Source organism: Festucalex cinctus, chromosome 1 (genome assembly GCF_051991245.1).
Source record: "Festucalex cinctus isolate MCC-2025b chromosome 1, RoL_Fcin_1.0, whole genome shotgun sequence".
NCBI lineage: Eukaryota > Metazoa > Chordata > Actinopteri > Syngnathiformes > Syngnathidae > Festucalex > Festucalex cinctus.
Genome location: NC_135411.1, coordinates 47302784 through 47589975, shown reverse-complemented (window position 1 = coordinate 47589975; position 287192 = coordinate 47302784). Strand labels below are relative to the sequence as shown.

The 287192-nt window shown below is 40.3% G+C and overlaps 15 protein-coding genes and 1 long non-coding RNA gene across 42 annotated transcripts in view; 9 read left to right on the top strand and 7 right to left on the bottom strand.

Moving 5' to 3' along the window:
* Positions 1-42097: 42097 nt before the first annotated feature.
* Positions 42098-45420, top strand: ppp1r27a (protein phosphatase 1, regulatory subunit 27a). The gene is made up of 3 exons (XM_077540080.1): positions 42098-42934; positions 43024-43174; positions 44427-45420. The coding sequence occupies exons 1-3, from the start codon at positions 42529-42531 to the stop codon at positions 44554-44556; spliced, it is 687 nt and encodes a 228-aa protein (XP_077396206.1). The 5' UTR covers positions 42098-42528; the 3' UTR covers positions 44557-45420.
* Positions 45421-46078: 658 nt separating this feature from the next.
* Positions 46079-48973, top strand: mcrip1 (MAPK regulated corepressor interacting protein 1). Of its 2 annotated transcripts, none has more exons than XM_077539899.1 (5): positions 46079-46205; positions 46795-46876; positions 46999-47117; positions 48049-48153; positions 48248-48973. In XM_077539899.1, the coding sequence occupies exons 2-5, from the start codon at positions 46869-46871 to the stop codon at positions 48310-48312; spliced, it is 297 nt and encodes a 98-aa protein (XP_077396025.1). In that variant the 5' UTR covers positions 46079-46205; positions 46795-46868; the 3' UTR covers positions 48313-48973. The 2 variants fall into 2 exon arrangements, with proteins under 2 accessions (XP_077396025.1, XP_077396097.1); XM_077539971.1 differs by lacking the exon at positions 46079-46205 and adding an exon at positions 46224-46546.
* Positions 48974-49921: 948 nt separating this feature from the next.
* alyref (Aly/REF export factor) lies at positions 49922-52714 on the top strand. 2 transcript variants are annotated; one of them, XM_077538987.1, is made up of 6 exons: positions 49922-50306; positions 51576-51728; positions 51801-51948; positions 52037-52100; positions 52173-52356; positions 52443-52714. In XM_077538987.1, the coding sequence occupies exons 1-6, from the start codon at positions 50067-50069 to the stop codon at positions 52455-52457; spliced, it is 804 nt and encodes a 267-aa protein (XP_077395113.1). In that variant the 5' UTR covers positions 49922-50066; the 3' UTR covers positions 52458-52714. The 2 variants fall into 2 exon arrangements, with proteins under 2 accessions (XP_077395113.1, XP_077395122.1); XM_077538996.1 differs by lacking the exon at positions 49922-50306 and adding an exon at positions 50313-51239.
* Positions 52715-54698: 1984 nt separating this feature from the next.
* arhgdia (Rho GDP dissociation inhibitor (GDI) alpha) lies at positions 54699-73636 on the top strand. Of its 2 annotated transcripts, XM_077538963.1 has the most exons (7): positions 67552-67568; positions 67649-67771; positions 67893-68093; positions 71199-71282; positions 72382-72458; positions 72534-72597; positions 72663-73636. In XM_077538963.1, the coding sequence occupies exons 2-7, from the start codon at positions 67696-67698 to the stop codon at positions 72860-72862; spliced, it is 702 nt and encodes a 233-aa protein (XP_077395089.1). In that variant the 5' UTR covers positions 67552-67568; positions 67649-67695; the 3' UTR covers positions 72863-73636. The 2 variants fall into 2 exon arrangements, with proteins under 2 accessions (XP_077395079.1, XP_077395089.1); XM_077538953.1 differs by lacking the exons at positions 67552-67568; positions 67649-67771 and adding an exon at positions 54699-54827.
* Positions 73637-74723: 1087 nt separating this feature from the next.
* On the bottom strand, positions 74724-83651 carry cdr2l (cerebellar degeneration-related protein 2-like). The gene is made up of 5 exons (XM_077538943.1): positions 83251-83651; positions 81852-81964; positions 79386-79534; positions 78924-79088; positions 74724-75873 (listed from the first exon to the last, which is right to left on the bottom strand). Exons 1-5 carry the CDS (start codon positions 83327-83329, stop codon positions 75009-75011), a joined length of 1371 nt encoding a protein of 456 aa, XP_077395069.1. The 5' UTR covers positions 83330-83651; the 3' UTR covers positions 74724-75008.
* A 719-nt stretch (positions 83652-84370) lies between these two features.
* On the top strand, positions 84371-97748 carry LOC144031643 (uncharacterized). Of its 2 annotated transcripts, XR_013287575.1 has the most exons (6): positions 84371-84512; positions 93885-94034; positions 94101-94215; positions 95792-95946; positions 96863-96981; positions 97056-97748. It is a non-coding gene; the product is annotated as an uncharacterized LOC144031643 (long non-coding RNA). The 2 variants fall into 2 exon arrangements; XR_013287574.1 differs by lacking the exon at positions 84371-84512 and having other exon boundaries at positions 93234-94034.
* recql5 (RecQ helicase-like 5) lies at positions 84552-103533 on the bottom strand. 5 transcript variants are annotated; one of them, XM_077538918.1, is made up of 20 exons: positions 103387-103533; positions 99692-99813; positions 99090-99611; positions 98465-98561; positions 98290-98401; positions 98043-98205; positions 97849-97931; positions 93014-93226; positions 92848-92941; positions 91725-91761; positions 91374-91432; positions 91022-91092; positions 90854-90944; positions 90620-90772; positions 87565-87805; positions 87291-87483; positions 87169-87211; positions 86899-87102; positions 86737-86806; positions 84552-85094 (listed from the first exon to the last, which is right to left on the bottom strand). In XM_077538918.1, exons 1-20 carry the CDS (start codon positions 103496-103498, stop codon positions 84964-84966), a joined length of 2811 nt encoding a protein of 936 aa, XP_077395044.1. In that variant the 5' UTR covers positions 103499-103533; the 3' UTR covers positions 84552-84963. The 5 variants fall into 5 exon arrangements, with proteins under 5 accessions (XP_077395044.1, XP_077395027.1, XP_077395051.1 ...); XM_077538901.1 differs by having other exon boundaries at positions 87291-87805; XM_077538925.1 differs by having other exon boundaries at positions 86916-87102; positions 87291-87805.
* Positions 103534-104142: 609 nt separating this feature from the next.
* Positions 104143-108853, bottom strand: LOC144031590 (uncharacterized). Its single transcript, XM_077538888.1, has 10 exons — positions 108704-108853; positions 108300-108413; positions 107318-107416; positions 106843-106944; positions 106594-106728; positions 106382-106519; positions 106268-106316; positions 106164-106190; positions 105124-105150; positions 104143-105032 (listed from the first exon to the last, which is right to left on the bottom strand). Exons 2-10 carry the CDS (start codon positions 108357-108359, stop codon positions 104473-104475), a joined length of 1197 nt encoding a protein of 398 aa, XP_077395014.1. The 5' UTR covers positions 108360-108413; positions 108704-108853; the 3' UTR covers positions 104143-104472.
* A 717-nt stretch (positions 108854-109570) lies between these two features.
* On the bottom strand, positions 109571-119083 carry LOC144032038 (uncharacterized). Of its 2 annotated transcripts, XM_077539788.1 has the most exons (6): positions 118954-119072; positions 118834-118870; positions 118081-118190; positions 116159-116251; positions 113935-114105; positions 109571-110262 (listed from the first exon to the last, which is right to left on the bottom strand). In XM_077539788.1, exons 2-6 carry the CDS (start codon positions 118868-118870, stop codon positions 110092-110094), a joined length of 582 nt encoding a protein of 193 aa, XP_077395914.1. In that variant the 5' UTR covers positions 118954-119072; the 3' UTR covers positions 109571-110091. The 2 variants fall into 2 exon arrangements, with proteins under 2 accessions (XP_077395914.1, XP_077395844.1); XM_077539718.1 differs by having other exon boundaries at positions 118834-119083.
* A 2422-nt stretch (positions 119084-121505) lies between these two features.
* Positions 121506-151066, top strand: xylt2 (xylosyltransferase II). Of its 2 annotated transcripts, XR_013287560.1 has the most exons (12): positions 121506-121741; positions 130177-130720; positions 138358-138533; positions 143255-143457; positions 143848-143928; positions 144677-144893; positions 145909-146085; positions 146152-146408; positions 146520-146715; positions 146858-147191; positions 149249-149757; positions 149873-151066. XR_013287560.1 is itself a non-coding variant. In XM_077538872.1 (11 exons), the coding sequence occupies exons 1-11, from the start codon at positions 121610-121612 to the stop codon at positions 149569-149571; spliced, it is 2640 nt and encodes an 879-aa protein (XP_077394998.1). In that variant the 5' UTR covers positions 121506-121609; the 3' UTR covers positions 149572-151066. The 2 variants fall into 2 exon arrangements, 1 of the variants encoding a protein (XP_077394998.1); XM_077538872.1 differs by having other exon boundaries at positions 149249-151066.
* A 1127-nt stretch (positions 151067-152193) lies between these two features.
* LOC144031550 (ras-related protein Rab-37) lies at positions 152194-198916 on the top strand. Of its 4 annotated transcripts, XM_077538849.1 has the most exons (10): positions 152194-152350; positions 154383-154436; positions 158515-158625; positions 190539-190580; positions 192063-192129; positions 192269-192321; positions 192593-192658; positions 193261-193317; positions 194930-195006; positions 197735-198916. In XM_077538849.1, the coding sequence occupies exons 3-10, from the start codon at positions 158518-158520 to the stop codon at positions 197838-197840; spliced, it is 576 nt and encodes a 191-aa protein (XP_077394975.1). In that variant the 5' UTR covers positions 152194-152350; positions 154383-154436; positions 158515-158517; the 3' UTR covers positions 197841-198916. The 4 variants fall into 4 exon arrangements, with proteins under 4 accessions (XP_077394975.1, XP_077394966.1, XP_077394949.1 ...); XM_077538823.1 differs by lacking the exons at positions 152194-152350; positions 154383-154436 and adding an exon at positions 157221-157764; XM_077538831.1 differs by lacking the exons at positions 152194-152350; positions 154383-154436 and adding an exon at positions 157994-158080.
* On the bottom strand, positions 185244-187135 carry LOC144031572 (uncharacterized). The gene is made up of 5 exons (XM_077538860.1): positions 186002-187135; positions 185816-185862; positions 185682-185723; positions 185564-185597; positions 185244-185474 (listed from the first exon to the last, which is right to left on the bottom strand). Exons 1-5 carry the CDS (start codon positions 186126-186128, stop codon positions 185308-185310), a joined length of 417 nt encoding a protein of 138 aa, XP_077394986.1. The 5' UTR covers positions 186129-187135; the 3' UTR covers positions 185244-185307.
* Positions 198917-199096: 180 nt separating the features above from the next.
* Positions 199097-233319, top strand: nherf1b (NHERF family PDZ scaffold protein 1b). Its single transcript, XM_077538810.1, has 7 exons — positions 199097-199243; positions 199557-200451; positions 222702-222872; positions 225210-225363; positions 231031-231074; positions 232065-232175; positions 232289-233319. The coding sequence occupies exons 2-7, from the start codon at positions 199909-199911 to the stop codon at positions 232424-232426; spliced, it is 1161 nt and encodes a 386-aa protein (XP_077394936.1). The 5' UTR covers positions 199097-199243; positions 199557-199908; the 3' UTR covers positions 232427-233319.
* A 14425-nt stretch (positions 233320-247744) lies between these two features.
* Positions 247745-270454, top strand: atp2a1 (ATPase sarcoplasmic/endoplasmic reticulum Ca2+ transporting 1). 8 transcript variants are annotated; one of them, XM_077538632.1, is made up of 26 exons: positions 249396-249516; positions 249618-249754; positions 252043-252060; positions 253195-253277; positions 255207-255311; positions 262773-262911; positions 263101-263181; positions 263253-263338; positions 263572-263727; positions 263838-263979; positions 264332-264498; positions 264593-264681; positions 264766-264868; positions 264945-265076; positions 265150-265275; positions 265419-265637; positions 266003-266114; positions 266217-266440; positions 266555-266775; positions 267039-267241; positions 267628-267713; positions 267828-267961; positions 268189-268306; positions 268573-268690; positions 269018-269060; positions 270195-270454. In XM_077538632.1, exons 2-25 carry the CDS (start codon positions 249637-249639, stop codon positions 269020-269022), a joined length of 2985 nt encoding a protein of 994 aa, XP_077394758.1. In that variant the 5' UTR covers positions 249396-249516; positions 249618-249636; the 3' UTR covers positions 269023-269060; positions 270195-270454. The 8 variants fall into 8 exon arrangements, with proteins under 8 accessions (XP_077394749.1, XP_077394758.1, XP_077394740.1 ...); XM_077538623.1 differs by lacking the exons at positions 249396-249516; positions 269018-269060 and adding an exon at positions 247745-247880; XM_077538614.1 differs by lacking the exon at positions 269018-269060.
* A 92-nt stretch (positions 270455-270546) lies between these two features.
* Positions 270547-284639, bottom strand: rabep2 (rabaptin, RAB GTPase binding effector protein 2). 7 transcript variants are annotated; one of them, XM_077538712.1, is made up of 12 exons: positions 284379-284639; positions 282970-283125; positions 279466-279536; positions 279041-279379; positions 277117-277212; positions 276917-277015; positions 276683-276796; positions 275319-275400; positions 275177-275188; positions 274854-275008; positions 274655-274771; positions 270547-271695 (listed from the first exon to the last, which is right to left on the bottom strand). In XM_077538712.1, exons 1-12 carry the CDS (start codon positions 284422-284424, stop codon positions 271591-271593), a joined length of 1392 nt encoding a protein of 463 aa, XP_077394838.1. In that variant the 5' UTR covers positions 284425-284639; the 3' UTR covers positions 270547-271590. The 7 variants fall into 7 exon arrangements, with proteins under 7 accessions (XP_077394838.1, XP_077394846.1, XP_077394864.1 ...); XM_077538720.1 differs by having other exon boundaries at positions 275319-275397; XM_077538738.1 differs by having other exon boundaries at positions 276722-276796; positions 284379-284638.
* Positions 284640-286759: 2120 nt separating this feature from the next.
* Positions 286760-287192, bottom strand: part of LOC144032315 (polyamine-transporting ATPase 13A3-like) — a 58385-nt gene continuing 57952 nt past the window's right edge. Inside the window, exon 23 of the mRNA XM_077540194.1 lies at positions 286760-287192. This exon is cut by the window's right edge and continues 753 nt beyond it. The gene's annotated coding sequence lies outside the window, so the exon portion shown is untranslated.

The window sequence follows — 287192 nt, the reverse complement described above, 5'->3', positions numbered from 1 at the left end:
GACTGGTGTACTACTCAAGACGTTCTGGCGCTGAGCTGTGGTCCGGGGCTGGCTTAAGTAGGCTGGCAATGTGATTCTCCACACCTGGCTGCTGCTCCAGCTGCTTCCCATCCGCCTAATTAACTGCCTTGTCTCTCTCACACACACACAGGAAGGAGGGGAACGCACGCCGATGGTTAAAGTCCGCGATGAGGGACTTGTCTAGGATCCAACTACCCGGAACCCAGCTCCTTTCCTCCGGGCCATAACCAGCCCAATCCACCAGGTATTGGTAGCCACGCCCCCGGCGACGGACGTCCAGCAGGCGGCGGACCTTGTAGGCAGGGCCGCCATCCACAACCTGCGGGGGCGGGGGGTGGGACACTGCAGGGCTAATGGACTAGAGACAAACGGTTTAACTTGTGATACGTGGAATGTCGGATGAATACGGAGAGAGGTAGGCAACTTGAGTCGCACAGCACAAGGGTTGATTATTTTCTCGATTTCATATGGACCTATGAATCGAGGCACCAATTTTTGAGAACTAACCTTCAAAGGGAGGTCTTTGGCATTCAGCCAAACCTTCTGGCCCACGGTGTAGGAGGGCGCCGGCAAGCGGCGACGGTTAGCTTGTGTCTCCGAACGAACTGTGGACTGGAGGAGAGAGGCACGGGCTCGTTTCCAGACCCTGGCACAGCGGCTCTAGTGGGCTTGAACGGAGGGGACTGCCAGGTCCTTCTCCTGGGCAGGAAACAGGGGAGGTTGATAGCCTAAGGAGCAGCGGAAAGGCGACATACCTAGGGAGGCGTTAGGCAGGGCATTGTGGGCGTATTCAACCCAGGGGAGAAAGGTGCTCCAGGCGGATGGGTTGTGGTGAGACATGCATCTGAGGGAGGTCTCCAGTTGCTGGTTTGCCCGTTCCGACTGGCCATTGGTTTGGGGGTGGTACCCAGATGAGAGGCTCACTGAAATGCCCAGGGCTGAACAGAAGGATTTCCAGACAAGTGATGTAAACTGAGGACCCCTGTCAGAGACTATGTTATGTGGTATGCCGTGGAGACGAAAAACATGTTGAACTAACAGGTCTGCAGTTTCTGTGGCTGAGGGGAGCTTGACCAGAGGGACAAAGTGTGCGGCCTTGGAGAATCTGTCAATGATAGTAAGAATTACAGTATACCCATGAGATGGGGGGAGACCGGAGACGAAATCAAGGGCAATATGGGACCAAGGACGGCTGGGGACCGGCAATGGACGGAGGTACCCAGAACTGGGTCTGGTGGAGTTCTTGTTGCGGGCACATACGGGACAGGCTGCGATGTACTCCCGTGTGTCAGCCCCCATGGTGCGCCACCAGAATCTCTGATGAAGAACTGACAGGGTTCTCCTCACTCCCGGGTGGCATGTGAGGCGAGAGGCATGAGCCCATTTGAGAACCTGCGGGCGGACATTATCAGGGACAAACAGAGTTCTCGGGGACCCACCTCGAGGATCTGGTTGCTCTTTCTGCGCGTTCTTGACTAGGGTCTCTATAGTCAGTTCGACTGATCCCACGAAACAGGTGGGCGGGAGGATAGATTCTTGATCCTCCTTGGGCTCTGTGGTAGTAAACTGGCGGGATAAGGCATCTGGTTTGGTGTTCCTGGAACATAGGATAAGGTGAAATTAAATCGGGAAAAGAAGAGGGACCATCTGGCCTGTCTGGGGTTCAGTCGTTTGGCAGCCTTAAAGGTACTCTAAATTCTTGTGGTCCGTCCATACCACAAAAGGTACTTCTGCTCCTTCTAGGAGATGCCGCCACTCCTCCAAGGCGAGTTTGACGGCCAGGAGCTCTCGGTCCCCAATACTGTAGTTGCGCTCTGTCGGGGATAACTTGCGGGAAAAGAAGACACACGGATGTATCTTACCATCCTGTGCATGGCGCTGGGACAGTACGGCTCCAACACCTGTCTTGGACGCGTCAACCTCTACGATGAACTGGTGTGAGGGATCAGGATGGATTAGGACAGGAGCTGCCGTAAACCGGTGTTTGAGGTTGGCAAAGGCGGAGTCTGCCTCTTAAGACCAGCGGAAAGGAATTGAAGTGGAGGTAAGAGCTGTGAGGGGGGCCGCAACATGACTATAATTCCTAATGAATCTTCTGTAGAAATTAGCAAAGCCTAGGAAACGTTGAAGCTGCTTGCGATTAGTTGGTTGTGGCCATTCTGAGACTGCCGTTAACTTGGCTGGGTCCATACACAGTTCTCCCTTAGAGATTACGTACCCCAGAAAGGTGGTCTTGGAGACATGGAACTCACATTTTTCTGCTTTGACGTAAAGTCTGTTCTCTAGGAGCCTCTGGAGAACTCGCCGAACATGCTCCTCATGCTCTGACTGGGATCCTGAGAAGATTAAGATGTCATCCAAGTAAACAAACACAAACTTATTGATCATATCTCTGAGAACATCGTTCAGCAGAGCTTGGAAAACTGCAGGGGCGTTTGTTAGTCCAAAGGGCATGACCAGATATTCATAGTGTCCAAGGGGGGTGTTGAAGGCAGTTTTCCATTCATCCCCCTCTCTTATCCGGACCAAGTGGTAGGCATTGCGCAGATCGAGCTTGGTGAAAACACACGCGCCGTGGAGGGGAGTGAATGCGGATTCAATGAGTGGAATAGGGTATTTGTTCCTGACCGTGATCTCGTTAAGTCCCCGGTAATCTATGCATGGTCGTAGAGTCTTATCTTTCTTTCCAACGAAAAAACCCCCAGCACCAACAGGAGAGGACGAGGGGCGGATGATGCCTGCAACCAGAGACTCTGTGATGTATTTCTCCATCGCCTCCCTCTCTGGTCGTGAGATGTTGTAGAGACGGCTGCTGGGAAGGGTGGCACCTGGCAGCAGATCAATGGCACAATCGTAAGGCCTGTGAGGTGGTAGTGACGCAGCTCGGTCCTTGGAAAAAACCCGACTGAGGTCGTGATAGCAGCGAGGGACTGTACTGAGATCGGGGGGTTCAGGTGCCTTAGTGCTCTGGATGGGAACTTGGGCTGAACGCAAACAACCCTCATGGCAGGTCTCACTCCATGCAGTCAGTTTTGGGATGGCCCAATCAGTCTCAGGATTATGTTTCTTGAGCCATGGTAACCCCAATACCACGGGAGACCGGGGGCAATCAAAAACAAAGAGGCTGAGCTCCTCAAAATGGTTACCAGAGAGGCAGAGGGAAACAGGCGTAGTTTGTTGCGTGACATGGCACAATAACTGTCCGTTAAGCGCAGTGGTTCTAAACGGGGTCGACAAGGGGCGCGTCTCTAACCCAAGTTCTTTTACCAAACTGTAGTCAATGAGGTTCTCGTCTGCTCCGCAATCGACTAATGCAGAAACTGTCCTGGACTGGTGCTGGTGTGACAAGGTGGCTGAGAGCACTAAGCGATAAGCGATGGGATGAGGAGCTGTTTGTCTGGCTCACCAGTCTCTCCCCAGTTACTGGTGAGCCCCCCCTTTTACTGGTCTTATCTGGCAAGACTGAATGAAGTGACCTCCTTGACCGCAGTACAAGCATAACCGGTTACTAAGTCTCCGTGCCCTCTCCTCCTGAGTCAATCTGCCGCCCCCTAGCTGCATTGGCTCTGGAGTGTCGGCGGGACGCAAGGCTAGTGTGGGGGCTACATTGGGCTGAATGGCTGGAACTGCTGGCGGTGAGACGGGGCGCGGAGCTGGTGCCGAACGGCGCTGTCTCTGACGTTCTCTGAGCCGACAGTCAATACGGATAGCTAGCTCAATGAGACGGTCTAGGTCCGCGGGTTCGTCGCGGGAGGCTAATTCGTCCTTAAGAGAGTCGTTAAGGGCGCGAAGGAATACCTCCTGGAGTGCTTCATTATTAAAGTTGCTCTCGGCTGCGAGCGTACGGAACTCTACTGAAAACTCAGCTACACTTCGGGAGCCCTGGCGGAGAGACATCAAACGTTTAGCTGCTTCCTTACCGCGCACCGGGTGGTCAAAAATCTTCCTCATCTCCTCCGTGAATGCAGGATAGGAGGCGCACACAGGTGATTGACGCTCCCATTCGGCGGAAGCCCAGGCGAGCGCAGCCCCTCGAAGGCAACCTATCAGGTAGGCGATTTTTGCACGATCAGAGGCATAAGAATGGGGCTGTTGCTCAAAAACTATAGCGCACTGTACCAAGAAGGCTCGACATGAACCCAAGTCGCCGTAATAAGGCGCCGGGGCGGGGACAAAGGGTTCCCGAGCTACCTGTGCTTGTACGGGTGGAGTGTGAGCGGGCGGCTGTGGCGGCGGCGAGGAGAATTGTCCGTCGGTCTGCAACATTGCCAACTGGTCTTGGACGGAAGATAATACTTGGGAAAATTCCTTTACCTTTGCAAGGAGAACATGAAGGGCTTGGTCGTGTTGTTCGAGGAGTAGTCCTTGAGCGGCTTGGTTGCATTGGGCGGGGTCAGTACCTGCGGGGTCCATGTTGGGGCCAGAACGTAATGTTAGGATGGGGGGTGCAGGGAGGACCCAAATGCAGGTACGACGAGACAAGAATGGCAGGTGCAAGTATCTTTAATGAGCAGAGGTGAGTGGAACAGGCAAGCGGGCCAACTTGATCTGGAGAGTGTCCGCAGGGTGGAGGATGACCAGGAGCAGAGAAACAGGTGGTGAGCGGGTGAACCGGCCGGTGGGCAAGCAGGCAGGCAGGCAAGCAGGCAGGCAGGATGGCAGGCAGGATGGCAGACAGGATGGCAGACAGGATGGCAGGTGAGCAAGCAAGGCGGGAGCCGGTGGAGATGACCTGGACAGGAGGAACACCAATAGTTAATGAGCGAGCCAAGCAAGTGAGTAAGTAAACTGGACACAACTGACTGGTGTACTACTCAAGACGTTCTGGCGCTGAGTTGTGGTCCGGGGCTGGCTTAAGTAGGCTGGCAATGTGATTCTCCACACCTGGCTGCTGCTCCAGCTGCTTCCCATCCGCCTAATTAACTGCCTTGTCTCTCTCACACACCCACACACACACACAGGAAGGAGGGGAACGGGGCTCATGAAGCCGTAACCCTGACAGACAGAGCAATTAACTCTTTCAAGTGTCATCGTTTGTGGAACCTTTTCGACAGCAAAATCCAATCAAGTCCACTTAATTGTTATGGATTGAAAGAGTATCGTTTGACATTTTCAAATAGAAAACAAACATCCATGCAAAGAAGTGGATGATGCTAAACTGGAATATATGAACAGTTCTGTGAAACTGCCTTCTCATTCCTTTCCTCTCGTTGCTACACAATGTAAGAAGGAGTATTGGCGTGCTTGCACCTATATCAGCCAGTCAGATACTTTTATACCCTGCCACATTTTCTGTCACTTGGATCCCACCTGCAGTTTTTGAAGCAATCCCCCTTATTTTAGAATTCAGATCAGTTCCTCAGATGCTACTGTTCCATATCTGTGCTGTGCCTCGCACTAGATCCTTCTGACTCCTCTCCACGGAACACAACTGAAATATGATAAGCCTCACTGCTTTTAAGACGCTGGAAATTTTACACTGTTTTAGAAAGCACAACTTTATAACTAATTTGCAACTAATTTGTGTTACTGGATACGTCAATAAAATATGCTGCATCCAGTCTCTTTAAGTGATGCAACTAAAATACATTCTTACTTCTGTTCTGTAGATATTGGGAGGTTTTCTTTTATTTATTTATGTATTTTTGTCTCCAAGCAAAGCATTCTGCCATCAACCCCTTGTGGTCTTCCAGGCCTTGTCTTGTTATTGAGCTCAACAGTGTGTTCTTCCAGCCTAATGATTTCCTCCCTCGCTTGTATTGCGGTCTTGACACATCACATTGGTAGCTCATATCACACAGCTGCCAAATCACAACTCAATGACAAACTGATAACGACTCCAGATGATTTTAGTTGGGAAATGCTCAGCACCTGGCCAATATAGATAGAAGGAAATCAAGATGGCGGGTGGAGCAGCAGCTTATGTGGCAGCCGCTCCTACTCTCTGTCATGCTCGGCAAAAACCTGAAATATACAGGACTGTGGACAACAAACTAATAGTGGAGGATGAACTTTTAAACTTCCTTGCTGTAAAATTGAGAACACTGAGCCAGGATGAAATTGTTATGCTGGCAGTTAACACGTTTGACTCGGAGTCCATTGAGGCTTCCAAGAAGGTGCTGTTTGAGGTGTGTCAAACAACGCAGCGCAATATAGCACATAAAGGAGCACAAAAAGACATTAACAACGTGAAGAGTTGTCTGAAAGTACTGAACGAATGTGGGGAAGAGGTACCGCATTTTGTATCGCACTATTTGGAGGCTTTGCCCCCTGTGACATTCACTAGCATGGATGTATGCAGTCTGCTCAAGAAAATGGAACAATTACAAGTTGACATTGGTGCCTTGAGGAGTGTGCTGCAACTTCAGGGGGAAGTATGCGCGGATCTTCGCGTGATCACCAAGGATGTCAATCGCCGGGTTTGCAACCTGGAAGACGCCGCGAGTGAAGTCAACAGTGGCCGCCTGGTCTGCCGGGATGACAGCCAGCAGGAGTGTGCCGGCGGCACGTCACGGAGTGGTGATGTCTCGGAAGTGATCGGGCCTGCGCGTGAGAGTGCTGTCAGCTGTTTGAACCTGGAGGCTGTGACTGACTCAACTAGCGATGCTACCTGTGGAAACAGGGCTAAGACTACGATCAGTGGCGGCATGGCGGAAGCGATTACTGCACGGCGAACAACGCATTTGCCTGGATCGCCAAAGTGGTCAACTGTTGTCAAACAGGGGAAGCCACGAGCTGGTCATAAGGGAACCCGCGTCAACATTGCGCCTGGTCTGAAGAAGAAGCCAGGTAAAGGCATGGCAATTGTGGGCACAGGAGCGGTTGGTGACCATATTAAAACAGTGACGACAAAACTGGTGAGTGTCTTCGCTACTAAATTCTCGCCTGATCTGGACACAGAGACATTGTCTGACTACCTTCGGAAGCAGCTTGGACGCGAAGTGGCTTGCCAGAAAATAGTCACTGCTAATAATAGATTCTCCTCATTTAAAGTTACTGCTGAGTGTCAAGAGGTAGCTGAAATGTATAACCCTGAGATATGGCCGAACGGAGCCTATGTGAGACGCTTTTATGAGCAGCGCAGCAGGGCTGGTGTTACTGGCTCGAATGATGCTAGCTTGGGAGCGCAGATGAGTGGGGCTTAGGTGGGCTGCAGCATTCGCTAGATTCAACATGGGTTTGAAAGTCCTGTCGTACAACTGTCGCGGTCTGCGTTTGGGGCAGACTGTGGAGGATCGAGCTCGGCGAATGGTTGTTGATCGCCTGTTGGAACAGTGTGATTTGCTGTGTTTGCAAGAGACGTTTCTGACAAAACAGGATCTAGAGGGATTGAACTCAATGAATGATAACTTTCATGGAGCAGGAGAGTCCAGCGTCGACATTAGTGATGGAATAATACGTGGACGTATTCCTGGAGGAGTAGCAATTCTCTGGAATAAAAGACTTGATTCCTGTGTAAATATAATTAGGCTCGGAGTGGACTGGTGCATAGCAATTCAGTTGACATGTAACGGAAAGGAATGTGTAATACTGAATGTTTACACCCCATATGAGTGTACTTTTAATGAAACTGAGTATTTATATAGATTAGCTTTTATGAATTCTTTTATACAGGAAAATAAGTGTTCTAATGTATTTATTATTGGGGACATGAATGCAGACATTACTGATAGTAAGTCACTTTTTGCAAATCATTTGACACAGTTCTGTGATGACAGTGGCTTGATTTTGTCATCCAGAGACCTACTGCCTGTAAATAGTTTTACATATATTAGTGAGGCGTGGCATACGACCTCTTGGTTGGATCACTGTGTCGCAACAGCGGACGCACACGCTTCTCTGACAGATATGAGCATCCTTTATGATGTATCAACAGCTGACCATTTACCATTTGGGATGGAGATAAATGATCAATTGTTGCCTCTAACGGAAAACTGTTGTAATGAAAGTAGACTGTATTTGGATTGGAGTTCTCTCGCACAAGAAGACATTGTATTATATTGTGCAAGTACGGATATCTTATTAGAAAATATACATCTGCCTCGAGAAGCAGTAGTGTGTAGAGATAATAACTGTAAGAACTCTGATCATATATTAGCTATTTCTTCTATGTATGAGGATATAATGGATTCATTGATTAGGTCAAGTAAATGTTTTCAAAAGCCTAAATTTAAAAAGAAAGTAAAACCGGGATGGAATGCTCATGTGGCAGAATTCTATGCAAAGGCACGTGATGCTTCTAGAGAGTGGATGCTGGCTGGAAGGCCAAGATGTGGTCCAATTTATGAGTATAAGAGGGTCACTAATGCACAATATAAATATGCACTACGCTTCATTGTAAAAAATGAGCAGGCAATGAGAGCTGATTCTATGGCCAGGAAACTGCAGTGTAACAACACATATGAATTTTGGAAGCAGGTTAGGGCCATGAAAACAAAAAATTCTCTACCATGTGCTGTTGATGGTAAAACTGGAACAGATAATATCTTGGAGTTATGGCGGCAACATTATAGTAGGTTATTTAATTGTGTACAGAGTAACACTTACTGTGTGAATGAAGTTGACAGCTCAGATACAATCCTTGGTCATGAAGTACTGAAAGCTATCTCCAATTTGTCAAATAATAAAGCTATTGGTTTGGATGGCATCTCAGCTGAGCACTTAAAGTTTGCAAGTGCGAGGTTACTTCCCCTGATCTCCATTTGTTTCACAGCTTTTTTTGTTCATGGGTTTTTGCCTGACTCCATGCTAACTGTGCTATTAGTTCCTGTTATTAAAGATAAAGCTGGGAAGATTGGTAGTTCAGATAACTATAGACCAATTGCTTTGGCCAGTACTGTGTCGAAAGTTCTTGAAGCAATATTGCTGGATAAAATCTTAAAAATTGTTACATCCTCAGACAGCCAGTTCGGTTATAAAGCAAATTTAGGTACAGATATGTGTATCTATGCTCTTAAAGAAATTATTAGTAAATATAAAGCTCAGAATTCATCCATTTTTATGTGCTTTTTGGATGCATCCAAGGCCTTCGACAGGGTAAATCACAGGAAGCTGTTTATGAAGTTGATACAGAGGGGTGTGCCAAATTATATTGTTCGAATTTTAACCTATTGGTATGCTCAGCAGACGATGAGAATTAAATGGGGGAACAGTGTCTCCTTACCATTTCGCGCTACAAATGGGGTTAGACAAGGGGGGGTATTATCCCCAGTTCTTTTTAACCTATATTTGGATGAGCTGTCAGTAAGGCTGAAGGCATGCAATACTGGCTGTTATAGTGGTGATTTGCTGCTAAATCATCTGATGTATGCAGATGATTTGGTGGTTTTCAGCCCGAGTACTGCTGGTTTACAACAATTGCTCAACACCTGTGCTAGTTATGGTTTGGAACATGACATCAAGTATAATGCAGATAAAAGTATGATTATGATATGTAGAACGAGGGAAGACAAAGGTCTGACATTTCCTGCTTTTTATCTGTCCAATATTGTGCTTCATGTGAGGAATAAAATAAAGTATCTGGGACATATATTCACAGAAGATCTGTCTGATGATGATGACATGTATAGGCAATGTAGGACATTATACGCACAAGCAAACACTCTGGCTCGCAGGTTTGGTTTCTGTACGGACAAGGTGAAGATCGAATTGTTTAAATCATACTGTACACCGCTGTACACAGCTCACCTGTGGTCAAACTACAAGAAAGGAAGTTTGCAAAGGCTGCAGGTGGCCTACAATGACGCTTTGCGGGTGCTCCTTAGGAGACCAAGATGGACTAGAGCAAGTGAGCTGTTTGTTACAGCTAGAATAAACGGATTACAAGCTACTTTGCGAAAGCTTGTATACAGTTTTATTTGTCGCTTGAATAGGACTATGAATGAAGTTGTGCTGTCTTTGACTGATATTAAGTGTAGTGCTGTACGGTATCAGTCTAGGATGTGGAAACATTGGTATGACTGCCTGATGACTGTATAACAGTCCCCCTGTTTTTTATTGTTTTTTATTGGTTTTTAATGTTTTTTATTGTTTTTTATTGTTCTTTTATTGTTTTTTGATGGTGTATATTTTGTTATTCGTTTGTATTGGACTTAGAGTCTGGAATAAAGTTGAAGTTGAAGTTGAAGTTGAATATCTTTTTGAATCAATTGTCTGAGATTTTGTTCAGCCCTTAATAATATTTTTTTCCAAAATGCAGAAAAATGACATTTACTTTAACAGACTTGCAAAATATATACTGTAAATAAGAGTTTTTTTTTGTAGTTTTTTTTTAAATCATGTTAATACAGTTTATTGGTTCAGTCATGGCACAGCAAGATTTAAACTGGATTTTAACTAGTCCAAAACACCTCAAGTTGTTGGAATACTAGAACAACTCAACTCAAACATACGTTACTGACTGTTATGTTAATGTTATTGGCCTGCATTGTGTGCAAATGTCTTTGAAATTGCTGTTGTTTTAATATTTGTACAAATTTATCCGAAGAGTGTTTACAGAATTATCTCCGCTGCTGCTCTTCAAAAAAAAATCAGATTAACATTTGACACCTCCCACCAAATAAAACAAACAAACAAACAAAACATCTGTCAGGTATAAAGAGGGCATTACAAACAAACAAAAAAAATCAGCAGACTTCTAAAGGGTGAGTGTAAAATTTAAACTTTGCAAGGGAAGGATAATCAGAGTTACTCTGTACTGACTGACAGCACCGTATTAATTCTCATGGGTTAAAAATAAACCAAAAGGAACTCGATCATTCTGAACTCACCGGATTTGTGACCACATGCAGTAAAAGACCCACTTGTGTTTTTATAATAAAGATGTTTAAAACAAATATCGTAGGTTTTATATATCGATTCTTACACAACAGTATATATTTGTATTCTCATTTTTATTTATACATTCATATCCTGCAATGTGATCCTTAGGCTTTAGAAAAGCTGTGATGATGATTTTGCAAGAACCTGGCAACCCAGAGGACTTCCTGAAGGGTCTGATGATCGCTGTTCTTTTTCAGAAGAGCACTTACTATGAATAATTCAGCACAGAAGCTACCTTCATGTTTGTTTAGTTTTAACCTCAGCCCATTCTGCGTGTTTTAAAAATGGAATCAGTGTATAGTACATACATGGCTCCAAAATGAAACATTATTTAAAAAAAAAAAAAAAAAAAAAAACAGCGCAAAATCACACGTGCATGTCCTGGCTTCTCGAAATTTGAGTAGCTCGACAACTATGCCAGTTATTTTCAAAAATGGTTGACTCTGAGGCCTGTTTTCAAATGATTGGAGCATAAAATATATTCTAAATATATTCTGAAATGTATTAAATACTTTCGGTTACCCAACCGGTTGGCGTGGGTTCGCTTCCCCGCCTGGGAGACCATGTAAGTTTGTGTGCGTGTTTGTGTGAGTGAGTGGGGAAAAAAAAAAAACAAAAAAAAAACTTAGGTTACCTGCAGTTTATGCAGTGTGTTTTGTGTTCACAGAAATAAAGCTCACATCACAGAGTGTTCAAAAGTGCAACATAATGTGACGGGCCAAATAAATCTGTAATCCCACAAGTACTGTAAAAATAATCTGGAGAAACACACTTTATTGTCACCAAAGTATCCAGCAAAAGCAAGCTTTTGCATCAATTTGCATATGCTACAAGATTTTCCCTTGAGTCATTTTATATACAAGTGCACTGTGCTTGGTACCACACAGCTGATATGAATAATGTGTGCTTAGCTGTTGCCATAATTAAATCCTAAAATTGAAACCTGTGGGATTGTGGTTTTGTTCTCCACTCTAATCACCATTTGTTGCTATACATCACCTGCATGACAAAGATTATCATCGAGCGTGTTTCATTCTGCTGAGTGTGATTGCACTCATTTCACAGAGACGACATCCCTGTGGGTTGGTGCCAATGTCTTCATTTGTCCCTGTCTGCTGTCTCCTGAGTGGAAGGTGAGGACATCCACCTGTCATGCAAGCAATTGTCAGACACATGAATTATTGTGATAGAATGGTAAATACCTGTATCAACTTCATGTTTGAACCTTTTTGAGAACCGCATCAGTGCAAACAATATTACAACTGCTGCACATTTCAGGTACATCTGAAATATGAGCTTGCATCAGCTTTTATCCAGTGTATTCATACGTCATTGTGGATGCTTGTGCTATTTTCTTCCATTTTCAAAAAGCTTCTCCACCACCCATCATCAAAGTCTTTGTCAATACTGCCTTTGTGTAGTGCAGGTGTGCTTTCTACATGCAGGTGTCAGGTCAGGTGGCGGCCATGAAAACAACAGTAAATTGGTGCTGTGCTCAAGCAGACAGTAAAATAACAAAACAAAAAGCCTGAATAATGGAATACATTTATTAAAAATAATTTTGTAATAACATTGAATTTTTAATTTAATAAACATAATGAATTGTGTGAGGAGTAAGTGGTTAAGAAAATGGATGGATGGATGGATGGATGGAAGGAAGGAAGTAAGGAAGGAAGGAAGGAAGGAAGGAAGGAATAAGAATGTTTTGAAAAATCTGGATGGATGGATGGATGGATGGAAGGAAGCAAGGAAGGAAGGAAGGAATAAGAATATTTTGAAAAATCTGGATGGATGGATGGATGGATGGATGGATGGATGCAAGGAAGGAAGGAAGGAAGGAATAAGAATGTTTTGAAAAATCTGTCCGCGACCCTTGTGAGGAATAAGCGCTTAAAAAAAAATGGATGGATTGATGAAAAATCTGTTACAAAATGAAACTTTGCACTCCCTTCATCAGACGGACACTGCGCACACTCGTACGAGCACAACTTTATTACTGAAGACTGAGCAGAGAGGCTGGAATCATCATCAACAAGTGGCTATGTTGACAGAGGTAAGAAACTTTTTATGGAAGTGTTGTTTGAGAACCTGTTTAGGTCTACAATTTGACAGGAGAAAATTCATTGTAGCGGCTTGTTGTAGCTAAAATAGGCTATCGTCACTGACATTTAGCCTGAATGGAACGTCACAGAATGGAACGACTTTTCTTCATAACATCATAATTTTACATTTCATCCATTCTTGGCATTCCCTTCATGCTAAATGTCGCCGTCCCCCTCACCTTCACCCTCGGTTACGATTGAAAAGTGGGCGAGCTCGAGTTAACTGCTAATTGAAAACACAACACATTTCTTTCTAAATGCCAATGTCATCACTTCTTACCATTGAAGTAGAAAGAAAGTTAGATCTCATTTCTCTCCGCTCAAATGCGAAACCACTTCTTCCACGGCGTTGGTCACTATGAGGTTGCAATCTTTTTGTGGCACTTGTCATGGTTTTACTAAACTAGAAGACTGATCTATTTTTTATTTTATTTTTTTTACTTTAATAAGAGGAATGTTTAGCAAAAAATAGATAACCATATGCCATCTGTTGTGAAATATGGTGGTGACAATGACAAATCCACCCACCTTGATGACAACTGTAATTGGTGACTTTTGAAGTGCTCTCAGTTTTTTTGTTCACAAGTAAACATAACATAAACAATACTTTAGTTTTTACATCAACATTTAGATGAAAAATCATAACAATAATGTTGCCCATGTATAAACACAGATCGGTGCATTTTGTCAAAGCCTTTAGCTGGAACTTTGCCTTTTAGTCCTAAAAGTTTGGAGTTGAAAAGGTGAACTCTCTTTCTGTCTTTTAGAGTGTTTTTATATTTCTATTTTGGTTGGGCTTGTGTAGCTAGTGAATCCAAAGGAATTTTACTTGCCTTCTGTTGGTTGATTTACGGCAGGCTTGTTGCTATAGTTGCGGTTTTGTTATATTCCGGTCAAAAGTCTCTCTAATGAAAAGTCACAGTTGTTTACAAAATAGTTGTACTGTGCTTTGGAAACGACATGAAACAGCAGCAACATCACCTTTGCGTCCCAATGTGTAAGTGTGAGTGCGTGCGCGTGTGTGTGGAGGGTGGCGAGGTTGTTGTTGTTGTTTTCTTTATCTCACCGCTAAGATGTCTTAAAAGGAATTTAACTGTTACCGAAGACTCCAAATCAGTGGTGCCCAAATCCGGTCCTCGAGAGCTGAATCTAGCTGAATCTAATGATCAGCTCATCATCAAGCTTCGTAGAAGCCTGCTAACGATCCTGATCACAATCAGGTGTGTTGGTGGAGAGAAACATGGAAAACAGGCTGGATAGGGGCTCGAGGACTGAACTTGGGCTGCGCACCACTGCTCTAAATTGTCCGTAGGCGTGAATGTGAGCGTGAATGGCTGTTTGTCCACGTAAGCAACAAATCAAGCCAAGTTGAGTTTTTCTTTGGTTACTGTAGGCCTACAGGGGAAACAAAGGTGAGAGTAAGAAAAAAAAAATGTCGCTCGTTCTGCTTTCCTGTGTCTCCTCCAGAATCTTGAGCCTTATTTCAATGTTGGCACATCCACTTACTATTGTAATCCGTCTGCTCGGGGTGACAGTCAAGTCCTGCAGTTCATGTATTCTCTTTCACTTCGAAACTGTGTTTTTCGTATTATTTCCTTCCTCTAACTCCTATTTATAATGACCTTGGACTCAAAGTTTCTTTTAACAAGATATATGTTTTCACTGTCTCTCCAACATGTTTTGTGACCTATAGCCTACGTCTTATATATAATCTATCTTCTTTCTTGAACTTTGTGTCTTTCTTTGACAAGACAGCCGTTACACTGCAGTGTAATTCAGAATCGCAGCACAATCAAATGTCAAGTTGAACAGAATCCATCCTGGGATGAAGGTTGAATTACAATTTAGAGGATAGAAATATCCACAAGCATGAAATAATTTGTTGCAGTCTTGTAATTGTCACCATGATGTCACCTTTACAGACATTTTATAGTAACATTTTAACATTCATAATTGTCATATAGCAAGGTAATAAATACACCACACGCCCATTGCAGCTCCTGACCAAGACCCACCCCTTAAAGGCACATGTCAACAAATACAGTGTTCTCTTTGTAATCTCTTTGTTTTTATACAATACAGTGAGTAGTGCCTTGAGATAGACGGATAGATGGACCCTCGCATACTCGCACCCACGGGTTATATTATTTTCAGGTTTTTCTCCCCCCCAGTTTGTTTTCAATATTTTTCAATGTTTTTATTTGAATTACTTTTGTTGTTGTTTTTTGTGGGGTTCCCCTTTCACCCCCGTTTTTAAAAATAAACATAAATTGAATGTTTAATGCCATTAATCTGTACCAGCCTCCCAAAAAAGCAACTAAATCATTTTATTATGTTTTTAAATTTAAAAAATAAAAATAAATAGTATTATATTTCCCAGTCTCTAGAATTGTGAAAATAAAAACAGAAGAACAAAATAAGATGGAAAGAAAGCAAAAGGTTAAGGGAGATAATTATTCATAGTTTTTTTGTGCAAAGATGCAAATGAAGCAAGGTGGGGATGCAGCAGGAATAAAAATGCAAATGTAACTGTTATGTCATGTACAAGGTCTTTGTATATGATCTAAAGTCTAACAGCATCAGGAAGAAGTGGTTCCTCTGGCTGGTGGTCCTTTCTGGATGCGCCGTAGCCTCCTGCCTGAGTGGAGAGGATGGAAGAGGGTGTATACAGAGTGAGTTGGGGCCTGGATGATGCATCTTTCATTCTCTTTATTTATGTTTAGTTAACACTGTAACCTTCAGCTGAGAGTGTCAATAAACCACTTGAAGCCTCTTTTTTTGATGACTATTTAGTGATCCAACTTGCCAAACCGCTGCTTGTTGTGAAGTGAGTTGAGTCACTTATTACACTTTTTCTCCACTTGTAAACTTTAAGCATTTAAAATGTAAAATCCAGTTATTGAGTCAGTACTTTAGAAGCTCAAATGCATGACATCGCAAACTATGGTTTCACAAATGTTAACGATAAGTTTTGCAATCATGAACAAGCATGTGGATTTTCTATTGAACACCTGTCCTTGAAGATGTTACTCTGACACCCTATGACAATGAGGCACATGTTCAAACATGTCCCGGTACACAGGACGCCTTGATTTTTTTTAATTTTTTTTATTGTATATGGCATAGGCAGAGGTTTTCATGAATATCCCCCTGTAAGTTGCATATCTGTCCACAAGTGTAGGTTTGTGTATTGAAACGCGTGAATGATCAATCTCATGTTCTGCATTATGGAACAATGAGCATGTCCCCTTGGCTTTGAGGTCTTATTTTAAACCAACTGCAGCACCAGCATGAGGAGCTTTGTCATGGCTCCCCACAGTAACCCACAGAGAGTGCCTGCAGAGATTGGCAAAGGCTCTTGACGTATCCATTATTGATTCACCAGACATGAGTGTGTGGAGTGTCAAAGAATTTCATAAGACAAATGTGTGATAAGAAAAGAGTAAAAGAGTGTGCTTGAAGCTTTCAAAGAAAGTGTGCTGTCCATAAAAGTAGAAAAACAAAATACCTGGACAGATTAGATTACGTGATGTGAGCTGAAGAATGCCTCAATAATTATCTTATTAAACTTGCTCCTTGCCTGTAGCTCTAGTAGCAGGGATATTTTATACATTCTTGGGTCATCCTATAAAAGGACATTGAGGGCTACTGTAACTTTTGGGGTATGACATGTCTGTGAGGACAATCAGGAAGTAGAGGCTACAAAAGTAACTTTACTGTTGGTGGAAACTGGTTGAAGAAACACTTTTTTTTTTCTTCTTTTTGCTTGTGTGATTAAACCATTTGTGGGTGGTAAATGCCACAATACTCATTAATAATTGGCAGTCTGATTAAAATTGTGTCTTTCAATATTTTCCAATAGACCCTTATAGCTGACGTCACTGTTTAGCTCCCGCTCCGCCTCCCGGAGGACAAGCCCCTCCATATCAAATGAATGTAGAGAGCTTGATTTTCGGCGAGCGTTTTCATTAAAAGGTGGGATATTATGTCAAGTGTCACAAAAAACGTCCTGAGTAGGACACTACATTACTGCGACTTATTGAAACCAGTCATTTGGAGCCGCTAGCTACTAAAAAAGGAGTTTGTTGGAGGGCAAAGTGGAAGTGGAAGCTTAAGGTATGTTGTTTTTGGTTGAAACTGTATGTCGATCACTACTTTCATGGTGTAAATGATCATTTATTAAATCGTGTATGTCCGGTAGGGCTGGGTGATTAACCGAAAATGTACCGTTACTGAAATTTACGACAAAAACCGACGTCATTTTTCCCATGTCGGTAAATTCTGTGTTGTAATAAAAAAAAAAGAAAATGATAAGTCTTTTCGGCTGTTTTGACTATGTATTTTTGGTAGGCTATGTTCATTCCCCTTTAAGACAGTTCAGCATGTGTAGTCACGTGACTCCACCCATCCAGTCTGAACAAGAAGGGAAACACGATGAGGAAATAAATGGTGGCTAGCTGAAACAGTGGAAGTAACGTTAGTCGAAGTTGATCCTGTTATGCTTGTCCTTAAAAGAAATTTCGACATCTGTCGTTTGGAAATATCTTGTGTTCCACACAGACGAAGTTGAGCAAAAGGACACGAAATGTAAAGTGTGTCTGAAAACCATCGTAACCACCCAGAGCAAGATGGCCAAGCCTTTTCCAACACCGACAGTTCAAGATGTGCGAAGGAAGGTTCGAACAGTGCTATCCCCAGACAGCATCCCATAACGGAGGCATACGAGGGAACGTCAGGTCAGGTGGGTGGAAATAACCAACGCGATAGCCTACCACATAGCTAAAGATAGAGCTCCCATATCTTAGTGGTCCGAATTTTTATTTTTATTATTTTTTTATTTTATTTTATTTTTTTATTATTATTAATTTTTTTTGGGGGGGGGGGGTGTATTTATCGTGCATTTGTCGTTACCGAGGTAAAACTGCCCAATTTATCGTGATATTGATTTTAGGCCATATCGCCCAGCCCTAAATTGTCCGAATATACTCGTCTTGCTGTATATCAAAGTCTTCAAACTATCTCAGCTTGCTAGCTGCAAACAAACAGACCACACGTTTACAACACTTTTCTCAGCAGAGATCAAGCCTGAGTTAAAGTGTTGTGATAATCGTGTTAAATCGTTAACTTTTAGCTCAAAATTACTTGAATACTTGTGCAAAAAAAAAAAAAGTATGAATGACTGTTTCACTAATGATAATATGGCACATGCGTTTGCCTGGAATTTACAATCAGAGATTAATGTTATGACCTACTGTATATGAAAAAGAGAAAAACCACCTGATATAAAAATGATCTGAGCATATCCTCGTACTTTTTGTGGGTGCAAAGCAATTGCGTCGTAGTTTGGCGCGAGCCACCGTGCTCGTCTTTCACTCCTCATTGTCTTCCTCTTGGTTTTGAATCACTGGCAGCAGCCGAAAGAATGATCTCCTCTCTTTGAGCCATTAGAGCATCCGTTGGCCGCGCACAAGTTCACCATAGCATTGGTCGCTGATTTATCAACTGTTTGACCTATTTTCGAGCTCATACTGATTGTTTTCCAATTCACTTGCATTGACGCCCTGACCTCTACCGCAAAGGGTGCACTTAAATGTGATGTCACACTAGAAGGGTCTATATTTTCTGTTGGCCTAAAGCATTGTCTTTTCCCCCTCAGACTTCAAAAAGACCAATTGGTCTTTAGGGGAAAATGATAATAGCCATACATCCAGATTTCCCTGGACACATCCATTTTTTGGAGAAGTACAAAAGACTCCAGACGGAATTTTAATGAGAGATTTAATTATCTCAGTTGGCATTTGTAATCGATTGAATTTACCAGAAAAGGCAAGCAAGAGTATTGATAAGCTGGGATATGCGCCAGCTCAACCACAAGCCCGGATAAAAGCTTTACAACAGTGTTGTGCAGACCTTTCACATCAAGTACCATCTGAAAAAAAATACTTAGCTCCCAAAGTAACACCATCATGACCAACTATAAATTGCAGTAGAGTAGTAGGCACAGAGAGGTATTATTCCTAAAAAGTATGTTTGCTAAACTAAAGGCTAAGTGGATAAGTAGTGGAGATACAAGCCTCCTGTGCCTTCAGTTACTACCCCAAGCAAAAGGTATGGAATCACCAGTCTTGGACGAGCACTCACTCAAGACGTTTTATTCTGTAGATCAAACTCAGATAAAAAGTATGAAACAATCGTAAGGTCATTCCAAAGTGCAACATCTTGGCTTTCAGAAACACTAAAAGACTAAAAAACTCCCTCCCACTGCTTGTTGAATCAGTGGGTGCTGGTGTCTGTGGATCTCGCTTTACTTTATCTATCCTTCCTTCCTTCCTTCCTCTCTTTACTTTTTCCTCTGGTCACTTGAGATCTCCTCAATTTGTTGGAATTTAGAGGTTTCTGGGTTTGGCGTAAGACTCTGGTTTTGTAACCACGCAGGAGGTGTTTGGTTGGTGCTGGATTTCACTTTGATGGACTGGATGTACTGGTTTCTGTGGATCTAATCGATCCTTCCCTCCTTCCTCTCTTTAGTTTTTCCTCTGGTCTCTTGAGATCTCTTTAATTTGTTGGAATTTAGAGGCTTCTGGGGTTGGCGTAAGACTTTGATTTTGTAACTATGGGGGGGGCTTCAGGAAGTGTTTGGTCGGTGCTGGATTAAGTTATATATATATATATATATATATATATATATATATATATATATATATATATATATATATATATATATATATATATATATATATGTATAAGCGGTAGAAGATGGATGGAAAAATGCAATAACAAGAATAATAGCAGGGTTATTTACGTATTTTATTTTAGAAAACCTGAGGGGGAAAAATATTGTTTATTTATTTATTTATTTATTTATTTATTTATTTATTTATTTTGCCCTGCAATTTGGCACCCCCTCCACGAGATGGCGCCCTCGGTGACCGCATAGTCGGCCTATGCCCCAGGGGGGGAGCGCTCTCCAGCACACCCTCTCAGGACTCCAAAAAGGGTGGGTACTCTGAGCTGCTGTTTGGTGCATATGCACAAACAACAGTCAGGACCCGTCGCCCCACCCGAAGGCGGAGGGAGGCTACCCTCTCCTCTACCGGGGTAAATCCCAACAGGCGCCGAGCCGGGGGCCAATAAGTATGCCCACACCTGCTCTGCGCCTCTCACCGTTGGCAACTCCAGAGTGGAAGAGAGTCCAACCCTTCTCAAGAGGACTGGTACCAGAGCCCAAGCTGTGTGTGGAGGACAGTCCGACTATGTCTAGTCGGAACTTCTCGGCCTCACACACCAGCTCGGGCTCCAACCCTGCCAGAGAGGTGACATTCCATGTCCCAAGAGCCAGCTTCTGTAGCCGGGGATCGGTCCGCCAAGGTCTCCTCCCTTGGCTGCCACCCAGCCTACACTGCACCCGACCCCTTTGGCTCCTTCCACTGGTGGTGAGCCCGTGGGAAGGGGTACCCATGTTGCCTCTTCAGGCTGTGCCCGGTCGGTCCCCATGGGTGCAGACCCGGCCACCAGGCGCTCGCCTACGAGCCCCACCTCCAGGCTGTTGTTGTTTTTTTTTAAATATTTAATTCATCCATCCATCCATTTTCTTGACCGCTTATTCCTCACAAGGGTCGCGGGGGGTGCTGGCGCCTATCTCAGCTGGCTCTGGGCAGTCGGCGGGGGACACCCTGGACTGGTCGCCAGCCAATCGCAGGGCACACAGACAAACAACCATCCACACGAACAAGCACACCTAGGGACAATTCGGAGTGCCCAATTAACCTGCCATGCATGTCTTTGGAATGTGGGAGGAGACCGGAGTACCCGGAGAAGATCCACGCAGGCACAGGGAGAACATGCAAACTCCACCCAGGAAGGCCGGAGCCTGGACTCGAACCGGAGTCCTCAGAACTGGGAGGCAGACGTGCTAACCACTCACCCACCGTGCCGTCCCATATTTAATTCACTAATTGACAAATAATTTAACATTAAAAAGCATCATTTAGTAAAATCACACCAGAGGGACCCAAAACTTCAATTTTAAGTTTAACGTATGTAATGATTTTGTGACAGTAAGCCATTTGGTCACATTTGTCTGATTTTTAAATCATCCAACATACAACCCACACACAATGCATATCTGTGCACAGCTGACTGTGATCCTGTTCGACGAGACAGGAGTGCTGACAGCATAGAGCGCTGAACAAGAAACATCAATCACACAGCCCCATTGGACCATCCAAATTTGACAGTGTCAATGTTACTGCCACGGTCACCATCAATCACTCCGGTCCATGTTACACAGAGCTTACAAAAAATAAGAAATACATTTTGAACTAAAGTAGTTGAAAAGTCGACCTGATGGAGGTGTTCAGCCTGTGTGAATCGTGCTGGACAGCGCAGTAAGCAGGAGGATGGCACTGCTGTCAACAAAAGTGTCTCTGCATGGCCTATCAAACGGAGGGAACAAAAAAAAAGAGGAAGAAGAAGTATCCAACCACATACTGTAGGCCTGTAGTTGCGGACGTAAGTATGTGTAATTTTTTTAAATTATTCTTATTTTAATTAAAGTAATAGGGTTATAACATTTCAGTCACATAATCTCATCCACATATCCATTAATGTCAAACCATTAAATTGGCTTTACTATTATTTTTATTTTGCATGCAGCTGTGCTTTGTAGCCTTTGTATATGCAACAATGCCAATTAAGTCCATTTTTTTCCTTATATCTATTCTATTAAATGTCTTCTCTATTCTGTTATCTTGAAGCGTTCTGCTGGTCATGGGGTTTTTCTGTTAATCTTGAGCACCCCTCAGTGGAAATCAATGCATCTTGCAAGATCATGATGAAATCTGGACAATTTCTCATTAAATTCAATGAAAAATCACCTTATATTCATTTTCTAATACACACATTAGTTACAATTTCATGTCCCATATAGCAATTTCAAATTATTACTTGATAAATTGATGTGATTAAATGTCTCTGGTGCTGATGTAAAGGCACTGTCTCACACACGCACACGCACACACCCCTCTACGTCAACTGTTAGATATGCTAAATTTGAATTCTGTTAAAAAAAATGGGTTATTACTAAAACAACAAAAGGATATACAGGACTGTCTCAGAAAATTAGAATATTGTGATAAAGTCCTTTATTTTCTGTAATGCAATTAAAAAAAAACAAAATGTCATAGCTTCTGGATTCAGTTGGAAACACTTGCAGGTGTTTCGAGTTAATTAGACAAGTCAAGTGATTAGTTGAATAGCCTACTTGTATACTTTTTCATGATATTCTAATATTTTGAGATAGGATATTTGAGTTTTGTTTAAGCTGTAAAACATAATCAGCAATATTAAAATAATAAAAGGCTTGCAATATTTCAGTTGATTTGTAATGAATCCAGAATGTATGACATTTTTGTTTTTTTAATTGCATTACAGAAAATAAATGACTTTATCACAATATTCTAATTTTCTGAGACACTACATGAGAATAGGCTGGAAGGATGGAGATTCGGGGAGTGATCATGAACACATTAAATTTGGATGTAGACCTGGATTTGCCACCTCCGGTCACCACAGAGAGTTACTCACATTTGTTTGACACAGTTGTCAATGTAAATACATAAATAAAAATACAAACTCTCAAGCCACTATTTACAGCTAGTGTACAAGTACTAAAAGTGGTCGCTGTCACAATTTTATTAAATACTGCACTTGTAATTGTAATTGTGGAAGTCGTAAATTACCTTCCGCTATTGATTCCTCTTTTAACAGCAATTAATTGCAACACACTAGCCAAGTGTTGAGATACAGCAAGCAGATGTATGTCACCTGCTGCATGTTGTCATTCACATGTGGTTGGTGTAAATGATGCATGTCGCTCCCAATCAGTAGCCTATGTATGTTGCATTACACGAGAAATGATTACAGGATCACAGTTTCTTCATTGCTAAACTATTTAAACATATTTCCTTGCACAGCATTCATATAATGTAGACTCCATATTCTAACAAAGCTGAAAGAAGTGTGTAGCATAAGACAAAGCACCCTTCAAATCGAGCGAGACCTCTGACCTAAAAGTATCACAAAAATCGATTCCAGACTGGCTAACATGCTAGTGATTATTGGCATCTTTTTCCACTGTGAAATCCTGCTCAAAGATGAAGAATAAGCTCATCTTCACCTCCTCCTCCACTTTCTCTTGTTTCTCTTCTTTTCTATATGAAAAGGTTGTCAGCAAGTACAATTGATCTTGTCTCTTGTTCATTGATTAGTCTGAAAGCTTGCAGTCGCCGGTGACACGAAGCGAGGAGGGAGGACTCAGACGCAGAGTGACAGTTGGCCAACAAGGCTGCAGTTTTAATAGATCGAAACTCAAAACACCTCTCAAAGAGGGAAAAAAGGCTGAACAAAAAGAGCTCCAAACTGGAGATACAAAAAGGGCACTCAAAAACAGGGACAACTAAAGGCTAGTGATGTGCTTCTCGGGTCGAATCCCTGAAGCGTGTGCCGAGTAATGCAGATGAGTGGTTCATGAACGGCGTGTCAATGCGTGTGTTGATGACGTACGTGGTGACGTTTGAAGCCCCACGAAGCAGGTGTACCACGTGACTGATTCAGGAAATGATTCGCTAGGTTTGAGTGTAGTTCGAAATAAAAGCGGCAAAGAAACGCTATGGATTCCCCTTCACTTTTTGTGTTTTCGGGTCCCTTATTGCGCTACTTTTTTTGCTTTTTGGCATTCGATTTGACGAGCTTCTTTTTGCGATGGAACCAGCAAGAAAGAGATTTTCCCTTGTTTAGGAGCACTTTGAGCAGATCTCACCTCAGAAGGTAATGCACTGCAATTACGGTACTATTTTAACAGATTCCAATAATAAAATAAAATAAAATGTGACAACACATAAAATTCACATTTTTCTGTTCACAGTTGAAAGTCCCCTTCAGTACTGGGAATCACAGAAATATACGCGTCCAATTCTATACAAACTTGCTATCTCATATCGATGCACCCCTGCTTCATCAGTACCATGTGAAAGAGTTTTTTTCCAAAGCAGGTGAAATTCTCTGCAAAAAAAAAGAAACCGCCTGAGTCCAAAAACTTCGGAAAAAATAGTTTTTAAATAAAAATGAATAAGCACTTTATTTTACCTCCTTATTTCACATTTTCACTTGTTGCATAAGCACAAACATAGACAAAGTAACACAGAACAATTCATGTTAAAACACTTCAAATATATATTCTTTTGTATTTAGAGCATGATTTACACCCCACCATTTTATTGCATGCACCAAGCATGTTATACATTTTTCTGTCCACATGATGGCGTAGTCGAGGAAATGAATCATCTTGAAGCCCCTACGTGTGTGTGAAGCATTTCACTGCAGGGCTTCACTGCTTTACGGGGCTTCATTTTGCCATCACTACTAAAGGCGCTCCACAAGGGAGGAAAACAAGGGGCAAACAAAGGGCGCAAGACAAAGCAAGGCAAGACATCAAACTAGGACTGTGGATCAAGGACTGTGAGGACGCTTCCATGCACTGAGATGTGACACTTCGGCAACGAGGAGAGAATTCAGGTGGCTTTTATGTCCGGGTTGATTAGGAACAGGTGGTAGTGATCATGGGCGTGGACCGGTAATCAGTGAGGCTGCAGGAAGGGTAAGTGACCTGGGGTGAGATGAGAGTTAGTACTTTCAAAATAAACCGGGAACCTGACTGTGAAAATAAAAGCATGACCCACCACTCTGGTGGCGGCGTGACAGCGGGAACATTAGAACAATTTGAAGTTTTCAAGTCAATCTTTTGTACAAGGAAACAAGTGTGCTTGGTTTCTTCTCGGTCAGGAGTCATGTATTAAAGTATGCACTTTAGAAAACGTAAGGGTTGAATTAAATCTGGCCTTTTCAATTTAAATGTATATTATACTTGTATATCACAGCTGACTGTGATTGGCTGGCAACCAGTCCAGTGTGTACCCTGCCTGCTGCCCAAAGCCAGCTGAGATAGGCTCCAGCACCCCCTGTGACCCTTGTGAGGAATAAGCTGTCAAGGATGGATGGATGGATGGATGGATATCACAGCTGATTTTAAACTAGGGCTGTCAAAGTTAAAGCGTTAATAGATTAATTAATCACAGAAAAATGTCTCATTAATCACGTATTAACGCATATTAATCGCACTATTTTTTTTTTTACCGCACTTGAGCCTTGAACGTAACCGCGGATGGTTACATTGAAGGCTGCGCAGGTCAGTGATGAGGTCAACGCACGGCATTTCCTATGCCTGTTGTTCCAAAATGAGCGGAGTAACTCCAGTTGGTGTGCTCGGTGGTAAATTTCGCTTTTTAAAAAAAACACCTCGATGGGACTTTACATAAAACAAAAGTAATTTGCCTTTACTTAATTAATAATTGCTGAATTTCACCCAATTGTTGTGATGCTGTTACGTTTTGAGCAATACACGCATGCATGCAATTTTGTACATGCATTTAATCAATGTTTGCAAATGACATTCAGATCCTAAAATGTGTTAATGTCAAAATATTACGATATTTTGTATTTATTTTATATTACACGAACATGCAAGTAATTTAGCTGATTAATCGTGATTAATTAATCAAAATTAAAAAGTGTGATTAATCAGATTAAAAAATGTTATCGTTTGACAGCACTATTTTAAACTGAAGACTTCAGCATCTGTTTTAGTTGAATTCACACAGAAAATAATTATACCAGTCAAAGGATGAAAACAAAAAAATCTAACTTTAGATTTTAAAGAGGCAAAACAATAAACTATAACTTTTTACAATTAATTAAAAAAAAAACATGTTTAAATGAGTTAAAAGTCCATTAACAAGAAGTAATGGACTAGGCAATTCCATCAATGTGTAATCAATGTATGAATTTATTTCAAATGTGCTTTCGTGAGCAGTCACTTTCTTGTGTTCAAGGGCGCTCCCTCATGGCAGTAAGGGGTGTTTTGTTTGGATTTAACAGATGTGATTAGTCATGATGGAATGAGATGACTATTTGTATAGTATCACTTTTCACTTCCAGTCCATTTTGAACTTTATATTACCAATGGAGCTTGTATCATCGCACTTTTACCTGCTTCTGTCCTACAGGATTTCTCTCTTGAGAATTGTCTTCTATAGTATTACACAAAGTCTAATCAAGAACCTTTTCACATGATCAATTGTGATACTTTGGAAGTCTGAATGTTTTCCCTCATTTTTGCTACCAGGCCTGTTTTTGATATATCTGTTTGTATATGTACACCTGCAAATTCTATGTCACGCCACCACCAGGCGTGGCGGTTCATGCTTTTATTTTTGTGTCTCTGTTTCCCGTTTTACTTTGAAATCCTAACTCTCCTCTCACCCCAGGTCACTTGCCCTTCCTGCCGCGCCATAATTACCGGTCCCCGCCCTTGATTATCACCACCTGCCACCAATCACCTACTGCTAGTGATGGCAAAATGAAGCCCCGTAAAGCAGTGAAGCCCTGCAGTGAAATGCTTCACACACACGTAGGGGCTTCAAGATGATTCATTTCCTCGACTACGCCATCATGTGGACAGAAAAATGTATAACATGCTTGGTGCATGCAATAAAATGGTGGGGTGTAAATCATGCTCTAAATACAAAAGAATATATATTTGAAGAGTGTTTTAACATGAATTGTTCTGTGCTACTTTGTCTATGTTTGTGCTTATGCAAAAAGTGAAAATGTGAAATAAGGAGGTAAAATAAAGTGCTTATTCATTTTTATTTAAAAACTATTTTTTCCGAAGTTTTTGGACTCAGGCGGTTTCTTTTTTTTGCAGAGAATTTCACCTGCTTTGGAAAAAAACTCTTTCACATGGTACTGATGAAGCAGGGGTGCATCGATATGAGATAGCAAGTTTGTATAGAATTGGACGCGTATATTTCTGTGATTCCCAGTACTGAAGGGGACTTTCAACTGTGAACAGAAAAATGTGAATTTTATGTGTTGTCACATTTTATTTTATTTTATTATTGGAATCTGTTAAAATAGTACCGTAATTACAGTGCATTACCTTCTGGGGTGAGATCTGCTCAAAGTGCTCCTAAACAAGGGAAAATCTCTTTCTTGCTGGTTCCATCGCAAAAAGAAGCTCGTCAAATCGAATGCCAAAAGCAAAAAAAGTAGCGCAATAAGGGACCCGAAAACACAAAAAGTGAAGGGGAATCCATAGCGTTTCTTTGCCGCTTTTATTTCGAACTACACTCAAACCTAGCGAATCATTTCCTGAATCAGTCACGTGGTACACCTGCTTCGTGGGGCTTCAAACGTCACCACGTACGTCATCAACACACGCATTGACACGCCGTTCATGAACCACTCATCTGCATTACTCGGCACAACCTTCAGGGATTCGACCCGAGAAGCACATCACTAATTTTTGCCTTGTTTTTGTGCTTTTTCCTCCCCAGTGGAGCGCCTTTTGTTACCCCTTTTGCCTTGTGCCCTTTTTCCTCCCTAGCGGAGCGCTTTTCGTTGTCCCCAGTACCTTTTGCCTGTTTTTTCCTCCCTAGTGGAGCGCTTTTTGTTCTCCACTTTTTTGCTTCCCTGTTCTCCTCTCAGCTTGAGAGGAGACCCCTGTTGGCCGGTAATAAACCTGCTGCCTTGGTGGCTTACCTTACGCCTGCGTCTGAGTCCTACCTTACCTCGCCTTGTCAGTACACTTCGGCCAGCATGGACCCAGCAGGCCAGGTCGAGGCCGCACTGCAGAGCCAGGAGGCCCGGCTCGACAACCAGGACCGGATCCAGCAGACCATGCTGTCCCAGATTGGGGAATTGACCAGCCAGGTCCACGAGCTGGTAAGCCTCTCACGGCGTCGAGCGCCAGCTCCTACTGGACAAATTCCTCATCCTGAGTTCTCCGTACCGACCACGCCATTCACCGGGGTAGGATTAAGACTGGCCTCCCCAGAACGATACTCCGGTGAACCCGGACGCTGTCAGACTTTCCTCACGGAATGCGACATTCATTTTGAACAGTTACCACAGGCATTTCCCACAGCCCGATCCCGAGTGGCCTTCATGGTGTCTCACCTGACGGGACGGGCCAAAACCTGGGCGACCGCGGAATGGGCCAGGGGTTCCTCGGTCTGCCAAAGCGTACAGGACTTTCAAATCGCTTTGCGCCAAGTCTTTGATCCAGAAAACAATGACCGAGAGAAGGCACGAGCACTGAGCCGACTTCAGCAAGGCAAAGAATCTGTCAGCGATTACGCTGTCCGTTTTCGAACACTGGCAACGAACAGTGGCTGGAACGCCATAGCTCTTCATGACCATTTATTGAAAGGACTCTCACCTGCCATTCAAGAGCTTCTGATTCCCGTAGATCTCCCCACGGACTTGGACGCTTTAATTTCCCTCGCCATCCGCACCGATCATCGTCGCCAGGAGCTGGCCAAGATCGGCGGACCTCGAAGGAGGGAGGAACCCACCCCCTGGACACGGACACCGGAGGCCAGAAGGCTGCGACCCATCTTTCCTTCCCGACCGGAACCAGGAGAGGTGGACCTCGCCAGCGACGAACCCATGCAACTGGGAAGGGCTCGGCTTTCGCCGGAGGAGAGACAGCGCCGACGCCGAGAGGGCCGTTGCTACTATTGTGGTGGTCTTGGACACTTGGTGGAATCCTGCACCACGAAGGGCAACCCTCCGGTGAGTTCTCCGTCACCCCGACCCGCCAAGAACCACAGACTCACGCAAATTCAGATAACCCACCACAGATCTGTCAGCCCTTATCGACTCCGGATCCGACGAAAGTCTCATGGACTGGGAGCTCGTAAAGCAAATACGATGCTCCACCGAACCCCTTTCCTCGACCATCCTGGCTAGAGCGCTGAATGGTAAAGAGCTCTTCAAAATTACCCACATCACTGAACCTCTGGAAGTACAAATCGGGCAGCACCTCGAGACTCTTCGTTTCCATGTTTTCCACGCTGCTTCCCCCACTTTGGTTCTGGGACACCCTTGGCTGCGTCTACATAGCCCCAGAATCGACTGGAACACTGGAGTTGTTCTGGAGTGGGGAAAGGACTGCAGCTCTCACGGGTCGGAACAACCCGCACTCCGAAACTCCACAGCCCAGGTTCACCAGGTGACTCTCGTCCCACCGGCTCAAGAAGAGTACCCGAACCTGCACACTGTTCCCTCCTGCTACCACCACCTGCGGGAGGTCTTCAGCAAAACCAAAGCCATGACTCTCCCTCCACACCGCCCATATGACTGCCCGATCGATCTGATTCCCGGTTCAACCATTCCCAAGGGGAGACTGTACTCAGTCTCAGGACCCGAACGCCAGGCCATGAACAACTACATTGATGACTCCTTGAAATCCGGCCTCATCCGACCGTCTTCCTCACCTGCTGGCGCAGGGTTTTTCTTTGTGAGTAAAAAGGATGGATCCCTACGCCCCTGCATTGATTACAGTCCTTTGAACGACATCACTGTTAAGAACCGGTACCCATTGCCCTTGATGTCCTCGGTGTTCGATCAGCTGCAACAAGCCAAGATCTTCACGAAGCTCGATCTGCGGAACGCCTATCACCTCATTCGGATCCGTGAGGGAGACGAATGGAAGACAGGCTTCAACACTCCTCGGGGACATTATGAGTACCTGGTCATGCCATTTGGCCTCACGAATGCTCCAGCCGTCTTCCAGGCCATGATAAATGAGGTACTCAAGGACTTCATAGATCACTTCGTGTACGTTTACTTGGATGACATTCTGATCTACTCACCTGACCTAATGAGCCATCGAGACCACGTAAACCGAGTACTGCAACGTCTTTTGGATCACCATCTGTACGTGAAAGCTGAGAAGAGCCTATTTCATGTTAACACCATCTCCTTCCTGGGATTCATCGTGTCACCAGGGAAGGTGGAAATGGACGCGGACAAGGTCAGCGCCGTACGAGAGTGGCCCACGCCAGACTCTCGGAAGAAAGTTCAACAGTTCCTCGGATTCGCCAACTTCTACCGCAGATTCATAAGAAGCTTCAGCACCATTGCCGCTCCCCTACACGCCTTGACCTCCCCACAAGTCCGTTTTTCATGGAACCCGGAAGCCGAAAAGGCATTCAAGGACTTAAAAGCACGCTTCACCAATGCCCCAATTCTCAGAGTCCCAGACCCCAAACGCCAGTTCGTGGTGGAAGTAGACGCCTCCAGTGTTGGAATTGGGGCGGTACTGTCCCAGCGTTGTCAAGAGGACGGCAAGACACATCCCTGCGCATTTCTTTCACGTAAATTATCCAAGGCTGAATGCAATTACTCAGTCGGAGATCGGGAGCTTCTCGCTGTCAAAGTGGCCCTAGAAGAATGGAGACACTGGCTGGAAGGCGCTGAAATGCCTTTTGTGATCTGGACCGATCACCGAAATTTGGAGTACCTACGCCAGGCCAAAAGACTCAATCCCCGACAGGCCAGATGGTCCTTGTTTTTTAACCGCTTTGTATTCTCTAACTTACAGACCAGGCAGTAAAAACGTCAAGGCGGACGCATTGTCAAGAATCCACGAATCCGAGCTATTGGAAGCCGAGCCTGAGACCATCCTGCCCCGGGATTGCATAATTGGAGCCATGAGATGGCAAATTGAGGACGATGTTAAGGAGGCATTGCGCAACGTCACTCCCCCCACGTCTTGTCCACCACGTCGACTCTTCGTGCCTGAGGAACCAAGATCTCAGGTGATACACTGGGCTCACACATCACAGTTGTTTTGTCATCCTGGAGTCCGCAGGACCATGTATGCTGTTGCCAGGAGATTCTGGTGGCCGGCTATGGAAACCACCATAAAAGAGTATGTCGCTGCCTGTCCAACTTGTGCCCGCAACAAGACCTCAAATCAGTCCCGGATGGGCCTTCTTCAACCACTGCCAATCCCATCCAGACCATGGGCAGAAATCTCATTGGACTTCGTAACCGGTCTACCCTCATCCCATGGTAAAACCACAATTCTCACAGTTGTCGACAGATTCTCCAAGATGGTTCACTTCATTCCACTGTCCAAGCTCCCATCCGCCAAAGCAACCGCCGACATTATGATCCACCACATATTCAGATTTTATGGTTTTCCCTTACACATCGTTTCCGACCGTGGACCACAGTTCGTCTCCCGATTCTGGACACAGTTCTGCAAAGCCCTAGGAGCCAAAGCCAATCTTACTTCTGGATACCACCCTGAGGCCAATGGACAGGCAGAACGACTGAACCAACAGCTTGAAACCGGTCTCCGATGCCTTGTCTCCCAGAACCCGACCACCTGGAGCAAGTATCTGGTATGGGTCGAACTTGCGCACAACTCATTGCCCACATCTGCCACAGGTCTCACCCCGTTTAAATGCGTCCACGGCTACGATCCACCATTCTTCGCTGAACTGGAGGAGGAGGCAACGGTTCCCTCGGTCCAGGCCATGATCCGTCGGTGCCACAAAGTCTGGTCGGCGGCCCGGACGGCGCTTCAACGCCAGGGAGACCGGGTGAAGAGGGCCGCCGACCGGAAAAGGAGACCGGCACCCGAATACCGCCCAGGCCAGCGGGTGTGGCTATCGGCCAAACACCTCCGACTCAAGGTACCATGTCCAAAGCTGGCCCCGCGATTTGTGGGGCCTTTCCCAGTAACCAAGTCCATAGGGCCTGCCGCCGTTCGACTCCGTCTGCCCCGATCCCTCAGAGTTCATCCTACATTTCACGTCAGCCAAGTCAAGCCTGTTCACGAAAGCCCGCTGGTGCCCTCCGAACCCGACCCACCCCCCCCGGAGATGATAGAAGGCGGCTCCGTTTACAAGGTCAGAAAACTCTTAGATGTTCGTAATCGGGGCCGCGGGAGGCAATACCTTGTCGACTGGGAGGGGTACGGCCCGGAGGAAAGACAATGGGTCCCCTCCCGGTTCATCGTTGATCCCTCCCTCATTGATGATTTTTATGCTGAGCACCCTGACATTCCTGGGCCGTCAAGAGCCGGCCGTTGAGGGGGGGGTACTGTCACGCCGCCACCAGGCGTGGCGGTTCATGCTTTTATTTTTGTGTCTCTGTTTCCCGTTTTACTTTGAAATCCTAACTCTCCTCTCACCCCAGGTCACTTGCCCTTCCTGCCGCGCCATAATTACCGGTCCCCGCCCTTGATTATCACCACCTGCCACCAATCACCTACTGCAATAAAAGCCACCTGCATTCTCCCCTCAGGGTCGAAGTGTCAAGCCTAATTTATGCCTCCACGTTTGCTCTCGCGTCGATGAGCGCCGTCGATCACATGATCGACGCGAGCCATGAATTTTAAGTGCTGCGTCGCTCGTGGCCGGCCGACGTGCACACGTCGCCAAACCTTGGACGCACGTCGATGGCGGGGCGTCGCTCGCTTCTGATTGGTCCATTCGATGGCGTTTTTTCTTTTTTTCTCTCTCTCTCTCCCCGCCCCCCGCCCAGATAGTTTCCGTGAAGGCAACTGGCGGCGCAAATCGACTTCCCTGCTCGGAGACCACGGCTGTGCATGTGGATATGTGCCTGGGACGAGAGGCGGAAAACAACAATAACAAAAAATAAAAAAATAAAAAACTGTTCGCTAAGCGCACGGCTGTTGTGTTTTGGCGAGTTTACGGCCGACACCGGTGCAAATTGGCAATAATTAATTGCCACGGTGATGAACTTACTCTCCCCCCGGCTTTGTTTCGTGTTTCTGAATTAAATTGAACTTCCTGAATCCGTCATAAAATGCAGAGGAATCGCCACTCTGTGGCGGCCCAGCCATAGCGACAGCGGGACTTGGTGTGAAACTCCAGCAGACACCGATGTGTATTATGATGTGTATTGCGCACAAGTCGGAAGGCAAACGCACGAGCGGAGCTCCAACGTGACGCCTCGACGCGAGCCTCTCGCAGAAGCATACTGAGGCCTTCACAGTCAGTGCAGGGAAGCGTCCCACAGTCCTTATGTCCTCGTTCATGTTGCCACGTATTTTTGCCTTGTTTTTGTGCTTTTTCCTCCCCAGTGGAGCGCCTTTTGTTACCCCTTTTGCCTTGTGCCCTTTTTCCTCCCTAGCGGAGCGCTTTTCGTTGTCCCCAGTACCTTTTGCCTGTTTTTTCCTCCCAAGTGGAGGGCTTTTTGTTCTCCACTTTTTTGCCTCCCTGTTCTCCTCTCAGCTTGAGAGGAGACCCCTGTTGGCCGGTAATAAACCTGCTGCCTTGGTGGCTTACCTTACGCCTGCGTCTGAGTCCTACCTTACCTCGCCTTGTCAGTCTATTCAGCTACATGAGGTTTGTAAAACAAAGCAAATTATTTCACATTAATTTGAACATTAAATTAGAGTATTAATCATTTGTAGGTGTTTGTTATTTCATTTTTTTTCCACCACTGGCCAAAATGTGCCCTGCCAGAGATAAGTTAACCACCTCCAGTGACACGCCGCTTGCAAAATGCCTTTGCTGTCTAGGTGACAAGGTTTCCTTCAAGCGGCCGCGATGTTGTTGTTGTTGTTTTTTGTTTTTTTGTTTTGTTTTGTTTTTTACTTATGATTGTCTTTAATACTGTTGGAGCATTTCTAGTTACCGTACTCTTGTCTGAAGGATGTCACTGTGTTATTGTTCAAGTTTTGATGTCAGTGCTGTTACTTTGAGTGTTTTTTGCTAACATTACTGTCTAAACTAGACTATAACTGCAAATGTTGACAATCTTACAGAAATTCAGAGGATAAACGGTTCAGATAATGCATGGATGGACACTGATGTTTCATAAGATAAACAACAAAAACCTCTGCTGAAATACCTGATCATATATGAAGGTATGGAAACAATAAAATTAATCATCGCTGAGATTTCTGAACCACTAACCTCCATCTTCAACTTGTCATTTCTAACTGGACAATTTCCCAATGTAGTAAACATGATTCTATGACATCTGAAGAGGACCGCATGCCAGTAGGCATCTTCCTGCAGTGCTTAACATCAACAAATGAACTCTCACTCAGTTTGAGCTCACACTCGATGGCATTGACAAATAGAATTAATAATTAAATATTGTAATAATTCTTTTTTTGTTGTATTTTATTTAGTTTTTGTTTTTTATACGTCATGGCCTGCGCCAGAGTTCATGACCTGTTATGTGTCTGTGAGAGTTCATGACCTGCGTCTGTTCATGTTATGCGTCTGTTTAGGTACGATACGTGATGTTCGTGATGTCAACCGCTACACCAGGCGGTCTGTGTTGGTTGCCTGCGGCCACGGCTTTTGGTGCTGTTCCAGCGCAGACTGCTCCTTGAGATGGTGTTTTCATCACCTGTATGGCGGGTGCTCAGCCTCAAGTTTCTTAGGTCATTTCGACTTTATTTTTAACTTGTGTGTTTGTGTGTTGATCTTTATCCTTGTTGTTTTGAGTTTGTGTTGGAAAGCACTTTGAGTTGTATTTAATTATATAAAAAGTGCTATAAAATAAAGTTCATTGATTGAATAATGTTTGTTCTTAAATTTTCTTAATGTCCTGGATGATGACGTGAGAGTTCATGTGCCTGAAGACTATTAACACATTCACTGCCAGCCCAGCAAAAATGCATCATTTGACGTCTTTTTCCGTCAATGGCAGTGAATGAGTTAAGACTTCTTACAAGAAGGCGCTGACCGTAGCCCCAGAATGGTGTTGTCACATGATCAATTCCTCTGACACTAAATAAGGAAAAGGACTTGAGTACCGGTATATGCACAGACGACGGTATGATAGATCAGTATTCTGCCCCCTCTTTATTACTGCACATATGCTGTTCATGTCTTCGCCATGAAACCCTACCCAGACGCCACCTTTTATCTGGTGCAACACTCGTGACTTGTCATTGGCTGCTGGGTTAATATTAGCATATTGACCTTTGTGAAATGCACTCAGGGAATATCTTGTTTTGACTTGGCCTTATGGGGTCAAATCTGTGGTCTTCAGATACAGCACAGCATTGGGGCCAGCATTTGGACTTGGCTATTAACACACGGAAAATGTTCAACAATATATAACCCATAGATGCACAATTGACTACTGACTTGTCACAGTAACCTTGAAAGTCTTGCTTTTTGCACCACTACCATCAAACTTGGGGAACATAACTAGCTTGGAGTCGAGTCTGTAGCCTTATAGCATGCATCAGTACATATTTATTAATCCGATGATGACTGAAGCAACAATCAGTTGCAGCCACTAACCAAGGGCATATGTAACTATTCCATAGAAAAATCAATTTTAAATAATGTATGTGCAAAGCACTTGGGATAATCGGCATCCTTGAGTAAATGCTGTACTGACGTGATGTCTGCGCCAATAATGAGTCTTTTGTCCATTCCTGTCTGTGCTTCAAGAAATCTATCATCTATTGCAGGTCCATGGCACGCTGCTGTTTGCCAGTGACTATTCTTTCTATCTATTATATCTACTGTAAGCCTATCGAGCTGTTAGTTTGCCTGTCTGTCTGTCTGTCTGTCTGTCTGTCTGTGGAGTGGATCACAAGATGTGTTCAAGTATGAAATTTAGATGTTCCATTTTTTTCTTCCTGGCACAAAAAAAATGTTCCTGTGACCCCTTGTTGTTTTGCATTCACACAACAGTCGATGTCCCACTGGACATTTTTGTAATCAGGCTCTTAACACGGTGGTAAATAATGATATGAATTTAAGTTTTACAATTAATGACACAAATTTTTCTCAGGCATTGATACAATGTTATACAGCATTCAAATTTGTAAGACTATAGTTATACTATTAGGAAGCTGCATAATGACTTTGTTCCATCTGTACTTTGTGCGTTTGTATTCATGTCTTAAATAATAGCCTGTCCAGGATATAGTCCTTTTGTGTTTTTATTAAGTTTCTTGGCCAATAAAGAGAATTCTGATTGGGACTCTGACCAAGATAAGCAAGAGGCAAATATATTAGATGGCCATCTGCACTCACGACTGAATTTGAGGGATAATTTATAAGATTCACAAATCAGTGCATGTGCTTTTCGACCACGTTTGAGATCATTTTCTGGAATTTCATTAAGAGTACATTCCTTTTGAGTACAATGTGCAGATATTACATATGATTGATTTTGGCTGTTAACTAAACAGGTTAATTGTCAAGATTTCTATCTTAATGTGTAAAAGTTTGATATTCCATCATTTTAGTACTTGATTAACATCACACATGTTTCATTGCATAAGCACTCAGGAATGAATTCAACAACCTTGAACGCACACACTCTATGTCCGTTTAAGGTGACTGCTGTGTGAACCGCATTGTAATTGACATTTGCACCGTGAAACACACACCCTATTGTGCAACCAAACATCAAGACACATTAGCCATATGCACAACTTCTAACCCCTGGCATCATTTTCCGCGGATGCCGTTTTCGCCCTTAGCAACCTTATCCTCGCTTGTATACAAGCAGTCAGCCAGAGCCTCCATGCAAGCAGCAACGTGCTAATTCTCAGCCGTCCTGCTCAGGACAGCTGCTGTATCTGTTCTTGCCTTTACGTATTTGCATCAAAGCTTTATTCAAGTTGGATAACAGACATGATATTTTCCCTCCATCAAGGGCCACCTTCCAATGACTCCAAAAGTTGTCGAAGAGCTTTGACGCTTATGGGACAATTATAGTCATTGTTCTATTGGGCTTCTTGTTTATGAGCAGGTAGGCAGAGTGAGTTCAATGCTTCCATTCTGTTTGCCAACCTGGCATGAACAGCGCTCTCTCTCTCTCTCTCTCTCTCTCTCTCTCTCTCTCTCGTTCTCTCTCTCGTTCTCACTTTCCCTCTCATTGTGACATATAGAGCTATGATATTTAATACGTTTTACCTGGTCAGACCCAGTCCAGAATAGAAATACTGTACGGTAATCAAGGTTGTTGTTGTTTTCTGCAGGTATCTTGAACCAAGGTTATTTTAGTTAACGAAAAACCTAAAACTAAAATTAAAAAAACAATTTTGTTAACGAAATGAAATAAAAACGAAAATCCTTAAAAAAAAGGGAAAAAAAGGAAACTAACTGAAACTACATTTTATGTATACAAAAATAACTATGATTATAGTGAAAATGTCCTTTGTTAAAGTCTTTCGTAATTAATATAATACATGACCTTTTGGGGGTGATTTTAAGTATTTTTATTTCGATATTAACCTGAATAAAGACGTTTGAAAGTGTGTCACACAGAAGTGATGTCATCTATCAGCAGCCAATAGAAAAGCCCCTTCAGGTGACATCGTTCCTAGGCGACAAATTTGCCTGCTTGACTTTTGGCTCCAATGGCTCGCCTCCGCTATATATGTCTAAATACGCTTTTCTACACGTTTCTAGAATAATACTGGTGGGTACACCATTGGGACACCACGCCATGCACATTAGACACAATGGCAAAGCACACATGACGCTATTTCAGTTCCACAAACTACCAAGAGTTGGTTTGTAATGTTAGTGGGAAAACAATGTAGCATTACAATAAACTTTATTAAACATTTCAGGTTAAACAACCACTAAGAATATGAGGCATCAATGATGAGGTGGATATGACGCCGAGATTGACAGTGATTCAACCTGGCTTCATTGCCTAATACGAGAAAGCTCTTGCTAGTGCTTTGGGTCCAAATCTCATGGAAACTATGTGAGCATGACTGGACAGCGTCAGCAACTTAAGTGTCCTGAGGCACAGCAAACACGATGGCTCTGAGGGCTGTGGTATGACAGGGTCATATGACAGACGGACTAAATTTCAATACCAAAGTGCCCGCTTTTATTTGACATTTCTGGTGGTTTAAAATAAATAAATAAATAAATTAAATTAAAAAAATACTTTTCTTTGGTGTTTTGAAAGATTCCGTGTGCAGATGATGATGATGATGATGATGATGATGATGATGATGATGATTAGGATGGCGATGAGGAGTGCTTGTCATCCCAGATATTGTCCGAAAACAGGTGAACCGTGATTGGTCGTTACCTGAGCAACTGTGATGTCATATTCAGTTGACAGCAAGCAAAATGGCCGCCCTCTCAGATGGATAAAAACGGGTGGATTTTGCTGCTTTACATCCATCCATCCATTTTCTTGACTGCTTATTCCTCATAAGGGTCGCAGGAGGTGCCGGAGCCGATCCCAGCTGGCTATGGGCAGTAGACGGGGTACACCCTGAACTGGTTGCCAGCCAATCACAGGGCACACAGAGACAAACAACCATCCACACACACACAAGCACACCTAGGGACAATTCAGAGCGCCCAATTAATCTCAGAGCGCCCAATTAATCTGCCATGCATGTCTTTGCAATGTGGGAGGAGACCGGAGTACTCGGAGAAGACCCACGCGGGCATGGGGAGAACATGCAAACTCCACCCAGGAAGGCCGGAGCCTGGACTCGAACCGGAGTCCTCAGAACTGGGAGGCGGACGTGCTAACAAGTCATCCACCGTGCCACCTGCTGCTTTACACATATTCCTTAAATGCAATAAAAATCAGAATGTTGTGTATGGGCACCCACATCATATTGTAAAGAACATTTTGGGGTTGACTACCCATTTAGGTTTAGAAGTGGCTAGGAAAATGTGAACGCTGCCACACTATTGCTATATGATCATTGATCACAGAAGTGATGCTGAGAAATGTAGTTCAATTAACAGGGTTAAATGCACTTAAGCAAGTAGCTGGGTACTTGTTACACCACTACGGTGCCTCAGACTGTGTAGGAATAACTGGCAATAATTTAATTAGGATTAGCTGATCAAAAATACTAATGTGTCACATTGCAATGGGACTAAAAATAATGTAACTGGTAACTGAATCATAATCTCATGAAGAAGAGTATCCCTGGCATGGAATACTGAGAAGTGGCCAGTGCTACTTAAATCCATGGCCTTGATATTGATGTATTTGTTTTAATGTGTCAAGCCACAGTAGAAGGCGTCATTTAAAGCTCATGTTACCAAACTGATTGGCAGACATAAGCACCTGATGTTAAAATCATCCCATTTTTACCCAGCCAGCAGACGGCTGGCAGTGTATTTGATGGTGTTATCTACATCCGAATGTCAACTGTGACTTCTTGGTAATTTGCACCTCCAAACAGCAGGTGGAAGGGAGGGCACCCTGAGCCTATGTATAGAAAGCCAGTGGAACGCGTGAGACCTCTGTTTGGCATACATCCAGGAGGAGGCCTATGACCGGGCTGTAGCAAACAAACATTTTCCACCAGGGAAGGTTTCTTCTTTCTGCGGTCAATGTGCTGTTTTGGGGACTCAGCGGGAAGGGGGATCAGCATAGCTCAGGGACACCCTTGGACTCCTACAATAGCATGTAAGAGGGGCTGAAACCTGAGAGGGGCTCCTTCTCAAGCTGTGAAAATTGAAACTTCTAATTGTTGAGCTTCTGTTCAGTGTGAAGGCTATCACTTCAATATGTCAACCCAAGACATTTATTGTGTCCGAAACTGTCTTTAGTATTACATTATAAGTATTACATTTTAAAATGAACATATTTTATTATGTTCTATTTCATTGCACAAATTTTAGAGGTGGCAAATCCAGGTCCAGAAAATTAAAACCCTGCCACAATTTGGTTTTAGCCCCAGGTGCTAGTTAGCTAGCTCCCTAGCTAGCTCCCATGGTGCTTGTTTACCTGCTTGCTAGCATCAGGGGCTAAAGCCAAACTATGGCAGGATTTTTACTTTCTGGACCTGGTTATAATACTACACAAACAACATACACCCCATATATATATATATATATATATATATATATATATATATATATATATATATATATATATATATATATATATATATATATATATATATATATATATATATTAATACTTACTATACTTTCCCTAACATTAACTTTATACAGGACAAGGAGTTATCTTAAATGTCAGCACAAACAGCAAACGGAGAAACTATTCCTCTGAAGACTTGTGGAACACCATATTTTTTAGTCTGTTTATCTGTCTATTAGCTAGGGAAGTAACAATAACGGCAATATTGTGATAAAAAACACAATATCATCGTCATCATGTCACGATATTAAAAGCAGCACATCTGTTGAAAAAAAAAAAAGTCAGTTTGATTTCTATTTGTGCAATTCTAGCACCCTCTGGGCTAGTCATTTAGTGCAGTTTAAGTTTTACAAAGCATGTTTTGGCCCTTCTATGTTTAAAATCCATGCTAATGGTCAGATGAAGGGGAACGCAATATACTTGTGAACCAAGTCAATATGTGGAGGAACTCAATGAGTGCCTGCATTAGCAAGTAAGTGCTATATTATGTGTTATCCGAGATTGTAGGTCGTTTATATGCATTGTGGTTATGTACAAAAGCACAATATTGTGTTTTTGTTTTTTGTTTTTTTTATAATACGAGGTCATTTTTTTTACAATATTGTGACCTTTTTTTTTTCTTTTTTTTTATCGCCACCCTCCCCACAATATTATGATAATAATCATCATATTGTGAGCTTCATATCGTGATAATATTGTATCGTGATGTTTGGATATAGTTAGTTCCCTACTATTAGCAGACTAATTTCTGGTCTTATGGAAATGTTTAGCTTTCATAATAGATGGTAATCCTGCTGACTAACGAAGCATCATAACATTACCTCTTGTGCCTGGTGAATGCAAGTGATCATTTCCTGCTGTGAAGGACAGGATTTGGAGGCATATAATGTACTGTTGTTGTCAACGCTACGCCTGAAGTAGAATAAAGGTCCAAATTGTTCTTCCTTTAAGCCAGTTATGAACAGCATGGCCCAGCTGAGCGGTGTGAGGACAGCTGGTGCCACCAGCACAATGTTACAGAATTACTCACACGTACGCATTTGTATTTGTTGATCAAACATTATTAGCACAATCATTTTAGTCATGTCAAGTCGTGCAACCGTGCATACAAAGAATACAGCAATATGACACAAGTTTGTCTCAAAGTGCATGCTCTATTTGCCATGCACATCTTGCAGAACATGGCAAAAGTTCAAAGTTGGAAAAGCAAAATTTCTGGAAACCGTGTTATTTTTGAATGACATTTATGAGGAATTTTTAACATGCAGTGTTCATAAGCCATCAGGCGTGTATTCAGAATACCTCTACTATCTTCTTGTGAATTTGAAATAGCTTAAAGTTAAATTACATGGATATTTATTACCCATGTACAATACTACTTACAATGCAGCTACTTTTTCTTGCAGTATTTTACATTATTATTTATTAACTCATTCATTCGCAGCCAGTTTTACTGAAGCAACCCGCTTCGCTCCTGGCTGTTTTACTAGATTTTGACTGATTTTGCGAAGCCCACAGAATATTGTGTTCTATTGCTATAAAACATGGAACCCACCAAAAGAAAATTAGAGTCTCTTCTTTCATTAGGAAAAAAAAGTACATTTCTATCTGTTTCCATTTTGCAGCAATTAACATTAGAATATAGCTAAGTTTCATCATTATTCGCAAATCTGTTTAAAACAGTTGAGGAAAGAGCTTGTTCCAACATGGCCCTGGTTGATCTCTTATACTCTGTTGGCACCTGATGCTTTTTGTAATAACTACCATTGTTTCAAGCATTCTCTTCAGTTCAGAGGCTGCATCAAAACCTTCAAGTATGCTCTACCATGAAAAAAAAATTATAATAATAAACATTTAAAAAATGTATAAATACGTCTTTGGGAGCATGGTAATATTTTAAATAGAACGTATTTATATGTGTTTGAGTTAATAATGTACAGTCATCGTACATACTACTACTGCTGCTGCTCATTCTTATTGCATGGTGTTGTAGCCTATACGTTGTTGAATTTCATATTTTTGTGAGGTTCTACTGTCCACTTTGCTGCTATAAAATAGGAATCCCCTGTTGTTGAACCAATAAAGGCGTAGCCTACACACAGTGCATTTAAAATGTAAAAAACAATGAAAGTGGTCAAAAATAAGTAATTAATACTGAATCTGCCACGTGTTTGTTTTTTACCACATATTATAACTTTTTTGGGGGGAGGGGGGGGTGATGTTTTTGAAGCAGTAATATGTGACGTTTGCAAGACTCAAAAAGAACATCGTGGCTGTAAACATTCTCTTATGCGTGTGCTGTTGCACTGGTCAAGTGACTTCACATTCACAGTGGGTGGGGTTGGACAAGGGCTTCTCATTTTCACACTGAAGTCACTGGATATTAGGCCCAAAAATAGCCCGACAGAAGCTATATAGCGGTCCTTGCATGGCTTGCGCCGTCAGCTGACGGTTCTTTCTGCCTGAAAGCATCCAGTGCGACAAGGACATAATTGCAGTGTTGACAAAAAATCAAGAGAAAGAAGAGCACGCAAGCTAGACAAGAATTAGGACTTGTAAAGACAATGATGGTAAAATAACTTTTATCAATCTGAGCACGGAACAGATGGACCCATGTTATGTGGAAGCTAAAAAGATAGAAGACAAACAAGAAGGACAAAAGGAACAAAAAGGATATACTGTTTTGTTTTTTAGGCTACTATTTGCTATCTGAGCTCACATGTCTTCCCTGCCGGGCTGACAGCATCAAGGGAGAAGATCTGTAACCAGCGCAGGAATGAAGTACAGCTACCATATTCCAGCGTCAACATACACACGGCATTCTCAGTACACACCGACTTACCACACACCTACAAATTATGCATCTAGTCACTATACACCATCATACACCTCTCCATCAAAGTACACCCCAACCCAGTATAGTGGCACACATCACACCCCGTCTTACTACACACCCTCCTACACCTCTTCGTCATCGTACATCCCTTCCCGGTACAGTTCAACTCGGCTCACCCAAGCACGAGAAGATCCAGCTCCTGTGAGACCCATCACACCTGTCAAGAGAACTGTGCACTTTCCGAATGACATCATTTTCCAGGATGTCGTTAGACGTGGAGAACTGGGGCAAATTGGTCGGTTCATCAGAACAAGGAAGGTTCGCGTGGATACGCTCTTTCCCTCAGGTGAGCGGTGCACCGCTGCTTCTTAAATCACTCGTTGGCCGGAGGTGCGTGTGATGCAATGCTGCAGCGGCCTCGTGCGGTGCTTGCAGGTATGGCAGCGCTACATGAAGCGGTGCTGACAGGAAATCTGGATGTGGTGAAGCTGCTGGTCAAGTATGGTGCTGATATCAATCAGAGAGACGAGGACGGCTGGACGCCTCTTCACATGGCCTGCAGTGACGGCTTCCCCGAGATTGCAAGGTAACCAACTCGGATTTTTTTTTCACACAGTTATTTAAAAACAATGACTGATGATCAAGAATAAGTGTAATGCAGAAAAAAAATGTTATATGGTTAGCTGTTGGCTAGCTAGCAGACCTGCCTCACAAGAGGTTTTGGGGTTGAATCTCAGCTCAGGATAGGTTTCTCACCCGTAGTCACCTAGAATAGGCTCCAGGTCATGAGGTCAATCTTGACACATATTATGATAAGTAGTGTAGGAAATTAAAGCATAGATTTTTAAAATATTTTTAGGACTCAGCTTAAGAAAACAGATGAGCTGTGATTGGTTGTTCGCTGAGCCCTTAGCAACTGCCAGTGGTGTCTCTGGCATGAAAAGTTGAGTGGGGACACAAAAGGTGACACTTTACATCCACAAGCAGCAAAGATTAATTCAATTCAAGATCACAATCCGGTGGAAAAGCGCTAAATGAAGTAGCCTACCATTTATTCATAGCCTTACAAATTAAGGCTATGAATAAAACCTTTGAATGGTTCAAAATAGGACTGTGCAATTAATCAAAATCCAATTTCAATTATTACACTCCACAATTACAAAATTGGCATCATCGTAAACAAAAATAAAAGATTATTAATACTCATTTTGAGTTGTTTAAAATGATTCTTTACTGCATAACCGATTTCAGTTTCATGTACAGGACTTTGTATACAGCAATGCTTGTTATAAAGTGCTTTATAAATAAAGTTGAGTTGAGTTGAGTTGAGTTGAGTAAAGAAGACCAATTATGAGCCTGCATAGTGCTCAACAGCGCCATCTAGTGGGGCATGGCTCCAAATACAATATCATTTTCAGTGGCAAAATGGCAGCCCCCTGAGATGGATGAAAATGGGTGGATTTTGCTGCTTAACTGGTATTCCACAAACGCAATATTAATCAGAATGCTGTATTTAGACTAGGAGGGCTAAATAGAACATTATTATAAGGAAAGATTTTGGGGTTGACTTAGTCTTTAAGAAATATTGAATTTTGTCTCAAAATTTATGGAAAAAAATCCACTCACTTGACAAAACGTATAATTATTATCTGGACAGTAGATAAATGATTTTGATAATAATATAAAAACACACAATACATTCAAAGACCAAAATACAAAATAGTACATATATAATATATATAATCAAAAGTTAATGAATAAACCCAAAGCAGATGTGGAAAAATTGAATGCAATCCTTCCTACACTGTCTGAAATTGGAAACTTCACGCTCCACACAGCTATCTCCTTTCACTGGGAGCCAACAAAGAGGCAGAAAACGAGAGTGGAGAGAAGCCGGCTGACCTGATTGACCCTGACTGCACAGAGTTGTCCAAACTGTTCGAGGCTGGCTGCATTGCATCTAATTAGGAACTTCCGACACCACAGTAAAACTGAAGAGATAAAAGCTGACAAATTGCTTGGAAAATAGTTTTGTTTTGTTTTTTTCCAAAGGTTTTTTTTGTTTTGTTTTGTTTTTTACATAGAACTTGCTACTGATGATGATGGCAATTTTTCGTGTTTTTAATATATCAATGGTGTTGCAGCTGTTCTCCAATGAGTCACTTTTTCAAGTTTATTTCTATTTTTGTGTTTCTTTTCTACTATTAGTGTGTGACTGACAGTAACTAATTTTTTCCTTTATTGTCTCTTAGTGTAACACAATGTCTAAAATGTGTCACTAAATCAAATGTTGCGGGTTATGTGCAGATCTAAGTAATTTTGTGAATTACTTCCAGCGTTAACACTCTTTGAAATTAATTTAAAACACATGATTTGAGATACTTGGAGACATTCAGTAGATGGTTATTCCTGTCAATCCTTACTGCTGGGCAGAAAGAGGAGCATAAAAATTTATAAATTATTACTTAAGTCAGGAAAATCTTGATTCTCTATATCTAATGCTGTACTATTTCCCTATCAGATATTAGTCTTGTGTTTTTGTCATAGAAGTTGTGCTTAAGATAAAACAATGTCAGCAAGGAAAGTCTTATTATTTTCTCTTCAATAATTATTTTTGTACATTTTCATAAATAAAGACTATTTTTATAAATTTCAGTTTCTTCTTTGTGTAAAATATTTTGCATGGAATAAACGATTCTTTTGATCTTCATTATCATCAAAATGTGGCCAACTTGCCATAATGAATTTACATACATGTAATATTGTTAGTATTAGAACTTAGTCATATTGCCTCACGAGCAATGTATGTGCATATGCTGCTGCCTTTCACAGATGGTGTGGATTTGATTCCTGGCCAGCGCCCTATGACCACCATTGCTGGTTGCAAGCACTGATTTAAAAAAAAACAAACAAAAAAAAGAAGAAGAAGCTTGCAAAATATCGTGCAAGTAGTCACTTGCTGTAGCAACCCAATCCGAAAGTTATATTGACATTGTATGGTAAACCTAAGTATTCATCAACCACTAGAAAAAGGTTTTATTTCTAAAAACACATTTAACATTATTGGAAGCCACCGTAGCATTGTATACATTAACATTATATACATTTTCAACATGAACAATTTAACACTGACCTTTGTGCTGTATTAAAAAAAAAGGATTAAATAAGGGTCCAAATTAACATGCATTGCACATAAAAGTTAAATAAAAATTGTATGTAAATAAATGTTTTTAAAAAACAATTTTTAAAAATTAAATGCAAATACAGAAAAGTGTATTAATAACTCGTGTTGTTCTGAAACCGTTTTTTTTTTTTTTTGTTGGAACACGCACATACTGAAATAATGATTATCTTGTCTCAGTTTACTCAGAATTGCAGGCCACAAAAGTTCACTGAGATATTATTTCATTATTCTCATTATTTCTACTGTCTTGCAATATTGTGTTCCCACACCAAGAGGCAGTATGTAGCGTATTGGCGTGATAAAATGAAAAAATACGCCGAAGAAGAACACTTCCGCGTTTTTTACCGGAAATGATTGGTTGGCATTGGCAACGATTTTGCTAAATCTAGCGTCGTATACATCATAAAGAAATCTAAAGAAATATTTTTAAGAGGTTTGTATATTGATTTACTTCGGGTCATACATAGATGCAATTTCTTTGCCTTGCATAATAATTTTATCTAGCGCTCTTGTTGATAAACAATTTTGCGTTCGAAGCTAACGTTACGTCAAGACAATTAACAGCTAGCTATGCGGGCTAATGTTCGTTGAATTTATTGTGTCAGCAAATCTGCAGCGATTGCTGTCCCTCGGGTTTACTAAAGGGCGGCACACCCCACTAATTCTTACGGATTTTTCAACAAACAGGTCATACAGTAAACTACAATGTACTGTAGTTTTGGTTGCGTTGCCTGATGGTAAAACCGAGTCAAAGGAGCGAGGAAAAGTCGAAACGTAAACAATGCTCCTTTGTCAGTGACCGTGATTGTTTTCTCAATTCTGCTGACGTATGGCGAGCCTTTGCTATAGAGTTAATACCAACAACTCAGAATCAACAACTATTATACTAATTTGAATCGTTCCTGTTAAGTGACACCCATGTATCCCGAAAAGATAGTGTCTTTTCTTTGTGTTTACCATTGTGTTTTGACGTTTTTACATCATGGGATTTGACTAAAATTCTTGCTCATTTTCATTGCTAGTTGAGGACTTTGAAACGACTTCTTTAAAGGTACTCACCATAGAGCAGTGAGGAGAGAGCACGACTGTAAACAGAATGACAAGGTAAGTTATGCATTATTACAACAAGTATTAATACATCAGATGAATAGATCAGTTAATATTCTTCCAATGTACCTGCTTCAGGCATTTCATTCTGCTGATGTGGTTGTTTCACATTTCTCAAGCTCATCTGCTCCCAGAATGGTGAATAGTTATAAGCGGACTACAAGCCCAAGATCACCTACCAACTGTGGGGAGCTCTTCACTCCAGCACATGAGGAAAATGTGCGTTTTATCCATGATAGTAAGTATCATTTCAGACAGAGTGTCATTATTACTATTTATTTACACACCCAAAGTCATGAATAGTAATTCAAATAGAAAAGTGTCCAATAATTTGTTTACTCAATTTGACAAATAGTTGCACAGTTGTTGCTTCATAACACGTTGTTGATATATGACAACAATCTTTAAAAGTTTAGGACATTTTCTTCACACTCAGGTCACATTGTATTTTTTGCAAGTGACCTGTATTCTGTAAACCCATCAACACGTGTGACAATCAGTGTTCCAATCGGACAGAATAAACGTTGAGGGCGACATGCAGAGCACAAACCCGGAAATGGAGGAAAACATGGAATTCCTACCTGCTGCATTGCTGCTTTGCATATTTGTATTGTTTTTAGAGCTGCAAAATAATTGTGAATGTCAAGAGCAGCTTATTCAATGCAGGTTCCTATTTTGGAACAGCATCAGCGATTGCATGCAGTAACCCGAAGGAGCCGATGTGCTCTGCGTGCCCTGACCCACAAAATGCTGGCAACAACGTGGCTAAATAGAAGATGGAGGATCACATATAAATTACAACATTCACTACGGGCTATTTTTTCCCCACGTTTCCTAGCTACGGTGGCTTGTAAGCACCACAAAGCGCATTGTCAATTAGCTGGTGCAGTTTGCCTGTAGTTTGTATTCACACTTGAAGCTAACCGCACCGAGACCATCTCAAAAAGTGGGTGTTTGGTCAGGTTGTTAGATCCGCACCAGGATTCGTTTGTGTGTATTCACACTCTGGTCCGTTTAAAATGGACTAAACAACGCAGGTCTGAAGATACTTTAAGATTAACAGCATTATTACATTGAGTGTTTCTGTACTGTCCTGTCTTTACTTCAATAAAATAAAACCACAAATCGATATCCTAAACTAACCAAGCTATTTGTTTTTTGATTCACAGCCTGGCAGTTTGTGCTCAGAGAAATCAGATCAGCACAAAACACCGAGCGAAATGACCGCGGGCCACAGCAATATGTTGAGAAGAATCCAAATCCTACCCTTCACTGTAAGCATAAATGAAATGAAATGTACCTCCCACTCATCAGTAAAGGATTAATACAAAGTGACATACTCACATTTTTCCTCTTGGTGATCATCAGCTTTCACGCCAGTGGACCTGACTGACCTCAAGAAGCGTAACACACAAGACTCAAAGAAATCCTAGTCCTCAAGCTGGTCCATGCACTTTTTTTTCCCACCCCATCATCATTGAGAACGTGTCCTCTGACATCTAAAGTCAGCCCCATTTGCCAGTCTGAGGCAGAATGCCAAACAATTTTCTGTGAACTTTGGCCCACAGCAAGCCCTTGTCTTTCTTTACACCCTACAAGTGATGAAGAAGAGTTCTACATATTAAAAATCTGTCGTGAACCATGTCGAAGGCCACACAATCGTCCTAATGTATGAGAAGGACTGGTAAACCTCCCTCAGATGTTGTCGGCGTCAGATGCTGAGGTACAAACTGTTCCACTGGACACAAAAGACTGCAGTCTTTGCTACTGCTACGTACATGATCCTGGGGGAAAAAAATTATAAAGGGCTTTTCTGTTTTATCGTTATGTTTTGTATAAAAAAATAAAATTAAATTTAAAAAAAAATGTAGTTGGCTAGATAAGGTGTAGCATAACGGCGTGACACATCTGATGCACACTTTGATGATCATATTTTAAAAAACCAAATGCAAAGCCAACGTTCTTAATCCCGAAATTGTGTTTTACTTCAAACAGGCTTTACTAAGAAAGCTCCCAAAATATTCAGCTCAACTGATTAACACCTCTTCCTAAAGCCTTGCAACAAATTGTTGAATAAAATACTTTTACACTAAACCTCTTTGTATTCATCTACCACAGATACTGACCAATTGTCTACAAGTACTCTGTATTGTATATCCCAGGTCAGAATGCTACTGTATGAAATTGACAGCTTGCGAATGCTGAAAGATGCTGTCACTTAAATGAAAAAGAAATGAATTCAGGATGCTGTTTTATTAACATCTCAGCATGCCATAGCAAAGCCAAAATACCATGCAAATATCCCCCCCATGTGGCAAAGAATAGAAACAGGAAACCACACTTTTCTGTATATTTTGGAAATGCTTTCAGGCTATGCCATGGCACCAATGCTGTTTTATTGTTTTATGTCCCCAAGGCTGCCAATGATCTTGCACATAAAAGTCCAATAATAAAGTCCAGTATTTATCATGTTGAAAATTATTGTCACCCATTCTGATATATATATATATATATATATATATATATATATATATATATATATATATATATATATATATATATATATACATACATACACACACCACACACACACACAGACACCTTGTGGCCATTTGCAGCGTTTAATTTTTACAATGTGTTGTGTTTTTGCTTCCTTTACTGCATTAATTCAATAGTACAAAATAATTTTTAACTTTTTTTTTTTTGCACAATGCACAGATTGGAAAACAATCACAATATTTAATGTAGTATTTAAAACAGTAGCAGTTTCCCTCTTACTAGTAGCAGTATATGAAATTGATTCCTAGTCCAAAACTTGATGCGTGATGTGATCTGGTAGAAAAAATAAAAACACTCAAATTTTGAGTGTGAGTCTAGAATGAAACCATTTTGCCTAAATCTAAAAATATATTTAGGCAAAATGGTTTCTTACGCCTGTGACTCAAGTTGTTGTTTTTTTTGTTTTTGTTTTTTTTTCTCACAATCTAACGTCCTGTGACGTATGTGCGTAGTTACGTATGATGCGTGATGACGTGGGGTTAGCTGAGGGTGGGGGTTTTGTAAGGCAAGCCCTTTGTGTATTGGTGGTTCGGGCGCGTGAAGGCAGACGAGCAAGTGTAGCAAGATTAGGTTATACCTACTTTTACTATTATTTCGTCAACAGTTTTAGCTTTTTGAAGACAGCATTATGACCGACAAAATGGATATGTCTTTAGACGACATTATCAAACAGAACAGGCAGCAGAGAGGTGGTGGCAGGGGTGGAAGAGGCCGAGGCCGCGGAGGAGTTGGCGGCGGCCGAGGAGGAGGCGCTGGGCGCCTTGGAATGAGCGGCGCAGGATTTGGAGGCCGAGGCGGAGGATCCGGCCCCATGAGGAACCGCCAAAACACGAACCGCGCTCGAGGCAGACCGACGCCATACAACAGGGTATGAGAATGGGCAGGAAAGGGGAAAACCTCGGGCAAACTTCGGAATGCCCGGGTAACATCCTTCTATACTCCAGCCAGCTTGCTAATCGACGAATAAAAGTGATTGCTAGCCGCCAAATTTCTCTCGACGGAGAGATCATAACACGAGCGGTTGAGCATTAAAAGGAATTTGTATGCTTAATGTGTCTGTCCTTTCCCGAACCAACCTTATGTTACATTATCCCCCTCAAGAAGAAGCCCATTTTTGAAACAGCAAATGTGCTAGCCATCTTGCCCATTAGCTACAAGTTGGATCGTGGAAGGGCTTGGCGTCGCCATTTTGAATCTACTACCGCAGAATACATTTTTTTCGTCCACCGCCAATATCTTTGCTGTTCATCGAGTGGCTTTATGGCGGCAAGAGGAGAACGGCGAGAGAGCATCCAGTATTTATTTTTTTCTTTTCTTTTGTTTTTGTTTTTTTCATCTCGGAAGGAGCAACAATTTGTGAGCGCCCAGGATGTCCTTTGTCCCGTAGTGGCTGACCGGCTCTATTTGAATGGGCATTCTTTTCAAGCGGAGTGGTGGATGCATCCGAGGACTTCACCCCCGTATAGTCTCCAGATAGTCAACTAATCACCAGCCCGTGTGTGAGTGCGTCTCTGAACGTACCAGACAAAGCCCGAGTCAAAATGGCGTGTTCTCAAAATGGACGCTCGGCTAAAACTACGCTCCTATAAACGCCGTACCAATGCTAGTTTTCTGATCCATCCACATTCGTCATGGACAATAAAAGCCAGTTTCTTTGGCTTGAATGAACTTTTGGTCGGCCAGGAATCATTTTTCATCGCGGGAGGCAAGGCTGTTTCAGCAGGGGACAAAGAAGTTGAGGATCATTTCTGGAACGCCTGTTTGTGGAGGGAGCAGCGAGCCGCATTTGCTGTTAGCCTGGGTGGGCCAGTTGACCATGTAAAAAAAAAAAAAAAAAAAAGTGATGCGTGGTGTTTTGTGTATAAAAAAAAAAAAAAAAAGCACAGAGCATCAGACTAGGCTAAATGCATGCATTAAAAGCAATACAGCCCCCATAAGACTATAGCCTTTGTTTACGTCCTACTGTGAGGAATGCCATGCTTGTGGTGATTGGGTGGGCATCTGGGGGAGCTGAGCACCCTGGCCATGTTGGAAGTGGAGCCTCTGCTTGCCCTAACACCCAGCCATGTGGACTCTGATTGACAGAGACAAGCGGATTCCTCAAGTCAGCAGGTGCGTTCTCTTTCGTCTGTTGCAGCCCAAACAGCTTCCAGATAAATGGCAACACGACATGTTCGACAACGGCTACAGTGGATTCAACGGCGCAGCTGGCGGCGGCGCTGGCATGGAAACCGGAGGGAAGCTTCTTGTCTCCAATCTCGACTTTGGTGTTTCTGATGCTGATATTCAGGTGCAATTTCACGTTTTGTCAAAGATGAGGTGCTAAGAGGTTGTTGCTCAAGTTTCCTTTGTTGTTGTTTAGGAACTTTTTGCCGAGTTCGGGACACTGAAAAAGGCTGCAGTTCATTACGATCGTTCAGGACGAAGCCTAGGAACGGCGGATGTCCACTTTGAAAGAAGGGCAGATGCGCTCAAGGCCATGAAACAGTATAATGGCATCCCGCTGGATGGTAAGTGAATTTGGTTTGCCTTCACGGTCACTTCTATCCATGCATGCCCATTTTCCAAATCTCTGATTTTCTTTTTTTGTCCTTCCAGGGAGGCCCATGAACATACAGCTAGTCACGTCACAGATTGACACACAGAGGCGGCCAATGCAGGGGTAGGTCATTTAATTAACAAACTTGGTCCTCAAGCATGACACAATTGTAATGGTGCTGTTGTCTTTTCCAAGTATGACCAGAGGCGGTGGAATGAACAGGAACCGCGGGGGAAACTTCGGTGGTATGCAGAGAGGAGGCCGAGGTCGTGGCGCAGGTGGCTTCAGAGGACGGGGTCGAGGTGGCCGAGGGGGTGCTAGCAAGCAGCAGCTTTCAGCAGAAGAACTTGATGCTCAGTTAGACGCCTACAATGCAAGAGTGAGTTTGGTTTTTCCTTCAGTACACTGATAAAGAATGAACATTTTTAAAGGCGTCTAATGGTTAATTTGGTTCTGTATTCTCAGATGGACACCAGCTAAGAAGTGTTGCTGCTCTTGTTCATGTCCTGCACAGAAGGATGCTTGTTACTATAGTACAAATTGTTTTACACATGGTTGTCCTGATGTGATTGGTCGATGCTCCAGCCGCTTAACTGCTCAGAAGTGTTTTTTACTGTTTGTTTTTTTTTCTGACAAAGATTTTTGTCTGTAGGTTGAAAGTTGGAATTTCCAAGTCCATTCCTCCAAACTTGTAGTAAATGAAAATTATAATAAAACCTGCAGTGTATATTAACCAACTAATGTGTCCTTTTTGTATTGATTCCTACATTTGCAACGAATACAATGTTAAGTGTGTGTGACCGTTAAAAAAAAAAAAAAACGTTACTTTGACATACCTCTTACAGTATAATTTGGAAAGACATACTGTGATAGTGCTTTCTTTGATAGCACTGGGATGTGCTCCCAGTGCTAAAAATTGGGCATTTTGCTGAGTTAGGTCTGAGAGCTGTTTTTTAAATTTGTGTGTGTGGAATCCAAAACTTTTCAGTTTTTCTTAATGGCAAGTTTTTTGAGCTATAGGATCCCTCTATTTTTTAAAATCAATTTCTATGTAAAAACAAGATTTAACAGTTACAAGCTTTGAAACATTTAAAAAAAAACAAGAAAATTTAACAATGGTGTGCCCTTAGGCACAAGGTGAAGAGAAATGCCAGCCCTAACTCTTAATTCTTACTATGCAAGATTTCGGTTTGGAGATATTGATAGGACCGATTTATTGGGAGCCGCGCACACTTCTTACCGTCTAAATTGCGACTGCACGCAAAAAAAAACATGTCATTTAGCTGCAGCTCCTTGCTGTACAGGCTCACTACAACTAATCTGGAATTTTGCTATCTGGAGTGTATACTGGAGGAAAAAAACGGAGAAAAACTGACTGCAATTTTGGAAACGGCATGCCAATTCTAGTATTAATCAGCATAAAACTCTAACTCAATGGGGTTTTTGTTATATTTTTAAATTGTTGCCAATTGTAGACAATCACCAGTACCGTACCAATCATACCAATGACCTCTCAAAATAGAAGTCTACAGCAAATTGTGCATTCTGAGTGGAAGCGAACGCTGTACTACAGTTCTGCCACTAGATGTCATTACGCAGCCAATCGCATACGGAACTGCTACATGTGAGATTTTCTTGCACTTTTTTTTCGGTATCAGGGAATGTCTAACCTGGCAATAGGTAGATGGATATGTATGAAACTCACAAATACCGCGAGAATTCATCTTGCGAAAGCAAGGTTAGGCAATGTCGTTCAGCACAAAATGCTGTCATGCATCTATAAATATGCAATACTAAAAATTAGTGTTGTTCCAATACCGATACTGATATCGGCAGAGGTGCCGATACTGCATTAAAACAGTGGTATCGGTATCAGTGACCACTCACAAGTAACATGCCGATACCATTAAATCCAACGCTAATATAGGACTTTGGATGCAGCATCTTGTGTCTTTCTCGTGCACGACATTCACTGGTATGTGACATGTTCACTGCATGCCGATATAAGATATCCTATTGGCCCTTGAATGCTCTTAACCAATAGCAGGACAGCTTTTGCAAGTTGAGGGAAAAAAAAAAGCCTTAAGTATCGGTATAGTATCGGTGTCGGCCGATAGCCTACTGCAAAGCTGGGTTTCGGTATCGGGGGCCAAAAAACGGTATCGGAACAACACTATAAATATGCGATTAAGTGTCAATCTCGCCCCCCCCCCCACCCCCCCACCCCCCCACCCACCTCTCTCTCTCTCGCTCTCTCTCTCTCTCTCTCTCTCTCTCTTTTACATTGGACAGTGTGGTCATGAGGGCTGCTGCAGTTGTGGAAAGTGTTGCCTTGTGCCAGCATCAAAACAATCGGCTTCTTGCATTAAAATTTTTTTTTTCGTGTAATCCAAAAAAAAAAAAAAAATCAAAATTTATTCTTTTAGTTGTTACCATTAGCCAATTATCAAAGCGTGTACATTATTGTCATATGACAGGAAGCAAATTTCAGGCCTACTTTATGCGTTTTCTTTACTTAAACGATTCCGTTAAATGAGTACTTATACTTTTACCAGAGTATGTGTATAGTGTGAGTACTTTTGTCACTTTTGCCAAATCTTATGGACTACAATTCACTGTTTGGCCCCAAAATTTGGACACAACAAAAATGTGCAATGAACCGTATGAGATTTTGGCATTGCAACGTCACTTTTCACGCTTTTATTTTGATAGTAGTTTGCCGGATGTCGTTCCGTCCGTTAGCGGGAATTCTCACATTTTTTTCCCCTCTGTCACTTGTCTTGTTCACTTCACTTGAGCCCCTTTCGCCTGCTTGCGCAAAAGCCTGTCCAGTACTCCAGTGTTTAAACGGTAAGACTCAATGAAAAATTCGACAAACTTTTGACTTCGTCGTCTTGTATGAATACTAAGAAGTTGTTGGTAGCCTCTGAAAGAAGAAGTATGTGCCAACTCAACTAGAAACCCCGAACTAAGGAGGCAAATTTTGTTGGGCAAAGAACAACTTCCTCCTGCATGGGCGTTTTATAGAACATTTGATCTATCATTGTCATTATAATTGTGCTTTTTGTGATAATTTTCTGCTCCGTTGTTTGCTGTCTTCTTGACTTCGTTTTTCTGCGGCGTGGCTTGGAGAGAGAGGAAAAAAACAGTTTTGCATTACATTTCCGGGTGTAAAATCTGTTCTGACCAAAGTGGTAGTGTAATATCGCTCGTTTGCTTTGGAGTGTTCATATTAACATATTGGCATGTTTAATACAACAAGGGCTTGGTGTATTTGGACCATGAACGCTTAAAACGCTGCATGGCCACTTTTTCTGAAGTCCGATGTGATCTTACTGGAAGATTCCATGCAACTTCCTGGATCTCATCCCCACCACCACCTCTCGTCTGAATGGATGAATTTCCATGCATGGCTCACGCCTAACGTCAACATTTAAATCGTTTTTGACTCCGTGAAGTCTCTCGTCGGCATGTGTGTGAAACATCACACCTGCTTTAGATCAAATGTGCTCCAAGTGATTGTGGCTGATAGGTGATTATTCCAAATCCTCCCTTCTGTTTCTACCCAGCTTCAGCGATTAAGTGTTGCTATCACGTCACACCATTTATTTTATTTCAAACAGTCTGTCGAATGCTTTCGCTCTGTTGTGCAATATGTCTATGCCATATTTCTCTTATTTAACTATGGAACATCTAAATTACTACAACTCTACAAAAATATCAGCTTTGTTTCTTAGATGACTGTCGGCAAAGTTTGAATTTGAAAGCAAATGCTCCCCTAGGAAATGATGGAAATGTAATAATTCTGTCCCAGAGTAAATCCGCCAGCATCTTTGAACATCTATTATAGTTTTGTTGTTGTTGCAAAAATAAAACAAAACAAAACACTGTAAATTTCACAAGATACAATGTATACAGCAGATAACAACAGCTATTTTTAGCAATATGCTGAAGTCACCACTTGACGACAGTTTGACCTCCACATTTTTTTTCCCGACTTTTAACACAAGGTTTGGGTCAAATTCCTAATTGAATGACATTTGAAGCGTCTGGTGTTTACCATGTCGTTTTGAAATGAGATTTATCATCTGACAATATTTAAATTATTCAGCAAACTTCCGTAACCTACACCGTTGTCGCTACTTTGCGCGGAGGCTGGTCAACCCTTTAGGCTTGATTTACACAAGAAGTCCAAATGTTCAATTGCAATTTGAACATCCACTTGTTTGAAATGTGCAGAGTTCAAGTGACAAATACCTGACCTGGCTGTGTGACAGAACAGGAAAACAACCCACTTAAATGGCTAAATTGCTTCAAAGTTTAAAAAAAAAAAAAAAAAAAAAAAAAAGTTTAATGCGCCTTTACTAGTCTAATTTTGATTAATATTTTGCATGTGGAATATGAATTAAGCAGCAAAATCCATTTGTTTTCATACATCTCGGGGGCGGCCGCTTTGGCACTTCCTGTCAACTGAAAATGACATCACAGTTCCTCAGAGATCAGGTAACGACCAATCAAGGCTCGGCATTAAAACCAGAAAACGGGTACGTGTTTTGACTAGTGGGGGCATGTAAAGAATTTTTTTTTTAGATTGACTTCAACTTTAACATTGCTGTTTTTTCAATAGGCTATGGAGTATGGACTAATGTTACTGCAGACTCTCAATTAAATCAGTATTATGATCTTAAATGTCAATCCATGAGGAAAGAGTGTGTAAAACACAGATAATGTCCAAAGTTTGGGATTACTTCACACTTAAAGACTAACAAAGCGCAATGTAGTGATGCACGATATGAAAAATTTCAACCGATACCGATAATTTCCTGCTTTGTATGGTCGATACCGATAACGATACATTTGTTTTGTTTTTTTTAATATTTAATATAGCCTTCATATAATCTGCATTTGTTCATCCAGGAATGGAAAAACTGTTTTAGTAGCTCTGATTATGATTTTTAAAAATGTGTATTTTCTATATGAAATGGCTAACCGATAATTACACAAAATAAAAAGTTCGTTTTTAAATTAATACAGAACTACAACTGGTTTATCTGGAAAAACAAAACATTCATGTATTTATGCAGTAGGAATGCATTTATTCAACCTTAAGTGCAATAGTGCATGAGGATGAGGTAGGTGAACGTTTGGTAAAATTATATGCATTGACATTTGTCTACCTTAATTTAAAAAAAAAATTGAAATCAAGTAAATAGACAAAATTGGTATTGCAGCAACCCTTGTGGGTGTGTGGGTGGTTATGTTGTTTCCTGTGGTCCCGTGAGGGAAACACAGACTGGAAAATAATAAATAAGCTTCGGTTAAGCCGTTCTTGTTTTGTTTTTTTTGTCTACAAGAGCGAGAGGCATGATAGAGGATGTAATCAGCGCAACATGGTCTATACAAGACGTAAGCAGCGCGACTTGGTGTATTGTAGGGTCCTCACGTTGCAAACAGTGTACAGACTTTAATAGATGTATCGGCTAAAATATACATATCGGGCCGATGAAAAATGACGTTATATTTTCCCATATCGGCCGATATTGTATCGGCCCGATAAATATTGTGCATCCCTAGTGCAATGTGTCCACTACAAAGCCGAACTAACGGACCACAACCGTGTGCCTAATTGTCTACCATCACCAACACAAAGTTAAGTCTCAAATTTAGCTAATAGTCTGTCATTGCTCGTTAGAATGTATTGTTGTGCAGTCGTCGTGCACATTCTAACGTATATTGAACAAAAGGTAGCAAACTAAATACATACAGTAATAAGCATATTTTTAAACTAGGTACTACAGGGACAGCTAACGCTAAGGCCTTCATCATGCAGGCTGGCTAACTGTTAAGCCTGATTTATACTTATGCGTTTGCTCTTGCGTTAATGATCTACGCACGCCATGAATTGCTTTTTTTTTTTTTCTTCTTCTTCTTCTTCTTCTTTTTAAAGTTTTAATTTACCGAAGAAGAAACAGATCATGGAGCAACCGGTGCGTTTCCTGTTTGCAAGGAAGCGATGGGCACGCTCTAGCCATCACCAAAGTCATAAAAAACACAGTGTATATACATTAAACATAAGTGTTTCACAACAACTCTGAACTTTTTTTTTTTTTTTTGATTGCAGTTAAAAAACTGGCAAAAATTAATGGCAACTTTGCATTCATACAATTTCTAATTTCTAGTCCCTGATCGTAAAATGTAGGGATGTTCGATACTACTTTTTTTTTCAGACCGATACCGATACTCAGACCCTCAGTACTCACCGATACCGATACCAACTGCCGATACCAGTAGTACATTTTGACAAATAAAAAAAAAAATCACTAAAACATATTTTAAACAAATATATTTCCTTTAATTTTGACCCAAAAAAAAACAGCATAGTCACTCTTCAATAGTCTTAACGCTCAAAATAAAACACAAAAATGCTCTTTTTGTTTAAGATTCACAATTTTGAAGTATTTCCAAACCGGTGAAGTTTTGGTGAAAATCTGCTGCAAGCTAGCGTCAGTTACAGGCAAGGAAAACTCACTTAACGTCTTCCCCCTCTGCCATCGGTCGCTTTACTCGTCTGCGTCACAAGTACTCGAGTACTTGAAAAAAGGCTGGTATCGGCCCGATACCGATACCTGGTATCGGTACTTGCCCATCCCTAGTAAAATGGCTGCAGGAGGGCGGCCCATAATGGTAACAGTCACCAACACGAGTACCGATACCTTAAAATAAGACTGGTATTGGCACTGATACCTGGTTTCGGTAGTCACAGATCATAGTCAGGGTGATACCACCTCTGCCTCAACTAGAGGTGTGCAAAATTTCCGATTCTTAGATTATTCACGATTCGGCCGTGGAACAATCGAGAACGATTCACAAACGTCCAAATTCCGATTATATAAATATGCCAAGGGAAGCGAAACTAAAGTGAACCGGAGCGAAAAGTACGCGGAACTGAAACGTAGTAGCGCGCGCGGTCTTCGGGACGCTTTTGGGACGGACCCGCCTCGAGATTCAAAACAACAACAAGCATGGCTGAGCTGACCAACCCACCTCTTCGTGAGATCAGACCTGCTCCGAAAAGGCAAACAACTTCAGGCGGAAGTATCAGCTAGCTGGCTGCAGTGCGTCGGTTAGCGTTCTACAGGGCGCCGCGCAGTGATACGAACGAACGAACAGAAAAGTAGTGGCTGGCGGTAATGGCGTCTGACTTTATTCAGAAAAGAGTATTGTGGTGGAAATGTATCACGCTTTTGAAAACAAAAAGTTTTTAGAAGAAAAACGCTTTATTTCCGAGACCCCAGCCAGCTTGGTGGACTATTTTCCTCTCGTCCAACGCCGAAGTCAGTGCAGATCGCACACACGGGAGGTGAGGATCAAATTGAGATTCATGTTAAAAAACCCGAACGATCCCATTAATGTTTACACGTTCATGTTTACACAAGTTAAAAAGCAGAAAAGCACTTGAGTTTTTTTTTTTTGTACCTCTGAGAAACTTTAATGTTTACATGTTCATCTTTACACAACTTAAAAAGCAGGAAAGCACTTTTTTTTTTTTTTTTTTAGGCATTTGTATTGAAGTAGTAGTTCACATTGTCTTTCATTTATACCTCAGTGCACTTTTGAGTGGATAAAAATAATATATTTTTGCTCAATGCTATGTTTTATTCTGTTGAAGACTGAATATACCTAAAAGCTGTTGTTACAGAATGAGGACTTGAGTATTTTATTTACTGTTTTGACCTGTTAACTTGATACTGAAATAGTAGTTTATTTAGGCCTGAGAGGACTTTTGTACTATTTTTGTAACTAATGTACGAAACATTAAAAGCACCAAAATACATTGTTTTTTTTCTGCTGCCTGGGGGGGAATCAATAATCGTTTTATAATCGAATCGTAGCCTCTGAATCGTAATCGCAATCGAATCGTGAGGTGCCCCAAGATTCCCACCTCTAGCCTCAACCCATCGCTGGCATTGATTTGATGGATACATTGGTTACCATGTTATTGTAGTTGTATTAATTTTTAAATACCTGTCAAGTGAAATGGATCATTTAATATAAGGGGCTAATTGATTAACCAATTAATTGATTGTACAGCATTTTGTTGATTGTTAAATTGATTGTTGCTCTTGGTTTGAAGGAATCTATTGCAGTACTTGGCGGCAACCAGCAGAGGCGCTGGTGATTACATCTCGAGTCGATTGCGAACTTAAAAAAAAACAAAAAAAAAACGACCATGATGTTAGCTTTGGGAAATTGAATAACACATACTAGAGCGAGCCAAGTCTGGACAGGCTTCTCCAGCGAGTGGGGACGGGGTGGGGGTTTCGGTGTGGGTGGTGGGTCAGTGTGTGGGAGAATTAGTCTGTGACCTTTCAGCTGGCCACCTTGCTATCCCATTCTGTCTCAACTTCCTGCCGCTGTCTGCAGGGATTTGTCAGCGGCTATTTTTAAAGCTTCTATTTGTTCTGGTCCTTCCTGTGATAGTCATTCGTTGTTTCTTAATGTCTGTGAGTTACATATGTGTTTGCGTTGATGGGCCTGAGACTTCTGTGCCAAGGACTGTTTTCACGAGGACCATCTCAGTTGAAAAAGAAATACTGAAAAGGAGCTATTTTACCTCTTAGTTGTAACTTTACATTATCATCTAAAACAAGCTCATACATCCACCTAAACAATTTCCTTCTTCTCTTTTGCCTGCATAACTTTTTTTTTTTTTTTTTTTTTTCTTTTTTTTGTCGTTGACGGGACTTCTGCTGCATTGCATCAGCTCTACAGGAGCTCTTGCTGCAACACTTCCTCATTACTTGTCTTGTGTGCCAGTGTTTAACTCTGTTAAATTGCTTTTGTACTGATATAACTTGTTGTTGCTTTCTTTGTCTGCATTATCTGTAAAGAATCCATACAGTAATTCAAGTTGGCTCATGTGCACAGGTGGCAAGTTAAAGATGATAAATTGTGCTTTGACGACGGAGTTTAGCGGTAAAGAGGAAATTAATCGTCAAGCTCTCACCAGTTAAAGGAAGTTTGTGTAACTTGAAAGGAGAAAGAAAGTCCGATAGTGTACTTGTGACATGGTGTTACAGTACTGTTATCTGCCAAAAATCTTAATTTTTTAACTCTGCTTATTAGAGCTGCGCCATCAATCAAACTTAGTGGTGTAGAATGTACTTTTCAAATTGTAGAGGCTTTGATTTGGTCGGTTGCTCGGCTTTATATTTTTTCTGGGTATTTAAAAAAAAATGTAGTGACTAGAGAAGTTCAGTGCTTAAGAAATTCACTTTTTTTCATGAAAAGTTGAAGCAATAAAGCCAGATTTGTTTGCATTATTATTGTTATCTGACTTATGGCTTCCGGATTTGCCTTGACACCACACTTAGTTGGTAGAATTTTGTTGAAGTGTTTAGTGAAGACTTAAAAGACTGCAAGTCCAGATGTTTAGTAAGTTAACAACTATCCATCCAAACATCCATCCATTTTCTTGACCGCTTAGACCTCACGAGGGTGCTGGAGCCTATCTTAGCTAAGTTAACAACTAATTGAAGTAAATCAACTCTTTCATATTAATTCATCATTCATTTGTATTTTAGAATAAACCTAACCTATAAATAAAAACTAAACATCTATGTGTAATATGTATTATAAAACTGGTCTTTATTTCAATACAGATTAATTAATTGATTGTGTTCGCTATCTCGCCATCTCTCTCCATGTCTCCCAATCGCTCTATAGATAGATAGGTAGGTAGTAGGAAGAAGACTTTGAAAGCATAATCACACATTAAATCACAATACCCAGGGGCTTATTTGGGCTTATTCATAATTTTGCCCTCCTGTGTCTCTCACATTATCACATTTCTGCATTGTAATTTAATTAGGAGAGCAACAGCACCACTATTAAAATTTGAGAACTCATAAGTAGAATAATTAATCCAAAAATATTGAAAGCCATTGGTAGTGTAAATGTAAATAAAAATCATCAGTAGCACCATTTGGTCACAAAGGATCAAAATGGCTACAGATGTCTGAAAGGGCAGCTTCAGGGGTGGCGTGATGCTGCAGGCAGCTAGCTAAATGTCACCTCAAAACCCCTCCAACTATCACAGCTGAGCAGAAATGGTCGGTCTACTGTGTGCTTGAAGGGTCGATACTGCTATTTGACGAGGCAGATCATTTGTGAATGCCCATAATTACACACATTTGTGTGAATTTAGAGTACAGCATACATTTGTTATTAGAGATATTCTCAAAGCAACACGTTGTCCAACTTGTCAAATCAAAAACACAAAACAGTCAAAGTACTTTAACAGAAGCATTTGAGCATTTCAGTAAGAGCTGTCGAATATGAAATATATTGCACAGTAGCGCTAAAATTCATACACACACAAGTGCCAGTTTTTTTTATATTAAAAAATAATGAGACAGATAACCCCTAAAATATAAATAATTGAAATAATTTGAACAGTGGAAGTTTAAAAAAAAAAAAAAGGCAAATATGTTGTTGTAAAAGTGTGCACAGCCTCTTATTCCTCTTGATGCGGCTGTGTTCAAAATGAAACAATCACATTCAAACTCATCAAATGAGACTGCACACAGCTGCTACTAGTTGAATTCTCTGATTTCCCCAAAAATAATGTTCAGCTGTTGTAATAGGTTTTTCCTGGCAGTGTATATCTCTTGAACCCTACGTCCGACCGGGGACATGCGTGCATCTGCGTATTCGTCTCATCGAGACCTTTCCAACGGTGTCTGTCCTGTCGCTCCACAACATTGCATTCCGAAGATAGAGAAAATATACTGTGCTGTATAATAGGTACATTAAAAAATGTATACTTAAAATACTGTCAATGGGGAAAAAAAACAAATGACGAATGAAAAAACATCCATAATTAACTAAATATACCAAAATGTATATAATAAATGAAAAATATATCAACTGTGCTGTATAAGTAAATAAAAAAAACAACATAATTTTAATGGAAAAAAATGAAAGAAAATGAAAAGAACATATGATGAATGAAAAAGCATTAAATCATACCAAAATGAAAAAAACATAAATGAAAAATATATATAATTAACATATTTTATTTATTTATTTTAATTAATGCAAATGTCCATTATCGCAGGTAGTTTTTGGAACGTAACACCCACGATAAATGAGGGAACACTGTATAGTGAAGCTGAAGCATGTAAGTATATTTTCTTCAGCTGGACGTTGGAACTTACTGTAGGTAAGTGGGAGGGAATTATGAACAGTTCCAAATGCCCAAAACTATTTGCATAAAACCTTCAGGCTTCTTCTAGAAAGAGAAAACAAAATATCAGGAAATCATGCTAGAACAGCAGAACTTTATTCATGCTTATTAGAGGCACTTAAAATGGTGGTGGTGTGCGACTGCCATGTGATTGGTTAATTCTGAACACAGCTGCATTCCCAGTCTTAAGAAGGTCTGCACAGTTGATGAGATAATGTGGTTGCACATTATCTCATTTATTTTGACTGCCCCTAGCTAAGAGAAAAAAATAAGCCTATAAATATCGAAATCAGCACCCAGCATACAAATTGAAGGAGAGATCACTCATCTGTGACACAAATCATTCCCATCAAGAGAATCCTCTTTGCAATCATGTCGCAGTCACTCAATGCTTTGTTGGGCATAATCCCATTTGCTGTAATCTCACTCTCTACACTGGCGTTACAAATGTAACCTCGCTTTTACCACTCAAGACATCATCAGGTTATCATCTCTGTGGACGGAGGCTGTCCGGTGAGGGTCAACAACATGATGCAGCGTTTGCTTGGCGGGATCTCATGACCTCACAATCGTGTCAGAGGATGGGAACAATGTGTACGGCCTGCAGCCAGTTAAACATAGTTGTTGTCTGCGCGGAGTCAGTCTGGAAGAATGTGTGTCGTAATGACTGCCGTGATGATATTAGAGTTAATCTATTTTATTATGCTGATTCGTATTTAGGTGAAACATATACAGGTGTTTTTCTCGTCATTGTTTGATTAACAATGATTTGGAGTTTGGAATACTCGAATGAAAAAAAAAAATGTCAATATTAACCACTTCAGACAATACTTTTTTGTTTTTTTAATAATATATAATAATGCTGCCCACTACTGTATGTAATGGTCTCAGTGTTAAATCTTTTCTCCCTACTGCCTAGATAAGAAGTGGACTTGGCTCCTTCAGTATGAGTAAGCAGCCACAAGCATACTTTTGTCTATTTTACTGAAAGGGGCGAAAGGGCTTCAAGAAATCTGTTTAAATATTATTACAGGCCCTGCTTAAACCATTTCTCGAGAAGCTATTTGAAATCAAAGTCATCTGATAAATAATGTAGTCTGAAACTTCACTTGGAGGAATACGTAGGATTCATAATTTATTTTTGTTTTATTTTTTTAATTTTAAGTTACAAACCACTTAAATGTTTGGTCAACGTGGGACAAAAAATTGGAAGCTGAAAAAATGAAACTAATCAATCTTCTGGGCTTGTCCTAAAACAGAACAGAATAGTTGCTGATATATTACTATTAATGGAACCAGACACAGTTGGCGTCACTTTTCAAGAGAGACAAAAACCAACATAAATGTGTTGGAGGTAGCACTAGTCAGGTATGTAGCACATTGCTGTACAGTAATTGTCACTGTGGGCTCACATTCAAGCAGAATAGAGGAAGAGGAAGTGAGTGAAACCACGTGACGGCTCCTCCTCACCAAATAATACAGCGGCACGGCACCACGTCTTCCGGCTTTATTTTCCTGTCTCGTTGTCTCGCTATATTTCAACAACAGTCAAGCAGGCATTGCATGCTAGTGGCAAAGAAGGAATGAGTGTTTTTTTGTTTTTAATGGAAGCACAGTGGGCCCCGTAAGGAAATGCAAGGTCCCGCTTGGCTTTTATCCAAATGTGTATGCTTGATGTTGTGCAACGGTTCCACAACCTTTCCGTGTGTTGCGGTGTGATTTTTACGACTCACACCTCAATGTCAAATCTCTCAGGTGTTGTTTTGACTGAGATTACGCTGTTGGTTTTGTTTGACTTTGGATTTGGAGAGGATTTGTCAAGGTGTATGTATAATGATTTTTCAACAACTTTCATTTCTATTGTGTGATTCGCAACTAGATAAACACACATAATGAGATTGTTTGGGGCGTGATCTTATGTTGGGGGTTTCTGGTGACCTATTTACGACTATTTAAGAATACTACCTCTTCCCGTTTAAGCCTTTGACTTGACTGAGATGCAGAATTATTTCCTCACAACGAGAGCTGTCATTATCAATTATTTTTGATTATGTGATAACATTTTGCATTGAAGTGTATGTATTTGTAGGGTTGCTTGTTTATGAAAAAAATAATAATCATGATTATTTTGGCAATAACTGAAATCACAATTGTTCAACCAATTATTTATTTTGACCCAAAATCAAGGAAATGCTTAAGCATTTAAAAATATTAAGATGAATTGAAAAATAGAAACGCTAATTATGTAAATTCCTTTTGGACCAAACAGAATTTATAATGTATTATTATGTATGTATGTATATGTGTGTATATATATGTGTATATATGTATATATGTATGTATATATATGTGTATATATGTATATGTATGTATATGTGTATATATGTATATGTATGTATATGTGTATATATGTATATATATATATATGTGTATATGTGTGTATATATGTGTGTGTATATATATATGTGTGTGTATGTATGTGTGTGTATATATATATATATATATATATATATATATATATATATATATATATATATATATATATATATATATATATATATATATATATATATATTCGGGGTGTGAATTGCCTAGTACCTGACGATTCGATTCGTATCACGATTCACAGGTCACGATTCGATTCGATACCGATTAATCCCGATACGAATTTATAAGTCGATTTTTGCGTTTTTTTTTCATTCAAATTTAGAAAATACTAATCAGTAATTATATGAAAATGTATTATTTATTTATCTGAAATTTCAGTCTTATAGCGGTTGTAATCTGTTTCATATTTGAACAGCATTAAAATAAAATATTGAGGCTTAATGTTCCGTTCATATAACATTCTTCCATGCTCAAGGTGTGAATCCTAAAAAAAAAAAAAATCGCGCGATGTAGTATCACGATATATCGCCGAATTGATTTTTTTTTAACACCCCTAATATATATATATATATATATATATGTATATGTGTATATATATATATATATATATATATATATATATATATATATATATGTATATGTGTATATATATATGTGTGTGTATATATATATATGTGTGTGTGTATATATATATATGTGTGTGTGTATATATATATATGTGTGTGTGTATATATATATATATGTGTGTGTGTATATATATGTATATATATATGTGTGTATGTATATATATATGTGTGTATGTGTATATATATATATATATGTATGTGTGTATATTAGGGGTGTTAAAAAAATCGATTCGGCGATATATCGCGATACTACATCGCGCGATTCTCGAATCGATTCAATAATCGGCAGAATCGATTTTGGTTTTTTTTTTTGTTTTTTTTGTTTTTTTAGGATTCACACCTTGAGCATGGAAGAATGTTATATAAACGGCACATTAAGCCTTAATATTTTTATTTTAATGCTGTTCAAACATGAAACAGATTACAACCTCTATAAGACTGAAATTTAAGATAAATAAATAATACATTTTCATATAAATCTTACACTCTACAATCTTACTGATAGTATTTTCTAAATTTGAATGGAAAAAAATCGCAACAATCGACTTATAAATTCGTATCGGGATTAATCGGTATCGAATCGTGACCATTCGTATCGGGATTAATCGGTATCGAATCGAATCGTGACCTGTGAATCGTGATACGAATCGAATCGTCAGGTACTAGGCAATTCACACCCCTAGTGTGTATATATATATATATATATATATATATATATATATATATATATGCTACAGTTCAGTTTGAGCTAGAACACGTTTATGGATGGATGTTACTTATCCTCTCTTGTTGTTGGAATCATAGCAGACAGGTGGATAAACTGTGCTACTGTGGTGATGGCAAGACAAGAACCAGACTGACGGAGTTTGAGAAGGCTGGAGTTGGTTGCTGGAAAGTGTTGATACGGTTTCCCTGCACAGCAGCATATGTACGCCTCATGTTGTCACCAGATGCCTGTGTTTTTTCCCACGCCGAGTTTATGAGCAGGCTTCTCAGAGTTATTCTGTTTTGCTTGTGTTTATTTTCACCATGAAAAAAAAAAGGAACCGAAATAGACCAAGCTTGCCAACCCATCAACTGACTGGAACAGAGCAAACGGGGCTACAGTATCCTGACTTTGCTTTCTTTTCAGCGTTGGATTTCCGGCCATTTGAAATAGATTTCAATTTGGCATCATTTTCAACCAGTCATGAATCAAGGCAATTTTGCTGTGTGGCAATCCCCGTCCTAGCAGCCCTTTGTTCTGCTCTGGTGAGCTGTGCTCACAGTCTGTGTGCGTGCTTCTAATGAGCAGTGACTGGTGCAGCTGGCCAATGATAGCCCCCGAGTGTGAGTTAAGAAGCCTCTGAAGCATGTCGGCCTTCAATACTGTTGAATGCAAATCATATTGAGGAACGTCTGTGTTGCAGGGAAAGACGTGTCTCTTTAAATCGGGGTTATAAGCAAACGCACCAAAATGATACAACAAAGCTTCTCTAACAAATTATTTCAAGATTCTGCTTGTGGACCCCCAAAGGCTCCAGGGACCTCAGGTTGAGACCCACCGTTCAAAAAAAAAAGTCAACAGCAAAAACAAAGATTTTGTGCCATGCAGCCTTCTGTTCTCAGTTTTTATTTATCTCTTCATTCTTTTATTTGTTCCTTGCCACTTAGATCAGGACACCATGGCAGAGTCGGAACCCACAACCGAACAGTTGGCCGCGCTCGCCGCAGCCAACGAGGAGACGGACTGCGCGGTCAACTACAAAGCCCCGGCACCCAAGAGCTTAAAGGAGATCCAGGATCTGGACCAGGAAGACGAGAGCCTGCGCAAGTACAAGGAGGCCTTACTGGGCAAAACCTCTTTCAGTGCAGGTGAGAGAACACAATTGACACGTCAACAACGGCACGTAACTCATTCACTCGCAGCCATTTTCACCAAAGCAATCCCCTTCGCTCACGGCTGTTTTACTGGATTTTGACTGATTTTGCATGACTCGCAGAATATTGTCTTCTATTGCTATAAAAAGATGGAACCTACCAAAAGAAAGATTAGAGTCTCTTCTTTAATCAGGAAAAAAAAGTATATTTCTATCTGTTTCCATTTGTAGCGATTAGTATTAGAAGTCTCATCATTATTCAAAAATCTGTTTAAAACACTGAGGAAAAGAGCTTGTTGCAACATAGCCCTGGTCGATCTCTTATAATCTGCTGCCACCTGCTGGCCCATTTTTGTAATACTACCATTGCTTTAACGACCTCTTCAGGTCAAAGGCTGCATCTAAGGGAAAGAAAAAAACAAACGAATAAGTACTTTTTTGGGAGCATGGCATTATTTAAAATAGAACGTATTTATACGTTTTTGGGAACAAATGAGTTAAGGGGGATGGCAAGTCAAAAAAGTTCTCATCAATATATTCTGGAGCCCACATTAGTCTAAACATTTCCACAAGCTGGCGACTGAAGATGACATCACCTGGTCACAACCAATCACGGCACACTTGTTTTCTGGGTTTGGTCAGCAAAGTGAGTCATGATTGGCCATCACCTACATCCTCAACACAGGTGATCTGACCTTCAGTCGAAAGCAAGTGGCAAAACTAGTTGTAAAGCTATTAACTCTTTCAATCCCACGCATTTTCTGACAAGGTAACTCCAGAATCCCACCAGATTTCGCGTATTTTCACCCATTTTCAATGCTTATTAGAATATTATGTGCTATGACTAAATAGACATGGTGGGTGTCGTTTGAAAGATTGGGGTCTCCTCTTTCATTAGAAAAAAAAAAGTATGATTCTACCTTATTCTGTTCTTTAGTAATCATCATTTGAAAATGGCTTGATTTGACATAATTCAAGAATCTCGGGCAAAATAAGGAGAAATGAAGCTTTTTGTGAAATGATGCATTTTCTGCAAAACAGTGACTTTTACAGTAATAAATTTTGGTTTAGTGACATCTCAAATATCTCAACAGTCCTTGCCTTCCATAAAACATGAACAAAAAAATGAAAATGTGTTTTTAATAGCAAAATAAGGATTTATTTCCATATCTGATAGCGTGTGTAAACAGCAATATTTTCACATTTCACAAACTATTTACAAAATGTTGATTATTTACAGGAATGTTTGTGCATGTGTGTGGGCGTGTGCGTGCGTGCTCGTGCGTGTGCGCTATTTACGTACTAGACAGGGAAATAACAGCTCCATTTTCACATTTGATAAACTATTTACAAATTTTGGGTTATTTACAAAATATGCATGCATGAATGGGTGCACGGGTTTTGTTTTGAAACCCAATAGTGTCTTTTGTGTGATCGCGTGTGAAGCTTTCTTCTGCGTTCAGGGGGACACTGCAAGATGTTCACACGCTTGTGCCTCTGCCAGTGTAGTAGCTGCTTCTGTAAATTACGAAAATACTGTGATCAAGATGTAATTTTTGTTATTGTTGCAAGGTATTGTGATTATTTTTTTTTACCTCTCGGTCGCACTGCGTGTGACTGCGAAGGGGCCATTTGTGTACGCTGCCCCAACTGTAATCGAATGTTGTGCAACATGCGTTAGTTAGTACGAGGTTACAGACATTGCACATACAGTATACAGAAGCATGTCTGTGAATATTCTCATCCATCCAAGTCATTTCATCCCCGTCACATTCAATATACTGAACTCGTACAATTGTGATCACTCGATTTACAGAATGCTAAACGTTAGCTTACCTCCAGGGGTTCCAGGAGCTTTCGGGGATAAATCTCTGCTGCTGCTACCTTTGCCACACTTGAATTGATCTGTTCAAATGGTGAAGGCGGCTCGAGTTCGCCAAATTCGTCACGGATTCCTTGTCAGATGACGTGGACTGGTCAGAGATACGACGATGCAAACTTTCACTCCGTGTCTCAGAGAACGCCGGAGGCGGTGGCTTTTGAAGTGGGCGCCCGTGATGTTTTTGTCGCTTTTCACACTCTCTTATGCAGAATCCGGCTCCTTGATCTTTCTATTCGTCATCTCTTGACCGATCGTGACAAACGCTCTGCTCAAAAGCGTGAGCTTTTGTTTTTAGCGGCCTCCGGTTAGCCGCCGTTAGCACTCGTCTTTTCTACCCCAGCCACCGGCCCCCACCACTCCACAACACTCCGCCTCTACTAGGAAATCACATCCTTCTCGTGTAAAGAGACCATCACTGCCATCAAGAGGGCACAGTTCGTCACTACAGTGCTTCACGGGCTTAATACTCATAGGGGAAACTGCCCAAGAGTCTCATCCACCCATTCATTAAAAAAAAACAGATTTGACGAACTTTCTCGTCTGCGGGTGACGCCCACCGGGTGTCACATGACGAACTAGTTCGTCCGCAGGTTGCAAAGAGTTAATTGTACCTGAAAAGTAATTAAGTTATCAGATTCATTCTGGATAAAATATATTTTAAAAAATGTACTCCTGAAAATGGCTCAATGAGTCAAGTATCCCTTTAAAAAATAAAAAAAAATAAAAAAATAAAAAATAGGTGTCCTTTTCTGCTTAATTCATATTTCACATGCACAATATTAATCAGAATACAGTGTTTAGACTAGTGGGGCCCCATAGAACATATTATTGTAAATAACAATTTTTGACTTGAAGTTCAACTTGTAAATAAATAAAATAAATTAAATTTTGGTTTGTGGCGTGCACAATTGGATTGAACGGTTCCCTACTAATTTTCTGTCTGTGAAGGTTGAATTTGTCATAAAGTGCTGAAAAAAAATCACAGCAGTAAATTAGAGTATCATGGAAAACGGGAATTAGTTTGATTCTGAAATGTTTAGCTTACAGCGAACAAAAAAAATCCCAAATTTACCAACTTAGAATGAGGTATTATACGAAAATGAATCGAAATGTATGTTGAAATGAACCTTCATGTGTTTAATGTCAATAAAAGTTTCTAAAGCAATCAAATGTAGGTGTGGTACTGTATGATTGCTTTCTTGTGCCTCTCCGTCATAGATCCCAACACCCCAAACATCCAGGTGACGCGGATGACTCTGGTATGTGACGCGGCGCCAAACCCTTTGGTACTTGATCTGCAAGGTGAGTGTGTCTTTCAGATCAGATCATTTTATGAAGATAATATTTTTGTCTACACCAAAGTGCTCAAATGGATTATTTACATGCATTCGGAGCCACCAGCTCATCTTTTGTGCACAAATGTGGATTGAGGCCCTTCAGTGTTAATCGGGACAAATCTGATGATGGTTTATGCCAAACAGTGGAATGCAGAAGGCCATCTGGTGGTCAGCATCTTTACTACAACTTTCTCAGTGGGGACTAATCTACCGCTTGATGGCGCTGACTGTAAATGACCCTGCTATTATTTTTGTCATTGCATTCATGTATTGCAGGATTGCTTTGTTTCATTGTAGTTATAATATAGCTAATGCTTTTATTTTGAAGGAAACGAGAAAAGGTATCATAAAGCGGTAGGAAGTGACGTATGTAACCGACGTATAGTGCGCAGTCTTCCAAGGTCAGAGAAGAGTGCACGCGCTAGAGAAAAGCGGCTAAAACTCAAGTTAATGAATCACCGAACGATTCTTTAGTACCTGGTTGAGAAAGGGAGTGAGGTTCGTATTAGTCATGTTTATTGTTTAACTAATGATGCTATATTTCACGTTGTTCGCGTGATTTACTGCATAGTAAAACATTACCGTTTTCATCCACTAGAGTGTGCTAACGCGCCTTGATAAATATTTAACAATGCTATGGCTCAATATCCTGTTTTATTTACCAAGAATTTGTGTTTTCTCTATGGTTTATTTTTGTTTTAAGGTATTTACAGGAGCAAAGAGTATGGTTGAATGCTTCTATACAACGTCAATTGTATTTTAAAAAATTAAGGCTGTAAAACATAATAATTTAAGGCACTTATGGTTTAAATAAGGTAAAAAGGATACACAAAACACACCGTTTGAGTTCTTAATGGAATTGTGTTTATTTGTATTGTCACTCTTATGGTGTGTTCACACAAAAAGAAGGTTAATAAAAGTTGTGAACCATCAGTTGAAGAGACCAGCAACTCATGTCGCAATTTCAGAAATAAATGACAAAAAGGCCAAATAAGAAAAAAATATGAAACCGTACATCACCCGGAGCAGTACCACATCTGTATGGGATCATCTGTGTCTGCCAGGAGATCTGGAGAACTTCAAGAAGAACCCGTTTGTGTTGAAGGAGGGCGTGGATTACAAAATCCAGATCAACTTCAAGGTGAGAGCGTGGAGCCATACGACGCCCGCCCGTCCATCCGTCCGTTCTGTGCGCTGAGCTATGACATCTCTGCAGGTTAACAGGGAGATCGTGTCGGGTTTGAAGTACATTCAGCAGTCATTCCGGAAAGGAATAAAGGGTAAGACCACCTCGTTTAAGATGTGGAGCTGCCAATCTGTTGTAATCTCCATTCTTGGGTTCCAGTTGACAAGACGGAGTACATGGTGGGCAGCTATGGGCCCAGAGCGGAGGAGCACGAGTTCTTCACCACGGTGGAGGAGGCGCCCAAAGGCATGATGACCCGCGGAACGTACAACATCAAGTCCAAGTTCACCGACGACGACAAGCACGAGCATCTGTTCTGGGAGTGGAGCCTCATCATCGTGAAGGACTGGAAAAACTGACCGCCCGTCCTCCATCCGCGTTCTTTCCTCTCTTGCTGTCATTCCATTCTTTCTCGTTCGTCTCATCTCCGTCCGTTGGCGTCTTCGCACTTACGTTCCTGTTGAATTCGGAGATGAAAACGATGTTTAGGAATCAGTAGTCCCTTTTTTTTTTTTGCATGATTTTTTCTTATTATGCTCTTCATCCTGCTGTCTTTTTTTTTTTTATTTTTTTTTTATGATCACCATGTCTGCCTTGGGAAACTACAGGAGCATTGCTGTATGCATGTATTGAGTGTGTTGGTGCATCTTTAGCATCTTTGCTGGACACAGCCCTACTTAAAGCCTTTGAGCAGATTTGTTGTTGTGGTGAATTATTTGGAATTTAGGTCACCTGTTTTCTGATCATTAGTTTGTCTTGTCCTTACATTTGTTTTCTTGCAACTTGTTAGTTGCCATGTGGCCTTTTAACATGAACCCTCAGGACAAGTAACTAAAATTTAACAGCACTATTAGCCTTCAGGTATGAAGTCAACCAGGAAAAACGTCTTGTTTTGTCATTCAAGCATGTCTACAGGAGGCAAACATGCTTCTATCACCAACAGTCCAATTTCTAAATGTATACAAAAACTAAAGTGGTGTCTATTTTTACAATAGGGTTGTATTTTTCTTACTGTGACAGAAGCTGCAGCTTCATTCGGTTCTTTCTGGTGTTTGGGTCGGGGTTAAATCAGTGTTTGCTACATGCTGCCCAGTATGAGCTCCTGTGATGACATTAAAATGTTGAAATTCAAATGTGGCCCCTCATTACACAGAACAAATGATCGAAAATGGTTGTTTTTAACTAACACAAAATTGACATAAGAGCAAAAAAAAAAAAAAAGAAAAGTTTACCGTATAATTTGGTAGTTATGGGGGGAAATGGTTATTGTTCAACAAACACATTTCGGGAAGAAGGCAGCTTAAAAGCTGACTTAAATCCATCAATTCAAGAAAATTCTACATGTTGAATGACTGCAGTGTTTCCCAACCCTGTGACAGGCAGAACAATTCAATGCTCCTCCACTAGATGGCAAAGGTATTGTATCTGTTAGCAATAATCCTGGATCTTAAACAACTCACTTCAGCAATAAAAGTTAATATTTTGTCCAGAATTAATTTAATAACGTCATGACGTTGCATGTACAATTAATTCCTTGAAAACACATTTTTCCACTTGAGGTTGACTGGAGACTGTGCTGAAGAAATAGGTAATGGCCAAAATTACGACTCACCTGTTTTCTGGGTTTGGTCAAACTGTGCCATGGTTTGTTGTTTACCCGTGTACTGAGCATGCATGATGTCATCTTCAGTCGACAGTGAGTGGCAAAATGAGGTTTTAAAAGGTATTAATTGATCATGAAGAATATTATAGACAAAAATATCAAATTACAATGACTAAATGTGTCAATTATCCCTTTTAATCGCTCGTTACCATTCCAAATAATTTCACTAGATACAATTAACAGCTAATCAATTGACCAACTACCAGTAGTCTCTTATTTTGGTAATCATGTTCGAGGCAAAATTGTCCAAATCCTTGGAATTTCAGCCTCAACAGTAAATATTCTGATGCTAAAGATCAAACCAGTAACTTAACATTTATGAATTTTGCAGTTTGAAATAGTGTCCTGTTTTTGAATAAAAATATACATATTAAAGCTTGCTTACTAAATGAATCTCCAAAACAATCAGTCGTAGTGCTAAATTTCACACCAAGTTGTGTGTCTTTACTATACGTGACTTTTTTTTTTGTTTTTTAACGTTTGGTTTTATGTCACAATATTTAAATGCCATAGACAGTAGTAGCTTGAGACATGAAGTCATGAGTGCATTCATAAATCTCATCCAGGACAGAAAAAAAATATACAAAACTTTTTTTGATTTTGTTTTGCACAAGTCAGGCATTTAATCATATTTACTGCATCCACAGAAGCTGCTTTGTTTCATTTGCTTGCTGTTACACAAATAGTTAGATGAGAAACCTTCATTTGCTCTGATAAACAACCAGGAACGATAATGCGTCTTGAGGCGATCACTTATTAGAAGCGAGAACAAAAAAAAAAACAAGCAATTTACAAATAATAATCCATCTTCTCTCCAGCTGTAGCTGCACAAAGGGCGGCGCTCATTTGCCGCTTTTTCTGCCCTTGCGGGAGCTGCTCACGTCACTTTTGGTCTTCTGCAAGCGGGAGAAGATCTCCTTGAAGAGCGCTTTGTACTCGGGCGTGTTCTGACTCAGACGTTTGTCCACTTGCTCCACCTGCCTGCTGATGCCCTCCAAGGCCTCCGGTGTGGACGGGGTGTGGGGGGGAGTGGGCGGGGAGCCGGCCGAGGCCCCCGTGCCGTACTCCTTCAAGGAGGGGTCCCTGGAGACGGGGCGCGAGGTCTGCACCTCGGCGTGGCGCAGGCTCTCCTCGTCGCGCCGGCACTTCCCCAGCAGCTCCTCGTACTTCTCCAGCAGGGCGTGGTACTGCTCGTCCACCTCGCTCAGGATGGACATGCCTCGTTTGCGGCCCGAGCGGCGCCGCCCGGGGGGATCGCGCACCGTGACGACGTTGAGGGCCGTGTCGCTGCAGCTCTTCCGCACCGGGCCTCCCGGGTCGCCCGCTTCGCCGGCCGCGGCGTCCGCGCCAGCGGTTTCGTCCGGCGCGTCCGTCTCGGGGCCGTCGCCGAGCAGCGTCTCGATGCCTTCGTCCGTCAGACGTGCCCGGGACTTCCTCAGCAGCTGCATCTCCTGGAGCTCCGCCTCCAGCTCGCGCACTCGCAGCTGGCAGCCCTCGGCGCCGAGCAGACGCTGCTCCAGGCGGTCGAACTCCTGCAGCACGGCGGCGCACTCCCGCTCGGCGCCCTCCCGTTTGGAGCGCTCGCCCGCCAAGGCCGAGCGCAGCGACGTCACGATTTCCCGCAGGCGCTCGTTCTCCTCCTCCGCCGGCTGCCGCTCGGCGAGGTCCACGCTGCCGGGGTTGGCCAACAGGAAACCATCCTCGTACCTTCAAAAAAGATGAATTGACACATTGAGCAAAACGGACCCTTGGCGTTTTCACTGGTGGGCTGTGAAGAACATTTGCAGATTGAAATTTGAATAATGTAAACTACCTTCTTCAGGTTGCCGGTATGGCAATTTTTCAGATTTGTATTGTACAGTTACATTCCTATTTTGTTCTGCCGGTATATTTACATAGGGTGTAGTTCCACTGTTGGCCGCTAGATGGTGGCACATCATTATGTTTGACACTGTCAAAAGGAAGAATAGTGAAAACAGGAAGTAGCCTAGCCTAGTTTTTGCTCAAGACCGAATGCGATATTCTCTTTAATCCTGCTTTATATGCCAACAGAAATTGATGGCTGCAGGTTCATTTTTGAAATGCACATCTTTGGGCATGATTATTGATGTATAATGTCGATAACTATGACCACATATTAGGGCCATGTATAATTATTTTTTTTTTTTAACCCCTTCCGACCTGCTTTTTTTTGTTTTCTGTTGGGGATATTTATTTTATTTTATTTTATTTATTTATTTTACCTGATGTTGACTCTTTTCACACATAAGAACAATTTTTTATTTTTTTTTATTTTATTTTATTATTTTATTTTTTGTGGGGGGTTATCTCACATTTTTATTTCTTATAGTGGACGTCAGGATAATATGGCTGTAAAGCGTTGTAAACTTACCAAGCTTATATGTATTTTTAACATTAACATCGCGCAAATCAACTTGTGATTGTGATTGGCTAGCTACGATCCAATCATGAACCACAAGTGTTGACATTATCCAAATTATGTGTTTTTGTTGGTTGAGACTAGTGGTGTCAAAGTCGGTCCTCGAGGGCTCGCCGAGTCCTGCATGTTTTAGAAGTTTTCCACATTCAACACAGCTGATTCAGATTTAAGCTCATCAGCAAGCTCTGCAGGAGCCTGATAATGATCCTGATCATTGAATCAGTTGTGTTGGAGTGTAGAGAAACCTCAAAAACATGCAGGACTCAGGCCCACGAGGACCGGATTCTGACACATGCTGTTTAGACAAACAAATATGTCATGTCCACTGCAATCATCTATGGATCCGAAGCAGCTAAGAGGGGAGGGGTGTTAATATTCCGAGAAAAAAAAACTCACAAATGTGCGAGAAATATACTTGCGACATTATAAAGTGGCATTTTTGCAAGGAAAAAAAAACTCACAGCTTTGCGAGAAATGAAACTCAGAATCTTGCAAGAAATACACGCAGTGTACTCGGATGTTTGTGCCAATACTTTTCGGTCGGGTTTTCAAATAAAGAGATCGTAGCAGAGATTAACCATATCATATTCAGCATTTGCACTTTGTCGTGTTGGATGCTGTTAGCGACAAAGACGCATTTGCTTTGCAAAGGTCCACACCCCGAGGATCAAGCATTTATGTTCATTTGTTAAAATGTATATTTACTTGTACATTTATGTTGCCACAATTATTACTTACATATTCATACATTTTGGGTTATTTTTTTTGTACAAGTAGCTAAGACTTCTGCTCTCCGTCATTCACTTGCATTTATCTAAAGTATGCTAGCTTCTGATTGGTTAGTGTTAGCGTTGTGCTGTCGCTCTATCTGCCGTGTATGACGAGTAAAGTTAAAGAAATCCATCTCCATCTTGCCTTTTCATTTTATAAAGAGTGTTCCATTAATCACCAACAAATCCTCACGTTAGCTCCTGGTGGACAAAAGCCAGCACCTCGTCCAGAATATTGCTACGCTACGTGTATTTCTCACGTTTCTTGCAAATCTGAGAGATTATGTCTCGTAAATTTACGACTTTTTCTTGCAAATTTGCCACTTTGTAATGGCACAAATTCGCAAGTTTTTCTCGTAAATTTTACTTTTTTTTTTTCCCTCATTAATTGGACACATAATGTCACAAACCTGTGAGTTTATTTCTCGTAATTTTTTGAGTTTTTTCCTCTGAATATTACACGCTCCCTAAAAGAAAAATATTTATACGCGGCCCTAATACGCCATCGTGTATATCCCCATTTTGTTCTGCCGGTCGTTTATGTAGGGTGTAGTTCCACTGTTGACCACTAGATGGTGGCACATTATTGTGTTTGACACTGTCAAAAAGAAGAATTGTGAAAACAGGAAGTATTTCAAGCCTGGCCTAGTTTTTGCTGAAGATAGAATGTGATATTCTCTTTAATCCTGCTTTATCCGCCAAAAGAAAGTGACGGCTGTAGGTTCATTTTTGAGACGTACATCTTTGGGCATGATTATTGATGTAATGTCTGATAAGCAAAGTGTGTAAGTTTGGTCAAAATGCGATTTGTTTACTGTAAACGGAACGTGTTAAAGGGGCTGTCTGCCGGTTTCACTCAGGAAAATTCACTTTTTAAATACACGATTTAAACAAACTACTTCTCAATTTATAGATATGGGCTTTTCATAGCATGTGGGGTGATTTTGTCCTAAACCCCCACACCCCCAGCCTGTATTTTGCCATTTTGTGTTTGTTTTGTAAACAGCGGGACGTGTCTGTGGAAAAACAGTGTTTACACCCCTCCAGCCAATCGCAGAGCAGGGGGTGGCGTGTCGCAAACGGGGCCGGGCGAACGTGTCAGCTGTGTGACGTCACTCCCGCGGCAATTTGAAAGCACGCATGGATTTTTTTTTTTTTTCCCACTTCACTCACTCACTCATAGAAGCTTACGTGTGAATGAGTGAGTGGAAAAAAAAATCTGTGTGCGCTTTCAAATTGCTGCGGGAGTGACGTCAAGCAGCCGACATGTTTGCCCGGCCCCGTTTGCGACACGCCACCCCCCGCTCTGCGATTGGCTGGAGGGGTGTAAACACTGTCTTTCCACAGAAACGTCCCACTGTTTACAAAACAAACACAAAATGGCAAAATACAGGCTGGGGGGTGTGGGGGTTGAGGACAAAATCACCCCCACACGTTATTGAAAAGTCCATATCTATAAATTGAGAAGTAGTTTGTTTGTTTAAATCCTGTATTTAAAAAGTGCATTTTCCTGAGTGAAACCGGAAGACAGCCCCTTTAAGTGTAACCTTGGCGCAGTGCAGAGTTCTTTGAGGCAAGGAAACGAGTGGACCGTCTTGCGGCGCTCCTTTTTCTCGCGGAGGACCCTCAGCTCCTCCAAAGTTTGCAGCTCCTCCACCCGACCCGTCAAACTGTCCACCTGGCCCTGCAAGGTCTCCATGGTGCCCGTCAACCTGCGTGCACACGTAAACAAATCGCACACGTGCACGCCGAGCGCTTGTTATGTCATCAATGTGGGAGCTCGGACTTGTTAGCATACCACGCTTGCGGCTTTACAAGGATTTATTGTTACCCGCTCGCCTCGCGGATTTAGAAAGGACAAAGGCTCCCTCTGAACTATTTCCAAGCTTGATTCATAGCCTTCAACACAAGATTTCTCAGGGAGGTTCAGGTAGCTTATCAGTATGACATGGCAATAAAAATAAATCAACGGATATTTGCAGAAGGTGACGTCGGCAGCAGGCGCTCACCTGTCTATTTTCTGCTGCGAGGCCTTGCTCTCCAGCACCAGCTTCTCGTTGGTGATCTCCAACTCTCTGGCGGTCACGTCCAGCTGCTCGTAAACCTTCGCATGCTGTTCGTTCATCTCCCGAAGCATCTCCAACTGCTTGGAGAGGTACTGCCAAAGTGCACGCATGGGCAAAATTGGTAATGAAAGAAAATCCCACAGTGGGTCACTTGAATCTGCCAAAAGTAATACTAAATAAATATGTTGTGAATATCAGACGTTGCTTTTGAATTGTACTTCACCTTTTTAAAAATTATTAAACAACCCTGAACAAAAATGATCGGACCCTAAACTCATTTGACTCATTTGAGAAAAACGTATAAACACGTTCTATTTGCCATGATCCCAAAAACGTATTTATAGAGCATACAGAAGGCTTTGATGCAGCTTCTGACCTGAAGAGGTCATTTAAAGCAATGATCGTAATTACAAAAACGGCCAGCAGGTGGCAGCAGAGTATAAGAGATCAGTCAGGGCCATGTTGCAACAAGCTCTTTTTCCCAGTGTTTTCAACAGGTTTGTGAATAATCATGAAACTTTGCTATATTCTAATGGTAATTGCTGCAAGAAAGAAAGAAGAGACTCTAAACTTTCTTTTGGTAGGTTCCATGTTTTAAGAGCAATAGAACACAATATTCTGTGGCCCTTGCAAATCAGTCAAAATCCAGTAAAACAGCTGGTAGCAAAGGGGGTTGCTTCAGTAAAAATGGCTGCAAGTGAAGGAGTTAACAATCATTGCAATTGAACTTTAAATGTGATTTCTGCACCTCTCAGCAGTTATTCGGACATTTTTGTCATTAGCTTTCCTCCTGCCACATAAATGGAACTTGGCTACAGTCTCGTGGATCTTAAATTTCTGAATATGTGCAACTTTAGACACAGGAAAATCAAGCAGCTTGGAGATGATTTTATATATAACCTTTATCTTTAACATGCATGTGTCCTCTGGTCCATGTTTGGTGCGATACATACTGACGACTTGTCACCCCTTAAATAGGCCAATTTACTGATTACAAGTTTGAAAACACCTGTGAGGCCATTTAGAGGACACAAATTGGTTGAACATGTGCCTTATAATATTTTCTAGGGTAGCACCATTTTGTACAGGTCTGTTTTATGAATTAAAAAAAAAAAAAAACAGCTGAACCACAATTCAAAAAGCAAGTTAATTTTCATTAAAGAGGAAGTCAACCTTAAACATTTCTTGACAAAAAATGTTTAAATGTGACCTCACTAGTCTTAGCATAACATTCTGATTAATATTACATTTGTTGAATATGAGTTAAGCAGCAAAATCCAGCTGTTTTTATCAATATCAGAAGTAGGGATGTAACAATACCGGCAATATCGTGATATCGCGACATTAAAACTTCCACAATATATATATCGTCGTCATGTCACGATATTAAAAGAAGCATATCTGTTAATAAAAAAAAAAAGTCAGGTTGATTTCCATTTGTGCCATTCTAGCACCCTCTAGTGGCTAGGTTTTTTTTGTTTGTTTTTAGTGCAGTTTAATTTTCACAAGGCATGTTTTTGTATCGTGATGTTTGGATATTATTAAATCCCTAATCAGAAGGCGGCCATTTTGCCACTTGCTGCCGAGTGAAAATGACATCATGGTTGCTTGGGGCTCCGGCAACAACCAATCACAGCTCACCTGTTTTCTGAAGCTGAGCTGTGATTGATTGTTACCTGAGACCTGAGCAACTGTGATGTCATCTTCAGTCGACAGCAAGTGGCAAAATGGCCGCCCCCTATAAATTGTATGAGAATCAGGATTTATAGGCACTGATCTTGATATTACTGGATAGCTGATAGGCGATACACGCCCGTACAAGCCGTTGAAGCCACAGGGCGGCCATCTTACCCCTCCCATCTCACGAGCAGACTACTATATAAACCATACGTATAGATTAGCTCAAAGGCTCTTAGTATAGGGCCGGGGGACGGGGGTGGTCACTATTTTTTAACAAGTGGGCATGTGCTGCTTTGAACACCCCCTTTTTCTTTTATTGCTCAGTTCCTGAGACCCAAACATTAGATTTGATACCTCTGTATCTTTTGTTGACTTACAGGTATAATTCTTAAATAAAAATATTAGACCAGAACACACTGGAGAGATTATGTCTCTCGGCTGGCCTGGGAACGCCTTGGGATCCCGCCGACGGAACTGGTTGAAGTGGCTGGGGAGAGGTTTGGGTTTCCCTCCTAAAGCTGCTGCCTCTGCGACCCGACCTCGGATAAGCGGTAGAGGATGGATGGATGGATGGATGGATCGATCTAACGAGATACTGGTGATACTGGTAAAGGTGGATTTAGTCAATTAAGCCCCCATTGGAGGCCCAGTATGCCAAAAGCAATCACTATTTTTGGTGGAAATTAGCTACCCACTAAGTGCTTGGTAGCTAACTAGCAACTTGTGTACCTCGATTTCATGTCCTTGCTCTTCATTGTTGATGTACATCTGCTGAAGGGAATCCTCCAACTCCTTGTTCTGCTCCAGCAGGGTCTTGCCGAGCTCCGCTGCCAAGTGTAAGTCTGATGGGAGGCGAGTAAGCGGGACAAAGATAAACAGCGGGGAAATGACAGATACGGGAGAATGCAGTTACAAAATATATAAATACACAAAGCAGTGGAATGCAAATGAGGCTTTCCACTGTTTATACAGATTATTCAATGGAGCGGGCTGGAGCCACAACATTGGACGTGGGTGGCCTTATTATGAAAAGTGTGAACTGTGAAGAGGACTTCAGCATGGAGAGATGTAGGCGAGAAAGCGTGAGAGTAGTTGCTAACTTGTAACATTCGCGAACATGAGCGCAAATCATATGAGGCTATAAAATATGATGAGCATATTAAGTGTAAACAGCTGAGGGCCCGAGCGGCTGAAGCGCTAATGAGCTTGTGAGATATGGAGCTTCCACTCATCAGCTCCATTTCTCCCGGCTGCTGCTGTTACGTCATTTCACGCTGCTGAAAATACAAGCCGAGTAAGATGACTCGCCAACACTGTGATGCACTTATTATGTACAACGCTAGATTGCACACAGCTCGACTACTACATTTTCTTGTTTTTGCTGTGAAATACAAACACATCCTGACAAACAATAAAAATTACATGAGGGGGGAGTGAGGATAAAGCAATTAATCACATGCTATATAAATACAATGGACTTGACATTTCCTTGTTCAGCATGCTCAAGTTTGATCAAAATGACCTCATAGGCCAGCAGATAGCAGAAAACGTTACATAAGAGTCGCGGTCGTGGGACAAATTGACGCACGACTACAGAATGAAGGTTGTACAAGCTACAGCAAAGCTACGAAAGTCTGGTCTGGACTGGTCTGGGGCTGCCTAATCAGATCAAGCAAAGGAGGGGGCTTAATGATCTCAGACTTTGGTGCAGAAAAATACTGAAGTGGGTTGGATGCTCCTGGTGTGCAATGATGAGCCATGAAGCTGCTTTGGCTCTCTGGGTCAGCAGGTAATCGGGAGCTGGGGTGATGCTGAGGCCAGCAGCACTCAGTAAATCCAATACAAAACATACATGGATTAATTAAACATTTTGCTTGTAATAATACAGTTTTAATGTGCCATTTTTTAATGTACATCAAAATACAGCAGTCTGTTTGTTGGGCACATAAACACCACATACACCGACAAGAATGATAATGGAGAAACAGGTTGGCTATTTTGGGGAAGGAATTGCACTGACAAGAGGAAAAATAATTGGCAGCAGGGGCAGAGAAGACAGCTGGCATCCAATGTGATCAATTTCCACCCCCCCTGTCGTGAATCTATAACCATCGAGCTAAAGCCTCACCTTGCTCCAAGTCCCGTTGGTCGTACCATGGCTCCTCTTCCTCGGTGACAAACTCCTCCATCCTGCCCGCACGGAGCATCGAGGACGCCCAACTTGCTCGCCGGTGATCGGCTGAAGCTAATTCGCCCCGCGGCTCCCCCGGAAGTGACAAGAACGAGACCCAAAAACGTGGCGACGTTAACCCTCCCCGAGGGCGCAAAAAGCCTTTGAAGCAAACAGGAGTGGAGCTAAAATGGAGGAAGGCTGGTCAATGAGTTGACATCAGCGGGCCGCGGTGAGGTTCGATAGAACAGAGGTGCTTCTTGTGTTGGTACCATCGGGCTTTGGATGAGCATCACCATGCACGTCCGCTCTGCTGTGCAGCTGAGGCGTTCAATGGAACTCGGGAAATGCGAGAAGCGAAGGCCTACGTGTGGGAAACTTCCATTAAATTTACAAATGCAAGGTAGAAAATTCCCGTTATTGTTTGGTGATTGTTTTCTTGCTTCATTTGACCCCCTGCGGTAAGCCAATTGAGCATATATTTGCTATTCTTGTTATACAGTTGTGATCCATATTAGTACACTCATTGTTCCCTCTAGTAAGAATTAGTCCTCGCCCTGGCACAGCTGTCTCACAAGTGATTTTTCCCCCCGACTACTATGACATTTCTGTGCGCTAGTAGAATAACTAGGGCACTAGCCATGCACCCAAAACTACGTTAGAGACTAAACTGAATTATTGACAACTGCACGCTACTAGTACTACTAGTGTAATAATTAACTTGTAGAATATGACAGTAGTATTAAGTGCCACACGTATCATCTGGTGCGCAATTTTTGGTTCCCAATAGCACATTTTTAGTTCTACTACTGCTATTATACGGCTGCCAACTAAGTTTAAATGCTTTTAAATCCAGTTTTACTTTTAACTATGTTAATGTTACATAATACGATGATTATTATATCTATCAAGACGCCGACGATAGCTTATAAATTTCATCCCATTCAATTACGAGGAGCATTAAACGCAGCACAATTGGAGGTGACGTCATCCTTTAAATGACAGCGCAAACAGCAGCGCCCTCTACTCTGATTCACCCCCAAGCAACGATACAGTTTCAATATATATACACTTGTATGTACGGCCCAGCCGAACACATTCAACTTTATTAATTATTACAGATCATGTGACGTGCTTTGCCATCTCTGAGCATCAAGATCCCACTCACCCCGGACTTTCACACGTGTGTGTATAATGTTGGCATCCATGTGGGCGGCAAAGTAAGAATTGCATGTTGTTCTTAATAACCACTTCGAATGTTTAATAGTCATTGTTTATTATTTGACAATGAGGATCTCTGGGGAGGGGATGCTATTTGTCTTATCTCCACAAGCCTCTTATGGTTCAGTTACAAAATATTAAAGTATCATCAAAGATCTGTGTAATTTAAAACAAAAAAATAGTACAGTATTATAATAAAAAGAAGCAACAGAATATTTTTTATTTTTTTGATAACAAATCTCCAACAGTCTAATACAGAAGCATTTCTGACACGTTGCGGCAAAACTAAATCATGCGTTATTCACATCTTGAAAACGTTTGCTCATTGGAGGTAGTGTCAGGTTTATTGCGCTAAAAAAAAACCTAAGCAACAACTGTGCAAAGAGGCCCGAACTAGTGCAAACAAGACAAGGCACTAACATAGAGAAAGCTGCCCACTCATTCATCTCTTCATGGTAATTTCTGATTGGGTGTGCTTTTCCAGTAGTCCGGTCTTTTAAGGTATTTCCAGTCCGCCTCACTCTCGCAGCGTTTGACCTTGCAGAAGAACTGCCTGATGAGCGCCTTGACCTCCGTTTTCACTGTGGGCCAACACAGACAAGTGAGAGGAAGCAAACGTGTACACAAGTATTCAAAAAAAGATAGAGCTTTTGTCTGTAACAATTTGGCCCAAAGCATTTTAACAATAGTCTCTTTATTTGACCATTTCTGACTGAAACATCTTCTAATTAGTAGATTGACACCTTGCTGTTCACAATGAGTACTCCTGCAAGCCTCTGCCCAGTATTTTATTTATTTATTTATTTCAGACTGGATTTGGGCATTGTACGTGAAGTGCAGTTTCATTTTACGTCAACAGGTGGCAGCAGCGATTCGAAATTGAATTTTCTGTTCAGTAGCTTGGGGGGGGGAAAAAAAAAAAAAAAGTACAGGAGGTCCTTGATGACAGACTTCCATTCCAGGGGCCGAAATGCATATTTTTTTGTACAGAAAGTGATGTAATCTATTACTAACCTATGATGACAGTATTAAAGTCATAATTATAGTGCAGTGCTGTCACTATCGGATATTATTAGAAGTGATTAAATTATTGATTATTCAATCGATTAATCGCGGATTCAATTTAATTTTGCATTAAAGTGTATTACAAAAGCGCTTTCCCCCCTGATTACTGTTAACCAGTGATTGGTGTTTATTTTGTACTTTGTATTCGTATAGTGATTAAAAAAAAAAAAAAAAAAAAAAAAAAAAGGGGGGGGGGGTTGTATATGTTACCAGTTTGGCCATTGTTTTCCAAAATACAGATGTTTTCAACTGTCTTAATTTGATAAAACACAGACGATAACCAGTCTTCTTTCATGAAGAACAACGGTCTTAAATCAAAGGATTTGGAAAATGTTTTACATTAAAAATGGCTCCAAATGATTACTCAGTAAAATAGCTGCCAATTAATTACTTGTCAATTGATTAATTTTGACAGCTCTATTAGTGTTTAGGTAGTATTTTTGTGGAGTAACATGTAGACAAATAACACAGGCATATATTCTTCATCCTCTATGAAGAGCAACTGTTTTTAAACATTTACATGTAAATCTGTATTAACCGTATGTTTGTATTATACTGAGGGCAGCATGGTGGTTGAGTGGTTAGCACGTCCGCCTCCCAGTACTGAGGATGCAAGATCGAGTCCAGGCTCCGGCCTTCCTGGGTGGAGTTTGCATGTTCTCCCCGTGCGTGCATGGGTCTTCTCCGGGTACTCCGGTCTCTTCCCACATTCCAAAGACATTTATTTGGGCACTCCGAATTGTCCCTAGGTGTGCTTGTGAGTGTGGATGGTTGTTTGTCTCTGTGTGCCCTGCGATTGGCTGGCAACCAGTTCAGAGTGTACCCCACCTACTGCCCGAAGCCATCTTAGATAGGCTCCAGCATCCCCCGCGACCCTTTGTGAGGAGCAAGCGGTTAAGACAATGGGTGGATGGGTGGATGGATGTGTGCACAAGGGACAGCACGTCCATTGGATTAATGCAAAAAAAAAAAAAATGGCAAAAACAGTTTTTAGGCAGCAGGGTGGATACAGGAATTAGCACATCCAGCTCAAAGCTCAAAGGTCATATTTGTGAAGAAGAAAAAAATCTAGGTCAAATATAAACAACAAAAAACTGTACAGTGGCAACTTCAAAAGGTCCTATGTTGCAAAAGAAAGACCTCCAGTAATCGTCTTACCTTGTCCCTTTCTAATCATCCCCTCTGTGAGAAGGTGGGACAAATAGCGAGCGAAGGACTTGAACAGATCCTACAAACAATGGAAAAAAATAATAAAAAAAAAATTTAGCCAAGCATCCCTTGGAGAACTGGAGACTCGCTCTAGACTTGCTCGTCTCACACCTTGTTGGCAAACTTGCCCTGAGTGTAAAACGGGTCCAAGTAGCGGATCACCACGCCAGCCGCCTCTTTCAGCGTCACAGCAGACGATGGCTCCTCCTCCGTGTGCGTGATTCTCCCTGAACTTCCTGTGCAGTCGCTCTTGTCCAGCAGCCGGCCTCGCTTTGCCGGAGGGGGCTCCTCTTCTTTGGCTTCCCGACCGCACGCCTGCTTGGAAAAAAAAGTGTGCTTAGTTGAGTGGGACACGTATCTTAAAAGCTGATGGTGACCTACCTCTTGTGTTGCTTCTGCATTGTGGTCTTCTGTTGGGTTGTGTCTGAGTGGGACATGATTAATGATACAATTATTATTTTCACATAGCCGTGAACAAAATGGAATGTGCGAGTGCGTCTTACTCCCGAGTAGACTGTTTATCACTGTCTTTATATATGACTATGACCCCCACTCTGGTCTCTGTCGGCGTCCAATGCGGAATAGTTGGCTGCATCGCACTGCCTTCACAATCCAGACTGATAGGCAAGTGCGGCTCCCGCTCGCTCTCTTCATCCGAAATCAAAATGCTGGCATCCACCGCTTGGCTTTCCGTCACTGTTTGCGACTTGCCAAAATAGTGAGAAATCGAGTGACAGCTTTTCGCAGCTTCCTCGAGTTTCCTGTTCAACGCACTACCTTTCTTTGATGGGCTGCTCAAGGAGGACGAAGCGGCGGCGTTCGCTCTGGCTCGGATGGATGATGTCACAGCCAAAGGCTTGTCTGACAATTTGCTCAGCGGCGCCCGCATAATCCTGCCGCTGCTTGGCGGTCCCTTGACAGACGCGCTGTCCTGCTCGGAGCCCCTCTGGAGATCTTTTGCAGCCAGAAGCGGAGCGGACGAGATCCCATGGCCTGCTCCTACTCTCTTGCGCTTCATCTGCGGGAATGATTAGGAATGTAACGATAAGGGCAATATTGTGATATCGTGATATTAAAACCGCCAGAATATCGTCGTCGTCATGTGCACAATATTTAAAAGGAACACATTTGTTAAAAAGGTCATGTTGATTTCCATTTGTGCAGTTGTAGCACCCTATAGTGGCTAGTTTATTTGTGCAGTTTAGTTTTCATTAGGGATGTTTTGGCCTTCTATGTTTAAAATCTATGCTAATTGTCAGATGAAGGGGAACCTAATTTGCTTGTGAAGCGATCAATGCGTGCTTGTATTACCAAGTAAGTGCCTCAATATTGTTATTAGAGATTGTAGGTGGTTTATATGCATTGCTGTTATGTACAAAAGCACAATATTATTGTGTTTTTTTAACACATTATTTACATATTATATTTATTTACATGGCAAGACAATTCATACACAAGGCGAAGCAATGTGCTTTACACAAGCAAAGTCACAACACCTACAAGCATCAACAAACAGTTCTGAAGCAAAGCAAACAAAAGTAGATTACAAAAGTTATTAAAAGAACATACACGTTAAACACAACAGAAAACTTTAAAAACATTTAAGAGTAAAGAAATAAGAGGAGTTTTCTACAATTAAAAGAAACATAAATTAAACATGTTTACAGTCGGAAAAACCTGCTTATATGTTAAGATTTTTTTTAAGAATTTTGAAAAACTGACCCAAGACATACTCATGCCAATTAAGATGTTATTTTTAGATTCATGGATTCAATACTTGCAGGCAGCCACATCCAACCCTGCAAAGACACTCTAATATAAAACACTGCTTTGGCGCCATCTTGTGGAATCCATGGTGTTTAAAAAAAAAAAAAAGTGTCGAAAGCGAAGGCAAGTCATATCCAAGCAAGCAACCAGCTTCTCCTTTCTCCTCTTTTATGTCTAATAGAAAACAAGCTTTTGTTGCCATCTATAGGCATTTATAAACATTGTTGGGGGAGAAATTGCTCTTGTATTCTTATTCATGGCAGCGCTTGTTCCTATAAAGGCAAAACTGTTCAAGGAGAAGCCAACCCAAACATTTTCTTTACAGTAATATTGTGTGCATCGCAGCAAGTCTAAATAATAGTAATATTGCATTTGTGGAATTTGCGTTAAGCACCAAAATCCACCTGTTATTATCCATCTCAGCAGGGCGGCCATTGTGTCACTTGCTGTTGACTGAAAAAAAAAAAAAAAAAAAAAAAGACATTACAGCTGAGCACTGAGCAACTACGACGTCATTTTTAGTCAACAGCAAGTGACAAAATGGCCGCTCCCTGAGATGGTTAAAAGTTGGTGGATTTTTGCTGCTCAACTCATATTCCACAAATGCAATGTTAATCAGAATTCTGTTTTTAGACTAGTGGGGCTGTATAGTACGGAAGTGTATGGCATTCACTTGAAAGAGGGGAAAAAAAAATCCTGTTTTTCTGACTAATATTTTGGGGGAGCTTTGTTTTTTTTGAGGATTTTTTTTCTGTGTTTTTTGAATATTATTTTCTGTTTTACTGGATATTTTTTCTGTCATATAAAAAAAAACAAAAAGAAAATAAATAAAAAAAACAGGGAGAATTTATTCCGCCCCAAAAAACAGTAAAAAAAAATATTCCAAAAAACAGAAAAAAAATAATTAAAAAAACAAAACAAAAAAAACAACATAGCAACAACGTATCCTTTTCTGAATCTTTTTTTTTTTTAACCTTTGAATTCCAAGTGACTTGCTGCAGACCACTGACCTGTATATATGACTGGATAGCCAATAGCCCATACACACTAGTGCAAGCCGTTGAAGTCACAGGGCGGCCATCTTGTTATTCCCACCTCACAAGCAGACTACTGTATAAACTATACGGTATAGGTGAGACATACAGCTCGTAGGCAGTTAGTATAAGGCCGGAGGCGGAGTGGGGGGTTTGTGCCATTTATTTATTTATTTTTTTCCTTGTTAAAAAATAGTGACCAGCCCTGCACAACCTCCCCCCACACCCCGCTTCCGGCCCTATACTAACTGCCTACGAGCTGTATATGTCTCATCTGTACATATATACCGGCCAGTGGTCTGTAACAAGTCACTTGGAGTTCAGAAGGTAAAAAAAAAATTACTCCGAAAAACAGAAGTTAGTGCTCTGTTTTTCGGAATATATTTTCTGTTTTTTGGAATATTTTTTTTGTTTTTTGTTTTTTTTTAAATAATGTCCCCCCCCTGTTTTTCTGAGTAATTTTGCCTCCTGTTTTTTTCGGATTTTTTTTTTTTTATGACAAAAAAAAATTCAGAAAAATGTATTAAAAAAAAAATAATAAATAAAAATAAAAATAAAAAAACAAAGCTCCCCAAAAAATCAGTCAGAAAAAGATTTTTTTTTTCAAGCGAATGCAATACGCTTCCGTAGTATACAACATATTATTAAGAAAATGTTGGGGGTTGACTTCCCCTTTAACAAATACCCCCCCCCCCAAGCAAACGGCACTGTGAATGGAAGCCTTCTGCACTCTGGCTTTTGAAACTAACAAGAGAACATCTCCTTCCTTCCCTTGGAAAGAAATAGGCAGACTATAAACATGTCTATCTATGTCCTGCAAAATATTGAGATATCCATGCTTTGTGCTCCTTTGTGGTGTTTGGTGGGGAGGGAGGCTGCCCCATGTCAAGTCAACCGCTACTTGTCTTTGTCAAATTCATCGGCATGTGACTAGTTGTGAGATTCTCATTCCTAACAGTACCGTGTGGAGCCAAATAAAACGGTAGTGCTTGGTGGAAACTTTATTTGGTATGTGAGGTGCGCCAACTCACTGAGTAGACCTCCGATGCAGATTTGAAGCCATGCAGATCGTCAGAAAAGGAAGTAGAGGGGGAGGCTTTCACTTCCTGTTTTAGCATGGCCTCACTTCCACTGAGGCTCTTCTCCTCTTCTTTGACAACAGGCGCTTTCGTCAACTCGGACACCTTGATGACAAAATGGTAGTCATCAATCTGGTGCAAACTTTGTTTTACGAAGCAACATAGCAACGTAGAGTCGGGTGGCACCTTCTTTAATATTGCCGCTTTGTACAAGTTGGAAGACTTGCTTCTCTTGAACACTTCATATTCAATATCCACAGATACGGACACAAGATCTCTGCAATGACACGACAGAATAATTGGAAAACCATACTTCATAAAACTGTTTAGGACGTTTGCCGACTGTATATTTACCGGAATGGGTCATCTGCCCCCTGGTGGGCATATAATGCCTCTTGCAAGAGTGTCAGGCAGTGCTCTCTGGACTGAAATACAGTTGACATCCTTCTTGAACAGAATGCTCAACAATAATAACCAAAACTCACTCTTGACTGGTTATCACACCATTCACACTCACTTTCCTACCAATTTAGAGTACACAATAGTGACATGCACCAAAACAATTTCAAGACAAACAATTGTATTTCCATTTTTCTGCATTTGTAAAAGCGGTTACAATCAACATCTCCGGGGTTAACTTAAGTCACTAAATTCCACAACTGTGCTTATTAATGTCTTAGCTGTGAGTAATGTGATTGTGCTGTACCTTTACTGGGAGCTTCGGGATGCGCTGACTGCTCGCCTCTTTCAGTGGGCAGTCAGTGTCTACAGCAGAATTAGCAGAACTTAATAATAATCATAATCATCATAAAGCAGCGGTGTCCAAACTCGGTCCTCGAGAGCCGGAAGCCCAGCAGGTTTTGGATGTTTCTCTTCTCCAACACACCAGAAGCTCATCAGCAAACTCGGCATAAGCCTGATAACGATGCTGTTCATTGGAACAGGTGCGTTGCAGCAGGGAAACGTCCAAAACGTGCGGGACTCTGGCCCTCGAGGACCGAGTTCGGACAGCACTGTAATAAAGTGTCAATATTATGAAGAGATACTCAAGTTTTACCTGGAGGAACAAAGTCGTCACTCTCACGGTCAAGTCCCTACAAAGAAAACAAAATGAGATTACTGGTAATGCACATAATTAAATGTATTAGGGTTGCACGATATTGGAAAATCATGCGATATGCGATGTAGTTGTTGAATATAGCAATATCAATATTATTGCGACATTTAAAATGTACCTAAAGAAATGAAATTTTTATTATCTAATGAAAAAAAATTACATTTTTTTTTTCAAAATATGCAAACTCAATATATTCTTAGTTAATTGTAATTACCTCTCAATAATGTTCAACTATTGGATGGTGGTGCACATTTTAGTTAGCGGCTGACTTGTCAAATTCAGATAAAAGCATAACATTCCATATGAAACTTATTGCATGTCTTTGCGATATGCATATTGCATGGGCCAATATTGCGATATTGATATTTTTTCCGATATATTGTGCAGTCTTAAAATGTATGCAAAGATGACTCGGACCAACATATCCACTGCAAAATGAATGCATTTCAAGTGATAGTCTAAAAGAAACATTAGGATACGGTGGTCAGTATGGAAAAACTGTGCAGATTGCGCTGACAGAAGACATTATTTCTGCAGCTAGAATAATGTTTTTCTCTATTGTACTTGTGCAAAAGAAAGATAACTAAAGACAGGTAAAAGAAGGACTGCTAAGGAGAAGCCATTGAGGAATCTCATCTGAAACTTTAGAAGAGCCAAACTGTTTTTAGTCAAACTAGATTATCGTGAGACTAATCAACCTGATCACTCGTTTATCCACCTAATTGAATTACATCACTTAAAGGCATTTTACCCGTGACTTTGTAACAACTGGATGTTGCTACCCCGAACCACTGGGAACTCAGTTAAATTGTTCTGTGATACAGGATTGAAGCATTGAAGCTGGATTTTTAGTCGGAAAGACAGTTCAAATAAGAGGATTTGACACTTTCCATCATTTATGTTTCAGTCTTTGAAAGTCTTTTTCCTCCGTATGCCACGGCTGGCCTCACTTAAGGAAGCCCAAGATGCCAACAGCTGCTGAACATGTGTTGAGAGGCAAAACACAGACAAATTCTGGAATGTCTCCTGCAAACAAAAATGTGTGTGAATGATTCTAAATTACCTTTCTTAAACTCATCTGTTTCTTGAACAAATCAGAGAATTCCCTTTTCCTCTTGGCCTCATCGTCAGAATTGCTTTCCATGACTTCTTCATACCTATATGATGCACAATGTCACCAAATCATACCATGCATAAGTGTCAACTCAATGTCACAAGCGTGAACCTGCCTCTCAAAGCCATACCCCTTCTTTCCTCCTCCATAAAGCTCCTGATCGAAACCAAACGGCTTCTTTGGTTCTTTGCTCTGAGCTGCAATACTGGTGTTGAAAGCCGCCTCCAGCTGGGCTCGCAAACCTCTCGGGTTCGAACAATAGTCGCAAGCACCAGCGCAGTTTGGTGGCTGGTCCCCAAAATACTTGGAAATGGTGGCATGGCGGCAACTAAAGGGAAGACAGGCAACACATTGGCAAGTTAATATAGTCGCAGTCCTGATTTGAGAGCTTCTCTACCTGGCATTATTTGTGAAGCATTGACCTGCTTTTAAATGATCACGGTTTCTGTTTTGTACACATACAGTACATGATAGAAAAGTTCAACACAATACGGTATAGTATTTTACAGCATGTCTACAACACAAAGAGTAAGTTATTCTGTCTGTTGCTGTGAACCACTTTATTTTTTTTATTTTTTATTTTTTATTTTTTATTTTTTAGCCGCCTTTGTTTTCTTCTCATTCCACACAACATTCCATTGTAACGTGGGATTGACATTTCTGTCCACCAAACAATTGACAACAGGGAGTTGAGCTCCACCTCCATACTGCTTGAATGTGTTATTGCGCTACCTAGTGGCGAATTTCATGAGAGCTTAAACCAGTAAACAATACATACACATCTTGGACCCGTAGCTGAGATTAACAGAAGTTCTCACTGTCTTTCTTCATGTTTTGCACCTAATATCCCTATACTTGAAGGAGAAACAGGCAACATGCCTCAGCGTTACGCAACAGTCTGTCTTCACGCGAGCGCGCGCGCACACGCACACATAAACAGAGGCGGTGCTGGGAGCCACTTTAACAACATGCGGACTACCTTGCAGGAAAGGGGGACGCTGCTAACATAGCCATGAGAAGACAGAGAAAGTCTTTCCACAAAAGAGGTGGGGAAAGAGAGAAGCACACAAAAAGACTCTTTGCTGCTCCCAGCTTGGACTGAAAAACAGCTTTGGAAGAAAACAAACTGCAGTCCAGTAAGTAACACTCACAACTAAAAATAAAGGCCAAAAAGACTCAAGACTGTCTATTTTCCCTTGCAGATTATCATCTGTTCCTGAACAATTCTCTCTCCTAATCTCAGTATGAGGGGCTATCGTCTGAGGAACTCTGGATGATGAACTGCTCGTTCCAGCAACAAAAACAATAGACATCCAGGTATGCCCGTCAGGGTGAAATAACATGTCATCAACTTGTCTGCTCACTAAGACTAGTTGTGAATGCTGAGAGTCATTCTACATTTGGCTGAGTGTGTGTGTAAACAAAGACGAAAAACAGTAGTTTCTGGCATTAGTGCAAACTGCAAATAATGAAAAGTGGGCTTTACACACGTGGACAACACTGTTGGTACTCCTCTGATGAGATGAAAATATTAAGGTTTGTATTGCACTGTAAATAAGGTGTTATTTGAAGAAACATTTACAGTCACAGCATAGTTCAAGCTCACAAAGATCCAACAGGTTGTGAGAAGCAGAGCTGCAACTAATGCAGGAGGTCTGTGATTTTTTTTTTTTTTTGTTATACTGTATTGATAAGTAATGTACATCATGAATGTTAAGTTTCAACATTGCAGTATGTGATGTCAGGCCAAAAAAAATGACTATTATATATGTACTTATGATAGGTGAAGTCTAGAGAGCCTATTAAAAAAAATAGACCATTATGTTTAGTGACATACAAGACGACTAGTTTTTTTTGTTTTTTCAATATAAAAACGATTATTTATGGTTAAGTCAAAATTTTCAGCAATAAGAAGTTCATATTTTGATTAGAATTAATTTGATAACTTCATTAAAAAACACATTTTGTCACTTGCTGTCAACTAAAAATGACATCACAGGTGCTCAGAGCTCAGGTAACGACCAATCACGGCTCACCGGTTTTCTAGGTTTGGTCATGTGCTGACGTTAGCAAACTGAGCCATGATTGGTCGTTACTTGAGCAGAGAGCATACGTGATGTCATTTTCAGTTGACAGCAAGTGGCAAAATTTGTTTTTAAAGGTATTAATTGTACATGAAAAATAATGAAATTATCAAATTAATTATAAACAAAATAACTCTTTATTGCTGAAAATGGCTGAATGAGTCAAGTATCTTTTTAAATGTTATGTTACTTTTAAAAATGTACTTCCAATAAAGCAGTTGTCATAGTAACGAATAAAGTAACATGTAATCTAACTGAGTTACTTTTTAAATCAAGTATTCTGTAAAGCAGGGGTGGCAAACTGCGGTCCTCGAGGGCCGGTGTCCTGCAGGTTTTGCAGATTTCCCTACTCGAAGTGCAGCTGATTCCAATTAATAGGCTCGTTATCAGGTTTCTGCAGAGCTTGCTGATGAGCTGATCATGAATCAGCTGTGTTGAAGAAGGGAAATATCCAAAACCAGCAGGACTGCGGCCCTCGAGGACCGGATCTCGCCACCCCTGCTGTAAAGTAACTAAGTTACCTTTTCAAGCTAACTGGCAACACTGGTTACATCACACTCAGACGTCATCTTATTTTTATTGTGCAACTACAGTGGCTATGGACAGGTGAGGAAAAAAAATGTTTTGGCAAGACCATCCATCAAATATCTATCCATTTACCATACGCTTATCCTGTTCAGTAGGGCTGGGAATCTTTGACTGTCTCACGATTCGATTCGATTACGATTTTTGGGTCTACGATTCGATTCAGAATCGATTTGCGATTCAAAATTATTTGATTGACAAATGATTTCTGCTTCAATTTACAGATATGCCCAACATTGTCATGATCTACTCCAGTCTGGTTTGCAGGCTACACCCTAGACTGGTCACCAGTCACTCAGGGCACATATAGAGACAGACGACCATTCATACAGTCACTGAGTGAGAAGTGAATCCACGCTGGCTGCACCTATACAGTCAGGTGAGTGTATCACTACATCATCAGTGACCTCCTTGAATTAACTGTATCTGGAAGGAGTATTGTACCTTAATCAGCTGTTGATAAACAGCTAAAAACAATACGTTAGTAGTGTACCGCGAGAAATTCAATTAGCAATTTTCTTGAGAAAAACAACTTCCTTTATCCATTCCATTCATATCCTATTTTGTTCTCTGACAACAACAAACCTCACACTTTCCTTTTCTTAACTCTTTGACTGCCAAACGTTATCCAAAAAACAACCCCGACAGTGTGAGCTGATTTCGAGCATTCTCACTCATTTTTCAAGGCAAACATAATATTGTGCACTACAACTACATAAACATAAAAAAAAAAAAGTGTGTTTCTACCTTATTCCGTTCTTTAGTAATCACCATCTGAAAATGGGTAATTTGAGTGGCATATGCGAAAATAGAAAAACAAAATGGAGAAAAAGAGCTTTTTGTCAAGATTTTTTGCACAACAGTGACTTTGACACTAATACTGTATTTTTTGTTTAGTGACACTCTGTGAATTAGATTTAAAGTGACAAAGACTTTGATCATTCGCGTCATCGTTGAAAATGTTCTATTTCATCAGATTTGTCACATTTCATTATAATTTTATACACCTTGAGCCAATTGAAAATATATACAATGCTGCCATCTGCTGGCCATAGTTAGTGGGTGTTTTTGATTCCACAACACATTGACCAGGCAGCGCTCCACTTAGACGTTGCACTACCCATTGATTAAAAAAAAAACTTAGTAAACGTCAATTGACGTTTATGGCGGAACTCATTAGGATTTTAGCATACGTCATTAAACGTTTTTGGCGGTTAAACAGTTAAAAAAAAATATGACAACAGAGAAGGAAAGTAAACAAACTGGCTATTATGCACTTATTGTTGCCTCATTAGGATGGACATCAAAGACCAGGCATTGAATCTTCTAAACCAGATTTGGACCAAGCTGCAGAGTTTGCCCGATGCCGAGCCCATCGAGCTCGGGGGTTTCTTGGTCCTCTTAACATTCATCTGTGAGTCTCCGCTCTCTGGTGTGAATAAGAATCTGGATTCTGGTCAAGCTGATTGTTTATTTGCTCTCCTGCAGTGGTGGTTGTTGCCATGGTCGTCCTGATCTGCACCACAGGCTCTTGCTGCTGCCGCAAGGACAGTCGGGAGGAGGAAAACATATGAAGATATCTCAACTACACCCATCCGTTTTATACGCCACTTATCCTCATTAAGTTCATTTAATCTAGGCATCCGACGAGAAAACAGGTTTGCACCAACCAAGGCTGCCAAGAACCTGTGATGGGAGTGCTGCCCATTCAAATGCGGTCAGGCCGGGTGTGTTCACGAGGCGAGATGAGGCCCAGCCCTCCAACGAAGCAACTGACACTAACAGTGATGCCCTGACTCACTTTCTCACACACCTTCTGAAGCTGACTGTCAGGACAATCGACATTCCTTGAGTCTGCCGTGTACAACAACATCGCTCCTGGCTGGAGGACAAGACGCAACTAAACATATCACCTAATAAACTGAACATGGGAAAATCAACATTGTGACTTGTTTTTTTTGTTTTTTTTTTCAGAACACATTAAAATGTTTTTACTGACTGCCTTAACTTCATTCAGAAAGAATGATGTTTACTGTAATGAGCTGCTGTTGGAGAGCATCCTAAAACCATAAAGTTTGGCTCATTGAGTGGTCAAGTCTGCCCTCTGCTGCACATAAAAGGAAAAGAACCAGATTCATTTCCAACTAGACCTTGCTTATGCAGCATTAAACGTAGCTAATGAGGAAAGTGAAGTACTGGCTAGTTTCCAAAGACATTTGCTTGAATATACTGGTATAAGCCAATAAAGTCAATGCATCTCATGTGTGACTTCATCACTTACCTTTCCTGCTCACAAAAACGCACCATGGCGTTAAAGTCCAACATGGCTACTTTGTCTGATTCCTTTTCAACGTTTCGTTTCTCCTGCAATCAAAAGTCACGGCCTTTAAATTTTATGGTAAAATTAACAAAAGCACGTTTTTTTTTTGCTTTTTTTAATTTTTTTATTGCTATAGTAGTTTCTGCTATACTGACCCTTTTACGTACAGTCTCCTTATTGATGAGGAATATAATTTGATCTTTATCTTTCCGGGAGTAGTAAATGCGACATAGGGATGGCAGTCCATCTCTTCCTGCTCGCCCAGATTCTTGGTAGTAGCTGGCTATGGATTTTGCAAGGTTCCAATGGGCGACAAACCTGTGGGAATGATGGAAAAGTCTATGTAAGCTACAGCTTTAACAAAAAAAAAAAAAAACACAACCTACAGATTGACTGCTTTACCTGACATTAGCTTTGTCTATACCCATACCAAAACTGATGGTGGCTGCAATGACAATCACTTTTCCCTGCATCCAGTCATTCTGGGCCTCTGTGCGATCTCCTACCTTCAAACCTGCACATAAACACAAAGATAAAGTAAGGTCCTCCATATTTCTCACAGTGGAAGACAACTTACCAGCATGATAAGGTTTAGCCAGGACACCAAGCTTGGTAAGCTGGTGGGCTACAGTTTCACAACCTTCCCTGGTCCGACAGTATACAATCCCACAGCCCTGTCCGAGAACATCATATAAATGAGGATTTTGCAGGATTTCTCAAAGAATGTTATCCATTTTCCCTTTATGAAAAAAAAAACATGATACAGAAATTGGGTGAAAGTTACAAAACAAACCTAATATTGTTTCAACTAACAATTAGTGTGACCATGATTACTATGTGATAAAATCCTGTCAAGACAATCTCATGTGCAGCATATAACTGTTAGAATACAGCTATACTGAAAACTTTTTGTGAAGAAGAAGAGATTTGAATTCAATTCAGAAAGTTACTTGTCGGGCTAATTGAAGTCTGTGTTCCTGGTTTGGTTCTTGAGTTTTTTTTTAACCTGCATCACAGATCTTTGTAAAAAAAAAAAAAAAAAAGGAAATTCTGAGCAAGAAATTGAATCCTTAATCTGCCCAGCGGCACCTGTGAACTGGTTCTATATGTGTATTCATGCATACACCATAACAATACAGCACAGTGAACAGAATGTCCTCTTATGGACAAAAACAGTATTAATATTTGTTTTGACAACCAACCTGTACATTAGAGCCACCCCCAAGAGCCAATGCCTTCTGAATGAAGGCATAGAGGTGAACATAGGGGTTAGGAAGAAGCTCGCTGAAGATGACATCATAGTGCAAATTAGAGCGAAAAACTGGCGTAGTAAAAGAAAGCGGCAGATGCAACTTCAAAGACTGAGCAATGTCATCTTGGACCTTTTTAGGCGCTGTTGCAGTGAGCGCTATGATGGGAACCCCTGGCACGTGAACACGCAATTCACCCAGTTTGAGGTAGTCTGGTCTGAAATCATGACCCCACTGGGAGACACAGTGAGCCTCATCCACTACCAGGTAGGACAGCAGGCCCCGGGAGCACAAGTCAGCCAGGTAAGGCTGGAATGATGGAGAAGCTGCCGTCTCTGGTGTGATGTAGAGGAACTTGAGCTTTGGGTTAGTACTCTGCAATACAGCTAGAATCACTCGACGCTCGGCTAATGTGAGCTTGGAGTTGATGGAGCAAGCAGGGATCTTGAGAGATCTCAAGTGGTCCACTTGGTCCTGAGAGAAAAACATACAAACAGTGGTGAGTGGCAAATAAGTAGTATAGCAGATTTAAAAGTGGATGAAGCCAAACTGACCTGAATAAGAGCAAGTAGCGGGGAAATAACAAGCGTGATGCCTGCAGCCAGTACAGCAGGCAGTTGATAACAAAGGGACTTTCCTGCCCCAGTAGGCATGCATACAAACACATCCCTGTCACCTACAGGAAGACGCACCATTAACCCTTTTAACAAGAACCTGTTCAAAATCATACCTAAAGACTAGAGCTGCGAGCAGCTACAAAGGGCCCTCGCAACCCGGGCCACGTTGGGGTACTTGCACGTCGGGGTACTGGCATGTTGGGGTACTGTTTCATAGGAAACAGTCTAAATTGTAAAGTTTTTGCCATGCTTTGTGTTTGCAAAGTTTCACGGTAAGGCCAAAAATGATGCACAATTAACAAAATAAAATCAAAATGGTTTGGCACATGGCTATAGAATACTTTATGTAGGTATTAGGCTGATAGGTATATCTCCCCCAATATTCACACATTTAGCTGAATCATATAATCGTAAATACTTCATAAAAATCTCTAGAGGGCGCAATTGAGCGATCTATTACAAATTGCACAAAAAATCTGCAATTGGCTGGCAACCAGTCCAGGGTGTCCCCCGCCTACTGCCCAGAGCCAGCTGAGATAGGCTCCAGCACCCCCCGCAACCCTTGTGAGGAATAAGCGGTCAACAAAATGGATGGATGGATCTCTAAAATATTCATGTTCATGACAGGTCTGATGTGTGTGCAAAGTTTTGTGAGTTTACTTTTCGCCCATGTTTAGACTCTCAAAAAAAAAAGGATTTTTCTCTGCGAACAATGCATCGCTACAGCAAAGGCGTGTGACAAAATAAAAAAAATTCAATAACTTTCCATCTTAAATATCTTAAGATGAAACTAGGGATGTAACGATATCCAAACAGCACGATACGATATTATCACGGTATGAAGGTCGCGATACGATAATTATCACGATATTGTGGGGATGTTAGCGATATTTAAAAAACATCACAATATTGTGTAAAAAAAAAAAAAAGAGCTCATACTAAAAAAAAAAAAAAGCACAATATTGTGCTTTTGTACATAACAGCAATGCATATAAACCACCTACAATCTCTTATAACAATATTGAGGCACTTACTTGCTAATGCAAGCACACTTTGATTGCTTCACAAGCAAATCAGGTTCCCATTCATCTGACAATTAGCACAGATTTTAAACATAGAAGGCCAAAACATCCCTACAATGAAAATTAAATTGCACTAATAAAATGGACACTAGAGTGTGCGACAACTGCACAAATGGAAATCAACCTGACTAATTTAACGATATTGTGGCAGTGTGACATCCCTAGATGAAACACGCCAAAGTTGAAGGCAATCTGATAAATTTTGTAGGAATTTGTTAAAATATGACCCCTATAAAAGGCCCCAAAAAATGGCTACAAATACCAAAGTAAATCAAAATGGCAGACTTCCTGTTTGGTTTAGCATATAGCTACAGAATACTTTTTTGTAAGTCTTAGGCTGATAGGTATCAAATCTTACAATCTTTTACAAATCTAGCTGAATCATACAATCGCAAATGCTTCATAAAAAATTCTAGAGGGTGCTATTGAGCCATTTATTGCAAATTGCACAAGAAATCTCTAAAATATTCATGTTTATGACAAGTCTGATGTGTGTGCAAAGTTTCATGAGTTTTCGCACGTTTAGACAAAAAAAAAAAAAGCAGCATTTTACTTGGCAAACAATGTATCGCTATGGCAACGGCGTGCAACAAAATAGAAAACTTTCGATAACTTTGCATCGTAAACATCTTGAGCCGAAACACACCAAGTTTGAAGACGGTCGGATAAATTTTTTAGGAGGAGTTCGTTAAAATATGACCGCTAAAAAAGGCCACAAAAAATGGCTACAAATGCAAACATAAATCAAAATGGCGGACTTCCTGTTTGGTTTAGCATATGGTTCTAAGAGACTTTTTTTGTACATCATGGGCTCTTAGGTATGCCTCAACTCAACTCAACTCAACTCAACATTATTTATATAGCGCTTTCAAAAGGCCTGAGCTGTCACAAAGCGCTTTACATAAACACAAAAAAACAAACATAACATAAAACATTAACACCAATACAATACATCCATACATCCATCCATTTTCTTGACCGCTCACTCCTCACAAGGGTCGCGGGGGGTGCTGGTGCCTATCTCAGCCGGCTCTGGGCAGTAGGCAGGGGACACCCTGGACTGGTTGCCAGCCAATCGCAGGGCACACAGAGACGAACAACCATCCACACTCACAAGCACACCTAGGGACAATTCGGAGCGCCCAATTAACCTGACATGCATGTCTTTGGAATGTGCAATACAATACAATCACAACAAATCAACATTCTTTCATCCCTACATACGCTTTGATGTTTGATGTTTGAAGCAGTTTCAGCAGTTGATCAGAGACATGATCTCAACATGCATGACATCACACACGTTTGCTACAAGCTAAGTTTGCTTATAAGCTAGCTCATAAATAAGCTGCTGCTGCGTTTGCGATGAGCACCGTACACACAAAAAGAATGGTCCAATTTTCCAGTCCCATCCAAACTGCCTCTCCTCCAAGCGCCGAACCTCCATCCAGTACGTTAAAGAGGTATATTTTAGCTCAAAATGTGATACCGGGTCCCTGGGGGACTTCCTGTTGGGGTTAGCACATGGCACCCAGAGACTTTTTTGTACATCATGGGCTGTTACATATGTCTCCAAATTTTCATAGCTCTAGCTGCTTTGTACAACTGGGAAGCTTTCAATAACTTTTCAACATCTTAAGATGAAACTCACCAAGTTAGAAGATGATCAGATAAACTCTGTAGGAGGAGTTCGTTAAAATAAGACCCCTATGAAATGGCCAAAAAATGGCAACACGTTCCAAAGTAAATCAAAATGGCAGACTTCCTGTTCGGTTTAGCATATGGCACCAACATACTTTTTTGTAGGTCGTAGTCTGTTACATATGTGTACCAATTTTCGTAGCTCTAGGTTAAACGTACAACTGGCAATGCTACGTTTAGTAAGAGTTTTCAAACTCTAAATTTGATGCCTCGCCCCCGTCATATAGTATGTCAAAAACTTTTGATTTTTTTTTACCATGATGTTGTCCCAGGTGTTGAGATGGTACAGCCCAAGTTTGAAGTCAATCGGGTCAACCGTGTAGGAGAAGGGGACAAAAGTATGACCCTTGTAAATGTACAAAAATGGGCCAAAATCGGACATTTAAATACTTATACCTCACTTCCCGTTAATATTAGGGTACACCTATCAACGAGTTTTTTGTTCATCTGGATGTGCTACAGGTGCCACACAATTTTCGTAGCCATAGGACAATCGTAGCGGGAGAGGGATCCGTTAAAACTATGCAGGGGGCGTTACGGAGCCATTTTTCTATTATAATGTATGGCAACTTTAAAATATCAAATTTTTCGCCAGGCCCGATGTGTCTGTAAAGTTTGGTGAGTTTTCGTTCACGTTTAGTATCTAAAAAATGCGATCGTTTGCGGATAATAATAATAATAATAATAATAATAATAATAATAATAATAATTCCTTCAGAAACAATAGGGCCAATAAGAAACAATAAGGAGAGACGTGTTTTACTATTTGTTTTGCATGCGCTAATCATGACGAGTAACTGAGAGATTAATGCACAGTAGCAAATTTGTCAATGCACTTGATTCTTAACTTACCTTGAATAACTGCTTTAATAACATCTTCCTGCACTTTAGATCTAAAGTTCTGGAACCCAAAATGGGTATTTAAAGCTTGTTTCAACCTTATTGTCGTCACTCGCCCCTCCATTAGCGAACACTGTCATGGCGTCGCACATTGATGACATCATCTATGAGCCGTCAAAAAAAAAAAAAAATACAACAACAAAAAAATCTTCGTTTTGAATCATTAAATAATTTAAAAGAAATCTTCATAGTTATGGTAATTTAATTACAATATTAAGTAATGAATAAAAATGTTTGTGGCAACTAAAATGTGAATGAGCCAAAAAAAAAGAAAAAGGTCTGATTTGAATGCGATTTGTATATTTATTTTTTATTGTATTTTTTTTTTTTTGCCAAAAATAAAATAAAATAAAATTGCATGCTGCAGTAATTCTACAAATGTTTGTCATGCAAAACACTTGTTTTAATGATTTATATTATAGGTGTCTTAAAAAATTAAGGAAGAGAACGAATGAAAAGCAGTAAATCAGAAATGTAGTGAAGAGGTTGGTTTTTGTGAACTAAAGATACAAGTGATGTGATGCCCACCACTAAACATTCTGATGGTCAGTTTCTTAAATATTTGTTTTTTTTTATGTTATTATTTTGTACATATATTAATCTACATTGAATTTTTTACTGAAAACGACGGTGATCCTTACAATTATAAACATTAATATTATATGTTTGCTTAATTATTTATTTTTTTTTTAAAGACAGCAAGTACCATACCATCAACATGAATTTATTTTATTCAGCATATGATTACAATTACAGTACATGACAATGTAGATTCTACAGTTCTACATCTACAGTCTCCTTCCAAACACCAAATATGTGAGCACAGTTTTTAATTTGATTGTGGGAAGAGGAAAGTAGCAGCAGCATGGAGAGTGGTACTTCACACCTTGAAGCTATATGAAAGCACAGCAATGTTCTCTGACAGCAAGATATTTGATTCCTCCCAGTGATTAGTATATTTGCATAACCTTGTAACCTTTTTATTCCTTAATATGATATCTACTGGAGATGTTGAAGGAAAAGTGGTAAGGTAACGAATCAACCCCACAGGCAGGACGTGGCGCAGAGACATTGAGTATTGGCTTCAGGGGTCCTTATCACAAGATCATTAGTGATCTCCACTGTGCCAAACAGTGGGAAGAGTTTCTCATGGAAGCACTCATTAAAAGTATAGATGTGGACACGTCTGTCCACATCGTAGAATGACAGCTGGCCGCTCTTATAGTCGAGGTAGACGCCGACTTTTCGGGGGATGAGGCCTGGCGGCAGGGCAGTGAAGGGCACCGTGAGTGCCTTAAGCTCAGTGCCCCTTTCCAGACGCAGGGTCAGATAGCCGGAGTCGGTGTTGAGGGATTTGAACCCTTTCCTAAGAGCGGACTCCTTGGCCACGCCCAGCCTCCAGTCTCGCTCACCCACCTCCACCTCCCAATAGTGGCGGCCCGCGTCGAAGCCTACCATTCCAGCCGCGCACCACCAGCCATCAAAGCGCTGGTGGTAGTTGGCAATTTCTTTCCTCTCAAAACCACAGCGCATCTTCTTGTCATCACCCGAGATGAGAAGATCAGGATTGGCTGTATCTTGGTCGAGAGTCACTTCCACTGACACAACACATACAATTCTTGAATTAACAGCAAGAAAGGCTGTGTAATGTTTATAGTAATATAAACGCTGATGGAATGAACACTGTACCTGCAGCATTTGTGATCCAGTCCCAAACTGCCCCAAAAAAATCCACACATATTTTATTAATATGAATTGATGCTTAAATGCAGAGTTTAAACCAGTGGTTCTTAACCTGGGTTCGATCTAACCCCAGGGGTTCGGTGAGTCAGTGTCAGAGTGTCGGCGGATGTCAAGACACACACCTGACTCAAATGATTCGTGATGATACACCCCACTTGGCCATCATTGGCTGCAGGTGATCACCCGACATTGCTTGGACTAATTTTGTGCGCTCAGTAGTCGACTTGTGGCTGTGCTTTCTTTATGATTGTAATCCCTTCATACTAACTATGTTGAGCAATAAATAAATAAATAAATAAAGTTGTCTGATACATTTGTGCAATATGGTTTCACATGTATAACCGAATGTATGGTGTTCCACAGGGTTCAATTCTGGGGCCACTGCTGTTTTCATTGTATCTGCCGCCCCCATGTTCCATAGTCTTCCTGTTCATTTTGTTCACCAGTAAACCCACGTCTTAAATTTCAAAATAAAATAATTTTCTTTTTCAATTAACTCATTCACTGCCTTTGACAAGTATACTTGTCAATTGTATTTTTTAGAGCGGTGCTAAATGGGGGCGAATCTGAGCATGCTCCACTGTAAATATCAAACTTGGAAACAACTTTACTGATGCCCAACCACCGGTAGATGACATCATAGCCCCATTTTATAGGAAATAAACACAGTTTCAGAGTCCATGGGAGAAATGGCTGTATTTTGGCAAACCTACATTTTTCTGCTGTCAATTATAAAAGAACGGGACGGGACAAAAAGTAGGGAGTCTATTCTGTTATTTGGTAGATTCGGTTTATATATAATTATTGAATGTAATATCACGTGAGTATTGGAAATGTAAAAATTTTCTATAATGACTGGCAGTGAATGAGTTAAGAAGCTTTCAAAGAATGCACATATGAAACTGGTGGGTTTCAACAAGGTTAAGATTATGAACCACTGGTTTAAACATTTGAGACAATTTTAATAATCAACAGAAGGCCACTACCTGGCTCAGGAATGTACGACAGAGCACCTGAAAAAAAAATTGCAGCAAATTAAAAAATGAAAAAAATAATCACAAAATAATTTTAGTTAATTAGTTATATTTACCAATCTTTGTTTTCTGCTTCCACACCAACCATTGCTGCGGTATGGTATCCTGCGGGTCCACAATGAAAACTCAATCTTTGCTTTGATACGTTGTCAGTTCAAAGATGTACAGACCTTATCTGAATCCTGCAGCATCACAGTCCACAAGAGCAGCTCCATGGCACTCAGAAGGTTTGGCGCACGGCCCCAACGCCAAGCTGACCTCAAGTCCTCCAGGATGTTTGCCACTGTTTCCCCAGGCCAAATGCTTTGCTATATAACAATCAATTATAATTAGTAACAGGGGAGTGGGTTATTTAGGAACAAAATCCGTGAAAGTTACTTGCCTCGGGCTGAGTCCTCAAGTCTTTCATCCATTCCAGGAGGCTTAACCTGGCCTGATGCACATCTTGCTGGTCAGTCAGATCAAACTTTTTGTCACCATCAGTTTCTGGCCAGCCATCGGTCTGCATGGGCCTCTTCTGTGGACAAAAAGTCACCTGACATGTTATTGAGAGTAGAAATTGTGCAAAGCCCCGAACCAATCCACCACTCCCGATGGATCGTATTGCTGCAGAAGATAAGTAGGTAAGCACCTTTCTCTCTAACATGGAAGCCCATTCCAAGATGAAGACCCGGCAAAGAGGGATTGGCCAGATCTCATCCTGGTTCCAGATGTGCTCCAGGACTGATGAACTCTACAGTGAGCACAAAAGAAAAACTAGTTGGTGGTGGATTTGGTGAAGACAAAAACTCACACAAGCTGATAAGGTCTGTTTGCCAATAGATCGCAAATGATACTGTCCACAGTTAAATAAATATGCATCCATAACCACTATAGTAGGACATTTGTTATGCAAAGAGACAAAGTGGGACTGATCACAGAGGCATTTATGCTCTCTTCAGGTAAATAATCATAACTCGAAGATACTGATGCTTACATGGGCGGACACATTGCACATATCTGAAGTGACACAATTATATGTTGACTTGTTTTGACACCTCTGAAACATAATGTCACAGGGTGACTATAATTACTGTACATGCTTGGGTAAACAACGTCAATTGCACCTGGCAAACTCGCCCAAGGTCTCTAGCCAGTTCCACAACAAATAGCTGATCATCTTCCAAGTAGTCAGTGTTCTTTTTCTTGGATTTCACTTTCGTCGCCTGAAAGGGAACTCAGGGTTAATTGTCTAGTACAGATTTTGTGTTAAAAAGTTGACATAGAAAAGATTTCTGAGCAACCTGATCACTTCAAACATGCTGTGGAACTGATGACTGGTTAATTCTGATTTAATTTTACATAATGTATTGTGCTCCATAGCTAAAGATCCAATTGCGTAAACTGGAGGGAATTTATTTTTTGAATTTATTTTTATGCAACATTTTTCTCCATAATAACAAGGATATTTTGAGAGTTACTGTGTTTGTGTTTTGTCAAGGTCACAGTGCAAGTTGCATGATTTAATTAAAGAAAAAGCAAGTTAAGCAGCCTTAAGGTGCCAATAGGAGTTGTTTTGGTGTGTTGTAATTGCTGCCTTACATTCAAGTCAAACTGGAATGGAGGCATCAAGGATACTGGTTGTGTCAATTTACCTGTCAGCAGAACGCAAATACCACCCCAACATATTTTATGCCACGTTTCACTTCGTCGCCAATTCTTGAGATGCAAAAACTCTCTTTCTCTCCACTCTCTTGCTCTTTTTAGAGTCAATTGCATGCAGTGAATCAAATTTAAGCTTTACCAGAAGCACCATACCACAAACTTAATTACAAATCCAAACTTGTCACTTGCTGGAGTGCATGCACTTTGTTTTGAATCGTTACAATTATTGCCGTCATCATATTTTCAAAATGGTATACTGTATACATGTAATTGTATTTTGTTATGGTTTAATCATAGTGACGGGTGGGGATAACTGTTTGACACCCACTCAGAAGTTTCCAAATAGGGTTTAAATGCCGTATAACAGATGCATCAAGGTGACACATGAGACAATCCATTTAGTTTACACATTAAACACTGGAGCACTTGGTAGAGAAATGTTACCTTTATTTTGATTGTCATGGCTTTGATTGGTTCCACTATGAAATGAAAGCACTCAAACATATTGGCTGCTCGTGATGAGAGTCCTCCTGGATGAACGTTGCAAACGTGTCGATGCTGAAAGTAAATACATAAAAGAAAATACGTAAAATATAAAATAAAAAAAATATATGTCCATATTCTTTTTAGAGAAATCTTTACAAATTCGTTTTCAGAAATATTCGAATTAAAAACACGTGTAGTTTATTAATGTGCTAGCAATGACCACGAAGCTTTTTCTCAGTTAGGACGATACACCTGACTAGGTGACTGCACCAAATGCGCAATAAAAAATACGCCGTTCCACATTATGCACGCTACATTATCTAAGTAACAATGTTTTCGATGCAAATTTGGTCCTAACCTACCTTTCTTTTCGCACGCCACAGGAAGTTCGACCCGTTTTCGCTGAAAAGATTAGGAGTTGCACGAATTCAAGCCTGTCGACTGTATGCTGCAGAGGCTGACCTTGTTTACGTATCAGACACTCGGCTCCTCGGAGATCTTCGGCTTTCCTCGTCGATTTCCTACACGACTGTGGGCACAAGCAGCAGCCATGTTTCTAAGGTAATGGTGAGGTCACCACTGCCTGCTATCAAATATAGTACAAGTACTAAAATCGATAGCAAATAATTTTCTATCGATATCTGCAATATAAATAGCAAGAGGAGGATACACAGGTTTATTTGTACCTTCTGCTATCTGATGAAAGGCTTCTAGAGATAAACGAAAACAAGACCTATATAACAGTATGTGTATCAAAACTGCCAACATTCAAAATAAAAAATGAATAAATAAATAAATGACAAAATAAATAAATAAAAATTCCAAAATTAAATACAAATGTATTTATTTATGTATATTTGTATTTTTTGTTCATTTTTATTTCCATTTATCATTATTTTTTTTTATATAATTTTCAAATAATATTTTTTTATATCCTTTTTTATTTTCACTTTTAGTCATTTATTTAGTCATTTATTTATTTATTTTTAATTTTGGCAGTTTTGGTCCTCCATAGTTGGGGGGCGAGGGGGTGGGGAAGCAGAAAATGTCCTCTAATGGCCAATATATTACCGATGATTGTGCAGATGAATAATGATCAGCCATCATTTTATTTTATTTTTCGGAAGAAAAAAATAGATATAAAATGGATGAAACGAAAAATAGCAAAAAGACCTTTTTATCAATTCCATTTTAATTATAATATTTTCATAACTGCCACTTGTTTTACGTTCATCCACCATGAATTGTGTAGCGGTTTCCATTGGTCTTGTTTTTAATTAATTATATCATTTAAACAATTAACATTTTTGACTAGAATAGTTTGCTCGCTGTCATGTGGATTGTGTCCCATTTGCTTTATGAGCAGTTGTAAGTTAAGTCCACTAAAAAATTATAACACTAATGTTCACAGACGCAATATTCTTTTGACACAAAAAAGCAAGAAAGACAAGAAAAAAAAAAGAAAAAAACTTTTGGCATTTTCATTCCTTCAGTCCACATTTTTCACGCAGTCTTTATTTCACCATCCTATTCAAGTTGTACCAGCATCATTAAGCCCCCCCACCGTCCCCATTGTGTGTTGGACAAAAATGTGTGCAGCTCCTCTTTGGTTGCCCAGCTCCTGGAAATCAGAAGTCAGTTTTGAGGTATTTCAATCAACAGATTTGTGAATAATGTTCCAAACCATTTTATGGTTTTGAATTCCACACGCTTGTCCAGTTAGTTCATCAGATGTCTTCAAAACTCTGTATCATATAGGAAGGCTGCTCTCAGCAGTGTCTGGATGAGGCAGCTCAGTTTGACCATCAGGTGCAGAATTGGTGCCGTTACCCAACGTGGGAGCGGTGTCCAAACTGGATGAGAGGACGTTGTACGGCAGCACCACAGAGTGACGAACACTCTCCTCATATGATGGAGGTGGCTGTGAAGAATGTTGGAAATAAAACACCACAGATTAACACTAATACACTATATAAGTCATGTAGAGCTTTGTGATAAGATTCTGGTTTCAATCATCAGCAAAGTAAGTGGTGCAAATAGAAAATGTGATTTCCTAGTGCCCATGTCAGTCATGGGCCCATAGAGTCACCATCACTACAGAAGTTGAATAGAGTCAGTGTGAAGTGCTTTGAGTGCGTTGTTTGTAGGTGACTGCCACCTCTGGCCTAACGCATAACTGCAGCCTCTGTGTCGAGTTTGTACATGGTGCGCGTCTGAGTACGTGTGCTCGAATAAACTCTTCTTCATTTGTTCAGTTTTCTTGGAGTTTAAGCTGTGTTTGAAGCCAGCTTCTTCTTGTTTTTTTTTTATTGTTTTTTTCAGTTTCTATCCCAATTGGCCTTCGGCAAACCCACCCAAACCATGACCCCAAGTGCCCCAAAGTCCATCAAGCTTCTCTCCGCTCCATTGTGCGGAGATCCTGACGTTGACGTCACACAGCCCAAAATGGCTGTTAGCACAGCCATTTTAGCATGATAGAAAACACATCTGCAACTCTGAGTAAATGGCAAACGCCACACTTAAACAATGATTGACAGATGCTGTGGACCAGCTGCCACAACGAGAAGGGGCAAAAAATAAAATAAAAAAAAGATCAGCATGCTCCAGACTACCAAAAGAAGAATTAATGCTAGCCAATGTTGCACTGGCTGCGCCCAATTTAGCAGCTAGGTTGCTAACGTACCTAAATAACACAGCAACACTTGCGTCAAACTGCTAACTCCGATGGTATTTGGAGCACACATAAAGGGGAAATAAATCCGGATGTACAAACTTGTAAAGCCTTTGTATGATCAGATTTGAAAGCACTCACCGGCAATAGATGGGGTAATTCCACGTTACAAGCGCTGCCAAGTTGAAAAAAAAAAAACTTCCTGACACTTAATGGGCAATCCAACATGTCTACCTCACGCATGTATATCATGTCCTTTTCATCAAAGTGACTGTCAATTATGGTCGTCAACTTTCTCATCCCGGAATAAAATCCACTAGATAGATAGATAGATAGATAGATAGATAGATAGATAGATAGATAGATAGATAGATAGATAGATAGATAGATAGATAGATAGATAGATAGATAGATAGATAGATAGATAGATAGATAGATAGATAGATAGATAGATAGATAGAGGAATGTACAAACTTTGTGCATTTCGAATGTAATCAGAATATACAATGATTTCACACATCATGCTCACACCACCATGACACCGTGCCGTGCACCTGTCCCTTATTTCAGGATGAGAAAGTTGGCAACCCTACGGTAAGCTGACGGATAAATGCTCGTATTAGCCCTCCACGACACTGTAGCCCATTAACGCAGCGCCGGACTTGAGGAGTCCACAAGGTGGAGTGATGTCTTCAATGGATTACACAATGTGAACGGCCTCAACCCAAGCTGTGTGTCCAACACAAGCATTTCCTATGTTTGGCCCAAGGAAAAACTATAATGGGCTTGGCTAAAGCTAACTAGCAACCAAGGTTTTAGCTCGGTTGTGAAATTCACTTTAGCTCTAGAGGCAGATCATCCACAAAACTGGACATCAAAGTTATAGTTACAATTATTTAATATGTATATTACCAGGATATCATTATCATCACCCAGCCATCACCTAATTTGGGAATCGGGATGTTATATTGTTTACCTTTGACTTATCTTGAGACCTGTATGCTTTAGCCTCGATAGTTGTGAAGTCTGTTTTTCTGCACTTTTTAACAGAAGGAATATATTCTTCCACTGCATACTGTATTGTAAACCATTTTGCCTTGATCTGGAAGACATCGTGCTTGCATTGCTCCAAAAACACTCACATGCATGCTCTAGTACGTTCATTTACTGTACTGGAAGTGTAAAGAAGGATGCCGGACACAGAAGCGTCAACTGGGGGAGGGCGGGGCTTGTCCCGGGATCGGGTACCAGTATCGGTTGAATGAAGTTGCACAGCCACATATTTCTATTGGGACTTTTTTTGGCTACTGGATTATGTCTTTCGTTTAATTAATTAATTAATTAATTTGTTTAAATTCATTTTATTGTGTGTCCTATACAAAATATTAATTTTATAAACAAATGGTAAAATGATGGTAGAAATTTGCCATCAATTTCATGCAATTTTAAGGAAAAATGCTAATCGAGACATCTGAGGAAAAGGACACAAGTACTTTCATTCAAATTATCAGTCATCGGTTGAATAGATTCTTTTTGTATCAAAAGTATAATTGTATATGTACTTAGTATTGGTATCAGTGAATACTCAAGGCTGAGTACTTGCACTGGCTGTACTGTACCGAAGAAAAATGGTATTGAACATTCCTACTTTGCACAGTATTTATGTTTTCATTCACATAATGTAGGCAATTTTTACTTACACATTGTTGAACAAAAAAAATATTCTAAAATGCAGTAATTGAGAAGGTTATAGTGAAGCGAGAGAGATTATTTTTGTACTTGCTCGGTGTGTCAAAAGTTCAAGATAAAGTAAAGTGATCCTCTGGTATCAGCAGGGGTAAGTCTGGATTTATTTTATTTTATTTTATTCTTTTTTTTGGTAATGAGGTTAAACTAAATTAGTACCATTAATTCACCTGCAACAATTAATTGAGCATTGATTTGGCTGTCTTATTAAAACGGATCCCTTCATTAACAACCTTGTGTTAACTTTTGCAGCGATAAGGTGTTGAATGTGATAATAAATGACAGAATTAAAATTACAATAAGCTGCAAAGCCTTAAAAGCAATATAACAGAAAGTAACATACAGGGAACTGAAAATGAATAAGCTATGTATGTGTATTTGTTTATATTTACATTACCAGTTCATCTATTTCAAGTAAACCACCTGGAACCTGGTTTTCTATCTCGCTGAACACATCTGAGAGATTGTCCCCCTTATCTTTTAATTGCACAGGGACCCACATGTGACTGGAGTGACTCTACAACGTCGCCCTCTGTCCAGTACACCCACACACACACATTCAAGACTGCAAAGTTTACTGCTATCATGCCTCGAACAAGGGAAATTATAGAACCATCAATTGAAAGTCTAACCAAGTATGAAAACGGGGGGGACATTTCGATGACCAGAAAGAACTATGTGTGCATGTGCTTCCATATATGCACGAACGCTCGGGGATTGTTTAATCAAGAAAAAGGCGAAAAGGTCAAAGCGGCAAAAAATGACACGAGGACAAAGCAGCCCTCTCAGATACTGTTTGTGTTCAGGTTGCTGGCTTTAATTATGTTTGATGTGCCTTTTTCTCATTACCTTGTTTGCTCAAGCGAGTCAAAAGCTCAGCAAAAGATCAACACTGTAAAACCTTGAAACGTGGCCGCCAGCAGTGAGCGTTGGATGAGTTAATAGCATGTTCTGTGTACTCGGCCCTGAATGAAATCTTTCTTCCAATGAGCTCTAATTGGAGTGTATACAATACTTTATGATTGCGCCATTATGTAATTAGAGAGCTGAGGGCCCGCCATATAAGCATCATAGAATAGTATGATGGAGCAATATCTTAATTCCCCTTTTTTTTAAACATAAAAAATGAAATACACCATTGTCATACATGCCTGTATCCACTTCAATGTACCCTACCTCTGTCTCAATGGGCCCATTGAGGCCAAAGCGGTCTGCAATCATCATGTGGATCTGCCTCTGGCGATCCTTTTTTCGGACACTCTCGTAGGAGGGCAGCCTGGGCAGGGGGGCCTCCAGAGAGGGCAGTCCGTAGCTGGAGGGCAGGCCGACATAGAACAGCTGACTCCCCTGCCCATATTGTCACACAGAGGCCATAAAACACAGCGGGGTTGTTATTAGGGACACATGACATACGCTGTCATGTGCCACCGATTATCCACCGATTTAAAGCCATTTGGAAATCAACCACAAACTACTATTATGTGTGTCTATTATTTACTATAAAGCCGATCAGTCTTTCCAGTGTCATAATCATTTTATTGCTATAAAAGTGCATATAGTGTATACTATATGGTAAAGTTCCTCTTTTGTTTGATTAATAGCACATTGCAAGAATGTGCCGTGGGAATTTAGTTGGCTTCTATGCAAAACAGTAAAGCAATCTGATTAATAGGAACAAATGCATTTATTATTTCCTTATTAAAAAGACAAGTCAACCCCAAAATTTTCTTTACAATATGTTGTATAGTCCCCCAACTAGTCTAAACACGGCATTCTGAATTATATTGCGTTTGTGGAATATGAGTTAAACAGCAAAATCCACCTGTTTTTATCCAGGCGACCATTTTGTCACTTGCTGCCAATTGAAAATGTCATCACAGTTGCTCCGGTAACAACCAATCATGTCTCAACTGTTTTATGAAGCTGACCTGTGATTGGTCGTTATCTGAGCCCTGGGCAACTATAATGACATTTTCAGTCAACAGTAAGTGACAAAATGTTCAATGTATAAAATATATTCTGTTTTTACAAATAATGATGTCAGTATTGACTGATGTGCACAATATGTTTATGATTGTAGCTTTGGATTTAGATTTGGAATGCATTAGAATGACAGCCATTTCTAGTCGGCTTTACACCAGTGGTGTCCAAACTGTGGCCATTTGCGGCCCGCTGTCTATTTTTCAGCATCCCGCAATTTTATATTCTGTAGTGTTTTTCTGGATATGAAAAGATGCAATGTTACTACATGTAAAATGATAAGTGTGGTGAATAACTGATCATTCATTTTTAGAAGCAAATATGGTTTCTTGCGCATTCTACTCTGTATCAATGTCGAAATTGTGAGCTTAATACGTTCAACCTATCTATGTCAAGTCTTCTTCATTTATGTAGTGCTTTCAAAACAGCTGCACCGTTAATTAACTGCTTTAAAAATGGTCAGATTACTACATATTTCTCTCGTTAATCCAGGGGCGGAACTATTCTAATGGGATAAAGGGCCGGGCCACCCCAATACTTTGAAGAAGAAAAAAAAAATCATAAACAATTTGCCTCATCACATTTTTTTCAAAGTAACTGTAATATATATAAACAGTATACAGTTGATTATTGATTTTGATGTGTTTAATAAAGTTGAACAATTTTAAGTAGCTCTTGCATCCTTTGATTTATCTGTATGTGTCCCTGGAGGAAAAAGTTTGAGCATCTCTGCTTTACACGGTTAAGATTTTTTGGCCACTCACTTATCAGAGAGTAATGAGTTTGGACAAACAAACAAACAAACAAACAAACAAACAAACAAACAAACAAACAATAACATATCACAGATTTGATCAGAAGGTGGAGCAATATATCTATTTAAACAACTTTTATATTTACTCTTCAGTCGACCACCACCACAAATAGCGAAAACCCATGTATAATTGACACCAATTGAAATGCATGGTAAAAAAAAAATAACTGAAAAAAAAAAATTAAAAAAAAAAAAAAAAAAAAACATTACTGTAAATATAACATTTAATGTATTTTTTCGTGTACCCGATCAATTATATCATTGATCAGTCGATCACCGATTTTGCATAAATGGTAAATATCGTCCGATCCTTATCCAGCTGATCAGATCGGTGTAAAGTTTAACTTGTAGTAATTTGCTAATGTAACCAAAATATTGTACATTTTTCCATATATGATGCAATGTAATTCAAACACTACAGCAAATTACACCCACAAATTCAAAACCATTCCAATGTAGTTATATCTGGTAGTATTATTCAAACTGAGCTACAACATTGAATGCAGCTCTTATATTCGATCGCATCATGTGGGCCAAATTTTGTGTAACTCCCAACTAAATTCTCATGTGCTCACATTGTGCAAATCCACACCACGGCTCACTTACATTTGTATTGTTAGTATCTGGGAAGTGTGTCTGCTCTAAACAAGATGATCCCACCAGTGTCTGCCTGCTGTTGTAGTACTGAGGAGGAGCATCCTGTAAAATAAAACAAGAAGTTATAAAAGCATGTCTGAAACACAAAAGGCATCTGTCAGCCAATAAGTTTAATGAGCACCCCAAAATGTCTCAATTAGTCAGATTTTAGCTACTTTTGACCCATTTTTCATGCCTTGTTTCACCACTGTGGACACTAGCTGGTTTAGTGATACCATAAATTATCCAATCAATAAGACGACCACCCTCTGATTTCCCTGCCTCGTCCCATCCCCACCCCTTTTTACAACACAACCTGTCAACGTCTCACTGTATGAGGTGTTGGCATCTTGGAGGGGGAAAAAAAAAAAGCCTGTGAGGAAAATGAGGTAATTGTCTCGGGTCTAAATGAGTCTCCTTTGTTTGGGGAACAATATGGTGTCCTACTGTGTCATCAGAGTCCCTAGGCAACAAACCACACAGTGTGGCCTTTTCAGCATCTCTTCATCCCCTTTTAACCGCTGTAGGTAGCGCTTAACGAGCGCGCTCCTCTCCACATTACGACCTTGTATGTCATTTAGGGCGGCGTTACAACAAAGTCAATTTGTTGCCTGACTAAATTTAGCAGGGGAATAACGGATGCGAAAATGTCGAGACAAGTGGAGGTTTTTCTTATGATAATTCCAGGTTGTATTAAATTATTAAACTTTCCCCACAATACTCAATGACATCACTTATATATTAAGTGACACACACACACACACACGACCTTTGCCATAACCGTCACATCATTTCAGGGAGCCCGTGATGACACTAAAAACGTGATGTCAGGGGTCATTTTCCAAGAAGCAAAAAAGGAAAGAGAAAAAAGGAGAGTTGTCCTTTTGTCACAGCCATTGACTCAGCTTGTGTGAAAAAGCACAACCGTGTAAAATCAGCTCTAAAGTCGGGGGAGGATCCCAAGGGCAATGTGCCTTTCTCACCAGCGCTAACTAAAAAGGAGACCCATTGTCTCCCTTGTGTCCCCAACACCCACAAATAGGGTCTGTCCACTATTCAGGGTGCAAAGTGAAGCAGGGAAAGGTAAGTGACGATGAAGTTGAAGACATGGAAATGTCCCACAGCGACACAATGAACAAGTGCGCTTGTGTTTGTTTCCCTCCAAAACAGAGTTGACATCAAAAGTCATTTATCGTCAGTCAAATTCAAATACCGCCTGCCTGGATGTTATTCTAAATGATGTCATGTTTTTGGGGATGGACTCTTAACCCGCCTGTGTTCTCTTATCAACTATTTGTGGCTAAGCTTCAGTTCAACTCAGTTTGTTCTTGGTGAAACGCTCTGTTAGCTGTAACTGAACAGAGTTTCCTGTCAGTTGTGGTGAGGGAGCTATGAGTCATGTCCCTGCAATAAGAAGATAACAGTCAAACTTCACCCTGTGGGACTCACAGAGGTGAGGAAGAAGTCAGGAAGAGGAAGCCAAAAGAATGAAACCTCTTTGGCGTGTTTACGTTTCACCAGCGCTATCGCTAGCAGCTTTACAAACTCATTATCTTTAGCTGATAGTCCATATGTGGCTGAGATTATATGCTACTCACATTCTTGAAACAAAATAGCAGTGGTGTGAGTGCTGCATTTATTATTGTCCAAGCAATTAACTGTGGCAAATCCATTATCAGACAATGATCACATCAAGTTTAATATAGAACTTCTCGCACTGCTCTCCAAATTGAATGTGACGCTTGCTAATTGTGACACATTAGCATCACATGGTGTGTTAGGGCCTGGCTTTCCTCAGCCTCATCTTGAAACAGAACATGCTGACCACTACATAAGACCACTCAGCACAAAAGGCATTTATTTTGCTTTTTCATGTTATTTCAAGGGCTTACCATATCTGCATGTGGCCCCTGATAGGAACACAATCTGCAGCACTGAGGATCCTTGCGGTAAATGATGGACAGGAGCGCCACAATAACAACAAAAAACACCAGGGAGGAAACTGTGAGAGTGTAGGAGAAAAAGAAAGGATTAATATCTGATAACTGGGCCTCTAGTTTGCTGCTTTACTCCCATGGAACAACTTGCGAAAGACCAATGGGTTTAAAAAAATAAATAAAAAATGCTGTCACAATACTTAAAACAAAGTTGGTTCAAATTGGAATTAAATTGACTGAAAGCCTGTTTATACATGATATTTGGACATTGTATCTACTGTGATGGAGCTGCCAGCTAAAAACCACAGCTAATAATGCAGGTGTCAAACATCACAACACATCATATTATGTGGCCCATCAAGCAAATAATCTGTACACTTCCTGTTTCTTAAGTGTGCAGAAAAATGCACTTTATCCTCACTTGCTGGACAAGCATTTAAACAGGTTTTTACAAGCATTTATTTTCAACAAGAACTTCCCATTTTCTGATGTAAAATGAAATGAATTGCAAAAATGTGTAATAACATGATGAGGTGAAAGTTTAACGCCTCCTAATAAAAACTGCAAGCAGCCAGTGATAATAAAGAAAAAAAACGTCCTCTCTTGCCGTATTAAGAAATATTATATGAAATAATCTTAACCTTAACTTTATCACAATGCAACAAAAGGATTGTTACAAAACAGCATGCGTTTTACAAATGTACTCACAACACGCAGCGACCACGGTGAGTTGATCCGATGTCATCTGAGAGGAGGAGGGAATGGTTGGACTTGCAGTTGCGGACATTTCTGCTGTGTAAACAGTTAATGTTTCTTTCAGAGATGTACCTGAACCCATCAGGTTTAACACCAAAGCTGTCATCTTCTTAAATGTGTGCGTCCGTATTGGTGCCAAGCTTCGTAGCTCTTCCACATGGTGTAATCCAACAGGCTGACAGTCCACATGCGCTCTGCACGCCGGATCACCAAGTGTCCGGCGGTCTGTAAACACACCACGGCGTTTATGAGCCGGTGAAGGCGCACTGACGTCACGTCAGTGGTCAGACTACAGACAGCGTACTGGTTGGTTACCCCGCCAAGAAGAAGAGGAAGAAGAAAAAAAAAGGACTTTTGCATATGTTTTACATGTTCAACTAGGACCAACAGTCATTCGTTTGGCGTTACAAATGTAATCGTGAGATTAACGTCATTCCTGTTTCCTCCACAGAGGCATTCCAGCCAGGAGGTCCGAATGCCTGAGCTGGTATCCTGTTACCGTGGAAACCAGGGGTCCCGTATTGAGATGATTTGTTTGTCTCACACAAGTAGCCAAAGTCTGGAATTTGTAATCATGGCTCTTCACACTTACGACAATTTAACAAGATCTAAACTGCTACATAGTGCTTGCGTCATTTTTGATTGACACTCAGTAGAAACCAACTTAACAACATTTTGTTTTGTTATTGTTGTACTTAAAAGCGGTGTAAAAAAAAATAAAAAAATAAAAATCAATACATGAAAAATTAAATCTGTCAGTGAGGTGCAAGTTTTTACTGAGCATTTTCCATGATTGGAGACAAATTTCTTGCCTTTTGGAGGGAAACTATTTAGAAGGATAATAGGCAGTAAAGATGATGATGATGATGATGGTGATTATGATAATAATGATGATTATAATAATATGCTGAATATTTTTTAAACCCAATTAAATAAAAAATAAAGTAGTGTGTAGTAATTTTCTGGGGCTACAGTTTACCAAATATTGTATTATAATTCCTTATGTCTTAGCGTACCTATCAAAACATTACATACATTAATATCTTAATTTTTTTTATTTTTATCATTCGCTTATACAAATTTATTTTAGTTAAGTAAGTGCAGGCTGTAATATGCTCCCATTTTGTTGACTAGTCTACTGACTGTAAATTAATCCAATTAAATGTAATTAAAATTTGCATACAGTCATATGGCAGGATGACTTGAATTTACAAATTAGATGCGTGTCCATGCTTTCCAAATGGAATATCTCACACGCCAATACATGTGCAAATAGCATTATGCAGCTCTGTGAAGATTATAATTGTCACTTATTATTTAATCTGCTCGAGAGAGGCTCGCCACTATGACAGTCCTCAGCCTGGGGTAGGGATTACGAGTTTAAGGATATATGTGCTTGAGTTTCATCTTTTGTTGGTTAACTGCAGCATTGCAAATAAATACAAATAGAATGTGTACTGTAATCTGCAAAAAAAAACAAGTATACTTGTGGAAATATTCAGCACGCTGCAAGTGTACAAAAGATATAAAGTGAAAAAGAAAAAAAACAACAATATACTATGTATGTATGTAATGTACTTAAAAATATGCTTTCAGGGAAATCCCAAATAATATTTAGGACCAGTGGTGAAGTAATAAAGTGCCAATACTTCATTGCTGTATTCCCCCCCAGTATTTTGACTTTATTTTGGTATATTTTCTGACAGTTTTGCTTTTATTCCCTGTATATTTCAAACAAGAAACTGTACAGTGGTACTCCTTTTCAAAAAAATAATGTTACTACTTTTCAATCTTTGTAGATGACAACATGACATAAAACAGTAATTGACTTCTGGTAAAGTCACATTGGGTTGAGATCTTCCTCGGTTGAGCTTCCGAATTGTAGAGGCTTAACAATGGTGGCAAGTGCAACTGATTTGGAAAAGTAAGATATTCCCCAACCATGGCTTCATTTCAGCAATTTTTATTCCCACATTGTGCTAAGTTATATTTATAGCAAGTGCATTTCAACCTGTTGTATGTAGGTATATAGTTGTGCTTGAAAGTTTACATACCCTAGAGGTATGTAACTTATGAGCACACCGCTATATAAATAAAGATGACTTTACTTGACACACTATATGGCGAGAAACAGGCTTAATGGCACATAAAATCCAAACTGCTGTGAGGCTGAACTTGACATTAGGAAAGTAAGTGCATGAGAATGTGTATGAGAATTTTGGTGACGATTCATAGCATTTTAATGTCATTAAGCCATGCTTAGTTTTTGTACGTTTACAGTTCTGCTCATACCCCAATGGTATGTAAACTTTCAAGCACGACTGTATATTCTCAAAATTCCTGGATTCATCCAAAACTATACTACAACCTGATTAACTTAATCTGACCTTCTATAAACATTTGAATGCACACGTCCAATTGTTCAGTGTTTTGATCACAATAACCCGTTATGTTCTCCAACAAAGTGTGAACACAAAATTCACAACAGGTGTTGGTGGTATCTATATTAACTATTATATTTTCTGCTAAATTGGCATTTCAACATCAATATTTATTTTTTTAAGTGGAAGAGTACAGTGGAGCACACAAGGACGACTTTCCAAAGGAGGCTGGAGCAGTCATCAACCGGAGGAGAGGACAAGGCGCGCAACACAGGCGCGTGTGCGACTGCGCGCAACTCCGAATACGCCATCCACGCACTACTTCAAGTTACCGAGTCGAAGAAAAAATGGTGGCCAGCGCCAGAGTGCAGAAGCTTCTCCGACGATATAAACTCGCGATTGCCGCCGCCTTAACCATCCTCCTCATTCAAGGTCTGGTCGTGTGGAGCCTGAAAAGTCTGGAAGAGGGCGAGGCGGAGGTGAGTAGCGGTCGCTCGATCATTTCGCGGGACGACACGGATTCTGTTTTGGCTTATTTGGAGCTAGCTAACCGCTAGCTTAGCTCAACGTCACTTCAGATAGGGGTAGCGCTAGCTGAGGAAGGTTAGCTACGAACAGGCTTCGCAATCGCTACCGAATCAGCCTTTGCCTGTCACTGGACAGCTTGTACTTGACTTAACGACTAACAAACTGAAGTCTTCCAAAAAGAAAAGGCTAATCATATGTTGCCTGACAAGCAGGTAGGCTATGCGTAGCATCATTTCGTCACACGCTCGAGTGCTCGAGCAATTCCTCTGATGTACTTCGGGATAAAACTCTGTTAAGAGTTCAAATAGGCACAACTACGTTGACACATTTGTGTATATATTTTTCCATTTTCCAACAATGTATTTCATTCATTTATAAAAGAAAAAGGACAGTATAATATTAAATAATTGAAATAATAATAATAATTTTATTTGTAACGCACTTTACATTTATAAAATAAATCTCAATGTGCACAGTACAGTACAAACAATATTGAAAATGAGCAGAAAGAAGACGAGTCTTACCTGCCCAGTTTCCCCCACAGTTCAGTTACAAAATAATATAAAAACAAAATAAAATTATGTGCCAGCTGGCAAAGATGGCAATGGCATAATGATCAAACCTAATAACCCTTTTCATATTTCTTTACTAACAAGCTGGATTCTTGTAAATATAATTTTTGACTTTGATTTTTATTTTTTTTTGTATCTTTATTCCGATTATTCCATAAACTGATTCCTTCTACATAGAAACAATGTTCCATCAGTCTGCTTCTGAATCTTGTTGTTGTTGTTGTTTTTAAAGATTTGTGTTCCTTTTAACTTATACTTGCTTTCTTTGTATTCAAATCCTTTTTTGAATATTCACTGGCAAACATTTGTGAGCCTTCATCATAATTCGTAGAATACTATAATCTACTAATTCATAACATGTCAACAATTTTAACGGAATGCTGGATTTGTTGGATCTCTAAATTGCTTTCAAGTGATTATTCTTCTGGCTCGGTTTTTTTTTAAATTGATTTATTTATTTATTTATTTTTATTTATTTTTATTTTTTTATTTTTTTGCAATATAACTATTGACAGAGTATATGTTTTGCAGGCATTTCCCCACACCTCAATACAATAAGTCAGATATGGAACAATCTTGGTGTTATATGAAATGAACAGCACTTTCTTAACCAGTCAATCTTAACTTGGTGTAACGCATAACGCAGTGCTTCTCAATTATTTTCCGTCATGCCCCCCCTAGTAAGAAGAAAAAATCTCGCGCCCCCCATGCGACTATAAATAGTATCATTTGTCTATAAAACTGTTATAAGCACACCTCTGCATAACACTGTATCCGTATTAATGTATAAGAGAATTAAAAAAGAAAGAAATATGGACCAAGTTACAACAAAGAATAGCTTTATTAACTGTAACAGAAAAGATTTAAAGTGCATCTGAAATTCCAAAATAAAATTAAATCCTTAATTAAACTATAAACATTTTTTGACTGACCATGTCAAACCATATGATACGGAAAAATAAAATTACATAAAATCAATAAATAATAATGCATTCAAACTGATCACCAACATTAACTCAGGAGCACAATATTTAAAAAAAACAACAACTTTAACCTGCAAAACAAAAATATAAAATAATTTGTGCTTATTTTTTTTTTCTGTGTGCAAAGCGCGCATGCTCTGTGCAAACAAAACCCCTACATCACCGAGCAGATGCTCCCTGCGCACACTCTGCCAATAATGAGAGCGCCACTGCCCCCTAATGTAGTGGAGGTGCAATTGCACTTTATTCTAGGACAGTAAAAAAAATAATTAAAAAAATAAAATAAAAAAGCATGTTCCCCGAGGTCAAACGCGCCCCCCTTGATGGAGCCTCGCGCCCCCCTGGGGGGGCCCGCCCCACTATTTGAGAAGCACAAGGACCGGAATTCGGTGAACCCTGCCATAAAGTTAGTTTTCCCCAGATTTAAAGATAATGAATTTTTATCAAACCACATTTTTGTTCTTTTAAATTCTTGTTTAACCACATTCAACACCTGTGTTATATCTTTTTCACAATAAAATTAAGTAGTTGTATCATCCGCAAGTAGAATGCGTTTGAGCATTTTGGATACATCCATTAAATCATTAGGCGCGTGTGACAATCAGTGGTACTTTAACCATAACCTTAAAAATAAACAATTTTTAGGTACTCCACACAACGTATATAAATGTGATTCAGATTTTACATTTTGTATATGCACAAATTGCTTTTTATTTTTTAAGTAACTTCCAACACATTCAAGTGTAATAATCCCTCTGATACTGTATAAAATACATACAATTTTTTTTCCTGTTATTTATTGCAGTGGATATTTTTTCAGTTAATTCCATAAGTGCCACTGATGTTGAGTGATTGGTTCTAAAACCAAACTGGCTCTTGCTTAATTAAGATATTGTGTTTAATGAATTTGTCTAATCGGGCTATAAACAATTTCTCTAATATCTTTGAAAACTGTGGAACCATTGATACTGGTCTGGTGTGGGGAAATCATGTTTACCATAATTTTTATAAATTGGAATTACTTTTAACTATTTTCACATTATTAAGAAACACCCCTGAGGAAAATAAAAGATCGCAAATGTATGTAAAATGGTCAATAAGAAAATGGATGGAACTAGTTCAATTATATCCTTTACCAATACCATGTTTATCTACTGTACTGTACTGTACTGTATATAGTCAGTGAATCGCTTACTTGCACAACGTTTTACAATATTCAGTATTTATTCTTTTTCTCTCTTACCAAGCAAATCTTAGCCACATTATCCATTATTGTAGTTACATTTGCGTTGCCTTTTACATAGTGGATATGTTTGCTGTAAGTGCTCGTGAATAACCTGAGATAAGATCATCATTTTTAACATACACTTTTTGTGAGATTTTTGTTTGGTGGTGAGCCATGAGATTTTTGTAATGTTAAATTAAATATGTGCCTTGTCTCAAAAAAGGATGAAAAACACTGCTATAAATTAGAGAGAGGCCGATAATCGGGGCCGATATTTGACATATTGGTACATATCGGTATCGGTCTGTTTTATTAATCTGACGGCCGATATGAGCGATCCATTTAAAACTCCGTCTTTTCGCTTCGAATGCAGCCCAGAGCGTCTCTGTCTGTTATGGAGTCCAACTCCAGCAATGTAACGCCCATAGCAGCATTTGATTGGTTAGCCGTGCAAGAGCCAGAACCAATCAGTAGTGTATGCCGTGTATCACAGTAGACGGTCACACACGCGCCCACGGACACAACGCGAGACACACATGCTTCGAAGGTAAGTTAAAAGAGAAGAGACTCCGCCGATCGTTTCACCATGATAAGCTAAACACATTGAATTATGTTGTGTATTAAATGCACTATATGAATGGAGCTGCATTGCCTTGCATTGAATCCCCGCTAGCTAACAGTGGTGTGTTCAGCTTAGCATGTAGGCTAACACCCAGTAGCTAATTCGCTACTTGAACTACTCGGGGAGGGAATCACACACATTTTCACTTAATTAAGTAAATAATGTTTGTTAGAAAGGTTCCAAATATTAACAGTTGTCATTATTATATTGTCTAGTTCCATGTTAAGAGTAGAGTAACGTCATTATATTTACCTCTCGTGACGCACACATTGCATTCTGGGTCAGTCCACTACTTGTTGCATAGCGGTTATTATGCAGTGAGATGCCACAGTGACACTAAATAGCGTTTAGTTACTTTATATTGTGTTTATTTGTCGCACTGGTTTGCCATTGTGTGCCTTAAGCTTCGACGTCGATTTGATTGACAGCTCGTTGTGCACCTCGTTAAAGTCCGCTCCGTAACAAATTAAGTGTCTCAAACACCGTTTAACTACACGAACGTGTTCTCTTCCGTATGTTTGGCATTAGTAGAGAAGTGCACTAAAGTATAGTGTGCTTATTTGCTCGTTTTGTCTCTCTTTTCACGTCATGTCTGCCGTCATTTGGGACATTATCCTCTCAATGGATGCCACTAATATGTAACATCTACGGCCGTACACGGCTGCAATTAATGTTCAGTGATGTAATTTCGTTGCGTGCATCATACTTTGAATAATGAGCTCATGTTTGGTGTGTTGTATAACTTTCTCGTGTGTTAGTAACTATTCATGTGGACAGCTAAGATAGTGCTTGTTAATGTGAATTAGCAATGTTGCAGCCCAGTTATTACTTAGACAAGTACATCTGTGCCATTAAGTGATACAGTACAGTACAGTAGTGAGAGAATAGTGTGCCCATATACACACACGTGTCTATAAGTGTAAAACCCATTAAACAGCAGAAACTGGCAGCGGTCCACCGCAACAATGTCTGTTTAACCAAGTTATTCTTACTATTATTATAACCAAGTTATTTTACTCGACCTTTTTCTGCGTTGATTGGGGCATCCTAAGTGGCAGTAAACTACATGATGAAGTGTCTTTTGACAGTTCTCTTGTAGAGAGGAGTAGCATGATATTGCTGTTCTCGATTTAAGATCCTCAGCTTATCAAAACTGTCTATATGGTAACAATAACAATAATCATAATAAGGTCTACAAGAACTGTATGGTGTTCAGGGATGAATAGTTTTTCTCATGGAATTTATTTATTTATTTTTGCTGTAGTAATAAGTAATGCCACAGCTGATGCACATTTTGAATGACAGGGTTCCTCCTATTACTTCAAAATATAAAAATATAACATTTATAGAATAAAACTACAAGTATCCCAAATGCTATAAAAGGTAATGTCACATTGGCCCCCACATTTAACTCCCCCCGCCACCAACGTCTTATTGCAGATAGAAGGATGTAAAATGAAAAGTGTAGTGTGAGAATCCATTGTAAAGAACGGTTAGGGTTTGCATTATTCAAAAATTTGGTGCCAACATTTTAACTTTTACTGCAAATGAATATCGGCTTCAAATATCGGTTATCTGCCTCCTTGACTACCGATAATCGGAATCGGTATCGGCCCTGAAGAAAGCATATCAGTCTATCTCTACTATAAATTGTCCATAGGTGTGAATGGTTGTTTGTCTATGCGTACGTACCCTGCGAATTGACTGGACTTGGGCATCCCTGGGTTAAAGGATTCTTTTTTTGATTATATTTTTTCAACATGGGTTTCATTGTCCACAAGTTACATAGACATCCTTTTGGAAAAAAAGGAGCCATTTTGGTGTTCCCGAAATTACCGTACGTACACCCTGTCATTGTGCCGCTGTACAGTATGAAGCACTCGAACAATATCAGTGAGATTACGTCCAGCATTTTGTCTTTTGTTTATCAGTGGAGATTAATGGAGTTATGTTGTAAAAATAATGTGTGTTGCTGGATGTTGTAAAGCTGAACATGCCCATTTTATCATGATGAAATATCAATTGATTTAAAAACTTTTAGAACTCTGAAATGTAGTTGTTAAGCAATCCAGAGTCATGTTGTGAAGTGGTCCACAATGAGTGCATACATTGATAACATTACCCAAAATGTCCACCCTGTTATTGTCCACACTGTAAGCAAGCTAGCATAGTTTGCTGTTGTGCATTTTTTTGCTCGTTATTGTAATATGTGACAAATAATATCAAAAAGTGTGTGAACTCATTCACTGTCAACTCCCAACATCTTAAATGATACAAATTACATCAAATATGGAGTTCAATGGAAAATGTAAACCTTGTAAAACAGTGTAGTCTCAAAACATGATGATATTGACTCAAGTTCAATTTCCAGTTTTCTGGTAGTCATCATCATATTTCTCTTCTTCAGGGACAGGTTGGTGTCATTGCTCCCCCTGTACTGTATTTGATACCAAATTTAGAAACTGTTGACAAGGGATTGGTACAGTATTTTATTTAATTGAATCCTGTGGAGTTAAAGTGCTCACTGCTGTTATTGTCACAGCAGGGTAGAAGTGATGTTGATTTATTGTGTTTAACTGCCAGTGCCCCTTCTGCTTTCTGATTAGGTTGCACACAGGTTGAAACATGCGCCAGAAATGGAGACATCCACTCAGAACGGCTGTGATGAGAATGTAGAGGAGGCATTTGGCTTGCTCACCTTTTAAAAATGTCACCCATTGTGTGCTGCCTCGCGTCTCACAAAGACCAGTGATAGTGGTGCCCAGTAGGTCGGTTCTTGGGAGCTGAAGCCATTTTAGGTTTTAGGGTGCCGCTTTTTCCTCAGCTCAAGAAATGTGACACACTGACACAGCTTCATATGTTCCATGTAGGTAGATTATGCTTAGCAATGGGTGTTTGAACAATCAAATTTCAGTTTTAAGATTCATATTAATCCCCGTTCTGTAAAACTCTAATGCAGGTGAGTGCTCCCAGCTTTTTGATCTTTGCATAAACTTGCCTCTTTCATAATGTTATTATTTCATAATATTAAGCGCCCCGTAATAATAACATCAAGTCATAACAGTGTGTTATATTTAAAGCTTTCAAATGAGAGGGGAAAGACTGAAAAGTCGTTATCAGCATTGGCTCGAACTTAACGTTCCGTGCTGCTCTCCGCTTCATAGAATGGCGATGCTGATATGGTTTTCCCCCTCATTAATTGGAAAGCAAAGAGGCTGACTAGCTTGGCTTTGAATCAATACTTTTTGACATGATGGTGTTAATTAAAATCTGTGCAAATGCCTGATAAGGAAAATTGAAACGTTAGCTACATTAGGATGCTCGTCTTTAGTGTGAGAACATTTTGCTCAGGAAAGTGTGTCACGCATTTATTGGTGTTAGAAGGCAAATGTCTCTCAGGCTTTTACTTGGAGACAGCATCAAGCCAGCAAAAACAAAATGTAAGACTTCCTTAAATGATGCTAGCCTATTTCCACTCAAACTTTCTATTCATCTTCATCGTCATAAACCTTTCAGGTAGCAATTTCATGTGATACTTGTTGTTAAACAGAATTAATTGTTCTTTCTTTCTACTGCTGTTATGGATTTTAGAAAGAGGTTGTGATTGTATGTGACCGTGCTGTATTTGCTGGCAACTGGCTTACTGGCAGACGAGTGTATGATTTGGCTCCTTGTCCCACCACACAGTTCTGGTCTCTCGCCTGCTTCTGTCATCCTTGGGCTGTAAGCCCACCAGTTGTGGGAGGCGAGGCAGCTCGGGTCCTGCCACATCGACTGTGTGACAGAAGCACAAAACTCTCTGCCCATTTCCTTGCAGTCCGTCTTCCCCTTTGAGCACATACATCTTTGAATTACCTTATAGTGCAACATATCAAGTTGCCCAAAATATTATTTGTATTCTATTTTTGATTGATTTCCACTAGGTAGCGCAGATTACCTCCACTTCCTGAACAATGCTTGAAATCGATATACAGTGAAACTAACAAAGTACAGTGACATTTTAGGGAAGTAGAAATTCCTTTTACTTATATTAAGATGTGGCTGTCTCATACATAGCATAAATCATGAAGCATGAATTTTCATCCTGAAGGCTAATCATATCGTAGGGTGTCTTTGAATGTATATTTGATGGTGGAGCTCCCTGAGTTTTAATTTCAAGCTGTTAAAATTGTTGAGGTTTGCATGCCTGTCCCATGCATGTGTGGAATGTGTGTGAACACGTCACAAGCGTGTAATTCCCCCACCGCGCAATCTTTGGCACCGGGGGCTGGCTGAGCTTTCTGCAGTGATTCATAGGGCTTGTTATGTCTTTCGCTGTTTGTGCCTATCTCCCAAAATGTTTGTGCAGATTAGCTGAAAAGATCAACTACGTTAAAAATAGCTCTTTGTGGTGATGACTAATGTGGACTTTTTAGGTTTACTGGCATCATTAAACTTTGTTTTTCAATATTCCATTTTGCTTAACTCATTCACTTGCTGCAGCACTGGCTGTTTTACTGGATTTTCAATGATTTTGAAAGGCCCACAGAATATTGTGTTCCATTGCTATAAAAACATGGAACCTACCAAAAGAAAGATTAGAGTCCCTTCTTTCATCAGAAAAAAAGTATATTTCTGTCTGTTTCCATTTTGCAGCGGTTAGCATCAGAATATAGCTAAGTTTCATCATTATTCACAAATCTGTTTAAAACAGTGGGGAAAATAGCTTTTTGCAACATGGTCAATCTCTTATACTCTACTGCCACCTGCTGGCCGTTTTTGTAATAACTACCATTGCTTTAAACATTCTCTTCAGTTCAGAGGCTGCATCAAAGTCTTATGTATGCTCTAGCATAAAAAAAAAAACATAAAACATGAATACATCTTTTTAAAATAGAACGTACTAATACGTTTTTGGGAGCAAATGAGTTAATTGTGAATGGGCGGGTAGAATTTGTACGTTATGATTTACCTCTTTTCACTCACTCTCAACTTTTTTCCATAGAAAAAAACAAGACGGTCTAAACTGCCCGACAACAGCAGCCAGGACCAGAAGAGGGATGGCACAATTTTCGAGAAACACAACCCGTTGTCTGGGAGTAACAAGGGCCGATGGAAGGGCAGGCTGGAAAGGACAGGAGGCACAGCAACCAGTGCACTAAGAAAAGGGACCAGCCGAAGACAAGGAAAGCCGGGAATCAGGCAGAAGAATCCCCTCGAGCAGGGGCAAACGGGCACGGGTTTGGACGGTGTAGCGCCCCATGACCCATCCAGTAACTTAAGTGCTATGCGAGGTGGTGCCGATGGGTTGATGGCTGCCAGGTTGCCAGCCGCTGCCTTACCAGGGGAGCCGGGCAGCTTGGACGGAGCACAGCAATCCCCCAGCAGTGATTTTGAGCCCAAATGCGATATCATCGGTAAGGATGCCTGGTCTGCCCTGCATCGTGCGGGCTCACAGCAGTGTCGCCAGGAAATCGCCAACATTGTGTGCCTGCATCAGGCTGGGCAGCTCATGCCAGATGCTCTACCGCAGTTCTGCCCCCAAGTTGGTGAGAAGCCGCCACACTATGCTCAATTATCTTACCAATTGTGTGTGTTAGGCAGGTTGTCTACGCCATTTTAATTCATGACAAACTAATGCAATGTTGTTTTAACAACAAAATGTCATGCCACGTAGCACTGCATTTAGTTAAGTGGAGTTGTAGCATACAACTGTAGAATATTTCACGTTTTTATTAGGAATATTGTTTCTCTACAGAAAAGGATTATGGCCAGTGAAGAGGGGGGGGAAAGGGTTGGCAGGATTCTTACTTTAATCTCAGAATTCTTTATCACTTTAATCTTAGAATTCTGACTATAATCTCAGAATTCTGACTTTAATCTCAGAATTCTGATTTTAATCTAAGAATTCTGACTTTAAAGTGAGAATTCTGACTTTAATCTCATAATTCTTCTTTATTCTCAGTTCTCAATTCTGACTTTAGTCAGAATTCTGACTTTAATCTCGTAATTCTCTATCATTTTAATTTCAGAATTTGACTTTAAAGTGAGAATTCTGACTTTCATCTAAAAATTCTGACTTTTATTTCAGAATTTAAAAGACTTTAAATTCAGAATTCTTAGATTAAAGTCAGAACTCTGAGATTAAAATCAGAATTATGGGATTAAAGTGATAAAGAATTCTTACTTTAATCTCAGAATTCTGACTTCAATCTTAAGAATTCTGACTTCATAGTAAGAATTCTGATTTATAATTCTGACTAATCTCAGAATTCTGATTTTAAAGTGAAAATTCTGACTTTAATCTCAAAATTCTCTATCATTTTAGTCTCAGAATTCTGACTTTAAAGGTCAGAATTCTGACTTTGTGATATAGAGCTATGAATTGTGTGGGGAAGTCGGAAAAGAAAGTCAGAATTCTCACTTTAAAGGAACAGTTCGGCTTTTTTGACATGAATCTCTATTCATCTCATCTCATCCTCACCTCCAGTGTGTGCGATCATCACTGATTTACCCCTGACAGCGTTCTGTGACACGAGTTCTGGTCCGGTGTTGATTGAGAGGACAGTAGTCCGGCAAGTTGACTTGGGTCATGGAAATAAAGCGTTTATCTTGTAAAAGCAATTTGTATTCAAAAGAGTGATACATTTGCACACTAAACTCCTTTCTGAAAAAACTCATTTACCGCCGGGCACGACTTTTCTTTTTTTTTTTTGAACACTTTATTTGTAATTTTCCATTATCACATAAAACAATCTTATCCACCAAGTAACAAATATGAACAACCCCAACAAAAACAGATCAGGTTCCATATTGGACTTACATAATAGAAATACACACAAACACACACACACACACACACACAAAAATACACTTTATAGCTGTTATAGACGTAATACAAAGACAGATGATGCAATTCAAGATTTATAGTTCCAGACCAGGTAAATTATTCACATATGTTATTAAAGAGTCCCAGGTTTCGTGGAATTTGTTGATGGATCCGTTGAGGGTACATCTAATCTTTTCCAATTTAAGATTCTGCATAACGTCCCTTATCCAGTGGTGATTCGAGGGAGGATTGGCATCCTTCCATTTGAATAAAATCAAACGTCTGGCTAATAGAGAACAAAAGGCAGTGACCCTCTGTAAGTAAACAGGGGGATCAGATCCCGTTGTGTCAGAAATAAAACCAAAAACAGCAACCAATGGAGATGGTGAAATATGACAAGCATAAGCTTTAGAGAGTACTTCAAAAAAGAAAGACCAAAATGGAACAAGCTTTGGGCATGACCAGAACATATGATACGAAGTAGCAGTAAATCGTTTACATCTTTCACATAAAGGATTTATATTTGGGAATATTCTAGCCAGCCGAGCCCTCGAGAAATGTAATCTATGCAGCACTTTAAATTGTATCAAGGCATGTCTAGAGCATATAGAAGAGGAGTGGACTCTCTTAAGTGCCTTACCCCATTCCTCATCAGACATCTGAGCACCTAAATCAGCTTCCCATTGTTCTCGAATATGCGAAATGGATTGATCACAACATTCCATAATTTGAGAATAAATAAATGATATTCTACCTTTAGTCCGACTATTAACACCTAATAGAGAATCCAAACAGGACGAGGGAGGGAGATCAGGAAAATTAGCAATCTTATTGCGGGCGAAGTCTCTAATCTGCAAATAACGAAAAAATTGATTATTGGTCAGGCCAAATTTTTGCGATAGCTGCTGAAAGCTGGCAAACGTACCACCAATATATAGATCCTTAATACAATGAATACCCTTGCTATACCAGGTTTTGAAACCCTTGTCCCAAAAAGATGGCTGAAAAAGATGGTTGTGTATAAGTGGGGAATAAATAGAGACATTCTGAACACCCAAATATTTTTTGAACTGGGTCAAAATACGTAACGATTGTGTTACAATTACATTATCTTTAATACTGCTAACTAGGGGTGTGAATTGCCTCGTACCTGATGATTCGATTCGTATCACGATTCACAGGTCACGATTCGATTCGATACCGATTAATCCCGATACGAATTTATAAGTCGATTGTTGCGATTTCTTTTCATTCAAATTTAGAAAATACTAATCAGTAAGCTTGTAGAGTGTAAGATTTATATGAAAATGTATTATTTATTTATCTGAAATTTCAGTCTTATAGAGGTTGTAATCTGTTTCATGTTTAAACAGCATTAAAATAAAATATTAAGGCTTAATGTTCCGTTCATATAACATTCTTCCATGCTTAAAGGAAGGCTCCTTTAATTTTACATGTATGGCTTGATTGGCAGTAAATAGTTAGTATAGCTACGAAACATGCATAAGAGCTGAAGAATACACTCCTATATTGATTTATTTAACTTTTTTCAACATAGAAGTACTTCCGTGTTGCAACGCCCCCGAGTGGTGACGTCACTAGTGTGTATACTCGCTTGGGGAACAGTAGTTCACGCAGACATAACAACGAGGAAGACACAAACGTCAGTTATGCCTTACTGTATTGCAAAATTTTGCAAGGCGTCGGCAAGGAAAAACCCGCGAGACCCCCCCCCCCCCCCCCCCCCAAAAAAAAAAAAAAAAAAAAAAAAAAAAGCTACTTGAGTAGACAATGGTTTGTTTGCTAAGTGCTGTCAACCTCCCGAAGGACAAGCAGGCGTGCGCGCAGCGAACATTTCAGGCATGAGGACTTCGAATATATGTTACAATTTGAGATGGGGTACGCCACACGCCTAATACTAAAGCCCAACGCAGTACCGAGTATCTTTAAAGAACCAGACGTGGGAAATAATCAAGCCGATGGAGGAGCCGCAACTGCTAGCAACACGGAGCCTTCACTCTCACAACAGCCGACACAAATCGAGGTCTTACTACGGCCACTGAAAGATCTCGGAGAAGCGAAGCAAATTTAAAGCGAAAGGTAGGCATGTTTCGGGGGTGGGGGGGCATTGGTTATTATACTGCACGGACTGTTTTATTTCATAATTCATTTGAAGGTGGCCAACGCAGGGGCACGTCGGCACGTTACCGTAATGCACAGTATTAACAATCGTTGGGGCGGCTGGCTTGACTTCGTCTTTTCGAGTGGCGGCTGGCCTGACCGCATCGGGACGCTACGCAAAAAAGAAAAAAAAAACAGCTAGGGGAGGTTGGGTGCTGTAACGACGATACATTTAATTTTACTATTTTTTCTTTTTCCTGAAATATTTCGTCAGTTCCACACGTTTTGCATTGCTCGTACTGTGTGTCACTTTACCTGTTGGATATTTGCTCCTCCAAGACTTTTCTTCTTCACATCTTTCATCGCAACCAAAGCTATCCTGAGAATGTCTATTTAGTATTGCCATGTTGAATGTCTGATGTTCCAGGATGCAGTTGAGATTGTCCGCAAGGAACCGATCTTCGAGTTCTTTCATTTCCAGACAGCACACATTCATTAGCGGATTGTCCATTCCTGCAGCTCCCGCACGAGCACCACTCACCCCCCGCCTGATTCACTCGTTCGTCAAAGTTTATTTTGTGCCCGAAAAGACCATCTGGCGCCACAACTTTCACATCCAAGGCAGACTTTCCTTCGGTAGTGTTATTTTGTCGTGTTGGCTCGAAGCGATAAGGTTTAATCCTTCCGGGTTTGACGCTAGATGCACGGCCGCGTTGCATAGTGCTTCCATAGTGTAGCGTTTACACACTAGTGACGTAAACATCCGGGTTATTTAGTCACGTGTAACAAACATGCCGGCGTTCGATTCATTTTAACAATGGTTTAAAAGTTATTAAATGTACATAAAAAAATAATCACGTCACCAAATTAATTATTGAAAAAGTAGCAACTTTTTGCTGCTAAAAATGGATCAATAAGTAAAGTGTCCCTTTAAGGTGTGAATCCTAAAAAAAAAAAAAAAAAAAAAAAAAAAAAAAAATCGATTTTGCCTATTATTGAATCGATTCGAGAATCGCGCGATGTAGTATCGCGATATATCGCCGAATCGATTTTTTTTAACACCCCTACTGCTAACCAGTGAAGGCAATGAGGCACATAGTAAAGCAGGGAGTGAATATCGGCCACAAGTGGACTTTTCAATCTGGAGCCACGCAGGAATTTTATTGTCCCAAACTTTTAACCATAGGGATATGGCATTAAAGTTTGCAGCCCAATAATATGTACGCAAATTTGGAAGAGAAAGCCCCCCTACATCTTTAGGTCTTTCCATAAATTCCTTTCGTATGCGAACTGGTTTATTGTCCCATATAAAAGAGGAAATAATTTGATTCAGGCTCTTGAAAAAAGATTGTGGTATGAATACAGGCAGTGCCTGAAACAAGTACAAAAACTTCGGGACAATATTCATCTTTACAGAATTTGCTCTGCCAATCAGGGAGAGCGGCAATATAGACCATCTTTTAATATCCTGTTTGCACTGCTCAAGCAAAGGGATGAAATTTGTTTTGAATAGATTATAATGAGATTTGGTGACTTTTACACCCAAGTATGTAAAGGATGAGGAAGACAACTTAAATGGGGGGCACGACTTTTCTGTTCGTTCGTATCACTGCGCGGCGCCCTGTAGACAGCTGATCGACGCGCTGCAGACAGCTGATCCGCACGGCTTCCGCCTTCGAAAAGACAAACAACGTATAGGCTCTCACTAATGACTTTTTTAAAAATCGACTCTACTTCTCATATTTTTAACGACTAATCGACTTTTTATTATTATTATTATTATTATTATTTACATTTTTATTTTTTTTTATTTTTTAAAGATTTGAGGCCGCAAATGTTGAACAAGTGTTGAATTGAGTGGATAATCTGTATATAAAATCCATTGTTCCTTATATTTCCTGTACAATAATAGTCTTAGTTAATTTAGTGTAACTGCGGCGCGCCCGCACGCAGCCTCGCACGCACGCACGCACATACACACATACATACATACATACATACATACACTTCCCTTCATTTCAATGTTGTAGGCGATGGTTGTTGTTTGTTTGTTATAGGGGTGTGAATTGCCTAGTACCTGACGATTCGATTCGTATCACGATTCACAGGTCGATTCGATACCGATTAATCCCGATACGAATTTACAAGTCGATTGTTGCGATTTTTTTCATTCAAATTTAGAAAATACTAATCAGTAAGCTTGTAGAGTGTAAGATTTATATGAAAATGTATTATTTATTTATCTGAAATTTCAGTCTTATAGAGGTTGTAATCTGTTTCATGTTTTGAACAGCATTAAAATAAAATATTAAGGCTTCATGTTCCGTTCATATAACATTCTTCCATGCTCAAGGTGTGAATCCTAAAAAAAAAAAAAAAAATCGATTCTGCCGATTATTGAATCGATTCGAGAATCGCGCGATGTAGTATCGCGATATATCGCCGAATCGATTTTTTTTAACACCCCTAGTTTGTTAGTTGTTTGCCGTGACCAGCAGCTGATCACCGAGTGTTATTTTGTCACGCCGATGTTTTTTATTTATTTATTTATGTATGTATTTATTTATTTATTTATTTATTTTTTTTTTTTAACGCCGAGGGGAACAAGCTCTTCTTTCGCGACCAAGATGACGTGGCTTTGCGATTCAAGCCGTGTTTGTGAGGGGGTTATTCTGTCACGGTGAGTGTAAAACTTTGCCTACGTTACCGTGAAACGCTAACTCCCCGTGAAATGTGTTTGACTCGACAAAACGGCCATCACGACGCCGCAACGAACTGGTCGTGCACATTTGTGTTATTCATATACACTTGTGAATGTCTATAAGTAACCGTGGTATTCACGGCAGGCCAAGAATTTTCGTTCCGAGTGTTCACGGCAAAATAACGCTCGCAGGAGATTTGACGGTCGCAGCGAAATAAATAACTGCTGACTAATAGAAAGTGACTGTCACACAATTAAGCAGCTGCCAAGTGCCACACGAGGGAGCGAACTAAATGACAATAATATTACAAGTATTTCTGTAACATTATTGTTGCGTTTACCTTTGTCTATCCGTGATGCGCTGAATCCATGTTATTGCTCCGGTATCCATGAACCGTGGCATCGTTTTGGCCGTCCCATTCACTCGGCAGTCATGCTGCTGTACTGATCCATGAGCGTTTAAAAGTCCTGGTGTATCTTTGCAGCTTTTACAGACTTTTTGAGGGTCGTGTGAGCATTTTAGCTGTTCACCTCACCAACCAAGCTTGGCAGTAATAACGTGCATGGTGGCTTGGTGACTCCGATTCAAAGTCGTGCTCTCTTCCTCTCCTAAATGTTTAGAAGAGCCTGTACCTCTGTCCTCTTATCCATTCGCTTTTCCTCCATTTTAAAATAGTGCAACCAATGAGGACATAATCTTAACTAATAAATATTGTAAATACTGTACGAGTGTACATGTACGCTTGCAGTAAAAGAACTGTATGCGCAATTAGGCTAATGGCGGTGTGCAACACACCTCCAAATTCAAACAACCAATCAGACCACCCAAACAGAAGTCATTTAAAAAATAAATAAATAAATAAATAAATATTACTCTGTCCGCCTTCTTCTGACTGAAGTTCGCAACACACTGCGCGGCGGCATAAAAGGTCCGTGTGAAACATGGACGGCGACAGCGCAAACATGGTTCTGGGCGGAGCGTCGACTTAAATTTTTCCAGTTGACCTATTTTTAAAGTTGACTTTTTTTTTCCCAGCCGTATGCAGGGCCGTATGCAGGGCGCCTTGCAGTGATACGAACGAACAGAAAAGTAGTGCCTGGCGGTAATGGCGTCTGACTTTTTTTCAGAAAAGGAGTTTAATGATGCAAATGTATCACTCTTTTGAACACTAATTGTTTTTAGAAGATAAACGCTTTATTTCCGTGACCCAAGTCAACTTGCCGGAGTACTGTCCTCTCGACCAACACTGGACCAGAACTCGTGTTACAGAACGCTGTCAAGGGTAAGTCAGTGATGATCGCACACACTGGAGGTGAGGATTAAATAGAGATTCATGTCAAAAAATCCAAACTGTTCTTTAAAGTGAGTATTCTGAGAAGTTGAGCTCTCACTTTAAAGTCAGAATGCTGAGAAAAGAATAAAGTCAGAATCCAGCCAACATTTTTTTTTTCTTTTCACTGGACCTAATCCTCTTCCGTATTTCTCAAAGTCAAAAGCGCCATTTTTTTTTTTTTTTTATGTCCTCCTTCATTAGGTGTATCAAGTGCTGTTCAGTCAGCTGGTGAGCTGGACAACAGCCTGGCCAACGTAGAGAATCCTGTCCGTGTGGTTTTTGTCTTGATGGTGCACGGCCGCTCTGTACGGCAGCTCAAGCGGCTCATTAAAGCGATATACCACTGGGACCACTACTACTACATCCATGTCGACAAGGTAAGAAGATCAGGAGACTTTACTGACATGTAAAACATAGCACAATTTTAATAAAATAGTATGAAAGTGATTCCTCTGGGTAGGGCTGGGCAAAAAAAGATAAAATCTCTGTTTTTTTTTTTTCAGTCATTCAGGACAATTATGATTTTAATCTATTTTAAGATAATAAACAGACAAAAAAAACTATTTAAAATTAAATGTTTCATCCATCCATCCATCCATCTTCTTCCGCTTATCCGGGGTCGGGTCGCGGGGGCAGCAGCTTCAGGAGGGAAACCCAGACTTCCCTCTCCCCAGCCACTTCAACCAGCTCCTCCGGTGGGATCCCAAGGCGTTCCCAGGCCAGCCGAGAGACATAGTCTCTCCAGCGTGTCCTGGGTCATCCCCGGGGCCTCCCGCTGGTGGGACATGCCCGGAACACCTCCCCAGGGAGGCGTCCAGGAGGCATCCGAACCAGATGCCCGAGCCACCTCAACTGGCTCCTCTCAACGCGGAGGAGCAGCGGCTCGACTCTGAGTCCCTCCCGGATGACCGAGCTTCTCACCCAATCTCTAAGGGAGAGCCCGGACACCCTGCGGAGGAAACTCATTTCGGTCGCTTGTATCCGGGATCTCGTTCTTTCGGTCACGACCCACAGCTCGTGACCATAGGTGAGGGTTGGAACGTAGATCGACCGGTAAATCGAGAGCTTTGCCTTTTGGCTCAGCTCTTTCTTCACCATGACGGACCGATACAGAGTCCGCATCACTGCAGACGCTGCACCGATCCGCCTGTCGATCTCCCGCTCCATCCCACCCTCACTCGTGAACAAGACCCCAAGATACTTGAACTCCTCCACTTGGGGCAGGACCTCATCCCCGACCTGAAGACGACACCCCACCCTTTTCCGACTGAGGACCATGGTCTCGGATTTGGAGGTGCTGATCCTCATCCCAACCGCTTCACACTCAGCTGCGAACCGCTCCAGTGAGAGTTGGAGGCCCCGGCTTGATGAAGCCAACAGCACCACATCATCTGCAAAGAGCAGAGATGCAATGCTGAGGCCACCAAACCGGAACCCCTCAACGCCTCGGCTGCGCCTAGAAATTCTGTCCATAAAAGTTATGAACAGAATCGGTGACAAAGGGCAACCTTGGCGGAGTCCAACCCTCACCGGAAACGAATCCGACTTATTGCGGGCAATGCGGACCAAACTCTGACAACGGTCGTACAGGGACCGAATAGCCCGTATCAGGGGGCTCGGTACCCCGTACTCTCGAAGCACCCCCCCACAGGACTCCCCGAGGGACACGGTCGAACGCCTTCTCCAAATCCACAAAACACATGGTTGACTGGACTGGTTGAGCGAACTCCCACGCACCCTCAAGGATCCTGCTGAGGGTGTAGAGCTGGTCCACTGTTCCACGGCCAGGACGAAAACCACACTGCTCCTCCTGAATCCGAGATTCGACCTCCCGACGGACCCTCCTCTCCAGCACCCCTGAATAGACCTTACCAGGGAAGCTGAGGAGTGTGATCCCTCTGTAGTTGGAACACACCGTCCGGTCCCCCTTCTTAAAAAGGGGGACCACCACCCCGGTCTGCCAATCCAGAGGCACTGTCCCCGATGTCCACACGATGTTGTCGAGGTGTCTCAACCAGGACAGCCCCACAACATCCAGAGTCTTTAGGAACTCCGGGCGGATCTCATCCACCCCCGGGGCCCTGCCACCGAGGAGCTTTCCAACCACCTCAGTGACTTCGACCCCAGAGACAGGAGAGCCCACCTCAGAGTACCCAGGCTCTGCTTCCTCAAAGGAAGACCTGTCGGTGGAATTGTGGAGGTCTTCGAAGTATTCCCCCCACCGCTTCACGACGTCCCGAGTCGAGGTCAGCAGCACCCCATCGCCACTATACACAGTGTTAATGGTGCACTGCTTTCCCCTCCTGAGACGCCGGATGGTGGACCAGAATTTCTTCAAAGCCGTCCGGAAGTCGTTTTCCATGGCCTCACCGAACTCCTCCCATGTCCGAGTTTTTGCCTCAGCAACCGCCGAAGCCGCGTTCCGCTTGGCCATCCGGTACCTGTCAGCTGCCTCCGGAGTCCCACAGGCCAAAATGGCCCGATAGGACTCATTCTTCAGCTTGACGGCATCCCTTACCGCTGGTGTCCACCAGCGGGTTCGAGGATTGCCGCCGCGACAGGCACCGACCACCTTACGGCCACAGCTCCGACCGGCCGCCTCAACAATGGAGGCGCGGAACATGGCCCATTCGGACTCAATGTCCCCCGCCTCCCCCGAGACAAGGGAGAAGCTCTGCCGGAGGTGGGCATTGAAACTCTTTCTGACAGGGTCGGGCCGGCATCTTCCCCCACCATCGGAGCCAACACACCACCAGGTGGTGATCAGTTGACAGCTCCGCCCCTCTCTTCACCCGAGTGTCCAAAACATGCGGCCGCAAATCCGATGACACGACTACAAAGTCGATCATCGAACTGCGGCCTCGGGTGTCCTGGTGCCAAGTGCACATATGGACACCCTTATGTTTGAACATGGTGTTCGTTATGGACAAACCGTGATGAGCACAGAAGTCCAATAACAGAACACCGCTCGGGTTCCGATCAGGGGGGCCGTTCCTCCCAATCACGCCCCTCCAGGTCTCACTGTCATTCCCCACGTGAGCGTTGAAGTCCCCCAGCAGGACGAGGGAGTCCCCAGGGGGAGCGCTCCCCAGCACACCCTCCAAGGACTCCAAAAAGGGTGGGTACTCTGAACTGCTGTTTGGTGCATATGCACAAACAACTGTCAGGACACGTCCCCCCACCCGAAGGCGGAGGGATGCTACCCTCTCATCTACTGGGGTGAACCCCAAAGTACAGGCGCCGAGCCAGGGGGCAATAAGTATGCCCACACCTGCTCTGCGCCTCTCACCGTGGGCGACCAGAGTGGAAGAGAGTCCAACCCCTCTCGAGAAGACTGGTACCAGAGCTCAAGCCGTGTGTGGAGGCGAGTCCGACTATGTCTAGTCGGAACAGCTCGGCCTCACACACCAGCTCGGGCTCCTTCCCTGCCAGAGAGGTGACATTCCATGTCCCGAGAGCCAGCTTCTGTAGCCGGGGATCGGTCCGCAGAGGTCTCCGCCTTTGGCTGCCACCCAGCCTGCTCTGCACACGACCCCTTTGGCCCCTCCCACCGGTGGTGAGCCCGTGGGAAGGGGGACCCACGTTGCCTCTTCGGGCTGTGCCCGGCCGGGCCCCATGGGTGCAGGCCCGGCCACCAGGCGCTCGCCAACGAGCCCCGCCTCCAGGCCTGGCTCCAGAGGGGGGCCCCGGTGACCCGCGTCCGGGCAAGGGAAACGTGCTTCCATTTATATCACTCATCATAAGGGGTCTTCTGAGCCGTGCTTAGTCTGGCCCCTCACCTAGGACCTGTTTGCCATGGGTGACCCTGCCAGGGGCATAAAGCCCCAGACAACATAGCGCCTAGGATCATTGGGACACGCAAACCCCTCCACCACGTTAAGGTGCCGGCTCACGGAGGGGTAAATGTTTCATTAATTAAAAAATAATTCTTGTTCAAAATGTTCAGAGAAAGATAATATATAATGATTCTAAATCAGTTTTAACATAAACTTAACATTGGTTGTTTGTGCTTTAAATGCCACAATTAAGTAGTTGGTAGCTATTGTAAATATGTCTTTAAACCACCCGTCCAGCACTGGGCAAAAATACAACTCTCAAAAACATTTGGATGGCACTGAACATAAGAACAACAACTTTTAATACTCCACTAGACAAAACTCGATTTTAGGATTTAGCAAATTTTCAATGACTCAGTTTTTTATAATGACCATTAATCAAATTAATTGATGTATTGCCCAGCCTAACCTCTGGGCAAGTTAACACTACAATATTGTTGGCCACTTTTCTTGGTGTCAGCTTTAACTGAGTTCAAAAATGTGTTTACCTGCCACTGATGTTATTATGTAGGTTGCATTTATCCTACAGGTCTGTCTAACAGCATGGGTGAGGGGATTAGAATAAAGGGATGTTATTCTTAGCAGCTGGATTTAGTGAACATCACGTGCTGTTGGAATTCAAAAGGCCAACCTGTAGCTAGTTGTGAGACCAATATTTGTAGCATACAACATTGCACTACCTTTTATAAGTTACAGCAGTATTTAGTATTTATTTATTTAATTTATCTGGGGGGGGGGGGGGGAGATCTGCAGTTTCGTGTCTGTTTTATTTAAGATGTCTAGCTTTACTAATCAATTTGTGCACCCAAATGTTTAATTTCTTGAAACTGCTTATCACACCAGAAACTTTAATTAGGTGTGTTGGTCTGGAAATAAGCTGCTGTTAATTCAGCAAATGTAACTGCAATGTGATGTATTTTTAGTTGTGACTCATACAGTTCTAAGACAGTGATAGTGGTTACACATGCATATTTGTTCCCCACTTCTGACTAATCCCCTGTTGAGCAGTTTTTCCTTAGCCTGAATTCTGATGATTTAGCCTAACATCACTTTGACAAGGGAATGCATTGTACTACTTTTCGATTTCTGACTATTTATAGTGTTATGATTTATGTTTAGTGTTGTAACATTTCATTCCAATGTAATGTGTGTACATCATTTTGCCGTGGTAATATGTGTTAACATGAACCAGCTTTTGTGTGTTTGTCCTCAAAACATGTCCTCATTTGCACTTTTGACCTCATGATCGGAACACCTTCCAGCGGTCAGGCTACATGCATCGGGAGGTCCTCCAAATAGCCCAGCAGTACCCCAATATACGTGCGACGCCCTGGAGAATGGTGACCATCTGGGGTGGTGCCAGCCTGCTGAAGGCGTACCTGCGCAGCATGCAGGACCTCCTGTCCATGCTGGACTGGAAGTGGGATTTTTTCATCAATCTCAGCGGCACGGACTTTCCCACCAGGTTCGTTGGTCAGCCAAGTTTATATAAAAAACAAAAACAATGCAATGCAAATATGTTATAACCCCTACAATAACCTGCAAAATAGCAAGTCTCTGTAAAGCTTTGTGGTTTGTTTCATCTTCTAATTTTCCTTGTGTATCTTCCTCATTTGTGAATTTTGAGTGCTACGCAGTGATTGTGATTCAACTCCTCATTTGGAATACAAAATGTAACAGATTTTTGGGAGAAGTCACCCTTAGGGCTGACAGTTAATTTAGTCAATCTCTGATATATAGTTTCCATGAAAAAGCTGTTCCTTTCATGAATGTACAATCACCAACACACCACATTCCAAAGATGTATTATTTTGGTTCTTCACTGAATGCTCTTGTTCTTTTTGTTGTGCTACAGGACTAATGATGAGCTGGTGGCCTTTTTATCACAGCACAGAGACAAGAACTTCCTCAAGTCCCATGGCAGAGAGAACGCCCGGTGAGGCTTTGTGTTCAGTCTATAAAACATCAAGACATCAATTTAACTCATTTGCATCCAAAAACGCATACAAACATTCTATTTTAAATATTCCCATGGTCCCAAAAACGTATTTAAAAGTTTTTTTTTTAATGCTAGAACATACAGAAGGCTTTGATGCAGCCTCTGACCTGAAGATATTTCTTAAAGCAATGGTAGTTATTACAAAAAATGGTCAGCAGGTGGCAGCAGAGTATAAGAGATCCAACAGCATTCTGATTAATGTTACGTTTGTAGAATATGAGTTAAACAGCAAAATCCCCTGGTGGCCATTTTGTCACTTGCTGTGGACTGAAAGTGACATCACAGTTGCTCCTCCGTAACGACCACTCACGGCTCAGCTTCAGAAAACCGGAGCGGTGATTGGTCGTTACCTGGGCTGAGCCCTGAGTAACTGTGATATCAACAGCAGGTGACAAAATGGCCGCCCTTTGAGATAGATAAAAATGGGTGGATTGTGCTTATTAACTGTCCACAAACACAATATTAATCAGAATGTTGTGCTTAGACTAGCAGGGCTCCATAGAACATATTGTGAAGATTATTATTATTATTTATTTATTTTATTTTTTTGGTTGGTTCCACTTTAAAATATAAAGTGCTTTCTGAAAGAGTTTAGAATACATGATGGCACTAATCAATGGACAGCAAAAATGTACTAGGACAATTGCTTCCTCAATCAATCAGTGGCACTTGTTTTGTGTTGAAGGTTTATTAAGAAGCAGGGCCTTGATCGTCTGTTTCACGAGTGTGACAACCACATGTGGCGCCTGGGAGAGCGCAGCATCCCAGATGGCCTGGAAGTGTCGGGTGGCTCCGATTGGTTCGCACTCACCCGCCGCTTTGTGGAGTATGTCATCAATTCCCAGGACGAGCTGGTGTCGGGACTCAAGCAGTTCTATTCCTATACTCTGCTCCCCGCTGAGGTGAGTAGGCCCGATTAGGGCCCGACCGATTATAATCGGCCGATTATTGGCCTTCACACATCGGCCAAAACAATCGGCCAATTCGCTCAAATGGCTGATATTTTAAAATGTTATCAAAGAAAACTGAAGTTTGCAATGCTGTGAAAGTACCCTGAATGCACCATTTTGCTTGCGTAGCATTAGCAACTAGAAAGTGTGTAATATATATTATTCTGTTGTCCCTAAGCGTCCTTTTAAGATGTTTAATGACACCTCAGTTGAAGTTAACTGTAAAACTAAACACACAATGTTAAGAATTACATCCAATGTATATTTAAATACAAAACGTGCTTTGTTTTTAAAACATCGCTAACCTAGCGCTATTGCTAATAGCGAAGGGAGGTTCCCATTCAAATGCTAACAGGAAGTTAGCATCGACTCGGAGTGTTTTTCCTTCAAGTAACGAATATCCACACACAAATGCTGTGGGAACACATACCCATAGGTGAGATAACACTACACAGACACACATTCTTCCCTATGTTTGAAAAAATGAGTTATTTTAATAAAATTCAATAGCAACTTTCTTCTGTACTTATTTTGTGTGTATGCCATGGATGCACGGCACCACACTGCCCCCAAGAGACCAAAACGCACATGAGTAGTCATTATTTGTTTTTTGCTTTTTTTCAGTTATGATTATATTAATTTATTCTATTCTTATTTCAATTCCTTAATGTTTTATTTTGTCATTATCCTTTCAAGTTATATTTGCAGTTGATGTTTCAAGGATTCAAAGATTTCCTATTTTTTTTTATTTTATTTTTTTTTTGTCTTAAGATAGGTAATGTGACACTGCTGTGCATTGACCTTGGTATGAAGCTGTTTATCCATGTGGTTGTTGAATTTGATCTATCAGTAAATTTACTGTGAAATCTTATCATACGCCAAGTACCAAGCCTATTCAAACCCAGCTATTTTGCAAAGATGTTCTCAAAGTAACACACAAATCACAGGTCTGTCGTATTGTTCGCAGTCGTTCTTCCACACCGTGCTCGGAAACAGTCACATGTGCGACAGCCTGGTGGACAACAACCTTCGTGTGACCAACTGGAATCGTAAACTGGGCTGCAAATGCCAGTACAAGCACATCGTGGATTGGTGTGGCTGCTCTCCAAATGACTTCAAACCCCAAGACCTCATTCGCATCCAGGTGAGCGAGTCAGACAGCACAAGATGATTAGTTACCACTAATTGCGCTCCTTTTGTTTAACCACAGCAATTGTCCCGACCGACTTTCTTCGCACGCAAATTTGAGTCGTCAGTGAACCAGGAAGCCATTGACATCCTGGACACCCACCTGTATGGCCAGTATGCACCGGGAACTGTTGCCATTAAGGCGTACTGGGAGAACCAGTTTGAGCGGATGGATGGTGTGGGCTCGCTCAGTGACGTGGCGCTCACTGCTCACGCTTCTTTGTTTCGCCTGGGCCTGAAAAGTCTTGCAGCATCTGAGGGCAGAATTGAGGCCTGCAGGTCTGGAAGCTTTATGAATAACAGTGATTCAAATTGATATTTTCTACCTGATTTATTTTTTTAGTTTGCCGTCTGATTTACGCAGTTTTTTTTTCCCCCACATCGAGACAGGTTTGAACCAATTGGCTACCCTCAGTCAGTGCACTTGTACTTCTATGATGACCGCTTTCAAGGGTACTTGATACGTCAGGAGGTTCAGGCTGTGGGGTCAAAGGTCAAGGAGTCAATAGAGACGTGGGTTGTGCCCCACACGCCATTGGTGCTTGAGAAGAATCTTAAGGTGTTTGAAAGGCTCAAAAATATTGAGGTGAGCACACTCTGAGGGGATACTTGTCGAATGTCTTCAACATTGTAGAAAGAAAAAAAAAAAGAATTCTGAGAGAGCTTTGCTGAATATAAACAGCGAAATATGTATTGATCATATAACCCTTGATCCTTTTCCTTAACAGATCGGCACAGAATGGGATCCAAAAGAAAGAATATTTCGTAATTTTGGCAGCATCATAGGTCCTATGGACGAGCCGCTGGCAGTTCAAAAATGGGCTCGCGGGCCCAACCTGACAGCCACTGTGGTGTGGATTGACCCCGCCCAGGTGGTGGCGTCTTCTTATGACATCACGGTGGATGTGGATGCAGAATACACCCAGTACAAGCCACCGCTGCAGCGCCCCCTGCGGCCTGGCATTTGGACAGTACGTGTGTTGAAGCAGTGGGAGCGGGTGGCCCAAGTTCAGTTTCTCATCATGCCCTTAACCTTCAAAGATAAACAGACACTGCGCAAAGGTGAGGCTTACGTAGTATTTCTTTATTTTTTGGCATTTTATTAGTTGCTGTTTTTTGATCAAATCCCATGAATAACCAACATTAATAATTATTTTCTGGTCAGCATCTTGTATGCCGTTTTAAATCAACATGAACGTATGCAATATTTTGATATCTACGCTTTGCCTTTGGGAGAGCCGCAACACATATTCAGGTGTTGTAAAGACTGTAGTTCAAAGAAGAACCACAAGATGGCAGAATGTTCTTTACAATAGCAGCTCTTCCATCCATTGCCTATACCAGTGTTTCTCAACGTTTTTTTGAGCCACGGCAGCACACGTTTTTCGTGGACAAAATCTCAAGCCACACCACCCATAGGGAAAAAAAAACAATAACTAAATTAAAATGACTATAGCGTTTCATTTTTTAAACTTATATCTATTGTATATCATCAAGCAACAACTTGGTTCACATAACATGGAAAAGCGCAAATAATATCTTAAAATCAAAAGTGCAAATATTCTTACAGATACATTAGGCAAATTATAATCAAACTATATAAAAGAAATTGCCAATGCTAAGAAATATGCAATGCTTAATTCTATCATGGCCAACATTGCTGTAATTACTACTCAAATTTCCTTCTCAAAATCATCACCTACCACTTGATCTTTCTGAAAAACATAATTTTGTACACTTTCAATGAAGAAAATATAGTGATATATCTTTGGTTTATAATTCTACACATTTAACTCATTTGCTCCCAAGAACGTATAAATACATTTTATTTTAAATGTTTTAGTGTCCCAAAGACGTATTTATACTTTTTTTTGCGTGTTTGTTTGTTTTTTTAATGCTAGAGCATACAGAAGGCTTTAATGCAGCCTCTCAACTGAAAGAACAGTTGCAGAAATGGTAGTTATTACACAAGCGTCCAGCAGGTGGCAGCAGAGCAAGGAGATCAACCAGGGCCATCTAGAAAAAAAGCTAAATTACTTAGAATTTTAAATAATTTGTGAAAAATGACTAAACCTAGCTATATTCTAATGCTAATTGCTGCAAAGGGAAACAGATTGAAATATACTTTTTTTCCTGATGAAAGAAGAGACTTTAATCTTTCTTTTGGTAGGTTCCATGTTTTTATAGCAATAGAACACAATATTCTGTGGGCCTTGCAAAATCAGTCAAAATCCAGTAAAACAGCCGGGGGCGAACGGGATTGCTTCTGTGAAAATGGCTGGGGGCGAAGGATTAAAGACATGTTTAATGATTGATTTACCTCAGAAAACTGCCTAAGATGCATCATTCACGTACAAAAGAGCACACCGAAGGTACGTGTTTACTTCCACTTAATCCGCCGGCCGGTGGTTGCGCTAAATAGCATTGTCCTAAAATCTATTTTATTCAAATTATTTTATACTGTCTTGCCCTTGTTTGTGTACTGGAAACGCTGTTCATGTTGTACCCGATTTGGCCACTTAGGGGCATTGTGGTTCCGTGCGTTCTGTACACAGTTATGGTGTAGCAACATAAAAGTTGTTTTTGCAGCGTAGGTAGAGCATATGCCAGTGAGTAATGTTAAGATGCTTCTCTGTATACATTCCTGAAGCGTTTTGTATGAATAGTCATTCTTTTGAGGGATAAAAGTGCCGCGAGTAGCACGCTAATTAGCATAAGTGAGTCAGACTGAAGTAGATCATGACAATTATTTGCTCAGCTATAAAATGAAGCAGAAATCATTGTCAGTCAAATCATTTTGAATCGAAAATTGATTCTGAATCGATTCGCAGACCCAAGAAATTGGAATCGAATTGAATCGGCGCACTGGTTAAGAGACAATGGCCTATACTGCCTATTATCTACTGCGAACTTTTGGTGGAAGGCAGACGACACAAGTGGACTGGTCGCCGGTTAATCTCAGAGCAGCATAGGATTGCACAACCATTCACATTAATGCACATCACTGAGTGGGAATTGAATCCACACCATAGAGTTTGACTGCAATTGATCATTGTAGTACATTTTTGTCATCTGCAAAGAATTCTTGTCATGTCTGTAAACGTGAATGCCTCCCACAGATAAGGACAGTTGGCTGCATGCAGGCCCACCAGGAAATTTGTACCTGGAGCAGAGCTTGCAGCAGTTGAGTTCCATACTGAAGCTGCCACCTCAAGAGCCCGCCATGCTGGAAGCGCAGCGAAATGCCCAGTTGGTGGGCCCGCCCCTTGAAACGTGGGTCGACCGCATTGTGGCGAACTTCTGGGTTTTCGGAGACTCGTGCGCCACGCAGACTTCATCCTGCGCGGCCTTGGTGCCATGCTCCAAAACAACCTGGAGCTCCCTGTCCCCGGACCCCAAATCTGAATTGGGCCCAGTTAAAAGTGACGGGAGAATCAGGTAGCCCCAGTGTGGGACCGACATAAAGGAATCGCACGCCCGTGCCGGAGGCTGCAAGCAGCAATGAGAGCTCCAGGAGAAGTCTGTGCGTGCGCGTGGGAAGTTTGGCTCAAAGCGAAAGGCCACAAAAACAGCACGACATCTTGCACTGGAGAGTCACAGCATTCTCAGTAGAAAAGACTTGCGAGAGGTGAATGCTGGAAATTTGCACATTGACGACTGCCAGCCCAGAGACTTTTCTTGGTTTGCAGGATGATATGAATGCCTGATACTTTTTTTTTCTTCTTTCTTTTTCTGAATGACAGTTATGGGAGTGTGAACCATCACCCTTCCCAAATGGTCAGTTTGTCTCTACTTCCAGTCAGGATGCAGTTTGAAGTCAGCCACAGTCTCCTTGCCGTGTTTTGTTCTCATCTCAAGACAGAACAAAACTTTGTGAATCACGTTCTTATTTTCAAGCATTTTCTATTGAAGACATGGAACAGCTAAAGTGCACTATACTGTTAGATAACATTACAGGACAGTCTTTTGATAACATTGTGACGACGACAAGCTGAAAAATGTCAGTTGTTTATTTGTAATCGTGGGTCACTCGCGACATAGTTATTGGTTAATTGTATGCTTCACCCAAAATTCGTTTTACACATGTAGACATGCTCTAAATTTTCCAAAGACATTTGGTATAAGTGGCAATAGCTTCTTTGTGGTCCCAGACAGTGTCTGGAAGTTTCATTCGATATCCCTATGCACTTAAAACGTGTGTTAATTTGTTCTCTAACCACTGCTTGCAAAGGCACTTGGTTCTAAATTTGAAGCCAATGTAGAAGGGAAATTCTGAATTCATGTTACATTTCATGTCGCCTGTGTATTAGTGTAGATTTGTTTTTTATGTGCATGGGTCTGCTCTCTACTCAAAGGAGAACCACTTCAATTCCTTTGACCAGAAATAGTAAACACTGTATGTTTTTATTTTTGTTTTTTAAAAGACTTATTTTGAGATAAATCAAAGCTGCCTTTACTTAGCTAAGATGACTTGTTTACTGCAGGGTTAAAAGGTTTCCATGATGTGCAATTTCTGCCTGCACAGTCTGCATCTTAGTTTGCCGTTTTAACACATTTAATGTGATCTTTTTTTTTTTTATGTTCTTAAAAATGTGTATATATATATTTTTTTTTTTCAAGTGACCTTGTATACATTGCACAGTACACTTGCTTCAATGAAGCCCCATGTCTGTAAAAAGAGAACTGCAGATGTTATTTTTATACTGTGTATTGTTTGACAACATTTGTGTCCAGTCCATACGTCTTTGAAATGTAAAGTAGCATCAGTTTAGTGGTCTTCTTGCATTTTATTTCCTGATCGGTGATGGAGGGGTTGAGTTTTCCGTCCTTGCTGCTGTGGTAACCTAAGGAGGTCTGGGGTGGCCTCGTGTGTACTGTACATTGTGCCAGGTCTCCAACAAGAACATTGACGTGAATAAAATGGACACGGATATCAAGTCTTGGGCTTCCCTGTTTTGTAAAACCTGCTCAGATGTTTTTGCCCTCCAGGGTGCTGCAGACTTTGTCACTTCCTTGTTTTAAGAAAATGAGGTGAGCAACAATATGCATCTCTATGGAGTACAATGAGGAATGGATGAGATAAAACTGAGTAAAATGAGGTGAAAATGTTTTACTTGAGGTTTGACACCTACATTCAACATCCTCCACTTTAATGATGCATAATTGTTTTAAACCAATTCAAAACATTTTCCAACATTGGCATCTGTGACATTTACCAATGAGCAGCAGTAAAGGATATTAATTATGAAAAACATTATGCAGCAAAATAGAAGAATTCCACCAAAACAACTTGGACTGCGTTTTCCTGTTAGCTTAGTCACCAGTGCTAAATACTTAATAATATGAATTGGGATATTATGTAACAATATAACCAAGTGAATGTGTTCATCTGCTGCATTCATTAGGACTGTTATTATGAGAGTCATTATGTCGCTCTTAATTAAATGACCCAAACAATTAAGAATAGATTGCAGGCTCCGAGAAGATTTATGTTGCCGTGGAAACGTCCAGCACCGAAGCTGCTGAGAATGCAGAATAAAGCCAAACTGTGCATAGAATCATCTTTTCCCCCAAAGGCTTCCTTGTGGTTAAACGCTACCTGTTTTCCAAGGAGAGATTGTAATGCCAATATATATATATATATATTAAAGGAAGCATTAATTAGTAAAAAAAATTTGCCCGTGGTCACAAGACATTCACAGGGCAGTACATCGAACAAAGCTCTTAATTGCGAGATACATTCAACTATTGATACTTTATACATTACAAATTTAAACGTCACGAATGTCATATTGTTTCAATCAAAGTGTTCTTGGAAAAGTGCCTCAAAAGTCGAACACATTTTGGAGTTTTAATCATGTTTGATGCTCACGTTTTTTTATTATTATTATTATTATTATTATTTATTATTATTATTATTATTATTATTATTATTATTATTATTATTATTATTATTATTATTATTGTTAAAAATAAACAAAAATAAAATAGTGGGCCACGCCAAGAAGGAAAAAGGGCTACATAGCCACACAAAAACGAAGAAGCGCCACCCTACCGATTGTTAGAACGTCAAGAGGAAGTTTGCACTGCTGTAGTGATGACCTGAAATGGAACTTTAGCGAGAAATGGGAAAGTGCCTCACTGCTCCGTACAAATTGAGCAATATGAATGACATAACTAGCATTTAGCTATAAACGAGTTAGCCAATGACCTGCAAATTTGTGAGTAGTTTTACTTCACTTTATACACTGGACTGGTTAACTTTTTTTTTTTGTATGACACTTAAAGCCGAAGTCTTTTGTTTATAAGAATGTTCTATGCACTTCCGCAAGTACTTAACACGCCATTGTGATTAATTTTGTGGACTATGATGAATTAATCAGAAGAATCCAACCGTTTTTAATCGATATCAGTCGACGGCCATTTTGCCACTTGCTTATGGACTGAAAATGACATCACATTTGACCAAACTCAGAAAACATGTGAGCCGTAATTGGTTGTTAGCAACTTAGCTCTGAGCTTGAGTGAGTTAAGTGGAGCAATAGTGATGCCATTTTCAGTGGACAGCAAATGGCTAAAATGGCTGGCCCCTGAGATGGAGAAAAACTGGTGATTTTTGCTGCTTAATTTGCAGCCCACAACAAATACTAATCACAATGTTGTTTTACACCAACATTTTATTGTCAAAAAAATTCTTGTGCTCATTGCTTGCAGATTAGTTTGTGTCTGTCAAGGGAAGGCTTTTATGAAGCATCACCTTACAAACAAGGTTATTTTAGTTAACTAAAACTAATGAAAAAACAAACAAAAATTCAAAAAAATTCGTTAATGAAATAAAGTAAAGAAATAGAAAAGCACCTTCAGATGCCGTCGCTCCCACGGTGTTTTTTAATTACGCACAAGTAATACATCCATCCATTTTCTTGACCGTTTATTCCTCACAAGGGTCGCGGAGGGTGCTGGAGCCTATCTCAGCTGGCTCTGGGCAGTAGGTGGGCTACACCCTGGACTGGTTGCCAGCCAATCGCAGGGCACACAGAGACAAACAACCATCCACACTCACAATTAACCTGCCATGCACGTATTTGGAATGTGAGAGGAGACCGGAGTACCCGGAGAAGACCCACGCAGGCACGAGGAGAACATGCAAACTCCACCCAGGAAGTGCCGGAGCCTGGACTCGAACCCGAGTCCTCAGAACTGGGAGGCGGACGTGCTAACCAGTCAACCACCACAAGTAATATACTTTTTTTATTTTTTTTTTTATTTTTTATTTTTTAACTAACCAAAACTAATAGTGAAACTAAAATGAGCATTTATTAAATAACTAAAAATAAAAACTAACAAAACCACCCAGAAAACTAATAAAAAACAAACAAAGGGAGGACTAAGTTTTTAACTTCTTCCTACTCCCTTTTGAACATGTAAACTGTGATTGATTGATGATTTTATTGGGGTTTTCTTTTCTTTCTAATTTCTCTTTTTCTGCTGTTTGCTTGTTTATATGTTCAATAAATCAAATCAAAAATCAAATCAAATCAAATACTCAAAACGAAATAAAAACTAACTAATATGAAAAGTTCCAAAACTACAATAACCCTGCTTACGACAGGTGTCAAACATATGACCTGCAATGCAAAACCGGCCCGTCGATGGATCCAATCTGTCCTATGTGAACAGAACACAAACGGCATTTTTTTTTTCCAACAAAATTGACTGTTGCTACTTTTATTGTCCACTGGGTGGCACATTGACAACCACTTAAATGACTGTGAAATTTGTCTGTTACCCAGGATTTGATGTAAAGGTTTTGCCCTCATTTTTGTTAAGAACGTTCAGATTACTGTGCGATTAAATAATAATGAATTAATGTACTTGCACTGCGATTGGCTGGCAACCATTCCAGGGTGTACCCCGCCTACTGCCCAAAGCTAGCTCAGATAGGCTCTAGCACCCCCCGCGACCCTTGTGAGGAATAAGCGGTCAAGAAAATGGATGGATGGATGGATGGATGGATGTACTTGCAATTATTTGAATTAAAATGAGATTGACAAACCTGCCTTACAACCTATTATTTGTTCCACAAAAATGACTTAACAATATGCACGTGTAATCTGCATAGAGCCTTTCGAATCAGTAGTAGTATATATATTTTATTTTATTTATTTTTTTGTTATGGAAACACATGCCCCACCACTGGTGTTATTTTTAATTTATTTTAATTTTTTTTTTTTTTTTTAATTTTAATGCCAGGAGAAGGCCTGAGGAGGAGAAGAAGGAGGTGCTGATAAATGTCAGGAAAGAGAGGTGAGCATCTGCTGCCAAATAGCTCCAGGCGCAATGAAACCATAACCATGGCGACCATACTGATTGTTGCCTGCATCTTGCAACGCGCTGTCAAACACTCCACCTGCACAATCCAAGACAGACGAGTGCTGTTTAAAATATGCTAATTGTTGTAGATGTGGTTGTCAAAGAGAGCTTGAAAAATGTTGAAATATGATTTTTAGTTTTTTAATGATTATATTTCAGCAAACGCTTGTAGTGGTTGACAGCGGCATGCAGGGCAATTTTATGTCTGGGTCCTCCACCAGCACCTCCGTGGGCATCGGTTTCACAGTGAGTGAACACTTCCTGTCATGCACCCACTCACCAAGAGTTTGTTTTGCAAGATCAACCCCCCCACCCTCACACAAGCTGCTGCCTTCATCTGAGTGATGAGAAGGACACGGCATCACGGTGGGCTGTTTGTACTCAGTTGTCACATAACAGAAGACTGTTTTTGTTTTTAATTCACTGTGGAGTACTTGAACCTCTTAATACAGAATAGTGTAGTCGTGGGAAGAAGCTTCATCTTCTCCCTGCATTCATTACGATCCTCAACATCCTGTGAGGGTTTTCTTGACGGAATGTTGGTTATTAAGGATAATTATGCTCCTGTCACGATGCCGTGATTGTGATGAAGGCTGTAACGTTGAACAGCGGAGGCCGTCTGTTTGCTTCTGGGTGTTGGCTCCAGTGGCGTTTTGAAACAAGGACGATATTATGCTTTGTGACGTTGGAGGAGGAGGAGGGGCAGACGAGAGGCACGGCTCAGTGTAGTGGATGATGTGGCACTTGGCTTCATGTCGCTGCGTTTATAGAGCAGCTTGGTGGAGTGTGACAATGTCAAGAAATTGCCTTTGCCATTCAGATTAGCTTGAAGGTGCTTGATGCGTTATCACCAGTTGCACTGTGGATCACCATGAATTCAATTGGACCTGTTGATGTGTCTTGTAATATTTGTGTAAGGGTATGAAATCTAATAAGTCGCAAATCAAAAGATGCAACAAAAGTGCCTTAACATTAAAGTAATACTCTAGTGAAGACAGTTTTTTTAATGTGACTGTGACCATATGCTGACATTTTGCTGCCTAAATATTTGTCAGCTTTGACATTTAAAGATCAAGGTCCTTTCTTCATGCTGACTCACATTTGGTGGCATATCGCACAAAATATTAACAGTCAACGTTGTCCAAGATGTTTGTCTTATATGATAAAACATGTTATCAGCATTTAAATGTGATAGTAAAATGTCAGAGGGTTTATTTTTAGTCTACTCTGCTTCATGTCGATGCTTATTTTGAGGAAAGATAGCTTTATCGTCCGCTGAAGATGAAAATTGCAAAGTCTGGAAAAAAATAACTATAACTTCATAACTATACTGTAGTCTACTGCAAATTCAAAGCAGTGAGGGAGTGGTGCATCAACTTGAATGTGACATAAAACGTTTAAAAAAAAAAGAAAAAAAAAGAATAAAATAAAATCAATAAAACCTCTACAACGATTTTACTGTTGCATTTCTAATGCTGATAACAACATTACACCTTCCACTATAGGGGACTGGCATGGTATGATCAAATTAGTGAGTGATGAATTCACTCAAGCACCATTTATGTTCAGCCTGGGAATGGAGGGATAAAACATGGATACATCAAAGTCAGAAGGTAAGCAGAGCTGCACTGTGTTTTGTTGGATGCCCAGATTAGCATTAGCTCACAATGTTAGCTTCTTATAAGTAGATGTTGGTACTTCTTGTTGATCGTCTCAGTTCATGTGGAATGAAACCATCCGCCATCCGTGTTACCAATTTGTTTTCAAAAGATACTCCGAAGGGCCTATTTGGTGACTTGAAATTTATTGTTTTGATTAGTTTGTTTATCATCACGTTTTTAATCGTAAACTTTAGGGATGGGCGAGTTGGCCGATACCTCATTAATACTTCATAGTATTCGTGATGTTGGTTGCCCTCTTGTGGCCATTTTATGAACTTTTTAAAACTGATTGTTGAACTATTTAAATGTATCAAGTAAATGTAGCAGCTTACAATGCACATTTGCAGCCAGATAGACTGGCCCTGTGTTTTTCTGAGTATGACAGCTCTTTTGTTGTTGTTGTTGTTGTTATGACGAATTGGTCAATTTACCTTTTGAGTCGCTTTTCAAAAGTTACTAAATGCGTACCAACGAAATTTAAAAGTGGTTCAATGTGTTGCTAGGTGCTTTGAGGTGCGGGTGGTGGTTGGTGGCGTGCTGGGGTGGTCTGAAAAGCAACAAAAGTGCTAAATTGGAATCAATGAACACCATGCAAACAAAATGTTTCTTATTACGAACGCGAGGGGGAGCCAAATACTGCAGGAAAATGCTTGCACATTTAATTGTTAAATAGACTCTGCTGAAACGATCTGACACGTTTGACATGTTAATTATGCAAACGAGTTTTGTTTTTTTGTTTTTTTGTAAATAGAATCGTCTGTTCACGACAAGAGCAAATCTTAGTGAATGGTTGTTTGTTAAGAAGATGAGGAGAGGGGCAAATCAATTAGACCAGAAATAACCGACGGGCGATTAGAACAGTGACCGCGTCATTGTGGTCATGAATGAAACGTTAGGGGCGTTCAAATGAGCTAAGTAAAAATAAAAACAGGCTACTTATGCTCAATGGACAACACCTGTGGCACGGATGAGTCAGCTTTCGTCTCATCTGACCCCTGCAGCTGTTTTGTGTAGAATATAAACCTGGGGGGCTGGACCAAATGATGTTTCACTCATGAAAACACACGCGTGTGCGCGCACACACTCACACACAGTAGACGGTGCCGCCGTGCACACTTCGTCAATTCATATCGTCTGTCCACGCCAGGATGCAAAGCAGAGAAATGTTTCCGGCTGGGTGTCATTTTCTGCTCTCTTGACTGCTGGATGCTTCTAAATCGGCCCAATTCGCGTTTTTTTTATTTACATTTTTTCATAAACGCTGAAGGTTGAGCTTTTTTCCATTTTTTTTTTTAAATCTCCCGTGGTGATCATTTTTTTGTGACCGCACAGCATGCGATCAAAAGGGCAGGAGACTACCGGAGACACAGACTGAGATCTACAGCCTACATACACGCATATCCGCACACACAACACTGTGTGCGTCCTGACTGGACTACATCTTGGACTAGAGTGTCTTTGGCTCCGTGAACGCATCGTTTGCAATCGCGATGTCCACCAGGAAGTCATCGTTGACGCAAAAGCAGTCTAAAAACGGGACGTCCAAATATGTGCTGGAGCGATGCGCTTCTATTAACGAGTATTATGATATTGCCTTCAAGGTGTGTATTTGCCTTGTGTCATTTAGGTATTTCCCCCCCTAGATGTATTACAGTAGTATAGTGTACTAGTGTCGTGTTTTAGTGCAGACCCAAAGTTTTAATTGTCATTTAAGTCAGTTTGAGACTGTAAAGCTTCCCTTTGTCCACATGTGCTGACGCAAATATTTGTTGAGGGTGTACTTGTGGCACCCCTCCCATTCCCAAAAGCATTAAAGGCACACCTGTTACTGTCAAGATGCTCACACAATGGACGAGTTTAATTGAATCAGCACTTGCAATGACTGCAGGGCACTTCATTTGGCACACATGGACAAAGGTTAGTTGGCATTAGCAATGTGTATATAGTCGCAACTGCAGTGCATCATGAGAAATGGTAAATAAGGTATTTTCAATATGTTGAAAAAGTATGATTTAATGCAGCAGTTCAACTGCAACTATATTTGCAAAATTAATAGTTCTCTGTCAATGAAAACTAAGCATTAGCTCTTGTATTGACTGTAAACATCCAATCCACTTGCCAGCGTCACATGTTGGTGGCATCTCGGTGCCGTATTTATGTTCATCATATTTTCAAAGAAGCTCATCCTAGAGTTGTGCAATGTGTGTTCTATTGGGAAATATTCCCACTCAGCGTGATTCATGTAACAGTCGGTATTTCCGTCACGGATGAATTGCAATTGTTATCAAAAGCATTGTTGCGTTTATGCCCCATTTCCCTCCCTGTGCTGACGTTTTTGTTCCGCTTGATAGGTGATGCTGTTGGGAGACTCATCGGTGGGAAAGACGTGCATCTTGCTGCGATTTAAAGACGGGGCGTTTGTGGGAGGCAACTTCATCGCCACCGTTGGAATAGACTTTAGAGTGAGTGTGATCCTGTTGAAAAACATCTACTTTTTCTGTCACATTTATCATTTGTCTTCCATTCCTGTTACTGAGAACTGCAAAGCAAAATAGTGAGCCACTCCTGAGTGTGCCAATTATCACCTCGCTTCCATCAACGTGTGACGATAACGCCGAATGTACAAATCCTGTCAGCAGGCAGCCAGTGGAGTTCGCAGCCCACTTGTGCTGCGAGGAGCCACCGGCTGCTCCTTACGTAGGCGAGCGCCCACATCCTCGGCTACTTCGCTCTGTACTGCTCCTAACTCATCCTATCACTTGACCTCTGAGCATCCTTCCTCGATTACCTTTTTTTCCCCTAACCTGTATTAGCCAGTGTTTATCTTTATCAGTGGTAGACTGATAATCGGCCAGGCGCTGATATTGGGCATTTTAACGAATATCAGTATTGGCCTTTTTTTTAAATCTGATGGACGATAAAAGGTCAATCTAAAACCATTTTAAACTCGAGGAACTATTTGCCGGTATTTAGATTTTCAGTTGACTTTATAAGAGGTGCTGCTGACCCTGGGAACTTTTAGTTTTTGGTCGACATTAAACTAATGTAATGTGAAAATTTACAATTTCAGGTATTTTAAAATTTTGGTAGTATTGTCTAAGATTAAAAAAAATATATATATATATATTTTGAAAAGTCTCACAAAAATTGGTAAACAAACTTGCTTTGAGATTACAATAAAGTAAAGATTGGCATTTGTATTTATTTTATTTTTTTTAATCCAATATCCCCCCCCCCCCCCCTTTTTTTTTTTTTTTTTTTTTTTTTAACTGAAAATGAATACAAATATCGGTTATCAGCCTCCTTGACAACTAATATTTGACATCGGCCCTGAATAAACCATATTGGTCTATCTTTTACACACAAAGCACATCACCAAATAAAAATATGACCAAAAGCACACCGTGAACTAATGATGATCAGTGCATCACTCAAAAAACGATTGGGTCTAAAATAACTCAAATTCGGTCAAAAATGGACCAACCCAACTTTCTGAGTAGTTAAATTAACTGTTTGACCGCCAAAAACATTTTAATAACGATGAGTAAAATCACGATGTATGCCGCCATAAACGTTAAATGACGTCAACTACGTTTTTTTTTTTTTTTTTTTTTTTTTTTTTTTTTAAATCAATGAGACAATTTCAAACAATTTACGAGAATGAACATCTAAGTGCAGCGCTGCCTGGTCAATGGGTTGTGGAATCAAAAACAGCCACTAACTATAGCCAGCAGATGGCAGAATTGTATCTTTTTTCATATGTAGCAAGTTACAATGAAACATGACTGATAAGATGAAATAGAAAGTTTTCAAGAATGACATGAATGATCAAAGCCGTTGTCACATTAAACCTAATTCACAGAGCACACATTATTAGGGCCCGAGCAGCGACCGCTGCGAGGTCCCTATTGTTCCTGAAGGAATTCTTATTATTATTAGGGCCCGAGCAGCGGCGGCGGCGGTGCCGCTGCGAGGCCCTATTGTTTTTGTAGGAATTCTTATTATTATTATTATTATTATTATTATTATTATTATTATTCTTCTCCGCAAACAATCGCATTTTTGAGACGCTAAACGTGAACGAAAACTCACCAAACTTTACACGCACATCAGGCCTGGCGAAAAATTTGATATTTTAAAGTCGCCATACATGATAACAGAAAAATGGCTCCATAGCGCCACCTACATAGGTTAAACGGATCCCTGTCCCGCTACGATTGTCCTATGGCGACGAAAATTGTGTGGCACCCGTAGCACATCCAGATGAACAAAAACCTCTTTGATGTGTGTACCCTAAAATAGACAGAAAGTGAGGTATGATCATCTGAATGTCCAATTTTGGCCCAGTTTTGCACATTTACAGGGGTCATACTTTTGCCCGCTTCTCCTACACGGTTAACCCGATTGACTTCAAACTTGGGATGGACCATCTCAACACCTGGGACAACATCATTGTAAAAAATCTAAAGTTTTTGATATACTATATGACGGCGGCGACGCATCAAATTTAGAGTTTAAAAATTCTTACTTCACGAAGCATTGCCGGTTGTACGTTTAATGTAGAGGTACGAAAATTTGTACACATATGTAAAAGGCTATGACCTACAAAAAACTCTTTTTGAACCATATGCTAAACCTCACAGGAAGTCCGCCATTTTGATTTATTTTGGAACGTGTTGCCATTTTTTTGGCCATTTCATTGGGGTCTTATTTTAACGAACTCCTCCTACAGTGTTTATCCGATCATCTTCAAACTTGGTGTGATTCATCTTAAGATGTTGAAGATGAAAAGATATTGAAACCTTTGTATTTCGTCGCACGCTGTTGTCATGGCATGCACTGTTTGCAAAGGAAAAAAAATATCCTTAAAGAAGCATTCCCATTTGTACGAAGCAGCGAGAGCTACGAAAATTTGTAGACATATGTAACAGCCCAAGATGTACAAAAAAGTCTCTTGGTGCCCTGTGCTAAACCCAACAGGAAGTCCCCCAGGGGCCGGGCATCACATTTTGAGCTAAAAAACTCCTCTTTAACAAAGCATACCCGGCTGTACGTTTCACCTAGAGTTACCAAAATTTGTAGAGGTATATAACAGCCCTCGAGGTACAAAAAACTCTTTTTGAACCATATGCTAAACCTAACAGGACGTCCGCCATTTTGATTTACTTTGGAATGTGTTGCCATTTTTTGGGCCATTTCGTAGGGGTCTTATTTTAACGAACTCCTCCTACAGAGTTTATCCGATCATCTTCAAACTTGGTGTGACTCATCTTAAGATGTTGAGGATGAAAAGTTATTGAAAGCTCTTTATTTCGTCGCACGCTGTTGTCGTGGCATGCACTTTTTGCAAAGGAAAAAAATCCTTCTTAATGAAGCATTCCCAGTTGTACGAAGTAGCTAGAGCTACAAAAATTTGTAGACATATGTAACAGCCCACAATGTACAAAAAAGTCTCTTGGTGCCATGTGCTAAACCCAACAGGAAGTCCCCCAGGGGCCGGGCATCACATTTTGAGCTAGAAAACTCCTCTTTAACGAAGCATTCCCGGTTGTACGTTTCACCTAGCGCGATGATAATTTGCAGGCATACATAAGAGCCTACGATGTACAAAAAAGTCTCTTGGAACCATGTGCTAAACCAAACAGGAAGTCCGCCATTTTGATTTACGATGGGATTTGTTGCCATTTTTTGTGGCCTTTTTCAGGGGTCATATTTTAACGAACTCCTCGTACAAAGTTCATCCGACCGTCTTCAAACTTGGTGTCTTTCATCGTAAGATGTTTAAGATGCAAAGTTATCGCAAGTTTTATTTTGTCGCACGCTGCTGCTATAGCGATGCATTGTTTGCCAAGTAAAGTGCTGCTTTGTTTTTTTATCTATACATGTGTGAAAACTCATGAAACTTTGCAAACACATCAGACTTGTCATGAACATGAATTTTTAGAGATTTATTGTGCAATTTGCAATAAATAGCGCCCTCTAGACATTTTTATGAAGTATTTCCGATTGTATGATTCTGCTAGATTTGTGAAAATTAGGACAGACCCCTATCAGCAGAATACCTACAAAAAAGTATTATGTAGCCATTTGCCAAACCAAAGAGGAAGTCCGCTATTTTGATTTTATTTTGGGAATTATACATCATTTTTGGCCTCTTTCATTAAACTTTGCACAAACAAGGCATGGAAAAAACTAACATTTTAAATGGTCCTTGTTCCATGTAACAGTACCCCAACGTGCCAGTACCCTGACGTGCAAGTAACCCAACGTTGTGCTCAATAGCGCCCTCTATGCATTTTTATGGAGCATTTCCAATTGTATGATTCAAGCGATACACAACTAAAGATGACTTGACCTAGATTTGTGAAAACTGGGAGGCATACCTATTAGCTTAAGACCTACAAAAAGTATTCTGTAGCCGTATGCTAAACCTAAAAGGAAGTCCGCCATTTTGAATTTATTTTGGGAATTGCACACCATCTTTGGCCTTTTGCACTCACAAAGCTTGTCAAAAACATTTTAGATGGTCCTTGTCCGATTTGACAGTACCCCAACGTGCCAGTACCCCGACGTGCAAGTACCCCAACGTGGCCCAGGTTGCGAGGGCCCTTTATAGCTGCTCGCAGCTCTAGTTATTATTATTATTATTATTATTATTATTATTATTATTAGGGCCCGAGCAGCGACCGCTGCGAGGTCCCTATTGTTTTTCAAGGAATTCTTATTATTCTTCTTTTTATTTTTTGTTATTATTCTTTTCCGCAAACAATCACATTTTTGAGACACTAAACGTGAACGAAAACTCACCAAACTTTACACACACGTCAGGCCTGGCGAAAAATTTGATATTTTAAAGTCGCCATAGGTGATAACAGAAAAATGGCTCCATAGCGCCACCTACATAGGTTAAACAGATCCCTGGCCCGCTACGATTGTCCGACGGCTATGAAAATTGTGTGGCACCTGTAGCACATCCAGATGAACAAAAACCTCTTTGATGTGTGTACCCTAAAATAGACAGGAAGTGAAATATGAGTATTTAAATGTCCAATTTTGGCCAATTTTTGCACATTTACAGGGGTCATACTTTTGCCTGCTTCTCCTACACGGTTAATCCAATTGACTTCAAACTTGGGATGTACCATCTCAAGACCTGGGACAACACCATGGTAAAAAATCTAAAGTTTTCGACATACTATATGACGGCGGTGGGGCATCAAATTTAGAGTTTCAAAACTCTTACTAAACGTAGTATTGCCGGTTGTATGTTTAACCTAGAGCTACGAAAATTGGTACACATATGTAACAGACTATGACCTACAAAAAAGTCTGTTGGTGCCATATGCTAAACCCAACAGGAAGTCCGCCAGAGGCGGGGCATCAAATTTTGAGTTTCAAAATTCTTACTTAATGAAGCATTCCCGGCTGTACGTTTCACCTAGAGTTACCAAAATTTAAAGACATATGTAACAGCCCTCAAGGTACAAAAAACTCTTTTTGAACCATATGCTAAACCGAACAGAAAGTCCACCATTTTGATTTACTTTGGAACGTGTTCCCATTTTTTTGGCCATTTCATAGGGGTCCTATTTTAACGAACTCCTCTTACAGAGTTTATCCGATCATCTTCAAACTTGGTGTGATTCATCTTAAGATGTTGAAGATGAAAAGTTATTGAAAGCTTTTTATTTCGCTGCACGCTGTTGTCGTGGCATGCACTTGTTTGCAAAGGAAAAAAAATCTTCTTAATGAAGAATTCTCAGTTGTACGAAGCAGCTAGAGCTACGAAAATTTGTAGACATATGTAACAGCCCACGATGTACAAAAAAGTCTCTTGCTGCTTTGTGCTAAACCCAACAGGAAGTCCCGCAAGGGCCGGGCATCACTTTTTGAGCTAAAAAACTCCTCTTTAACGAAGCATTCCCGGTTGTACCTTTCACCTAGCGCTATGATAATTTGGAGGCATACATAAGAGCCCACGATGTACAAAAAAGTCTTTTAGAACCATATGCTAAGCCAAACAGGAAGTCCGGCATTTTGATTTACTTTGCTATTTGTAGCCATTTTTTGGGGGCCTTTTATAGGCCTCATATTTTCTACAAAACTTATCAGATTGTCTTCATTCTTTGGCATGTTTCATCTGAAGTATTGCCGGTTATACGTTTAATCTAGAGCTACGAAAATTGGTACACATATGTAACAGACTATGATCTACAAAAAAGCCTGTTGGTGCCATATGCTAAACCTAACAGGAAGTCCGCCAGAGGCAGGGCATCAAATTTTGCATTTCAAAATTTTTACTTAATGAAGCATTTCCGGCTGTACGTTTCACCTAGAGTGACCAAAATTTGAAGACATATGTAACAGCCCTCGAGGTACAAAAAACTCTTTTTGAACCATATGCTAAACCTAACAGGAAGTCTGCCATTTTGATTTACTTTGGAACATGTTGCCATTTTTTTGGCCATTTCATAGGGGTCTTATTTTAACGAACTCCTCCTACAGAGTTTATCCGATCATCTTCAAACTTGGTGTGATTCATCTTAAGATGTTGACGATGAAAAGTTATTGAAAGCTTTTTATTTCGTCGCACGCTGTTGTCGTGGCATGCACTTTTTGCAAAGGGAAAAAATCCTTCTTAATGAAGCATTCCCAGTTGTACGAAGCAGCTAGAGCGACGAAAAATTGTAGACATATGTAACAGCCCAGGATGTACAAAAAAGTCTCTTGGTGCCATGTGCTAAACCCAACAGGAAGTCCCCCAGGGGCCGGGCATCACATTTTGAGCTAAAAAACTCCTCTTTAACGAAGCATTCCCGGTTGTACGTTTCACCTAGCGCTATGATAATTTGCAGGCATACATAAGAGCCCATGATGTACAAAAAAGTCTCTTGGAACCATGTGCTAAACCAAACAGGAAGTCTGCCATTTTGATTTATGATGGGATTTGTTGCCATTTTTTGTGGCCTTTTTCAGGGGTCATATTTTAACGAACCCCTCCTACAAAATTTATCCGACTGTCTTCAAACTTGGTGTGTTTCATCTTAAGATGTTTAAGATGCAAAGTAATCGAAAGTTTTTTATTTTGTAACACGCTGTTGCCATAGCAATGCATTGTTTGTCAAGTGCTGTTTTTTTTTTTTTTTTAAACACATGAAAACTCATGAAACTTTGCAAACACATCAGACTTGTCATGAACATGAATTTTCAGAGATTTATTGTGCAATTTGCAATAAATAGCGCCCTCTAGACATTTTTATGAAGCATTTCCGATTGTATGATTATGCTAGACCTACAAAAAAGTATTATGTAGCCATTTGCCAAACCAAAGAGGAAGTCCGCTATTTTGATTTTTTGGGGGAATTATACATCATTTTTGGCCTTTTTCATTAAACTTTGCACAGACAAGGCATGGAAAAAACTAACATTTTAAATGGTCCTTGTTCCATGTAACAGTACCCCAACGTGCCAGTACCCTGACGTGCAAGTAACCCAACGTTGTGCTCAATAGCGCCCTCTATGCATTTTTATGGAGCATTTCCAATTGTATGATTCAAGCGATACACAACTAAAGATGACTTGACCTAGATTTGTGAAAACTGGGAGGCATACCTATTAGCTTAAGACCTACAAAAAGTATTCTGTAGCCGTATGCTAAACCTAAAAGGAAGTCCGCCATTTTGAATTTATTTTGGGAATTGCGCACCATATTTTGCGTTTTGATTCAACTTTGCACACACAAGGCTTGTCAAAAACATTTTAGATGGTGCTTGTCCTATTTGACAGTACCCCAACGTGCCAGTACCCCGACGTGCAAGTACCCCAACGTGGCCCGGGTTGCGAGGGCCCTTTATAGCTGCTCGCAGCTCTAGTTATTCTTCTTCTTCTTTGTTATTATTCTTTTCCGCAAACAACCACATTTTTGAGGCACTAAACATGAACGAAAACTCACCAAACTTTACACGCAGATCGGGTCTGGCGAAAAATTTGATATTTTAAAGTCGCCATACATGATAACAGAAAAATGGCTCTGTAGCGCCACCTACATAGGTTTAACGGATCCCTGTCCCGCTACGATTGTCCTATGGCTACGAAAATTGTGTGGCACCTGTAGCACATCCAGATGAACAAAAACCTCTTTGATATGTGTACCCTAAAATAGACAGGAAGTGAGGTATGAGTATTTGAATGTCCAATTTTGGCCCATTTTTGCACATTTACAGGGGTCATACTTTTGCCCGCTTCTCCTACACGGTTAACCCGATTGACTTCAAACTTGGGCTGTACCATCTCAACACCTGGGACAACATCATGGTAAAAAATCTAAAGTTTTTGACATACTATATGACGGTGGCGGGGCATCAAATTTACAGTTTCAAAATTCTTACTTAACGAAGCATTGCCGGTGGTACGTTTAATCTAGGGCTACGAAAATTGGTACACATATGTAACAGACTATGATCTACAAAAAAGCCTGTTGGTGCCATATGCTAAACCTAACAGGAAGTCCGCCAGAGGCGAGGCATCAAATTTTGTGTTTCAAAATTCTAACTTAATGAAGCATTCCCGGCTGTACATTTCACCTAGAGTTACCAATATTTGAAGACATATGTAACAGCCCTCAAGGTACAAAAAACTCTTTTTGAACCATATGCTAAACCGAACAGGAAGTCCGCCATTTTGATTTACTTTGGAACGTGTTGCCATTTTTTGGGCCATTTCATAGGGGTCTTATTTTAACGAACTCCTCCTACAGAGTTTATCCGATCATCTCCAAACTTGGTGTGATTCATCTTAAGATGTTGAAGATGAAAAGTTATTGAAAGCTTTTTATTTTGTCGCACGCTGTTGCCGTGGCATGCACAGTTTGCAAAGGAAAAAATTACTTCTTAATGAAGCATTCCCAGTTGTACGAAGCAGCTAGAGCTACGAAAATTTGGAGACAAATGTAACAGCCCACGATGTACAAAAAAGTCTCTTGGTGCCATGTGCTAAACCCAACAGGAAGTCCCGTAGGGGCCGGGCATCACATTTTGAGCTAAAAAACTCCTCTTTAACGAAGCATTCCCGGTTGTACGTTTCACCTAGCGCTATGATAATTTAGAGGCATACATAAGAGCCCACGATGTACAAAAAAGTCTCTTGGAACCATGTGCTAAACCAAACAGGAAGTCCGCCATTTTGATTTATGATGGGATTTGTAGACTTTTTTTGTGGCCTTTTTTAGGGGTCATATTTTAACTCCTCCTACAAAATTCATCCGACCGTGTTCAAACTTGGTGTGTTTCATCTTAAGATGTTTAAGATGCAAATTTATCGAAAGTTTTTTATTTTGTCGCACGCTGCTGCTATAGCGATGCATTGGTTGCCAAGTAAAGTGCTGCTTTGTTTTTTTTTATCTATACATGTGTGAAAACTCGTGAAACTTTGCACACACATCAGACTTGTCATTAACATGAATTTTTAGAGATTTCTTGTGCAATTTGCAATAAATCGCACCCTCTATACATTTTTTATGGAGCATTTCCGATTGGATGATTCAAGCGCAAAATAACTAAAGATGACTTGACTTGACCTAGATTTGTGAAAACTCAGAGGCATACCTATTATATTATTATTATTTTTTGTACCTTACAAGATTATCTCTTGTGCCACATTAAACCCCTTTGCAGGCCTGAGCCAAACCACGGTCCATACATTTGATACCACTGCTTTATTTCAATGGTCAAGTACTTCATAACCACACCTACTTATGCTTGTCCTTGCATATATAGTAGACAACAAAGAGCTCTTTCAACAAAAGACATTTCCATCTACAAAGTCATACAAGGTAAGCACTCTATAAATTCTGCAATCACTACACTTCTATTCCTAAATTATCACTTCAAATACCAACAATGGTTAATACAGCTACAAATTTCTTGTATGTTTATGAAGTATGATACTGTATTTATTTCTACTCCTTTGCTTTTCTACAGAACATGAACAAATCAACAAGCAAATTCTCTTTTGATAAAGACCCTCTAATCATCTCCATACGCAAAGATTGCCAACTTTTTTCCGTAAGTATACAATACATAAATTAAACAGGACAACTTTCTCAATCATATACAGTATGCCATACATATATGTATTAAGTTCTCATTTATTAACAGGTTTGTTAAAGGCACCTTTAGTGTGTTTTTCTGTTTGTAATGTTTCTCCACGAGCACGTCTAGCCATTGATATCATGTAGAACACATATGCTAACCTTTTAGAGACAATTGAAGCTTACTTGCACAGTAGCCACTATCTTAACCACTTAATTCACATGTCTACTTGACAACTTATTACATGTAGTGAAATGGTACTTTGTGCGTCTTATGCTTTTTTCTGAACACTGCTTTTCAACTCTTTCCTTAAAACCAATACATGCGGCACTGTTATACTGTATAAATATATATGTCCGTGTGTATATATAACCATTTATGTACCTGTCGTATCCTTACTTTTATTCATCATTTCATCACACAATCCTAAAACATTGCTTTTTGACCCAGAGGATTCAACTATACCATTTTTGCGTGTCTTATTACTTACTAGCTATATTATTTATTAACGGGCAAAAACTATGAATATAAGATCACCGTCAAATATTACGTCTGTAATATCCATATACAGTGCATTACATAATATGCATTTGTATTAAGACACTACCATGCTAAAAATATGCACACGACTGTTCTGTAAACTACACCTAAGACAACCAAACTTCACAGATCTAACATGATTCTTCATTCTTTTTTGTTCTACAGATGTATCAAATGCTGCCACACAGACAGAAGAAGCCACTGAGGACATGCACGAAGACGATGATCACAATATAACAGGACAGGTTAACCCCCCTGAAGTTTTAGCCCGCAGGTCAAAGCGTCCTAGGACTAATTCATCCATGGAGGTTACATTATCCTAAGACAGACTATGTGCTAACCCAAACTCTTTGACCCCAAGGGATTCATCTGTCCCAGAAAACTTTTACACTAAAGAGTTTATCTGTCCTAGGGCGCTGTTAACCCCAGGTTAAAGTGTTATTTAATCTGTCCTGTTACAACAGCTATACATAAACAGCTGCATTCCTCTCCTGTTCCATCTCTCGCACTTCTTTCATCTCTTTTTCTCCTCTACTTATACCTATGCTTGCTCATGTGCTTTTTCCCCCTTTAGATGATGTCATTGGTTAGCCTGCTTCAAAGCTACATTTTTTCTTGAATAACTGTCACACATTTACTGTTTGCTGGACCCTACAAAACTGTCACAATACTTCACTATGTCATGAATACATATGTGTTGCACAGCGACACCACATTAAGAGTCATCAAAAAGCTTTTTATTTGATCACACACCATCTCTGTGCCATGCAATGTTTTCAAATAAACAGATGCTGGTTTTGAATATCAAACGAGCGACTTTTCATGAAACTTTGCACACACATCAGAAAGTCCACACTTTTGAATTTATTTTGGGAATTGTGCATCATTTTTGGCCTTTTACTGCACCTTTTTACACACAAGGCACGGCAAATGCATTTCTATTTTCCATGGTCCTTGTCTATTTAACAGTACCCCAACGTGCAAGTCCCCCGACTTGCATATACCCCAACGTGGCCCGGGTTGCGAGGGCCCTTTATAGTTATTATTATTATTATTAGGGCCCGAGCAGCGACCGCTGCGAGGTCCCTATTGTTTTTCAAGGAATTCTTATTATTAGGGCCCGAGCAGCGGCGGCGGCGGTGCCGCTGCGAGGCCCTATTGTTTTTGTAGGAATTCTTCTTATTATTATTCTTATTATTATTATTCTTATTATTATTCTTCTCCGCAAACAATCGCATTTTTGAGACGCTAAACGTGAACGAAAACTCACCAAACTTTACACGCACATCAGGCCTGGCGAAAAATTTGATATTTTAAAGTCGCCATACATGATAACAGAAAAATGGCTCCATAGCGCCACCTACATAGGTTAAACGGATCCCTGTCCCGCTACGATTGTCCTATGGCGACGAAAATTGTGTGGCACCCGTAGCACATCCAGATGAACAAAAACCTCTTTGATGTGTGTACCCTAAAATAGACAGAAAGTGAGGTATGATCATCTGACTGTCCAATTTTGGCCCAGTTTTGCACATTTACAGGGGTCATACTTTTGCCCGCTTCTCCTACACGGTTAACCCGATTAACTTCAAACTTGGGATGGACCATCTCAACACCTGGGACAACATCATTGTAAAAAATCTAAAGTTTTTGATATACTATATGACGTCGGCGACGCATCAAATTTAGAGTTTAAAAATTCTTACTTCATGAAGCATTGCCGGTTGTACGTTTAATCTAGAGCTACGAAAATTTGTACACATATGTAACAGGCTATGACCTACAAAAAACTCTTTTTGAACCATATGCTAAACCTCACAGGAAGTCCGCCATTTTGATTTATTTTGGAACGTGTTGCCATTTTTTTGGCCATTTCATTGGGGTCTTATTTTAACGAACTCCTCCTACAGTGTTTATCCGATCATCTTCAAACTTGGTGTGATTCATCTTAAGATGTTGAAGATGAAAAGTTATTGAAAGCTTTGTATTTCGTCGCACGCTGTTGTCATGGCATGCACTGTTTGCAAAGGAAAAAAAATATCCTTAAAGAAGCATTGCCAGTTGTACGAAGCAGCTAGAGCTACGAAAATTTGTAGACATATGTAACAGCCCAAGATGTACAAAAAAGTCTCTTGGTGCCCTGTGCTAAACCCAACAGGAAGTCCCCCAGGGGCCGGGCATCACATTTTAAGCTAAAAAACTCCTCTTTAACAAAGCATACCCGGCTGTACGTTTCACCTAGAGTTACCAAAATTTGTAGAGGTATATAACAGCCCTCGAGGTACAAAAAACTCTTTTTGAACCATATGCTAAACCTAACAGGATGTCCGCCATTTTTATTTACTTTGGAATGTGTTGCCATTTTTTGGGCCATTTCATAGGGGTCATATTTTAACGAACTCCTCCTACAGAGTTTATCCGATCATCTTCAAACTTGGTGTGACTCATCTTAAGATGTTGAGGATGAAAAGTTATTGAAAGCTCTTTATTTCGTCGCACGCTGTTGTCGTGGCATGCACTTTTTGCAAAGGAAAAAAATCCCTCTTAATGAAGCATTCCCAGTTGTACGAAGTAGCTAGAGCTACAAAAAATTGTAGACATATGTAACAGCCCACAGTGTACAAAAAAGTCTCTTGGTGCCATGTGCTAAACCCAACAGGAAGTCCCCCAGGGGCCGGGCATCACATTTTGAGCTAGAAAACTCCTCTTTAACGAAGCATTCCCGGTTGTACGTTTCACCTAGCGCGATGATAATTTGCAGGCATACATAAGAGCCCACGATGTACAAAAAAGTCTCTTGGAACCATGTGATAAACCAAACAGGAAGTCTGCCATTTTGATTTACGATGGGATTTGTTGCCATTTTTTGTGGCCTTTTTCAGTTGTCATATTTTAACGAACTCCTCGTACAAAGTTCATCCGACCGTCTTCAAACTTGGTGTGTTTCATCTTAAGATGTTTAAGATGCAAAGTTATCAAAAGTTTTTTATTTTGTCGCACGCTGCTGCTATAGCGATGCAGTTTGCCAAGTGAAGTGCTGCTTTGTTTTTTTATCTATACATGTGTGAAAACTTATGAAACTTTGCAAACACATCAGACTTGTCATGAACATGAATTTTTAGAGATTTATTGTGCAATTTGCAATAAATAGCGCCCTCTAGACATTTTTATGAAGTATTTCCGATTGTATGATTCTGCTAGATTTGTGAAAATTAGGACAGACCCCTATCAGCCTAATACCTATAAAAAAGTATCATTTTGGCCTCTTTCATTAAACTTTGCACAGACAAGGCATGGAAAAAACTAACATTTTAAATGGTCCTTGTTCCATGTAACAGTACCCCAACGTGCCAGTACCCTGACGTGCAAGTAACCCAATGTTGTGCTCAATAGCGCCCTCTATGCATTTTTATGGAGCATTTCCAATTGTATGATTCAAGCGATACACAACTAAAGATGACTTGACCTAGATTTGTGAAAACTGGGAGGCATACCTATTAGCTTAAGACCTACAAAAAGTATTCTGTAGCCGTATGCTAAACCTAAAAGGAAGTCCGCCATTTTGAATTTATTTTGGGAATTGCACACCATATTTTGCGTTTTGATTAAACTTTGCACATACAAGGCTTGTCAAAAACATTTTAGATGGTCCTTGTCCTATTTGACAGTACCCCAACGTGCCAGTACCCCGACGTGCAAGTACCCCAACGTGGTCCGGGTTGCGAGGGCCCTTTATAGCTGCTCGCAGCTCTAGTTATTAGGGCCCGAGCAGCGGCGGCGGCGGTGCCGCTGCGAGGCCCTATTGTTTTTGTAGGAATTCTTCTTATTATTATTATTCTTATTATTATTCTTCTCCGCAAACAATCGCATTTTTGAGACACTAAACGTGACCAAAAACTCACCAAACTTTACACGCACATCAGGCCTGGCGAAAAATTTGATATTTTAAAGTCGCCATACATGATAACAGAAAAATGGTTCCTTAGCGCCCCCTACATAGGTTAAACGGATCCCTGTCCCGCTACGATTGTCCGACGGCTATGAAAATTGTGTGGCACCTGTAGCACATCCCAATGAACAAAAACCTCTTTGAAGTGTGTACCCTAAAATAGACAGAAAGTGAGGTATGAGTATTTAAATGTCCAATTTTTGCCAATTTTTGCACATTTACAGGGGTCATACTTTTGCCCGCTTCTCCTACACGGTTAACCCGATTGACTTCAAACTTGGGATGTACCATCTCAACACCTGGGACAACATCATTGTGAAAAATGAAAAGTTTTTGATATACTATATGACGGCGGCGGCGCATCAAATTTAGAGTTTAAAAATTCTTACTTCACGAAGCATTGCCGGTTGTACGTTTAATCTAGAGCTACAAAAATTGGTACACATATGTAACAGGCTATGACCTACAAAAAACTCTTTTTGAACCATATGCTAAACCTAACAGGAAGTCCACCATTTTGATTTATTTTGGAACGTGTTGCCATTTTTTTGGCCATTTCATTGGGGTCTTATTTTAACGAACTCCTCCTACAGTGTTTATCCGATCATCTTCAAACTTGGTGTGATTCATCTTAAGATGTTGAAGATGAAAAGTTATTGAAAGCTTAGTATTTCGTCGCACGCTGTTGTCATGGCATGCACTGTTTTTAAAGGAAAAAAATATATCCTTCAAGAAGCATTCCCATTTGTACGAAGCAGCTAGAGCTATGAAAATTTGTAGACATATGTAACAGCCCAAGATGTACAAAAAAGTCTCTTGGTGCCCTGTGCTAAACCCAACAGGAAGTCCCCCAGGGGCCGGGCATCACATTTTGAGCTAAAAAACTCCTCTTTAACAAAGCATACCCGGCTGTACGTTTCACATAGAGTTACCAACATTTGTAGAGGTGTATAACAGCCCTCGAGGTACAAAAAACTCTTTTTGAACCATATGCTAAACCTAACATGACGTCCGCTATTTTGATTTACTTTGGAATGTGTTGCCATTTTTTTTGGCCATTTCATAGGGGTCATATTTTAACAAACTCCTCCTACAGAGTTTATCCGATCATCTTCAAACTTGGTGTGATTCATCTTAAGATGTTGAAAATGAAAAGTTATTGAAAGTTTTTTATTTCGTCACACGCTGTTGTCGTGGCATGCACTTTTTGCAAAGGAAAAAAAATCCTTCTTAATGAAGCATTCCCAGTTGTACGAAGCAGCTAGAGCGACGAAAAATTGTAGACATATGTAACAGCCCAGGATGTACAAAAAAGTCTCTTGGTGCCATGTGCTAAACCCAACAGGAAGTCCCCCAGGGGCCGGGCATCACATTTTGAGCTAAAAAACTCCTCTTTAACGAAGCATTCCCGGTTGTACGTTTCACCTAGCGCTATGATAATTTGCAGGCATACATAAGAGCCCGTGATGTACAAAAAAAGTCTCTTGGAACCATGTGCTAAACAAAACAGGAAGTCTGCCATTTTGATTTATGATGGGATTTGTTGCCATTTTTTGTGGCCTTTTTCAGGGGTCATATTTTAACGAACCCCTCCTACAAAATTTATCCGACTGTCTTCAAACTTGGTGTGTTTCATCTTAAGATGTTTAAGATGCAAAGTAATCGAAAGTTTTTTATTTTGTAACACGCTGTTGCCATAGCAATGCATTGTTTGTCAAGTGCTGCTTTTTTTTTTTTTATACACATGAAAACTCATGAAACTTTGCAAACACATCAGACTTGTCATGAACATGAATTTTCAGAGATTTATTGTGCAATTTGCAATAAATAGCGCCCTCTAGACATTTTTATGAAGCATTTCCGATTGTATGATTATGCTAGACCTACAAAAAAGTATTATGTAGCCATTTGCCAAACCAAAGAGGAAGTCCGCTATTTTGATTTTATTTTGGGAAATATACATCATTTTTGGCCTTTTTCATTAAACTTTGCACAGAAAAGGCATGGAAAAAACTAACATTTTAAATGGTCCTTGTTCCATGTAACAGTTGTCAAGTGCTGCTTTTTTTTTTTTTTTATACACATGAAAACTCATGAAACTTTGCAAACACATCAGACTTGTCATGAACATGAATTTTCAGAGATTTATTGTGCAATTTGCAATAAATAGCGCCCTCTAGGCATTTTTATGAAGCATTTCCGATTGTATGATTATGCTAGACCTACAAAAAAGTATTATGTAGCCATTTGCCAAACCAAAGAGGAAGTCCGCTATTTTGATTTTATTTTGGGAACTATACATCATTTTTGGCCTTTTTCATTAAACTTTGCACAGACAAGGCATGGAAAAAACTAACATTTTAAATGGTCCTTGTTCCATGTAACAGTACCCCAACGTGCCAGTACCCTGACGTGCAAGTAACCCAACGTTGTGCTCAATAGCGCCCTCTATGCATTTTTATGGAGCATTTCCAATTGTATGATTCAAGCGATACACAACTAAAGATGACTTGACCTAGATTTGTGAAAACTGGGAGGCATACCTATTAGCTTAAGACCTACAAAAAGTATTCTGTAGCCGTATGCTAAACCTAAAAGGAAGTCCGCCATTTTGAATTTATTTTGGGAATTGCGCACCATATTTTGCGTTTTGATTAAACTTTGCACACACAAGGCTTGTCAAAAACATTTTAGATGGTCCTTGTCCTATTTTACAGTACCCCAACGTGCCAGTACCCCGACGTGCAAGTACCCCAACGTGGCCCGGGTTGCGAGGGCCCTTTATAGCTGCTCGCAGCTCTAGTTAGGGCCCGAGCAGCGGCGGCGGCGGTGCCGCTGCGAGGCCCTATTGTTTTTGTAGGAATTCTTCTTATTATTATTCTTATTATTATTCTTCTCCGCAAACAATCGCATTTTTGAGACACTAAACGTGACCAAAAACTCACCAAACTTTACACGCACATCAGGCCTGGCGAAAAATTTGATATTTTAAAGTCGCCATACATGATAACAGAAAAATGGTTCCTTAGCGCCCCCTACATAGGTTAAACGGATCCCTGTCCCGCTACGATTGTCCGACGGCTATGAAAATTGTGTGGCACCTGTAGCACATCCCAATGAACAAAAACCTCTTTGAAGTGTGTACCCTAAAATAGACAGAAAGTGAGGTATGAGTATTTAAATGTCCAATTTTTGCCAATTTTTGCACATTTACAGGGGTCATACTTTTGCCCGCTTCTCCTACACGGTTAACCCGATTGACTTCAAACTTGGGATGTACCATCTCAACACCTGGGACAACATCATTGTGAAAAATGAAAAGTTTTTGATATACTATATGACGGCGGCGGCGCATCAAATTTAGAGTTTAAAAATTCTTACTTCACGAAGCATTGCCGGTTGTACGTTTAATCTAGAGCTACAAAAATTGGTACACATATGTAACAGGCTATGACCTACAAAAAACTCTTTTTGAACCATATGCTAAACCTAACAGGAAGTCCACCATTTTGATTTATTTTGGAACGTGTTGCCATTTTTTTGGCCATTTCATTGGGGTCTTATTTTAACGAACTCCTCCTACAGTGTTTATCCGATCATCTTCAAACTTGGTGTGATTCATCTTAAGATGTTGAAGATGAAAAGTTATTGAAAGCTTTGTATTTCGTCGCACGCTGTTGTCATGGCATGCACTGTTTTTAAAGGAAAAAAATATATCCTTCAAGAAGCATTCCCATTTGTACGAAGCAGCTAGAGCTATGAAAATTTGTAGACATATGTAACAGCCCAAGATGTACAAAAAAGTCTCTTGGTGCCCTGTGCTAAACCCAACAGGAAGTCCCCCAGGGGCCGGGCATCACATTTTGAGCTAAAAAACTCCTCTTTAACAAAGCATACCCGGCTGTACGTTTCACATAGAGTTACCAACATTTGTAGAGGTGTATAACAGCCCTCGAGGTACAAAAAACTCTTTTTGAACCATATGCTAAACCTAACATGACGTCCGCTATTTTGATTTACTTTGGAATGTGTTGCCATTTTTTTTGGCCATTTCATAGGGGTCATATTTTAACAAACTCCTCCTACAGAGTTTATCCGATCATCTTCAAACTTGGTGTGATTCATCTTAAGATGTTGAAAATGAAAAGTTATTGAAAGTTTTTTATTTCGTCACACGCTGTTGTCGTGGCATGCACTTTTTGCAAAGGAAAAAAAATTCCTTCTTAATGAAGCATTCCCAGTTGTACGAAGCAGCTAGAGCGACGAAAAATTGTAGACATATGTAACAGCCCAGGATGTACAAAAAAAGTCTCTTGGTGCCATGTGCTAAACCCAACAGGAAGTCCCCCAGGGGCCGGGCATCACATTTTGAGCTAAAAAACTCCTCTTTAACGAAGCATTCCCGGTTGTACGTTTCACCTAGCGCTATGATAATTTGCAGGCATACATAAGAGCCCGTGATGTACAAAAAAAGTCTCTTGGAACCATGTGCTAAACAAAACAGGAAGTCTGCCATTTTGATTTATGATGGGATTTGTTGCCATTTTTTGTGGCCTTTTTCAGGGGTCATATTTTAACGAACCCCTCCTACAAAATTTATCCGACTGTCTTCAAACTTGGTGTGTTTCATCTTAAGATGTTTAAGATGCAAAGTAATCGAAAGTTTTTTATTTTGTAACACGCTGTTGCCATAGCAATGCATTGTTTGTCAAGTGCTGCTTTTTTTTTTTTATACACATGAAAACTCATGAAACTTTGCAAACACATCAGACTTGTCATGAACATGAATTTTCAGAGATTTATTGTGCAATTTGCAATAAATAGCGCCCTCTAGACATTTTTATGAAGCATTTCCGATTGTATGATTATGCTAGACCTACAAAAAAGTATTATGTAGCCATTTGCCAAACCAAAGAGGAAGTCCGCTATTTTGATTTTATTTTGGGAAATATACATCATTTTTGGCCTTTTTCATTAAACTTTGCACAGAAAAGGCATGGAAAAAACTAACATTTTAAATGGTCCTTGTTCCATGTAACAGTTGTCAAGTGCTGCTTTTTTTTTTTTTTTATACACATGAAAACTCATGAAACTTTGCAAACACATCAGACTTGTCATGAACATGAATTTTCAGAGATTTATTGTGCAATTTGCAATAAATAGCGCCCTCTAGGCATTTTTATGAAGCATTTCCGATTGTATGATTATGCTAGACCTACAAAAAAGTATGATGTAGCCATTTGCCAAACCAAAGAGGAAGTCCGCTATTTTGATTTTATTTTGGGAACTATACATCATTTTTGGCCTTTTTCATTAAACTTTGCACAGACAAGGCATGGAAAAAACTAACATTTTAAATGGTCCTTGTTCCATGTAACAGTACCCCAACGTGCCAGTACCCTGACGTGCAAGTAACCCAACGTTGTGCTCAATAGCGCCCTCTATGCATTTTTATGGAGCATTTCCAATTGTATGATTCAAGCAATACACAACTAAAGATGACTTGACCTAGATTTGTGAAAACTGGGAGGCATACCTATTAGCTTAAGACCTACAAAAAGTATTCTGTAGCCGTATGCTAAACCTAAAAGGAAGTCCGCCATTTTGAATTTATTTTGGGAATTGCGCACCATATTTTGCGTTTTGATTAAACTTTGCACACACAAGGCTTGTCAAAAACATTTTAGATGGTCCTTGTCCTATTTTACAGTACCCCAACGTGCCAGTACCCCGACGTGCAAGTACCCCAACGTGGCCCGGGTTGCGAGGGCCCTTTATAGCTGCTCGCAGCTCTAGTTCTTCTTCTTTTTATTTGTTATTATTCTTTTCCGCAAACAATCACATTTTTGAGACACTAAACGTGAACGAAAACTCACCAAACTTTACACACACGTCAGGCCTGGCGAAAAATTTGATATTTTAAAGTCGCCATAGGTGATAACAGAAAAATGGCTCCATAGCGCCACCTACATAGGTTAAACAGATCCCTGGCCCGCTACGATTGTCCGACGGCTATGAAAATTGTGTGGCACCTGTAGCACATCCAGATGAACAAAAACCTCTTTGATGTGTGTACCCTAAAATAGACAGGAAGTGAGATATGAGTATTTAAATGTCCAATTTTGGCCAATTTTTGCACATTTACAGGGGTCATACTTTTGCCTGCTTCTCCTACACGGGTAATCCAATTGACTTCAAACTTGGGATGTACCATCTCAAGACCTGGGACAACACCATGGTAAAAAATCTAAAGTTTTCGACATACTATATGACGGCGGTGGGGCATCAAATTTAGAGTTTCAAAACTCTTACTAAACGTAGTATTGCCGGTTGTATGTTTAACCTAGAGCTACGAAAATTGGTACACATATGTAACAGACTATGACCTACAAAAAAGTCTGTTGGTGCCATATGCTAAACCCAACAGGAAGTCCGCCAGAGGCGGGGCATCAAATTTTGAGTTTCAAAATTCTTACTTAATGAAGCATTCCCGGCTGTACGTTTCACCTAGAGTTACCAAAATTTAAAGACATATGTAACAGCCCTCAAGGTACAAAAAACTCTTTTTGAACCATATGCTAAACCTAACAGAAAGTCCACCATTTTGATTTACTTTGGAACGTGTTCCCATTTTTTTGGCCATTTCATAGGGGTCCTATTTTAACGAACTCCTCTTACAGAGTTTATCCGATCATCTTCAAACTTGGTGTGATTCATCTTAAGATGTTGAAGATGAAAAGTTATTGAAAGCTTTTTATTTCGCTGCAAGCTGTTGTCGTGGCATGCACTTGTTTGCAAAGGAAAAAAATTCTTCTTAATGAAGAATTCTCAGTTGTACGAAGCAGCTAGAGCTACGAAAATTTGTAGACATATGTAACAGCCCACGATGTACAAAAAAGTCTCTTGCTGCTTTGTGCTAAACCCAACAGGAAGTCCCGCAAGGGCCGGGCATCACTTTTTGAGCTAAAAAACTCCTCTTTAACGAAGCATTCCCGGTTGTACCTTTCACCTAGCGCAATGATAATTTGGAGGCATACATAAGAGCCCACGATGTACAAAAAAGTCTTTTAGAACCATATGCTAAGCCAAACAGGAAGTCCGGCATTTTGATTTACTTTGCTATTTGTAGCCATTTTTTGGGGGCCTTTTATAGGCCTCATATTTTCTACAAAACTTATCAGATTGTCTTCATTCTTTGGCATGTTTCATCTGAAGTATTGCCGGTTATACGTTTAATCTAGAGCTACGAAAATTGGTACACATATGTAACAGACTATGATCTACAAAAAAGCCTGTTGGTGCCATATGCTAAACCTAACAGGAAGTCCGCCAGAGGCAGGGCATCAAATTTTGCATTTCAAAATTTTTACTTAATGAAGCATTTCCGGCTGTACGTTTCACCTAGAGTGACCAAAATTTGAAGACATATGTAACAGCCCTCGAGGTACAAAAAACTCTTTTTGAACCATATGCTAAACCTAACAGGAAGTCTGCCATTTTGATTTACTTTGGAACATGTTGCCATTTTTTTGGCCATTTCATAGGGGTCTTATTTTAACGAACTCCTCCTACAGAGTTTATCCGATCATCTTCAAACTTGGTGTGATTCATCTTAAGATGTTGACGATGAAAAGTTATTGAAAGCTTTTTATTTCGTCGCACGCTGTTGTCGTGGCATGCACTGTTGGCAAAGGAAAAAAAAATCCTTCTTAATGCAGCGTTCCCAGTTGGACGAAGCAGCTCGAGCTACAAAAATTTGTAGACATATGTACACATTTGTCCACATATATATATTTACATATGCATGTAAAAAAATTATGTCAGGCTAAACTAAATGGTTGATTAGGCCCCACACATTTTCACCTTACCATACCCGGCCCTCTTTGCAAAAGGTTTGAACACTCCTGGCCTAAACCTAGGTGTATACTCAAACTATGCACGCACATAAAGCCTGGAACAAAATGTGTAATTTAGAGGGTTCTTGTTTTGTTTTTTGTATTCCTTATATTTCATGTCATTATACTTGACACACTATTTTTACTACTCACTGAATCAGTTATAAGAACATTTAATTGATACAATCCAATCACATCCTAGAGAATTGAAAACACATTCAATCATGAGGTTGTTAAGACACATTTACTTCTGTAGCACTTAACCACAAACAAGTTGCGACATCCCCTGATCTAACCCTCCAACCGGGCAAGGAAAAACTTTCAGGGGTCATATTTTAACGAACCCCTCCTACAAAATTTATCCGACTGTCTTCAAACTTGGTGTGTTTCATCTTAAGATGTTTAAGATGCAAAGTAATCGAAAGTTTTTTATTTTGTAACACGCTGTTGCCATAGCAATACATTGTTTGTCAAGTGCTGCTTTTTTTTTTTTATACACATGAAAACTCATGGAACTTTGCAAACACATCAGACTTGTCATGAACATGAATTTTCAGAGATTTATTGTGCAATTTGCAATAAATAGCGCCCTCTAGACCTTTTTATGAAGCATTTCCGATTGTATGATTATGCTAGACCTACAAAAAAGTATTATGTAGCCATTTGCCAAACCAAAGAGGAAGTCCGCTATTTTGATTTTATTTTGGGAATTATACATCATTTTTGGCCTTTTTCATTCAACTTTGCACAGACAAGGCATGGAAAAAACTAACATTTTAAATGGTCCTTGTTCCATGTAACAGTTGTCAAGTGCTGCTTTTTTTTTTTTTTATACACATGAAAACTCATGAAACTTTGCAAACACATCAGACTTGTCATGAACATGAATTTTCAGAGATTTATTGTGCAATTTGCAATAAATAGCGCCCTCTAGACATTTTTATGAAGCATTTCCGATTGTATGATTATGCTAGACCTACAAAAAAGTATTATGTAGCCATTTGCCAAACCAAAGAGGAAGTCCGCTATTTTGATTTTATTTTGGGAATTATACATAATTTTTGGCCTTCTTCATTAAACTTTGCACAGACAAGGCATGGAAAAAACTAACATTTTAAATGGTCCTTGTTCCATGTAACAGTACCCCAACGTGCCAGTACCCTGACGTGCAAGTAACCCAACGTTGTGCTCAATAGCGCCCTCTATGCATTTTTATGGAGCATTTCCAATTGTATGATTCAAGCGATACACAACTAAAGATGACTTGACCTAGATTTGTGAAAACTGGGAGGCATACCTATTAGCTTAAGACCTACAAAAAGTATTCTGTAGCCGTATGCTAAACCTAAAAGGAAGTCCGCCATTTTGAATTTATTTTGGGAATTGCGCACCATATTTTGCGTTTTGATTAAACTTTGCACACACAAGGCTTGTCAAAAACATTTTAGATGGTCCTTGTCCTATTTGACAGTACCCCAACGTGCCAGTACCCCGACGTGCAAGTACCCCAACGTGGCACGCCTTTGCTGTAGCGATGCATTGTTTGCAAAGATTTTTTTTTTTTATATGATTCAGCTAGATGTGTGAATATTGGGAGGCATACCTATCAGCCGAATACCTCGACAAAGCATTCCATAGCAATGTGAACAAACACAAAAAGCATGGCAAAACATTTACAATTTAGACGGTTTCTTATGAAACAGTACTAGAGGTGTGCAAAATTTCCGATTCTTAGATTATTCACGATTCGGCCGTGGAACAATCGAGAACGATTCACAAAAGTCCAAATTCCGATTATATAAATATGCCAAGGGAACCGAAACTAAAAGTGGACCGGAGCGGAAAGTACGCGGAACTGAAACGCAGTAGCGCGCGCGGTCTTCGGGACGCTTAATGGGACGGACCGAGAGTACACATCCACAACTCACGCCTCGACATTCAAAACAACAACAAGCATGACTGAGCTGACCAACCCACCTCTTCGTCAGATCAGACCTGCTCCGAAAAGGCAAACAACTTCAGGCGGAAGTATCAGCTAGCTGGCTGCAGTGCGTCGGTTAGCGTTCTACAGGGCGCCGCGCAGTGATACGAACGAACGAACAGAAAAGTAGTGGCTGGCGGTAATGGCGTCTGACTTTATTCAGAAAAGAGTATTGTGGTGGAAATGTATCACGCTTTTGAAAACAAATAGTTTTTAGAAGAAAAAGGCTTTATTTCCGAGACCCCAGCCAGCTTGCTGGACTATTTTCCTCTCGTCCAACGTCGAACATGAACGCGTGTCACCGAACGCTGTCAGAAAGAAGTCAGTGCTGATCGCACACACGGGAGGTGAGGATCAAATTGAGATTCATGTTAAAAAAGCCGAACGATCCCTTTAATGTTTACACGTTCATGTTTACACAAGTTAAAAAGCAGAAAAGCACTTGAGGTTTTTTTTTTTGTACCTCTGAGAAACTTTAATGCTTACATGTTCATCTTTACACAACTTAAAAAGCAGGAAAGCACTTTTTTTTTTTTTAGGCATTTGTATTGAAGTAGTAGTTCACATTGTCTTTCATTTATATCTCAGTGCACTTTTGAGTGGATAAAAATAATATATTTTTGCTCAATGCTATGTTTTATTCTGTTGAAGACTGAATATACTTAAAAGCTGTTGTTACAGAATGAGGACTTGAGTATTTTATTTACTGTTTTGAACTGTTAACTTGATACTGAAATAGTAGTTTATTTAGGCCTGAGAGGACTTTTGTACTATTTTTGTAACTAATGTACGAAACATTAAAAGCACCAAAATACATTGTTTTTTTTCTGCTGCCTGGGGGGAAATCAATAATCGTTTTATAATCGAATCGTAGCCTCTGAATCGTAATCGCAATCGAATCGTGAGGTGCCCCAAGATTCCCACCTCTAAACAGTACCCTAACGTGCCAGTACCCCGATGTGCAAATACCCCAACGTGGCACGGGTTGCGAGGGCCCTTTATAGCTGCTCGCAGCTCTAGTTATTATTTATTTTTATTTTTGATAACGTGGCAGTAAGAGTTAATAACCCACAAAGCAACCTGTTTTTTTTTGGCTTGTTTTGTGTTATTTGCCTGACCGACGTTTTGGCAAAATTGAACAACCCAATTGAACTGGGTGAAAAATGAACCAAACCAACTTGTTCAGTTATTTAATCCAAAATATTGGGTTAAATTAATAACCCACAAAGCAACCCATTGTTTTGGGTTGTTTTGTGTCTTATTTAACACAACTTTTTAAATGAATTGAATAACCCAAAAATTTGAGTTAGTCCCTTTTTTGCCCAATTTCAGTTATTTTTGACCCAGCTATTTTTAGAGTGAATCTGTGCATGTGTAGTTGAACACCAAGCTGTTTTTCTGTTACCTGTGTGACTACGTTTACCCTTTCAAAAATATTGGCAACATTCAGGTTTTAGAAAGCCATATAAACATACAAAAACCCAAATAAGACCCCTGGGATACCCCTTTTCTTACCCGAATATTTGGTCATGTAAACAGGGTTTGTGTTCTGCGCATGCTCTATTCGCCATCTTAACTCTTTGACTGCCAGCCATTTTTGGAAAAGGTAACCCCATACTGCCAGCTGATTTACAGAATTTTACCGATCTTTCAAGCTCCACAGAAAATGTTGTGTTAGGACTATGGAAACGCGGATACTACCAAATGAAAGATTGAAGTCTCATCTTTCATCTAAAAAAAAAAAGAAGTTTGTTTCTACCTTATTCAGATCTTCAGTAATCAACAATAGAAAACAGCTTCGTTTCACCCAAATCCTCTATTTTCTTACAAAATACGGAGAAATCAAGCTTTTTGTGAAACGATGTTATTTCATGCACTCTAGTGAATTTGGCACTTTTTTTTTTTGCATGAGGGATTCTACAAACACCTAAACTTCTATAAAACACTACCCCAACAATAAAAAAAACTGTTTTTTGATTGCAAAATAAGTTTATTTACATGCAACAGTAGCAATCCGAACAAACAATTGGAAAACTCTTTGCAAACTATTTACACGTGCGCAACTGCGCATGTGTGGTGTGTGTACGTGTTACTATTTACAATTGTGTGGATGTTTCAACGACACAATTTTTCTTTTTGTGTGATATATTGTGGAGTAATCCCGTGCGTGCTAGGGGGATGCAGCAGGATTTGCATCACAGTTTTTGTCAGTCTGCTTCTGCATGGACTGATTTGCGTAGAGGTTGGTATGATGAATGATAGGGGTGTGAATTGCCTAGTACCTGACGATTCGATTCGTATCACGATTCACAGGTCACGATTCGATTTGATACCGATTAATCCCGATACGAATTTATAAGTCGATTGTTGCGATTTTTTTTCATTCAAATTTAGAAAATACTAATCGGTAAGCTTGTAGAGTGTAAGATTTATATGAAAATGTATTATTTATTTATCTGAAATTTCAGTCTTATTGAGGTTGTAATCTGTTTCATGTTTGAACAGCATTAAAATAAAATATTAAGGCTTAATGTTCCGTTCATATAACATTCTTCCATGCTCAAGGTGTGAATCCTAAAAAAAAAAAAAAAAAAAAAAAAAAAAATCGATTCTGCCAATTATTGAATCGATTCGAGAATCGCGCGATGTAGTATCGTGATATATCGCCGAATCGATTTTTTTTAACACCCCTAATGAACGATGTGTTCATCCGTGATGAAGAGCTCCAGGATGTCAGCTGGCAGGTGGGAATTCAGCTCTGCTGCAGCATCCCTTGGTCCTGGTTTTGCAGCAAAGGGGAAAATGGTTGGCTGCCAGCCAACTTCATCAACTTCAAGCCAGCCAGAATCTTTGGGATCTGCAAATATACATGTCAATATCATATATTATTTTAGAGCACTGTGATGCAATGTGTGTGTGTGTGTGTGTGTGTGTGTGCATGTTTACCTTTTTTTCTTGGATGTATTGGTTGATGCACATTCTGTAAATTATAGAAGATGTTTACCATCAAATATTTTATTAGTGCTGTGGAGAATCTTTTTTTTTTTTTTTTTTTTCTTTTTACCTTTGTTCTGCTCGATGTGAGAAGGGTCACTTTGGGTAGGAGCTGAAAGAAACGTATACAATTACAATACTATCGAAAGACTTAACTTTTATTGTTGCGGTGTATTGAAAACGTTTTTTTGTTTCTGTTTTTACCTTTCTTTGTCGTAGAACCAGCGGTCGGACGTTGCTGTGAGCACGATCTATAAAATATACATTCACGTTTGTATAGGTAATAGATGTTTTAGTGTATATCAGCACATTTACACACGCTGCTAGCAGATCGCCCGAAAAGTTAGAAAAGTAATCTTACTAGCAATCTCTTAGCATGTTAGCGCTTACCTTCACGTTCTTTGGAAGACTGTCCAAGACTGTCTTGCATCGGACCCATAGTAGTCGTCATCGTCCGATGAAACGTCATCTGTGCAGACGTGCTCGGTTGTGCACCACTTTTCTCCGGTGTTAGCATCGCTAGCCGGTGGGGCCTTAGGACGTTATTAGCATCGCTAGCCGGTGGGGCCTTAGGACGTGGTCGAAACGGCCGCGTCACCGCTTCAACTATGACTTAACCCCGTCATCACTGTGCTCTTGAGCACTGGTCGATGCTTTTGAGCTTTGAAAATAAGGATCAAGCGTGAGCTGATTGCCATCTGTAGCCTTTTTGACTCCCTTAGCCAAGTTAGCCATTCTCTCCCCCTCAACACTCTAGCTCAGCCTCTCTTCTTCTACTGTTGTCTCCTACCCGATCTTGTCCAAAAGACTCATCACAGCCATCTAGTGGCCAGGAATACTCATGATAGTAACCCGATCGGCTTGATACTTGGAGCACAGCTGCCCAAGGCTTTCCTCCACCCGTTTCCTTAAAAAAACATAGTAGACGTCTATTAACGTCTATGGCAGCCAATCCTAGGATTATACTGAACGTCTTTAAACGTTTATGGCGGTCAAAGAGTTAAGTTGCCACTTGCTAAACGAGCCTAACTGGATGGAATAGATTGATTTCTTCGCTGCGTTTTCACAGCCAAAATGTGACAGTGAGTATACACTGTATACTGCACACACATATACGGTACGTGTGTATTTAAGACTGTCTGACGTACAATCCACCGGAAATACACAAATAAAATGGCGACACACAGAAACGCAAGACAACCACACTTTTGTAACGAGGAAACCGACTACTATCTTAATGTGTTGTGTGACATGAATATAATTTCTTTTATTGACTGTAGAATAGGAGTGTGACAATGTATTGATATTGTGATACTTTGTCTCCCGATAGATTGATACGCCTATGCAAGTATCGCAATATTTGTAGTTAATATACAGCCACTATAACAGCTTCATTGCTCATTACTTGTTGAGCAATTACTTGGCGGGCCACTAGGGAGAGCACCTGATATGAGTGGCAGGGAAACGTACGGAAGTTTTCAGGCGAACAAGACTCATGAGCTTACTTTTACTTGTGTAACAGTGTCCAGCAACTGACTCAGTTTTGCATACGTTTCTGTGAAAAATGATTATTATAATCTTCAATTTTAACATTTTAAAACTTATTTTGTTTCGGCTTTTTGAAGCACACAATTTCTGAGGAATATTAAAATTTATTTAATTGGATTTAATATTTAAGTTATTTATTTACGTTTGCAATGTTACACAAAAAAATTGTCATAGTTTATAAAATGAAACAATTGACTATGTAACTGACTGACATGTTGCATGACAATAGCGTTTAAGAACACAAACTTGTCCACAGAAAGTTTTCTCTTAAGAAGACATTTGTATTTGTTTAAAAGATGCACTAAAGTACTCACTGTGTCAAAGTGTGTGGAGCGAGTGGATGAGGGGAGATGGACCCAATGGCGGAGAAACAAGTCCGGGAGACAAGTAGGAATGAGAAGAACTTTATTTACTGGAACCAAGTAGAAGACTGGATGGGACATGAGCGGACTGGTTGCTATTACTGGACTGAACGTGGACAGACTGGGCATGATGTGGGCAGACTTGGGTTGACGTGGACAGGCTTGACTAAACGGGGAGAAACTTGACTAGACGTAACAGTATCAGCACAGCACACCTCAACAGAACAAGACAAGACAACACTAAATACTAAATGACTAAATACAACACTAACAAGACACACCTGGGGAAACACAGCAGGCAGAGGGCACTAATTAGCAACACAAACGGGGAGGGGACACACACACACACACAGGTGGAAGAGGTTAACTATGACGAGACTAGGGGAGACAAAACCAGACAACATAAACACCCCAAACTAAACCAAAACCCAACCTTCCAAAACCAAAACATGACACACCGTGAAGAAGACACCAGTTTTAATATTGTGATGGTACATAAAGAAACTGTTTTCTCATTGAAAAAAACGTCAGTTTCTGTCTTGAGTAGTTTTATCGTATCGATAATCGCAGTCTCGTCATATCGTGAGATAATTATCGTGTTGCCTTGTGTCGTGTCATATCGTATCGTGAGGTACCCAGAGGTTCCCACCCCTACTGTAGAGCCTTAAAAGCAGAAATTGCGGAATATGCATACAGGAGTAACTCTGTCCGCTTATGCATGTGCCAAGTAAACGGGTTACCCAGATGTTTCAGAAATCAGAATTTTGACTGTCTGTAAACTCCGTCAATGGCAACAAGTGGATACAAAGGTTAAATGCACCTTCTGCAATTTGGTAGAAGATCATTAAATAATCTGCCTGTCACTATCACTATACATTATTGCTGTGAAATGGTTCATTTCCCCACAAACCTCTGGTGATGGCTCAAGGCACACTAGCCGCGCAGTGTTTTGGAATCCGAAATCACCGCTCTCTTGTGATAAACAAAAAAGTGTTCATTTAATAGTGAACCCGCTTAACCTTCTGTTTCCCTCCAATCAACGCCAAACACTCCCGCTAATGGCGAGACAACTACGGGTGGTTCAGGGCGGAAATTGTGTTGCATTAGCCAAAGTGATGTATCGTCTTGGTGAGAGAGACATTAATGGTCGTCTGACAGATAGAGCTTTGCAGATCATCTCCACTGAGGACAATTTGTTTTTTCCAGCACTCAAAGAAAAGCAACAGGTCCTGTCCTCAGGATCCACAGACAAAGAAAGTGAGGAAGGAAGACAAAAAGGACGCATTGACCGCCGCACCGTGTCATTCACAATCATGAATAGTCTGCTTCGGGCTTCTTATGGCTGTGAAAGATGGGTTCAAGCTGCTGGAAAATGGAGGAAGCTGAGCGAGAACAGTTGAGTGCTGAGGTTGTTATTTGTGCATGAAAAGGCAGGCAGTGCTGTTGTGTCAGTTTGGAACATGGCTGCTCTATTTTCGGCATGCTTCCTTGTAGCAGTTACTCAGCATGCAGGCTCTTCGCACATCATAATTTGGGGGGGGGGGGGGTAGAAAGCCATGGCAACTAATGCAAGGGTTGAACCATGTCCATTCTGCCACAGTATTCAGCAAGTGGATTCTGCTGCCTCTGTAAGATCGGAACACATCTTGAGCTCCCCGCCTAGCCACAAAACCGGGTTGTTTTTCGCACACGTATTCATATTCACACTTCCCTTAGCTGTGAATTGATTTCCGGTGGGAAGGTTATTGTTATGAAAGGTTAACAAACCACAATGTCTTCAATAGATGGCCATGGGACCGGAAAAGACTTTCACAATAGTGCTTGTTTTATGATGTGACATTAAATTCACTTTTCTTCTTGTTAGAATGGTGGTACAGTGCTACATTATACTGAAATGTTTACATTGTGTTTCATTTGTTTAGCTAAATAAGACTACAACATGCACTGAAGCCAAAGGAAAAATAAGAACACAAAAGGGTACTGTAGTTGCAAAAAATAACATATGTGGGTATAGTTGTAATTGTTAGTTTCTATCTTCCAAAATGGACAGGAATCACGAGTTGTCTTTCTTTACTCTAACTTACAAACAAACAAAAAACTGCATCATTACCGGTACTTTTTTTTTTTTTTTTTGTCCATTTCAATCTCAACTCTTCTTTGTGCTTCTTTCTACGTGACAAATACTTATACTTTTAGCTTCAAATAACTAATATGAAGTTACTATAGAGAATAATTTGTATCATTTTGTGAATCGGCCACTAAAAGTTAAGTCACGGTGACTCGCCTTCAGCTATCAGTTGTATTTTACTTTTAGTATTATAGAGCTGAACTTAGGTTTCCCCTTGAAAGAATTCTTCAAAATATTTTGTGAACAAACAGACCAATTCTGTCTATAGAGCACGTTTTATTAAAGGGATACTCATTGAGACAGCAGTAAAAAGTAAATATTTTGTCCACAGTTGAAGATGATATCACCTGTGCTGAGGAAGTAGATAACGACCAATCATGGCTCACCTGTTTTCCGGGTTTGCTCAGCAAACTTTTTACTGATGAAAATGGCTCAATGAGTCAAGTGTCCCTTTCAAAACACTCAAGTAGTGCAGTTCATCACCATAACAATACAACCATAAAAAAAAATATTCTAATGAGTGAGCTGGGAAACTGCATTTTAATTTGTTTTGGGGCTGGAGTGGTCCCAACTGCTTTCGACCAAACTTTGCCCAGGAAATCAGATAGCCGCCCTGTGAGTTAGCAGGAAATGAACAGTGGGAGTCACTTGATATTCTGCCCATTGTCCTACTGACTGATGTTGTCGTGCGTGTTTCACAATTAACCGTCTCTGGCAACATTTACAAGCCACTTGTAGTTGTCTCTTTTCCTCAGCCACACGCTGCGCCTTTGTGCTTTTTTCGTCCCCTCAAATGTGCGTCATTCATTTCCGTGCCATTTCCTCACAGCACTCCGCTCTGTTAAGCACGCGGCGCATGTCTCACGGCTCTTCTCGCTTGTCTCCCTAGAATAAAGTGGTCGATGTCGACAACCTGAAAGTCAAACTCCAGGTGAGCGAGTGTCCCTTGTCCTCTCGTCTGTTTTGCAGCACATGCGTTCAGCCATACGTCCAACGGATTATGTCACACTCATCAGTTAAGGGTTTACAAATTGAAGGGACTTTACCGGATTTCTTCACACAAAGGTGCCAAGTCGTCGTTCCTCATAACCTGTTTGTTGAACAGAAGTGGGAGGTGACAAAATTCGATACCTCTGCGGTAGCTTTGGTGGAGGTTGACCTCTTGTCTCTCACATGCTTCATGCACGTCTTGCGTCATACGCTGCCGTTAATGCAGAATTCGACGCCCACACAGTTTACATCATTTGTCTAGCAGAGAATGGGAAGAGCAAGTTTATTTTTATAAGTACAATTGGCTCCAGCTAGTGGTTGGCACCGTCTGTTTGTCTTTTAGTACACATTCTCAATATAAAAGCATGACAGTGAAAATATTCTTACCTTAGCTGAGACTTTGCGTCAAGTGTTTTGGAATTAATCTGTGACGATGACAAAAAATGATAATTCATTCAGCGGACTGATGTCAACAAGTTGGCCTTTACTGAATTTGGACAACACACAATTTTGGAGCCATTCCTCCAGTTAAGGGTTAATTTTAGCAGACATGTTTAAATTTAGTCTCCAGTTTTAGTCCAGTTTCAATCACGCTTGTTAGTTTTTATCAAAGTTAGTCAACCTCATCCAATTATTTTTTTTAGTTAAGTTTTAATAGACTATAAATCTAGCATTTTAGTTTAAGAAAATAATTTTATTAATCTGGTTTTAGTCAACAGAAACTGTCACTGTTTTAGTCAGGACAGTCATTTTACCCCATAATATATTTTTTTCAGCAGATAATGTTGAACATTTCGAATTTAAAACTTTTTCATATGAAATGTTCTCTCATCTTTTTGATGAAAAACTACACACACAATTACAGTTTCTGCGAGCTAGTAAGCTAGCTAGTATTAATTAGCAGTCGGAATAACATTATTGTTGGAACGTTTTAGCCGTTAACTATAATTTACTTCTTCTTTTTTTTTTTTTTTTCACCATTAACCGTGAATCCACGTCCTGTCTGTCCCATGTGTTTATGCTTGTTACACTTGCTAGCTGTAGATTTGAAAGGGTGTGTCAAATTAGCAGAGACAAGATTTTCTAAAATCATCTAATTTTCGTCTTGTCTTTTGTTCATGAACTAAAATGTCCATAGATTTTAGTCCATTTTTTTTTTTTTATATTAAGTGAGCTACATTTGTCTTGTCTTCTTGAGTCGATGAAAATTAAATACTCATTTAGTCCTAGTTATTGTGTATTAAGAGGGTTTTAGTCTAGCCTACTTTTCGTCTGGTGAAAAATGTGTGTTGATGAAAATATTTTTTTTGTTTTCCTGAACGAAATTAATTAACACAACCTCCATTGGTGGTTTGCAGTTGGACTTGTTCAGTGTGGCAACATTTCTGCTTGCGTCAACGTGTAATTGTGTGGTTTGTTTTAGATCTGGGATACAGCCGGCCAGGAAAGATTCCGAAGCGTGACACACGCCTACTATAGAGATGCCCAAGGTAACCTTTTACTTGTTGAGCTTACTTCCTCATACTGTGTTTGTGAGTGGGAGCGACCTTTCTAAGTTATGCAGCGCTTTTCAAGTATATATGTGCGTGTTACCATTGCAATACAGCTGCCTCTCTTTTCATTTCACAGCACTACTTCTGCTTTATGATATCACCAATAAGCCATCATTTGACAACATCAGGGTAAGATTTTTAAACTTCCTGCTCCTAAAAACCTCCTTGACAAAACACAATGAGAGCTTACGTTCCCTCCTCCTCCACCGGAAGCAGCACAATGTTATCAAAACAGGCCAGTTTTGATAACGAAAAAGCAGTAAAAGTGTTCCTCGGTGGCTTGCTCTGACAGCAGTTGATTGATGGACGCGCCCCCGGGGGACAAGCACGATGCAGTCTTGAGATATTTGTAAACCAAGCGCACGTCACTACTGTGTCTATCTGCTTATTCTTTTGAAAGGCTTGGCTAAATGAAATACACGAGTATGCCCAGAAGGATGTGGTCATCATGTTGCTCGGCAACAAGGTGAGCAAACCTTCCTTTACTTTTGTGTTACACACACACACAAAAAATAGCAGGATAAATGTGCCATCCTCATGCTTCTTCAGAAAAGTGCTCATGTATGACATCACATTAAAAATGAAGCTCAGTATTTAATTTCCTTCACTGATGGAAACGGTTAAAAAAAAAAAAAAAAAAAATCATCCTAAATTGAGAATCCCTTGCTTCAAGAACCTCCTTGCTCAAAACCATTTTCTGCACAATGCCTCTAGCCATAATGAGTCTCCTTGCTGCTAGCAACAATCGTAACCAATCTGTCAAAAGGCTCCCTCTGGTGGTTGGCAGAGGATTGCGCTCAGGGGGTTATGTATGTCAATGAGGCTTATTTTCTGTGAGAGCAGCTGGGATGGCGGCATCAGGCCTCCACCGGAGGTGAAGTTTGTGACACCACTTCACTCGGCGGGGGCTCGAGCTCGGGAACATCCTCTTATCTGGCAGCCAGGCAAGAATTGGCTGCCATATAAGAGGATGAGCAGTGTGCATGGGTTGACATTGCTGCAACAGTTTCTCAGTGAATCTACGACCTCTGACCTCCAGCTTTGGGGTTTTATTCTGCTACATTACAGGCAGACTTGGCCGCAGAGAGGGTAGTGAAGACCGAGGATGGGGAGAAGTTGGCTAAGGTAAGGTTTCATATGTCTATGTGGGAAAAAGTTTTGGGACACACCTATTGAGGACCAAAATTCCAAATAAATAAATGACAAATAAGTGAGTAAAAGTAAAAATAAAAACGGATATTAAAAAAAAATGTAATTCGAAAATTAAATCACCGAAAATATAAATGGAAATAAAAGCAAAACAATAAAATAAAAATCATGAATCAGAGGTTGTGCTAGAGCGCGATGGTGCCTGTTAGAAATTAGAAAAAATAAAATAAAAAAAATCATGGAACACTACAATACGTAATAAAATGTGGTTGCAGGTTAATAATGTGCCTTCTGCCATCCAGTGGAAAAGCATGTAATTGCTCTTCCTGTCACGATGTCACTGGCTGCATAGCTGAACAAACATACATTGTTTTCAGTAAATAATTTTCTGACCAATTAAGTGAAATTGGATAATTTTCCATAGCACACTTGATTATCCCTCATGCAACAATAATAGAACCACGGGTGGGCAAAGAATGGCCTGTGGGCCACATACGGTCCGCTTCATTCCTTAATACAGCCCACTGAGCATCTAAATTATAATATATTTTACATAAATTTAACAATTTTCCCTTATGCAGTGTTCCCTCAATTTTCGCGGATGATAACCCTATATGATAAGATGATAGCGCTATAGGTGACTTTCCGCGAAATAGAGGTCATTAAAAAAGTTGGGGGTTCTCGCCCCCACACCTTCAATAAACCCTAATGAGCTCTTCGGACTTGCGTGAACAAACCTAATTGAAGTTAATTGCCTTCAATTAGCTTGTTCCTGCAGTGCAGTCAATAATAATGCTGCATTCGAGGATGGTGGGAAATCTGACTTTTCCGAGTTCAAACCAGGAAGTGTGTACGGAACACCCCCATGAACTCAGAAATTCCACTTGCAAAGTCGGGGGGGGGAAGGACCCCGACTTCAGTGACGGACTACAAGTGATGTCACTCTACAATGGCAACCCCTTTGGAAACAGACCGTGAATGTATAAGTATAAAACTAGATAGCTTTCTTCATTCATAAATATTCGACATAACTTCTCATAACGCAACGTACGTGACAGTATTGGCGCTATATTCCTGCATGAAATTATACAGTCAACTACTTAACTGTATGGAATGCTTATGAAATAAGATAAAAACAATAAATGAAGCAAAATTGTGCCATGGTAAGTTTGCTGGAGGTCAAAATGAGTTTTAAGAACCAAAATAAAAAAACAACTTATCACTATCCGCCATTCTGGTTGTTTACTTTCACCTCAAACGCTTTCAGGTCGGAACTGTGAAAAACCAACTCTGATATATCCGACTATCCTCGAATGCAGCATAAGATTTAGGGATGAGTAACTGGGATCTGTTCTAAAAATAGCTCACCAGTGACTTGCTAAGAAGAATTAAAAGAAGAAAAATGTCAACCTTTTTTTTTTTTTTTTTTTTTTTTTACTTGCTTAAATAAAAGTCTTTGATAGAGTGAACCGTGAAGTAATGGGGGACCACTTTAGTTGGTTTCTTAAGACGTGACCAAGCTGCACCATTCAAGTGTGGCTTGTTTCTTCAAACTTAAAGTTCCAATGTTTGTTTGTTTTTGTTTTAGGAGTATGGAGTGCCATTTATGGAGACCAGCGCGAAGACCGGCGTCAACGTGGAGCTTGCCTTTCTAGCCATCGCAAAGTAAGTGTAAAGCTGCTTAGTGTTTTGGCAAGAAGATCAAATCCCAACTGGTAGGGAGGTGATGAAAATGCATTTGATCGACATTGAAGTGACAGATGCTCAATGGTGACCACGGTAACCACGGAAATCGTAGGGTGTCAGTATACAACAGGATCCAGCTTCTGTTTCACTCATGTAGCACAAAAAAACAAAAATGGATCTTTTGCAAGTCAAGTTCAAACTTTATTGGATGTTAGCCATAGCAGAAAGTGGACTGATATTTTTAGCATCCATGGTTGTGCTTGGGGCGGCTTATCTATCATATCAAACGCTTTGGCTTTGGACTTTCTTGCTTAAATATGATAATGTTTTTCTTTTTATTCCCAAAACATATTTTAGTGACTATAATAATATACATGTAGGCAAAATTGTCATTGTTATGGACAGAGAAGACAGAAGTGACGCTGATTGGCAAGATTAGAATTCAAAGAGCGCATGACTGACAGAGGCTCGAAATTCTAAAATAACATGTTCAGTTTGCAGCCGTGAGCTTTTGATAGAGGATGGAAACAGCTGCCGGCGCCCTTCCAATCGCTTTAATTAAACAAATGGTAACAAAATACAGTCATCAAAAGCACATTCTTATTACACTTGCCGGTAGCTTCATCTAACTCACTCTACACAACAGTAGCTGGGCTGTTCTCCCATCACGTGTGACATTCACAAAATAATGCAGTTCTTCCGGGCTTCAAGCTTAGGCAACAATTGAGACCTTATGAATTACAAGATATTTATTGTGTCTTAGGTTAGCGCTGTCAGCATATATGAGTGCTTGAGCTTTTTCACTTGCCTTCTCAGAGATAGAGGCAAATGTACTGCGACTGTGACTCACAAAAGTTGAATTTTTGAATGGAAGTTAGGGCTGGGCGATATGGCCAAAAAATAAAATCTCGATTTTTGCAGTCATTCAGGACGACTCCGATTTTAATCTAATAAATCCAACAAACATTTATTTAAAGGTTTCATTTATTCAAATAATTCCTGTGCAAAATGTTCAGACACCAGTAACGTATACTGATTCTAGATCAGTTTTAACATACATTTAACATTCATAGTTTGTGCTTAGATGCCACAATTAAGTATTGGTAGCTATTGTAAACATGTCTTGTAAACCACCCATCCAGCATTCTACCCCTTGTGTAAAATTACAACATATAAAAGCTTTTAGATGTAACGGAACATAAGAACAACAGCTTTTAATCATCCAGAAGACAAAATTCGATTTCATGATTTAGCAAATTTTCAACGATTCGATTATTTTTTTTTTAAATGGTGATGTATCGAATTAATTAGATTTATTGCCCAGCCCTAATGGAAGTTATCTTAAGTGCAAAACCCTGTGAACTTTGAAAGGACAAAAATGGAAACATGCAAGAAATTATTTCACAATAGGGATGTAACGATAACGGCAATATCGCGATATTAAAACTACACACATTATGTCGTCGTCATGTCACGATATTAAAAGTAGCACATCTGTTAAAAAGTTAGGTTGATTTCCATTTGTATAGTTCTAGCACCCTCTGGTGGCTAGTTTTTTAGTGCAGTTTATTTTATATGGCATATTTTGGCCCTTCTATGTTTTAAATCCACGCTAATGGTCAGATGGAGGGGAAGGCATTATACTTGTGAACCAAGTCAATATGTGGAGGAACTCAAAGTGTGCTTGCATTAGCAAGTAAGTGCCTCAATATTAAGTGTTATTAAAGATTTTAGGTATGTGCATTGCTGTAATGTACAAAAGCACATTTTTTTCTTTTTTCTTTTTTAAGTATGATATATATATATATATATATATATATATATATATATTGAAGAAATCGTTCCAAAGATATATGTGGTTACCATGGCATTGGCAATGTTGTTTTGGGGGCAAAAAATATTTTTCCTTTGTATATATTTTTTTCCCTTTTGTGGCAGGGCACCCCCAACCCAGCTCCCTTTCCCCAAAAATGAGCCTTAAAATGAAAACCAGGTTTGACAACGCCGGCTATACTCCTGTTAAAACCATTTTCCCTCCGAGAACCAACATTTAATAAAGTTAGTGGCCATAAATCAACAAATAACAACTTGCCACTTTATAAAGTCACAAAGTTACATTTTTTTGTTGTTGTTTTTCTCTGAATATTGCCCCCCACCCTCTAAAAATATATAATTATATGTGGCCCTAATACGCCGTCGTAGTAACTCCGACGTTAAATGACGGATTTATTTAGAAACAGAAGAATGCTCATCTCGAAGTAAATACGCTTTGGCAGTGGTTGTGAATGTTGACATTTTATTTTCAAAATAGCAAGCACACAGAAACAAGGAAGGCATCCGTTTCTTTGTCGATAAAAACAAATAAGAATCGATTGCAGGAGCCATTATTGATGTCTAATGTTGTTATTGATGACGACCCTATCCAGATTCATTACAATTGTCTCTCTGAGGGCAACCATAACTCGGATGTGGTGAAGTCTGACCCTCTGTATTATATTATGTAAGGATAATGATGCTGCAACTGATGAGTGCGAAATGCGTGAGATAGTGAAAACAGCTCTTGTTCTAATCCTCTCTCACATGCACTTTTTTCCCCCCCTATTTCTTAACCTTCCTTATGTACTTGATTTGCTCCATCCCACTACTCTCATCCACCCCCTCAATATCTGACTTCCTCTCTTTCACACTCTCGTTCTCTTTCTACCAGGGAGCTGAAGCACAGAACCACCCATCAGCCTCACGAGCCCAAGTTCCAGATCCACGACTACATCGAATCTCAGAAGCACAAGACCGGTTGCTGCAGCCTTGTGTAGCTAAACCCGCCACTGTGCCGGGAGACAGACACATACACTTAACACACATACACACACAGAAGGGGATCAAGACAGAGGGAGGTAGGGGGTGGCTGGGGGATAAGTAAAGCCAATCCCGGCACTAATCCTAAGAAGTGAGCTCCTCTTCTCCAGTCAAGTGAATGACAGTGAATCCGATTGCCATCCCTTATCGAAAATGTGAATATCACTCTGTAGAAATGTGTTGTGGTCTTTGTGGTGACAGTTGTGGAAAAAAACAAATAAAAAAAAAACAAAAACGCCAGGATTTACAAAATATGTCTGCAGGGAAATGAGGAGTATGTTCGCCGCTCGCTTCGATAAGTTTTATATGAACAATCAATATGACTGTTGATAGGGAATATAAATGACTTTGTTTTCATGTCACTTTTCAGAGGCTGTGAACTGAATCCCGTTTTGGCCTTAGTCTTTATCCTCACTGAGTGTTCATACACAGTCGCACTGTAGCTACATATTCACGTGTAATGTTGTTAGAATAAAATCAATGTTGGAGGGCTCCTGCCCATTGTGTGTGCGTGTCCAGACGTCCACTTGAAGGCCATGCTTGAACTTCATTCAATGATTTGCTGCAGGATCTTTCCACTGTTGCGTCAGAGATTATTTCCTGCCATGCTTAGGGACTCCCCAAAACATGTACATTCTTATTTCACAAAAACTCTGAAACGTAACCGTGTCTCTTTTAACAATTGATGTTGTTGTGGAGACTGTACAGAAGATGTATTTGTTCCATGCACTGTAGTGTCTTAATTTGTACAATGTTCATTTTCAATGTTTGCTTGTCACATTTGTTCTTTCTTGGAGGTGTCACGTTGATCACAAAGTGCCATGAAAAAGTGCTTTGTTATCATATTATATATATAAAGTATATTTTGTAATGTATGTGGTGTTTTATACCAGTGTTCGTGCGTGTGTTGGTACGGTATTTTGAGGGAAAGCTGTGGGAGTCAGGTTGTGCTGAGGTCAATGAGCCACAGTGTGGCAGCAGTGAGCCTGTTTATTTTGTGCAACCTAAAAGTAAATGTTGAGCATTTACAGGCCACCGTAGTGACGCTTTATTCTTTCCATATCTTCACACGATGTCTTAATTGCGATGTTGACATTGATTCTATACTCGGGTTGTATGAAGAAAAGTATGTGGCGGAGTTAATCGTAAACATGGAGCACATCTGTGATTCACTGTACCAACCTTTTCACACCTCCTCTTCCTCCTCCTCATCTCACATCTAACTGTATGAGTCAGTGTGCATCAGCTTGCATGGACTTTACAATCCTTTACCTCTAATGAGCTGAGCCAGGAGCTGCACAGCTTTGAGCACACCTACTTATCAGTGCTTTTCCAACTGCTTTACAGGTCTCTGTTGGAGGTTAGTATGCTTGTCTTTGTCCCCTTATCAGCTCACTATATAGAAGATATATACAATAGGCTAGATATTTTTTTTAGGAGTTTAGAGCTGTACACATTTTATCTACCTATCTATCTTATCTATCTATCTATCTATGTATCTATCTATCTCACAGCGCATCACACAGAGTGTTAAAGTTGCCTCATGCCAGCATTGTAAAACAACACTAAACAAAGCGAAACCGAGCAATATTCGCATCATTAGCTTTTGTATTGGATTCAGTTTTGTTGTGCAAGCGCACCTAATGAAAAAACGGTTGACCCGTTTCCCATAGCTTTGCGACTGCTTTGCATGAAGCGGCCAGCTGGGCTGGTCCGTGAACGCACCTCCCTCTTCCTGAGTGGACTTTCTACTTGGGTCGTGGAGAGTCTGCTGACGGAGTTTTCGGACCGGGACCTTCGCTCCACGCCGCAAGCGGGTCACGCAGAGGACCCAACCCCTGTCGGACTTTGAACCCGTTATTCGGTGAAAGTAAAAAGCGCCATTTGTTCGAAGGGCTCGCACTTCTTCGTTTGACGCTCCCCACTCAGAAGAAGCAGCAGCAGCATCCCTCCGGGTCGCTCTTCGAGTCTTTTCCACCGGTATCGAGCAACAGGTTAAGCCGCGGCCGAGAGAAGCAGCCGACCATGCCGAGTAAAAGCCAGTACCTACGGCCCCGGCTTTGCACGCTGGATAAAGGCGACAACGGCTACGGCTTCCACCTCCACGGGGAGAAGGGGAAGACCGGCCAGTTCATACGGCTGGTGGAGCCCGACAGCCCGGCTGAATCGTCGGGGCTCCGCGCCGGGGACCGCCTGGTGTTCGTCAACGGGGAGGACGTGGAGAACGAGAGCCACCAGCAAGTCGTGGGCCGGATAAGAGCCACTTCGGGCCGGCTGGAGCTCATCGTGCTGGACCCGGACACGGAGCAGCTGCTGAAGAAGCACAACATCAAATGTCTGAAAGAGTACGTCTACGACGGGGTCCCGTTACCCTTCGAGGATGAAGAGGAAGCTGAGAAGCGCCGGGAAGAGGAGGAGGAGGACAAGGGGTCAGAAAATGGAGATGAGCGGCGAGCCCAGGCGGAGGAGGAGCGAAGCGGGGGGTCCAGGGGGAGCACACCCGTACCGGACAGTAACGGAGAGATTCACGCGGACGTCGAAAGGAAGCTGAGCGTCGATTCAGACAAGGTGAGACGATTCAGGAACTTCATCAGGTACACGACACGTGCACTATCATGAAATCAACAAGAATGGAGTCTGACATTACACTATGACAGAGCCCAAATGGTGGCAAAAGTAGACGCTCTGAAATGTATTTAAATACAATATTAAAATTGTAATTTGACTATCAGTTATATCCAATAACTGTTTTTAATAAATTGCCACATGGGGGGGGTGGGGGGTTAAACTTTTCTGCACATCTTTTATTAACTTAGATTACCTACATAGTGCTACAAAGAGATAGAAGAACATATATTTAGTAGCCTATATATTAAATTAGCAACGTTGCATGGTGCTTTGATAACATTGTGAATTGAGTAATAAAAAAAAGCTAAAATAGCTAATGATAAAAAAAAATGAAGAAAATACACTTACATTTTTATTTATTTATTTATGTATGTATGTATGTATTTATTTATTTATTTATTTCAGATTAGACATAATTTGTTTAACACCAGAAACTGGTGGGTTTCACCCTGGTACAAGACTCAATGAATATACTGTACATCAAGAATAATTCTAGTAAGGAGTAGAAAGTACATATCTGTTTTCAATTGTCAGGAGTGGAAGTAAAAGTTGCCAGACAAAAAAATACTGTAGTCGAGTGTGGATAACTAAAAAATGTAGTCTTCCCAAAGCTGCATATTCTTCTAATATCCAATCATTTTCTAAACAGTTTATTCTATTTACGGTCGAGGGTGGGCTCACACTGCACCAAACTCCAAACTACAACAAACTACTGGCTTGTTGCCAGTCAGTCAGGGCACACATCACACCTATTGTACCTTCAGTGAATCTAACATGTAGTTTTTGGAATGTGGGAGGAATCTGGAGCACCCTAATGCTAACTAGGCTAACCAAGCTATTCAAAGTCATTGGGGTATATTTTCATGGACAGTGTGCTTGCAATCGGGCGTAAAAAGTGGCGCATCAGGATTTTTGTGCCAGTGCAAGCTGAACTTAATGTGGAATTTTGTAGACTGCATTTTCTTTTACAAGCTCCTAACACACCTAACAATTTGGTGGCTGAAAGTAGACTACACTTTAGACTAGTTGGAAGCAGGTCTAAGTTGTGGCACAGGAGGTGTAACAGATTCAGAGTTCTGTAGATATGTGTGATAGATGTCATCATATTGTATTCATGGAATTCTGAATCATTGTAGAAATCAATTAATTGAACATATTATTATTATTATTATTATTATTATTATTATAAAATTAGATAATTAATTATAAAATAAATCTATACAGAAAGTTTTTCAAACATACAACAAGATGCAGAGTCTAGGTATAAAAAATACAAAAGTAAACTTGTATTATCCTAAGAAGACAAAAAAAAATTGATTACTTCACCAAATTATTAGAGAAAAGTAAATGTAGGACAAAACAACTTGGGGGATAATAAATAAAGTCTTGAACAAAGGCGAGATAATGCCAAACTCTTGAAATTATTTTATTTAGGACCATTTCGTAATTCATGATAAAGAGGAAATTGCAAACAAATTCAATGACTACTTTGTGAATATTGCCCCAAGATGATCACAAAATATCCCTAACGGAAAAAACAAGCAATGTTAACAGTATTTTTCTTGAGGCCGTACAAGCTACTGAAATTTTGAACATAGTTCAAAATTTTGCTAGTAAAAAATCAAACAATGACACAGACATGAATGTGTCACTGATAAAGCAAATCATAGACTTAATTATACTTTTTCACGTACATTTGCAACTTATCATTTATAACAGGAGTTTTCCCAGAACAAATGAAAAATAATAATCGTAGTCCCACTCTTCAAAAAAGGAAATAAGAATGTGTGTGTTTTTTTTTTTAATTATAGACCCATATCTATACTCTCACAGTTTTCTAAAATATTGGAAAAATTGAATGCGACGAGATTCAATAAATTCAGATCAATATGGGTTTCGCGCCAATCACTCAACCAACATTACATTAATGCAGTTAAGTGACGAAATTTGCACATCCATGGATAAAAATACATGTTTTAGCAAGTGTCTTTGTGCATTTCCAAAAGGCATTTGACACTTTAGATCATGAAATATTATTGCATAAATTATTTAAATATGGTAAAAGAGGTGTTGCACATCAATGGGTTACCATTTACTTACAAACAGAAAACAATATTTTGAATTCAATAGTAGACACTAGACAATCAAAACACAGTTATGTAACTTGTGAGGTGCCCCAGGGATCAATTCTGGGGCCAGTACTTTTTCTTCTTTATGTGAATGATATTGTTTGGAAATTGTTAAAATGTATTTTGTTTGCAGACGACACCACTTTATTTTAAGCCGGGAAAAATACATATAATGTATTACAAGTAATAGAGAAAGAATTAAGAATATTATGAAGTGGTTCAACGCCAACAGAATATGAGTAAAACCAGATTTATGATTTTCAGCTGTAGAAATATAGATGTTGAAGCAACACCGACTGTGCAAGATATAGAAATAGAAAGGACTAATTAAATAAAGTTTCTAGGTATTATTATTACTGAACATTTAACATGGAAAGCGCAAATAGAATATGTCACATCTCAAACAGTAACTGTGCTACACAAGGTTAAATAATTATTGAACAAGAATGCACTGTATTGTTATTGTTATATAATTCATTTATTGTTCCATACCTGACCTATTACATTGAGGTGTGGGGGTGTGCTGGCAAAACCTACACCGAATCCATCTTTCTTCTACAGAAAGATGCTATTCGTGTCATTTTCGGATGTGGATGCAGAGATCACACTAATCCAGTATTTATACAACTAAAAACTTTAAAACGTAATGAATTGATGGAGTTTAACCGCCTTAAAATGATGTATAAAGCCCATCAACAAATTTTACCAGTCAACATGCATCAGGGCAATTTCATGTTATCTCAAAACACAATTATAACGATATTGCTGAATGATTGTAAACTGAGCATTGTTATGTGAATTTGTTATTCGTCATCAAGTGCACGTGTTGTGGCTGGTGTGTGTACATGAAACACAGAAGCTGGCAAACTTGAGGTGGAAAGTCTCAGGTGACATTTGGAGTGAACCCTGCAAATGAGATTAAGAGCGACGTGAAGAATAGCTCCTCTGTGTCAGTAACGTAGTGAGCTGCGCCCACATGCAGCTCTTGGCCGTGGGCAAACTGGCTGGACATTTGCTGTGGGTGCTGAGATAGGACAAACAACGTGGTTCAGATCACCAAAACACAACAGGGGCCCATCGACATCCTCTTCGCATATATTTTAGAATGATGGCTTTTGCTCTGCATCTGTCTTTAATTCACATCTTGAACAAAAGTCACTTTATCACTGTGCCCTGCCAATAACCAGACTGATCCTTATGACGACACCACTGGGTAGACGAATATTTTTATTTATCCAAGACAAACATTTTACAATGAAAAACAAACCACAAGAGCAGGACACACTCATTGTCCACCTAATCTTGTTAAATCACGCTAAATTAAATTTTTGGAGACTTTGAATCATTGTTTGTATGGGCACATTCTCCCTCCACAGTGGCCACTTGTTTATCTTGTTCCCACGCTTGTTCGTGTGAGAGGCCATGAACGCACCATCGGGGTTCATTTAAAAAGCACTAGACGAGAAGCGTCTCCATCCACTGCGGAACATCTGTCTTCCACTGCATTCTGGTTGTTTACCCCCGAGGCTGTTTGCGTCTGTTTGTCTGTCTGAGCCCCCCTGCTCGCTTTCATCAGTGGTGATATGTGATGAAGGGCCAACATGTCCACAGCCAGCAGCAAAATGTGGCAAAGCACAAGCAATTTCTTTAAAAGTGAGGGTGAGCCATCCCTCGGATATTTTTTTGTTAATTATTAAAAAAAAAAAAAAAAGGTGTGGTTGCGGTGAAACTCATTATTAAGCATGATCGATTTTGAAGAGGAAAGCAACAAGTATTTTATGATTTACGGTAGGCATTAACTGCAACAATTGCACATCACAATTGTGATTTTTTTTGTAAGGAAATTTGCATAATTTACTACTTCTCTCTAGCCCCTGATTATAATCTGAATCACACGCGCAAAAAGAGAACAGAATTAGTTGTTGGGAAGCAGAAGTAAATAACTTTTACTGTACATACACTTTCGGCCTGTTTGTTCTGTTTTGATTAAATGTTGATTGCTGTGTTTGTCCAAATGTCAACTGGTTATTTCTCCAAAATTAAACTATGCAAAAATTTAAATAATAATAGAAAAAATAAATTCAGTTAAATTAAGTTCATTTAAAAGAAAGAAAGAAAGAAAGAAAGAAAGAAAGAAAGAAAGAGAAAGAAATGGAGATGAACTGATGCGTTATTGGATCTTTAGTTGTAACTGAGAAAGGCAACACAGTACTGCTAATTGTTAGCGCTCGCCAGTGGAGAGTGCCAATAGCTTTAGTACCTGGTAAGCAAGCAGCAAAATGACCTTTGGAACCTACTGTGTATTTTTGCGCTTTGTTTGATGATGACGACGGAGCCTCTTTTATTTTGTCGGCTGGTTCACCTCTCCATGTTGTGACCTTCATTTTTCAGGTGCTGTGTCACTCTCACCTAATACGTTCATCTTTACATTTAAAGACACACCTCACGCAGCGCGAGAGCGTTTGCGTAACCACGGCAACCTTATAAGATTCTCTCCGGCTTCCGGGAGAGGGAGTTTCTCTTCGAACCCTCTTTTGTGTTGCTTCAAAGATCAGACCAGACGGGCGTGCTTGTCAGTGTGGCTAATCCGGCAGTGTGTGCTTGTGTGTGTCATCCTGACTGGAGCGCAGGGTTTGGGCAAAAGGAATGCTGCACAGGATGTTGGGAGAAAATCCCGGGATATAGAACTGTAGTAGAAACACACAACATGGAGACACGAAAGTCCCTTGAGTTCAATTTAGACTCGAGTTTGGTCCCAAAAGTCTCTTTGTGCGCGTGCTCCCTACAACCGTCAAAATAGCAGAAAGTTGCCGTGAAAATCCAGCAATGCTTGTTCCAGCACCTGTGGACTGCAGGCCAAAGTGAATTGTACTATTAGGTCAAATGCAAATGCGTCAAGAGTAAACATGGGAACAAGCAGTGTGTAGTCAAACAACATAACCCAGCAGTGCATAAGAAAGTCATTGTACCGTTGTATTGATTGGAGAAACAAATGTCTTTTTAAATAGATAATAGCACCTGCACGCGTTTAGTTATATAAAAGCTGTTGTCAAACAAAAATAATGTGAGACTATTGCGCTTTGCAAGACAATGTGTGTGATTCTCTTTATTTTGTGTTAGTTCACGGTTAACTTCAACCGTACAATGACGTATTAGCGCCACATATATATATTTTAGAGGTGGTGTAATATTCAGAGAAAAAAAATCTCACAGATTATGAGAAATAAACTTGCAGATTTGCGACATTATAAAGTGGCAAATTTGCGAGAAAAAAAAAAAAAAGACTCATACCCCACCCTTGTTCACGAGTGAGGGCAGGATGGAGCGGGAGAACGACAGGTGGATTGGTGCGGCATCTGCAGTGATGCAGACTCTATATTGGTCCGTTGTGGTGAAGAAGGAGATGAGTCAAAAGGCAAAGCTCTCGATTGACCAGTCGATCTACGTTCCTACCTTCACCTATGGTCACGAGCTGTGAACAAGATCCCAGATATAAGCAGCCGAAATGAGTTTCCTCCGCAGGGTGTCCGGCCTCCGCCCCTTAGAGATAGGGTAAGCGGCTTGGTCATCCGGGATTGACACAGAGTCGAGCCGCTACTCCTTCCCATTCAGAGGAACCAGTTGAGGTGGCTTGGGCATCTGGTTCAGTTGCCTCCTGGACGCCTCCCTGGAGAGCTGTTCCAGGCATGTTCCACCGGTGGGATGCCCCGGGGACGACCCAGGACACGCTGGAGCGACTATGTCTCTTGGCTGGCCTGGGAACAGCTTGGAGCTTGGGATCCCACCGGAGTAGCTGGTTGAAGTGGCTGGGGAAAGGGAAGTCTGGGCTTCCCTCCGAAAGCTGCTGCCCTTGCGACCAAACCCCAGATAAGCGGTAGTAAATGGCTGGGGGAAAAAAAAAATGCAAAAGTTGACTTGTAGATTTGTATCAGGATTAATTGGTATCGAATCGAATTCTGACCTATGAATGGTGATATGGGTTCAAATAGAGAGGTACTAAGCAATTCACACACCTACTACCAACAATACAAAAATTCCATGGCAGCAAAGTATTTTATTTTTTATTTTTTGCTTTCGTTTGAGCACGAAATATTTTCAGCGTATAATGCGGATGTGGTGATGACCCAGCGCACGCTGGAGAGACTACGTCTCTCGGCTGTCCTGGGAACGGCTTGGGATCCCACCGCAGGATCTGGTTGAAGTGGCTGGGGAGAGGGAAGTCTGGGCTTCCCTGCTGACCCCGCGACCTGACCCCGAAACGGTTGATAATGGATGGATGGAAAAAAATGTCATAAATTCATGAGAAATAAATTTGCAGTTTGCAAGAAAAAAACTCAGAATCTTGTGAGATGTAGCGTAGAAGCTATATAACAGGAAGATTCGTTGGTGGTTAATGGAACAATCTTTATAAAATGAAAAGGCACCATGAAAACTAAACTTTACTCTCGTTACACATGGGAAGCTGCAGCGAGAACACTTCCTAACTGCCAATCAGCTGACTAACACTAACCAATCAGATGCTAGCATACTTTAGGTAAATGCAAGTGAATGACTGAGAACAGCTGATTCGACACATTAATTTAGCATCTTGTATCCAACGCTTCAAAGTGTGAATGCTTAATATGATATGGTTTATCTCTGATAAAGCAATTATTATCTCCTTTTTTGAAAACCCGATCATAAAATATTGGCACAAATGTCAGAGTATGCTGTGTATTTCTCATAAGTTTCTGAAGTTTTTCTCGCAAATCTGCAAATGTATTTTCTCGGAAATTTACAAGGTTTTTTCATGCAAATTTTCCACTTTATAATGTCACAAACTCGTGAGTTTGTTTCCTCAATTTGTGAGTTTTTTCTTGCAAATGTGTAACTTTATACTGCCATATATCTGTTAGCTTTTTCTCCGAAATTTCAAAGTAAATTTGCCACTTTGTAATGTCGCAAATATATTTGAGAGTTTTTTTCTCAAAAATGTGTGCATTTTTTTTTCTCAGAATATTATCACCCCTCTAAAAATATATAAATATTTATACCTGGCCCTAATACGTCGTCGTACAACTGTGAGTGTCAAGAAACAGCTTAAAGAAAACACACATTCAGTCTTTTTGTAGACGTGTTCGCTAACTACCAAACTGCACACGGCACACTTGGGAGGTACAGAATTGAATCGTATATAGCATTTTTATGAGTACCGGTATGTGTACAGAGATACAGTAGCCAATTAACCAATAGGTAATTCATACCCCCCCACCACCACCAAAAAAAACAACAACAAAAAAACATTGTAGTCTTTAGTGGTGAGAGAGGGACTTGTAATAGTTTGTTGTTTGTTGAAATAATAATGTCAATACTCTAAGTGGCCATTATGCAATGCAAATGTGATATTTAAGTATAGAGTGCACTGCACGACCTTTGTGTCTGAATCTCAATTCCATAAGCTTCTTGTCAGATTTTACCTTTTTCGCTCCTAAATTGCAGCTTCTGATGGAATTCCTTGGGGAAGACCCAGATGAGATTTGAGAATAATTATGGGCAATTTTTGATGTTCATTTGACAGTGAGTGGAGATTATCAGCGGCTAATAAGCTTTTGTCGAGCATTTACTATCCGGGAGTCTCTACCGTGCAAAGACCACAGAACATTTGCACTGGTTTCCTGTCATTGTTATCGGTGGAAGGTTACCTTGTCTTCTTGATTGTCCTTCTACACACAAGTTACAGTATGCGGAGGTCGGTATGGATATACTGTAACTCAACTTCCTATAAGAGGTGTAATAATCTTCTTCGCACAGCAAACTCTTGCACTCAGTTGCCCATCGTTCGTCACAATATCTGTTCAAAAGTAGACGTAACTAGCCAAGTTTTTCCTTCTATTACATATGTGCAAAGAACTGCACAATTGAAACCTCAGAGCATTTTGCTGATACTGATTTTGTGGCTGAGATAACGCAGCAACTGTAATCACACAAAACATATAAAACAATAAAAGGTAACAGATGCAGATATAGACGAGTTAAATATTAGTCAAGGTTCAAAGTAAACAGAAATTCCAGCTGATAGTTTTTTGTATTACTCACGCAGGTTTTGTTCACTATTGCGTGACATTGATGTACAGGGTCGATCCAATATACTTCGTGATTCACTCAGTGCTGCCTGTCTTGTGCGTGTGTGGTCAAAAGGGCTCGTGTTCACATGGTTGCACATATACTGTACGTTTTGTTGACTTTACGTGCGTGTGATAACATTGAGGAGTCACCCTTCCCGTCTCGAATTGTTGATTGTTGGCTTTCAAAGGAAATGGTCCATATGATAAGTCTGCAGTAGTATGTTATGGCACTGAATATGCAGCGACCTGCATTATTTATAAGAAAGTGCCATTTCAAGCATGTCATATAATGCTTTGTATGGAAAGAAAAAGCATTGCACGCAATTTTGGTGTTGCTATATTCTGTTAAAATTTCATTCAGTTATGATTGAGATTGTTGCTCTTCAATACCGATTATGGATGCGTCGAATCAATGCCCATTTTTCAATTTTTTTTTCCTTACTTGCTAGTTGAAAAAGTTTTTGTAATGACAAATATATGAATGATTTTGTAGATTAGAATGATATGGTTTGTGGATGTTACGCCCCTCCAGTCAAAAATTATGAGTCCACAAGTCATTGCGGTTAAGCATGCCGTGAGAACTGTACAAAATATAGAAAACACAATTTTAAAGAGCTAAATAAGACAAAATAATTCTCACAGAGAAAACACAAAGATATACACATTCAAAATATAACTTCCATTTGCCATATAGGCCTGTAAACATCCCCTAACTAAGCCTGCTAACATGCTAACGATGATAGCATGGCTAACGGAATAGCGCTAGCATGCTAACAGTAGTATACTACTTCCAAAAGACATCGTAATACTAACACAAAGCGTGCAAATGCTTGCAAATATGTTACCTCATTGGCCTGCATGTACTAGAGAGGAGTAAACAGCTTCTTCCAATAGCTACCAACAGCAGCTCTTCAGGCTAGCTTTCCATCATCTTACCAGGAGTGACATAGTAATGTATCAGTCATTACATACAACACTCACATGACGAGCACTGGTTCCATTTTAAAACAAACCCTTAAAACAACAAAATTCTTACAAATGCATAAAATAAATCTTTATTTTTATGACGTAATTAAACTAAATGTATTTAATTTTAAAGCTGACTCTACTGGCAGCTACAGTGGATTTTAAATTCTACTGGTCGCTCGTCAATCACGCTCACATTCAAGGTATGAATGAAACATGCTTGTTGTCAGAAAAGCCCTAGAAAAAAAAGGGAGAACAAACTCTGATCCTTGCTTTTGACTGTGCGGCAGACATGCTAACCACATACGTCATTGGGCTGCCCACCACAAAAATAACAGAAAGCAAAGAAGACAAAATAAATCTTATCTCCACAAAACTTGATGCAGCTATTGCCATCTCACCTACATGCAAGCTAAATCAAGCCTCAAGATAGCTTTTAATAGAGCAAGGGACCATATTTGGTTACTGTGGGTTTTCAAAATGGACTCCACATGCATCTCTGATCTTATAAGCTAAAAAATAAAATAAAATAAAGTAAATTATATTTTGATTTTTTTTTTATAATGTGATACATCATTAAAATTAAATATGATGTGGAGAAGACACCATTTTGGAAGTGAATTTGTCATATAAAGCGTTTAAGTGGCATGACTTTGGTGGCCATCCAACAAAGTTGTGTGCAGTGTCACAAAGAGGTCTGAGTCAAAGATGAGGGTACAAATATGTGGTTAGCTGACCCAAGTCACATTCACATGCAATATTTAATATTTCATTAGCCTGTAAGAGCCCGCTTCCTTCTGTGAAGTAGGTACGATATGCTTTGTTGCCAACAGCAACACACAACAACTAAATGACTCATTGCAAGAGAACTGAGAAAACTCATTTGGGGTTTAGTGCAGTTGATCAGCTGTTGAAATTGACATATAACCTTTGACCTCAGGAAGATTAGAGTTGAATCACTTTAAAACTTTTAATTTGGCATTTTTGCTTTGACATAGACTAAGGTTTGAAAAATAGTAATTTTATATAATTTTATTACATCAAATATTACTCAAATACATTGAAATAACAATCTACGTGTTGTAATAAAATATAAAGTAAAATATTGTGACAGGCTGGCCTTTTCATTGTCAGCGTTTACATGAAGACAGATTTCCAAATGTCACCATCATGAAAAATAATGACTGTGACTCATCTAAAGCAAGCGGGCTGTTCACAAAACAACGGTTGCATGCAACAGTCAATGCAAACAGTTGCTCTCAATTCAAATCATAATGCCGCGTGTCGCTAATGCGTCTTTGTGACGCCAGTCCAAACAACAGTCCCACTGTACTGTCATCGAGTCCAAGGCCACTGCGGCCCAGGCAGGCCTTGAAACCTGCATGTGTCCATGTGTGTAAAAAGTGTGTGGGTGTGTTTCTGGTGATAGTGATTTTGTCGCTACCGGAGCGAGAGTCCACAATGCCACATTCCATTCTGCTAAAGGTTCACCACCCCAGCCGGACAATAAGCGGGAGGGCCGCGCCCTGCCTGGGGGTGGAGGGGGAAATGACTTGCTGCTCACCCTCAAATAGACTCACCCCTATTTGTCCTCCTCCATTCCCACCATGCAATACAGATAATATATATTTTTAACCTCTGCAGTGCTATTGTAGATATACTGCATACTGTCTATACTAGTGGATAGCAATGGTTTACTTATGAATGTAATTTGTTCCATGACAAGTCCACTTTCATCAGTGAAATGAATCATAATGCCAAAAAAAAACACCAAAAAAAAAAAAAAAAAAAAAAGCACTATGTGCAAAGTTCATTTGGCAGAGGAATACTAATGTATTAATACATAACTTTATTGGTGATCATTTGCTAGGACAGATTACCTTACCATCATTGCTGGTCTCCACCTACAGTTTTACTACTGCAAATCCATTTGAGGCAACTAAAATACACTAAACGACATCATCTTTAGGTACATGGTACCTGTACAATGATTGATTGATTGATTGATTGATTGATTGATTGATTGATTGATTGATTGATTGATAGATATAATAATTCTTCTCCGTATACAAAAAAAAAAAAAAGACAATACAAATATAAGGACCATTTCTGCGTTACCGCTGCTAACTACTGTACAACAACAATAAACCATCCATCCACCCATTCTCTGCTGTTCATCCTGTTTAGCTGGAGCATATCCCAGCTGACTTTTGGCCAGAGGCGGAGTACATCATAAACAACCTTTTAACAACCATAGGCAATAGGGCCAATCACTTTTTTTAAATTATTATTTATTTATGTATTTATTTGCACTCAGTACAAGTTCATGTTACTTGATTTTGAGTATCTGCCAATACATAGGCCCGAGCCAATAACTAGGGATGTTCAAAAAATAAATAAATAAATAAAAAAATTAGACCGATACGAGTATGTGTACTCAACTCTGAGTAGTCATTGAAAACAAGTACCGATACCACTAGTCACATTTTGTCAAATCAAAATATGTTATCCTTGACCTTAGAAATAAAGAAAATTTACCCATCTGATCTTTTTCAGCAAATATGATCAGCTGAAAATCACATGATCGGCCCTGACTACCGATCACGTCAATTGGATCGGGACAACCCAAATAAGCAACTTATAGGGCTCTATTTTCCATAGATACTGCACGAGTGCTGAGGCATAAAAATGGGCACATCTTGATTTTTGTGCAGGTGCAATCCTCTTTTAGCGCGTTTGGAAATTTAACAGAACGCTCTCCACCATGCTAGTCGTTCCATTGGACCGAGAGTGTTTTCCTTAACACGTTCCTGGTTGACCTGACGATTTGGTGGAAGAATGCAGACTAAACTTTAGACCTGCTAAAAGCGGGTCTACGTTGTGGTGCAGGTGTCATAATTTTGGTCGATTTTGATCGAGGTGCAAGCAGATGGATTCAGATGTCCGTGGACGTGTGTCTGATGCCATTATTCATTCGTAAATATAACAACAGTGTGCGTCGAACTCTCTGAATCATTGAATGTATTTTTAAAACAACAAGGGTGAAGGAAGACTGGCCGAAAAGATAGAACTTGTCTGATAGGCGTGAGCTGTCAGTCAGCGGCAGGTCATCTCGATGTGTCTAAAAAAAGAAGCAGACTTAGGCAGGACCAGCAAGGCCATCTTGTAGATAACCTATCAATATCTCCCCATTTTGTCTTATCACAGTCTCTTCGCCTCTTGTGTTGACCGACGTTTGTTCATTTTTAGGCCTTTTCCCCTCTTGGAGTCTATTGTAATGGGAACCCTCTCGAGAATGTAGCTTTGGTGTCTTTTGTGGAGTTTGTCCCATCCCGGATTGGAAGTTGGGGACAGTAGCTTGCTTTGTTTCCCTCCTCTGCCTGCCTCGCAGCTGGTCCAGCGGTCCTGCTTGAAATCCAACACCCCCATCCCTCTATGCACTCCAGAGCACAAAACCTGCAGTGTGGTGGTTAAACGGGGACCAGGTTCACCATAACGCGGCCATCAAACATTTCGTCTGGGACGTTGTTCATCGGTGCCAAAAACGACACATGACAATCACAAGGTGATTTGTCGTGTAACCATGGTGTTTGGCGGAGTGTGCTTTTCCTCGACGTTTGATCAAAGGAGCCAAAATTGCGGGAGCGTTGAGAGGGGGCGGGAACCAGTGGAGAATAAGCGAAACAGAGACTTGAAAGAGTGACCAGCTGAGCGTGACAGCTTCACTATCAAGCGCCGCTTACTGTAACAGATGCTTGCACAGAAGGAGGCCAATTGAAATTGTGAAAACAAAAAAATAACCTCCACTTTTAAACATTTTATCTCTCCCTGTTCGGCAACAATAAGAAAAGTTGTGGGAGGAGCCAGAGGTGCTTCACTTTGTGTGCTTTCTGTTGCACGTGCCTAGCAGATTGAGTGGCGGCCCGACACAGACAACACAAACACACCTGGTGGCACTCACACAAACCACAAAGTGCCTCCTATACATCAGCCTCGCAGTTAAAACCACCCTCTGTTTAGCACAATGTGTCCTGTCATCAGCCAACAGATCGTTAGTTCAAGGCTTTTTTCGGCAAATATCCGGCCCATTAGGGCTGTGCAATGAATCAAAATTCAATTACAATTTGAATTATTACGCTACACAATTAAAAAATTAGCATTTGCACCTTTTTTTTAAATTTTAACTAATTTAATAAATTTTGTTGGGTTGAGTGGTTAGCACGTCCGCCTCCCAGTTCGGAGGACTCGGGTTCGAGTCTAGGCTCCGGCCTTCCTGGGTGGAGTTTGCATGTTCTCCCCGTGCCTGCATGGGTCTTCTCCGGGGACTCCGGTCTCCTCCCACATTCGAAAGACATGCATGGCAGGTTAATTGGGCGCTCCAAATTGTCCCTAGATGTGCTTGTGAGTGTGGATGGTTGTTCGTCTCTGTGTGCCCTGCGATTGGCTGGCGACCAGTTCAGTGTGTACCCTGCCTACTGCCCAAAGTCAGCTGAGATAGGCTCCAGCTCCCCCCGCGACCCTTGTGAGGAATAAGCGGTCAAGAAAATGGATGGATGGATAATAAATTTTGTTTCATCCCAAAGGAACTTGCATAATTATAGTGTTTCAAAGATATGTATTTGTCATAATATTTTTAATTTGTTTTTTTTACGTTTAAACATTTTCTTGTTTTGTACCAAAAAAATAATAAATGCTCGTCCTACTGCACAGTGCACATGCCGCACTCCAACTAAAAGTTTTTGCCAACATAAATAAATAACAAATAAATACATAAATAGTATTATAAATTCTGTTTGGTCCTAAAGGAACTTACATAATTATATTATTTCTATTTTTTTGATTGGTCTTAATATTTTTTAAACATGTAAACATTTTGTTTTGTACCAAAAAAAAAACTACATAAATAAAATGATCGTACTACTGTACAGTGCATGAGCTGCACTCCAACTTCAAGTTATAAAAGTAATAAATAAATATTATTAGAAATTCGAATTGGTCCAAAAGGAACTTACACAATTATAGTGTTTCTGTTTTTTAAATTGGTCTTAATATTTTTAGATGCTTAATTAACATAAATAATTGTTGCAAAAATCGTGATTTCAATTATTGCCAAAATAATCGTGATTATTATTTTTTCCATAACCGAGCAACCCCATATACAGATTTTACTTAACAATATTCAGGCTCAAATTTTATTCAATTCTAATAATCATAGCGCAAATAATATGTTTTGCCAACTGTTTATTCTTGTTTCATAGATAGAGGATGATCAACCCCAAGTGAAAAATGTATAAACGCCTCTTATGAAAATGCAAAGTTCAGCTTCAAGAACAAACTGTGAGCAAGTCCACGGAGAGTTGGATTGAAAGAGGCAATCTTGTGACTCACATGTGTTTAGGGAATATAAAATGAGGCCTGGCATTGTTTCGGAATGATTGGTATTCAACACAACTTCTCAGTTTTTAAGGCCAAAGCCTTGCAGGAGTGGAGATTCAAAGTACACGCTGTTTGCTTTGCTTTGCTTGCTTGGCTGAGAGGCTGCTCTCAGTGGCCACTTCATTAGGTACACCTCCACAATCTCATGAGCTCTATCGAGTTCACTTGTGGTCAACATTATGATGGCTGCTAGCCATTGCAATTGTAGTGATAAAGTGTGTTGCATCATCTTGGCAGTTGCTTCTATTGTAGTATAGGCATGGACCGCATATCGGCCTGGCCAATAATCTGCGCTGATATTCAGCATTTTTTAAGATGATGGGAAATAATAGATCAATTTAAAACTTCAGGAAACTAATTATTTACATTTTCAGCTGACTTTATAAGAGATGATGCTGCCCCTGGGAAATCTCTGCAACTTTTGTTTTTGTTTGAAATTAAAACCAAGATAAGTGAACATTTTGCATTTTCAGATATTTTTAAGACATACAGATGACCCTGGGAACTCCTTGAACTTTTGTTGTTAGAATTTTAAAACAACTATATTGTCTAAAGTTAATTAAAAATAAATAAACAACATTTTGCAAATGTGAAAAATTTTTCAATAAACATATATTTAAAAACATTTCAACAAACTTAAGAGTTGGAATTTGTATTTTATAAAATTTTGATGCCAATATTTTCCCTGGCGGCACGGTAGTCGAGTGGTTAGCACGTCCGCTTCCCAGTTCTGAGGTCTCAGGTTCGAGTCCAGGCTCGGACCTTCCTGGGTGGAGTTTGCATGTTCTCCCCGTGCCCGCGTGGGTCTTCTCCGGGTACTCCGGTCTCCTCCCACATTCCAAAGACATGCATGGCAGGTTAATTGAGTGCTCTGAATTGTCCCTAGGTGTGCGTGTGAGTGTGGATGGTTGTTCGTCTCTGTGTGCCCTGCGATTGGTTGGCAACCAGTCCAGGGTGTCCCCCGCCTACTGCCCAGAGCCAGCTGAGATAGGCGCCAGCAGCCCCCGCGACCCTTGTGAGGAATAAGCGGTCAAGAAAATGGATGGATGGATGGATAGATATTTTCCCTTCTAGTGAAAAGGAATATCAGCTCCAAGTATTGGTTATTGACCTCCTTGACTATTAGGGTGTTGGTATCGGCCTTGGGGTGGAAAAAAAAAAAAAAAACATCGGTCTATTGCTAGTATTTGTTTATCTTGTTTAATGACTATGTGGGAATATATTATTATTATTACTATTATTATTATTATTATTATTATTATTATTATTATTATAAAAGCAAAAATGTGTGAATCATGAAAACTGGCTAGCTGTTTTTGATGTCGTGTTCATGTTTGATGCAACATGGTATTTGTTGATTTTGGAGGTACAAGTTTTCGGCCTGACGCCAGCGATGTATTGTTGTCGACAAAGTGAAGTTGCCACTTTCCCTTTTTTTGTGCTTACATGACAGAAATACATTTTCATATTACAATTCCTGATGTTAGCAATTAGTCATTACAATATTACCTCCTGCTTGGAATGATTGACTCAGATGGAAAATGCTCTTGGTGGTAGTTATGAATGGAAAAACACAACTAAAAGTTCAAAGTACATGTTATCCCATTTATAAGTTATCCATAAAAGCACATTTTATTTTATTTTTTTCACCCCGACAGTGCCATAATTTTCATGTGCATAGCAATAACAGGTGTCACTGAGCAGTTTGTACAACAACAATGAAAAAGTTGCATTTTTTTAAACCAAATACAGTGAAACATAAACTTTCCAAAGATTTTGAGACAGATTTTCTCAGAGGACATAATGGCAAAATACATTCTACTTTTGCTTTAGTTTATCAGTGTAAAACATAAAATTACAGTAAGTGACTATTATTTACCTTAATAACAAGTGACGATGTTTATGGTGATGTTGGAATCTTTCAGTCTTCAGAAGAAAAGTCGTCAGAAAAATTAGAGTTAAATTGTATGCTGTTAACTAAGTTGTACATTCGTTAAATAGGATTCCTAATGAAAAGATGGCTTTCTAATGAAGTGTCTAGCTGCAGGCTTGTTAAGTTGAGCGTGATTCTTTACATTGCTGATGTTATTTCCCTTGATGGCCGTCCAGCTGGTAGTTTTTTTTTTTTTTTTGTTTTTTTTTGCCTCTGGCTAACAAACAACCCAGCAGAGGACGGTGAAAACAAACAGGCCCTCCTAGATAGTGAGTGACGGATTAGAAGCGGATTAGGAAAATAATCAGTCAATTGCAGCCTTAATTGGATTTACTTGTCCTCCCAGATGTTGTCTGATCCCCGTCAGGGCATATTGTGGTTCCTCTCGCATTGGTCAGCTTGTTTGTTGGTGGCCTTTTGTTCACAATTGTTGTGCTCGACACGGAAACATACTGTATATCATTATCGACGCCACATTTTTAGTCATTTTTTTCATACAGTACCTCCCACCCTAAGAGGCTCCTTGCCAGTGTTAAGAGGTTTGTGTACATGTGTGTTTTTTTTGTGTTTAGAGGGTTTGTGTTTAGATTTTGCTTTGATGTCAGGAAGTTGGTCAGAGTAGAGGGAAGCATATTGCGAGAAGATGTGTCGACAGTTCCTGTGTAACACTTCCCTCCTTAGAGGGAAAGTTTGTGTCACAGAGAGGTTGTTCATCTTGAAACAATGCTCTTCCACACAATAGACATTCAACTTTAAGACAGTAGATAGATACTGTGCTTACGTCTCACGGATTTCATGTCATCAAGTAAAAGCAGACATGGCTGTCAGAAACATTTTGCAGTGATTGAACACAGCTTGGTGTGTCTTTCAGCCACAGATAACTTGTCCCCGATGTCAGCTGATTGCATGTGAAGGAGTTAGCAGTTTGTAATTAGCGGTACACTCCCTCAGTGTTTTGTGTATGTAGCTAACACAGCGGCTGCGTCTGCACACGTTGGTAGTCGTGTTTATCAGATGGTTGCTGTGCAGCTGCAATGTGCACCTCCATAAAGATAAGGAGAAGGGTAATGAGCAGCAGAACGTCAACATGTCCCTCTCGCTCACCTGCGTGGCTTTTGTGTGTTCAGCAAATTCCACTCGTTGCAGGTCCGCGGGGGGATTCTTTCGTAATTTTTTTCACTCACCCGCTCAAGGAGAGCATAATTGAGTTTTGTTTGTTTGTTTTCACACCACTTGGATGGACTGATACCAATAGCATGGGTATTGTACATGTGTACAGCACTTGTACAAGTTACTACTTCACCATCCTGACGTATTCTGGGTGGGAGTCATGCCAGCACAGCAAGTAGCAGTACAAGATAAAATGGCCGCTCCTCGAAATGGATAAAAACGGGTGAATGGAGTTGTTACTAAGTACAATGTATGCCATGTTCAAGAAAGGTTTGAGTTCTTGATCAGCGGTTAAAATAAAACACATTTTCATCCAAATTTCAATAGATAATAACGTGATAGGGTTGCCAACTTTCTCATCCCAAAATAAGGGACAGGTGCACGGCACGTTGCCATGGTGGTGTGAGCATGATGTGTGAAATCAGTGTATATTCTGATGAGATTCGAAATGCAAGTTTGTACATCATTATATAACATACAAAACCTCAAAGAAACCACAATTTGCCTCTTTACCAAAAAAAAAAAAAAAAAAAAAAAAAAGGTGCAAAAAAAAAAAGAAATGTAAAAGAGGAACGTGACTCACGAAATGTACTTTTTCCATGGAGACTTTTCTTTCTTACAGGTTTATCCATTATCTCTTCCTAACCGACCGGACAACACTACACATTATTATTATTATTATTATTATTATTATTATTATTATTATTATTATTATTATTATTATTATTATTATTTTCTAGCCACTTGTGCAGTATAAGCCCCTACAACAAATGCATGCGACGATGCCTGATACCTGTGATTGGCTGACAGGTGCCGTGCTTTGTGACATTGCCGTTTTAGCTGATCTAGGACCTGTAGGTTTGCTATGTTAAGCGTTGATTGCGAAACTTGCCAGCAAGCTAAATTCTCGCAGTATTTGTTCATAAATAGTACGAGAATACATCTTGTATTGCTCCTGCTGATACGTTCGCAGTCGAAGTATTAAGATCGGCATTTAGAGTGTAGGCGACATGTAGCTGTGACGAAACCAGGAAGTGCCTCTCTCTCTATCTCTAGTTGTCTCTCTTACCTTGCAAGGTCTCCACATAACGTCACACCCAGGGACTCATTTTATTGGCTACGGTCAACTTCCTTGTCACTTGTCAACCTACGGGAGTAGCCGTGGTCCAAAACTGGCAAAGATGCCGTTTGCTGCATTCCATGTAAGAGTTGAGGATTATTTTACGGGACTTTTGAGGTCCAGTACGGGACATAACAATTTAGCCCAAAATACGGGGCGTCCCGGCTGGAACGGGACAGTTGGCAACCCTATAACCTGATTAGTAAGTAGTGGCGAATACTTTAAATGTAAGTACTCAAAAAAGTGGTATCAGTGCACCCCTATCTTCTAACTTTAAGGCTACTTATGCAAATGATGCAATTTGTTGTTCAGCTCACTTTCACACTGACGACGCGGTATCACAAACAAGTGGGGCTTCAGTGCTTTGACACGCTATCCTTGTTGCGCAGTTAAGCAGAAGAAGAAAACACAAACACACAGTAGCTTGTGGTGAGCTTAACGTCTTAACTTTCCAACTGACAGGATGTACTGTCTCACTGTATGTGGTAGATACAATTCCTGAGGCAAGAAGGCTGACAATCACGGTGATTGAACTGAACATTAACTCACAGAAGATAGGGAAAAGGCGAGCTTCATCACTTTCCCGTGTGCTGTGTACTTTGGCTTGCGTAAACAGCTCTGCTTGGCACTTAAGGTGAAGGATGGCAAATCACAGACAATCGCTTTTGTGTAATGATTGACTCGCCCGTTGAAAGTCCAAAGTGCTTATCGGGTGGTATGCATCTGATCAGCACAAAACATGTTGGGCGCACACTCAGTTGGCACTTGACACGCGCAAAGATGCTCGTTCAGTGTTATTGTTGACAGCAGATGGCTGTCAGAACAACTGCAAAGACACATTATGTCCTTAAGGAAAATGAGAAACACAGTGTCTGTCTCCCATCACGCCACTCAACTCAACTAGGGTTAGACCGATTATCGGCCGGGCCGATTATCAGTGCCAATATTTGACATTTTGACAACGGCCTTTTTAAAAGTCAGAAAGCCGATAAAGCTGCTATATGACTGAACGGCGAATACTTGCGAATTTTGGGCTTTCATCAGGATTTGCAAAATGTTACAAAGATGTTAACAGACTTTTTGTGAATATCTTGGGAAACTTTTTACAAACCCAGACAGAAACCCCAAATTTGCTCTGTTCGCAAGCATTCATTGTTAATTGATCTTAACAGATGAATTTAAAACTGGGTTAACTTCAGGGAACTTTTTATTAATGTATTTCTTTAAAATTTCACTTTTATAACACATGCTGCCGAATGTAGATGCTGCTGGAAATTCCCTTTACTTTTTTTTTTTAATGTGAAGAAAAATAATTGGAAGTGTAACATCTCAGTTATGGTTTTGTTAAAATTTTTAAAACGTAACTGTCTATTCTCTATAGGTTTAAATTAAAATAAAAAATGCATTTAACAATTATGCTTAACTCATTCACTCCCAGCTATTTTCACAGAAGCAATCCCCCTTCACTCCCAGCTTTTTTTTTTTTTTTTTTTTTTTTTACTGGATTTTGACTGATTTTGCATGGTCCACAGAATATTTTTGTTTTATTGCTATAAAAACATGGAACTTACCAAGATAAAGATTAAAGTCTCTTCTTTCATCAGGGAAAAAAAAGTATATTTCTATCTGTTTCCGTTTTGCAACAATTAGCATTAGGATATAGCTAAGTTTCATCATTATTCAAAAATCTATTTAGAATTGTGAGTAGTTGAGTTTTTTTTCCACAACATGGCCCTGGTTGAGCTCTTATACTCTGCTGTCACTTGCTGGCCGGTTGTGTAATAACTACCATTTCTTCAACCGTTCTTTACGGTTAAAAGGCTGCATCAAAGCCTTCTGTATGTTCTAGCATAAAAAAACAAAACAAAAACAAAAACATAAAAACCGTATAAATACATCTTTGGGACACTTAAAACATTAAAAATAGAACGTATTTATAAATTTTTGGGAGCAAATGAGTTAATGGCATTTCAACAAAGTTAAGTGTTTTATTTTTTACGTTAATACTTTGTTTTACTGCAATTAAATATCGGCTCCAAATATTGGTTATCAGACTAGTAATAATTGGTATCTGTATTGGTACAGGAAAAGTCATATTGGTCTATCATTCAAGTCAACTCTATGTTTATATATCATTTTAAAACAATCACCTGCTGTTTTCTTAAAATGGAACCCAGGGATACAGCAGATACTGAGAACAGCAGATGACCCAGAATTGAACCCTGTGGAACACCATATTTTTCCATTATACAGGTGAATTCATATTGCACATATTCATCTGACCGCTTTCATTTTTTGCTCGTCATAGTATGAGGGGATTACAATAATGAAGAAATCACACGATGTGCCATCACAACAGTCAAAAATCGACTAATGAGCGAACCTAGGTTAAGAATCACTGCTCTACAGTATATATTTGGCTTGTGTATTCTCTTACCTCATGTTCTCTTGCTATAGTTTAGTTATTTATACCATCAAACCAAATTCAGAACAATCAATAATGATACCCATCCCTACTAGTTCACAATTAACAACGTAATTAACAGTACGCTTGATAAAGGTCAGTCAATAGAATCCAGCTAATGCACAAGAAAGGGTTGACTCATGTTGCCTCTTGCCAGCTTTCCTATAGAAGGGTTATGAGTCATTTCGATATAATTAGAGGTTGTGCATTTTTCTCCCTGACAGAGGGCAGTAGCTCGGTCACAGAGACAAAAGGTTATCCTGACCACTCTCCTCTCCCATTCGCTGTCACGCTTATAACTCGCCCAATGTTCTGATTGCTTCAGCTCCAAATCTATGAACGTGTTCTCAGCTAAATAAAGAACCGGCTTCATCTTGCAACGGAAGGGAGGTCCAGGGATTGAGGAGGTTTTTTCCTGGATGACAATAATGCGTCCTGCCATCCCGGAGGGGGACTGGACGAGACGAGGTGGTTGGAGGTCAACGCCCAAAATCCATTGTCCTCCTTAGCTCTTGAAAGACGCCGGAAGTTGTCCCTTCCTCAAGTGCCCCATGGTTACCCCTCCTCGAAACTTCCCTCCAATCACACGCTTCCATTCAAGAACCGCTTCCTTCCTGGCGAGCAGCTGTTGTCACAAGACTCCGAGTGCACTTTTCTTTTATTGAGGACTGTTACAAGCACGTTGCTGAGCACATCAGCGTGCATGTTTGACCTGGGAATCATATTCATGCTTAACGATTCCCTTGAGCTCTCAGTCGTCTTTGTGCCTCTTGTTCATCACGAGCAGACACTCATGGTTGGAGAATTTACAATCCATCAGGCCTGTCGTGCACATCAAATATCTGCTTTCTCTCCTCCGTCCTTGCAGGTGGTGAGCCCCGAGTTGCGACCACGTCTGTGTGTGATCCGGCGAGAGGCAAACGGATATGGCTTCAACCTGCACAGTGAGCGGGCGCGGCCTGGCCAGTACATCAGAGCTGTGGATGAAGACTCCCCTGCTGAGAGGGCAGGCCTGCAGCCAAAAGACAGGATAGTCCAGGTACTTACTTATTTACTGATGACCACAAAAACATTACTAGAACATAGTGGAAACTAAGGCTTGTTTGCACATCTACAAAATGACAAAGAAAGCATTCTTGCTATTCATTTGTCTCTTCCAGTTGAAGTTTATTGTAAAATATACACATAAAAAAAGAGAATCAGACATTTTATATTTAACTATTCACTCCCAGTCATTTTGACTGAGGCAACCCCCTTCACTCCCGTTTTACTGGATTTTGAGTGATTTTGCAAGGCCCACAGAATATTGGTTCTATTGCTATAAAAACAGGGAACCTATCAAAAGAAAGATTAAAGTCTCTTGTTTCACCAGGAAAAAAAAAAAAAGTATATTTCTGTCTGTTTCCGTTTTGCAGCAATTAGCATTAGAATATAGCTAAGTTTCATCATTATTCACAAATCTCTTTAAAACAGTAGGGAAAAGAGGTTATTGCAACAGGGCCCTGGCTGATCGCTTATACTCTGCTGCCACCTGCTGATCGTTTTTGTAATAACTACCATTGCTTCAAGCATTCTCTTCAGTTCAGAGGCTGCATCAAAACCTTCAGTATGCTCTAGTACAAGAAAAACAAACAAACATAAAAATGTATAAATACATCTTTAAGAGCATGTTAATATTTAAAATAGAACATATTTCTACATTTTTGGGAGCAAATGAGAACATCAAAATGTTAACTAAACCACATAATTTCATCAACTAGCTTAATGCTAACATGCAATGCAAAACATCATAGACAGGCTAACTGAAATTAGCATACTGTAGCTTTTAGATTTATATATATATATATATATATATATATATAAATGCTAGAGACAAAATTTATCGTGACATATTGCACATTCAGTAATGATTTATTATTATTATTTTTTATTTTTTTTGTAGCTCCTGAATGATTTGGAGCTAGTCAACTCAGCATTTGCTTGCACCTGGCTCATTGCAGGTGACAATTGCCCTTGTATATAAATTTACAGAATGGCCACTAAGGATGTTCAGTCAAACAGATTATGGATTTTATAGTTGTGTGCATCACCAAAATTATTTGAGTAATACATTTCTTTTCTGTAAAATTGGTTTGTCTTCCACTAACACTTCCAGTTCCATCACTTTAAATTTGTCTTTGCACTTGCGCTACCCTCCCAAATGTTCCCTGGCATGAGTGCAAAATATGGCCGTCCACGTTACCTTTACACGTATTTCTAAAAGTGTTCCCAATTTAGTAATTGTACTAACATTAACCACTTTAGTCCTAAATACACATGAATTAACTGGAAGTGAGTGACGAACAAATAGGAAGTAAACCGACTTCCACAAATGAGGAGAAACAACAAAGCCAACATACCATAAACCCTACAGACTTTTTAAGGCACTGCCACAATGCCACTCAATGAGTCACACAAATCCCTTGCTGGTACCAAAGTGTACCAATCGTGTTTTAAAGTTTAGTGAGTGTTCACTAAAGAGGAATGTGAGCTAATAGTCACTCTGTGAGGTCTTAAATCCCCTGCAGTGTAATTGTCTAAACGAGGAATAATCAGCATCATAAAGAGTGTGAGCTATGTATGACCACCTCAGTCTGTACTGGGGAGGTATTACAATATTCACATCTCAGGATTTGGCTTGGAGGCTGGAACTCAAATCAATCAATGAAGACTTGTATTCTAGTTTCAGGGAATGACACTACATTTTAAATCCATCCATTTTCGACAGTATATTGTTTGTTTTTGATTAGGTTGACTCCAGCTCATTGAATGGAAGCAAGTGGGATCGATAATGAATGGATGGACTCACCCTTTATCAAACCATTGCATTTCAAGTGTAGAAATAAGTTAAAGAAGAAGTGCAGAAAGTAAACAATGGAGTCAAATAAAGTGGCTGTATAAAAGGATGAGGATAGGGAGGTTGCATGAATTGAACATGGTGTGGTGAGTGAGGGGCTTCCAGTCCCCCACCCCTGAGGGTCCCCAGACGGCCTCACCACCCACTGAGGAGTGGGCTTTGAGGGTAGCGCACCGCCATTGTTGCTGCTATTACTGGCCGGGCTGCTATTGTCCAGCTTCCTCTGCGGGACTGGCTTAGACAAGCCGGCCCACCCGATGACGTCATTTCACACACTCTGAGACATTTCTCACATGTTTTCCCATGATGATTTCATCCCGACTAGAAAGTTAGGCCTGTGTGCATGCATTTGTGCTCAGACTCAGGATTTCCTGACCTCAAGCAGACAAAATGATAATATTGACAAAGAAATCCTGTGTGGGGGAACAAAAAAAAAAAAATCCTGGCTATATTTTTATTTTTGTTTTGTGTGTTCCACAGGTGAACGGTGTATCGGTGGAGGGCAAAACGCACTCCGAAGTGGTGGCGACCATTAAAGCCGGAGGGGACGAGGCCCGCCTGCTCGTGGTTGACCCCGACACGGACGCCTTCTTCAAGAGGTGCCGAGTGCTCCCCACCTCGGACCACCTGACCGGTGAGGCGAAACACACGGAATTGCATCATCACTCCGAAGGCACTTGCTGTTTTACGAAGTGACTGCGTTTATCTTTTAGTGTTCCATTTATTGTCAGTAAGTTGAAGGCAGTAAAAAAAAAAAAAAACAAAAACAAAAAAAACAGGACTATGCCTCCTGGGGGCTTCTCAAAGCTACTGTCGCACTCGCTCGTTCTTCCTCTTGCTTCATTCATCCAGCACAGTGATTTCCTCAGAGTAATTCAGTAGAGCTCAAATTACTTAAAGGAAGGCTCCTTTAATTTTACATGTATGGCTTGATTGGCAGTAAATAGTTAGTATAGCTACGAAACATGCATAAGAGCTGAAGAATACACTCCTATATTGATTTATTTAACTTTTTTCAACATAGAAGTACTTCCGTGTTGCAACGCCCCCAAGTGGTGACGTCACTAGTGTGTATACTCGCTTGGGGAACAGTAGTTCACGCAGACATAACAACGAGGAAGACACAAACGTCAGTTATGCCTTACTGTATTGCAAAATTTTGCAAGGCGTCGGCAAGGAAAAACCCGCGAGACCCCCCCCCCCAAAAAAAAAAAAAAAGCTACTTGAGTAGACAATGGTTTGTTTGCTAAGTGCTGTCAACCTCCCGAAGGACAAGCAGGCGTGCGCGCAGCGAACATTTCAGGCATGAGGACTTCGAATATATGTTACAATTTGAGATGGGGTACGCCACACGCCTAATACTAAAGCCCAACGCAGTACCGAGTATCTTTAAAGAACCAGACGTGGGAAATAATCAAGCCGATGGAGGAGCCGCAACTGCTAGCAACACGGAGCCTTCACTCTCACAACAGCCGGCACAAATCGAGGTCTTACTACGGCCACTGAAAGATCTCGGAGAAGCGAAGCAAATGTAAAGCGAAAGGTAGGCATGTTTCGGGGGTGGGGGGGCATTCGTTATTATACTGCACGGACTGTTTTATTTCATAATTCATTTGAAGGTGGCCAACGCAGGGGCACGTCGGCACGTTACCGTAATGCACAGTATTAACAATCGTTGGGGCGGCTGGCTTGACTTCGTCTTTTCGAGTGGCGGCTGGCCTGACCGCAGTGGGACGCTACGCAAAAAAGAAAAAAAAAAAACAGCTAGGGGAGGTTGGGTGCTGTAACGACGATACATTTAATTTTACTATTTTTTCTTTTTCCTGAAATATTTCGTCAGTTCCACACGTTTTGCATTGCTCGTACTGTGTGTCACTTTACCTGTTGGATATTGGCTCCTTCAAGACTTTTCTTCTTCACATCTTTCATCGCAACCAAAGCTATCCTGAGAATGTCTATTTAGTATTGCCATGTTGAATGTCTGATGTTCCAGGATGCAGTTGAGATTGTCCGCAAGGAACCGATCCTCGAGTTCTTTCATTTCCAGACAGCACACATTCATTAGCGGATTGTCCATTCCTGCAGCTCCCGCACGAGCACCACTCACCCCCCGCCTGATTCACTCGTTCGTCAAAGTTTATTTTGTGCCCGAAAAGACCATCTGGCGCCACAACTTTCACATCCAAGGCAGACTTTCCTTCGGTAGTGTTATTTTGTCGTGTTGGCTCGAAGCGATAAGGTTTAATCCTTCCGGGTTTGACGCTAGAAGCACGGCTGCGTTGCATAGTGCTTCCATAGTGTAGCGTTTACACACTAGTGACGTAAACATCCGGGTTATTTAGTCACGTGTAACAAACATGCCGGCGTTCGATTCATTTTAACAATGGTTTAAAAGTTATTAAATGTACATAAAAAAATAATCACGTCACCAAATTAATTATTGAAAAAGTAGCAACTTTTTGCTGCTAAAAATGGATCAATAAGTAAAGTGTCCCTTTAAGTACTTCGGTGCAAAAGTAAAAAAAATATATATTTGTATTTGAATACCTGTTTTGTACAACGGCTTATTAGGACCATGATTAAATATACTTCTATAATACTTGCTGAAGTGAAAAATGTGCGAGAAAAAAAACTCGTAAATTTGCGAGTTTAGTAAGTGACGAATTTGCGACTTTCTAGTGTCAAATTTGCAAGACAAAAACTCGTAAATTTGCGAGTTTAGAAAGTGGCAAATTTGAGACTTTCTTAAGTGTCAAATTTGCGTGGAAAAAAAAAATCGTAAATTTGTGAGTTTAAAAAGTGCCAAATTTGCGACTTTCTAAAATGGAAAATTTGTGAGAAAAAACTTACAAACTTGCGAGTTTAGAAAGTGCCAAATTTGTGACTTTCTAAAATGGCAAATTTGCCACTTTAGAAAGTGGCAAATTTGCAAGAAAAAAAACTCATAAATTTGCAAGTTAAGAAAGTGGGTATACGGCCAGCGACAAAGACGCCTTGCTTTGCGAAGGTCCACACTCTGAGAATCAAGCATTTAAGTTAATTTGTTAAAATATATATTTACTTGTACATTTATGTTTCCAGAATTATTATTTACACATCCATACATTTTGGTATTTTTTTGGTATGTCGAATCTGCTGCTCTCCGCCATTAACTTGCATTGACCTAAAGTATGCTAGCTTCTGATTGGTTAGTGCTAGTCAGCTGATAGGGGATCAGGAATTGTTGTCGCGCTAGCTGCTATGTATGTCGAGTAAAGTTTAAATTAAGAATGAATCCGCCTCCATCCTGCCTTTTCATTTTATAAACAGTCCCATTAACCACCAATGAATCCTCAAATGATTAGAATATAGCTACGCTACGTGTGTTTCTCGTAGGTTTCTGAGTTATTTCTTCTTGCAAATCTTTCACTTTATAAACTCGCAAATCTGCCACTTCAGAAAGTCACAAATTTCTAAACTCTAAATTTACAAGTTTTTTTTCCTCGCAAATTTGCGACTCTCTAAAGTGGAAAATTTTAACGTTTTTTTTCTCGTAATATTGCCCCCACCTTCACAGATAATATATATATCTATACGTGATGCTAATACGGTGTTGTAGTTTTGATCATTTTGGCACAATGGGAAAAAAAAAATACTCAATACATGTAAAGTAGTTTAATTTGGTTAACTTAGATCAGGGGTGGGCCTCAAGGGCCGAAGTCCTGCAGGTTTTTTTTCAAGCTGATTCTAATCAACAGGATCGTTATCAGGCTTATGCAGAGCTTGCTGATGATCTGATCATATATCAGCTGTGTTGGAGAAGGGAAATATCCAAAACCTGCAGGACTCCAGCCCTCGAGGACCGAGTTTGCACAGCTCTGACTTACATAGCGCTCACAAATCACTGCTACAAGCAAGATTCTGACCCCATAAGCAGGACTAAACTGGCAGCAGGTTCCACATGAGCACAACAGAACATTACAAAAAAAAGTGTGTTGATATTAACATAACGAAACAAAAAACGACATGCTTTTTTTTTTTGTTATACAGAGAATGTTTGAATAGTAGAAGCTGGTGTTTGTTTGTTTGTTTGTTTTTATTTTTTATTTTTTGGGCACAACAAATGTTCCAAGTATAAGACAGGGGACAGCTTTTGTCTGGTCTGACAGTTGTTTTTAATAGGGATGGATAGAGTGATTATCAGCTGGAGCAATTTTTTTAAGAATCATACTTGTTAACTTCAGTGAATTAATTATTTAACTTTTCAGTTAACTTTATAAGCGGTTCTGTGGACCCTGGGAACTCTCAGCGCCTTCTATTTTTGTTTAAAATTAAAATGAAAAGAAATATCTTTTGAAGTTTTTGAAAACTTTATTCACTGTAGAAAACAATAGTGAGCTATTGTTTAAATTTTTAACTTTCTAATGCAACAACATGCTAATGACCCTTAGAGGTCCCTGAACTTTTTGTTAGGATTTTAAAACAAAGCTGTCTAGTGAGTAAGTTATATATATATATATATATATATATATATATATATATATATATATATATAAAAATAGAAAAAAAAATCAAGTTTAAGTTGTTCAGTAAATGTAAAATGTTAAAAAAAATTGATGCCAATATTTTCATTTTCCCTGGAAATAAATATCGGCCTCCTAGTCTACTAATAATCAGTATGGTCTATCTCTAGTTTTTGTTTCTTAGGTTTTATCTCTAATTTTTTGGTGCAGAATCCAAAACTGATTTGAACGGTCACTATCAAGTTTAGATTATTATTTTGTTTTCGTGGCACTTGACATTGTTTTCATTTTTTTTTTTAAGCAGCCTTCTGCGAGTAACAGCGGGTGTCTGGGGCAGTGAAAATCTGTACCAGTTCCGTCTTCGCGCGACAGGAAACAACTGACGAGGACGCGCATGACGTCACATCCCGCAGACAGAGGGCGGGAAATTCGAAGGATTAGGACCGGACGCTTCCGAAATAATATTGGCCAGAGGCTTGTAGGACTCGGAGTACCCATTGTGAACAGCTAAGATGTTGATCTACTAATTAGAATATGTTTCAGTCATAAATGGTCAAATAAAAAGGCTATTGTTAAGATATTTTTTTGGGAAATCCTCCATATAGTAGCTTTAAGTAATTGTTACTTCCCGTCACTGGATTTCCTGCATCTACCCCCCCACCACCTTGTGCTTGATAATGTTAAAACAAGTGCCAACATTGCACTTTTGGAGTTTAAAAAGTTGGATATTAATGTGCGCTGTTACTTTTTATCCAAAGAGGTCAGAAGTGTGAAACTTACTTTTTTTTTTTTTTTTTAAATGAACTTCAGCTGAGCTGTTCCTGCCAAAGCCCAAAGGGGGAGCCCTAGCACAGTCGAGTGTGTGTCCAAATAGTGCAACTCTGCTCCAAGAAACTCCTCATGTAGTCATGGTGCTGCCAGCTGTTGGCATGGCAACCCATGAGAAAAAGAAAGAAATGCACTCAACGGAGAAAACATTTATTTAAGAGATACTGCACATTTTAATCATCACGCCCCCTTAAGTAATAATCATTATGTACATGGATGAGCTGTTTGTTGGCGCGTTCCATTCCCAGTGAGAAGCACAACTGAACGCTCATGCAAACGTTTCATAAACTTCTGGAGTGTTTCCATGACGGCCACGCTACCCTTCTTTCATTAAAAGTACAAACCCACTGCGGGGAAGATATTCCAGTCAGGCGTTTCCCAGGTAACCGGCTGTTTTTTCACACGCCACCTACTCAGAGGGCATCTGCCTACGCTGACTCTTAACTCCACTGCCCTCACACGAACACACACACTGGCCAGCCTGCACAATTGTTTGGTTTCCAAGGAGCTCACTCCAAGTGGCCTCTCAGCCTGCGCTAGGACTTGGAGAGCCTTCTTTGTGAGCCAAGTCACACACACACATGCACGCACATATTAATCCAGCACATGTAGTGTAGCTAGACGGGGAGGACTCAAGGCACAGATTAATACTGAACGACTCACTATTATTATCCTCTAATAGTTCATTGTAAAGGGAGCTGGGGGATGGAAGGTAAGATGGCTGCAACGGGAACTTTTACATACAAGCTCCACGGCAGAAAAACGCTGTTGTGAGACATTTCGAAGGCCGTTTGGTTCACTTTAGTTAAGCAGTAAACATCACATTGAAGATGAACCACATGTGAATAATTGATGATACCTGCGCAATGTAATAGAGTAGCTGTTGGTGTTATTAAAGGCAAGCGAGCTGAAGTGAAAGTATCCCAGTCTCGTAAATATTGTGTCAATAATGTGTATTTTTATGCCTACAGGTCCATTACCTGAGCCGGATGTCAATGGAGGAACGGAGGAGAAGGTAAGACTTGCTAGCATGATGGAGCATCTGGGAGGGGGTCAAAGGTCCTTTTGTGTGAGCTTTGATACTGTGGACTACACAGTAAAGAAGGCTCCACCCGATATGCTCTTAAAAATCACTTTCGAGTTTTAGAGAGGAACCATAAAGGTTAACAGTAACACACAAAAATTACATCACATAAAAGTAATGTTAACGTCATAGGAATATTGTTCGTGTTAAATCCCACACAAATATTGCAGCACATTCTTCAGTAAGCCAATGGAAAACTAAATGTGCTAGTGTGCAACCATATTAACCAAATATGTAAAACGGAGCCTTCCTGTCAGTTAGGAACTGTATGTGCAGCGTTGTTGCATAACCCACACTGATTAAAAAGTGCAGCGGTGTTGCACAAGGTCATGTGTCAGGTGGACTTTGTAGTCTTTCGACGGGTCGGGTGGTGCTTTGGGTTAAAAATTCTTGGAGTTGGACAGGTTTTACAAGCTCATGTTTAGTGGCTTGTTGTTCTTTGCCACAATGCAAAGTCCTCCCAAAGTCGTCACATCAGCTCGTTTGGGCTAATGAGTGTCGTAAAAGGGCGGAAACATGTGACTTTGTCAACATTAAATGCTTACAGGAAACATATGTCGGGCTACTTTCATCAATTTTAGTGATGTTTTTCTCCTAATGAATTGCAATTCAAGCACACAGATGGTTTAAATTACAATAATTAGTAAGTTCCACACACCTCTCTATGCTGTCATTTGCACAGTCATTTGTCAGCTTGTATATTTTTAGCATCTTATTTTTATGCATGTTTGAATAAAGTTATTATACTTAAAAAAAACAAAAAACAAAAACTAAACAGCCACTTTGCAGCCCCGAAAGCTGTCACAAACGCAAGGCTGCCTCCCTGTGGTGGGATTTGGTACTCCACCATTTTCCTGGAAAGCAAGTTTGAATGGTTGTTATTGTTTATTGATGATGTCACGTTAACCTTTGCGTTGCCAGGTGAACGGCAGAGGGGCTGAGAGGGACTCCAAGCTGTCGGTCAGCCCTTCTCCATCCAACACCTCATCCAACGCCTCACTCACAACCCCAACCACAAGCACTCCACCTGAGGTACGGAACAGTGCATTTACAGTAGGCACAATCACATTTTACCTGGTTAAACAGTTGTTGTTGTTATATGTTTTATTTGTCACGAAACTGCGCTTCGTCCGTCTCTCCTACAGGGTGTGGTGACGGAGGCCATCCCAGCTCTGAATATGAGCCTGCAGCAGGTGAAAGAGCTGGCCCATCAGAAACGCTCCAATAAGCGAGCCCCGGCCATGGACTGGACCAAGAAAAACGAACTGTTCAGCAACCTATAGGGCCTTCACATCACCTGACACACAATTACTACTACAACAACAACACTATTTGTGTTGCAGTGATTCCCACAATCGTCAGAAAGACCCTTTTTCAAAGTTCTATTAGTCCCTTCATTACTATTCATGAAAAGATATTCCACAAATTATCTAATTGTAATTTACTACTAACCATCAACGACAACTGGACTGTTAAATATGTGTGCGTGCGTGCCTGCCTGCTGCTACACCCACTCACCTGACAATCAGTTTATTTGTATCATTTAGTTTATCAGGTAATCAGTCAGAGTGGATCAAACGTCTTAAAATGTATTCCTGTACTCTTGTTAACAATAATATTTGTGTTGATATATGCTTCTAATAACAGCACATTTGATTCCTTGTTAGCACAATTTTATGAGATACTGTATTAGGGAAAAAATAGGGTGAATGCCATTGCTGTCCTTCAAAAATGGGTTTTTAACTGGTAAAAACGTGCACTGATAGCTTTAAAACAGGAATGATTTCAAAGGGGCTTCTATTCTAATGTGTGTGTATATATCATATACCATGTATATTTTTACATTTTTGATAGAATCAACTCCAAAATGAAAGTCAGATGAGCGAAATCCTCGCATCTTTTAGTCTGTGATTGACATGACTCGACTTAAGACTCTTCAAGTTTTCAACATGTCTTATTTGCTTGCATTGTAAAATTTTCATTCATTTCTAGTGATATTTGGAGTTAGTTCGAAATGGTCTTAAAGAATGTTTGCTCTTCTTTAGATTGTGCGCTTTTGTCCAGTATTGTGATTATTTTTCCAAATGAATGACGAGCTGGTGTGAAGCTGTTGTACAAGCCAGCCTGTGTAAGCAGTGAGTCAAGAGTCTGTTGTAATAAAGCAATATCTTATCAATGTCATGCTCATTTACATGGCTAGATATACAATAACATTTTCTCTTGCAATAAATGTCTTGAGATCACTAGTCAGGAAACATTAAAAGCATTCTAGATTTTTTTCATCAATGAAATGCGTCAAGCAATTTCTATAGTATCAAAGTATCAATATTATAACTTCAGCACAGTTTTTCAACATTTTAATATGCGTAACTATCATACAAGTGTTTAAAAAAAAAAGTAACAGCTCACGATATGAGTAGGCCAGTTCTGCAATTTATTATTCACTGCATTAATTCACACCTTAGTAATGTTTATTGAATTATTTACTCATGGGCTCCCCCTACAGGTATGTAAGTGTACTTTACTTTCTTTGTGCTTAACTTGCACATTTTGGAAGAAACCAGATTAAAAACAGAATTTTCTCTGAGAATGAAAAAAAAAAAACTACAAGCCTACAACGTAAAGTCAAAAATAATAATAAATAAATAATAAATAAGTTGTTGTTGCTAACTTAGGCCATTGGAGGACGTATTGACCAGTTTGAAATTTGGCCATGATGCTAAAATCTTTTCTTATTTTTGTTAAGAAATTTCATATGGCTTTGCAATAAAATAAGAATACATGTTGTGAATATTTTCAAAATATACTTATAATTATTTGCACACGCACAAAAAAAAAAAACAGGAAATATCTTGACTTGTTGTTCTCACTCTACGATAGACATAAACCACTTTTTGTTCTTCATCCAATTTGTGTGGAAGTGGCTCGCCCATGACATGTAGAAAGTACAGAAATTTGTTTTCGTATTAGAAAGTATATACAGTATATAAAGGATTGCGAATGCAAACAATGGCTGACTGTAAATAACCCAATTATGTTTCTTGGAATTAAAAAAAAAAAAAAGTCTAAAATAATTCCATAATGTAAAATGTAAACTACATATCAACCTATTGCGTCACAGCTTCAGGGACAGAAAGAGCCCCTTTCATTCACCACAAGCAAAATGTGTCTTGAGATTTGATGGTTTCACGTCTTTGTCCACTAGAGGGGTCCTTCTGCGGCCCTCGTGTCTCCAGCAGCTGTCTTGTACTAACCGCCGCGACCTTCCTGCTCCTCAGCTCTCCTTGTAGCTGCCGTCAACACATGGCACTCACTACCACTAAATAAGATATAAATTAATATAAATGAATAGTTTCCGATGGTGTCAACAATAAGTTAGCATCATAATGAGCATTATTGTCACCATTTACTTTTTATTTTTTTTGATAAAATTTGTTAGGCTCAGGAGCAGATTTACTATTTAGCAAACACAAGCAGCCTGGGGACTCGAGATTTCACGGGTGCCCTTAAACGTCTCATAAAGACAGAAAATTGCATCGCGAGGAAAGATTAGCACTGTAATGAAATGTAGCCGAATTAAGCTGACTGTTTGCTCACAACAAAATAAGAAGAAGCTCTCCATCCGTGTGCTTTCACAGCCCCAACACATGACGTGATACGCGGAACAAATGGAGGAGGATGGGCGATGGGGATGATGAAGATGATGAAGGGCAGGTGCAGGTCAAGTGCTGGATATCCGCAGCTGAGTCGCAAACACGGCAGGTCGCCTGGCAACCGTGTCCACCCTAGGGGACCTTGTAAGGGCTGAAGCTCGGGTGAGACTAAGGGTCAACCCGGATCTACCTTCAAACATCACAGTGTGCTAAAAATAGGTCAGTGTGCGTGTGCGCAGTGGAGAAAATGACTGCCTGAAGCAGACTTTCATGGAAGAAGTGACAAGAAGAATACTCAGAAGGATGGAGAGTGACGTGTGATGTACAAGTAGTATCCACACACAGTGTGAGGCTCCTTGTCGTCTTCTCCTAGAAAGCCTCGTCCCCCTTTCTGTCTCCACAGTACACAACCCACAGCTCCTTTTGTAAAAATACCCAAGGACAGTCCTCACTATTAATAGAAAGTGTTGTCAATTGGCACTGGAGGAACTGGACCGTCTGTTCTGCTAACTATTTTTTCTGATCTCTGAAGCCGTGACTTTCTTTCTACTCTCAATTACTGGTATTTTTCAGCAGTGGAGTTGATTTAGCATGTGCTTTTTATTTTTAAGATATTTTTTTTTGCTGTTTCATTTCCTGGAAGTCCACTGTCACGTCTGTCTGTCACGATTTCCATAAGCCGCTGCTAAGGATGCCAAACAGCACTGACGATGTTTACCTGGCTGCTCTTTTCAGCACTTTGGCTTCTGCCCAGCAGCTGTGTGAATATCACCGTTAATTTATAGTCGTTATCCCGCCGTCAGCTAACCATCTGATAATTCGCCATTAGCATGTCGCGTCAATGCTGCACAAATTCATTCTACAATTTAACTCACTGAATGCCAGCCATTTGCAGCCCCGCCAACTGCTCAGGGCCAGCCATTTTACAAGATTTGAACCCATTTTTGACGGCCTACAGAATATTGTGTTCTATGGTTATATAAACATGAAAGCGTAAACCCTCATCTTTCATCAGAAAAAAAACATTTGTCATTCCTGAGTAGTCAGCAGTAGAAGAGAGGCAGGTTCACAGAAAATCCTGTTTTGACCATAATAGCGGAGATAGACGGTTTTGTGAAAAGATGCATTTCAAGTAAATATTCAACTTTGAACTGACCCGACCAGTACTTATCGTGCACTGCTATACAGTATAATACACGAGGCAATAGATAGTATAGGCATCACATGACGTGGGCTGATAGATACACAGTGAAAAAGTCATCTTGAAGTTGTGAAATTTAGCATGCTACCAAGTTCGTGCTTACCTACATGGCGATTGGCAACGCTCTTTGCCCGTCTTTGATCGGTGGGCGTGAATACGTTTGCCCACGGTGAACGCGGAAGTCCGGAGAAGCTGGTGGCTTGACGAGGAAACGATTCAGATAAAAAGCCATATGACATGTGGCTTCTTTGGATCAATGTGGCATCATACTTCGATGCAGTTTGCCCAGAAAGCGTCATCCGGTGAACGGGAAAGTCAAACAGACGCACGATCGCCCAGTAGCTTCCCATGTCTTAACAAATCGCTAAGCTAAGCTAATGCTCCACCTATTTCCTTGTCCTGTGTGGGTGTCTTCCACTCACCCCTACATGCTGGTCACCATCAACGATGAAGCCATTGAACGGCTACCTCAGGTTCCAATTGACGAGACGCTGGACGCCATACCCACTCTGGAAGAGACTCAGAAAACCATACGCCTGGAAAAGCACCTGGCTCAGATGCCATCCTCGCTGAAATCTATAAAGAGGGCAGCACATCACTAGCGGAGAAGCTTCATCAACTCTTCCACCTCATATGGCAGCACGAGACAGTCCCACAAGACTTCAAAGATGCGTCCATCATGCAGCTATACCAGCGCAAGGGAAATCGTCAGGCCGGTGATAACCATCGTGGAATCTCCCTGCTTTCCATTGCAGGCAAGATCATGGCTAGAGTTCTGCTTAACCGTCTCATCGCCCACCTTGAGCAAGGTCTTTTACCAGAAAGCCAGTGTAGCTTCCGTAAAGAACGCGGGACTATCGACATGGTGATTGCTGCTAGACAGCTTCAGGAGAAATGTCAGGAACACAACACCAACCTGTACTCCACCTATGTCGATCTGACCAAGGCCTTCGACACTGTTAGTAAAGAGGGCCTTTGGAGAATCATGGCGAAGTACGGATGCCCCAGAAAGTTCATCGTCATCGTCCGACAATTCCACGATGGAATGCTGGCCAGAGTCTAAGACAACGAAGAGACATCTGAGCCCTTCCAAGTCTCCAACGGAGTAAAGCAGGTCCTCGCCCCCACCTTGTTCAGCCTCATGTTCTCAGCCATGCCGGCTGATGCATTCGGCGACTCGGACATAGGCATTGGCATCAGTTACTGAACAGATGGATCAGTCTTCAACCTCAGGAGCCTTCAAGCGCAAACCAAGATTTCGACGGACACCATCAATGACTTCCTATTCGCAGATGACTGTGCCCTCAATGCTGCCTCAGAAGCCGCCATGCAAAACAGCGTTGACAAGTTCTCTTGACTCTTGCAACAACTTCGGCCTGACAATCAGTACGAAGAAAACGGAAGTGATGCACCAGCCAGCCCCAGGCAAACCATACGTCGAGGCATATCATCGTCAATGGACATCGATTGAGCGCAGTGGACAAATTCACCTACTTAGGCAGTACTCCAGAAAAGTTGTCATTGAATGCCAGACTTGCAAAAGGGAGCGTCACATTTGGCAGACTCCACAAGAATGTTTGGAACAGAAGAGGCATCACTATAGAGACAAAGATAAAGGTGTACCGGGCCATAGTTCTCTCCACACTGCTCTATGGCTGCGAAACATGGACGGTCTATCAGCGCCATGCCAAGATGCTGAACCACTTTCACACTACACGTCTCAGGAAACTCCTTGGCATAAAGTGGCAGGACAAGATCCCGGACACAGATCTTCACCATCCTGGTGCAGTCACAGCTTCGCTCGGCAAGACATGTAGTTCGCATACCAGACCATCGGCTGCCAAAGAAACTACATGCAGGGAAACGCTCCCACGGTGGCCCGAAGAAGCGATTCAAAGACACTCTCATGGGCTTCTCTGAAGGCCTTCAACATCAGCCACACCACATGGGAGCTGATAGCTCAGGACAGAGACGGTTGGCGAGCGGCTGTCCTCAAAGGAGCTAAATCCTGTGAGGCCTACAGGATCTCTACAACCGAACAACTCAGATAGGCCAGACAGAACAGTGCCAACAGATCCCCTGCTTCTGCCACCATCCCGTCCACACTGCCAGAGAACCTTCCGGACGCGGATTGGTCTCACCAGTCACCTACGCACTCACAGATTCCGACCCTCCCAGGATGACTAGATGGTCATCGTCGGATCGACGGACGAAACACCACCACATGCTGGCCCTACTCTGATCAAAGCTACTGTGGCCATCTGCTGTCAACTACACCTCATTACAATGATTTTTTCAGCTCAATACTTTCTGGGGACTTGCATGAGGTTCTCCTATGTCCAGTGCATTAAAAAAAATACCTGGGTTAATTCGGGTATGGGGGCGGGGCGCATATATTAAATACCCGGGATAATTTGTGGAGGGGAATGAATGAGTTAAATTGTGCCATGGTCCACAGTCCAATGTCGTCATTTTGTAGCGTTTGACTTGACGACACTGATTCCAGTACATGTTTACGGATTAACATTTTTGTTTTTTTGTCCAATCAAAGTTCATCCTCTCTGTTTTGCCAAGTCAATATGATCAGTAGTGCCGGTTGACATAACGTATACTACTCTTGTAATGGGACTTCTTTAACTTCTTTAACCATTCAGATTTCAAATTCACCTCACAAAAATGTCAACATTTTTCCAACCTCCGATTGGTTGGCCAGAGCAAGCCAGGTTCAACTAGCTAAACATACCTGAATATCTATCTGTCTGGTTATACATTTAATAATCAGCATTTCTCGTGAGTTTATGTTTATGTACATGGCACAGTTGTGTGCTGTTTTGTTGCCATTTTGATCAGTATTTTCTATAATCAATAGAAGTGGATTGTTAGGTAAATTACCACCGCTGGAGCAAGTACCTGGGAGATAAGCCAAAATTCAGAGAGAGAAGATACTGTATTAAGCAGTGTTTCTTTTGTCCTTACACTGTGTGATTAATACATTCAAGCTCACCAGTGTAAATGCTCCTAATTTAAAATAATCATTAGTAACTGTTACACAACTCACTTCAAAACAATTGCCTTCCTACAGGGATCATAAAAGCATCATCGTCACGTGTGTGTCCCAGGAATAGGGTTTGGTGGGACCGTACTTAAAGATTAGCACCATTCCAATTAAACACCTGTTGCACACAAAACACCCTTACATGCAGTGCACAATGCGCTCACACTTTCATGTCCGCACACGCACTTGTCTGATGCATGCCACTCGTTCAGTCTGAGAAAGTTTGAAGAGTTGCTAAATCTAACAACAAACAGTTGGCATTAATGTGCATAATTTCAGGTTGCTGATGTCCGTAAACAAAACAACAGTGCCCCAGTTGGATTTAAAAAAACAAAGCCAAAAGGTGATAATCACTGGTCATAAAGTGCCGTCCCCAGCTCACCCTTGTGTCTCTTTTAAGTTCTTCACAGTGGAGTCCTTCAGTTTCACCCAACTCTCATCAATCATCCTGTCATCACGCACTGTTCTTGCATCCTGTCATTGCCCACCTGCCTCGGTGGCCAACCCATGTATGGGACAGGTGGTTAAATATATGGTTAAATATAATATCCATCCATCCATCCATCCATTTTCTTGACCGCTTACTCCTCACAAGGGTCACGGGGGGTGCTGGCGCCTATCTCAGCTGGCTCTGGGCAGTAGGCGGGGGACACCCTGGACTGGTTGCCAGCCAATTAAATATAATATATATATATATAATAATATAATATAATATAATATAATATAATATAATATAATATAATATAATATAATATAATATAATATAATATAATTAATATAATATAATATAATATAATATAATATAATATAATATAATATAATATAATATAATTAATATAATATAATATAATATAATATAATATGGGTGGCACGGTGTTCGAGTGGTTAGCACGTCCGCCTCCCAGTTCTGAGGACTCGGGTTCGAGTCCAGGCTCCGGCCTTCCTGGGTGGAGTTTGCATGTTCTCCTCGTGCCCGCGTGGGTCTTCTCCGGGTACTCCGGTCTCCTCCCACATTCCAAAGACATGCATGGCAGGTTAATTGGGCGCTCCGAATTGTCCCTAGGTGTGCTTGTGTGCGTGGATGGTTGTTCGTCTATGTGTGCCCTGCGATTGGCTGGCAACCAGTCCAGGGTGTCCCCCGCCTGCTGCCCAGAGCCAGCTGAGATAGGCGCCAGCACCCCCCGCGACCCTTGTGAGGAATAAGCGGTCAAGAAAATGGATGGATGGATGGATGGATGTTCATTCATAATATCACAATTTCTCTCAAATATCAAACCAGTCGAAATCTGTAATCGTGAGCATTTAGACTGCCCACAATAAAAGGCCACTATGAATGGTGCAGTTTTGTTTTATTGGGGGTGTGTGCACTACTCATGTTGTCTAATCAGCATCTTGATCTTGCACACCTGGGGGGGGGGAGGTGCATTATCTCGGCAAAGAAGTGCTCACTATCACAGATTTAGCCTGGTTTGTGAACAATATATGTGAGAAATGATCATATTGTGTATGTGGAAGAAGTTTTAGACCTTTGAGTTCATCTCATAAAAAACGGGAGCAAAAACAGAAGTGTTGCGTTTACATATTTGTTGAGTGTACAATAGGGGTGTGCCAAAAAAGTTGATTCATAAAATAATTGAGATTCTCATTTATTAATATATACCCCATTGTATCCATCAACAGAACAGAGGGGTCGCTGAGGTCAACTAAAGCAACGTCCAATTACAAGGAGGTTTGTGCAATCCAGGTGCAGGAATTAAAATTCTGCTCCAGATTGGCTTTAGTCACAGGTGCTTCTACTCAACTGGCAGGTAATTGAGCTCTTGATTAGAAGCACCTGTGACTAAACCCAATCTGTGGCAAGATTTTTACTTTCTGGACCAGGATTGCCCAACCTTCACACGTTCGACCAAACTACCACAGTAAAAGTGCCAAAAAAATTAGATCATTGCATTTGTGATTAAATACTATAAGATAGCCTACAATTTTTTATATATACTAAGGCACAGGTCTCAAACTCCAGTCCTCGAGGGCCGCAGTCCTGCATGTTTTAGAGGTTTTTCTCCTCAAACACACCTGCTTCATCAGCAAGCTCCGCAGGAACCTGATAATGATCCTCATTATATGATTCAGCTGTGTTTGAGGAGAGAAACCTCTAAAACATGCAGGAATGCGGCCCTCGCGGACTGGAGTGTGAGACCTGTGTACTAAGGTGTGGTGAATAGCAAACGGCATCCCAGCTTGTTGACAGCACACTGGCAAGTCTCATCCTGCATGTGTCACTGCGCACGATATGCACTTGTCTGAGATGTTCACACTTGAAAGTGTGCATTGTGACTCACAAGCTATAACTATGACGCAGGGCTGTTAAACAGCAACGTCAATAATTGTCAGTAGGTGGAAGTGACACTGTCAACGCACCATAAAAGTGGGAGTCACTTACATATAACAGGAGTGGGCAAGTTTTGGGGCTTCTGTAAATCGGACAAATGGGCTTGGTGAAACAATATTTACAATTAATTTAATCAGAATGAATTACCCTTTTTTTTTTTTACTGCAACACTATTATTATTATTATTATTATTATTATTATTATTATTATTATTATTATTATTATTATTATTATTTAACTGTTTGTTTAGCACTTACAATAAAAACAATTATATTTGGTAGACCATTGTTAATGCAACTAATAAAATAATTAGTTACAATAACATATTTAATGCTTACTTTTTACATTTTTTTTTATAATGAATTCAATTATAATTATCCAAATATTTAATGAGAACGTTTTTAAATGTATATGATTTAATTTTATTTTACTAGTATTCTTTTGTCACGTTATTTAGAATGAATCAATATCTTTTAAATAGATAAATAAATAATACGAGTATGTATATATATATATATATATATATATACATACATATATATATGGGAGTTCCCAGGCAATTCAGTGTGTGCAATTATAGTGTGCAAGGCAAATAAACAGATAGCACAAGTTGCTAATGAGACATTCACTAATGTCAGAAGCTCATAAAAGGCTGGACAGGTTCCTGTAAACAAAACCACAACACTTTGAAGAGACGCCACGCACCAAGTGGACTGTATATTTAGATGCGTTGTGTGTGTGTGTGTGTGTGTTTGGGGGGGTTGCCTTCTGGATCGGTTTCATCACAAAGCCCAAACACATCTTCTGCAGAGGAATTGCCACTTCATCGGTTTACAATTTTCTCATCCATGAAAGGAGAGTCCAAGTCCAGTTGTTTTTTTTTTTTTAATTGTGTCCTTGCTACCACTTCTGAGGACCACTCACAAGTCACACTTAAGAGTGCATCCACATTCCAGGGTCACACGATTGCAAAGTGGCGTGGCGGGGACGAGGACAACGATCACAGGCCAGAGGAATGTTTCGATTACTATTAGCATGGACGAAGATTTAACCTGTCACTATTATAATAATTGTGTCCTATGACAGAGAGGCTCAGTCTTCCTTTTCTTGTTCAATCTTCAAACATCTCTCAGTCTAAATAGAGACTTTTTCAAGTAAAGAATGTCCTCTTTAACCAGTCCTATTGCGAATGAATGTTCTGAGTCTTTTGACTGGTTAGACTACTGGAGTAGCTGGAGTAACTGCATCAAACCTTGTTTGAAAAAAAACAAACAAAAAAAACCAAGGTGACACTCTTTCTTTTGAATTCATTCCCCACCATTTGTAAGCTATACAATCCAATCAGTCCAGTCTTTACAAAGTGAAACAAACTAGAAGAGCTTGCGAGAAGTCCGTCAGCGTGTCTGCTGCTGCCACCACTGAAGGAGGCTTGACACAGTGGTGAGGCACGATATTGTCTTGCCTCACCTTGCGTTTCATATCTGGTTTTATGTGATCAGCAAAACTAAATATGGAACACACAGAGGTCAAATACTTTACCCTGACTAAATCAGAGTGTTCTATGATATTCAAATTCATCGCGATGCACGTCTATACAATCCACCACATATAGACCCTTTCATGACCTACGTCACGATGACGTCACGGACGTCATGTTTACTGGAGGCAAAAACAATTTGCCGCTGCAGGCAACGGAAGTGCAGCTAGAAGTAAACAACGCTGGTTGTCTGTAGAAAATGTCGTCTTGTTGTGTTTTTGGTTGCCAGAACCGTAAAAGCACCAACAAAAACTTGAAATTCTATTGCATCCCAGCCTCTGCCAGTCAAGTAATCGCAGACGGCTGTGGTTAAACGCGATTAGGCGAAAGGACTGGACTGTCTGAGACTATCATCAACAATGCTCGTGTTTGCAGCGCACACTTCATATCAAGTAAGATTTAACTATCAGATTCAGCCTGGACAATGATATGGGCTAGAATTAGTTGTGATTGAAATTACTTAAATTTGTAATTATTTGTGGGATTATTGTTACATGCACAGACTTGCAAAAAGTCCGCGTTTACATGCTACATGCGCGAATGCTAACCGCTAGCTAACCAAACGTTAGCTGTATGTTTCAGTTTTGTCGAGGCGAAAGTCCCCACAATGGTTCCGATAACTTATTGTCAAATATTTGTAGGAGAGGTACATGCCTCGTATATCCTCGTCTTCTGTCCCTGTCGTTGACTTGGCAGCACTTGCGACCGCATGACACAAACGTCCTCGCTCAAGTTGTTATATTCTAAATTTTGAACATTTCCATTCAAGACGTAGTTGTAGACATCTAATGATTTATAGGCCTTCAGTTTATCTTTAGTATAACGCTTTCTATAAGGTAGATTTAAATGTCCGGCCATTGCACGGTGGGTAGTCCCGTTAAATCGTCTATCCAGCGCGTGAGTGCGTAGGGGTCAGTAAATGTCGGCCAATCAGTCAGAGTTAACCTTTTAAAGTAACATTCACGGTCGTGGGGAGTCAGTTTACTCACATATTAACTCAAATGGCCGTTTTCCGCGTCCATTCCGACGTGAACTTTCTGTGAAAATATGCTGACCGGTGTTAGAACCACACGCCACTGGGGTGTTTTTGCCTCCAGCTAAGCCCCGCCCTTTAAATTGCACCACATTGTTTACAAACTTTGAAGGGGTCTATAAAGTGCCTGAGACATTCTCCAAAAGAACAAATCACGAATTGAAGAGGGCCGTTTGGAGGCAGATTCTGCACATACATGCCCGAGTTGATAATATCGGGTCATTTTATGTCTGCTTGTTTTATGTCCAGTGCGGCAAAGACTTTCACATGTCATTAAAAAAAAGAAAAAAAGTAAAAAGAGAGAGCGAGCCAGAAATAACCACTTGAAGTTGTTACCACCAACATGGCTACCCAAGTTGCCAGACTTTCCTAGAAGGACTTTGTTGTGAGTGACCTTTTGCCTGCACATGTTATAATGACCATTGTGTGGTTACCTCTACACATAATTCCCTCAGCCAAGACAGTTTGATTGAGAAAAAAAAAAAAAAAAAAAAAAACTACATTAAACATTCTGGAATGACTGGAATTTCGACTAGAATTTCGAGTTCACTCATCTTATTTTTTCAACAGTGCCCACCTCTTATTGTGTATCTTCTCAAGACAAATGAATCCAATTAATAACCTCGGCTGTGATTGGCTGGCGACCAGTTCAGGGTGTACCCCGCCGACTGCCCATAACCAGCTGAGATAGGCTCCAGCACCACCGTGACCCTTGTGAGGAGCAAGCAAGCGGTTCAGCAAATAGATGGATGGATAATAACCTCGGTCTAATGTCATTACACTCATCAATGTGATGGGCTCCCATGCCCACCTTGATGTAACCTTCAAGACTGGCTAAAGCATCCGGGGCGGGGGGCGTCCTTGCCGGCAGGGTGTCACATTCTCCAACCTCGCTGGAAGAACAGCGGAATTCTGCCATTGTGTCATTGCCGCCTACCCTGGCCACGTGCCCACGCCACTATTTATACCAGAGGAACACAACTGCTGTTATAGGTTCAGTTACAGTGGGGCACTTCAGACCCCAGCTGCCCAGCCTCTGTTAATTATACAGCACAGACGATACGATTCCTAAACATGCACTTTGTAGCTTTCCCCCGCTACTACTTTTGGACTCGGCTGTTTTCCTGCTAAGGGCTTCCCGGATCCATCACAGTGATTAGCATGACTTACATGCCCGCCTCCCACACTGCCTGCCAACACACACGCACTGGGAACATCACATTCCATCCAAGCTGCCAATTATTATGCACATAATCATTTGATGCAGATGCAGAATGTGGAATGCAAATGTGTTTGTGAATGCAATCAAATGAGTCAACCGCCAAAGTTTCTGATTTGTCTGAGTATTTTTAGGATTTTCACGCTGCTGTCAAATGTGAATGAGATTTCATGTTTTGATTGCCAATAAGTTAACTATACAAGCTACAAAAATAAATATCCTATACCGAAACACTGTGTAATGCTTATTATTATTATTAACTAAAATTATCCATCCATCCATCCATTTTCTTGACCGCTTATTCCTCACAAGGGTCGTGGGGGTGCTGGAGCCTATCACAGTTGGCGGGGGTCAGGCGGGGTACACCCTGGACTGGTTGCCAGCCAATCGCAGGGCACACAGAGACGAACAACCATCCACACTCACAAGCACACCTAGGGACAATTCGGAGCGCCCAATTAACCTGCCGTGCATGTCTTTGGAATGTGGGAGGAGACCGGAGTACCCGGAGAAGACCCACGCGGGCACGGGGAGAACATGCAAACTCCACCCAGGAAGGTCCGAGCCTGGACTCAAATCCGAGTCCTCAGAACTGGGAGGCGGACGTGCTAACCACTCTCACCGTGCCACTCTTAATTAAAATTAATTAATTATAATAATTATAATTATACTAATATATATACATTTAAATTTAAACATTTTACATTTAATAATTAATCATTGAAATTAATTAATAATAAAATGTAAAAATTAATACATCATATATTATATAATATTATAATAATAAAGACATAGGAAGAATCTCACATCTCCACACACATATACGTACATAGAGAATTGTGTACATCCATCTGTACATCCCCATATACCTTGCGTACAGTATTTTCACATTCCTAATTAGTTCAATAAAGAATTATCCTATTAATTCAATTAGTGGTGAGGACATCTGTCTCACAGTCAAGAGGTTGTGTTCGGATCTAAAATCAGGCCTTTCAACAGCATATCGGTTAGTGTTAAATTTCCAGTGGTTGATCAAATATGCCGTGTGCAGTGTTATTTTAACACTGTTAGGATAAAAAGTTACACTGTCAGAGTAAATTTCCTTGTGTGTTGTGGTGGATGTTGGGTTTAACCTGAATAGCACTACCTTGACTGTTAAATTGACCACACCCTCATTTCTGGAGAAGGAGATGTTCCAATTTTCCAGTGCATGACATTTCAAAAGCGATACATCCAGTTGCTGTTGTTGGGGGGTGATGTGGATTAGTGGTAGAGTGATTGTCTCCTAACCTGAAGAGTGTGGGTTCGATGCCAGTTTAGTGTGGCCATGTCAAAGTGTCCTTGAGCACTGTACTGTTGTCAAAACACCAACATTAGACTCGCGTGCTTGCCGTAAAACGGGCGCATTTCCAATTTTGTGCCGGGGCAAGTCTAGTTTAGCACGTTTGTGAATTTGTGAATTTGATATAGGAGCTACATACACCTCCCTGGGCATGAATGGACACCAAGCTGCCCATGTTCATCTGCAAATTTGGTCACAAAAAGTAGACGAAATCTTAGACTCGGTAAAAGCAGGTCTAAATGGTGGTGTAATGTGATTTTGGTGGATTTCATTGAGGCACAGGCAGACAGATTGGTGCATGTCATCTATTTCATTCATTCATGTATATGATAACATGGGGGAACCCCTCTGAATCATTGTTGAAATTAATTAATTGAATGAATTATAATCATGATCATCTTAATAGCACTGCCCTAACCCTGCAGCACAACCATTGCTGGGGGGGGGGGGGGGGGGGGGGGGCACACAATGAGATCGGTGCAGTGCAGTCTCCAATTGCCCACATCTCTGCAAGAGATCTTGCAGTTTACTGCTAACGTCAAGCATCTCTTCTTAGTATGTGTGTGTGTTCTTGTGAGTAGGCATATGCATGTGCATGCAGCATTATCACCATCTTTTATGAGCATAAAAGCGCTTCTTAGAAAGAGCTGCAGCAACCTGATCCCAAAGGGAGATTGAGCTCATGCCAGATGTTACCCCGGATCACGGGAGGAGACGGGGACATGCGACATGGGCTAGAATGTCAAAAGTATTGAGAAAGTGCAAACTAACAGAGTTTAACTAACAGGAGTTTTTTCTCCCGGGCGATGTAGTTAATGAAAAGTTACCAAAAAAATAAAAAATAAAATTAAAACTAAAATTCAAAAAACACTTTCATTAACAAAATAAAATAAAAACGAAAATGGTTTCTAAAAAAACAAAAACTACATTTTGTGTCTACAAAACTAAAACCGACAGCAAAAATGTCCTTTGTTTTAGTCTTTGGTAATTAATTTCATACATGAGCCCTTGGGGATGATTTTAAATGTGATTTTAAGTATATTTATTTATATATTAACCGGAATAAAGACGTTTGGAAGTGGGTCACACAGAAGTGATGTCATCTAGAGGCAGCCAATAGAAAAGCACCTTCAGATGATGTCGTTTCTAGGCGACAACTTTGCGTGCATGACTTTTGGCTTCAATGGCTCGGCTCGCCTGCATTTTCATTTAACTCAGCCGAAATGCAACACTACATAAGAAATGTGTTACTTTTTCATTTTGCGCACAATTGATACATATTTTGTCATGACTCGAGTCATGCAGGAGGTAGGTTTGGGTCTTATCTCATGTCTGGGGTCACGCCTGGGTTAGGTTTGAGTTCATGACCTGTTAATCTAGTTTCAACTAGTTTTAGGCTGTGTGATGTTATATGATGTTTGGAACTCTCTGTAAGAACTATGCTATGTCAGGAATTTTTAATCGCGTTACTGAAGAATCTTTTATGCTATATGATGTTTGTTGATGTCATTACTGGGTTAACAGGCAATCAGAGAGTTCAATGTCAGTACTGGTATTCACATGTCTAGCCACAACCAATGAGATTGATTGACTTTCTATATAAGGGTCTGAGAATTGTGTGGGTTTTGCCAGATTATTACTCACTGTTCTCTGTGCTTCTCTGCAGCCCAAGGGGGCTTGGCCTCTCATGATTCTCGATGGATTCTCGTTGTTTTTTGTTTAGTCAAGTTAGGTGAATAAATAGCAAGAACCTTATTTGTGTCTACGCTTTGGGATCCAACCTCTCAGCACACAACATATTAAAAAAAAAAAAAAAAAAAACTAATACTGAAACTAACCAACTAAACTAAGTATTTTTTTCAAAAACTAAAAATGATTAAAACAAACTCAATTTAAAAACAAAACTCAAAATGAAACTAGACTAAGTGCAATTTCTGGGGAAATTGCGTGGGAATGCTGAAAGCTGAATGCTAATAGCTGAATGCTAAGATTTGAATGCATGTGGAATGCTTATTAAGTACATTGAGAGATAAATTATGAAATTATGACCTCCTGATTACTGGACAATGCGCGTCACCTGGTAATGATGATAAGTTATATGTATGGAAGTAGGTGTGGAAAGTGATACTTAGAAAAAGTTCAGTGTCTGTCCCATTGAAAATGAATGGGGAAAAGTTGATATTAAATGTGAAATTGTGCATATACTGTAAGTAATGTGGAACCAGACGATATATACCCTGGGAGGCGTGAATTTTTTAAGCTAGTTGAAATTTGAACAATGTAAATTTTAAGTATTATGTGGGAGTTGTTATGCTGCAAAAAAAGTGTGGAAAATAAAAGTCACAATAACATATGTTATGTGCGTCAGCATTCCCACAATTAAAACTAATTAAAGTGAAAATCCCCGAATTATAATGACCCTGGAACTTCTGACTGATCCAAAGGTGGGCTGAGAAAATCATTTATAAATATATTTTAGAATATCACATAAAGACACGCAGATTTCTGACATCTCACATTATGTATTTGTGTTAATCCCCAGCTGAGTGAGTGAGTGTTAACATGTGCACGTGCATGAATAAAGTCATTCCATGTGTCCATCAGTTGTCCCCTAGCTCTCATTCACCCTTCCCGCTTGTCACTATTTTACACATCTTATTTCCAGCATGCTGTCCCAGCGGACCCCCTCTGCAGTTGTTGCCCTCTACCCCTTCCCGCCTGCGGCGCTCTCAGCCAATGAGTGGCGAGCGCATGGTGAGCAGGCACCAATGGGAGAACTTTTTCACACGTATAAAACTTTGGAGAGCAGTTTGCCAAGTTGCACTATGTCAGTCGGGGGGCTCCCGGAGGAGAGCAACATCCCATAAAGAGCGTGAGAGAGTGAGGGGGTCAACTCGGGTTGCCACTTTTTTTTTGCTCCCAAACACCACACTTTAAGAAAGTGGTGGGTGAATTTCATGAAACTTTGCACTTGCTGCATCAGATGAACCGATGTGAGTATCGCGAAAAGTGCGTGCGCTTATAACGTGTTCTTGTGTCCCGAAGCCTCTCCGCTTCAGCCGGGATGGAGAACGCACACACCAAAGAGTCAGAGGAGGTTCTGGCCTATTTTGGCGTCACCGAGGACAAAGGCCTGTCGCCTGAGCAGTTCAAGAAGAACCTGGACAAGTTTGGCTATAACGGTGAGGGAGTCGGATGGACGGATGAATGATCACAAGATTGGAGCATTGAAATGAAGTGAGAATGGAAGATGATCCAGATTTAATATCCAGGAGGGAAAATAAATGCAACTAATGAGCTTACATTGAATGTGATTCTGTGGTTATGGGAAAATGAAGGACACATTGGTAGTGCATTTAATGGACGATTGATTGTGAACTTCAACATTTATTTACTAATTGTCTTACTAATGACACTGTACATAGTTTTAGGAGGACCATAATATGAGCAACTGAACATGTCAGTTTGCTTTTTAGATGAATGTTCAAGGATAAAATGACTTTGTATTGGTAGACAGGCATCTTGGCCCACACCACAAATGGATTGTACCAGCAAGATGGAACAAAAAGGTAGCTGAGGTCACAAAAGGTCATTTATTAAAGCCACTATTCCAGGGGTGTCAAACTCATGTTAGCTCAGGGGCTGCATGGAGGGAAATATATTACCAAGTGGGCCGCATCGGGGGGAAAAACGGTATATAACTTAAAAACAATTGCCGTCATTTATACGCAGATTTTCATGGCCCATGATGTCATCATATTGTTCCGAATAATAATACAAATGGAACGTGGCAATATATATATATATATATATATATATATATATATATATATATATATATATATATATATATATATATATATATATATATATCTGCGCCACATGCCTCCTCATGTCCAGACAGCGCTAGCGAACACTACCATCTCCGAGCCACGTGCTCTGGCGGAGGAAGCTGACCGTTTTTTCCTGGCCACCCAGCGTTACAACCACGAGGTCTTGGCCTCTGCACGCGCCTTCCCATTCCCCCATACAAGTTGCATTGTTCATCTTAGGACTGCTTGTGAACGTACCAATTTATTATGTTTAGATTGAGGACGGCTGATCAATTAGTCCGACTTTACAATTTTTATTTTATTTTTTTTACTTTACAAAATCATCTCACGGGCCGGATTAAACCCCTTTGCGGGCCTGATCCAGCCCGCGGGCTGTATGTTTGACACCCCTGCACTATACAGTGGTGCCATGAGTGACCCAACTTATGAGTTTCTTGAGACATGGGCAGTCATTTCAGATTTGGTTCTTTTTTCTTTTCTTTTTTTAAATGCTTTGGGAGCATGCGTTGGGAACACAAATTTGAGATCCAAAGCGCTCCATGGTGGCAGTGAACTTACTTCACCAGAAGTCATAAGTAGAAGAATTAAAGTATATGTTGTGTATTTAAAACAAATTAATTAATTTATCTACTAGCTTAATGCTAACGCTAACACTGGTGAAATGAATACATAAGCTCATGAGCAATTGATATTTGAACACCAACACATTTTCACATTCAATATAAGCGTAGTCACAATCATACCTTCTTGATCCTCCGTGTGGAGTTGAGAGGTGAGATATCTATACTGTATATTAGTGATGACGATTTTGAAAAATTATCTAATTGAGATTTATTTTCCCAAAGTATTGCAACTACAATTTAAGATGCAATTATTTTTTAAGGTCCTCTTCCCATGTATTTTTTAACACAAGCAATAACTTACAATAATTACTCTGTATTACAATAAACAATACTAGATGTAATATAGATTAATGTTTTGGTTTTTATATGTTTGGTTTACAGTAAAATAAAGGCCAATGAAGCGCAAATTAATATGGAAGACAGTTTACTTCAATTAGAGCTATTAACTTACTAAACACTTTGACTTAGTCTTTTTAAACGTTCACAATGACAACTTCACAAAATTCTACCAAACAAATGTGGTGTATACATGACGCAGGAAGTCATAAATCAGATTACAATAATGCAAACAAATCTGTGTATAATCACTTCAACTTTCATGAAACAAATGTTAAACGTAGACTGTACTTCTTAAACACTTGACATACAAAGCATTTGAACACTATATAAAGAAAAAAACAAAAAAAAACAAAGCCTACCGACCGACCAAAAGGAAACAGAGGTTGTTCTTTTTCAATTTGCAGCATTAGCAATTTGAAAATTGCATGCTACAGTGCAATGTCGATTAGAATTTGATTAATTGTTCAGCGAATCCATCTGTCTGTCATTCTGCCCCCACGGTGGCCAGCAGTACAACAACCAATCACTTGATGCAAAGTGTGAGCACCTGCACTTTGCCGATTTCTTAAAAAATGATCTTGAGTGCCCCTTAGTGCAGCAGAAATGTTGCAGGAAATGTGTCAAGTCGTAATGCGGGCCTGATAATCTCTCAAATATCTTATTCCTCACCCACAGAGCTGCCAGCGGAGGAGGGTGAGTCTGGCTTTCTGTTATCCCGCTTGAACCACCCTGTGTCGTACGCTTACGCTGCATGCTGACAGGCTCGAGTCGCTCATTTAACACCTGCTAGCGGCTTCTTGCTTCCTGCAGATGCTTGGAAATTCATTACATTGCATGATCAAGAAAATTTGAATTTCACATTTTGTATTTTGTATATTAACTAACAGATTAGTAAACTGTTTGTTGGTGTCTCTAATATGAATTCAAGGTTGAAAGACAAAATATTTCTGTAGTCGACTATACTGTAACGGGACAAGAGTCAAATCAAAGTCAATTACTCAGTCGTGTCATTGACATTTTTACAGCACAATGAAGATGGACCCAAGCTTTTTTTTTGTACCACAGGTCGACTTCATGTAAACATAAATTTCAACAGAAACAAATACAGCTCGCCATCATGCTCAATACACAGTAGTTGTAATTAGTGGCACGTTTCTCTTCAGTGAGCTGGGGGGCTAATCTTGTCTCCAGTTTCAATAGCATAACATGTTGTCAAATGAGACTTGGTAGCCATTAGGCAGGCTCAAAGGTTTCAGTATTTCACTTGTGCTTCAGTTTGTTTGACAATAGCGTGCTGTAGTATGCCCGTATTATGTATGTGAGACAAGTGTGTTATGACAAAGTGTGATGATATTGGTGTGTGTGGTATCATAAAACTTTTAAGATAAATAAAATACTCGTTTACATATAGTTGTTGTAAATGCAATACTGGAAATATCATTCTGACAACAGAGCCGGAAATCCACTTCCCGCCGCTGCCCTCAGTCTTTGCCACCGGTCCCGTGGCATTTTGAAACCGGCGCTGTTAGCCGACGCTAGCAAGGCTAAATGCTAATCTCTGTTGGACCAGCACAGACGTATGAAGACTGTGTTACCAAATGGGCCGGATGATTTGCTGCATCTAAAAGTGTTATTGGTCAATCAGAAGACAACATACAAAAATCAAGTGATTAATGATTAGTCAACTTCAAATTTAATGTTGGCGTGAGATAGTAAGTTTGACTTTTCGACTAGTCAATTTGTCAAATCAACCTTCAATATGCATGTGTAAGTTAATGAATTCTTCACGTGCAGGGCATGATTATATGGAATGTACATTTCTTCCAGGTAAGAGTATCTGGGAGTTGGTAGTGGAACAGTTTGAGGACCTGCTGGTCAGAATCTTACTGCTGGCCGCTTGCATCTCTTTTGTGAGTTTGAGGACTTTCCTTTTCATTTTGTATAAACAAATTATTACTTGCTAGACAGGCTGAAATAGGATTACAGTAAATAAGGGAGCTGGTGCGGGGGGGTTGTTGCGTAACTACCGAAAAGTATATTGGAATTACAATTTAAATGCTGCACACATTTACACAGGATGGCAACTAAAGTTTCATTGGACATTTCCAAAGGGATTATGTTCACTGATGCCATTTTCATAAATGTTTATTTAATCTTCTTTTAAATGTAGATGACCACTTAAAGACAAGAAAATCAAAAGTGTTGCTTAAAATAGACTTCACCATTTAAAGGAAATGATCATGAACTTAAAATGTAACCAACTGTCCAATGTAAGTTTAAGAGCAAAGTGTTCAATGTGCTAAAATATCTTCACTTTAGTTGAAATTAGCATTAGTCAGAAATTAGCTGTGAGCTTTAACATATGTGACACGTCTAACCTTGGTAAACCTGCCTGTAGCGCTCAGAGCTATTCAATGACATTACAACTTGTGCACTCACTCTTATATAGCTGAAGATGCCCGCCTGTGTTGTTCTCTCCAAAACAATTTAGTGGCGGGAGGCCGCACACATTGTCTTAATCTCCCATCTCTGCCCTCTGGCCTGCCTACACAGCTGTCACGATGGCCTTAGAAGGCCCGATGGTGCCGGTGTGTATGCATGCGTGTGAGAAAGAGAAAGGCGGGCTGAAAGAGAGCGTGCGCCTCTGCGTGTGTACATACGCATGGCCGGAGCTTTATTTTAAGAAATTCTCAAGCCAGGAAGAGAAACTGTATCCTTAGACAAAGGTCACAGATGGAAGGAACGAGGGATGGCTTGCGACAGCAAGAGATTGAGACCCCAAAAGGGAGGTGGGGATTGGGTTGCACAACACCATTGTTTGTTACGATGACAAACGAGAGCAATAGATTCTGAGTCATGTATGGTTTCATATACACAGGAATGACCTGCCGCTGCAATGTGCTGACAGGCTTGGAATGAGATAAATAAGGTGAAGCTACACAAGGTGAAGATGAACTTTTGGAAAGAGCAATACAATACAATAAAATGACAAGTTTCTTTCTTGGGGTGTGAGACCCTTTTTTATGGCTAGGACTTTGCTCCACTGGCCTGCAACTAATCTGTGTCAATGTCAACATGACAGTATTCCAAAACAGACCCATGTGTAGTAGCACGGAGCTGTCACGCACATAAGCACACACGTGGTGGACATTCAGTGACGAGGATGGACATATTCATTGATGAATTTGTAAATTCATCATTAAATTACAGGGAGTCCTCGAGTTAAGGCGCACTCGACCTAAGGTATTTCGACTTTACAACGGTTACGCCCGTCCGCCATTTTGGCTCCTCGTCCGCCGTATAGCCCGCAGTGTTTTCCCCTCGTCCACTATTTAGGTCCTTAGCTAGTGCTAGCGCTTGTGCACTTGTGGGAATACCTTTGGCTTTTTCGCCCTCTTTTTTCCACATCATGGCCCCAAAGAAGAAGAAAGCTACGTCTTCTATCAATGTTGGGCCACTCCAGCCAAAAGGAAAAAAACACAATAACCATGGAAACGAAGCTCAACATCATAAAAAGATCACAGAAAGGAGAAATACCAACAATCGGTAAAAACTTGGGCTTCAGTCGGACAGCAACTTTTTAATTTTGATGTATTTAGGATTTTTTTATGTAAATAATTTTGATGTAAATATTGACTTTAATGGGGAAATTCGACTTAAGTCGAAATTCGGGTTACATCGCTAGCATAGGAACGGAACTCGGACGTACCTCGAGGACTCCCTGCATTTAGAAAGCAATTATAATCTTACATATCTCACTTTGTCTGACTACAATGTACTGTAGTGGAAATTCAGTATGTTATAGTCTCTCTCTCTCTCGCTCTCTCTCTCTCTCTCAGGTACTGGCTTGGTTCGAGGAAGGTGAGGAAACAGTCACAGCCTTCGTTGAGCCTTTTGTCATCCTCCTCATCCTCATTGCCAATGCCGTCGTTGGCGTGTGGCAGGTCAGTGCCTCACGCAAACACGCACAGGAACAACCACAGTCTCAAGGACACATACCTGCCCCCCAAAGGCCGTCTTTTACACTCACCTAAATAGACTCGTATTCTTAGAACCAGTCGCACATAATAAATTACAAGAGCAGAGTGTTCAGGTCGCAGTCCTTTTGTCCTTTGTGGCGTGCTCCTTCCAGAGCTTAAAGTTCGTGTCAAGCCAGAATGAGCGGCATGACATCAGCAAAGCGGTGGGGGGGGTAAAAGGTTAAGCCAAGATTGCGGCGGTGCAGAGGGGTGCGAGGCGGGGAGGGTGGGGAAGACTTATGTCCGACCTGCCTTGAAGACTCCATACTACACATGTAAAAATACCTACAGAAGAATGATCACGTTACCATCCATGTTTGACGGAGGAGTGGAGGGCATCAATACTGTGGCAGTCATTTGGAAACTATGCACAAGGATTCACACATGGGGAGTATGAGAACGGAGAGGGAGAGGGCTTTACACTTCCAGGCAATGAAAGGAGCGGAGTGTCAACTCCTGTTTAGTATTGATGTACAGTGTTGTGACAAAACAAAATGTTGTTTTTCAGCATATTCATCTCACTTAATGTTATTAAGTTAGAACGAAAAATCCAAACTTCTCTGGCCATTAATGCATTCACATATCTGTTTACCGAAGTCCAAATCCATTCAAATGGGTTACTAAATGGATTGCACTGATATTGTGCTTTATCAACACCATATGTTGTCCAAAGGCTATTTTTTTTCAAACATATCCTGAGTGTATATATGCGGCCAACGCATTAACACGGCTACATCAACCTACAGAACGGTTTTCATTTTTTGTTTAAATTAACTTTCTTTAACCTCCAGGATCCCTTGCCATACACTGACCATTGGCAGAACCCAATGTGTTTTTTCCACAGTTGGTATAGTTTTAAATCTATCTGTGTCATGTTTGTTGTAGCAGCTAGGCTAGAGCTAGCTAGCACTAAGCTAAGCTAACGCCTGTGAGAGTTCGACTCTCCGGTCCAGCTGTTTTTTAGTTAGTTTGTTTGTTTTTTTTAACTCTCCAGGGGGCACTGCTGAGGGTGTTTTGGGGTTTTGTGTTTGGGACCCCTAAGATACATAATGCATAATGCAATATGATCAAGTCATTGAAAGAATAATGATAAACATTGATTCCAAGGAATAGTGTATTTTAGGTTTATGCTAAAATTTCCCGTGAAAGCCCAATATCCCTAAATTTTTGTAAGTAGGCAAGGTAAGTTTATTTGAATAGTACATTTCATACTCAATCAATCAATCAATCAATCAATCAATCAATCAATCAATCAATCAATCAACTTTATTTATATAGCACCTTTCATACATTTAAAATGCAACTCAAAGTGCTGGACATCTATAATGCAACAAAATAAAAGAAAGAAAAAGCCCCCCCCCATCCCCATGATCGTACCCACAGACACACCCAAAACCCAACAAACACATGAAAACCACAACATGGCGGGGCACAGATGTACCCTGTAAGGAAAGGCACCCAGGAGGAGTTCATCCACAGTGAGATGGATGAAGACCAAGCATCCCTCTCACTGTGGAGGCTCCCCCATGAGAAAACACTGGAGCTAAAAATGTTATAACTACCAAATAAAAACATTTAAACACTAAAAGAAAACGGTTAAACACGATAGAAAAAATAAATAAATAAAAACAAAGCTACAAGACAATATAGATTAAAAGTTAAATAAATAAAAGGGGATAAAAAAAATAAAAATAATAATAAATAAAATAAAATAAAAATAAAGAAGGTCAATCAAATGCCAAACTAAAAAAGTAAGTCTTAAGCCTCCTCTTAAAAACATAAATATTCTCTGCAGACCTGATGCTCTCTGGCAGGCCATTCCATAGGTGAGGACCATAGTGGCTAAAGGCAGCTTCACCATGTGTCTTGGTCCGCACCTTTGGAATAGTTAAAAGGCCGCTGCCAGAAGACCCCAGAGGCCGCGAGGGGTAATAGGGTAAAAGCAAGTCAGATAAATAAGATGGGCCAAGACCGTTAAGACATTTAAAAACTAATAAAAGCACCTTAAAATCAATCCTGAAACGCACGGGGAGCCAATGCAGCGATTTTAAAACTGGTGTAATGTGCTCCCGCCCTCCGGTCCCCGTCAGCACACGTGCAGCTGAGTTCTGAAGGAGCTGTAGGACTGAAATATTCTTTTTGGGAAGACCAGAGAGCAGGGAATTACAATAATCTAAACGACAAGAAATAAAAGCATGCATCAGCACCTCCGTGTTGGCCTGTGAGAGAAACGGGCGGACTCTGGCAATATTCTTAAGATGGTAAAAACCGATCTTGGCTACATTTTTAATATGAGGATTAAAAGTTAGCTCAGAGTCAAAAAGGACGCCCAAATTCTTTACACATTGCGTGGGTTTAAAATCTTGTAGTTTAGGTAAAAGTTTCTCTCTCTGACCTTCAGGACCGATGACTAAAACCTCTGTTTTGTCCTGGTTGAGCTGCAGGAAATTTTCTGCCATCCATGACTTAATATCTAAAATACAATTTAAAAGGGTATCATTAGGCCCCATGTCATCAGGTGACACGGCGATATACAGCTGTGTATCATCAGCGTAACTGTGGAAGTTGACGCCGTGTCTCCTGATGACTTCCCCAAGGGGAAGCATATAAAGATTAAAAAGTAATGGGCCTAAGATTGAGCCTTGGGGAACCCCACATTTAATTTCATGGGTTTCAGAGGAACATGTATCCATACTTACAAAGAAATATCGGTGTGTGAGATAGGAATAAAACCAGTTAAAAACTGTACCAGAGATGCCCACCAGGCTTCTAAGTCTGTTTAATAAAGTGTGGTGATCTACTGTATCAAAGGCAGCACTTAAATCCAGTAGCACCAAGACTGTAAGCTTTTTCATATCTTCATTACACCTGATATCATTTAAAATCTTTAAAAGGGCAGTCTCGGTACTGTGGTTCATCCTAAAACCAGACTGATATTTCTCTAAAATATTATTTGTATCTAAAAATGAATTCAATTGAATAAAAACAATTTTTTCTAAAATCTTACTTAAAAAGGGTAAGTTGGATATAGGTCGATAACTATTAAAACTACTCGGGTCCAAATTGCTTTTCTTCAGAAGGGGCTTCACCACCGCCGTTTTAAAGGCGGCAGGAAAGACACCCGTCTGAAGAGAGCAATTGACCATAGTTAAAATCTGTTCCTCAAAAAATCCATAAAATGTCTTAAAAAGTGATGTGGGAATCGGATCTAAAAGGCAGGTTGTTGTGTTGACCTGGGAGAAAACTCGACCAAGTGTCATCAACCAGGGTAAAACTTTCCAGTGTTTCCTCAGGTAAAAGTGACTGTCCATATTTATTAAAAATTATATTTTGATCAACTAAAAGACTGGACCTAATGCCATCAATTTTACTTCTGAAGTGGTCTGCAAAGCCATCACAGAGAATGTTTGATGGAGTTTGTGATGGCTTTTTAAAATCAGGATTGGTTAAAAGATCGAAAGTGGAGAAAAGAAATTTAGGATCTTTTGAATGAACTGCGATTAAATTTGAGAAATAAGATATTCTTGCCTGTTTGACTGTTTTATTGTAGGATTTAAGTTGTTCACGTAAAATTTCATAATGTATTGAAAGTTTAGTTTTTCTCCACCTCCTTTCAGCACACCTGCATTTTCGTTTTAATTTTTTAATCTCGTCATTTCTCCACGGGGGAATAGTCTTTAATTTTATAGTTTTGGTTAAAAGTGGAGCTACTTCATCCAAAGTTGTTCTTAAGTTCTTATTAAAATTATCAACAATAAAATCACATGAAGCAGGTAGAAAGTCTGCAGGGATTCTCTTAAGATTCTCAATAAAATTTGCAGCCACCTCAGAAGTTAGGTAGCGTTTCCTCACTGTTCTCACCGGGGAATCCTGATGATTAAAACTGGCGATGTTAAAAAATACACAACAGTGGTCAGACACAGCCAGGTCAACAACAGAGGACACACCAATGGACAGGCCATAGGTTATGACCAAGTCCAAAGTGTGTCCTCTGTTGTGAGTCGGCTGTGTGACATGCTGTTTAAAATCAAGACAGTTTAAAAGGTTTAAAAATTCTCTGGACAATGGGTCCGAGATATTATCAACGTGGACATTAAAATCGCCAGTTACTAAAATTCGATTATAAGTAGTAAGTAAAATCGATAGGAACTCTGAAAACTCACTAATAAAAGAAGTAGAATGATGGGGAGGTCTATAAACTAAAACACAGAGAATAGGAGGATTGCTACAAACAAAAGCATGATACTCAAATGATAGATAAGTATTAAAAATAACTTCCCTTGAAGCTAAAGTGACTTTAAAAATGGATGCAGTCCCACCTCCACGTTTACCATCCCTGTTAGAAAATAAAAAGTTAAAATTGGATGGGCAAGCCTCGGTGAGAACAACTGGGGCATCTGTGCCGAGCCATGTCTCTGATAGAAGAATACCTTCTAGGTTGTTGTCTAAGATCAGGTCATTTATAATAAAAGTTTTGTTTAAAAGAGAGCGCACATTCAGCACAGCCAATTTAATGTTTGTGCCGAAGGCAACTGAATGTCGCGTGCTTACACAAGGAAAGAAGCATCAACAAACACAGTAGTTAACAACACTGCAGAAGAGAAAACAAAAGTAGGTTAAAAATGTACAAAAAGAACATGCATTGACAATGTTAAAACCAGAGGTGGGCGTTTTGTCAACATTGACGGAAGGTCCGTCCGTCAATGCTGGACGTTCATTTTGTTGACGAATGTTGACGGCAATTTTTAAAATAATGATGAACTAAGCACTGACGGACCATAAATAAAATCATCAATGAGAGACACTCACCCAGTTGCATGTGCATTGTATCCCAAGCAGAATTGTGAATACGAACTATACAGGGACTACAGTCTTGCAATAAACATGAATTAAACCTACCTACATTGTGTCACATGGATAACCAGTCATCTCAACCTGATGCTTATAATAATTTCTTTCGCAATGTGATGAGTAAGGTACATGACTGGGATGTCATTGTTTGCAGTGTGGTCCACAGTCACGGTTGTATAAAGTCAAACATAGTAAATTGACACAATCTTGCTCCAAAGATTCATGGCGCATGCAGGAACAAACTTAAAGTAATAAAAAGCAGTGATTTTGATTAAAATGGTTAAGTATTAAGAGATTTTTCTGTCATTTTGCTTTTTATGCAAATTGATGATGGTGGCAATTACTGTGATTGGCTGCGCTAGACAGCCAATCCAAATCAGTTGTTACATTTTGTTTCCCTTCCAGTAATCCGCCTGAGTATATTTTTTCCCTATTTTATTTAAAAAATATATCAAAATTTCAGTATGTCATGTGCTGAAGGTTGGATCCCAAAGCGCAGACACAAATTAGGTTTTAACTATTTATTCACATCGAGAGGCGTAGAACAAACTTGACTAGACGAGATACAAAGAGAGTTGCACAGAGGGACAGAAAGCAATAATCCGACAAACACTTCTCAGAACGCTACTACAGACAGTGAATCGATCGGATTGGTTGTGGCTAAGTAAAGGATTAAAGATTGACATCACATAAGTCCTGACATGACATCACATAGCGTCTTTCCAGTTGAAACCAGATGATGGTTACATCAGTTCAATGCAGACACTTGTTACATCAGTACAACACAGACACTTGACCTCACGGTCATGAACCCAAGCTTAACAGGTCATGAACTCAAACTTAACCCCAGACATGAGTCAAGACCCAAACATTACCCCTGCATGACCCGAGTCACACAGTAAAGTTAATTGTCATGATCTTGTTTATTTATTTATTTTATTTTTTATTTATTTTTATTTTTTTAGTAACCACTCACACACAAGCTTACTTCATGTAAGCCTCATGGGATCTCCCAGGCGGAGGAGCAAACCCGCGCCAACGGCAAGTGACGATTCCACTCCCCCACCTGGAGCCCGTCATGATCTTATTCTTTACTATATGGAGACAAAGGTTCCACGTCAACAGTAACGGTGGCCAGATGGCAGGCTGTCGCCACCATGTGACGTGACCCTGACGTGACCATGTCAAGCCAAGCCAATTTAGTATATATATATTTTTTTACACTCCAATTAATTAAGCTTCATATTAACAGCACCTGCAGTCTCGGCTGAGATTTTTGAGCAAGTTATTTTATTTCAGTCTTTCAATGAATAGTGAATGTGCAGATTTTTGCTGAGCGCCCGTATAAGGTAATGAAACCTTAAGATGTCGTTGTTCTCGGAGGCTCGCTCAGTTATCCCTCTCTCTCTCTCACTCTTCTCTCGGATCATGACATGCGCAGTACACAAAACAAAACACCTCACTATGAAACTGAAATACAAAACCAAAAGTATTAACAATAACAATCCACAAAACAAATTCGTAAATTGCAAGTAAATAAAAATACACATTTCCAAACAAGGTGTTACAGTAATCTGCCAAGAGAAGACGACGAAAAATTAGATGAGAACAAAACAACAAGGAAGAAAAAGTGGCGTTCGGTCATTGTTCTATTTATTTTTTATTTTATGGATACGGTTACCATGCTGTAGACGTGACGTCATCTCCCAGTGGAGCTCTTTGTATGGATTTGCATTTTCTAGCTAAATAGCCAATCAGTGATCTCCATTTGGCACATTGCATTTCAATTGAAACCATGTTTAAAATGCACAATGACTTACTTCTTCACAATTATAAACCCTGCATTTTACTTGGATATGTTCCTCGCTGTAACTGTATTTTTAATATGTTTGGAAATTGGAATTGTATTTCATGAAACCATGACAGTAAGTGGTGTCACAAACAAATATTTTGGAAGCGTGTTATACAATTTGATGTATCTACAGTTAGATGTCAGTAATGCGTCATTGCTTATTGTATGAAGTTTGCCGTGAACCTGTTATAGAGTGAGGGGAAAGTCCATCAGTTTGTCAATGACGGAAGTCTGTCAATGATGGTGGTGCGCGGATGCATGGTGAATGATGGATATTGATTACAATGCCATTGAACTTCAGATAGTGACGGATTGACGATGACGGATGACGCAGGATGACTCAAGATGGTTCTGACTGTTGATGTGTTGACGCAAGATGGTTCTGACTGTTGATGTGTTGACGAATGATGGATGCTCAAAATTCATTGACGCTCCCACCTCTGGTTAAAACATTATAAGCAAACTTTAAAAACATTTAACATAAGGAAGTTTAAAAATAATAATAACCGGTAATAATAATAATTAAAAGGAAAAAAAAAACATTATTTAAATTAAAACTGTTTAAAAGACCTTAATCAAAGGTATGACAAACATTTTTCAACCTGGATTTAAAAGCATCAGCAGAGTAGTGTATATTCAGTATGTGACTATACTGTAATGATGTCGGTATATTTTTTCCATAGGAGCGCAATGCAGAGAGCGCCATTGAGGCTCTGAAGGAATATGAGCCTGAGATGGGTAAAGTTTACCGGGCGGACAGGAAGAGTGTGCAGAGAATTAAGGCCAGGGAGATTGTGCCTGGTGACGTGGTCGAGGTCTCTGGTAAGTTCCACATCATACCTGTTGTATCCTTCCTTTAGTCTTTTTCTGCCACTGACAGTACTGACAACATAGTCCTTCTGCTAAAAACCGTCAGCATGCCCAATCAGTCTATACACTACTTTCTTAAATGAACCATTATCACAAGTTTTTATTAATAGGGAGGTTTTGTGCATTTCCATGTATTTGTAGTTGGTGACAAAGTACCAGCAGACATCAGGATTATCTCCATCAAATCTACCACTCTGCGTGTGGACCAGTCCATTCTCACTGGTAGGTGTTTCTCTATAAGACACATTTTATAAAGAGGTTTTACTGATACTCTGGTCACTCATGTCTCCCAGGTGAGTCAGTCAGTGTGATTAAGCACACTGATGCCGTCCCGGACCCTCGAGCTGTCAACCAGGACAAGAAGAACATGTTGTTCTCTGTGAGTGTCTACTTTACACCATCCCTCATGTTTCACAATCATTTCTGGGAAACGGCCAGATACTTCCGCAATCATGAACCAATCCAATCAAAAGGAAGAATAATAAATTGCAAGAGTATAGAAACATCCCTATCCATCCATCCATTGTCTCTATTATTCCGCATGTCTTCATTATGCCAAAATCTCTGCTGTAAAAACCAAAAAAAAATCATGGCTAAAAACCCTACACTTAGGGCACCAACATTGCTTCTGGAAAAGCCACTGGCATCGCTGTGGCGACTGGCGTCTCCACTGAGATCGGGAAGATCCGTGACCAGATGGCTGCCACTGAGCAGGAGAAGACCCCTCTACAGCAGAAACTCGATGAGTTTGGGGAGCAGCTTTCCAAGGTGGGAGCCCCAACCAAGACATGAAAACAACCAGGCAATAAGTCCTGTGGCCAATTAATGTTTAAAATTTACAATGACTGATCTGTCATACTTTCCTCTGTCTTCTCCAGGTCATCTCCCTTATCTGCGTGGCTGTATGGATAATCAACATTGGCCATTTTAATGACCCAGTCCATGGTGGCTCGTGGTTCCGTGGTGCAATCTACTATTTCAAGATTGCTGTGGCTTTAGCTGTGGCTGCCATCCCTGAAGGTAAACCCCAGGAATTCCATTTGCCTGCCTATTTAGATGATCATATCTAAAATTTAACTCGAGCAGCGTGTACATACGATACCTTAACTGGTGACCTATTAAATACTAAATGTGGGCACCATTTTTACATGACGTGAGTTATGTAACACATTACTCTACAAGGTTAAGCTATGAGGTATTGGTTTGCTCACTACTTAATTGTGTTTGAAGTCCAACATTAAGAAAAACACAAGAAAGGTGCTGCAATTTGAAATTTACTTTCTGCAATTATCCAGGAGACATAACCTGTAGATTTATTATTGAAGTTAATACCCAAGTACTGTGTTCCAATATGTGAATCTAACTCTCCCAGGTCTGCCTGCTGTCATCACCACCTGTCTGGCTTTGGGAACGCGCCGCATGGCCAAGAAGAATGCCATCGTCAGAAGTCTGCCTTCTGTAGAGACCCTGGGATGCACCTCAGTCATCTGCTCTGACAAAACCGGTACCCTCACCACCAATCAGATGTGTGTGACTAAGGTAGGTTCAAACATGTAATTCTTATATAGTATAAAGCTTCTAGGAGAGAAATATTCATTTCTAGAGAGTTGACGCAAGACTTGTTCCCTCACAGATGTTCATTATTGATAAAATGGACAATGACAATGTCACGCTCGGTCAATTTGACATCTCTGGTTCAAAGTACACCCCTGAGGGAGAAGTGTAAGTGTATACATCTAAACATACTAGATAAAATGATGACAATTTCCTGAACAGTACAAAACTAAAATTGTGCGATCCCTTTAGGACAAGGAGGGGGATGAGTGTCAAATGTGGCCAGTATGATGGACTGGTTGAGCTGGCCACCATTTGCGCTCTTTGCAATGATTCCTCGCTTGACTATAACGAGGTCGGTCGAGTGGTAGAGACCAAAACGGCAGACGTTTACACATCAAATATACTAAACTCATCGTTCTCCTTTGCAGTCAAAGGGAATTTATGAGAAAGTGGGTGAGGCCACTGAAACAGCTCTCAGCTGTCTGGTGGAGAAGATGAACGTGTTCAACACGGAAGTGCGTAGCCTGTCCAGGGTGGAACGCGCCAATGCTTGCTGCAGTGTAAGTTCACAAAATTCTCTCACCTGCAGTGTGTGTCCGATTGATCTTTTAATTTTCTACTTTTCTCTGACAGGTGATTAAGCAGCTGATGAAGAAGGAGTTCACACTGGAGTTCTCCAGAGACAGGAAGTCAATGTCAGTCTACTGTTCTCCAGCAAAGTCTGGAAAAGCCCCAGTAGGAAACAAGATGTTTGTCAAAGTAAGTGACATAACATTGATAGAGCTGCTATTCTGAAAAAGCTGCAATTATACTTGGAATAGAAGCTTAGCAAGTCAGATGCCTGTTAACCTAATCTCTTAAGAGAATAAGCAAATAATGTTGCATTCTAAATGTCCTCCCAGGGTGCCCCTGAGGGTGTGATTGAGCGATGTTCATACGTTCGCGTGGGCACCACTCGCCTTCCCTTGACTGGGCCGGTCAAAGATCACATCATGGCAGTAATCAAGGAATGGGGCACAGGGCGAGACACTCTCCGCTGTTTGGCACTGGCCACCTGTGACTCTCCTCTAAGGAAGGAGGAGATGAACCTGGAGGACTCCACTAGGTTTGCAGAGTATGAGGTGAGTGACTGCCCCTGCTATGATCGAATTTAAGGCTAAAAATACTTTTAGGGATGCAATTGGCTTGTCTCGATATTGATAACCTTAAAGAGGCTGCTTTTGTACCCTTGATTCTGCACTTTAACAACTTTGGAACATACTGGACCTACAACTTATGTCTGGGGTGCTTGTCCTTGAAATCTAGATCTTTAGCCGTGGAAATATACAAAGTAGTCTTCACTGAATATCCCTACATGACAATTACTTCATATTGTATGAATTGTAGGTATTGCTACTGGACCCCAAGGAGTGTCCATCTACTCAAGCTGATCAATATTAAAAGTAAGCACCTCAAGAAGTCACTAAAACTTTCTTTTTGTCATCAGACTGACTTGACATTTGTGGGCTGTGTTGGTATGCTTGATCCTCCACGTAAGGAAGTTATGAGCTCCATCGAGCTGTGCAAAGCTGCTGGCATTCGTGTCATTATGATCACCGGTCAGTGGTCCACAGGCTCGCCCTTAACTCAAGCACTGGAACAAAAACAAAAAACAAAAACAAACAAAACCATGGTCTATGATTCTGTTGTTGTCACCCCAGGTGACAACAAGGGCACGGCAGTGGCAATCTGTCGCCGCATTGGCATCTTCTCAGAAGATGAGGACGTCACCGGCAAGGCCTTCACCGGTCGTGAGTTTGATGACCTGTCTTCTTATGACCAGAAGAACGCAGTCCGTAAGGCTTGTTGCTTTGCCAGGGTGGAACCATCCCACAAATCGAAAATTGTTGAGTTCCTCCAAGGCTTTGATGAGATCACTGCCATGGTGAGGAGACGGGCATTGCCTGAACTTGAGACGGAATAAGCATCCCATTTGGTCCATGGAGGCAATCTCCCATTAAGATTCGCTCCATCTTTGCTCCTTCCATAATGAACACAGACCGGTGATGGAGTGAACGATGCCCCTGCCTTGAAGAAGGCGGAGATTGGCATCGCCATGGGCTCTGGCACTGCAGTTGCCAAGTCAGCCTCTGAGATGGTCCTGGCTGATGACAACTTTTCTTCCATCGTATCTGCTGTCGAGGAAGGCAGAGCTATTTACAACAACATGAAGCAATTCATCCGCTACCTCATTTCTTCCAATGTTGGCGAGGTTGTCTGGTAAGTACTTGATGATGGTCATCCATAAGCACTTTGTTTTGGAGATTACAGGGTTGACTGAAATCACTCCAGGATAATGAGTTTAAAATCAACAGCAAAGTAACAGAAGATAACAGATACTCAAATTCTCCCTTATCTTGAGTTAAACTGAAGCAGTAAGCTAACACAAGACCCTTCAGAATGAAGCTGTGTAGCAGAATTTAACAAGCATTCATACTTTGACCAGGTAGACAATACTAAAACTCTTTCCCATATTTCTTCAGTATCTTTCTGACAGCAGCCTTGGGCCTGCCTGAGGCTCTGATTCCAGTTCAGTTGCTCTGGGTCAACCTTGTGACTGACGGGCTTCCTGCTACTGCTTTGGGCTTCAACCCTCCAGACCTGGACATCATGGGCAAAGCCCCTCGATCGCCCAAAGAGCCCCTAATCTCTGGTTGGCTATTCTTCAGATATCTGGCAATCGGAGGTACAAAATTGCGCCACGTATTTCCTTTGGATAAATACATTTCTGTGATATAGTACCACATGAAATCTAATTATAGATGACCACAGTGTCTCCCGTCAAGCATCCTTCACTTGTTTGTGGGACTAAATTGACCTTTAAAGTCATCTGTGTTCTAATAATGAGCTCAGCTCAAATTGAAATAACTTCAAGTGAAGAACTTGATTCAAAATCCAAAATCTCATATACATGACAGGCTAACTAGACTTGGGGCGTTATGGTTCAGGTGATAGACTGGTTGTCTCACAACCTATAGGTTGTTGGTTCGATCCTCAAACTTGTGACTATGTCCAAGTGTCCCAAAGGAGTTTGCTCGCCACATGGACTTCAATATCTCAAATGTTTTTCAGGTTATGTCGGTGCTGCAACTGTTGCCGCAGCTGCCTGGTGGTTCCTGTATAGCGAAGATGGCCCATTGGTCTCCTTCCATCAACTGGTTAGTATTTGGTGACAGGGGAGAAATTGATCCCAGTTCTACCAAATCCTTTGGCACAGACATCTAGGAATCGACCAAATAAAGATTATGAATTGTTGTTTTCCTTGTTTTTAGTCACACTTCATGCAGTGCAGTGATGACAATGAGGACTTTGCTGGGATCCACTGTCATGTGTTTGAAGCGTCTCCGCCAATGACCATGGCTCTATCCGTGCTGGTCACTATTGAGATGTGCAATGCTCTAAACAGGTGGGACTAATGAAATCAAAATGACTATATGGGTGGGATACAGCACAGTGTTCTCCCACATATTTGCGAGTTAAATACTTTCAGGGAACATAGTATCCTTCGTTATTAGCCAACTTGTGGCACCCATTGGCAATTATAAACCCTTTAATAAAAATGGACATCAATCAATTCTAAATCTTTGTTACTTAAAAAAAGAAACCTCAAATCCAACATCTTTCTGCCCCTAGCTTGTCTGAGAACCAGTCCCTGATGCGCATGCCCCCTTGGAGCAACATCTGGTTGGTGGCTGCCATGACCCTTTCAATGTCCCTTCACTTCATGATTATCTACGTGGACCCTCTGCCCGTGAGTCTGACCTCCTGTTCTACTACCCTTCTCATCTATCTACTCTTAATAGGAACACACTTCACCTCCCACCTCCATGATCTCACTTCCATCACGTAAATAGTCTTTAGTTTAGTTTGACTTGCCATCAGGCCAGCTGCAGAGATCATGACGGTACTCCAGTGTATTGTGAAAAGTGAAATACATAGTTGTGTGTGAATAACCACTACCATTAGTGATTCTGGTTTACAAACAGGTATTGAAAAAGCTGTTTCTGCCTTCTGTAGATGATCTTCAAGCTCACTCACTTGACTGTGGACCAGTGGATTGTGGTATTGAAGCTTTCCTTCCCAGTCATACTAATTGATGAGATCCTCAAGTTTGTGGCTCGCACGTATCTGGAGGGTAGGTTTATAAATTATGTAGATTTTCTTTTCTTTACAGTATTTGCTACATTTTCCACAAGAAAGGGAATAAAAGTAATTCGTTTTTAGCATTTGGTAAATTCCGGTAACAATTGCTGATTTTTTTTCCTTATTTGTAAATAGTTTCAATAGAATGCGAAAAAAAAAATACTCACCACCCAATTAATGTTAATGTATTAAAAACCCGTAACCTCTTTCTCGTTACTTCTTTAACACGTTCAAATACTTCCTATGATGAAAAATAATTTTCCTCCTGGATGCTTTTTTAAAAATTATTATTATTAACTGTTGCCCTCTTACAATCCAGCCTAAACCAGCCCCCCTCCGCCAAACCCCTGTAACAAGACAAGGTATTGCTGACTTGAGGTTTAAGAATTTTTAGCCTTATGCATGTCTTGAAAGTCTAACATGAAGTTTCATGTTAGTGTTAAGAGTTGAAGTCGGTATTTCTGCTATGCTTTCTGTATAGTACAGTGCAGCTGGCACTTTTTTTTTAATTGCAATATTAAAACATCATTAACTTTTAGGTTATTGCTTGTAATAAAATGCATTTAATCGATGCTTGCTGCATTGACTGCATAATTGAGCAATAAACCAAATTGTGTTAAGCCAAGATGGTATTAAAATGATGTAACTATTCAACAAAGTCGTTTTGTACTGCTACTGTGAAAATGTTTCTCAGCTCTGTTAAAGGATTTTCTGCCATTACAAAACATTAACTGTGCTACTATAACATGTATGGCACTTAAATAACGTTCGTCATCTTGACCTCATTTTTGACTGAAGGGTTTGTTTTGTGTCTATGAAATTTGCCATCAATATAAATTAATGAGGACTTTGAAGAGACCATAACTTTTCATCTAGGTTGATGTGTGAGTGCATCAGGCTCTGTGGAACTGTTATGATATTCCTCATAAGCACTGCGAATGCCAAATTTTTCAACCAGAAAAAAATGATACGCTCAAAATCTGCCTGTGAGGATTCAGTACAGCATTGAGGCCTGAATATAAATGTGCAGCTTCAGAAAATGACAATAGCATCTTGTTTATTAGAGATGGGCATAATAATTGATTAGTTGATAAATTCATCATTCAACCGTCAAAGTCAACCAAGTGCAACTGATTGCTTATTAATCGTGTTGAAACAATTGAGGTCAATTGGAGAGCACCACAGTACTAGGTTGAAACCGGCAAACGTGCTTATTCATTGTCATGTACAGTGGACAAACCCTCATTGTAACAGGAAGTCAGAACATTGAGTTTGAAAAATGAAGTTAACCCCCCCCAAACACAACTGATCAAGAAAGCTACTACCAGCTACTTCCCATCCCTAATTTGTATTTATTTATTTTTACATTACTCTCAAACGAGACTAATGTAAATGTTCTCGCATGACAAAATGCTGATTTTGACAAGCACTGCAAAAACGACTAGAGCTCGGTTTGTCGTTATTTTCAACTGATGATCTTTTGTTTGCTGATGCAGCGAAAGTCTAAAGACAAAGTGCACCGACGCTGAGCAGACACAGAGCGAGAAAGAGCGGACAAAAGAGGCTGAGCGCTCCCCACAAGAGAGAAAGAGCGCCATGTGATCACGTCATGTGACTTGACGTGATCTAAGCCATCTGAAAATACACCAAGCTGCAAAATATTTTTTTTTCTGTGTACGTACTTAAATTATAATAGGCTAAAGTTAATAATTATAGTGTTCTATTCTTAAAGAATAAAGATATTTAAAGAATGTTGGATAGCTGTGTTTAGTTTTTGTGTATTTTTAATGTTTTGAATGTTTGAATGAGTTATTGACATGGACAAGGAAACTGACAAGGAACACCATATAAGTTCATAAAAGTTCACAAGTAAAGTTTATTGCTGCTCCCTAATAATGTAGTCATTATGTATTATATTTCACTGTAATATTGAAATTGACATTTGAAGACATTTCTTCAAATAGTATTTTTGACAAATATATATCACACGGTTCTTATTGCATATTATGTCTCCATGTGTCATGTGACTTGACCAAATGTATTCTGCACAAACACACACAAAAAAAGTTAAATATTCAAGGTAAGCATAAGAACTAAGACAATCATTTGCCGGAAATAAGGACATTGTTTTGGTTGAAAGGAGAAAAGTTAACAATAGTAATGACACAAATTATGAATATTTTAGTAACACACATTACTTACAGACACTTGAGAAATTGCATCACTTCATTAACCGTTAATGCATTCCGTTCTCTTTCCAAAGATGATGGATGTATGGTTACAAAATGTTTATGTACAAAATCAAGGTGCACATTGCTTTTAACACTCTTTAACGTACATGCATTTTTATTTATTTTTTACTTTATCCATTTCACAAATAAATGGAAAGCCATCATTGGATGTGGATATGTAGTTGTGTAGTAGAAATTCAAAATATAGGCTTTGGCTCTTTAAATAATGAGTTAGTAACGTCTGCTGGTTTATGCACCATTCACAAAGTTCCGGCTTTCCATTAGTTTTCTCGCACTGCTGAGCTGCCTGGAGGCTGACCACTTCAGAGTTCAACGAGAACGCAGTAAGGTGGAGATAAAGCTTTGAGGTTGTATTTGAAAATTAGTTATTGTTTGGATTAACATTCTGCATTATACAGTAATTATTAAAATATAAGCATGTAAAATGTATGATAAACCCCAAACAGCGTTCCCCCTCTTGTGATAACATGGATTAGTGTGAGACTGTTTTCACAATAGTTAGTAAATGATGTGCGAACAACAGCAATTGTCCTTCCCTTGGTCACTTCAAAACAACGTTTGGTCCGCATTGCTGTTCTTCTTTCAGCGTCATTGGTCCATCTTTTAGCTTGGTCAGTGCTTTATGTCTGCAATAGCAGGCTCAGTAGACATCTGCAGGCGAGGAATCGTCTTCACTGATTCCCTCCTCTAGGATCTCCCTGACTTGTTCAAAAGATTCCGCCTGCCGGATTAACTCCAGTTTTACCTACGAGGAGAGCGAGAAATGTCAAATAGAGCACCGATTTTAAAGGAACACAAAACTTATGAAAAACTAACCAGCTATTCTGTGAAATGGTTAATTTCAACTCTTCCATGAATTTTTTTTTCTGTTGAGCAATTATGATTTTATAGCAATTTTTATGAATATTTTTGCATCAAGTACTGTATTGGGCATTTCGTACAATCACGTGGTCATCGTGACGTATCATGTGCATAAAATACACATTGAATGAATGACAACAAAGAGACTCACAAGGAATTATCACGTCCCACGGTGGACATCAAAGGTGGAATTTCGCCTTACAACAAAGAAGCACGTCTTCAAAAGCAGTACAGCCACAGAGGACACGCCAAAGATTTGTTTCCAACCGAAAGCCGGATAAAACTGGGACATCCAGCTGTCGGCGAGTCCAAGTGGACGGTAAACATCCGGCTGCTCTGCTAGGCTAAGCTTTGTCTATGTCGTGTGCTAAGCACAGCTTTAGCGCACATTAAGAGCGGCCAACCCCCAACACGGAATGACATGAAACCGGACGTGTTCAGGACTTTACTCTGAACAATATTTGGGAACCAAGACGTCTTATTCTCGCTCATTACTTCAGCAAGTTCCCATTGAAATGAACAAGACGGCTTCCAGTTACGCACAGGATACGTCATCACGATCACGTGACCAGGATCATGGCATCCCACACCGTACGATCGAATTCGGACACTTAATTGGTTGAAACTCAAATTCAGGGAATAACATGGCAAATATATTTGCACTTTTATTCTTTGTCCATAATGCCTGATCCAATACTGGAAAATGATTAATATGTCTTGTGTTGCTTTAAGCTCATTATAACTCTCGTGTAGTGATTCCCGACCACTGCACCGTTATAAGTGTACTGTAGATCATCAGGGGCCTCATTTATAAAGCTTGCGTACGATCAAAATGAGGCCAAAACGCTACGTACGAACATTTCTGCGCCAAAGGTGGGATTTATAGAAAACAAACTGAACGTGAAACTTTACGCACCGCCACGTCAAGTCTGGACCTACCGTACGCAATCCGCACATTCAGGAGACATGGGAAAACAGCGACACAATCGGCTTTGTGGTGCATTTCTATTCCTCAAACGCCACGTATGATGGATGTTGGGTCACATTATAATGTTTTGCAGACTTGCTCCTACGTCACAGCACGCAGCGGGGCGGAAAGCTGCACGCAAATAAAGATCTTAAACTGCCGTCATCTCCCATTGATCACCTATCTTGAAAAAGCCTCATGCAACAAATCACATTAGTGACAACAAATGTGGACACATCCTGCACGCATTACATCATCGCGCCGCACAACAATATGCGTGTATCGTAACTTCACCCGCCCGCCGCGCAATTGCCATTAAAGGCTAAATAAAACTATATTGACACAAGACAATAAGGATAAAAAAAAAAAAAAAAAAAAAAAAAAAAAAAAAAAACAGTCTGGTGCATCTTTGCTGCGTAGATATAGGGTTTTGTCATGCAAGTACAAGAAAGAAATGCGCGCGTCATAAACGTTCACAATGCGATCCACGCAGCCGTGATTCTGGATGAAGATTCAAAAGCAACACATTGGGAATATTAACAACAGGGCGGCCTATTGATCGCCTAATTTTGATACAATTTAGTAAGTCTGAGTAAAGACGATAAAAGTGTAAGCGGTTAAGAAAATGGATGGATGTATGGATTATTTTTTATAACTATTATTGTTATTATTATTATTATTATTATTATTATTTTTCCCCTTCTTAAAATAAAAAAAAAAACAAAAATAAAAAACTACTGTGCGCCCTGCGGCGGTATTATCGCAACTCGTCCTGCTTACTTTTATTGGCTTTCCGTGCCTCGATCCCTTCAATGAGGGTTTCAATGTACAAATTTTATTTTTATTTTTTCATTTTTATTTATTTATTTTTTTAATAGGACCTACTGTTCACGCAACAATTCCATGTACATCATGGTGAATTTGGCCTTCTTTCTTGCCTTTCATTGACCGTCCAAATTGTTTTGATTTGGAGTTCGCCAACACGTGCTCCTTATTAATACGCAGATGAGTTGATTTCCATTGCCAAATATGGAGTGAACTCGGCGGACTTGGGGCGGGGAACGGCATGGAATCTGCTGCGCACACCAGTTAGAATCGTGTGGCATTTATAAAGGGAACTTGCGTGCAGATATGCGTATGTGTGTTTACGCATGGTTTCATAAATCTCAATTTTTTTCTGCGTACGTGAGTTTTGAGTTTCGTTCGTACGTACTTTTCTGCGCAAGTTTTCACGCACAGTTTTATAAATGAGGCCCCAGGTGCGCAGTGTGAAATCAAAGCTGCTGAATGCAAAAATTTCTATTTTGAATCGCTACTGCCATCTGTGGCCAAAAAATGAAACTGCACACTCCCCAACCGTCCCCCACCACCCCCACCCCACCCCCCACTCACTCACACAAACACGCACACAAATGAACGTGGTCTCCCAGGTGGGGAAGCGAACCCATGCCAACCGGCACCGAAGGCGAAACTGCACACTCCCTTCGTCACATACACAATGCGCACATGATGTCAGACAGAGGGTGGGAAATTTGAACCCAAATCCAGCCTGAAACTATTGGCGTACAGGAGTACCCATTGTGAAGACGTTTCAGTCATAAATGGTCAAATAAAAAGGTGATTGTAAATATATTTTTGGGCAAATTGTTACAAAGAGCAGCCGGAGCCAATTTTATGCACTGTCGTTGGACTTAAAATTATGAATTTATGTTCATCAATCTGTCAGTAACGTATAGTAGAGGCAGAACAATGACATTTTCTTCCACTATGTGGCAGAAGGAGCAATAACCAGTGTATACTAATACGCTAACTTTGTGTGCTACTAAACAGGGACACATTTCACATTTAAATCTCCCATCTCCACTCTACTTCTTACCTGCAATGACTGAGAGAGCTGGACAAAGTCTCTCTGGACAGTCTGGCTGGTGTCGAGCTGAGAGCGCAGGCTGATCACTTGGCTGCGCAGTTCCAGACATTGCTCGTGTAAGGCCACCTGCCAGCCACACCAATGTCATGTTATATCTCCCAAAGGACACATTTGTTGAGCACAGAGGTTTATCCAAAAGCTGACTCACATTATCGCCATCCAGCACTTTGTTGTTGCCCTGCACGTGAGAGAGCGCCACCCGCAGGGCCTCGAGTTCAGTGCGGCAGGCTAACAACTCGTCCTGAAACTGATCCTTCTGTGCCTCGATCCTCTCCGTCTCTGTTTTTAAGCTGGAAAACTGCACTGTGGAACACAAGCACAAAGAACACCTATAAAGATACATTTTTAAGTTGATTTTAATATGATATCATAGGTGAAGAAATTCCATATTCTTAAAAAAAATTGTAACATGGAACTTGTTCTTAAGTTTTAGGGAACTGCAGCAGTCAAGACTTGATGTCATACACTCACCTTCTAGAACTTCTGAAGTTGGTACCATGTATGAGCAGGTAAAAAAAGAAAAGAAAAAAAAAAAGACAAATTCAAAATGTGTCTGTCAAGCAGAAAATTACCCTTTCAATAAAAACCACAAAACAACAATCCTATTACATACCATTCTCCTCTGCTCGGATGTCAAGCTGCTCCCTCAGGTTGACGATCTCAATACGGAGGCGCTCCTCACAGTGTGCTGCCTGCTGGTTACATAAGAACGCAGCAGTTAGTCACCATAACTCCCACCTCAGTAACACAACTGTGCTGTCATTTTGCTTGCGGTACAATTTTACTGTTTACAATTTTAATGTTTACTATCAAAATTATACAAATATGAAAATAATTTCAAAAGTTTCCATAGAAAATAAAGTCTAGTCTTTATTTTACTTTTAGTCATGTATTTATTTATTTATTTAGTCATTTATTCATTTTGAATTTTGGCAGTTTTGGGGTGTACTGCCAAGTTGAAATGTTATTCAAATGAGGGGGCGCTCCTAAGCGTGTCTTGGGTTGGCCTCAGCCGTTGCAAACTGCCTGTCGTTGGTCGAGTGAGCAGCTGGCGAACAAGGAAGTCTTGCCGGCTTGCAATGGAGAGCTCCAGCAATGGACGACTATCTTGTCCACTGTCTGCTCTCACTTGTTGTCTAGCAACTCAAGTCGCAAGATGAGGTGACAGTGGACACGATCGTCGTCCATTGCTGGAGCTCTCCATTACAAGCCGGCGAGACTTCCTTGTTCGCCAGCTGCTCACTCGACCAATGACAGGCAGTTTGCAATGGCTGAGGTCAACCCAAGACACGCTTAGGACCGCCCCCTCATTTGAATAACATTTCAACTTGGCAATAAATGACTAAACATGAAAATAAAAGCAGATTTATTTCCATTTACGGTATAATTATTTTTTTGGATATCATTTTTGAATTATATATATATTTTATACATTCATTTTTTTTCCACTTTTAGTCATTTATTTAGTCATTTATTTATTTAGAATTTTGGCAGTTTTGGTCCTCCATAGTAAACCAATCACCCTTTGATGGATGAAATGGAGAAAAGGAAGGTGTTTGTGGGGTAATGTCTTTCACCTTGTGGAATTGTTTGTATTTCGTATTGTAATTATGCCTTGTGATATTAATCAGGTTTGCTCATATACTTGATTTCTGAGCAGGTAGAGCTTTCTTATGTAACAGAATGTTCCGCTTCGACTGTGGACAATTGATTGATGGAGAGATGCTAGTCTGCATTTTGAGGTCCACTTGCATGACGTCACAGACTTTTGAAACTTACTTTTCAAAAACATTTTGGTCAAACTACAAACAGTGGTATTTACAGTACGGGGCACTTTTGCATTTGACTATTGAAACTTTCAATTTTGTTTTGTTTATTATCTTCCTTTATGTATTCAAAACTGCTTTAGTAAACTGGGTGATTAAATGTTAGAAAATGGTATCTGCAACACTTTTTTTGTAAACAGTAATACGGCACCTGCCGTGACGCTGGCAGTGATGACGTGGAGCCTGTTACCTCATCCTCGACCGTCTCCCCTTTCAACCTGGACAGCTCACTGCACACCTTCCTCTGGGACAGTGACAGCTCGGACTGGATTCACACACAAAAATCCCATACATGCGCTTTTGAACTTCTACTATACATCATGAAAACACCTGGTGTAGGACTTGCTGAGAATGGACATTCATCGAGATCAACATCATCGCTCACCAGTCGACTCTGGACTGTAGTTTGTGACTGGCTAAGGGATTTCTGTAATTCCTGAAGAAGGGCCTCCGACGACTGGAACTGAGACTGGAGCACTGACACCTGAATACGCACACACAAGCGCACAAATGGCATACCTGTCTATGTACATTTGCACAGCACCTCTAGCATGTTCAACTGCATGTCTCCTTTTCTTCTTCCACCTGTTTGTGTGTGTGGTTGGTCTGTGTGTCCAGTTCTTTCTCCAGTTCCTCCTTCGCTTCCAGGAGTCGAGTCACCTCCCCTCGCAACTCTGACACCTGTCCAACGTGCAACATGCGAGTTTAAACTTCAAATGAAAAATTACACTGATGTCCACTTGAACAGCGTCACACTGGGACTCAACTGTAAATACTGTATAAATTTGTTACCAAAAAACAAAAAAAAACAAATGCAAATGCAACACGGCAACATTTTGCCCATATGAGTTCCGGTTGTGATATATCTGCATATATATTGTTCCCAGAACGCAATGTGTGGCACAGTTAATGAAGTTATAGGACATTATTCCATGTCATATGTGTTTGTGTTACCAGTAGACCGGATCAGGCCCACAAAGGGGTTTAATCCGGCCTGCGGGCCGTATGTTTGACACCCCTGTTCTACGCTTTCCATTAATTCCCTGTGGCAGCCCTATAGCGCCACTCCAGACTTGGCATATATATTACAGCCGTTGAACGTTCTAGGCGTCTTCTTTTGGACACGCGCATGTCTTGAGACTATGACGGCGTATTAGGGTCACATAGAAATATATATATTTTTTTAGAGGGCAGGGGCAATATGACGAGAAAAAAAGTGGCAAATTTGCCACTTTTTAATATGATGAGAAAAAAACTTTTTCACGTCGCGCGGCTGTCAAGTGTAGTGCCGGCAGCAAGGAAATGCATGTGTCATGCTACACAAGTCACAGTTTGCAAAATGTCTACGGTGGAAGACCTCGTAAAAAATTACTTTTCGGTCTGGTTTTCAAACAAGGAGATACTAATTTGCTTTAGCAGAGATTAACAGTATCATAGTTGTCAGTTTATAAAGTGGCAAATTTGCCACTTTTTTTCACGTCATATTGCCCCCGCCCTCTAAAAATATATATATATTTCTACATGGCCCCAATACGCCATCGTATGAGACGGTTCTGTCTGTACAAGATTTGTTTGAGGAACGAAGCCGGCCTTGCTTCCGTGTAAACAGGGCCTCAGTCTTCCTCTGATCCTTTGTTCTCTTTTGATTCCAATCAGCCTGGCCTGCTTGTCTAAGTGACCACACCTGGTGGTGGTGTGAAGCATCCTGGGTGACGTAGTGTCTAGATGGGCAGCCATTTTCATGTGAGTCACTGGTTTCTGAAAAGGAATGAAAGGTCCTTCCACTACACGTCCTCTCGTGATGCCACAGGTTAACAACCTTTTTGAAACTTAAGAACTACTTATTGGGTACTGATTAATTTTAAGTTCAGCATGTTTGATACACACTTCTGAAAAACAAAATTTGCTCAAATTACCATTATTTGTTATAATTAATAATTACTCCAGCAAATTGAAATGTCCCATCACAAGTGAACTGTTTTTAGAAGACACACTAGCAGGTGCCCACGGTCACCATATTGATGACCCCCTGTTGTAAATATTACGCTAATGGTACAATAATGTGAATTATATTGAGCAGGTGAATTCATATTGAGACAATATTACTCACAGATTGACTCTAGTTATCAGTTTGATCCAACTTTGGATCATTCAGAAATCATTAGGGAACTTCTGGAGTCAGTTGGCTGCACTGAGAGAAAAGGGGGTGAATAAATTCACTCTACTTTTCAGTTGCTAATTATTTGTGTAGATTTAAAAAAAAATAAAAATATGTATATTTCATTCAATTTCACGACTGTGTCCCACTTGGTGTTGATTCTTCACACAAACAAAAATCCAATTGCATATCTATTTTGGAAGCTTGAACTGTGGCAAAAGGTCATACAGTTCAAGGGGGCTTAATACTTTTGCAAGGCACTGTAGTTGTTTTTTTTTTTTTCCCCCTTTCATACAATGTGTTATAGTACCGGTAGATTATTAAAAGCAAAGTAAGAATATAAAACCTGACCTGAGCATTGAGTGCATCCCAGTCGCTATGGGTGACTAGCCGGTGGCCAGCTGGCGGCAGGTAGATGGCTTCCGGCACCAGAGTTCCTGTTGAGACCAGAGAGTCTGTGTCTTCCTGAGCGTGAAGCTTTCTAGGTAAGGAGGGTGTGTCGATGGAGAACGAGGACAACGAGGCTGTGTCGCAGTTCCGCAGTGAAAAATATCCTTCGCTATTAATGGGCGGGGCTTCTGCCTCTGGTACAAGTTCAGGGTCTATTTGTTGGCAGTGTAACCTGTCTGGTGATGTCTGGGAGTCATTAATGATGACCTCTGCATCCATTTTGCCCTTTTTTCCACTCCCCTAAAGGATGAATAAGAACAAATAGTGGCCTTGAACCTGATAAACTTGAAAAAAAAAAAAAAGTAAATAAATAATGACTCACTCACCTGATTCTGGCAACTAGATCTCCTCCCCTCAAGTAGAGCGGCTATCCTGGCCTCATACTGCGCTGCTGTCTCTGTAAAGACATCATGAAATAACGATAACACTACTTCATCCACAAGAGAGATGAACCTTGTCCACAATGGGAAGATCTTAGTGATTAAGATCTTGCTACCTTTATCACTTTTTGTTTCAAGAGCAACTGTGCTCCATACTTCTGTGTAACATAAGGGGGGAAAAAATCCATCAGCACATTTTCTATACTGATTGTCCACATTAAGGTCTTATGGAGGACCAAAACTGCAAAAATTAAAAATTAATAAATGATTAAATAAATAAATAAATAAAGGAATAAAAGTGAAAATAAAAATGGATATAAAAAGTAGAATTCAAAAATTAAATAAAAAAAATAAATATAAATGGAAATAAAAATAACTATATTATATATATATATATATATATATATATATATATATCCATCCATCCATCCATCCATTTTCTTGACCGCTTATTCCTCACAAGGGTCGCGGGGGCTGCTGGCGCCTATCTCAGCTGGCTCTGGGCAGTAGATGGGGGACACCCTGGACTGGTTGCCAACCAATCGCAGGGCACACAGAGACGAACAACCATCCACACTCACAAGCACACCTCGGGACAATTCGGAGCGCCCAATTAACCTGCCGTGCATGTCTTTGGAATGTGGGAGGAGACCGGAGTACCCGGAGAAGACCCACGCGGGCACGGGGAGAACATGCAAACTCCACCCAGGAAGGTCCGAGCCTGGACTCGAACCGGAGGCTATATATATATATATATATATATATATATATATATATATATATATATATATATAGCCTAGATTAGATTAGGCAGATTAATTGGGCGCTCCGGATTGTCCCGAGGTGTGCTTGTGAGTGTGGATGGTTGTTCGTCTCTGTGTGCCCTGCGATTGGTTGGCAATATATATATATATATATATATATATATATATATATATATATATATATATATATATATATATATATATATATATATATTTAAAAATAAAAATACAAAAATAAAAAAACTTGATTAAAAAAAATAAAAATAAATTTAATTATTAAATTAAGAAATAAAATTAAATATCAATCAATAAATAAAAATGCTCTGCTCTCACATTTATTTATTTCATACTGCAGATGCTCTGCTAGGACAAAATGTTATTCAAATGAGAGGGCGGTCCTAAGCCTGTCTTGGGTTGGACTCTGCCATTGCAAACTGCCTTTCATTGGTCAAGTGAGCAGCGCAGCGACCAAGGAAGTCTCTCCGACTTGCATTGGAGAGCTCCAGCAATGGACGACTATCTTGTCCACTGTCACCTCGACTTGTTGTCAAGCAAGTTGAGGTGACAGTGGCACTTTGACCAATATCAGCATTACCTTTTTACAAATGTTAAGGTCGCTAAAGCTGGTATCTCATTGAATGCTTGCAAACGTAGCGAATTTGTTTTTTTTTGTTTTTTTTAATCAGGATTTGTAAGATGTGCACAGACAGTTTTTACAAAGACATTTCAAACATATTCAGACAATTTTTCACGAAGATCACTTGAAACCTTTTACAAACCCTGACAAAAAGCCCAAATTAGCTACATTCGCATGCATTTGTCGCTCAGTGTATCTGCATTCTGCAGGGAATTTTTCATTTATCGATTTATTTAAATTTCTACTTTATAAAAAAAAAAAAAATGCTGCCACTGGGAACTCCCTACAGTTTTTTTTTTTAATTAAAAAACATAAAAATAAAATAAATAAATAAATGAGAAAATTTGTTGAAATTTTGAAAAACTATTTACAGTAGAAAACTTTAGTGAACTATTTACATGTTTAGTTTTTAATTAATCTTAACACAAGATGACCCTGGAAACTCCCTGCAATTTTTATTTTTAAACAAAGCTGTCAATTCTTTACAGGTTTAAAAATTAATTTCATTTTTTAAATTTTGACACTAATATTTTCTCTTTTACTGTAAATCAATATTTGCTTGAAATATCGGTTATCGGTTTCCTTGACTACTATGTATCGGCCTTGAAAAAACAGTGTGTCTGTCATTCCCATTTCCTTTTCCTCATACTTTTACCTAGTATTGTTCCGATACCGATACTGGTATCGGCAGAGGTGCCGATACTGCATTAAAAAAGTGGTATCGGTATCGGTGACTACTCACAAGTAACATGCCGGTACCATTAATTCCAACGCTAATATAGGATTTTGGATGCAGCATCTTGTGTCTTGCTGGTGCACGACATTCACTGGTATGTGACATGTTCACTGCATGCCGATCTAAGATATCCTATTGGCCCTTGAATGCTCTGAACCAATGGCAGGACAGCTTTTTCATGTTGAGGAAAAAAAAAACTTAAGTATCGGTATGGTATCGGTATCGGTATCGGCCGATACTACAAAGCTGGGTATCGGTATCGGGAGCCAAAAAACGGTATCGGAACAACACTACTTTTACCTTTAGTCAAGTTGTATTTAATGTTGGCATTTATACAGCAATGTTCAAACTTCTGATAGGCCCATCGAGCAATAGGGCAGTTTTTACAATTACGCCCAAACTACTATTTTTAGAACAGAGCACTGTGCATGGACGTGGCCAGTTGATTTCGGGACAAGAAACACAGCCAAGCGACTGAGGGAGTGCATTCGTACGAGGCAAAACTTGTGAACTGACTCGCGATTTCACCATACTTAACAGACCTATTACGGTTACAACAAACCTCTGCTGCTACGGTGTATCCCGCTATGTGATTGGCGATGTCCAGAGGAATGTCTATGCTGGGTTTAAGGATGTAGAATTAAATGGCAGTGATTTACGCGAAAAATGTCACGGAAGACACCTATATGTGCTCTCTACATTCCGTCCTTTGAAATGGGCCAGCAGATGAAAAAACAACTGCGACTGCAGGTATGTTTATCGTCTGCTTTCTCAGCGTTGGCCTTGCTAGCTGCCTGCTACAACATGCTAGCTACTAGAGCGGTCAATGTGTTACCACACCACTTTAACAAAAGTAACTAAACAGCCCAAAGGTAGGCTTAAAATCTTCAAATGAAAATCATGACTTCAGTGTGTTTCGTTTTCGTGAAAATTAGCAACCAGCACGATATTAGCAGTCATCTAGAGCACGGAGTGGTATCAATGATCATACAATAAATCTTACCTTTCTACGACCACTTTGAGGTCTCCGCACGTCAACCACTGTTTAAGCTGTTCCAAAGTGTGTTTGTCAATTGAACCATGTTGAATTTTCACACCTGGGATGTCATTTTCTTCCAAAATGATGTGCACGCGTGTCCTACTCTGTTATTTTGTCCGACTCATGTATATTAATGAGGAACGTCATTTGAGATCAGCTCTATTGTGATACACATATTAGGCAAAATAAATGACTTGTGCAATAGTTGTTTCTTTGTCAAATAATAGGTGTGTTTATACTTGAAACTGCTTATCACATGTAAACATGTACTGACCCCTGAGAGCCTCTTGAAGAGACTGGATCTCTTGATCACATTGTTTTTGCAGCTCTGCCAGTTCCTCCCGTTTGCTCAGTTCACAGACGGTCGCCACACCCTGCCAGTGTTCAACCTGAGCTTGACACTCCACCAGTTGTGCCTGAAGGATTGCTTCTATAAAATGACAAGTTGATAGTTCATAAAGGTTGATGTCAGTCAGGATGGACTCAAGGAAGATAGACAAAAACAATGTCATGGGTAAAAGGAACACAATTCATTAACTAAAAAAAAAATATTGAGTAGTATAACCTAATATCCTTTCTCAATGCAGAAATTGAACCATGTTTCTGGCTCTTCGGACGAGAGGACATGCTGATAAGCCAAGTGGTTGAGTGTCCTTACTTCCACTTTCTAAAGCACTTGAGCTGACTGAAGGCTATCAATTTAGAGGCTTCAATGAAACTAACATCATGCATGTTTTTGGAATGCGGGAAGAAGCCAGAATACATGGAGAAAACTAATGAAAGCACACTTAATCTTAAATCTGCTGATGGGCTAATCACCGTATTGCGCCAGAAAAAAGTTTTCTGTCTGATGAAATGAGATTTGCATTGGAACACAGAAGTACATACCAACATATTTATTAGCTGCAAAGCTGCATAAGATCCGTTATGGCCTGGAGGATACTCACGCAGAAACACAGTGAACAAAATTGGTTTCCTGCGCCTCTATCAACTTGTTTGATTCTGTTTTCGAATGGTTAAAAGTTAAAAAGATTGCCCCCTGTGTTATTCAACCCAAGTTTATTACAATAATCAGATTTTTCCTAGTTGTTGAAAATGTGTATGCTCATGCATTATTGCAATTTTATTGGATTTGACCCTTTTTCTACCATTTTTCATTTACATAGTCACAGACAGTTACTACTAGTTGACTAGTACTAGTCTCCTACTATTACTACTGGTAGCAGTAGTAAAAATACTGGGAAATTAAAACATCTCCGTGTATCTATAACAAAGAGTATAGCCCACGACATGGTACTGTAACAGGACAAGAGTTAGTAAAAGTTGACAGGCTAACAAAGCTAACTGTTAGCCTTACGATCTATGACGTCTTAATCTCAAATGTTAATCGGTAGAGAACTCTTACTAAGCACTACAAATTTAACATAGAATATCCTATGATGATGTCTAAGAAGTAAAATGATCGACCAAACACACACACCAATGGAGAAAAGTGGAGTGCAGTCAAGTAGTAGGCTAGTGATGCTATATGCTAACACTGCCAGGTTGGTTGCTGCTTCAACAGGTTCCAAAAAAGTGGAGTGACAAGTTCGTTTGTACTTGAGACAATCCAGTCATATCCCAACTCGCTTACATGCGAGACCTGTCACGCATCCCATTCAGCATAATTTGTCTGATTTGTACCTGTGTCTTCTCTCTTTGAGCTCATCCTTTCGTCAGACAACTCCATCAAAAGAAGAAAAAATGTCACAACCAAAACCAGACTGACGATGAACTTGCGCAAGGCATTTTAACCATCAACAAGAGTTTGGTGGGGAAATGATCACTAGTACAGCTTCAACTTCAGGAAACAACTTTCCCCGGTCTAGCCTGCGGAAATCGCGTCACTCAACCTCCTTCCTGTGTCCACCACCTTGCTCTCTCTTTCTCTGCCTGGAATTTTGAACTGTGACATACAACTGTTGTACACTAAATACTAGAGAAGGGAGGATAAAATAAGAAATCCCTTGAATTAATAACCATGACGTCAGATTTTACACTTGATTACATTTGAAGTTGTGTAAATGAGATTGCATAAATATATTTTTCCTAATTTTAATAAATGTAGTATAGCCAAATAATATTTTTTTTATGATCGGATATGTAAACAAACCATAAACAAATTTTATACCAAAATAAAAATTGTACCTGAAAATTGATTTCTTCAACACAAACTTCAGTCACAATAATAAACATGACAGTATCAACTGAACATGTTTAGCATAAAGATACTGTACTATAAATTGAGGGAAATACTTTGATTTTACTACTAATATTGTTATTGTGAACAGTTATTTCTTACTGAGTTAGGAGACCATCTAGTGCTCAAAATTGGTATCATTGCTTTTTACAACTGCATTAAAAAATAATAATAATAATGATAAAATAAAATAAAATTACAATACACTGCGTGAATGAATTTTATATCAGTTTGAAGCTGAATGTGATTGTATACTGATGCAAAAGTAAATGCCAAAAAACAATGTTTAATGTGCTCTTTGGTTACTGGAGTGTTCAGTAGCGCAATGACATTCTACAAATTCCAAAGAGACAACTGCACAACTATTTCCCAGAACAAAACAATAATATATATATATTTTATAACAACAAAGACATTTGTATTTTCCTGAAGGCTAGGTTAGGTTGACAAGCTTCCATCCCCACCTTCATCTTTTTCTAGACACTATAAAGCTTTGACGACTTTATGTATATAAATAAAAACATCTGAGATTGTATTATTTCCCTTGGAATGTAAGAACCAATCTAGAACTGAATGTTTGGGCTTTTAAGATATATATATATATATATATATATATATATATATATATATATATATATATATATATATACAATAGAGGGGATGAACAACCATCTGAGCATAAAATCAGACGACAGGGGAAACGTTTTGTAAATTGAACATTTATTTATTTCGGTAGGGGGCTCGTTAAAAAAAAAAGGGAGGGGATGTGAAAATCTGAAATTAACGATACTTTCAAAAATGTTTGTTTGCTTAATCTTACTGTTCTGACATTCTACATTTTCAGTAGAACTCCCACTCCCAATTTCTCCTGACAAAATTCTGTTAAGTGTATAAAAGAAAAAAAAAAGAAAAAAAGAGTAACTTTCGTATATAAAACCAATGCCATGATTATTACCCAATGTTCTGCACTGTATATTGGATAAAGAAGTATTATGATTACTTTAAAAAATGAATATGTTTGGGGGGGGGTTAGTCCAACATCCTGACTGAGTGGAGAATAAGTAAGGAACAAAAATATCCATAGATAATGAATTAAAGAGTGATGAGACCTGTTTTCTCTGAGGCATGACACTTCTCACATCATTTCTCTCACAATGGTAATGTCTAAATCAAAAGGTGTTTTCTGTGGGTGTACTTCAAATGGAATTGTAATCCAAAAAGTTATTGTTGTGTCCAGCTGGCAGTGCTTTTTTTTGTTGATTTATGTTTGGTCCATGTTGTGTCTTTTTCAGTCTTTAGTTCATATCATGACCGCTGACACTCTGCCGCAGATACTCTTCATACATCTTTTTCTGCAAGACAAAAGTATCAAACATTTTACATAAATGGATGTTGTTTATTCCAGTATTATTAAAAACATCTGGGCATCTGGGGGTACGTGACATTAAAAAAATAAAATAAAAAGTAGCATCCATGCAAAAATGCTTTAAAAATAATTACTAAATTATGCAAATACTTCAATAAAATGGAAGTTCATAAAATAAATATTATTCAACTTCATTGTCTTAAAAATCCTGATCTCCCCCAGAAGAGAATGGTTCAACACACCTAGTGTCACCTGTCAATCATTTCAAAACGTAATTTAAAATTAAGATTATTTTTTAGGTTAGATTAGGTTATTTATTTTTTAGAACAGATATTTGACCAAAAGGAAAACAGTTAATAGTGATTTATTTTTGTGTGCACAAATTTATAATTCATTTAATTGGTTCTTTCTTTTTAGTAAAATATTTTTATATTCAAAAAATTCAAGAGATTAATGAAATAAAGTTCCAAAGTTTAATAAATCATTCAATAATGGCACAACACTTTATTTGAATTATTTATGCTTTTCAACCAAAAATTCTTTGCACTGGTTGGGGGGTAGGGAACTTAGCTGAAAAAAACAAAAACAAAACAAAAAAACTATTACACTGTGGTTACATCATTGAAAAAAGGTTGAGAACCACTGGGTTAAAAGATAGACAATCAAATGCATCATTTAAAAAATGAATAAAAATGTGTTGTAATATTCTTTTTGAAAAGTAAATACTTAAACGTGCCCTGTTAAAAAAAAAACTGTCACATTTTAATTTCTCTCCAACTACAATTAATTGGTTTGAATCATACCTTTCATCAAGACTGCAAAGTGTTAGAATACAAGATGTACAATCAGTACCCCGTAAGAACAGTCTTGGGGTTCCACAAGGATCGATTCT

What these genes read in the sequence shown, in the direction of transcription:
- arhgdia (XM_077538953.1), top strand. Translation starts at nt 54,701, where the DNA reads ATGTCGTTCCGTCCGTTAGCGGGAATTCTCACATTTTTTTCCCCTCTG. An exon ending in CAAAACCTCTTTCAGTGCAG is followed by an intron (nt 68,094 to 71,198) that starts GTGAGAGAACAC and finishes TCTCCGTCATAG; the next exon opens with ATCCCAACACCCCAAACATC. An exon ending in ATTCCGGAAAGGAATAAAGG is followed by an intron (nt 72,598 to 72,662) that starts GTAAGACCACCT and finishes CTTGGGTTCCAG; the next exon opens with TTGACAAGACGGAGTACATG.
- alyref (XM_077538987.1), top strand. Translation starts at nt 50,067, where the DNA reads ATGACCGACAAAATGGATATGTCTTTAGACGACATTATCAAACAGAAC. An exon ending in GACCGACGCCATACAACAGG is followed by an intron (nt 50,307 to 51,575) that starts GTATGAGAATGG and finishes CGTCTGTTGCAG; the next exon opens with CCCAAACAGCTTCCAGATAA. An exon ending in CAGAGGCGGCCAATGCAGGG is followed by an intron (nt 52,101 to 52,172) that starts GTAGGTCATTTA and finishes GTCTTTTCCAAG; the next exon opens with TATGACCAGAGGCGGTGGAA.
- ppp1r27a (XM_077540080.1), top strand. Translation starts at nt 42,529, where the DNA reads ATGAAGTACAGCTACCATATTCCAGCGTCAACATACACACGGCATTCT. An exon ending in GGATACGCTCTTTCCCTCAG is followed by an intron (nt 42,935 to 43,023) that starts GTGAGCGGTGCA and finishes CGGTGCTTGCAG; the next exon opens with GTATGGCAGCGCTACATGAA. An exon ending in GGCTTCCCCGAGATTGCAAG is followed by an intron (nt 43,175 to 44,426) that starts GTAACCAACTCG and finishes CGCTCCACACAG; the next exon opens with CTATCTCCTTTCACTGGGAG.
- LOC144031572 (XM_077538860.1), bottom strand. Translation starts at nt 186,128, where the DNA reads ATGCTAACACCGGAGAAAAGTGGTGCACAACCGAGCACGTCTGCACAG. An exon ending in GTCTTCCAAAGAACGTGAAG is followed by an intron (nt 185,863 to 186,001) that starts GTAAGCGCTAAC and finishes TATATTTTATAG; the next exon opens with ATCGTGCTCACAGCAACGTC. An exon ending in TCACATCGAGCAGAACAAAG is followed by an intron (nt 185,598 to 185,681) that starts GTAAAAAGAAAA and finishes TATAATTTACAG; the next exon opens with AATGTGCATCAACCAATACA.
- xylt2 (XM_077538872.1), top strand. Translation starts at nt 121,610, where the DNA reads ATGGTGGCCAGCGCCAGAGTGCAGAAGCTTCTCCGACGATATAAACTC. An exon ending in AAGACCTCATTCGCATCCAG is followed by an intron (nt 146,086 to 146,151) that starts GTGAGCGAGTCA and finishes GTTTAACCACAG; the next exon opens with CAATTGTCCCGACCGACTTT. An exon ending in AAAGGCTCAAAAATATTGAG is followed by an intron (nt 146,716 to 146,857) that starts GTGAGCACACTC and finishes TTTCCTTAACAG; the next exon opens with ATCGGCACAGAATGGGATCC.
- recql5 (XM_077538901.1), bottom strand. Translation starts at nt 103,498, where the DNA reads ATGGAGGGGCGAGTGACGACAATAAGGTTGAAACAAGCTTTAAATACC. An exon ending in CTGCATCGGAGGTCTACTCA is followed by an intron (nt 87,806 to 90,619) that starts GTGAGTTGGCGC and finishes TCATTCCCGCAG; the next exon opens with ATGAAGCGCAAGAGAGTAGG. An exon ending in GATGATTAGAAAGGGACAAG is followed by an intron (nt 85,095 to 86,736) that starts GTAAGACGATTA and finishes GTTGGCCCACAG; the next exon opens with TGAAAACGGAGGTCAAGGCG.
- atp2a1 (XM_077538623.1), top strand. Translation starts at nt 249,637, where the DNA reads ATGGAGAACGCACACACCAAAGAGTCAGAGGAGGTTCTGGCCTATTTT. An exon ending in GGACCAGTCCATTCTCACTG is followed by an intron (nt 263,182 to 263,252) that starts GTAGGTGTTTCT and finishes CATGTCTCCCAG; the next exon opens with GTGAGTCAGTCAGTGTGATT. An exon ending in CCTCGCTTGACTATAACGAG is followed by an intron (nt 264,869 to 264,944) that starts GTCGGTCGAGTG and finishes TCTCCTTTGCAG; the next exon opens with TCAAAGGGAATTTATGAGAA.
- LOC144031550 (XM_077538823.1), top strand. Translation starts at nt 157,654, where the DNA reads ATGTCCACCAGGAAGTCATCGTTGACGCAAAAGCAGTCTAAAAACGGG. An exon ending in CATCATTTGACAACATCAGG is followed by an intron (nt 192,322 to 192,592) that starts GTAAGATTTTTA and finishes TTCTTTTGAAAG; the next exon opens with GCTTGGCTAAATGAAATACA. An exon ending in ATGGGGAGAAGTTGGCTAAG is followed by an intron (nt 193,318 to 194,929) that starts GTAAGGTTTCAT and finishes TTTTTGTTTTAG; the next exon opens with GAGTATGGAGTGCCATTTAT.
- rabep2 (XM_077538712.1), bottom strand. Translation starts at nt 284,424, where the DNA reads ATGGAGTTGTCTGACGAAAGGATGAGCTCAAAGAGAGAAGACACAG. An exon ending in TCTTCAAGAGGCTCTCAGGG is followed by an intron (nt 279,537 to 282,969) that starts GTCAGTACATGT and finishes ATGTCTTTACAG; the next exon opens with AGACAGCAGCGCAGTATGAG. An exon ending in GGGATGCACTCAATGCTCAG is followed by an intron (nt 277,213 to 279,040) that starts GTCAGGTTTTAT and finishes CACGTTGGACAG; the next exon opens with GTGTCAGAGTTGCGAGGGGA.
- cdr2l (XM_077538943.1), bottom strand. Translation starts at nt 83,329, where the DNA reads ATGCTCCGTGCGGGCAGGATGGAGGAGTTTGTCACCGAGGAAGAGGAG. An exon ending in TCGCAGCAGAAAATAGACAG is followed by an intron (nt 79,089 to 79,385) that starts GTGAGCGCCTGC and finishes GTGTGCACGCAG; the next exon opens with GTTGACGGGCACCATGGAGA. An exon ending in GAACTCTGCACTGCGCCAAG is followed by an intron (nt 75,874 to 78,923) that starts GTTACACTTAAA and finishes TCTTTTTTGAAG; the next exon opens with GTACGAGGATGGTTTCCTGT.
- mcrip1 (XM_077539899.1), top strand. An exon ending in TGTGCGTTTTATCCATGATA is followed by an intron (nt 47,118 to 48,048) that starts GTAAGTATCATT and finishes TTTGATTCACAG; the next exon opens with CCTGGCAGTTTGTGCTCAGA. An exon ending in TCCAAATCCTACCCTTCACT is followed by an intron (nt 48,154 to 48,247) that starts GTAAGCATAAAT and finishes GGTGATCATCAG; the next exon opens with CTTTCACGCCAGTGGACCTG.
- nherf1b (XM_077538810.1), top strand. Translation starts at nt 199,909, where the DNA reads ATGCCGAGTAAAAGCCAGTACCTACGGCCCCGGCTTTGCACGCTGGAT. An exon ending in CAAAAGACAGGATAGTCCAG is followed by an intron (nt 222,873 to 225,209) that starts GTACTTACTTAT and finishes TGTGTTCCACAG; the next exon opens with GTGAACGGTGTATCGGTGGA. An exon ending in ATGGAGGAACGGAGGAGAAG is followed by an intron (nt 231,075 to 232,064) that starts GTAAGACTTGCT and finishes TTGCGTTGCCAG; the next exon opens with GTGAACGGCAGAGGGGCTGA.
- LOC144032038 (XM_077539718.1), bottom strand. Translation starts at nt 118,987, where the DNA reads ATGACAGCTTTGGTGTTAAACCTGATGGGTTCAGGTACATCTCTGAAA. An exon ending in CAGATACTAACAATACAAAT is followed by an intron (nt 114,106 to 116,158) that starts GTAAGTGAGCCG and finishes CAATATGGGCAG; the next exon opens with GGGAGTCAGCTGTTCTATGT. An exon ending in ATGGGCCCATTGAGACAGAG is followed by an intron (nt 110,263 to 113,934) that starts GTAGGGTACATT and finishes CATTCTTCACAG; the next exon opens with CCACCTCCATCATATGAGGA.
- LOC144031590 (XM_077538888.1), bottom strand. Translation starts at nt 108,359, where the DNA reads ATGTTTGAGTGCTTTCATTTCATAGTGGAACCAATCAAAGCCATGACA. An exon ending in CCATGACAATCAAAATAAAG is followed by an intron (nt 107,417 to 108,299) that starts GTAACATTTCTC and finishes GTTCCCTTTCAG; the next exon opens with GCGACGAAAGTGAAATCCAA. An exon ending in GTCGTACATTCCTGAGCCAG is followed by an intron (nt 105,151 to 106,163) that starts GTAGTGGCCTTC and finishes TTTTTGGGGCAG; the next exon opens with TTTGGGACTGGATCACAAAT.